The following is a 247,303-nucleotide window of genomic DNA, read 5'->3' as shown; positions in this document are numbered from 1 at the left end:
TTAGAGCTGTCCATGAGGGATAAAGGACAGCTTTATCCCTGCGACAACCACGAGAACGCCAGCACCCCAGCCCCTCGGACCCGTGTTGAAACCCTCCCAGCGTCGTCCGGCCTCACAGATCAGTAACTCGAGCAAGACTGACTCCAGGGACCCCGGGATCAATAGCCAAGTGGCAAGGATGCTGCAGAAGGAGAGTGGCTTTGCAGAGTTTTACTGTGATTACCAACTGGTAGTGTGAGTGTTAGTGATTAGCCCGATCGCGCGGCACCTGAACACTTGGAGGGTATAAAAACCCAGTGTAAAGCCACGTTTGGGTGCTGCAGTTTGGCTGGGGCACCTCATGCGCGTGAGTAAACGCTCACCCTTGTAATTCCACACTTTGCATCCCAGCCTCTCGCCTCGGTCAGCGTGGGCTAGGTGCGGATTTTCATAGGTGAGGAACCTCACTGTCACGTCACGGGCACCTTTCGGTGCTTCTCACCCCCTCGTTTCAGGTGCTCTCCTCCTCCCGTTATGCTCCGTGCCCTAAATGAACTGGCTTCTCCACTGGGTTTGCAGCCACTTAACTTGCATTTGCCGCAAAATTCGCTTAAAACCAGCATTTACCTTCCTCAGGAAATGTGCTAAGTAGCAGAGCCAGGCCAGGAGGGCAGCCAAGGCAGTGGATGCTGCAGCGGTGAGCAATTTGGCCGGCTGTGGCTCGGTGGCAGGTATGCCAGGCAGCCTGGGTGGCTGCAGCTTGGAGTGAGCCGATGTCCTGCGGCACCGGGTCCCGGCGATCTCCGATGACTCTTGCTGGAAAAGACTGTAAAACATCATAGGGCAGCGCTGGGAGACAGCTGAGAAGAGAGATATTGCTGGTTCTGAATTACAGGCACATCCTTCAGGTCTGGGGCTGGAGGCCCGCGCCCCGCTTCATGTTGTGATGGGCTCAGGTGCTGGGACAATTAAACAAACAAGTAGGGTCCAAAGGAAAACACGGTGGTGCCATCACGTCCTTTAGCTCGCTTTCCAGCCAAAGCATGTAAGTTAGCATAAGCCATCTATGCAATGAGTTCTCCTGGTTTCCCTGAACAAGAGCAAACAGCTGAGACTGTTTCTGGGCGAACAGATGCGTCAAATAAGGCAGTAAATAAAACCCATGTGCACTGCTTTACAGTTCAGTTGTAATTAACTCTGCACTGCCAAAAGAACTGAAGCCAGAACTGCACATTAATTACACATTAATGTGAACGTTCATCCGCTCTTGGCTGGCTAGCTCTCTGGAGACCGGGGCTTTTATTTCATTTTTGCAGATGCCAAAACCGCCACGGCCCAGTGAGACATGCCTGGAGCCAGCGTGCTGGGGCGGCTCCCGCTGCTCCTCCTAAAAGCCCAGCTAAACCCCAGCAAGGCTGAAAGCAAATCCTGGCAAGATAACATCCATTTGCAACCGCGGGAAGAACAAGGTAAGAGCATGAAGGGCTCTGGCCACCCTCCAGTGCCCGTGCCCGCACACAGACCCCACGCTGCAGGTCAGATTCGGCCGGATTGATGTTTGTGAACCAGAATGCTTTTTTGCTGCCAAACAGCAGCAGACCTCCCGCCAGCGCTGCAGAGCCTCTTCTGGGATCAGCCCTTGCTCTGGGTCTCTCCCAAAGGTGACCCCAGCTCCGTAGGAACCCTCCCCGAAGCCACCCCAGTGCTGCCCTGGCGTGGCCACTGCTGCTGCGGGTTCCACAGCCTGATCCGTGCCGGCGAGGAAGAACCTCGCTACAGAGTGGGAGGGATGCCTTCCTCCTCGGATGGGAAGGCCTTCAGATGACCTGGTGAGGGAGGACACATACAGCGGTCTGCTCAGGGGAAGGGTGACCCTCTCACGTCTTCCCCCCAGGCCCCAAAGGCATCGTTTGGGCCCACTTCTCCAAAAAGTTCCTGTGAAGGATGCCTCCTTCCGAGGCCTTTTCCCAAAGTGATGCTTCTTGCCTGGTAGAGACAGGCCACCACATCATCTGTGACGGGGGCACTGTGGCCACCAGCCGTTCCCTGGGCAGGGTCGGGGCCACTTCGCTGCAGGGGCAAGCAAACAGGCGTGGAAGAAATCGGGTATGGTCCCTCCCAGCATCCCCAGTGCTGGTCCTGGAAGCGGCGGCTTGGCTCCAAGCCTCATCCCCCTCCTCAGTCGGGTGGAGAATGGCCCCGTTCTCTGCTGAAGCTGGCCACAGTGCCTTCCCCCGCACGCGGCCAGGCCAGGTTTTGGGGACAGGGGAAGGGGTTTGCACTGGGTGGCACAGAGGGCAGGGACCGGCGGTGGGGGATCCTCAGCAGAGGGACCTGCCGCACCGCTGCCCCGACATCTGTTATCGATATTCAGCTGCATTTGTGTTCCTTGACTCCACCACCATCCATTATATATGGCCAGGATGGAGTAGCAGGGCTCAGTTACACGTGAGAAATTCCATCAAAGGGCTGGAATAGAATCAAGAAGCAGCGGATCGAAGCCTTTAAACACCGATCGCCTGCTGAGGATCCGTTACAGATTCAGCCTCTTCATCCCACCCTGGCCCCGGCGCAGACTGGCAGCCGGCACCGGGCGGCTCTCATGGGGGGATGAGTTGACACCACCCTGCAATCCCGCCGCAGCGCAGAGCGGGTTAGGCTGTGCTGTAAGGAGGGGATTTTACCGAAAGCCCTCTGAGGGTTGGCTCTTCCTCTAGCTACCAGAAAGCCGCTGGCACATCTCCTGCCTCCTGCTCCCCTGGAGTGCCGGGAACGGGCCACCTTGATGCCTGGCATGGCCTGGGGCCTCTGACGAGCCCTCTGCAGCACAGGGGTGTGCAGGAGAGGGAGAGGAGAGTCTCCCCTAAACCTCCATCTCAGCCTCTTTCCTCGCCCTGGCCTTCAGGAGGGCAGGCACTGGCCCCTTCAGGGATCTGCTTGGAAGAGTCACCGGGGACTGTCCCTTCCCTTTCCCCTTCCCCTTCCCCTTCTCCTTCCCCTTCCCCTCCCAGAGGTGCATCCCCACAGGGGTGAGCAAAGCATCACGGAAGAAACCAGTAACGGCCCCTCTCCTCCAGTCCCAACACTGACATTCCTCCCCATCTGCCCGTTCTTGAGCCACATCCCACCCTCTCCCCCAGCTCCCAGGGCCGGACCCCTCCCGCTCCCCCAGTTCCGCAGCAGTGAGCAAACCAGCAGGGAAGAAACCAGTAAGGGCCCCTCTCAGCACCCCCAGTGCTTTTAGTGCAGAGGGGGCCCGGCTGCCCCGCTCGGAAGCGGAGCCGGGGGAGGCGGCGCGCATGGTCCCCCGAGCCCAGCTCTTCCTCCCGCGCCCTCCCCAGCCACCATGGGTCTTCACTGGTCTCTGGGCAGCAGCACCTGAGGCGGGCAGGGGACAACAAGTGCCAGCGGGGTGTCCGAGGGGACCCGAGCAGGTGGGGCAGGTGTCCCCCGCCGGTTCCTGCGCTGCTGCTGGGACTTGGTGCCCTTTGATGGGTGCTGCTGGACGTCCCGGGGGGGGACAGCGACCCTGTGGTGCCACCACAGGGCTCCCGCAGGCACCCCCGGGGCGTGCTCGCGGGAGCTCCCCCAGCCTCAGAGAGAGCCTGCGGTGCAAAGCTCACCTGGCAGCGTGCTTCACACCGCTGCCTTTGCTTAAGCCCCTTTCATGAAATCCTCAGTCTGGCTGGTGTGGCACAACTCCTTTGCAACCTCCCTTCAGATATTTATACATATACAGGTAAGATCTCCTGAGCTTTCTCTTCTCCGGGCTGAACAGTCCCATCTCTCTCTCTCTCTCTTTCGAGGGTGCACGTGCCCCATCATCCCCATCACTAGTGAAGATCAGGCCCCCCTGGGGCACGCCGCTGATGATCAGCCTCCAGCTAGGCTTCGTGCCCCTGGTCAGCACTCCCTACTTCAACCTTCAAAACCACTTCACCGATCAGAGACTAGTTGCAAAGTCCTGCCTCCCGCCAGCCTTCTGGTATCTCCAGAACTCTGAAAAAGTTTCTGTGCTGTCATTTATTAGCCCCATTTAGCATTTTCGTCATCAAATACAGGAGCTCAGGAATATAACATAAGATCTGTCAAATTGTTTGCCTCCTCCACTTTTGAGGAAAGTGCTGAAAGCGCCTGTTTGAATCATTTTGGGCTCCCTGCAGATACACTGAGGACACCACCACAAAGCTGAGCAAGCTTCCAGAGCAGACATTTCCAAAAACCACAAAGGTTTTAAATCCCTCGGGGTGAGGCGGGTCCTAGATCTCAAAGGAAGCTACAGGTACAAACCAGACCCCTCAGAGCCTCAGGCGAGTTCTCGCGCAAAGATGGTCAAGCTTGTGAGAAAGAAATGTCAGCACCAAGGCCTTCCCTAGAGCCACACACCCACCCCAGAAAGCCCTTGGAGACAGTCAACGGAGAAATGGAGGCAGAACCATCTCTCCTACCTCTGCTGTAGAGCAGCGGTCCAGGACCTTCGCCTCCCTCACTGCTGAGGGACTCGACAACAGATTTCATGAAAGTCAAAGGCTGCATCACGACTCTCAAGTTAGAAAAAAAAAGAATTGCCAAGATCGATCCCCACTGTTGGGATTCTCTTGCTGCCCACTGGCTCACAGTTGTCACCCAAACTCTTGTGATAAGCTGCACTGAGGCTGGGCAGAGCCTGGTCCTGACCTCCGGGCCTGCCCTGCCCTTTGAAATCAGTTGGACACCACCGTCAGGATCAGGTCCTGCAACAGCTCGCTCTGCCCCACAGCAGGGTGTAGGCACTGCCTCCAAATATTTAAGCAGAGTTTCATTAGGCAGGACCTGAAGTTCTCAGGGCCGGTCCCTGCAGTGCAAATCCTTTCCTGATCCTGCCACTTCTGCGATGTTATCCACGTGGCAGAGAAGGGTCCAGGAGGTTGGATCTGCAACCCACCACTTGCTAATGAACATGCATCAAAAAGCCCCTCTGTAAGCACTGCCAGAGCAGAGGGACATGCTGACCACTCTGCAATCACGCCCAAAGACACAGCCATAAAAATAGAAGCTTTTTATTTTTTTTTTTTTTTTTTTTTTTTTTTAATATACCATTACAGAAACATCTGAGTAACATTCTCAACAGGACGGGCAGCTCCGCGGCCCTGGGGGCAAGTGCAGGTGGCCAGCTCCAGGGTTTGCCATGCCGTGCTCCTGAGCTGCTGCTGCTCTCGGGGCATGGTGCCCCACTCCGCGCCCTCGGCGGGGAAACCCAGCCCTCCCAGCATCAGGGCGTCACCTTTTTGTAGGTGATGTGGAGGTGTTGAGTCATGGGCTGTGTAGTGGTTGCCATCGAGACAGTTTGTTCGAGTTTCCCATCAGAATTGAGCCTGAATTTTCTGGTAATCTAAAAGGGGCGTAAGAAAAGAAACAATGAAATCAAGCAAATAGCATCCACGGGCTGAATTCCTTACCTGCACTTTCTACCTTCCCTTTGCCATCCTTGTGTTTGCTGTCAAGGCACCACAGACGGAAGAAGATGCTCACTACAGCTGTATGAGTAAACAAGTTTTCTCTCCTAAAGAAGGCAGCCCTTTCCAAAATCCCAGCTCCAAGCCCCAAGACCATTATCCACAGAGCAACACAGTGTCCTGACACCAGCCTCAGCACAGACAGGCCAACATCCCTCCACCAGAAGAGCTGCTCCTGGCTGGTGGCTCAGGGAGATGCTCCGCGCTGATGTCATCCCCAAGGCAGCCTTCAAAACCACTTGGGACTCTGTGCAGGCCACCACACCGTGCTAGGGTAAGGCGCTGCTCATGCTACATGGGGGACTGGAGCCCGCCGAGCCTCGGCTGGCACCTGCAGCCAAGGTGGGGGTTCAGCTTCAGGGCAGGAGGGAAGAGCGCCGCTGGCCATCGAGAGGGCTCGACAGGCGACACCGTCCCCCATCCCTCCACCCAGGCAGGCTGCCAGTCCGACTGCGCTGCACCAAACCTCAGGAGAGGCAATTTGGGGGTGTCCTGTGGAGCCGGACCACTTAGGACCCGTACAAGCAGACACCTGAACCCAGGCTTCAGCACCTTCCAAACCGGAGGAGGGAGCAGCTGAGCATCCACAGTGTTCAACACAGGCTGTAGGTCTGCTCCGAGGTGTCGCTGAAATAAAGGAGATCCTTTTTGAACCTCAGCTCCTGTTCCAGAATAACGCCCTGGAGAGCACCACTCCAGCTGCCCAGCCCAGCAGGAGACCGGCCACAGAACCACGTGGATGACACCTGGGCACGGCAGCTCCCCGAGTGAGCGCTGCTGTAAGAAGGCAGCTTGGCACGGACCCTGCGCACCCAACACTTCAGCCCTCCGTGGGATTTCAGCCCAGATTCGCTCCGCATCGCCCAGAAGAGCTGCTTATACTGCCTGGTGGCCACTTGCTGCTTCCCATGCTGAACTCAACCCAGGGGGTGAACCGAAACAAATTCCTGGGGACAACAGGACAACCTGCAAGCACGATTAATTTGCAGTAACTTAAACCAGCCCCATTTAGAAATTCCTAAAACAGAAGCTTTTGTAAATGCATTTGTTCCCAGCGAAGGTCACTCAAGGGCATGTCCATGAGCTTGTCACCAGCCTGCGTAGTCTGAGACAGCATCCTCTGTTAACACATCCACTCCTACACCCGCAGTGTGTCCTTATGCCAATGTCCAACACATCCTCCTTCCGGGAAGTTACTGCCAGCTGAGAGCAGAGCCATGCAGGGCTGCAGAGGACGTGCTGCTGTCCTGCCATTCATGGGGGCAGCAGCAGGAACAGGGTCAGACACAAATAATGTTTTGAGTAATATGTACTGACCAGATGGGGCAGGAACAGGTCTTCTTACCTGAATTATGGCTCGGCCAAGCCACAGCCATCCCAAATCCCTTTTCCACGGGAACATAGCATTATGATGAAGTTTTCTCAAATTAGGCAACTACAGCAGCAGCACATGTGCCCTGCTCACAACACTTGCGGTCTCTTCATTTCCACGGGCAAGTTGCACTGTTCTTGGTGAAGAAGAAAACGCACTGGGAGCTGGTTACTTGCCGTTCCCTCTCATTCCACAACTCTCCTTCACCAGCAAGGACCTCCTGGATACTGTGACCAGTACACAGGCCTGAAATGACCTTAGGTGCCAGACAGGCATGGACCTTCAGCTCAGGAGGTTCCCTTTTACAGCCTTCAGCCAAATCCAGCCTTGGAGATCTCAACCAGTAAGACGCTCACTCACTTTCTGTTGCTTTCCCCCTCCGCTCCTGCCAGTCTATCTGCTCACATTTCAGGCAGTGACTCTTGAGAGCACGGTCCATTTTATTTAAATGTTTGAAATTAAGAGCTCCGCTGCCTTGGTGATATCCATAGTATTTAACAGCTTTATTTCTCCTGCTATAGAAAGGAGGCAATACAGCTCTTCTCGGAAAGGAGAAACCCAACAACTTAAAACATGCATCTGAAGGCAAGGGAGTTAGGACTGCCTTTCCAGACTTAGGACACTGTTTGTGTAGGTACATACAATTTTTGGCACGTCAGTGAATTTAGACAGCACACTTACGACACTGGCTGCACCTGCACAAACTTGTGCTCTAAGGTATCTATGGGTTGGTTTTATAGGACATAAAAACTAAGTTGCAAAATTAAACCTTAAAGTCCAGAATAAGACAATACTGTATTTGCTGCAATCAAAAGCGTCTTCTCTCCCAAGAGCCACATCTCACTTGTCACCCTTCAAAAACTGCAGTCACTTGGTTCACATGCTATCAGAGGAAACAGAACAGGCGCAAGAACATGCCAGGCTCTACTCTTCGTGAGAGCTTGTTCAACCTTGCTGTCCTGAGCTGCTAGTCAGCTGAGACAACTTCGTATGTGACAGCTAGGGTTCCAGCAGTGACCTCAGTGTGCCACACTAACTCCAGCAGTGCCACCTAACTCGTAGCTGGCTGTACCCCATCCAGCTGTGTCAACAACAAACCATCGCTAGGCAAAAAAAAAAAAAAAAAAGTCAAAAAACCAAGAATCAGTCAACCAAGACTGGAGCTGACAGCAAGTGCCAGCCATGCCAAGCAGCCACAGGTGGGAAAAGAGGCCACAGCAGCTTGTGAATGCCCTGAAAAGCAAGCAAATGAGATGTGCAAAGACAAGGTGGGGCTCCACTGAAAGGCAAGTGTTTCTAAAACATCCTGGTGAGGCCCAATACTGGACATACCTTATCTGTGCAGCCTCAAACTGTAATTAATCCAGAAGACCAGCATTAAGAAGTAACACCACTGTCATATGAGGATATTTAGACAAGACTCTCCTATTTTCTTCCCTAAGGACCTGCTACTGGCCACTACTAGAGACAGGATTCTGTGTTGGCTGGTCTGGTTCAGCACATCAGTTCTTATCTTAATGATCCCTCGGGATATTGCAATGTACAAAATATCTTCTGAAGGCTGTTACAGAAAGAATAAGCCAGGATTCCATGCAATATTTCCAAGAACTCCTGATGGCAATCTGTAATTAAAGAATGCAAATCAACCTATCCTCTCAACTAGATGCCTTCTGCAGCCAGCAATACTCTGCGAATTGCTCACCGTGTGTGCACTCACCTGCTCTACGTGGGGCTTCTTGGCAAAGGAGATCCTGGCTATGGAGTGAGAAGCTATAGACAGCTCTTGTCCATTCACCTCCCCTTCCTCCACCTCCACCAGACCTAGTGAGAAGCAAGGTCATATCTATTATTAGGCTACAAAGGTTAGTTAATGTCACAATTATTAGGCTATGTAATAGACCACCATTCCCCCTAAACAACGGGTTTTCTTCACCCCGCACATACTGACAACTGCAAATCCATGCAACCTCAGACATGTAATGCTGCTTAGAAAAATCTAGCCAGACAGACTTACTCAAACCGTGTGGGATGAGTATTGCTTTGCAACTGGCAGTCTTCCCTTCAGCACCTGTTCTGGAGTTTTAGATGCAAATATAAGCATCAAGTGGGTTTTAACACTTTTTCATGTACAATAATTTTGATGTGGTTCTCTCTTGCATTCAGTCCCTGTAAGGAGTGTAATGAGTACCAAGGCACTATGTCCAGACAGTGGGAGATTCTCCTGGTTTAGAAGCTAAGAAAGAAGACTGCACTGAGATTACTCTCCAAGATTGTTAAGGCAACAGCAGGAGAGGAGCTCCCCTGCTGCAGTGCTGAGGAGGCTCTTGGTAAGCGCGGCAGCCCGGGCAGGGTCTCTAACAGGGAACCTGCCATAGGGGTCACACCAAACCCTCCCGGGCGGAGAGGCTGCAAGTGGGGGGTTAAAACCACCACAGCCCCACCTTGCCAGGGCCACGAGCTCTACCCTGCACTGCAGAATCAAACGCAGCGAGCGCTGACATCGGCAGCAGCCGTTTCCGTGGGACCTTCAACCCGACCCCGCTTAGCAGGAGCAGCTGGCCCACTGTGACACCAGCAACAGGAGGAGAACTCCCCACCCAAGGCGTGCGCCTCTCTTCTTACCACGGGGTCAGCTGTGGCCAACCCACGGGAGCAGGGGGAATGTTCTTACCTGCACACATTCCCCCTGCCTCTCCACAGAAGAAGACTGGGATGCTATGAAGGCATCAAGAATGTCACTGGCCACTTAACAGCTGTCAACATTAAGGCCCAGAACGCAATTCTTGTTACAGAGGCAGGGGTTCTTTCAGTTTACAAAGCCAAGTCCGCGAATACCAACCTATCATTTAAGAAAACAATACCCCTCAAGTCTCCCGTGTGAGCAGTACTTCAACCTGCAGTCCTTTCCTGCCACAGAAAGCTAGAAAGCCACACTGTTTGGGCAAAGCCCCATAGCCAGTCCTAGAAACTCAGTGCTTTTGGCACAAGCTCATTTATTAATTTGTTTTCACTGTGCATTCACTGAACCCATAGTGAAAATAAATTAAATGCAACTGAGAGGTGCAATCATTTTCTGGAAAAGCAATGAAATGACACAGCAGGGCAAGGACCTCCTCTTTCCCCCAGGGTGGATATATCAGGTGTGTACCTGTGTTCTGGGCACTGATGAAGGCCACCTTATTAGTGTCAGGTTTGAGGCGGATGAATCCACATTCTCGGTGCATGGGCTTCTTGGTGTCCGGATGGAAGGCATTGAACCTGAGGAGAATACAAAAGGTGCTGTTTGTTCCACTGAAAATACAGTGTTTGGCCTGGTTTCATCTCAGAGGAAATGTTTTTTTATTTAACCACGTGATTGCCTGCAGTATTATTTGAAGAGTAAAAGACTGACAATGCTTCACAGCTGGGAGATGTAAACACGTCAAAATACAGTTACTTCTGAGGCACAGGTATTTCTTAGAGCTGGAGTTAGTTATTTAAGTTCAGGCTTCAGATTTTCCACAGCTCCTGGGTCTTTCTAGGAGCTAGCTCAAACTCCCTTAGGAAGTCAGACATTTCACAGATGCTGAAGCTATACTCTGTCTCAAATAAATATCTGGAACTACAATATCATCTTTACTTAGCTTTTAAACCTGGCAAGTTGGTGGGTTTTGTATATTACTTGCTGCAAGCAGTAACAGAGCTGACTTATTTCTCCCACCACCCTCTTAAAAAAAGAAAAAAGTTTAGCTCAGATTCTTATTTATTCTTCATGAGGCTTATGTTGGTCACCCATGTACATGTATCACATTAGTGTTACAGCAATCCTGAGTCTACACAGGTAACTGAATTAAACAGCAGCTTAAACACAATAGCAAGCTAGGTATCTATAAACTGCAGCAGACTATCCTATTGGTGTTTATTTTAGACTAACTTCTCTTTTCATACTGTTTTTCATAGAATTTCCCACTCTGCATCCTTCTACAGGAAAGGAGACAGAAGCAACCTAAATTTAGCTTCTGCTAAATCTGCACCCAGAACTCCCTCACGCGACAGCAGTTTCCACACACGCCTCTGCTGTGCAACCGGGATGAGTCTGCTGGAAACAGCCAACACCAGTCACCTTGGCCACCGTGACCCATCCTGGGACTGGGGATAGGCTGCATCGTCAGCTGTCACCCCAAGGGTAACAGGGCAAGTGTGCAAGAAGAGCTTGACCAAGGGGCTTGTCTAGGCACTGGCACATGGCAAGCTGGAGAGGTTATTTATTAAAGAAGCACTGAGAGTTGAAAAGTCCAGAGCAAGCATCTCCTATGTGAAGGAAAATATAATGAATCATGCAGAGCCAACATTTCCTAGAAGACCAGCAGCACAAGATGCAGCACATGGCACCCTACACAATGTACAAGAAACCTGTGGGCTTCAAAGACCTAGAGACAAGGAAGGGGGAAGCACAGCTAAGGCATGCAGTTAGGGAGAAGTCTGGGTGCTTCTGGCTCCCCAATGTCCTCTGGGTACAAACACACAAATTACTCCTCCTGCTTGGCTTTGTCACTATATAAAGGACGTCTCCTTTTAACCACGTGGTTATAGGAAGAACCAGGAATGACTTTATCAGTGGTGCAGAGCTGCATCCCTGCAAAGGAATGCCCTAGCATCTCAGCCTCTGTGCTCTGCAGCTAGTGAAGCCACGTACCCTACAGAGTCACACCTCATGGTGGGATTATCTAGAATCAGAGGAGCAAACTTAAATCAGGCTTCTTTCAGCGCTCAGAGTATTCAAGAGACACACAGACTGTCTTGTAAGAGTCAACTGGCACTGCTGCCTATTTTCCTGATGCTTCCCAGAGCTCACCAGCTCTGAGGTATATACCTCCTTGGCGCAAAAAAGGAGAAAAAAAAAAAAAAAACTACTCAAATCAGCAACTGTTCAAAAGTTGGAAAGGGAGGTCTAGTCAGAGCATGACTGTCAGAGGTTTGTTTCTTTTGGAAACTGGACTAAAAATGTCACGTGCTGAGCTGGCAGCTCTGTCACAGTGAACAGCACACACCAGGAACACGGGGCATTCACACAGTGTTGGCATCTTGTAATTATTCTTTTTTAACAAACTTTCCAACTCACCCCTCCCAAATGAATATTGTAACAGCACTGAATAGTTAGCGAAGATATCACTTCTCTTCCTCCAGATTTCTTCTTGATTATTCTTAGAACAATTACTTGCAGCCAAAGCAGTTAAGCTAAGTGCCTCCTATCCCATATAATTCATTAAATACTAATTTTTCTCACATTTTCAGTGGTGAAGACTGAGGACCACGGTTTAAAATGGACAAACTTGACAGCTATGCCACAGCTCCTTCATTTATTTTATCTGTAAGTGGGAGTTTCACAAAGCAGAATGATAGCAGTTGTAACGCTATTACCTGAAGATTCATTTCTAACTAGACAGCTACCGCCAGCAAGAAGAAGAGTGGGGTTTTTTTCTGGTCACGAGGACAATTCATCTTTTGGCTAACATATGCACCCAGTGCACGTCATGCTGAAGTGAAAGGATCACTGGTCTTTCAAAGGCTGGCATGGAATTTGCACAAACAGTGATGTCCATGCTGGGGCCATTTTCAGTATCTTGTTACTCTCACTATTCTAAGCTACAGTCGCGTTTGCAGCACCCTGAGTTACTTCTCACTATGTAACCGGGGAGAGTGGTGGGCTACAAGAACTGTACACTGCCCCACGGCCACAGTCCTGATCCTGTACATGTGTGCTTCTACACGGGCTCACGGGCGTGAACTCACTTTTGAAAAGCTCTGTAGAAGTGCACTGTACTCTTGGGCTAGTGATTCTTCAATGACTGCAGTTGTGCAGCTCTGAGGATGTTGCAACAGCATGCCAATTAAGAACGAGGCTTAAAGGAAAATGAAAGTCACACCATGCAGTCACATAGCATTACGTGGTCTCATTTGGTAGGTGAAAATTTGTTTACTTTGCCAATGGAAAAGAAACATAACCAGCAAATCTCACTGAAGCCATGCCTGCTCCGATCCAAAAGCTGCTGCCAACATAGATAAACCCCCAGACTTACGAGAAGTTGAGCATGGGCTGCCCCACGTGAGAGATGTGCACTTCTTCCAGGTACTGGAAGGGCTTCATTGTAGGGAAGGTGCCATCTCCTGGCGGGTCTGAGAGCCAGGTGCCCAGCATCCAGGACAGGGGTTCCATCACAGGATTCAGCTGGGGAGTCTCTGTGGAAGAAGAACGAATGAAGAAAGAAAGAAAATTCAGGGATTTGTGCTCTGCAGCTTGCTGTGAGCCACTTACAGCTGGGTGGAGGTGAACACAAAACACCTCGGAAATGGTCCAACGCCACAGTAAGGCTTTTCTCTAGAGCAGCGTCAGCTCCAAGGTGCAAGGGGAGACAGGGAACAATGAACAGTCAGAGAAAGTAGGTCTGTTTTCAAACTTGCTCTTAGCCTTACACAGAGCACTCTTCCAGGTGGTACATTTCTGACTCCTCCCTGTAGCTTGATCTGAAGGGAAAGCTCCCTCTCATCCACATGCAAGGAAGGAGAAGACTGAAATCTCAGCATAAAGAATTATCCCTAAATGATCATTAAATCTCTAATGCTCTGGACTAGTTTTTCTCAAGCACTATGTACATACCATTCCTGTTTATCTTGAAGACCGAGGAAATGAGTCCTCACTTCAGAGAAAAAAGAAAATCAGGCTGCATAAATATTCAAGATCAAAGTTTGGCTGCAATTTTTTTTAAGACGTTAACAATGACCTGCACTCGTATAAAGAGACAGGGATCATTCAGAAGTTGTTCCACTTAGACTTTGGACTAAGGCTAAGCGAAACATTTTTAAAAGACTAGGGTGCCTGCAAGTTGAAGTGTAAATGGAAGAGAAAGCTACTTCCCCCTTTGTCATTGCATTTATTAAGAAGCAACCAAGGCCTTTTTCCTAGAGTTAAAACTTCTTTAACGAATCATTTTAGAAGAACTTTAATATACAACAGTTTTGCACTTTGCTGTGATTTCAGAGCATGTGACCTGAAAAAAAAAAAAAAAAATCTCCGAGAAATGGAGACAGACAACTTAAAGCTACACAAACAGCAAAGCAAAGCCATTGAGACGGTGTAAGCAGGGAAAGTGATACAGCACCCACACGATCTCAGGAAAGAGCAATACCAATAGAAATGAGATGCCCACTACTCTAAATTAGCCATGTTATGCAGACAAGTATGACTGAGGTATACTTTAAGCATGTCCTCCTCCCACTCATGTGATAAATGACTCAGACAGGCAAGGTGGGAGTTGAAGGGGGTTGTTTACCACACCTAGTGATATCACCTAACACAAGAACAATCTACCTGTTCACCTGGTCTAAAAGGCATGGACTCAGCCGCATGGAGAAATTATGACCTAAAAAGGTGATGCTGTGGGTAAAAATTTGCCTGATCAGTCCAAGTTTCACTGTGCTCAGTCCCAAATGTCAGGCTAAAAACAATGAGTGAGGAAGAAGAAAGGAGGGTCCATACTTGGAATGCCAAAGAAGGGGGAACAGAAACTTTTCCAGGTAAAAGAGAGTTACCACTTTTGTTACTTATTCTTCCACAGACAGCAGGCTTAGAAAGCCAGCCAGCATGCCAACAAGATGCTGCTAATCACTCTTCTTTATCCTAAAGTATTTTGCAAGCGAAGCAACATGAGAAAACATGAGCACTCACTATGAAATAGGTGATAAAAACCTATGGCCAGCCTTTGCAGAGACCATCCTGCCAGCCTGTGCATTCCCCACCAGCTTACCAAGGTGGTGACTGTGGGAAGGGGTTCCTACAGTCCATACAGTGGTGGTAGTGTACTGGACAGTATTTCACTGCACTTACCTTCCACCTGTACTGTGAGCAACCAAAGCAACAGAACATTATTTTCCAGTGCAAAGACCTTAACACAGCGATGACTGATAACAAAAGTCCAAAATTATTGCTACAAGAAACCCCATACTTCTACACTGCTTCTTAGTTTCCATTTCTACTTTCCTGTTGAGGGCAATCGGTTTTGCGAGTAAGGAGAGTATCGCTACCCCATCCAATTGATATTTGCCTTGCACTTGCTATTGCATACACACCGCATCACTTTACAAGCTTTTTGCAGACTCAAACTCCCACTGTGGAAGGGAAGAGCAAAGCTCTGGGAAGGCTAGAAGAGATGGCAACCTGGGCAGCTGCTGCCCTCTCCTGGGTCAGGACGCGGCAACAAAGCCTGAGAGCTTGATGCTTCCTCTCACAGAGTGCTGGTAATAGGGCACTTCATTTTCTTCCGCTTATCAACCTTGCAGCATTTCAGGAAAAAGCATCAAAATGACAGATGAAAGAAACGGCTTTAGACATTTCCATTCTTTAGACTCTGTCATAAACCAAGAGAAGCCAACCAATCATTTCCAGCACCCACAGCTTGACCCCATTGCTTTGCTGGGCAGTGTCCAGCCTGGCTGGAGGTGCTTGACCGGGCAAGCTAGTCTCACTTCTAAAGATCTGGACTTCTAGCCAGCTGAAAAGCAAAGATGTAACTGTATATCCTGAAGTCTACAGCATCTGGGCAAACAACACACCCAAGTGACCATTATTACTTTTCCAAACTACCCGGATGGCAGCAAAGCCATCGTGATTTTTTTAGTTTTTATGTTGCTTGAAAAAGCAAAGAGCAACAGAAGTGCTGGTGGGAACAAGGACCAGAGACTCAGTGAAAAGCAGATGAGTAAACACATCCTGATCGTATTCTATGCAGTGTTCTTCTTACCTTTGGTACTGGTCTCTGACTAGTGAGTGGACCAGGTTCTTTTTTCTCTCTGGCAGCCTTCTGTGCCAGAGGACTATGCTGAGAGAGTTGAAAAGCAAAAGTGGGGAGGCAGACAGGAAAGAGGCTGAGTCCATCAGAAAAATAAAAGTGGTAATTTGAAAAGAAATTTGCTTCTTATGTTGTGGTTGGGATGGGTAAATACAAGACTACTGTAGCAACAAAAAGTTTAGAAAGGAAAGTACCTTTGTCTGCTGAGATGCTTTGCTCCAAACAACAGGTTTACAGATGCTGTCGCTGCTGAGAGGAATTTCACTGATGAAGGAGCAAGTACTTCCCTTTTTAAAGATCTAAACTGTTGGTGCATCACTTTTACAAACAACCTGCTACTGCGGCTTAAAAAGTAAGTGTGTGACAATATCAAGAATACTAACCACGTCTGAGAATTTGTAGTGCAAGAGACACTGGCCACCCCTCTGCATGTTTAAAGCTTCAGAATCAGATGGGGTCCTCAATGCTGGTTCTCTTGCATCCACATGCAGAATTTCTCTTTTACCTAATAAACAGGGAAGCTCACTCTACAGCCTCTTTCTTGGCAAGGACATTCCTGGAGTCACTTTCCCCTACCAGATGATACACTTTCTCAATGCCGTTAGGGACCCAGCATCTTTGAGACCTCCAGCTCCTCCACAAAATCCAACTGAAATCAGCCATGACGCTCACACCTTGCAACAGCTTGGGAGATAAAAAAAGACAGGCACGTAAGCAACCTGATCACCTAGATCTCTTTTCTTCAGGAAACCACTTGGGCCAAAATTGCCGCGCCCAGGTCCTGGGCACACAAGTCAGCTCCGCTTCACCATCTGACCCCACCTCATTCCTCCAAACTCACAGATGGACTGTTTCCACATCTTTCCCATTCACAGAGGGTTTGGAAGTCAAATCCCTCCCTGTGCTGTTACAATGTCAGCCTGTAACTGACTGTCCACGCTGTGCAGCAGGAGACAGCGCACTCACTCTCCCTGCCCTGAGACAAACCAGACAAAGCGGCTGGACAACCCCCTCAGGCCATGTCTACACAGGCTTCAGCCAGCGTGGCTCTCAAGTGGGATCCCTGGCACAGAAAGCTATGCTGGAACAAATTCCAACACAGCTTTATCAGCAAAACTGTGGCCTGAGCAGCCAGCTGGTTGCTAACAAGGCAGCTAACCTACTTCCCCTAAGCTGGGGAATACTTGCTGCAGGAAACTTAACCAAAAAAAAAAAAAAAAAAAAGAACCAAACAAACCGAACAACCCAAAACCAAACAACACAAAACAACAAAAAACAACAAAGAAAAACAAAACCAAAACCCCAAACAAAAAATAAACCAACTCACGAGGCACCTTCAGTCTTCAAAGTGCAGGGTCTACAGCAAGAGCTGGGCTCATTCCTGCAGCCCTTTCTTCAGCCGAGTCAGTTACTGGATTTAAATCATCGAGGTTCTGGCTCATTTTCTTTCATCTGTCACACTTTTACCATATTTAAGTATAGAAGGTGGCTTTATACTCTGCTGCCCTTCCAAGTGTTGCACCTCTTTACGCACTTTGATGATGCTCCCCCCATAAACCCGTAAAGCATTCCTAGCACTGACATGCTCTAGCTCCATCTCTGCTCTAAAAGCTGGGAATGTGGTTATATTCACAAATTTTCATCCTATGGCCTTAGCAATTAATTTCATGACCAAGCCCCAGTGTGCTCTTGCCTCTGTGGTAAAATGCTCTGGTGCCTATAGTCACTGAGTTCTCCTGCACTACAAAATACAGAGAAAACACTTTTAAAATTATACACTATTATGAGAAACCTGAACATCCTACCTGAGCTTACCTCAATATGTTTTACTTTCTCTCAAGTTTTCCTTAGTTTGTATTTTCATTGCTTCCTAGCTGCAAGCTGGTTTTGTGTTGTGAGTCATTGCCGACTCAATGCAGAATTAAATGCTTAATGCACAAGCTGTTCAGGCCATTAGAGAAAAAAAAAAAAAAACAAAAAAAAAAAAAAAAACAACCAAACCCAGCAAAACACTAGAAAAGACAAGACCATCCCACTGGGGAAAAAAAAAAAGGCAACAGAAGAGCAAAACATCTTATTTCCCCCCTTCCAACTGCCTTTCTCCCCATGGGAGTGGTGAAAGAGCCATCTCCCTGATCAATCAAGTCCCAGAACTGGTCGGTGCCTGCACAGCAGTTGTTCCCATGTGGAGCATGAGGCAGCCCAGCTCCCACTCGCTGCAGGGCCGCATGTGCTCGGGCTGTAGGTGCTGTGAAGTCTCACCTAGCCTCTCACACGATGCCTTCTGCCACAGATTCAGCCTCACTCTTAACCTATGCACACATATTCCTGCTCCTTATCTCGCTCTTAGCTTTACACCCCCTTGTTCTTTGTAACACCTGCTTACTCTATTGACCAAGCCTTCTATCCTGGCCCTTCCCATCCCAGACAAGGCAGGGGAAAAAAAAAAAAAAAAAAAAAAAAAAAATCACAAGCAGCACCCACTATCTCAGAATAAAAGCATTTTTCTTCCAAAATCTAGCTCCAACTGAACATGCAGATGCCAGGTTAGCAGTTCCTGCCCTGATTGAGCCAATTTTTCTGACAGCATATCCCTACAATCCATTGAAAGGGTTTCATTTTCGAGCTAAACTCGACAGGGACCCACTGCTGTTCAAGTCCCGCTCAGATGAAAGTACAGCATCTCACATCCTTGTACAACCCCACTTCTCACTGCCACTGAGGAACACGGTTTTGCTATCTGTCTTCTGCAACATGAACAAAACCCTGTTGCCACCTTGATGAGAAACACCACCTCAGGCCCGACAGAGCAGGCATCAGGACTCCATCTCAGCACAAACCCAGATATTTAATATGCAAGCCCTTCTGCTTGTCCTCAAAGTTCATCAGCTACACTTCATTCACATGTAAAAAGTATTACAAACAACCTAATTTCTATGCTGGCTTTATACATATATTTAAGGACAAATGTTAGCTGGAAGGAAATGCAGTTTCCTAGAGATTCCTAGCAAAATTTTAACCATTTTTCATGTGGACTCATTTTGCAAACTCTTCTGCCTTTAATATGACCTTCATGAAAGCAGACATGCAGCGTGGAAGAGGCTCCACATATGCCCAAGTGGCTGAATTCTAAAAGCTTTACCTCTCTGATAAAGAGACACTTCAATCCCATGGAATCATACCTGCGTTTGCTCCATTGCCAGCCATAGTTTGCAGAATTATTTTTCTACTGCTTGGTCTAGCTCACTAACCACCTTTGCTCCCCAGAAAGTGTTTTGCGCAGGGTTGGTAAGATGGCTATATGGGAAGTGAGCTCATGAGTAAGTAAAACAGTTATCCCAGTGCCTGCTGGGAGATGTAGTTTTACAAAAGGACCAAACTAGAGCATGTTAAAAGGACACAATCTTGTGAAAGGAGCATCTCAGATCTCCTGTCTGTGCTAGCACTGGGGGAGTATGATACAACAGAGCTGCAAAACCTTCAACCTGAACAAGATGGTCAGCCAGGACTTGTGTACCAGAGGACAGGGCTGTTAGAGTAGTCTCCCCTTCCCCAGAACACTGAATCTGTATTTGCTGGTTGGCTCTCCCTAATTTCTCTGTTGTTCTTCAGGAGATGCATCGTTCTGCCTGGTGCACCATTCCTAACCGCGCTCTGCTGGAGTATTCCTCAACCTCTGGTCCATGGACATCAGAAGTGGCCCACGAAACAGAAGGAAACATTTTCCTACCAGACAAGCAAGCGAATTCAAAGCTTAGATGGAAAAGGTCACCGTGGCAGCTGTGCAGGAAACAGCCCACGGCTCCTCCTAAAACCAGTTAGTCAATCCCTCTGTCAAGACAGGTTGGGAAACACTGCTTGAGTGCACGGTGACAGATAGAGCACGCTGTGAGCCACACTCGCCCAGACTGAGTCACCAATCCTCAAATGTGGCTGGCAGGGACTGAGTGCGCAGCAGCTCTGCAGAAACCTGCTCTTTCCAGCCGGCTGTAGTTTGGATACAGCCAGCAGATATTCCCCTGTCTCACTGGAGGGAAGTATCGGTTGAGAATGAGTACCAAAATGAAGGCCTGCTTAATGGGTGTGGGCTTAAAGCTCATTTTTCTGCTCACAATTTTGTGGAAGCGGCTGAACGTCGGGCAGCAGCAAAGAGGTCCTGCAGCCTGTGGAGTTGGGATGCAGACGTGTAACAACCTGCAGGGTCAGTCCAGTCGGTAACTTTACTTACACTCCCCACCTCTAAGGCACTGCCTTTAGAAGAAAAAAAAACATGAAGGCTCAGGTTCACAGCTAATAACATCACCTCAACTACACATCAGATGATTAGGACAACTGAAACGTAGCTACTAACAAAGACTATAATTATTATTAACTTGTTACCTGACTGTATTTTTATAAATACCAAAAAGCCTTTCTTCAATTCAGCTCTGTATTACAGTAAAACTTAGTGTTGAGGCATAAACCGGACTCTGCCCAGCAGCTGCACTTAATCACGTATTTTGACTACCACAAACTATTACTGTGAGCACACAAAAAACAATGCAAGGCAGAAGAGCACCCAGATTAAGTTAAAAAAGAAAATAAAAAAAAAAGCCAGCCACCAACAAACCCTTTGAAGTCACCAGCCAAAGGGTTCCACAAGAACTTCCCATCGCACCAAGCTACAATCTCCAAAATGGTTCATTTTTGCATATTGATGTCCACTTTTGTTGATAAGATAGCAGAACAGGTAATGAGTTGGTCAATTCATTAAAAAAAAAATAAAAAAATAAAAAACTTCAAAAAATAAATATGTAATTCTTATGTTCTTAGAGAAGATATTCTTAATATATAATTCTCACTTTCTCAAAGACATATGTATAAGAACATCCGACTCAGGAAAGTAAAGAAATATCATAGTGCTTACTAGAATAAATAAAAACATCCTTCAGGACACTATTTTTGCAATTAGTATCTCATTGAAGGTATTCCAACAACACTAGACACCCTTTTTTCATACACAGATATATATATATAATATACACACACACACATATATATATATATATATATGAATGAATGACAATTATGGAACCCTAAATTGTATTTACTTTTTTTCTTTAGTTTGACACCCAAACAATACAAGAATATAGACCAGAAGGTACAAATACGACTATGTTGATTTCCCATGGGGAAACAAAATTCTTTTCCACCCTCTACCCAAATCAAAGTGTGATTTTTCCTATACTTTGGAAAATTAAAAACACGTGGGAAAAGTACCGTTGGGTATCAACCTTCAAGAATTTTGTTGGGGTTTATTTTCTTGCACCTGAGTGAGGAAGTAGGCCATGCTATAATAGTCTGGAGAACGTGTCTGCCTATGCCAGTATCACGTTTCTGACCACCTCTAATACTACGTGGCTTTGGAAGAAGCTCTGAGGTTTCTTCTCCTAAAGGAGAGATGTGAGAATTACCATCAGGGGATACCTAACTATCCACGGGTGACTTCTGCTTCAAGACAGTCCCAAGTCGTGCATCCTTCACAATACAACCCAACATCATCTTAGCAGCCCCACAAACATCAAACATCATTAGATGCTCCTAAACATTAGTATATTTGATACCTCACTTATATTTCATATATTCCAAGTACTGAATACAGCATATGAAATTCAAGATCAGGAGTACTTCTTACATCACTTGAGAAGACTACAACAGCTTTCCCAGATACCTTCTGTCCATGACAGCTCATTCACACACACAAAAAATTCACAGTCCAAAGGAAGGCAAATCCTAAGAGGTGCTACTGAGTCACAAGCAAGTTAAAATAATCCAGGGAGGAAAAAAAAAATTAAAAAAAAAAAAAAAATCAAGAGGGTCCTGCAACACCACGACCTAACTTCCCATTCCACACCAGGAATCGTCTAGGAAATTTTTGGGGTATAAGAAACAGCTCGTGTGCCCAAAAACCTAATTCTTTCACCGCTATCCGTTGGTCTACCACAAGCTGCTACTTCTCCTCCCAAAAAAGCACCTTTCTCTTACCTTTTACCTATCACACCTTTACGACCACTAACTTAAACAGCCTCTTATTGCTAAGAAAATGGTGAATTCTGCCTCAGCGCAAAGCCACTGGGAATACTGACCACAGTCCTGGGATAGCAGGCTGTTCAAGTAAGGGAAACTGATCCTCTTCAGCTCATCTAGCTTCTCCTTCAACTTCCTGACTTGACTGTCAGAGCGACTGATCCTCTGCCTCAAAAGTTTCAACTCTCCATTCTTCTTTTCCACCTGCTCACGCAAGCAGCACACCTGACTTTTGCTTTGCCTGGAGGAGAAACAGTACGAGTGGAGGGAGTCGATGAGCTTGCAAGCTCCCGAGGCCGACATGATGACCTCGTTGATTGACATGGGGTTGGCATCTGTGTCACCCTTCTGCCCCACCACAGCCTCAGCGGCAGGCTGAGGGGTAAGGTCTGCTGGGGATGCTGACAAACCCTGGGAAGGTTTCTGAGGGGTCGCAGTGAGGGATGAAGTAGGGGAACCTTCTGCTACGGCCTTACTGTGTCCCGTAAGATGGCTGCTGCAGCTTGCTTCCACATCTCTCTTTGGCCTTTTCCTTTCTAGCTGTTCTTTTGGGAAAGACGGCCTCTCTCTGGTGTGCTTAGAGGAAAAGCTGTAAGAATGAAGGGAGCCAATAAACTTGCAAGCACCAGGGGCAGGAGGCGTGAAGTCATCGACCGATACACCACTTCTGTCAGCTACCCAGCTCCCCGTCCAGGTGCCTTCAGGACAGTCCTCTACAGAAGATCTCTCAGGCTTTTTCTGAGGTCCAGGCTTTGCAACCAAATTATCACCTAACGTCCTTCTCCGAGGGCCATCCAGCTGGCTGTGGAGGTTCTCTTCCTCCTCGGACATTGATCCGGTTTCTGCCTGCAAAGTTGCCTCCTCCATCTCTCTCGTCCCTTGCATCACCATGAAGTCCTGGCCAGACGACAAGGTCCTCTGAACTACCTCACAGCCTCCTTCCCTTGGGTCTTCTCCATCCTGCAGTGGCACCTGGCTTGCTATTTTTCTTCTGCTTCTGACATAATCCAGGTTGTCGTGTTTTTTCTCTGCAAGTTGGAAAATAGTAGGGACAGCAGTGGGCTTCAGCAACCGGTGCTGGTCTTCCAGCCGCTTAGAAAAACTGTCTTTGGTGAAGTGCTCGCTGCAAAGAAATGAATACTTGGTGGGGGTCCAGTTGTCTCTCTGAACAGCTTTTAGCCACTGAATCAGGCGCTTTGAATCCTTCAGAGGGAATCTAAAAAAAAAAAAAAAAAAAAATCCCAGACAGAAACCATGAAAAAATAAGTTGCATTTTGGAGATGAGAAGAGTCGGTACACTTAGGTTTAGGAAATTCTCCTGAAAGCTGTATTCTAACAGGCTACACTCATTCGAGGATTATTTTACTTCGGGCCGAAACACTCGCTACCTGTTCCCTCCTTTAACTGCTCTGTTTCACAAGCAGCACAGAACTAAAAAGCGCCGTTTCCCCTTTCATCAGCAACTGACCCATTACTCAGCTGCCCATCTACCCTAGGACGAGGGCAGCAGCCTGTCCGCCAGCACCGAGGATGCCACAAACACCAAAACACGCCAGCTCGGCCACCACACTGCCCACCCCGCTGCCTCCGTAACCCCGCTGGTTTACGCCGGGTACATTCGGTAAGGTGTAAAGGTGCCGGGACTGGGAAAAACAGACCCCGAGTAGTTGAAGGAGGTGCCTTTTTCCCAATGGGCTCGCACCGGGCGCTTGAGACAACCACCTTCCCCCGGGGACTCACCGACGGCAGCATCCCCAGCGAGGCCTCGGCGGCCGGGGGACGGGCCGAGCCGGGAACCTGGGGCCGAGGCCCCGCGGGGGGGAGCTCCCCGCCGCCAAGCCGATCCCCCCCCCCCCCCCCGGCGTTAAGGACCCCCAAGCCGGTCCCTAGCACGGAGGAAAACAAAGGGGCGGCCGCTGCCACTCGGGGAGCGGGGGAGCATGCAGCCGCCCCCCCCCCCCCAGCCCGGCGGCCAGGCCGGTGCGGAGCCGAGGGAGGCCCGTCCGCAGCACCTGCGGAGGGCCGGGGGCGGCGGGGCTGAAGCGGGCCAGGCGCCCGCCCTTACCTGTGGAAGGAGACGGCGCCCCGGTGCGCCTTCCCCTGCCGGTTGGAGCAGTTGGCGGCGGCGCAGCAAATCACCATCTCCGGCCGCCGCCGCCGCCGGCCGGGCCCGCCCCGGCCCCCGCCCGCCGGCCCGGGCCGCCGCCAAGCCGTACAGCAAGATGGCGGAGCCAGGTCACCCCGGCCGCCCCTCCGCCGCTGGGGAAGGGGTTTCTGTACGGCACGCCGTCAGCCAAGATGGCGGCTGCCACACGGCCGCCGCCATTTTGGCCGGGGCGCCGCCGTACAAGCGCCGGTGCTGCGGGGAGGGTGGGGAAGGAGGGACGATAGCAAGCGGCGCCGCGGGACGGCCGCCTCACAGCGAACCGCTCGGGCCGCGGCGGCCCAGCTGTCAAAGGCGTCTCCGGGAGGGGGGTGGGCTACCCTCCTGGCGTAAGAGAGGCGGGGCTCAGCCAGCTCCGTACAACACGATGGCCGCGCCCGTATGGTGGGACTTCCCAGCGCGTACGTGTCACAGACCGCTCCCACCGGCGTCGTGCGGAACGAGCGGAGCTCTTACGCTCCACCACATCACCTTCCCCAGCCCCGACTCCACTACCGACCCGACAACTCTCCTACCTCCGCTCCGCCTATCCGTACGGAAAAAAATGGCAGCCCCCAGTGCGGGGAGGAAGCCCCTGCGGCGCACCGGATCGGTGATTAGCGCCGCCGACAGCCAATCGCCGCGCAGGCCGGTGGCGAGCGGCGCTCCCATTGGGCGGACGCCGCGCAGGGCGGTGCCGGGGTGTATGTGTCGGAGGGGACGGCCGCGGCCGCAGCCCTCGGTGGGGCCGCCGTCATGGACGCAGGTGGGTGCTGGCCCCTTCCCGCGGCGGAGGGGAGGGGAGGGGTGGCCGCTTCCCTTCTCGGGAGCCCGCGGCACGGCCCGCTGCCCGTTTGAGGTCTGTAGCTTCCCGGGGAGGCCCAGGCCGGGGCGGCCCGCAGCGGCGCGGCCTCCCCCGGCGCTCTGAGGGGCGGCTGCCGGCGGGAGAAGTCGCCCCTCCCCGGCCCCGTTGTCGCTCCGGGGCGCGGCCCTGGAACCGGCGTCCCGGTCTCTGAGGGGGGCGCCCGGCCCGGTTCCCCTCCCCTGCGCGGTGTGGGAGAAGGGGGGCTCCGTTATCGCCGGTGTCTGCCGCTGCAGGCCGGAGCCGGGAGGGAGCCCCGTGGAATGCCCCCTCCTGCCCTTCCCAGCTCGCCTTTTGCCGATTTTCCTGAAAAAAAAAAAAAAAAAAAAAAATTGAGTTTTGGCCGTGTGGCCCGGCCGGAGCTGCCTGGGAAGCGAAGCGGAGGACGCAGGCGGTGGCAGGGCAGCTGACCCTGCGCTGTGCTGAGGGGTAAGGCAACTCGCCTGCTCATCCTGACCCCTCATTGATTTCACTGGGTAAAGTCATTTGCGAAATTTTGTTTTCATACAAGGGGAGAGAAAAAAAAAAAAAAAAGTAGTGTGTTGGGACTTACATCCTTCTAGCCTTCGTGTAGTAGCAGCTTCCATCCACCCTCCGCATAGATAGGTGTTGTTCCATAATAACAAGCGTTTTCCCGTGCCGTGTGGGCTCCGCCTTCGCGTTGGGTGAGCGTGGGGATGCGGAGGGAATCTCTGGTGCTCATCCCTCCGGACTGCTGTCTCCACTTGGTTTTGTCCTTGATGCAGGCGCTGCCGTTGTCAGCGCAGTCGGGTTGACAGCGTCCCGGCTTTCTGCCTGGTGCGTCCTCGCACATCGTTGCGTCCTGTCTCTCCCGCCTGGGAACAAAACACATTCCAGCAAGCGAACTTGCACAACCCGAGCCAGGAGATCTGTTTGCTTTCCCTTTGGGCAAGCGTTGCAAGGCTTAGCAAGGGAAGGAAAACCTCGCTGTGGTAAGCAGGAGGGCTGGATCTCCTCTCTGCAAAGAAGAGGTGGGTCTCTGGGCTTTGGAACAATGAGAGCTCAAGCCCCTTCACGTCCAGCCCTGCTCCTGAGGCAGTCAGTCGGGTACCTGGTGGGCAGACTTTGAACTGTTTGCTCTGGGCCTCCAAGAAAGCGCCACTCTCCAGTTGACTGACTTTCCTCCCTAGCTGTCTCTTAACTCCTCATTGTTGCTTAGATAAGTGGGATTTGTCTTGTTTGAAAGAGTTCAGAGGAAAGAAAAGACTTAATATTTCTTCTGCAAAGGCCAGAAATAAGGATTCAGTCTGTTCTTCAGTTATCTGTTTTCTAGGCATTTTTCAGCAATGAGCTTTATTAGCACAATGAATTTGCCTTCTCTTCTTGACTCTTTTTTGAAATATTCCACATCCAATAGTGTTCTTCCTCTCTGCTCTGCCTTGGGTGATGGACTTTTATCAACCGAGGGAGATGACTGTTGCAGGTACCGCCTGAGAGCTGTTACAGTGTTGAAGATGGTAGCCTCTCTAGAGACTGGGAGAAGCCCAGGAAGCAATTTGTGAAGTGTTGCAAAGCCTGGTTTTCCTTCAATGTGACTTTCCAAATCTCTGCTTCGGTATTTTGTGTAAAAGGTTTTTTGACAAAACATCTATCTAAGCTGTGCAGGCAAACTGTAACCAAGATGATTGATGCTGGAGTGAACATCAGCTGTTTTGCTGTGCAAATCACAGGGAAAATGACTTGCTATATTTCTATTTGAGTCATCAAAGTTTTGACTTGTTATTTGCTTCCCAAAGTTGATAGAAAAACAAATAACGTTGGTTTTGGTAAAGCAGATAAAGTTCTGGGCTGTCAAGGATTTGATGCTTGCCGTGGACATGTATCTTGCCTTCAGCACATTTGCAAACCGACATCACCAGTCAGGGTCTGGTGCCTGGCTGTGCTTCAGTGTTTGTTTATGTGGGAGATTATTACAAGTTGGATTAATGTTTTTAGCTCAGCTTTTTCATTTTACAGCTTAAGAATATAAGAAGGGAGGCAAGATTTTACCCTCTACCCTAATTCTACGTATTGAGACAGTTTTTCTTGGTCTGTGTCAAGATGATGCCATACAGCTTTTCAATAACCTTGCACATACTCACGTTTAGTAAACTGATGTTGAAAGTCACTGATACTGCAGGAACGTGCTGGGTGTCAAGGGCTGGTTCCTTGTGCTCTTGTGATGTGGCCTGTTATCTTATAGATGAATAGATCTAACCACGTGCACAGAAGTGGAAGAGAACTCAAAAGTTCAGGCTTAATTGCGGGTATTTAATGCGGTTTTAGTTTGAATGCCTTTACCTAGGTTGTTTAATATAGGTGTTTTATGTAGTGGCGAGTACAAAGCTTTGCCTTTTCTGTTGGGGCTTTCTAGGGAGGGTGTGGGATGATGTGTTCTGGGACACTGCTGTAGACCCTGTGGAAGGTGTGCCCATGGGGCAGAGACCCAGCCAACCAACCTCACATCATTCACAGCATGCCTGAGTCTCCTGGAAAGCAAGGCTGCCTTTCTGGGGGTGTGCTTTGCAGGGCTGAAACTCAGCTTTTAAGCTATAAATCAGTTGTGTAATGAAAGAAGTTGAGCTATCGTATTTGATGTGCACTTGGATTTTCTGCAGAGGCTGCTGCTCTACTGTTCTGGATGTTCAGAGTTCAGTATTTAAAATAGAATGAGGGCTTCTTGAAGGTGAAGTTTTGGAACACTGCCTGAGAAATTTGCTGATCTCACCCAACTTCTGCGGCTCTAAAAGGAGCATCTTCCAATAGGATTTCTGCTTGGTGAATTTCCAGTTTTATTTATGTTCAGACCCTTCGCCTCTAACTGTAAGAGGGAGAGAAAGACTCCTGTGACACTGTTTTGTACCCTTGCCTGAATTGTTTGAGTCCCACTGGCTCATATTTAGCTCATCTGGGCAATAGCACAATGGGTGTAATTCTGAAAAAGTGCCAGAGCATACGAAGGTAGATGTTTGTAAAGGAAACACTTCACAGCTTCAAGCCTTGTGGGGAGTTTACTGCGCCTGTTAAAATATTATTGATACTAACTGGGAGTGATCACTTGAATTTTCTTCCCTGGGAAGGTAAAACCTTAACTCCCGCATTTAGTGGTTGTGCCTTTTCAGATGGTGGCAAGTATTTTCTTCCAAAAACAACAACATGCTCACTGATGTCTGACTGCATCTTTCAGCTGTGCAGCTGGACATACCAGACCTTTGCATGGAGCCCAGATGTTGGGCATCCAGCTGAAGGACCGCACATCTGGGATTCTCCTCCCACATGTGCCATGTCATGGCACTTGCAGTTTGCAATTTTGAATTTCCTGAATACCCAGCTGGTCTGGCGGGCAACCTGGGGATCCTTCCCACCTGCTGACCCCTTCCTCTCCTAGCTTTGATTGAAGGGAAGAGACTCTAGAAGCCCCTTTCCAGCAGATCCTTGCTGTGAAGCTATCAGTTGCAAATCCTGTGCTTGCTAAGGACCTGGTGCCCTGTAAAATGTGGAGCCAGAGGGTGTGACATTTGAGAACACAAAGAAATATTGCTAGGAAGGAGAAAGTGGGATGATGGGTAGCTTGATAGTTTATGTGTAGCATCCTTGTTTCGGTCATTTTATTTGAGCTATTTGAGACTCTTGACAGAGTTTCATTCGTGGCAAGCTTGAGAACTGACAAAATAAACCACTTGGAGCTTTAAAACTTATCTGAGGACTTCAGTTTTATGTTAAGATTGTAGCTGGTAACACACTGAGTTCTAAATAAACCTAATGACTAGCCTCCCTTTGAGCTGTTAGAATAAACTTGTAATGTCACATCCCAAAGGGAAACTTCTGAAAATTAAGAGAGAAAGTAGAAAGTGATACACACTTGAAAACATCTGCAGAAGTCATGTTGCTTCCTTCTGTGGAAATAAATCTCCAACGCTGAGCAAGAAAGGGGGCAAAGCAAGCCAAGCTATTAGTGAAGATAGACACAGAAAGCATGGGCTGTTGGGGATTTGTAAAGTTTGGCTAGTATACGGTAAAGACATTCTTAATTTCCCTGCTAAAGTTTGTTAGAGGAAAAGACTGCATTAATTTGCTGGAACTTTTCTGCACCAGTAGAATTGGTTTGCTTAGCTTGCTGTTGAGAAGTCACATCACAGGATGAGAATGGGAACATGTGGCCCGTGCTATCTTAAATGTGCCTCAAACAGGCTTTTGACTAATTCACACAAGGAAAATGCTTTAAATCTTTTGAGCTAAGGTTAGGGCTGGAGTCTTAATTCAAACTTTGATTAAGGAGCCTATTTTCATCTCTGTTGCCAGGGTTCCTGCTTAAACAGAGGTTGGTCTTAGTGATGGTGTCTTGCTGCTGCTACTCAAGTATATTCTTTGACATTTGGAATTGGAATTTCAGGTCAGAGAGCCCGGGGCAGAAGGCTGATGAGGTACCTACAGGAGGCCAAAATGTCTTGCATACCTTGTTTGCCCAAGCACAACGTGGAGTATCCTAGATGTCTGGAAGGAGGGGAAGCAGAACCTTGTGGTGACTTTTTGGAGCTGTCGTTGATGCAAATCAGCCAAGTTGTTATTTACTGGTGTACCAGATGAAGCTGAGCAGGGAATGATTGGGAAAAAAGCTCATCTACGAGGGTCTTCTACTTGTGAGAAGGGTGAAGACTGCTACGTAGGCAGCACTGAAGAGCAGCAGCAGGGAAGGAAAAAGTGAGACGTGTACCACAGAGGGTGGTGGCTTTTGCAGAAAGTGGGGCTGAGGTGGTTGTTTAGTCCATTGCCCTGCTTTAAACTCATGTCACGTTACCATAGAATTTATTGATTGCTGCGAGAGATATTGTCAATAGCCACTTTAACAGTTACAGAGCAGTCTGGCTTAGTTCTGCTTTAAATTTTATATAGATGGTTTGTTAAAGAATTGACACCTACAAAATGAGATGGTGCATTTCCAGGTTTCCCAGACCACTTTTAAAGTGCCTTATTTCCAAATATAGACCTAGTGGACCACAGTTCATCCAGCACTCCTCTTCTTCCTTATGCACTCCCTGTGCCTTTTGCAGGAAAGCTTAAGCTGCCCTGATCCGAGGGCAGCCTGTGCTGCTGAGTTGTTCTGTAGTGGCTGGGTGAGAGGATGGATATCAATGCACTGATGGATACCATGTTGTGAAGGGAGCCAGTAAACTAGGCGTAAGGCTTGTCTGTCACCTGTGAACAAGTACATCTCCACACAGCTCTGCGTTCCTCCAGTTTTAGTGTGACATCTGTAAAGGCAGTGCTGCTCCTCAAGCTGCAGGCTGTTTTCAGTGCAGGTGATGACTTCTGCTGGATTCATTGCTTCTTGAGAAGGGACTGACTTGCAGAGCAAGGTTTAGTTCCTGTCTTAAAGCAATCTGTGTTTTTTGTGTTCCACCACCAAAAATTATGTTCTCTGGAAGAAGGATTTTAATCACTTTGCTCACTTGGAAAGAGGACCTCAATATCATTGCTGATGTCATGCATGATGATACCTGTGGTGGGAAACTGAGTGTAGCTGCCAGCTGAAGTCCTAGACGTTTTCTTGGCCGTTTTCTGCACTGGGCATAACGTGGAGCTGACCTAACCTGGAAATCCCTCTGCTTTTCTGCTTGTGGAGCAGCCAGGAGTGAGCTGGGGCTGTGTCAGCTCTCTCTGCCTTCCAAAGTTTGTGGTTGCAGGGGGAGTTGTACCATTTCTTGCCAGCTAGAGCCAGGTGCTCCAAGTTACTCAGCCACAGCAGCTCTGATTCTATACTTTTGTGTGGGTTTTAAAACACAAGGAAAAGCTATGAAAGGTATGTAATTTCTTCTTTCTCTTTCTAGCTACTCTTACCTATGACACTCTCAGGTTCGAATATGAGGACTTCCCTGAGACCAAGGAGCCTGTTTGGATCCTCGGCCGGAAATACAGTGTTTTCACAGGTATTTTGCATGAGCGATGCAACGTGCTTTAACACTGCAGAGCGTTAACTTTGTTAGTGTTATACTTAGCTTTCTGAGCAGCAAGGTGACTGCAAACCTTAAAAGCACACTGCAGAGTCTGTCTGTTTGCTGGCAAAGCATGCAGACCCTAACTGCCATGCTTCTGTCTGGCGATTGCTGCGCACTCTGGAATGTTTTTGTGCAGAAAGTTACTTATAGTAGTTACTGGGACTTGTGTCATGAGGCCAGGATGGTTGAGGCAGGAGGATAGCTCAAGGGAAAGGCAAGAAGATGGTTTACTAATGCTTCCTAATTTCCCTATGGCCATAGTGTCTTTGGGTTGATTGAAGCTATTTTGGGGGAAAAAAAGAAAGGTTCTTCTGCACAGCAGCGCTGTCCCGTTCCTCAGCCAGATTTTGCCTTTCTGGGCCTGCAGACTGTGTGAGGAGCAGAACACTGTTGTTGTTAGGGAAGGTGAGTGGGAGGATGGGTTTAGTTGTGTTTGGTGCTACCCTCATGTGTGTGCCTGTCGATGCTGAAAATTTTTCAGAGAAAGAAGAGATCCTGTTGGATGTGACCTCTCGGCTTTGGTTCACCTACAGAAAGAACTTCCCTGCTATTGGTACGTACTGTGGACAAGTCTAAGTACCTCATGGAAGTGATGATAATCCAGTTATCTCTACCTAATAAAACAGTCTGCACAAGCACAACATTAATGTACTTCATTTATAAGAATCTGAAATGCACTTCATTTAATTGACAGACTTTTTGTTTGTCTGATAATAAGAATTCCTCATCCTTTTCAGTATGAGGGATAGCAGTGATTTTAAAAAGGACACAAAAATGAGTTTGGGAAGCCTACTTAGAAACATCCTTTCTTTGAGCAACATGGGAAGATTTTTGCACTTTGTGTTCATTAGGTCCTACATAAGTGTAACGTGAAATATTATTTAATGATGGTCTTGAGCTTGAAGTGGATTAATATTATGAAAGCTAGAGATACAATACAGAAATTACTGCCTTTGTCCATCTGCTCTAAACTGTTTTTAAGTGCCTGAAGTGGCTGTTAGACACAGGAACTGAGGTAATATGGGGAACATTTCCCAGTGAAGTCAAAGGAGGATGTTTTTGTTCCTTAAGACAACCTGCATGGTCTCTGCTGCGGTTTGGTTTTGTGTACTGGGTGGAAGGTGTATCAGAAGCAGGTAAATGGGATTCCAAGCCCCATCAATATCCCAACTGTCAACGTTGTCCCCAGCGGCCAGTGGGGAAAATGGCTCAGACTTGGAAAAGAGACTTCTTGGTAACTGGTCCTTCTGGCTTTTTCTGTTCTTTCACTACTGGGAAACCCTTACCCTAACAAGCCATGAGACATCTTTGATGCAGTTTAATCCCTTTAAATTCACGGCTGAGAGCCATAGTTAAACATGCGTTTGAAATTGAAGGGTTAGCATGTGTTTATGGCTCACAAATACAATTGGGTTTTCTATGCGAGTTATTAAAGGGCAGGGGCAAAAAGAAATCCCATTTTCTGAGTCATTTCCCATTTACAGCAAAGATACGATTTGCACGTCATACAGTAAATCTTCTCCTTTTTCAGTCTTTCTTCTCCCAGTTATCTCTTTTATTGTTGACCACTTCCCTCTGTGCTTGCCCACTTAAATATTGTAAGATCTTCAAAGAATAAGGGGAATGTCTTGTACTAATTTTGTAAAGCATTATCAGTTGTATATGTTATGAATTTCTGGAAAAATTATAGAAGATAGCTGCTGACTGTCCAGAAGTGAATTAAATAGTTCTTGGGTGATTTTTCTCCCTATGTTTTTTGTACAGAGTGGTTGCATAGGATGGAAAGAAGAAAGCAGTGTTACAAAGAAACTGCTTCTGGCAGCTGTGCTAAGGCGCAGCTGACTGCATGCTTGTGAGACAGCTCACTTGCTGTGGTCACACTAAACTTTTTATCTATGGAGCTTGTAATAATAGCCAGAGCTTCAGTAGAGGAGCAGCAGCTTCCTTTTGAAGTTCTGTCAGGGAAATCCTTCCAGCCTTGAGGCCTTTGTCTCAGACTTTCCAGTGTGAGCTAAATATTCAGCTTATTCTCCAATATTTTGTAGGATGTGGTTTCTTCATTGCTGGAGTGGGGTGGGTTTTTTTTTTTTAGCCTAGCTATCTTGTTCACTTTGGGATCTCATCTACTCATAACTGCTTATTGTCTGGGAATTCCTTGGGACTGATTTGTTTTGCATGATGAGTTGCCTCCTCAAAATGAGGATTACAAGAAGTCACCTGTAACAAGCAGCTCTGTGTATAAATAGGTCTCTGAATTGGGTGGGAGTTTGTAACTAGGCTCAAGGGCTGTTGTGCTCCTGAGAAATTTAGCTCTCTTTCTAGTTGAGTTGTTTGAATTTGCCTTTGAAGTTTTTTTCCCCTTTCAGTTAGTGTTAGAGGGTTTTGGTTGTTTGTTTTTAAAGGATTCCATTAAGTTACTCACTGGTAACTGCATTTTTGTTTCTCAGCCGTGTGTATCTAAGCTAAGGTAGTCCTTATTCCCTGCCTGATTTCTTGGGTGAACCTGCTACCTGTGTGGACTTGCAGTGCTTTCATGTCTTCTCCCTCTTGGCACTCTTTTACTGTTCATTACGTATTTATTTTCTGTCCTCGTTTACAGGAGGAACCGGTCCCACATCCGATACTGGTTGGGGCTGTATGTTGCGGTGTGGTCAGATGATCTTTGCTCAGGCCTTGGTCTGCAGGCATTTGGGAAGAGGTAAACCGGTGCAAAGCCCATACTGACTTCCAGGGCCATGTGTTCCCACAAGTGCAGTACTTGTAAGGACAGCAGATAACAAGGGCACAGCTGGGAATTTCTGAGGGCTCTATAACTTTTTCTTTAGTCTTCTCAAGTTCAGGGCAGTTGAGAGAACAGTCTACTGGAAACCCTCCAGCAGATTTTTCCTTGCTGTCTACAACTCTACACAGGTAGATATAGTTGTACGAGCCTTAAAACAAAGCAGAGCCCTGTAACATGTGAGTTAAATCCACAGAAGCCAAGCACCTAATAGATTTTTCTTGAAAGGTTTTTTATATAACTGAAATTTAAAACAACTTAGTAGATTGATTCTTGTTTATAGTTCAGTTTTATCACAAAGCCCTCACTTACTGAGTATAGTCTCCTCTCCCTGAATACTTCTGTTCTTATGATTGACCCATGCTTGGTCTGTAAGCAGCTATACCAAAGCAATTTTTTGTTGATGGCCTTGAGATGATTTTTATAGTGAGGTCACCTGTTTTTTCCTAGAATATGTAGCTCATGCCTGTTAATGAGAAATTATAATCCTGTTTCCCCTCTGTGGGATAGAGGTACAATTTGTGTTTTCTGATGTTTGTTTATTTGCTTTTCTGTGGGTGATATTGCTTTATTCCAGCTGTGAGAATGCTTTTCTTGTAAAGTTAATCTTTTAGTGTTGGGAATGCCTCGGATGCCTAGTAGTAAGATGGCAATATGAAAATCGGGTCAGTTGATTGATGCACAGGGAAGAGAATTGTAGGTTGCAGCCTCTAGTTGCTAATAAACGTCATGTTTTGTTTCATATATCCCCTTTTCTGTCTTAGACTGGAGGTGGATAAAAGGGAAGAGGCAAATGGATAATTACTTCAATGTTCTTAATGCCTTCATTGACAAAAAAGACAGCTACTACTCCATTCACCAGATAGGTAAGAGTCTGGGTGCTGAACAGTGTGGAGATACTCAGTCTGGGTTTCCCCTGAGTGTAGAACATCACTCTGTTTTACTAACTTAGCAAAAAAAAAAAAAAAAACAAACCCAAAACAAAAACAAACAAAAAAAAAACCACAAAAACAACCCCAAACTAAAACAAGTGGGTCAGGTAGTACATGATACTATACTGCTTGTTTTCAGGCGTGATGTGAAACTGCCACTCTTCATTGTGGATTATGATGGATTGTTCTTTTTGACTCCATTAAGGCCATCACGTTTGCCCAATGCTTTAGGTTGTATTCAGCATCACTTTCCATATCCTAGCTAAGGTGAGAGGAACGCATGTGGTCGCTGTTCTCACTAGGACCTTGTAATATGAGAAGATTGCTGAGCAAAGAAATTCTCAGAAGTAGCAAATGGACTAAGGAAGGATCTCACTTTGGTATAAACTCCCCCGGCAAATAAAAGAGAAGCAGCCTGTTCCAGTTTTTCCTACAGGGTGTGGAGGCACCTATAGCTTCAGCGAACAGAACTTCAGATTGCAGGGGTGGTCTGGTAATCAAACACTGCAAGTAAAATTTCTTCTGAGGCAAAATTGCCTTTTGAATTTTTGTGTTACTGCATTTTGGGGAAAGGATTTGCTGTACAGTCTTCCAGGATATGCTTCTCTCTCCCGTCTACACTAAGATACCCATGAAAGGGTAGATTCTGCTGACTCAAAAACATTTCCAAGTGAGATTTCTTCCATATTAAATACAAACTCTTACTAGGAAGGGACACGGTGTAGGTGAAATTATTTGCTAATTATTTTGGTTTTTTTTTCTTGTGATGCAGCCCAGATGGGAGTTGGAGAGGGAAAATCCATAGGTCAGTGGTATGGACCAAACACAGTCGCACAAGTGCTCAAGTAAGTGCTGTGTTTTTCCTTTATACCTTTTGAATGTCACACAGTGGGGTCATTTGGGTCATAGTACCTCCTTGCTTACAGGTTTCTGCCTGTTGACTGAATGTTTTAATGCTGTTAGCAGGCAACCTGCTTGACCTTATCAACCTCCTTGGGCAGGAACTTAAAAGGACCCCTTCTGTCATTCAGATGCTGGCAGGGTGTGAGAGAAAACAAATTTCAGGACAACCCCCCAAAATCTCTCTCCACGTCCCACAAGTAATGTGCGTGCCACTAGAACTGAGCACAATACTCTGCAGCAGACCAGAAGCAAGTGTCAGGGTAGATGATTGTTGCTGCTGTTTGGATCTCTGCTAGCCTCTGAGTTGCCTCTGCTGACCTGACAACAGTGTCATCATTATCAAAAAGCTGCCAGTGAGCCATCACTAATGCATTAGCTGAGGAAAGCATTAATATTTGCTGCCTGGCTTCCATGGTGACAGGCAGAGGATCACAGCAGTGCTGGAGCATGGACTGCCTTTAACTGAGACACACCGTATTTTGAGAAACATTCTCCCCCCTGTCACCATTCTTCCCTCACTCTGATTACATGAGCAGTTACCTCCTTGGAGTAAGCAAGGATTGCCTAAAAGCACCTTTCCCAGATCAGACCATACGCTGAATTAGTCCAGGATCTGGTATAGGTGATCAGGGGACATGTATGGACAGTAAAAGTTTGGGGGGTTTTGTTTTGTTTTGGTTTTTTTGGTTTTGTTTTTTTTTTTTTTTTTCATTTATTATTATTTTTTATGCTGTCTTGCTTTCTGATAACCAGCAGTTACGGGATTTGAGTTGGAGATTGTATCAGGTCTCTTGTACTTAGTAGCTGCTGAAGGATAAATTCCCAGGTGTGGTCCCATTTGTTTATTCTTCCAGCCATAATAATTAGTGGCAATTAAGTCTACAACTCTAATATGTGTGTAAAAGCATACTTTACAGCGTAACTGGTAAAAGCCAATCTCTTCTAATCCAGTTTATCCCCTCTGATACACCACCATCTTTGTCTTGTAGTTGTAACTAATCCTGGCTTTTTTTTTTTTTAATTTTCCAATAGAAAGCTTGCAACTTTTGATACATGGAGTTCACTGGCAGTACATATAGCCATGGACAACACAGTAGTGATGGAAGAAATCCGTAAGTATCACATGGAGGTGGAATGTGGTATATCCTCCAGCAGCAAGGAGCCAGAAAAAACCTGAAGAGCATACAGTAGTACAACACAACAAGCATGAAGTAAATGTGCTGTCTTAAAGCTGTGGCCAAACATGCTAAAACCAGATGAGAATTGCTGTTCTAGGGCAAGGAAGCCCCTTGTTTGACTTTTGCTTCATCTGATAAAGCCTCTGATTTGGCACTGTGGCCTCTGGATCTGGAGAGAAGGTCTGCTGACCTGCAGGTGGGAGCTGCTTGGAAGGTAGTGTCAAACTTGTTTCTGGCCACAGGAAGCAAGCAGTAAATGGCTGCTTCCTCACCCATATAATGGGGTAGGAATGTCTCTGCTATTTGGCAGAGTAAGAAAACTCAGATTACTGAAGAGGAAAATGAACAAAATTGGTGGGGAAAGAGAAGAAGGGAATCCATCTCTGGAGTGGATCTCCTCATCTTTTAAGGAGTGCTCACTGGTTGATTCTTGTTTGTGTGTTTTTAGGTGGTTTGTTTGTTTTTTTTTTTTTGTTTTCCCCTTGGGGCATCCTGACAGGCTGGCTCTGGAGGGTTTTCATCCCTAGCTTGCTTGCTCAGGCTGTGATGCCGCAGTAACCAAAGCTGAGTGCCTGCATTGCTGGCTGCTGCAGTCCTGTATGATCCTGGCCACACAAGCCTTCCCCTTGCTTGCTTTAGACAAACTCATGAGGCAGTGAGCTTACACAGCACAAAACCATGTTTTCTGCCAGGCTAGTGTTCTGAAACAGCACGTAGAACAGCCCAGGGAGCACTGAAGCTGGTGCAAGGTTACAGGTGAGATTGTGGCAGGCATCATTTAGGATGGCTTCGGCTGCCACGGAGCCAAAACTAATTAACAGGCAAGTTGTCCTGCAAGACAGTTGCTTTACAGGGTCCCATCTTGTCAGGTAGCCTCAACTGAGAAGCCAAGAAACACAGGATCTGATTGAGAAGTGCCAGTCTAACATTAGGTACACGTAGTCCTGCCAAGGTATGTGGTAATGCCCTTGGCTTAAACAAGGGCCAGTGTGAAAACAGAAATTGAATTTATCTTCCATCTTTAGCTTGAAAACATTACTTCTAGAACTGAAGCATGCTGGCTGCAAGCCTTGGGTATTCTGCAGGCTCTTCTCTGTGTGCCACTGTCTCTTCAGCACTGGCACTGCTTCAAGTAATGTGTCCATACAGCTTGTAATGTGCAGGGGGTGTTTGTTTATTTTGCTCAAATGTGAATCATAATGTACCCATTCAGGGCCTGAAAATCACTGTATTGAGTGGGTCTGATGTGTTGGATGTCTGTAGGTATGTGTTATATATCTTGTGCCCCAAACATCTGTCGATAGTGAAGCATTCAGAAGTTAATGCTGTTTCACACATCTGTTAAATTCGGTCACTAAGGTTCGTAGGAAATGTCTTTTGCTACAGCAGTGAAGAAACATCCGTCTGCATCCCTTTTGAGTCAGCCTGTTGTATCAGGAAGGGGATCTTAGTCGGGTGCATCAGAAAGGTGGTGATAAACCAAGACAGTAAAAGCAGCACCTGACAGCAGCAGCTGCAGCAGGAGATGTGTTGTGTCAAATCTGTTGGAATACGTTTGCCGTAAATTGTTTGGAGCCAGCTGGGAAGCTTTAGGCAAGTTCTGCTGTGCCGTGGCACCATGGCACTGCAAAGCCAGCCAAAAAAGCAGGGTGAATTTGGTCTGTGCCAAGCTCCCTATTGCTTAAACTTGGGTTAAATATGTTCATATCACAGCGCAGAATTGCCACTTGCTTTGCCTGATGAGGAAACCTGCAGTGGTACCCCATTCAGCAACAGCCCTCGCTTGGCAGCTGATTTCAGATCATCAGAACAGGCAGGCCACTGCAACAAAAAAAACCCCCATGATCTTTACTGTTTTAACAGGATAAATCACTGTGAATAATGACTTCCAATTTTCTCAGGACCCCTGATAAGTGTAATATGTCAGTGCATGAGAGATGCACGTGTACCCCTCCCTTGAGGGACAATACAGGAAGCAACTGCAAACTCTTCAGTGGAAGTTGTCTCTCACACTGAGGCTTTAGATCAAAGTCCTGTTTCTTCTAACCTTGGCTGTGACATTCTCGTTCAGCTGGGTTTGAAGCTTTTAGCAGTGAGCAGACACCCTGCTGAAATGGCTGGTTATGAAGGTGTTTGTTTACACTGCGTCCTACCTGTTAGAGTGTCATGGCATTCTGTTTAGGCCAGAAATAAATTAAATGGGCCTCTGGCATTTTGTCTAATCACCTTGGCTTCATGATTAAAGTGCTGTGGGTTTCTTTGGGGATTGTTTTTTTTTTCTTCACACACTTGGCAAGTAATGAAATTGGCCAGTGAGACAGGTAGGCTTGGAGATGTTTCTGTGCCAGAATTTACATAACCTGGTTGCATTACAGCCCGGCTGTGTGTTTGTCAAGCCTGTAGAATGAGAATGCGTAGCGCTTATGTCATGCATGTGCCCCGAGGAGTTTTACTGCCCCATATGTTACAGGCAAAGGTCATGCTGAAATTGCAGAGTATAATGATCATCCTGCTTTAGGTCTCTAAAGTAGCTTCTGAATGATCGCAAATAAAATTTGTGAAGGCTTTAGTGAGCTTCAGGAAACTTACTACTACTCTAGACAGACACCACGTTTGTAGCTTGTTACAGCACTAATTATGGGTGAATATTTCCTGTTTTAAGCCATAACGCTTTCCTCATTCAGTTCAACTGTCATCATATCCTCCATGAACTCCTCGGAAGTTGAACACTCCTGATTTTACTCTTTGTGCCTACACACTTCCTGAATTCAGGACCTCCTAATCAACTCATTCAACCTTTTTGGCACAGGCTGTTGCTTAGCTGCTTACCTGCTGGAAGAATTTGCATTTTAACGTCCCACCAGATGGTGGCTGTGAGTACAGCATGCTTTGGCATAATCTTGATGTAAGTGTAGATGAAATGCTGAGCCCAGCCAGAAGCCCTGCAGGGAGCATATGCATCACATGATCCCAGCACTGGACCTCTTTAAGTTTTTCTTTTTATTAAGTGCTGTCAGCTTTTAGTAAATAGCAATTGTTGATCGGATTGTTGAATAGAATTACTCAAAGTCTAGAAACGGAGGTTATTTCTGATGCTTTCTGCTCATGTTCCCTTTCTGTAGGGCGGTTGTGCCAGTCCAACTTCCCGTGTGCTGGAGCTGCAGCATGCCCTGCTGTGGAGTCAGACGTACTCTATAACGGGTACCCAGAGGAAGCAGGGGTTAGAGATAGGCTCTCACTGTGGAAACCATTGGTGCTGCTGATACCTCTCCGCCTTGGGCTCACAGAGATCAATGAAGCCTATATTGAAACACTAAAGGTAGGGGATCTGGACCTGAATTCCTGGTGTTCTGATGCTTAAGGACCCTGTTGTCAATTAAGTAATTTCTGGAATTTGGTTTTGGGGCAAAAGTACTTGAAGTAATTGTCCTGTCTGCAAAAAAAAAACCTGTGTTTAGAGACAATCCTTGTCAGCGGCCAGGATATGGGTTCTTGCAGGCTGTAGTCAGGAAAATGTGTGGGAGTTTTGGGGGGGTAGGAGCTTTTTTGGTTGTTGTTTATTTTTGGGGGTTTGGTGTGGGTTTTTTTTTTTTTTTTTTTTTTTTTTTTGAATCTTACTTCACAACTTTAATCTCAGTCTCTTGTTGTGTTTAAATGGTATCAACCTGCTGAAGCATTTGTTCAGCACAACTGCTGTGCTTGGTGGCAGCCTGAGCATCAATGAATGTAGTGTTGTAAACTCCCTGGGGCTCTGATGCCAGAACTTGTACTGCAAACTGAGGCTAGAAGCTGGCAGATGGTTGCAGGTCGGAGTATCAGGAGGCCGCAGAATTTAGGGTATGCAGAGTACATGTGCAAGACAGGGTGGACTTTATCTTGTCCTAATGCTAGGCTCTGAGCTGCATGGGTAAGAGAGCTCCAAATTCATGTGAGGTTACTTGCCCTTAACTCAATAGAAGGTGCCTGGATACTGCAGCTGGATAAGAAACTCGAACTGTTTCTTGAATGATCATTCCCTCCCAAGAGCACTATTGCAACCTCATGACAGCTCCAGGGGATCTTACCACTGACTGCAGCAGAGCGAGGACTTGCTCAGACTGGGTCCTGGAGTAGCGCTGCTTCTTCCATTTGGTCCCACCTGTGTGTTGCTGTCAGCAGTTAAAAGTGGTTTTGAGCTGCTTCTGTGTTCCTTGAAGGCCCTGTGTTGCAGCCTTCAGCCTTCCTGATGGAGCTTCTCTCCAGAAATGGCTGTTCCTGCTGCTAGAGTTGCTGATTTTCAGTGTCCCCGTCTCCCTCCCAGTGCATTTTTGGATGTTTGCCTTTGTTGCCACCTGCTGTCTCACTGTCTGTCAGCTGTGTGTTTTCTGTATTGCTTTTCTAGCACTGCTTCATGATGCCCCAGTCCCTGGGAGTGATCGGAGGGAAACCAAACAGTGCTCACTACTTCATTGGCTATGTAGGTGAGTGCCCAGAGTACTGCAAAGACTTTCCAAGCATCTCCCGCAAGCTAAAAAATGCTTGAGCAGTACAGCTCTCCTCCTTGGTCTGTTGTGCATGCTGCAGGGTTCTTCTTTCCTGCTGGAAGCGTGAAAGTCTGCTGTGGACTGAACCTTTTTGCAAGGACCTGAGTGATGTAGCTTTAAACAGTAGCCGCAGTATGGACTGTGTAATGCTAAGTCCTGCGTGTAAAGAGATGTGCACAGAGACCTCCTCCTACGTTCAGAGCTGACCCTCCCTTTAGGGGCTTGGCTGGATTTAGCTGTCCTTTAGTTGTCCCCTTCCTGAAACCCTACAAACTGTTGTCCTTTTACATTTCTCTTCCCTTTGATTTTTCTCTCTCTGCCTGAGACCTCAAGCTGGTTGTGCTGTGGATTTCAGGGGCCTACCTGAGTTTATACAGGACCCTGAAAGGCATGTGCAGGAACAGTATCCAAATAGTGCCTGTGCCCTGATGCCAGGGTGTCGCTGTGGAGTGGCCACTGTGGTTCTGCTGGCAGCTGGCTCTTTGCCTGGATGAGAAGCATTTGGGAAAGTGGCTGAAAGCAAGTTGGCCCTAGAACGTGGGTTCCGTTGTGGGGTTGTGAGAGCTGGCTCTGTCATGGCTCTTCCTCCTCTTTCTCTCACCGTTTGCTTCTTAGAAGACCAGCTTCTGGCATGGTTCTTCCTGTTGATGTCTCCTTGCCTGTCTGTCCAGGTGAGGAACTCATTTACCTGGATCCCCACACGACGCAGCCTGCAGTGGAGCCCAATGACAGCGGCTGTCTCCCCGATGAAAGCTTCCACTGCCAGCACCCTCCCTGCAGAATGAGCATCGCTGAGCTCGACCCCTCCATTGCAGTGGTGTGTTCCTGCTGCTTGTGGCCGACCACTCGGAGGAGCCGTGTTGTGGTCCCTCTGTTTCACAGCTGTCCCTTTCCCCAGGGAACCGGCACAGGCACTGGGGATGGGTTGGGCACTCTACAGGCATGCTGTGCTCTGGGCAAGTGCTGCTGTGGGTTTCAGAAATGTTGGTAAAGAAGATCTTTATGCAGAAAGTGGTTTGATACAGCAAAGTCACCCTTGCATGGCAATTAAATGCCATTCCTCACAGGGCAGTGTCCTTCTCTCAGGTTCAGTTTGGGCTTTGTTTCCTGCCTTTTGCTGGGCAGGTATGAATCCATTCCTGAATCCATATTATGATTCAATGTGGTTTGTTTTCTGTTGAACCTGAGACGCCTGCCCTTTGTTTCCATGTGGGTTGTTTCTGCCCTGTTTTCCTTCTGCAGTAAAGCAGACCATTCCACTGATGATTTCAGTACTTGGATAGTCTGGTCACGTCCAGTGTACCGGGAGGGTTCAGTTTAACAGGGCAGTGTAAGCCACAGTTTAAAAGCAAGGCAGTTAGGTGTTGTAACTGCTTGCAGTCCTGGTCACGTTGCTCATTGTTAATACAAGGCCTTAAGACTGAAGTGATCAATCTGCAATATATGAAGATAAATTCTTTTTTTTTTTTTTTTTTCCCAGGGCTTTTTCTGCAACACAGAGGAGGACTTTAATGATTGGTGCCAGCAAATCAAAAAGGTTTGTGTTTATATCACCAGGAAAGGAAGGTACAACATTGTCTTGTTTCCAAACGGCTGCACGGAGACCATGTTCTCTGCAGCATGATCACATTTTAAAGCATACGAAAACAGTTTATTAAGCTATGAAAAAGAGCATAGCTCTGAAATTCTGTTGACGATATGAGCCAAAGATTTGAGAAACTTTTTTTTCAGCTGCAATGAAGTCCCAACAGATCGTTATTACCCCTTAAAGACCTAGAGCACCTTGAGTACAGACTTGTTGGTTCTCATGGCTCTATTCTTGCTCCACAGCTGTCCCTGGTAAGAGGAGCGCTGCCAATGTTTGAGCTGGTTGAACGCCAGCCGTCACATTTCTCCAACCCCGATGTCCTGAATCTCACACCAGGTGAGGCCATGCAGGGAAGCAGAGCTAAGGGTGAGCTGGTCCCTTTGGTTTTCTGGAAATTGTATGGAATTGCCGTGACTTCTAGTATGTTCCTGTTCCACCTGGAGTTTGATCTGGAGCTCTTAGGTCAATTGGTCTAGTTCTTTGGCTTTCAACTAGTGGTTTGCAGATCACACGAGTGTCTCAGGATGATTTTTAGAAAGAGTTTGTGAATGGTGATGATGACTGAGGGGAAGAAAAAACAAGTTCACAGGCTGTCCACAGCAGCGTGAATCTATGATTTGTAAAGGTATGCTTGAAGGAATCAAAAGGGTCCACTGAAAAGGCTGAAAACTGAGTCTCTAGGTAATGAAAATTGTCAGACAGGGGTGGTCAGACTTAGTTCCAGTGTAAGGCACTCCCTCCTTGTGCATCTGTCTCTACCAATGCAAAAAGGAACAAGTGCTGGGCAGTATCTTAGCTGTCAGGCTCTGCTTATCACGTTAATAGCGTGCACAAACATTGCAGAAGATAAAGGGCCATTGATGGCTTCTGCCAAGAGGAGTGACTATGCGTGGACAAACTTAACCTGTCACCAGGCATTGGACTGTGTCCTGTCACTTGCAGCCACCACCCTGTGCTTCCTTGCTATCTCTCCCTTAGCATGAACTTTCAAAGCCTTTCTTGTCTCACTGTCCTTTTATGTAAGAATGCTCCATTCCCTTAAACTGTCAATTGATCCTTGCCTGTATTAAATTGTCCCTAATTGTTGCCTTTCTTACTTTTGAAAATATTTTTGTAATGGCCTACTTGTTCTCCCTCTTCCCTAGCTTGTAGAGCTTCTCCTATCTTCTGTGGTCATTCTGTTTCTCTTACTGCTTCTACTGAGGGGTAGGACTGTAATTGTACTTCCATGACTGTCCAGCGCCTTGTCCCTATTTTCCTCAGCTGGTTGGGTTCTCTGCTATGTTACTTAAGTGAAGGGGGCTACTCCTCTGAGGAGCACCTCTGGAAGTTGTGCTGCCAACACTCGTGGGCACTGCAGTTTGCTCAAAAACAGTGACACTAGTCATTTGCACGCTACTGTGGGATTAAAGCTTGTCACAAGATGTTCAAGGTGGGTCTCCAGCTTTTCACTTCTCTGGCCCCAACCATCAGTTACTGCAGTTTAGCTTTTGGCTGGCTGTTCTGCCAAGTCCAGTGAGTGCTTTCTTGAAACCTGAGTCTGTCCTTTCCTTCTCCAGTTTGCCTGCATGTTCTCACCTGAATTCCCCCCCATGGTAAAGTTGATTCCTCTTAAGGTATGTGCTCCCTCCTCACCATAGAGTTGGAAGGATGGGCAGGAGGGATCAAGTACATGTCCATTTTGTGAGGAAAGGTAATTACTAATTGCTTTTGGGAAAGCACGTGTTGGGTAATTACATTCCCCAGTAGTTGGATCAGAGGAAACTATAGCAGAAAACAAGTCTCTAATACGTGGGGGGGAAAAAAATGTTCTCGTATCACTTAATTGGGCCAGAAATCTTCATTAGTCCAGACCTGGGCAAGTTTTCCTATTTTGATCCTCTTGAGGCAGAACAGTCTCCTGCTAATACAGAGCTGCTGCACAGGAAGGTGGTACAAAACAGTCACAGCACAGAATTGCACCGTGCCAGGGCTGTGAAACATGGCCTACCTTCTGCACACCGTATAATTCTCTCCAGTGCATTTTCCATGCTACTGACATGTTCTCATCCCTCCTCCAGGCACCTGACTCTCCAATTCTGCTGCCCCCCAGCTGCTGGTCTCCCTGGTGCTGAGCACTCAGTGCGTCCCATGGAGGTAGTGCTTTCTTTTTCTCTTGCAGACTCCTCTGATGCCGACAGATTGGAAAGATTCTTTGACTCGGAAGATGAAGACTTCGAAATCCTGTCCCTTTGAAAACAAATAGGAAACTGACTCTGCAAATTTGTGTTATGTGTGGGGAGAAGGGGGGGGAGGGAAGCTCCTTCGAGAGCCTGGGGCTACCGGTTTTCATAGGCGCTTGCTGCCATCCCCGCCTCTTGCCCATCCTGGCATTCTGTGCAGCCTCGGAGTGGAGCGCGCATTGTCTGCGTTGGGATGAAGAACCAAGTGGGTGTTACAGCTTTACTGGCTGGAGTCGGAATTTCTCAGCAGAAAACAGTTGCTGGAAGTGGATGCAGTGGTGCTTAGGAGTTCAAAGCCTATCTGTTACATCAGCAGGTCAGTTGGCCTTCTGGGGGGAGGCACAGAAATCATTAGAGCTCTAAATCCTTCCACGGGGACCCCCCTCTGAAGCTTTAATAGAGCCACCGTCATTTAGCAGGTGAAATGTACAGTTAATTCCTTCAGCAGCTTCTCTTCTCACTGGCCAACTTGGACTGCAGCTCACAACGCAAATGAACAGCAGACATGTCCCAAGACGACAGCTGTGAAGCCCCTGGAGTGCAGGCGGCCAGGCTTCCTACAGTACAACTCCTGTTCATGCTTTGCCGCACACAGCACTTCCCCCCCAGGTGTAGTATGCCTCTCCTGCTCACATCCTATGAAAAGCAAGTTGGGAGAACTTAAAAGTCACTAATAATTCAATAAGCGAAAAGCTGGCTGGGCAAGTGTGGAGCAGACCCATGTTGCTGGGGAGGAACATCCCAATCTTGGTTTAAATAACAGCAGAAAGAATGGAAGAACAGAAAGTGTGCGTGTTGTTGCTCGGTGAGTCGATAAAGCATTGTGCTGCTTCGATGGATTAATCTCTACAGCAAGTATCTTCAGGAAATCTGCTTGGAGCAGAGAACTGGATTCCATAGCCTGGGGTGTGGGGAGGAAGTCCACAAAGCTAGAGGAGGTGAAACAGGACAACTAGATCTGCCAGTCGTGTGCCTGTGCCCCAGCGTGCTGGCATGGCATCTAGGGAGTTCATCCTGTCAGTACCAAAAATGTGAGCTCTAAAATTCTTCAAGGTGTCCTCGGTGCGTCGTTCAGCAGTTCCTCCAACTACTTCTGTTAGACATTCCCTTTCTAAATCAGAAGAGGTGCCTGAAGGTTGAGTAGGCTTCCTAGCTGCATTGGTACCTTTCCTTTTATCTTCTGCCAGCTCCCCCTCCCTTGCACAGTACGCACAAAGGTACTGTAGGAGCTAACCCGGAGAAAGACATGTCAAGTAATCATCCCAAAGAGGGCAGTAAGGACAGAATGCCTTGGGAAGGTCCACTTATACTGGAAATTTGAGCTACTTTAAAATGATAGCTCTGCCTGGGGCCCTTCTCTGCACAGAATTCAGGGAAAGGTAAACCGTGGAGAGCTGTCTTAATACAAACTGCAGCAGAAGTTGCTGAAGTAGTTTCCTTCAGGCATGCTGCAGATTGCAAACCCGTTTACAAGGCTTTCTTTGGTGCAATTTAGGATTGGAACCTGTCAGTTGATGCTTTTGTGCCCAAGGGTGGTGACAGCTGGCTAGAAATGACCCATTTCCCCCGTGACTGACCTACTGATGCTCTCACTGTCCCCGTGCTATCCAAAAGCAGAGGTTTGAACTGGGAACCACAATGCTTCTCTCACAAAATTATTATTTGCTGCTTTCTGCCTGCTTCTCCTCTTCTCTCTTGTAGTTAGGGGAAGAGGCAGCAGAGGAAGTGGGGCTGTGCTCCATTCATCTGCTTTCAATTTGTATCTGAATAAACAGATCTAAAATCTTTGCCTGTCCTGATGTTCTTGCACATAAATTGAAAGTGGTGGGGCGTGGTAGCCCTGCAGTGCAGTTGGGAATGCTGTTAAAATCATTGCAGTTTTTACCTGTTAGGGCAATGAAGGCAGATGGGAGCAAAAGGTGAACCATGTGCAACGGTGACTTTATCTTCCTTTTGGTGTATCTGACAGAATAGAGGCTGGCTGCTTGGGACTGTCAGGTCCATGTTCCTGCCCCGGGGGGGTGAGCACCTGCAGACAGGCTGGCAGAAAAGGAAAAAAACACTTCTGTTGGAATTCTGCTACTTTGATTTTAAGCAGCACAGCATCCTTCTGCTTCTAAAACAACGTAAGCCCTTCCAAGACAGGACGTGTTTTTTTTGGTGAGTCTCTGCTACGTGTGCTTTTTAGGGGAAAGAGCCAAACATTCACTCTAAAGTTTTTGCATTGGTAGGTGGGAAGTTAAACTTGTTTCCTTTAAGACCGTATGCCTGCTGTTTAGCTATTTAACTGACAGCTTTTTGTAGCATCAGTTTCCAGCTAGCCTTTTAAACACCAGCTCTGCTGTAGTAAATGTTACAGAAGTCAGTGTAGTCAGTGCAATAACCATTTATCCTGTTTTGCTGTGCAACAGCAGGACACAGTGCTTGAATCAGAAAGCTGTACCCTCTGTTGCCATTTTAAGATCCTTTTTGTTGAGAGCTAGTCACTTGGGACACATCTCCCTCTTGATTTGTACATGAGAGTTACTGTTTATTTCACATTCATGCTTTTATGGTCAAAGACAGCTCAGCCAAACAAGATTTTACCTGAGTGTTAAAGCAACCCCAATAACAGAACTAAGCGCAGCTTGCTTAGATTTTTTTTTTTTTTTTTAGTAGGTATTTCTGGCTTTTCACTCAAGAGCTTAAAGTTACTATGAATTAAATGACTTCTCTGTGTGTCATCTTCCAGTGTTGCTGGAAGGGCCTTTCAGTGTTACAGGTACTCACCTCCTTTGCCAGGAGTTTCTGCTACCAAGTGCTGTGCAGCTATAGAGGGAAGGCAGCAGCTGTTTCCATTTAGCTGATGCTTGCATTGGCAAATTTGCTTTAAATATTTACCTTCCTCTCCCTGCTAGTGGATCGATTCAATCTGCCTCACTCTCTAAGAGTTAGAGCAGGATTTAGTCTCTGTAGGGCCAGCCTGGAGATCAGTCCAGTCCACACTGCTAGAAGGCGAGTTAACTGTCCAGCAGATATATAGACATTAACTCTCCTGGTCATCCCCTTATCCTAGTGCACCTTGCAAATTACTCTATTTAACGTTCCAGTTTATTATATTCATAGCTGATCTGGTTTGGCAGCCTGTGCCGGGCTGTTTAAATTGCACTGGGGTCTGTGTAGGAGTCACAGCTGATTATTCCTCTGATCTTGGCCACAGGAATAACTTGACCAGTAATTTATGTGCCACTCACCCTTAAAATTGGCCTTGCTATGAGCTAATAAATCTATTTCAGCCTCTTACCTGCTCATAGCTGTTCAGCTTCTGTATTGTTCTCACGGAAGAGCTGCAGGAGCAGACTTCAATTCACCTCTCCCTTCCTTCCACAGCTCTATCAAACTGTTTTCCCCGATTTCAGTGCCTGAACTGCAGCACCTTCACTTCCCATATATCCTTCTAGAAGATAAATGATCATACTGAAGGAAAAAAAAAAAAAAAAAAAAAAGGCAAGCCCTGCACAAAATGTTTAAAATAATAATTTATTAGCAAGTTCCCTACAAACTGGTTTCAGCACAGAGGATGCATATACCAGAGAGGCAGAAGAATTGGAAACATGGCAGTTCCCTGAAACTGGGAAAGCTGTTGCTTGCCTGTTGCTGCTGGCAGTGCCCAGGGGCAGCCCTGGGCTCCGTACCCACATCTGCACTACAGGACTGGGGCTAGAACAAGAGCTCCTGCTTGAGGTAGGGAGGATTTTATGAAGAATTTGTTGCGTGCTCATTTATAAACTAGAGAAGGGACTACACAGGATAGAGGGGAGGAGCAGATAAAAATCACAAGGACCAATCAGCACCATGTTGGACCCAGAAGAATGCAGGAGATCTAAGCTGTAGTTACTGGAAAGTGACAGAGGGGAGTCATCCAAGATCCAAGAGGTGTTTTCTCCCTTAGGTCTAAAAGAATAACCTGTATAAAGTTTTATTTCCAGAGTTCTCCCAAAGGTTTATTCTGAACCTCCTCTATGGTTTCCTCTGCAACGGACTTGATTTCTCTGTGCAAGTCTTCTATGCTCTTTGAAGCATCCATTGTCTGTTTCCAAGACAAAAAATACAGAAATGTATTCCTCAGTTAACAACACCAAATGAGAAAAACCTTACTGTGATATCTGCTCCCCCATTACTCAACAGTTACTATTCATGAGCAGTGAAATGAGCTAATTACACCTCCAGTGCAGTTTCTGGAGTGGAATTGGAAAAAAATTTATTCTATTTAGGAACAGACGCTTAAGAAGTAGATGTGGGGTTGGATGAAGGGAAACAAGAAACTGCTGCTGCTGCGTGTTGTTTGTTGACAGCGTTTGGGGCATGTAACATAAAGGCAGGTAAATGTTTTCCATCCTCTGCTGTAGTCCCCCAGAAACATCAGTGTGTTGGTCCTTCAGTGGTTCTTCAAAATAAACCACCCCCACAATAGTAGGAAGCTCTAAAAATCCATCATGTGATATTCCAGTTTCAGATTTTTTTTAATTTTTTCTTTTTTTTTAAATACTGCAAGCAGAGGTCAGTGAAGGTGGTAGAGCTGTACGAGGCCATGTTCCTCAGGCTGATGTTTAAATAGCAGCATCAGTGCCGCGTGGTTGAGGGAACGACACCAAGGTGAAGAAAGGATGTGGTGAAAAATGGAGAGGTGCAGATTTATCAGTGATCTACACAACACTGGCACATGCAGCATTGCTGAGAAGGAGCAGGCTCTGGGGACGTGCAATACATAGAGTAGCCTTTTCATTACAGCAGAGCCAGCACCCCACTTTTGTGCTTACACAATATCCTCAAGTTTTTACATAAACACCTCAATTTATTGGTGTAAGTGGTGGTACCGAGCTGTGTTTCATGCCTTGGACTGAACAATGTTGGACTTTGACAATGTTTGGCGTCTGTTACTCTGTCTGATACTGAGGGGTAAGGAGACAGGAATGCTAGCTATACTTTGAAAGTGTACTGAAATTAGATTTCATTGATCATTTCAGGGACACTTCTTCATCTATTCTGATATTTGTCTGTTTGATAGTTGTGCACTTTGGGATATTTTAAATAGATGTGTTGCTTTAAGTGAAAACTTTCAAGCAAGGGATAGAAAAAGAAAAAGCAGCAGACATGAAATAAGAGTAATGTGGTCCACTGCTGGAAACTCTGGAAAAATGAGGAGTTTACAGACTATACACAAGTTCTATACTGTCTTACATGACAGCATGCTTATTTTTGTTAAATGAAATATTTTGGGGTTTGTGCTACGGTACGTGTTTTTTGTTAGCTTATCTTTCCAGCTGTTGTGAGGTAGGGAAGGTAATTTCCTAGCATAACATTTACTGGAATAAAAGTCCTAGTTTGGTGATTGTTGTACATTTAGGTCCTTCAGGGTTTAGTAGTACACAAAAAGTCTTTCATGGCAGAGAATTATGTTTACCTGAAACAGGCTGTGAAGAATTACTTTTACCTTACACAGTCTGTTCATTTGGTGCATCTGTGTAGCCGTTCAGCTTCTGCTGACTACTAACTTATCCATAACCTGTGTCCTCCTATGTCCGCATGAAAACTAAAGATTAAACAGAAGATGCTGCTCATATCTCATGGTCAAGCACTGACAGGGTGGTGGAGATGGTACAAAGGATGCCCCCACCAGAAAACCTCAGCCTAAATTATCTACGCACAGGATAGATGAGGAATGCTTCCTCTTCTGGGATAAGGCTGCTGCTGACTGTGCGCTCTTCTGCAAACAGATCCAAGGGATGAACAAGAAGAAGCAATGCAGCAGCATGGAACAAAAAAGATAATGCTACCCCAAGCCTCTCCAAACACATTAAGACAGCAAATGCTGATGGAAACTGGCCATGTGAGAAGGAAGGTGTCTATAAGCTGCAGGAGGGATTCCAGAACCCTTGGCAGATGCTGCAGGATGCCAAGGAAACAGGCAGGGAAGAGCATGGGTGTGTCCCGCTGCTTTCTACCTAGGTTTGTCAGTTTGTCTTTTAAGAAAGGGAATGATTTCCAGAAAGCTCTTTTGGAAAACAAATCAACCAAACAAAAGTGTCCCCCTTACCCCAGCAAGGCCCCATAGGGTGTCCTGAACAGGGAAGTGCCCTCTCTGCCACAGAGCGGCATGGCCCTGGCTGGTCCCCAAGTGTCCCCCTGACCAGGAGCTGGAAGGGGGAGCACAGGGATGCCATGGGCACAGTTCGGGAGTTCTCATGCGAGATCCCCACCCTGGTCTGTGACAAGCCCATTAGGGTTATTTCCTCACCTTCCAGTTTAATGTCTTGTCCTTCATCAGGTGATAGAAGGACTGCAGAACTTTCTCTTGGAAGGAGCTGTTCTCATAACGTTCATTACCAAAGTTCCCTCGTTCTGCTGCTTCTTCCAGGCTTAACTGAAGAAACAGGACCAGATCAGGCTTCGGGAGTCCAACATCAGGCTGTTTGCACCAGTCCAGGCAGAAGTTCTGTCCCAAACAAAGACAACCAAGTTTGAGGTGAAAGAAAGCAATGTGAAGAAGGGAAAGCAGGTTAGCTGGAGAGGCAGGTAGGTAAGGAACAACCAGAGAAAAGAAATGCAGCCTTAAACACTAAGCACAGGTTACAAAGTGAAAAGGCAATAATCCAGCTTATCATGTGGGAATTCAGTCCTGGTAATTTTGGGGGACCAGGTTTTACTAGGTGCTGTGCACCCCTCACACTCATTTAAGTTGGACAAAGCTAAAAATTTTAACGTCTCTTCTGCAGAGCCCATCAAAGCTAAATACCAAGTCATATTTTGAGTCCCCATACAGCTGTTACCAGTCCGAAACACCACGCAGCTTTCGTGTGGACATTTCTGAGCCCACAGAGACTCCTTTTTAAATACCCACTCTACCCAGGAATTTCAGCCCAGGCACAAGAGACGAAGCTTTCCAACTTTCTAATCTTGTTGACAGATTTGAAGGCCTCCATCAGGGCACGTGAATCCAGTGATGTTGTGAAGACCACTGAGGCTTGTCCACTTACCGCTCATCCACACGGGCGCCAGCGGTACTACCAGGGTGATCTTAAATGTAGCAAGACTGCAGAGCTCTGGAGGTGAGGGTGCAGGGCATGGGGGCCCAGGATCAACTCAGTCCTCCCAGGAAGCAGAGAAAGGATCGAGTAGGAACAAATGTAGGTCAACTCAGCTGCGTGGCTGGTGTTGGGAGGCAGGGCTTCAGCTTCTGTGGCCACAGGCCACTCTGAGGACTGAGCAGGAATGGGATGCATCTGCTAAAGTGGGACAAGAGTGTCTATGCAAACAGGCTTGCTAAGCCTGTGAAGAGAGCTTTAAACTAGATATGTCAGGGGAAGGTTTGCAATCTGTAGAGAGCTGAAGGTGGGAGGCCAGGAGGAAACGTCAGGGGGATGACATGGTAATGGAGGCTTACCTGAAAGCAGCAAAACTGGGGCAGAGTAACACAGGCAATGTTGGGGTACGGCCTGCTACAGACTGCCTGGTTAGAGAGGAAGTTGATGAACATTCTCTAGACAGCTGGAAGAAAGATCACAACTGCAGGTGCTGGTACTCGTGGAGGATCTCAACCACCTCCCTCTCTGCTGGGCACAAGCAAGCCATGTTTCTGGAGTGTGCTGAAGAAATTCTTGACATGGTGATTGATAAGCCAGTGAGGGGAGGTTCCCTGGTGGATTTGTTACTACCAAGCAAGAAGGAAATGGTCAAAGATGTGAAGGTCACAGGGAACACGAGACGGTGGTTTAAAATCTGGAGAGGAGTCAACAAGACAAACAGAATCGCCAGCATGGACTTCAGGAGAGCAGATCTGTTTATTGGGGACCTCTTAGCAGGATGCCCTGTGAAACTCATGTGGAAGGCAAAGAGGCTCAGGAGAGTTGTTTGATCTTCCAAGACAGCTTTCTCAGAGCACAAGAATGAGCACAAGACTCAGGAGGATCTTATAGCTGTGTAGAATGGCCAAAAGGCAGGCTGACAGAGCTGGCTTGCCTCCAAAGCAGACAGAAACAAGCCAAAAGGCGCAAGTAGGAATGCAAGAAATTCAGGCTAAATGAATCAAATGATTTTTCCTATAAAGGTGAGCCAGCACTGAAAGAACAGTCCAGAAAGGTTTTGAATCTACATCCCTGGAGATACTCAAACCTTGGCTGGATGTGGCCCCAAGCAGCCTGCTTGACACCAGACCTACTCTTGAGCAGGAGGTTGGTCTTCGTGACTTCCACAGGTCCCTTCCAACACACGTGGTTCTGTTATTCTTTGCAAATTTATGGGCGAGCAGCCAGAGCAAGTGTGGAGAATCTCAGATAAACTCACATAATCATTCCTGAGTCAAACAGGCTGGCTTCCCCACAGCCATGAGTCTGTCCAGATTTACAAAAAGTAACCAAATGAGTTTCTCTGCTCTTTCTGGGGAAGGGGTAGACCTGGGCAAACAGACTGTGGCAGTACCTGACTGGGAACTTCCATCCCTCAATTCCAATCCTCATCTCCCCAGAGCAGGAGTCTGGGCCATGCACACCAACGTCTACATCAGGCCTCTAACTGGAGCTGCTTTTCCAAATATAGCGAGGGGCAGGGGCTGCTGTAGTTCTCACTCACCTCTTTGGCACTTGTGAAGGCCACTCCAGAAAAGGCGTATCTGTCAACCACAAGTGTGATCCCTTGATGTAGTTTCTCTTTCATCAGTGGTCTGAAAACCATGTGGAAGAAAAAAAAAAAAAAAAGAAATTACACTCCTTTATAGCAATACGCATGAAAGGAGTTCATCTAACAGATGGCTCATGAGGCCAGTGCTTCTGTGTTAACATACATCATCATTAACAGTGATCATTAGCAGTGTCAGGGTTATCTGTGATGCTGATTGCTGATAAATAGCTATTTGTATTCTGTCCTCTAAGAGATGTTAAGCAAATATCCTTCCAAGACACCCAAGTTCAGGGCGCCCCAGGGCCGAGCATTGCTCTAGGCAGCTCTATGGCTTACAGGCAAGATCACAGATGAACTATATTCAGACATGAACAGCTTAGTCCTCTTCCCTTTTTAAGTGGTGCAGGAGATTTGTGATACATTCTACCTCAGTCAGAGAAAAGTGTCCTTTATTTACGACAGTGACATTTCTTATTACAGCTCACTCATCTGCCTCGTGCTTTCTGAGTTTGCTGGGCACCACCACTACAGGCAGAATCAGCAAAGCTTTTTTATTAAAATGGAAACAATTTGCAAAACCAACAGTCGACGCCAGTTTCCCTAGCTCCACACGCAAAGACTCAGGGGCCAAAAGCAAGGAGAGCCACTTACGGCTGATTGCAGCCTTTGGCTAGAAGGGAAGTTTGGACACAAATCTTCAACCACGCTGTCACTCACACAGACTTCCTTGCAAAGCAAGGTCTCTTCATTCAGGAAAGAAAGTAAATTCACAGTCTAGGCTGGCACAGTCTCAGCTCCCCGGTTTGTGAATCCAGTACAGCACAGGGATTGGAAATATCACACCTATGATTTAAAAAACCCAAACTGTGGGATTTGAGCTAAGATTAAATCCAAAGCTGTAAGAGTCCCTGAGATATTGCTTCCAGCCATGTTTTCCTTGCTAAACAGGCTCATACTCTCGTACCTACTCTCACCCACTGCAAGCTAAAACCCCAGGAGGACTCAACGCCACACCTTTTTCTTTTACAACTTAACAAACATTATCTTTACACGTGTTCCCAGCGGTTAGCGGAGAAGAGCAGGTGAATGGTGTGGTCCTCCAGGTTCTTCTCCTTCAGCAGGTAGGAGCTGATCAGCTGCCCAATCTCTGTTGTTCTCTCTGTAGGAAAGAAGGGGTGAAGAAGCAAACGCTGCCTCAAGCTGTTCATGCCAAAGGGGTATCTGTCTGTCCAGGGGGGCATGTCAGTCTGGGGGTCAGTCTGTCTGACATGGGTGAGAGGTTGGTCTGTCCGGGGCTGGGATGAGGTCAGTATGTCTGAGGGTGAGGGTCAGTCTGTCCAGGGCCAGGGTTTATCTGTCTGTCATGGGTGGGAGGAGGTAGGTCTGTCTCTCACGGGTGGGAGGCGGTCAATCCGTCCGGGATGATGGGCGTGTCTGTCTGTCTGTCACGGGTGGGAGGAGGCCAGGCCGTCCGGGATGGGGATGTCTGTCCGTCTGTCACGGGTGGGAAGAGGTCGGTCCCTCTGGGGACGGGGGTCCATCCGTCTGTCAGGGGTTGGGGTCAGGGGGCGGGTGTCCCAGGGGAGCCCTCGGATACCCCCACACACACCCCCCCTCCCGGGGGTTACACCGGGGCGCCGCGGCCCGGTCTAGCGGTACTCCCTCCTCCCCCCCCCCCCCCCCCCGCTCTCTCCGGGCCGCCGGCAGGCCCCGTTACCCGGAAAGCGGAGGAGGTCGGCGCGGTGCCCGTCATCCCGGAGCGCTTCCACCAGCCGGCGGCCCTGCGTGCTCTTCCCGGCCCGGTCCACCCCCTCCAGCACGATCAGCGCCCCTCGCCTGCCCGCCATGGCGCGCGCTCCCGCCCGACCAGCCCCAGCCAATCCCGGCCGGCGCCGCCGGGCCGCTCTAGGCGCCGGAAAGGTCACAGAGACGGCGTGGTCCTCCCGGCGGGCGGGAAACGCGGCACCGCCCCCCCCCCCGCCCGTCCCGCCCCTCATGAATATGCAGCAGAAGCGTCTCTGGCGACCAATGGGCGCCCAGAGGGTTATGAATATGGGATGAGGCCGGGGCCACGGCCCTCGTCATGCGGGCCCGGCAGGCGGCGGGAAGCGGCGGCGGCGGGGCGCAAGATGGCGACCGCCATGTACCTGGAGCACTACCTGGACAGTGAGCGCGGGGGGGCGCGGCTGCGGCGGGGCCGGGGGAACGGGGGGGGGGGGGGGCGGGGGGGCGGGGGAATGTGGGGAGGGGAGCGCGGGGCGGTGGCGGCAGCGCGGGAATTAGAACTGCGCCACGGGCTGGGCGGGGGGGGGGGGGGCGGGACCGCGGCGCGTCATCCGCGCGTCATCGCCGCGCGCCGGAGAGCGGGGTCGTGTCCCACCCCGCACCCAGCATCTCCCCACGCGTGTCCGTGGGCGAAGCGCCGGTTCGCTGCCCGCGGAGCGGACAGCAGCGCTGCGTGGCCTTTCCCGTTGCAGGTATCGAGAACCTGCCGTGCGAGCTGCAGCGGAACTTCCAGCTGATGCGGGAGCTGGACCAGAGGACAGAAGGTGCGTTCGGGTGTTCCGGGGAGCACAGCGTGACAGACGAGCCTCGGCCCCAAGGATTCCCACCCTGTGGAAAATGCTTTACAGGATTCGATTTTTTTTTTTTTTTTTTTTTTTTTTTTTCCCGCCAGTAGCATGTCAGTTTGTAGCTGTATGACAGCTGCACCTGGACGGCCTTACTTCCACCTATTTCCCCATCCACTGACTTGTAGATTGCTGCGTGTCTCGTGAGACCGTTTCTTTCTTGAGGTTTCTCTTGTAACCTGGTTGTCCAGCAATGATTTTCAATTTGAACCGTTAGAGCGGGGAATGGCTGAGCAGCAAATAAAACGTTCTGCATGTGGGAAGGGCGGTTGAGGTTTGCGAACCCCTGGGTTCAGTCTCTCGTCTTAACTGTGAACCCCTCCTCTGAATTAACTATCAAACACTCCAGAAATCAGAATCACACCACAAGTGTTGAAGAATGAATCTCTTTAACTTCACTTTTTTTTTTAAGAAAAGGTAAATACACTAAGGAATTGGGGGAAGACCAAAAGCTGTCAGGAGCTGTCTTTTAAATACCATGAAGAGGTAGATTTAAAAAACACTTGGTTTGGCAGATAGATTTCTCAAGTGTATATACTTTGCTTTTCAGATAAGAAAGCAGAAATTGACAGTCTTGCGGCAGAATACATTGAGTCAGTGAAGAACATGTTACCTGAGGAGCGAGTGGAACACCTGAAGAAAATCCAGAGTGCCTACAGCAAATGTAAAGAGTACAGTGATGATAAAGTCCAGCTGGCCATGCAGACGTACGAGATGGTGAGGATCACAACCAGTGAGACTTTTGTAAAAATGGTCATAGTCTGGAGTGGAGCTGCTGGTGGATGTGGAAGACACTTCCACAGTGTTTGTTTTCCCTGACATTTATGGTTTTGCTTAAATATCTCACTGAAACAAATGATTAGCTCTCAAGCTTCTTTTTCTTACTGTTGCCATCGCCAAAAAGTATCCTCTTGCGCTGCTAGGTCTTGTGTCAGGTAGGCTGCTCTTCTGGTGAAGAGTTAAATGGGTTTATCCCACTTGGAGACTGCTTGATTGGTAGTACCCATATGCTGTGTAATAATAGCAGCAAATTTGCCCCACTCCCTTCTCCCCAGCAGCTCCCCTGTCACCAGATAATTTATTTAGGGCTGGTCTTAGGTGTAAGAAACATTTTTGAAGTCAACTTCAGTACTATGTTGTGGAGGAATGGAAGGAAATCTGCTCAATTACCTTGGTTTCCAAGTGACAAAAGAAAGCAGACCCATCAGCTCCACCATTTTGGTTGTATATTGGACACCAAACTTTCCTTGATGGACCTGGTGGGAAAATCTCATTTCATAAGATAGAGCTTTCCACTTTTTTCTTCTTCTGCCCCTACTCCTGTGTCCGTTTAGCTGTCCCCTGAATACTTTTTATCTCTGTGTATTTTATCCCCTAGATGAAACTTGAACGAGGGGAATCCTTTTGACTGTACTTGGTGTGTTTTGTCCACCTTCTAGAGATGCTTTGGGTTCTGCTGCATCTGCAGCTGGAGTACGTTTTATTGCCATCAAACACTGCAGAAAAGGAAATCACTTCCCAGGAATTGAAAAGTGCCCTAGATAACTAATTTGAGGTATTGCAGCAGCACAGTTTGGCAGGGGACAGCTTAAAATGCCTTTGCTATGTCTCTGTTCTGTAAGCCACATTATTGCAACCTGGGTAGTACAAGGAACGTGCTTAAAATGTATTGACTTGATAGCGGAGATAGTCAACAGAAGCCTGCATTTATTACTAAATTTCTTCGAATAGAGTCCTGATGGAATACCAGAAAAAATAGACTGATCTACTCAACACATGTTATGGACAATAGTTGAATAGTGTATTTTGAAAATTGCAGGGAGAAAGCAATTATTTTTAATAGCTCTCATCGTCATCTTTTGTTCTGCAAGTGTTAGTCTGAATGGCTTTGGCTCTCCTTTATGCCACTTCCCTTTTCCTACCTTTCTTCTTTCTCTGTAGAGGGATTGGGTCCTCTTGCTTTCACCTATTTGCTTTTTCTCTCCACCATAATTCCCTTTGTGTGTACCATTTCCCTTTTTCCAGTTTGGTACCTCTTTCATGCCTTGCTCTGAAGTAGTGTACTGTTCATGCCAATAACGGCCAAGTTGTTAGACCTTCCTGTTTTCATGTGGGGATTTTTGTTTTTTGTTTTTTTTTTTTTTTTTTCTTCAGTTTGTGGTTTCCTCTTCTGTGCAGGTGGATAAGCACATCCGCCGGCTGGATGCAGACTTGGCACGATTCGAAGCAGATCTGAAGGACAAACTGGAAGGCAGTGACTTTGAAAGCCCTGGATCTCGAAGCCTGAGAAGTGTGTAAATTTTATACAGTTGACAGCCTTTTCCAGCACTGAGCGTGTCTAACCAGAAAGGCTAAGGTGTGAAGTAGGCTATTCTGGAGGAAGAATGTTTTTAATGCTCTTCAAATATTTACAGTGTTCTGGTGGGCAGTGACAGATGAAGAACAATCTAATAGTGGGATCTAACTTACTGTCTCTGCTTGCCAGCTCATCCTGAGGTGACCCATGGTTACTGGTTGTAAGGAGGCTACTGGCCAAGGGGGAACTAACTGTGACAAAGCTGAACTGGTATTCTTACAGCTCTGGAATGTAACAGTCTTAGTTTCAGGCTCGAGCTGTTATCGAGTAAGTTCTAAGCTCTTTTTTGAGGAGATTTGCCTGTTTTCCTCCATTTACCAGAATCTGAGTACTAATCAAGCTGAGAACAGCAGGAAAAATTAGGAGATGAAGGAAGGTACCAGTTTCTGTAGTGTGTACTGGAAATCTTGTATGATTACAGTGAAATTTGAGTATGGTTAACAGCAGTACGTCTCTATGCCTTTGAACTATGAAATAAGGGGTAATATCAGGGATGTGGAGATAAAAAGTTATATTATTGAGTAACCAATAGATGGGCTGAGTGGTTAAAAATATACTAATATTTTTTTAAAAAAATGATTACAGCATGTCTAATCAAATATGATGCTGTTTACATCTTGTGCAACGATACGGGCTAACATGGCATTGTGGTGATTTAATTGCCAATACTGTGAACTCTAGAGTTTGGTGGCCAGTTGTACTGCTTGCCAATTTGGCACATATTTCAGGATCAGCATTCGTGTTCAGTTACATATGAAGTAGGGATTTCAAAGCAGTAAATGCATGAAAAGAAAAACATCTGGAGATGTTTCTGGTATTCACATAGGTTGAAACTGTGGGGTTTTTCCTTTATAATAGAGGGACGGAGTCAGAAAGACAAAAGAGGCTCTCGCGGTCGAGGCAGGCGAACATCTGAAGAAGATACACCAAAGAAAAAGAAACTCAAAGGAGGGTAAGGCATACCCAGTCCAGCTCTGGTGACTTTGGCTTGACACCTCCTGAATTTTCTGCAAGCTCATGTTACCCTATTTATGACTCGTGTCTGGATAGTGAGCGGTGTTGGAGTGTTCTGGTCTTAGTCCATTTCATGAGTGTCCTGCTTAGGACAAGTCGGCTTTGTTAATTAACTGCTTGGATGGCACGTGGAAACTCAGCATGCTTGGAATGCCCTCCGACTGGAAGGACAAGATCAACGTCTCTGTTGCTGTTGACAAGCTGGGAGAAAACAGCTTTGATTTTTGTCATGCGGCTATTTTTAACAGTTGCTTGTGGTCTTGATTTTAAAAAGAAACACTTGCCCATCAGCACTAAAGCTGATGTGTATTGTTGTAGAAATCCTGGTCAATTTTAGGGGTTGTTTTCAAAGAATCATGTCCTAGGTAGTCTTGAATAATCCAATACAGTTTTGTGAAGCAAGGAAGAAAGCAGGTCTGCTCCCTGGGCTGTGACTCATGCTAAAGGAGCTCTGGTAATTCTGATATTTTCAGTTGGCTAAATGGAGGAGCAGAAAACTAAAAATAGTTTCCATTGACCATGACTGACATGTCAACTTAATACATTCCTGTCAGAGCAAGAGGGTTCACTCATACCTGACAACAAGAAAAGAATGTATATTAAAACAGACTGGGGGGGGGGAAAAATCAAATTCTTCTGTCCACAGGCAGAAGTGATCTGTGCATTAATTTTGTTCCTGTAGTCATGGCATCTACAAATTGTTCTCTTAATCCCTTGTAGTGAAGCTCGTGTTTTGTGTTTGATTTTAATTGCTGGATAATATGTGATAATGTAATCTAAACTCTATAGCAGGGTCAGTGTGTCTTAAGGGAGATGCTGCTAGAAACTAATCTTTAGGGGGATTTAGATCTTGGAAACATGTTGCCTGCAGCTGAAAAGTGTTTTGTCTTCAATTTGTCCTTGCCCACAGATCTGAGTTTGCTGATACCATCCTGTCAGTGCATCCCTCAGATGTCCTAGACATGCCAGTGGACCCCAACGAACCCACCTACTGCTTGTGTCACCAGGTGTCCTATGGAGAAATGATTGGCTGTGACAACCCAGATGTGAGCACTAGAGATTATTTTCATATGCTTGCTACATCACAACACTGAAATCTGAGGGAGGGGGACTTGCTCAATTAGATCATACAAAATGAAAGTAACATTTGAGACACAAAGCATCTCTTTGGGTTTTTCCTTTCTCTTTTGCAGTGCCCAATTGAATGGTTCCACTTTGCTTGTGTGGACCTCACCACCAAACCGAAAGGGAAATGGTAAGGATGACAACATACAGCATTTTGATTTTTATCAGGCTGCAATCTGCCTCAAAAACAATCACAATAAGTTAAAACTCCATTGTGACCCTTTCTGATAGGCGAGTTTTGCTCTTGTCAGCAGAGGGTTTGCGTCCTCTCTGGTTTAGGATTGCGTGAAGGTGGAAGGTACAAGAGGAACCTTCTTCCTAAAGTCTGCTTCCACAGAACTCTTAAATTCTGGTGGGAGCAAAACAAGGACCTGGGCATGTGCAAAACTGCATGATAATTGCATTTGATCCGAGGCTTGCGTGAAATGTATACATGTTGCAGCTCAGGTTTGCTGTACTGTTGAGTGGTTGTGGCTGGTTAAAATTGAGAAGAGACGTATTTATTTTTTTTTTCACTTCTGGGAGCAAAGTTTGAAGACTAGGTTTTGCTTATATATGTCTTCCTCTTGGAAAGAATCAGAGGCTTGTTCTGTTTAATGGGCTGCTCTCATCTAATTAACAAGATGCTTATCAGCAACAGGCTTAAGTGAAAGTGAACTGCAGTCCTTGGAGGGAGAGAAAGGAATGAATTGGAGGAACGTACCTTTTTTCTTTGGCCTGTAGAGGAAGTACCTTTTTTCTTTGGCCTGTAGAGGAAGTACCTTTTTTCTTTGGCCTGTAGAGGAAGCTCATGTGACAAACGTGGAGAAGTTACTCAGAGTAACTTCACCTTATTTTATTCACCAAGACATTACTCAGAGTAACTTCTAGGTGAATAGAATAAGGTGGATAACAGCTGTGAGGGGCTGACGATGAGCACTGGAAGCCTTTTGGTGCTATCTGTCACTTCTGCCCACCCAAGTTGTTACAGTTCCTTTCCTCTTTGCCCAGGATTCCTGCATGTGATGGAAATGCTTGCAGTTACTTAAACTGACTGCTTTTAAACCACCCTCCCACTCACTCATAATAAAAAGAGTTCTTGGGCTATGTGTTGTTAACTTCAGGAACTAATTACTGCCTCTCTTTCCCTGTAGGTTTTGTCCTCGTTGTGTTCAGGAAAGAAAGAAAAAGAAGTAAGGAATAGAGGGGAATACATCCTCTGAGGCAAGAAGAATTTAATATATTCCTTCCTTCATGTTGCAATATTATCTTTGATTTTTTTTCCAACAACCCTCTTTCTTTTTCTGGTATGATATTTAATTGCCCAGTGGCCAGTTGTAATTCCTGTTCTTTCATAAGAAAATTACTTTGGGAGGGAGGGAGTTTGCCACAGGGATTTTATTTATGTCACACTTGCACAGCACTGAAATCGGTGTTACTATGAAGTGCTAGGGCAGCCAGTAGCTGTAGTCTGTGCTAGTTTATTGGAGTCCGTGAAACTCTGTAAGGCATTGCAGGAGAATGAAATACCTGTGTCTTCAGCATGGTGCATCGCCATCATGGAAACAGTTTAGGCCTGGAGCTTGGTGTGGCAAAGATGGAATTTTTTCCTATTAGTCTGCATGAAAGAAGTAGGCTCCATTGCTTAGGTGTGAAGTCCATTTGTTGTACAGTTTTGTAGTACAGAAAAGAACAGGAAAGCTGGTTAACTGTTTCCAGGGTTGGCTTGCTCAACGCCAAGTACTGTGCTTAGTTTTGACAGGGCAGGGATGGGAGGGAGGTCAGATCAAACTTTCTCTTTTGGGGAGTTTCTTCTGTCTACTTTTGCACTGCCTTTATTTTACTTGATCTTGCCCCCATTCACATGAACCTTAACAGAAGCAAGCCATTTGGCTTTTCACCTTCTTCTAGAAGAGGTTTGTTTTTTGGGGATAAAAGCCTTTAAATAGCAAAGGCATTGTCCTGCAGTGTTTCTCAGTGATTGTAATATTGAGAGAGGGCCTTACTTTTCCTGGCTGGTTCCATTTCTCCGAAGATCCTTTAAGTACATTACTGTGAAGATGAAACCGACAGTATTCTTGCAGAGACAGAAGGTCGGATTTATTCATAAAATAAGACGAAGACCTGATTTTTGTAACCTGTGTTTGCCTGTGTTGGACTTGGGTAAATAAGGAAGACGAGCTTTAGGGATGATGTGTACTTTCCCATGGTGGTGTGGGAAAGCTGAAGGGCACCACTTGGTAGTTGGGTTTGCTGTGAAGCACTGCCAGGGAAGAGGGCCATTCAGCAGGAATGTGTTAAAATGACTTCACTTCTTTTTTTCAGTGGAGGGCACATTTGCATGTTCTTGACTTCTTTAAGCTGCCTTTCAGATCATGAATGTGAATCCTTGCTGTCATCACAGTGTCAGTTGCTGCAGCGGAAGGAAGAGAAGGAAATCAGGAGTAGGAAAACAAAAGTCTTTCGGGTTTTTTCCTTCCTCTGAGTTACAGTGGATGCAGAAGTTGAGGGAAGAGCAGAGATGACTCTTGTCTTCATATATATATATATATATATATATATTTCCCCTGTTTTATGGGGCTTGCTTGCCTAGCATAAAAGGTGGTGTGGGGAAAGGTGGTTCTGCTGGTGGAGGGAAAAAAAAAAAGCTGCCCCAAACGAAAACCCCCTGCAGCAATAGGCACCAGGGTTCATGAACTTTGCTGGCTGTGATCCTGATGGGTGTTGATGGCAGCTCTGTGCTGGGCTGTGTACTACTTTGCATACCATTGTGCAGGAGCTCTTGGTATAGACTGCTGGAAAGGCATTAAGAAACTTCCAGATAAGCTTTTGTTCTGCTGTAAAAACAATCAGAAAAAACAGTACAGAGGAAAAAGAAACACTTTTAGTCAGATTTTGGCACCTGTTTCCAAAAGAAAAAAGTTTTTTCTCTGCATTACTAACCCTCTTACTTGTGTTTTACAATGAAAAAAAGTAGAACACAGCTCTTGCCATTTTTCCTTCCGTCCTTTGCTCTGTTGGGCTTTGTAGATGCTGCAGGTATGTTAAGACTGACATGGAAGAAACCTCTTGATACCGAGACAGCTTTTCTGTGAACATTTTGATTTAGTGCATCTGCTATGGAAAAAAAAAAAAAAACAAAAAAACAAAACAAAAAAAAAAAAAAAACAAAAACAGAAAAACAACCAAAAACCCAAACATGTCTGCAGGGTCCTGCCATTTAAACTGTGATATTGCACGTGCCTCTGCTCCGTTGCATCACTCCGCATGTTGTGTATGAAATTTCCATAGTTTTGTTTACAAGATGACGCGCATTTGTCATTGCTGCCATTGTAATAGCCCCTCGCGAAGCAGGCAGACAAATTAAAAGCAGAGGGGAGGAGGAGGAAAAGCACGGTCACTCAAACCTGAACTTAGAAATACAGTCAGCCCTCTTTTTATTTCTGCCTCTTTTGGGGGAGCAAATTTATTTGTGATACCTCATGAGCCAGCCTGTAATTCAATAACCAGTGAGTGAGACCTGTACCTCATTGCCCTGCTACACTGGACTAATGTAGGGGTGTTACTGCGTCCTGAAGACTAGTGTTGATGCCATTTCAGGTTTTATTTTCCCCTTCCGTCCAATGGTATCATACACGACTCTGTTTTGTTTTGTTTTTTCCCCTAAGGCTTTATTAGTAATCACCAGAGATTAAGAATGTGCTTTGAAACAATCTCAGAATTCCACTGCACCTCTCTGGAGGTCTTGCTGGAAACTTGCCCATCTGGAAGTGCGCAGCTACGGATGAGTAAGGGCAAAGCTGACCACCCTCAGCTGAGAAAAGATGTTTAAGTAGGACAACAGAAGGCGTTTTGTTGGGGCTCAGAAGAGCAGACATTTTCTATTTTAACCAGCAAAGCAAAAATTAAAATAAGCTCTAGAATTTGGTATCAGCCCTCAGAAGGAAAGATAGTTTTCTAGGAATCATGAACAGTGTGAGGTACAACGTGCTCCTCTTCTTGACATCGTAATGTCTCTCATGTGTCAGAACATCTGACACCAGCAATAAACTGTCCCACTCAGAACACACCAGCGTGGGGGCTCTCACAGGCTCAGGAGCGTCTCTTGGCCACGCACACCTGGCTTTAGAGAGTTTTTAAAACTCCTTTATAGATAGAAATACCAGTAGCCTTCATTTTTGCTTAAGAAAGGATTTAAATCTTTCTCCTGAATTTTGAATGTACAGTGTTAAATATACTTTTCTGGAGAAGGGTGAACAAGACTGTGATACTTGTAAAGGAATGTTCCACTAAAGATTGTTGCAACACCTGAACACCCTGCGGGGTTCAGCTTTATTGCCGTGTGTCCAAACTGGAGGTGAAATGAGTTTAGCCCCGTTGTTTTATTTTTTAAAGGAATTAAATCTTTGTTCCCTTTGTAAATGGAAGAGAATCTAAGTCTTTTTATTACAAAAAAAAAGAAAAAAAAAGGAATGTAAAGTAAAAATGTAAATCTGTATTTTTGGATCATGCTATAGATAATGGATATATTGTTATAAATAAAGTATTTTTGGGAACAAAAAGGTACGCGAGTGTTGTGGAGGCACGGGGGGAGGTGAGTGCCCCGCGCTCCAGCTGTGCTGCAGCGGCGGAGCAGGTTGCGCTGGGCAGCAGGCCGTGCCCGTGGGTGCGCCCTGCGTGGGGCCGTGTTGGGCGGGAGGTGGCGTGGCTGAGGGGACACGGGGGGCGGCGTGGCGTGGGCGCCATCCCGGCGCGGAGGTGGGGGGGGGGGGGGGGGGGGGGGGCGCCCGCGCTCAGGGAGCGGCGGCGGCCTCCCGCCGCCAGGGGGGGCGCTGCCGCCCGCTCTGCGCTGAGCGCATGCGCCCTGCGCGCCCGCTGTGGGGGGGGGGGGCCATCGCCCGCCCAGCCCTGAAGCTGCCAGGCCGAGAAGCGGGGGCAGGCGGGCCGGGCTTGCCCTTTCCCCCCCCCGCTCCCTGAGCCCCGAGGGGTGCGTGAGGCAGCCGCGGCCCGGCTGCGGTTTGGCGGGCGGTTGGTCTGAGGCGCTACGCGATGGGTATCCATCCCCTCCCTCCCCGGGGTATCGCCTGGCCGGGTGGTTGTTTGTCCCCTTGACAGGCGCCTGTCCCCATCCCCTCGCAGGCTGGGAGGGGGCGCCTAAGCTGGGCGGAAACCCCCAGAACCTGAGGGGAGCTCGCGGATGAGCCAGGCCTCTGCTTTTTCAGGGTGACGATGAGGATTTCCTCCGCCGCGCCCCGCTGCTCCGTGTGGGGCCGCTGGGCCCGGCTAAGATGGCTGACGGGCTGCCGCAGCGGGGTCCGGCCGCAGCAGAGCGCGGTTCCTGCCCCGGGGACGCTTCGGCAGAGGAAGCTGCCCACGAGTGTGGTTTCTAGGGCGTGGGGGGTGAGGCCGTGGGGCGGGAGAGGGCTCCACGCAGCCTCCTCCAGCTTGCAGGAGGTGATGCTGACTAGCGAGCGGTACGGAGTGCAGCGGCTGCCCTTCTCCTGCCTGGCTGATAGTGATGTGGCTTTCTTTGAGAGCATAATGCCAGGTAGAGTCATCACAAATCCGGAGGAATTGAAACCGTTTAATGTGGACTGGCTTAAATCAGTCCGAGGTATGTGAACTTGTCTGCTTTCTGATTTTGGTAAAACCTGCTCGCTGCCTCTGCTAACATACCAGAATGAAAAGTCTGCCAAGGAAAATCTCACCTTTATTTATAGCAGACCGTGTCTTTACAGACCAACATTAGTTTTCCTCAGAGTATGTATTTCTTTGAGAATTACCTAATAATCTTTCAGACTTTCACTTAAAAAAAAATAAGCCTGGTTAATTAATAATTACCTTTTTCCTGAAACAAATTGATTCGGTTAGCAGTTTTGGCTGAACCTGATGAAACAAGTGGTGTGAATTTTCTGGTTTTGTCAAAGTTTTCATGAGAATATAAAACCTTTCCCATTTTCCCCACTAGCAACCAAGTCTATGTATTAGATGCAAAGTTTATACGGTGCTTTAAGGGAAAACCAACTATGGAAAAAATGCTTGTTTTAAAAGTGGTTAAAATGCCTCTGCCTCACAGTGGAGGAAGCGTTGTTATTTTGGACATCACGCTTTACCACCTTTTTCTTTCTGGCCTCTGTAGAGCCCACAACTTGCCTTGAGAGTCCCTTGCTTTCATTGCAGGCAGTAGCAAGCTGATGTTGAAGCCACAGACAACAGCAGAGGTGTCTCAGGTTCTCAGGTAACGTGCACCTTTTCTGCTGGGCTTTGTGGTCACGAAACTTGGGTTTAGTCAGGGAGGATCTGGCAGGTGAAGGGAACTTCTAGGTGTTCAGACACTACCTGCTCAAGCACTGGAATTGCTGAAGCTGTTTTGACTGTGTGTCTTGTGGTTGAGCTCTGATGACTTAAGCTCTCCCTCCTGCTCTTTATGTCCCCACTGCCCTTGGGCTGCCCACTGTTCCCTGACGTACCTTTTGTTCCACCTGCTCTCAGGATGGGAGACTCTGCATGCTGTTGCTAGTCTGGGGTTGTACCTGTACAGGTGGATAGGCAGTGTCACTCATCTAAAAAACCTACAGGTTCCTAATTAGGAATGTTTTCACTTGGGGAGCTGAAATTTTTCAAGGCAGAAAGGGACTTCCACCAGTGCCTTGTATTTCCCAGGCCCAGTGCTCTCCCTGGCCCATGGCTTTTCTGGGGTGATGGTGTTGTGTCAGTATCAGGCAGAAAGAAAGGCCAAACTTCCATTTGTTTTACAAAATAAAATTAATCTTTCCTGGCCAGATGTACTTGCAAAGGCTAAGTGGGCAGCAGCAGACTTCTCAAATCACTGTTGATGGCTTTCAGTGGAAGGATCTTAAAAGTACTTAATGTGGAGGAAAGAAATGGAGGCAGGGAGAGATAAGGAAGTGGATTCAGTATTGATGACTTTTCTGCTCTACTAAATTGTCAAAATTAGATGCTGTACCAGTGCTCAAGAGGAGCAGTTGTGTTGAAGGATTCAGGAAGGTCTGTCTGAAAAGAAGGCCAGGCCAGAATCGGGCAGTTTGAGGAGCTAATATTTTGTCCACTAAATAAGTAAGAACACTTCTGTGGCTCACTAGTGTGAGGGCAGCTCCAGTTGGGCATCAGTATGTAGGATCGACTGCACCTTCTTTGGCTGAGGAGCTGAAAGCTGCATGAACCTGCTCCTAGCTCTGTTAAAATAGATATCTAGAGCAGAGTAGAGTCAGGGCTTCTGAAGTAACTGCTGGTGCGGTGTGGCTTTGTGCCATCTGTTGTGCAAGAACTTCTGTGAGTTTGGAGAGGATGTGACGGGTGTGGCAGGCTGGAAGGTGAAGCAGCTGAGGCATAGATGCAAGTGTTTCGTTGCCTACGGGGCATTAATTTCTTGAGGGGAGGAGGAGGGCAGTTATGTCTTAAACTGGTGCTAGAGGTTGTCTGTCAGAGCCCACTGAGGAAGCCAAGTTGTTAAGAGAAAATGCTACATAAATAGCTTATGTGGAAACAGTGAGCAGTGATTTTTCAGGCAGATGTTGCATGGCAGATCTGTAGATATACACAGGGGTAACCCTGGGTGTTCCTTCCTTTTCTCAGTGCTGGGGTGAGCTTAGTCAGAAATTGTCCTCTCTCACTTCTGCAGTGAAACCATCCCTTTGTATCAATTTAATCTTTAGACTAAATGCAGCTTAATTTTAAGGAGCGTTGAGCACTGTTGCAACAGGGGACATTCATGTGGAGGTGAAACTCTTCTGATAGACTGGATTATGGCCTTAAAATGCATAAGACCAGAAACCTTTTTCCTTCCAGGTACTGCTATGAGAGGAACCTGGCAGTGAACCCACAGGGGGGAAACACAGGCCTTGTTGGGGGCAGCGTTCCTGTCTTTGATGAGATCATTCTCTCCACTGTGCTCATGAACCGGATCATCAGCTTTGACAAGGTGTCTGGTAAATATCGTAGAGATGTGAGGCACAGAGATGAGTCCCAGGCCCTAAACCGGCCTTTTTCCTGGGAACCGGTAACTGCAGGATCAGCAAGGTTCAGCCCAACAGCGTCATAAGGGGCACCAGAGGTTTGTTTCATCCAGGCTTCTGCTGTGGATATAATCCTTAGGTTCTAACTGTAGCTGGTACAAAAATACATCTGGTGGCATAATGAGGAAGAAGGAGAGAAGAGAAACATGGACATCCTATTATCTGCTCATAAATTAAATGAGAAACCCGGCAGGTGGAGCAGAATGACAGTGTTAAAGAAGGCACCTGGTAACTGTGTAGAAGAGGGAGGAGAGAGATGGGGAAAACTTTACACCTTGTTTGGATTTGGAAAGTTAGGAATCAGGCTGGTTTGAGTATTTCAGTTCTTCAAACAGAGAGAGAGAACAACAGGCAGAGATACACTTAATGTCATTGTATTTTACCAGTCCGGAGTTGTGGCTAATGAGATGTTAAGGCAGTGGCAAAGCTCCCTTAGGCTTGAGGAGGTGTAGGACAATGCCCTGTAGCATGCACAGACTTCTTGCGCTTTTAAACCAAGTCCCAGAAAGTTTTGGAGGAAGAAGTGGTTACATCTACCTGCCTCTTGAGGAGACACCTTCTTCTTGGGCATCAGCTTGTAGCAGGACGTTTATGTTCCAGGAATCCTTGTGTGCCAAGCTGGCTGCATCTTGGAGAAACTCAACGAGTACTTGGAGGACCAGGGGTTTATCATGCCGCTTGACTTGGGAGCGAAAGGTAGCTGTCACATCGGTGGTAATGTGGCCACAAATGCTGGAGGCTTACGGCTCTTGAGATACGGCTCTCTCCGAGGGACAGTGCTAGGACTGGAAGTGGTAAGGCGAGTATGCAGCAGTTCCATTCTGTGTTTAAACCTCTGCTTCTTACTGTTTCCTGCTGTTCTAGCCCTTAGCTATCCATTATACGGGCAAGCTCCTCTCCAGGCTTCCATACTTAACTTTTCCTTGTATGGCTCTTCTGAGAAAGGTCAACATGTGTCTTTATGTGTGTAGCATCTGTTATTGCTACCACAGTTTCCAGCTTCCACCTCTGTCCTTACTGACAGAAGTGATAATAGGTGGTTTTCTAATCCAGAGAAGGTGGGGGGAGATTTGGTGATCCCAGGTTTACCTGCATGAGGTTGGTTCCTCTGTGGAGCGGTGGGTCTCTGCAATGCTCTGCTAAATCAATCCTAAGCACTCTCTGCTAGTGGCTGCTCACTCGACTTTTAATAGAGCCATCCACTTTGAATTTGTTTTGCTGCTGGTTTTGTCATAGTCTTTGCTGTTCCTCAGCCTGCTTCTGCCCTACATGCTTGTGCCTCTGTGTATAAAGGCTGGGATTAGTGGTTCTAAAAGATTTGGGTGCCTGGGACCAGAGAGCTGGTAGGAAGTAAATTGGGTAGGTAACGAAAGCCTGGTTTGGTTTTATTGTGTAGGCCCAGAAAAGAGAGCTTTTGTCTGTTAGATTAGTCCCTCTAGTGTCAAAACAGCCTTTAATAACACGTCTTAGAGACATTCGGCCTTGATTTAAGGCTCAAGTGGTGGAGGGCTTTCTTCATTCTGGTTGGCTATGGTCACTGTTTCAAATAGTCTTCCTTGTGTCTGTTGAATAATGGGAGCTAGGGCTGCAAAGAATGGCTGATCTTCTCCATCACTGGTAAGAAAAGCAGTGCAAACTCGATCTTCTGTTATTACTTGTCTGCTGTGCACCGTAAAAAAGAAGCAGAAAAGTTTAGGGGAAGACTCAGGTAGGACATAGAGGGGAGGAAGAGCTGGGAATGGAGGAACAGGGACGAGACTGGGAGTGGGATGCAGCTGGTATCCACTGCTGAAGGCTAGTGGCACCTTTTCATCAGCTTGGCAGTAGGCAAGCTTGTGACAGCAGATTTCTACATAGGTGCTTTGACTGGATGTCTGTATTGCCACAGGTGCTGGCTGACGGCTCAGCTCTGGACTGCTTGACGTCTCTGCGCAAAGATAACACTGGCTATGACTTAAAGCAACTTTTCATTGGATCCGAGGGGACCTTGGGAGTTGTCACTGCTGTCTCCATACTCTGTCCTCAGAAACCTAAGGCTGTGAATCTGGCATTCCTAGGTAGGAGCTGCTGTTAATAATTTCACCCTTGAATTCAGGAGCTGAGAAGAGAACAGGAATGGAGAGAAGAAAGCAGTGGCCGGCCTGCTGAGCTAGACTACCAGCATCATCTCATTCTTGAGAAATAGTATGGTGCTGTATGTTAAAATACCTGTACAGATATTTTATATCCGTGGTGTAAATGTGTAAAATACCTGCAAGGGTAGGTTGCTCTGCAAGGGAAGGGGAGCCAGGAGCTTAGCAGAATGAAGAGGCAGGCAGGACAGTGCCCTCACTGACAAGGGCCTGACAGTACCCAAGCAAGGTGAGCAGGACAGGTCTGGTGACAGTAGGCAGAGGCAGCACAGTCCAGTGGTCACCAGGTGTGTCTGTAGTGGCAAGGCTGGGAAGTCAAGCCTGCAGGTCAGGGAACGTGATCAGCAGGGTATGTGGTTAGGCACAGCTGCTGAAAAGCTGCGTCTGAGGAAGCCTCAGCAGGGGTGCTGAGAGTTGTGCAGACAGAGTAGTTTGTGGGGAGTCTTCACTGAAGACTTTTTTTTCTTTTTTTTTCTCAAAAACCTCCAAGGCCAGCAGGGGCTTTTCAGACAGCTTGCTCATATCAGATGTGGCCTTGAGAGCAGAGAGCTAAACTCCCAGGAGGGGATGAGTAGACTCCAAGCACTGACAGACCTGTGGAATACGTACAGTGGACACCAGAATTTGCCTGGACTCTCACAGTAGCCTTTAAATTTCTCTTGGGTTGTCTTCTTTCTGGTGCTGAGAGCTGGGGGTGGAGCAGATGTTCTGGTATGAACTGTCTTAGATTGTTCAGGAGGTCCTTGCCACAGCAAAGACTAATTGTTATATCCTCCTGTCGTTCTGCTCTGAAACCTTTCCTATTACAGGAACTGCTGATGTAGACCCATGCAGGGTAGCAGTTTACATTTTATGGAGATAGGAAAGATGACTAGAAGGCTTTTAAAAACTTTTTACAAGGTTTGGGGGGGGCTGGATTTTTTTGTTCCTGATTCCTCTCTCTGTTCTGTCTGAAGGGTGTCAGAGTTTCACTAAGGTTCTAGAAACATTTACAACCTGCAGAGCCATACTGGGAGAGATCCTGTCTGCCTGTGAGTTCATGGATGAGAAGTGCATGGAATTGGTTGAGAAGCATCTCAAGCTGTGCAGCCCAGTGACAGGTACCAGTGTCACTCATCCTGTAGAAAGAGGCATTGGACTCTTTGGGGGATTTTTAGCCTAGTTTTATGTATAAATGTCAATTTGTACACAGCATTCAATTTCAAACACATTTGGTAGAAGTCTTTAAAGACAAGACTTTTTACTTCTACTTGTTCCCACAAAACTCCTAGTTTTCTGGAAAGCAGTAGCTGGGTGAAGGACAGAGCATGTAAGTGAAGTGCCCTACAGATAAAAGATTGCCACTGGAGCTGCCTTTCTGCCTGGCACCAGAGAATCTGTGCAGTACAGGGACATCATGGAATTACCAAGCTTGGGAAAAGCGCCACAACCTATGCTAGATTCCTGTGCTTTTACCCCAGAGCATCTGCTTATTCTGTTCTCTCTCACCTTCAGGCAGCCCTTTTTATGTTTTAATTGAAACCTCGGGCTCCAACTCAACCCACGATGAAGAAAAATTGAACAGCTTCCTAGAACAGGCCATGACTTCTGGTTTGGTCACTGATGGAACTGTAGCAACAGATGACAAGAAAATAAAGGCAAGTCATCGTTGCCTCTTGCACAAATCTCTTTGACACGATTCTCTTCTTGGATTTGTATTTTTAATAGAGAGATGTTCAGACTGATGTTTTGTATGAACATCCCTGAGTGATCTGGTAGCTTATTTGAGATATTGACTAAGAATGCTAAGAGAGAATGCTTACCACTGCTGACTCTTCCCAGAAGGCCTGAGTATTTGGGGTTTCAGTGGCTGTTTCCCCTTTTAAAAAGATCAGAATAAGGAATTACATCTTTTAGTTGCTGGGGTAGGACCCAGACTGCCTGCAAACTATTGAAACCAGAAGCCGAGTTGCGATCGAAGTCCTGTAGGCCAGTGTGCCAGTGTGTTAGAGCCAGAGAGTCTGGTCCGAGGGAACAAGATGGACACTGTCTCAGTGAGAAGGACAGTGATTTATGTCTGCACAGCGAGCGTGAGTTATACACTGACTCATCCTTGCAGTTCAATAGAGGAGGCACATCCCCACTTCTTGGGAAACCCAAAACAGCTTTGGAGAGATGCCTGTGTTCTATCTGGGGTCCTGTTAAGCTTGAAGAGTTGGTGTATCACTTTACTGTACAATGCTGCCAAGAAAGTGTTATTACTAGCTTCCAAGAGGCAGAGGATATCAGGGGAAATCAGAAGTCGATGTTATATGCAAAGAATCAAGGCTCTTTTTCCCTCAGTGCCACAAAGCATGGAACCCAAGAGGTACTTGGTTTATTTGGATTTCTTTCATCTTTGATTCATCAGACACTGTGGAGCCTGCGGGAGAGAATCACAGAGGCCCTCACTCACGATGGCTATGTCTACAAATATGACATCTCTCTCCCTGTGGGAAAGCTGTATGATCTCGTGACTGACACAAGGGCTCGTCTGGGCCAGAGTGCCAAAAACGTGGTGGGCTATGGCCACTTGGGTAAGTGGGTGCTGGGAAAGGAAGTGATCGCACTTTTGTGCTCCAGCTTTTGCTGTGCAACTTCCTAGTAGTTTTAAAGGCTGTTTTTAGATTAGTGAGAGACATAGACTAAATAGCTGAGAGCTGCCAGAAGAGGAGGATGCATAAGGATCTTCACGTTTGAATTTCATTGCTTTCAGACTGTATTGCATATATTAATAGCAGGTTGCTAGCCAGCCGCTGAGCTGGTCATTCGTATCTTCTTGCTCTGTGCTTTCTGGTTAAGTGTGGAGGTTATTTAATTGGACCATCAATTTGCTTGATGTACTTGGACACATTTGGTAGATAAATGCTTTCTTGTCCGAACTGATTAGTTGTATTGGAAATCAATTTTGTGTGAGCCATTAACCCTTCAGAAGAGAATGTTGAAGGTAATGCACAGAAGGGCTGGTACATTTGTCAGAATACTTTGAAACTAATTTGAGTTTACAAGCAGGTAAATTGGTAGCTTACTAGAGCTGTTCTGTTTAAAAAAAAAAAAACAACAACAAAAAAAAAACAAAACAAAAAAAAAAAAAAAAACAAACAAACAAACAAAAAAAACCCAAACAAAAAAAAAAAAAAAAAAAGAACAGGATGCTCTTCAGGACTGATAATTTGAAAGACATAGAAAGGCAAGTCTGCTTTGTCTTCTTAGAAAGACAAGACAGAGGCTGCATCTGGTAGCTCTTGGTATTGAGGATTAAACTGTGGACTGTGAGGGTTTGCTGGGTTGCAGGAAGAGGTTCCAGAGTGAGAGTTGTGTTTATCTTTGTTTTGTCTTCTGAGTATCCAGCAACTACTTGCTTAATCAAATACTATCACACGCCAAGTGGCAAAAGGAGAAAGTGTTCTGCTTGCTTTGTTTCTGTTGATGCAGTGCCAAAGTGCATTTAGAACTTTGCACAAACATAATAGGGAGAGGGGAAGTGATGAAGGACCATATTAAAAATCTAATGATCATTATGAAAGACCATTGGGGAAGTCTGTGGCACGCCATCTCGCTCGTGGGACAATAATTAATGCAGCACAGTTGTTTGAATTTTAAAATCACAAGAGTGGGAATTTGAAAGTAGCTTAACTCAGAACACTTCCTCAAATACTGTACTTGAAAGCATGAAAAAACAAAGATCCTACTTGAATTATTTGTGCATGGAGAGGCTGATGTTTGTAGAAGGACAGTGAACTTGTCCTTTTTCGCAGTTTGGAAACTAACAAAGGCACCCTTGTTTGAGTACGTGGAGGAGGCAGTAGTGAGTCGCCATTGCAGGGCCACTGAATTTTTCTTGCAGACCCACCTCTGCAATGTTTTCTTCCAGGAGATGGAAACTTGCACTTGAACGTCACGGCGGAGTCCTATAGCCATTCACTGCTGGATGCCATTGAGCCGTTCGTGTATGAGTGGACTGCAAGATACAGTGGCAGTATCAGTGCAGAGCACGGACTGGGCTTCAAGAAAAAGCAGTTCATTCAGTACAGCAAACCCGACGAGGCAGTCTTTCTAATGCAGCGTTTCAAAGCCATGTTAGACCCCAAGGGGATCCTCAATCCCTACAAGACGCTGCCCTCCGGTTCCTGAGAGCAGCGTGCACTGAGAAGCGAGCAGACACCGTCACGCGAGGATGGCACCTCCAGCTCGGTAACTGCACTTTAGCCATAAACAAATGGATGGATCAAGCAAGCACGTGGGATGCTCCTTCTTGTATTTCTTCAGTGTAATGGGACAAGTAAAGGAACGTGGTTCCTCTTTTCAGGGGTGCCTGCTCTTTTTGAAGACACATGTTATTGCTTTTGACCACATGGGTTTCCTATTTACTCTGAACGCTGAAATCCAGCATGCAGATATTGTGTGTGGATATTCCAGCCTCTTTCCCCTTCGTTTGCTCTGATTTATTAGCGAAGTGACACCAGCCAGAGGAGGCATTTTCGCACTTGGGGTGTGCAGGTGAAGCATCAGAGGCACAAAAGAACCTGTGGATGCTATACCACCATCTCCAAGTGAAAGTATCGCTCTTCCTAGCGTGATCCAATACGCCTGTCCAAAAGCCCACAACAGCATCAGGTTATGGCCTCTTCAGTGATGCCACCTGCAGGCTGTCCCCCATAGGCATCAGTGTTGTCCCATGTACAGCACACAGGTGTAGGTTTGCAGGCCTGTAAGGACGGGCCAGAGAAGAGAGGGAGCCCAGAGACCTAACTTCTGGGTAGTGTCGACTGGAGGGGAAATGCCCCAACACCCAGGCTGAGGGAAGGCATCCCAGGACGTCTGTCTGACAGGGTCAGGCATTAGTTCCTGCTTCCTTGTCTTCCAGTCTGTCCTTGACAGCAAGTCCTCATTTGCTCTCGCAGAGGGCAAGAGCCATTATCTTAATGATTTACAGAAATATGTAAAACCTGTATCCCTCCCAACGGGCAAACTAGATTAGGCTGTGTACAGATAATGACAGTGATGATAAAATTGTCCAGAGTTTTCTCTGCATCGTGCGCATGGCACATTAAGGTGAAAGAGATTTCTGTGCATACCAGTATAGTATATTTTCCCAAGGTGCCCCCTTACCCTGGCAGGGTGGTTCTGAGGCTCCCCAGCCAGTGGGCAAACTGGTGCCCACATCCAGCACCCTGTTCCAGTTGGTGATGGCACAGAACAGTTCAGGAAGATGTTACCCAAAAGCAGCTTGGAAGATCTGTCAATAGTCAGGAAAATAAGAGTAGGAAAATAAAATCAGCCAGTCTGACGTTCAGGAGGATCTCTGACTGCAAAAGATGCATTAAAAAAATGGGCTTACTCAAGCAGGAGGGTAAGAGAAAGAAGGTGGTGGTGTGGGAAGGTATCAGAAGTCAGCACAAGACCCAACTGAAGAGGAGGGTGATCTTATTTTTAAAGTAGGCTGGTTTTACTCATGTTCATTCTCATCACTTTTGCATGCCCTCCAATGGGCTTGTGTCACCTGTGCTGCATGTCCATATGGTCTGGCCAGGGACACTTGTGTGTGGATAAGGGATGTTTGGACGTGTCTTTTATACCTCTTAGGAGCCACTGATTATTATGGGAAGATCCTTTTGACTCAGGGCCTTGCTTAATCTTCCACACATCCCAGGCACTGTCTCTGTTTCCTCAGTTTGAGTATTTTTTAAGTAAAGATTTTGGTAAGATTTTCACAACATCCTCCCGGACAAGTTGTCCCAAGTGTGGGGTGAGCGGGTTCACGGTGTGCTGGGTGAGGAACTGGCTGAAGGGCAGAGCTCGGAGGGTTGTGGTGAATGGGCCACATCTGGCTGGCGACCGGTCACCAGCCGTGTTCCTCAGGGCTCAGTCCTTGAACTCTAATGCTGTTCATTATTATCATCAGTGATCTGGGTGTAGGAGGTGAATGCACCGTTCGCAATTTTGCTCCCAATAGTAAGCTGGGAGTGCTGTTGACTCTGGACAGACAAGAGGCCTTGCAGAGGGATCGAGAGAGACTGAAGCATTGGGCAATCATCAGTGGCATGAAATTGAACAAGTCCAAATGCTGCATTCTGCACCTGGGACAGAGTAACACCAGGCACAAGTGTAAATTGGGAGAGAAATGGCTGGAGAGCAGCCCTGCAGAAAGGGATCCGGGGGTGCAGCTCGGTAGGAGCCAGCAGTGTGCCCGGGCAGCTGAGAGGGCAAACCCTCAGACACAGCACGGCCACCCGGCCAAGAGAGGGGATTGTCCCGCTGTGCTCAGCGTTGGTGCAGCCTCACCTCAAGCACTGTGTGCACTGTGTACGGGCCCCACCGTTCCAGAAGGGTGTGAGGGTCCTTGAATGCAGCCAGAGGAGGGGAACCAAGCTGGTGAAGGGCTGGAAGGCATGTCCTGTGAGGAGCGGCTGAGCGCGCTGGGTTTGCCTCCTTTGGAGGAAAGGCAGCTGAGGGGCAACCTCACTGCTTTCTGCAGCTTCCTGAGGAGGGGACGTGGGGAGGGAGGTGCTGAGCTCTTCTCCCAGGGACAGAATGCGTGGGAGTGGTTCAGAGCTGTGTCAGAGGAGGATCAGACTGGACAGTAAGAAGCATTTATTTAGCAGGAAGGTGGTCACACCCTGGAACAGGCTTCCTAGAGAGGTGGCAAGGCCCCAAGTCTGTCAGTGTCCGAGAGGCATTTGGCCTATGCCCTTAGTAATATGGTTTAACTTCTGGTCCGTCCTGAAGCGGACAGGTCATCAGTTGGACTAGATGATTGCTGTAGGTCCCCTCCAAGCAGGTTGTTCTATTCTAGGATGGGGTGTTTTTGGGGGTGGGGGTTTTGTTTGGTGGTTTGTTTTGTTTTGTTTTTTTCTCCAGTCTGTCTGTTTTGAGACAACAGGAGAGATTTTAATTTACAGTTTGGTGTACAAAGCCACGTTGTCCCTCTTCTCTTATCAAAGGGCAGGCTAAGCCATCTGCTAATGAGTCATCTTTTGGTCTACTCAGTGTTTGCTAGTCACATCCGTATTTGCCAATACGTGCCACTCTCTTAACCTAGGCTCTATTGTATCCGAAGGAAGCAGGTGACTGGGAAAGGCCCAGGGCTTTGCCAAAAGTAAATCATGTCACTAACCTGACCACCTTCTGCAACACAATGACATTTTCTGTCCGCTCGGGAGAGCAGTGGATGCGCTTTGCCCGGATGTCGGCGGAGCTCGACGCTGTTCCGCACAGCCTCCTCCTGGACAAGCTGGCAGGCACAGACCAGGTGGGTGGTCTGCGAGGCGGGCAGGAAACTGGCTCACGGGCTGTGCTCAGAGGGTCGTGGTCGATGGTTTTTACTCAGGTCTGCTGGTTTGGGAGGCCTCACTGGACTCTGTGAGACTAGGAAAGGTGATCGTCTCACCCACTAGCTGTCTTCTCCGTTAGCTGCTTTTCAGTGATTTCTGCTCTTCCACAGTGCAGTGAAACAGATGTTCCATCTAGAGCCTTTTCTCAGAAGAAAATAATCTTACAGCATCTTTTCCGACTGTTTTTAACCAGAACACTGCCTCTACAAGGCTGCAGGCTGTTGAATTGCATTCAGGATGATGGCTTACACGCAGCACTCTGTTGCAACACCCCTCACGATACAATTCTAAGGTCACAAGTCTCTCAACTTGGCTGCACGGATGCTTTTAACAGAAATGCCTCCATTCGTCTTGCAACCTGCAGTGCTGGTATCTAGGCCTGCCCTCTGATCTCTTCCCTTCGACTCCCTCTTTCTCTCCACTGTCAGTGCATTCCCCACCTCTCCCTTCATTCCTCAGGACCACTCAGAGAGGAGCTGATTGTCTTCTGGGGTTGAGCAGTGAACAGCACCATCATTAGCAGAGAGAAGACAGGATGTGAAACGCAGTCAGCCTATGCTGCTTGTGTATCAGGTGATGTAGAAATACAGAAAGTCCACGATGTTGTTAGAGAAGAAATTTACAGGATTTGCTTTCTGCCAAGTTAAGCTGATGCAGCTCGTTCTTTCCGGATCAGGCTGTTTTATATTCTCTGCCTTTTTCCTACACCATTCTTTCTCTTTTTTTTCCCCCAAACCACTGACCATAATTGTTTAAAATACAGGCTTTACACGTGAATGGGTCTTTTTGGGAAGCGGAACTTTCCATACTGGCTTTTTTTCAGCTACATATGTAGAGAGTGATTGGGAGGGAGTCAGTGCTGACAGACAACCTAGTGCTGTGGCCAGGGAAATTCTGGCACAGCTACATTTAGCCATCTTCTTTACACATGAAGATCCTTAAGCTCGATGTAAGTTTACCGTTTCAGCTAAACAATAGAGCACTTGCCCTGAGGGAATAGAAGGGAGGAGTTATTGTAGTGTTATTTTACAGTATCTTTCCTAGACCTTAAACACCAGTATTATCATTCTCTTTCACGTTCTCAAGGATGCTTTCAAATGTAGGTTCACTGTTGTATATAGGAGGGAGAGACAGGGTGGGTACATAAATGGGGGGGGGTGTCTGTTTTTATAAAGCATCGTTGTGGTAGGAATTTCTTGTCTAAAATTCTATTTTTTCTAGGACAGACATAAATGTTAGAACGGTGTGGATGCTCAGTGCTTTGAAGCAGTGGTCTTCTGGCACAGCGAGGAAGCACTTGGGTCTCTGTGCTGGTTTTGTCTGGGATAGGGTTAATTTTCTTCACAGTAGCTGGTTTGACGCTGTGTTTTGGATCTGTGACTGGCGTTCATAGCACAGGGATGTTGTGGCCATTGCCAAGCAGTGCTTGCACAGCGTCGAGGTCTTTTCTGCTTCTCAGCCTGTCCCACCAGTTGTGCAAGGGGTTGTGCAAGAAGCTGGGAGGGGACGCAGCTGGGACAACTGCCCCCAACTGACCTGAGGGATATCCCATGGCATATGACACTGTGCTCAGCGATCAAAGCTGAGGAAAGGAGGAGGGAGGGGGGCGTTCAGAGTTAAGGCATCTGTCTTCCCCAGTGGCTGCTAGGCGTGATGGAGCCCAGCCCTCCCGGGGATGGCTGAACGCCTGCCTGCAACGGGAAGTGGTGAATGAATTTCTTTGGCTTCGCTTGCACGCGCCGCTTTTGCCTTACCTGTTAAACTGCTTTTATCGCAACCTGCGAGTTTTTTTGCACTTTTCCCCTTCTGATTCTCCTCCCCATCCTGCTGGGCGGGGGGGGGGTGAGGGAACGGCTGCGGGGGCCGAGCTGCCCGCGGGGGCTGACCCACAGCACTCTCCCCTAAGCAAGCAGGTGCACGAAGCAGGGGCAGTGTGGAGCTAACAGTCTGTGCATCAGCTGGCTTGCCTTCGCTGCTTCCAGTCTCAGAGCAGCCCAGCCCCACGTGAAGCCAAGTATTTCTTCACAGCACCATATTTTTCTGCGTAACCAAACCTGACAATTCGTGTACGACACCCCAGCAGAGATCAATGAATCAATTGTAAAAGTGTAAAAAATGGTCTCTTGTGATTCGTGGGCTCTACCAGCTTCTGAGCAAGAAATCGCGCAGCTGACGTCTGTAATGTAACAGGAGAAAGAAGTCTATTAAACGTGACCCCCCCTGCCAGCAGCAGCTGACACTGTGCCAAGAGTAACCTTAGAAATTCTACATAAAACAGCACATTGGCTCATGTTCTGCCAAGAAACGCAAGGAAAGCAACCTAATACCTTGCTAATCTCAGAATCTTGATAAGCACCGGAGTTGTGGCTGGCCTGAAGAAGCTGTGATTTAAAAAGAAATGCTGTCTGTTTGGGCACTCTGAAGACCTAGCAACGGAGGTGAAGGATACCAGAATGCTGAGGACTTGTCTCATGGTGTGGCAGGTTGGTCCACCAGCACGCAAGGTTTAGAAAGGTGGCACCATGGGGTGGGGAAGGAAAGGGGACTGTGTCAGGAGGTGCATGGGAAGCAGCATGGCCGTAAAAACCCAAAAGCAACAGCTTAATCCCCCGCTTCAGGCTGGGAGATGTGAGTAACCTTTTTGTTGCCCGAATGAGGAAAGCATCGACTTCATCCCCAGCATGGGGAGCGGGGAGATTACCCCACCTCCAGATTTGCAGGACAAATCCTGCTCTCCCAGGGCAATTTGCAGCCAATCAAACCCAGTTTGTGAAGTGCTGACATACAGCAGCCTTAGTGGAATCTCAAATTCCTGTGTCATGCAAGTTGTGATAGTTGTTACTAATACCAGAAATTCACTTCGTAGACAAAGCATAAAATAACAACCGTTTAGAGGCAGGAGCTCTCTCTCCAGAGCTTAAATACAGCAAAGTCTCTAAGCTCTTAACCTCCAGCTGCAATAATTGCATTTTTACTGGGGAAGGGTTTGAAGTCTAGATGTTTTAAGGAGAATTTCCAGTAGGTGAACAGCATTCCTGTTTTGCTGTTGTCCCTAATTTCCTGTTGCCAGATGTGTCCGACAGAATTATAGTCCTAAACTACCAAGCCAGAAGTGGAGGAAAGGCACGATGGGTGCTGACCCCCCCCGCCCCTCCCTCCTGCAGCCGGGGGAGACGGGGGTCCCCACTGAGGAGCCCCTGCTAAATCCTTACTTCCCTGCAAAACTGTTGCAAACCTCATCTCCTGAGGCAGCTCTTTGTACCTGCGTTAATGTCATGCCATACTAGTGCTTTTCATGGCTTATTAATTAACTTCCACCCACCCCTGGGAACACCTAGCCACTCCCTTTGTCCTCACCTATCCCAGCCATTTATAGCAGCGATGGGATGCTAGAAATAGAGACGCGTACACTAAGAGCTGGAGGAGCCTGTAGACGAAAGGAGTATTGGAGTCGATTTGCAAAGGAGATATTTTCTAGCTTGCAGCAGTGAGGCAGCATGAAAAGCCCTGGGTGCACTTCAAGGTAAGGGGAGAGGGAGGTGAAGGCTATGGGTGCAGAATGAAAACACGGTTTGTAGAAAGGTCTAGTTCAGCTAATCCCTGTAAGTTGTTAATAACCTATAGAGTTAGTTAGTTTGCTCCAGGGTTGAGATTAATTTCGCCGTGAATGTTTCTTTCCTGTATTCCAGGTCTTTTAATTTGAAAGAACCTTATTAGCTTGACACAGAGGTCTGTTATTTTCGGCTTAAGCCAAATGAACAAGAAGGTTGTCTCAAGCCTTAAAGCATCCGTAGTGGCATCTCCAAATGCGACCTGAGAGGTAGTTTTCCGTGTTTTCTTCCCGGCTGGGAGATGGCACGGCGCAGGTCAGAAAGGTGAGTCGAACCTCCAGTGCCAGCCCTGCTGCCAGCTCTTAAGTTTTTGGCTTCTTAGGAGAATTTTGTGTCCTATCACTCAGCTCCCAAGTGCTTCCTGAAAGGGCTCCCAGGCTGGTTGCATGTCTGTCGCGCTTAGGTAACTTTTGTGTGACATTCAAATTGCAGCTTTGTCTCTTGAACTCTGCTTTGCCAAAGACTGTTAATGGGGCAAAAAAATGAGATGGTGGCTCTGGTCGTACCCTGCAACTCTCAGCTATGTCGGGCTTCACGCACCCCAGGTGAAATGCTTCCTTGTCGTGCGGGGAAGGAAGGAATTGCTGCAGCCATGATCCTGTGCGTCATGCCCTCCACGCTCCCATTGATACGCCGGGTGGTTACGAAATCCCTCTGCTTACGGCTGTAACTGTTCATATAAAAGATCAGCTTTGTCTTCTCTAGTGCCACGCGCGTGTCCGGTTCACCTTCAGCCCATGCAGTAAAAGCTCTCGGGCGAGTGGGACTTGTCTTTCCTGAAGGGATGGAAGGATGGGGGGATATTTTAGCCCACGTTGAATATGGTATCTGTTGGCCCAACGCACAGAGGTTTAGAAGTGGCTTGGTCGGAGACTTGCAGTCCTGGGGCGAAAGAGGGGGGAATGTGTGGCAGCAAGGGAACAGGCTTTGAGAGCGGCGCTGGCGCTCGCAGAGGTGTGGTGGGTGCGGTGAAAGGCCGTTTGCAGGACGTGCTGAAGGCGGTGACAACCCCTGCGAGGGCAGCTGCAGGTGGCCAAGGCCCAGAGGCCGATGGGGACAGGACCCCCCCTGCAGTGATCGGGCGCAGGGCTCGTGCCCTGCATACCTGCAACGCCCCCCTCCTCTCCTCTTCCCCCCCCCCCCCCCCCCCCGGTCTCCGTTTTCCTGCTCTCCTCCCTCCCTGGGGATCACCTCAATCCCTGCCCTTGGCCCTTCCCCTGAGCACCTCCATCGCTCACCTTTGCCGGGCCGAGGAGCAGCGGGGTGAAAGTGGCTGCAGTCCCGTCCCCACTCCCGGAGCTGGAAGGCGGATATCTTTCCATTCATACATCCCCGTGCAGGGGAACAAGCACCGTGCCACAAGGTAGCTTTGTGTGACACCCCCGGGGACAAGAAGCCCATCAATTCTGCACGTGGACTCTGGCACCTCCGGGGCCTAGATGCCAAAGAAATCACTCACTCTTGCTCCTTAAACCTGACCATTCCAGGAAGCTGCCGTGGTTTTGGCAAGCCCAGTGTGGGTTGGGCAGCCGCCACTCGCAGCGACAGCGTGGACATCGCTCCCCTGCGCATTGCTGTTGTCTTCAGGACGGTGCCAGGAGGAGCAGGGTGAGCCCTTCACAGCCCCTCGGGGCTCGCTGGTGGCACTTTCGTGCCTGTGACTTGCCCGCAGGGCACGTTTGGCACTGCAACACCAGTCCCTTGTGCTGCACCAGCAACACTTCGGGGCCTCACGTGCCTAGATAATCCGGACCATTATCCCTCCCTGTGTCTCCAGGTGAAAAAGCCAGCTGTTGCTTGGGGCTTTCGAAGCACATCTGGACAAAATGGGTCTGCTGGGAGCATCCAGTTACACTGGAGATGGACTTGGTGTGCTGCACGTGTTGGAAGATTTGGAGACAGGACGGCACTATGTAATCTCTTATTAAAGTAAACAACTATTAAAATAGCACAGGATGCCTTGAGATGATAAGATGCAGAGGACTACAGAGCATGTCTTGCAGTAGGAGGGACTGGTAATCTTTCTGGAGCATACTGTATTCCTGATCTATCTCCAGGAGTGTCGGTGTATGCTGATTTGTTTGCCCCATGAAACATCAATCCGAGTTGCCGTTTTGGGGACACCACCCATACAAACGTGTGGAACATTATCACACGCATTAAACTCTGCAGAAGAGGTGCAGAAGAAGGACGTTGCTTAGGAAAGAACTTCCAGGCGGGCAGGGTGGTGTGTTTTGGAAAACCATCGCACCAACGTCGGCTCCAGTTTAAATGAAAGACCAAGAAAATAGGCAGGGGCTGCATTTCACAGATGTGAGCCTGCTCTCTGCCTGTGGGCCCTTCTGCATTTCTTCTCCCGTCTCATCTCTGCTTACGTAGAGTGATCGAAGGAAAGGGGGATTGTCTCACCCCTCTCCCCCCTAACAGGCCTGGGACCAAGAAATTAAGAAATACTGATGAAAGACTGCCTATAGCTGTGTCTTGAAACTCTTCGTGCAGGAGCTGTGCTGCAAATTGTGATCAGAGGTTGGTACCAGCTCTGGCTGAGGGTCTTCCCTGGCTTTGGGAAGGGCTCTTCTGCCTGCGGATTTCCCACTTCAGCTGGGGTGCCCTTGGACGAGGAAGGCACTCTCGTGCAAAGCAAAGTTTGAAGCAAAAGCGGCTTCGGGCAGGTTTGCACGGTGGGCAAAGTCAAACGCTTTTCTGCAGTGCCATCAGCCTGTCGTGACATTGCCACTTGTCTCTGCTCTTCCGCTGTGTTTACATTCAGTTCCTGGCTCCCCCATCAGAGCTAGCGCAGGTGACTGATGGCTGTGTTTTGACTTGCACCCATCCATCCTCTCTCCAGTTTCCCGTGGCTGGATCCGGGCTGTCGTGGCCCAGCTTATACTGTGGCCGGACAGCGGGAGGCTGTAGGCCATGCCAGATAAAGCTGGTGGTCGCTCTCTTGCAAGGCCAAACGGAAGGAGTGTCTTCCACATGGTACAAGCAGGAGGCTGGGAAAGCCACTGCCCTCTGCAGCAGGACCTGGTGTGAGGAGCCCTTGGCCAGAGGGGCAGTAGAAAGGACCACCAGGTCCAGCCCGCAGCAAGCCATGTGCCCCCACTGACCCTCAGACTGGGGAGGCTTGGAGCCTGCCTTGCTTGCTTGGGAGAGTGGGAACCACAAGTGTGGCCTTTCCGTGCTGTAAATGGGACTGTATCTTCTCAAAACGACTTGAAAGCCCAAGCCAGCTCTGCTGCGTTTTGGAAACGGCGGCTGGAAACGTGGAATTCACACTGAGTTAAAAAAGCTTTTAGGATCAGAGAAGTCAAATCAAGCTTGGTAATGAAAAGTTTCTTTTTGGTGGGCATCAGACCTTCAAAATATCATGTGCGTGTCCCACTGACACGGCAGCTGCCTAATTAGTGCTGGAAAAGACTCACCCCTTACCATTATCCAGGCAAAACAGGGGTAGATGAGGTGCTTGGTCCAAAAGGCTGCCTCTCAGCTCAGGCAGTTTAAAGTCTGGCCAAGGTGAGAAGAACTGATGAAAAGAAGACGTGGGTGAGGCTGAGCACAAGAGCTGGGCTGGGAGGAGGAACTGTGGCAGCGGGGATGCAGTCCTCTTGTTTGAAAGGAGGGTGTGATTAGTCCATTACAGGTGCTGTTGGGTTATTAATCGCCTTTTGTATTGAAAATTTTCAGTTATATTGAAAAAAAAAAAAAATCCGTTTAGTGTTTCTTTGAGATTCCCATCTTCTGGAGTGATACAATTACAGGAGCCACTCAAATTTCTTACAAAGGAAATCCTTACGCCCCTACAAAGGGCTCATTTTTTAGTGAGTACACTAGAAGTTTGAATAGTGAATAAGCTCTAAAGCCCAAGGAAAAAAAAAAAAAGACCAAACCCAAACAAAAACCAAAACCAAACAAAAAAAAAAAAACAAAACAAAACAAGCAAAATAAAAGGCAGCAGAGCAGAGTGGGAGGCTGTTGGAAGAGCTTGGGCTCTGCCCAAAATAGGCTGTGTCTTGCCAAAGGCCAGAGTTTAGGAGAGTGATAGTGCAAGTGCGATTTCTCACTGTTCTGCCTCTAGTGCCAGAGCTGCTGACAAAGCTGGGGGAGCCAAAGGTGGCTGGCACCAAGGAGACATAAAATTGGGCTCCTGGTGATAAAAAATCCCCAGGGCAATAGGCAAAGTTTGGCAGTTCATGTTTGGGGAAGGACTATCAGATAAAAATCCACTGAAACTCTTTCTTGCTTGCTCTCTTTTCAGGCAATGTCTCATTTTCAGCCTTTGCCTGGGACTCATGTTCCTGTCGGGATTCTTCCATATGAAGAATAAAATGTATGTGTAAGTGAAGTGAAGTGTAAGGTTGCATGACTTTGTCTGCCCAGGGCAGTAAGGATCTGACCTGTGACACTTGATTTAACTCTCATGAGGTTTAGGCTGATACTGGAAGGGCAGGGGCCCAAAGTTAGGTCCTAGATCCACATTTGGGCAGGCAAGGGATTAAGTTAACCAGAGTGCAGCTCTTTGGGGCAAAATCGTATGGAAGGAGGGGATGAAGCTGAAGTTTTGGGGTAAGTGAGGACCTGGAGAAGCAGACATCTACACCTGAAGGATGGGGCTTGCTTGGGTGGGTGCCTTGTACCAGAGGCGGGTGCGGTATCAGAAGGAGAACGTGCTCGGGTTTGGCTTTGCCAGGTCTCAGAGGCTGGGTGCAGCACTGGAGGGGCTGTTTCTCCCAGCTGTTGCCTTCCTGCAGAATCTCGAAGAACCGTAAGGAGCTGATACTTCCCAGGCCTTGCCACGCCAAGACTAACGTCATGTTCCTCAAGACTCACAAGACAGCCAGCAGCACCGTCCTGAACATCATGTTCAGGTTTGTGGAGAGGTACAACCTCACCGTTGCCCTCCCAGCTGACCAGCTCGTCCACCTGGGCTACCCAAAGACCTTCCTGGCCCACTTTGTGGAGGAATTTCAAGCCATAGGACAAAACTACAACATCATGTGCAACCACCTGCGGTTTAACCCCTTGGAGGTAAGAAAGAGCTGCGACACCTGCGGAGAAACTGGTTGAACAAGCGGTGCCTCTAGACTAACGGCCTCTCTTCTTCCTCCCCGCAAACAGGTACAAAAGGTGATGGCAGCAAACACCTTCTACTTCTCCATCCTGAGGAATCCCATTCCCCTGCTGGAGTCTTCCTACATCTACTACAAGGACACTGTCCCTGCCTTCAGGATCTCCAAGAACGTGAATGAGTACCTGGCATCACCCTTGAAGTATTACCATCCAGAGAATTACAAGCAAAACATCTACGCCAGAAATATCATGTGGTTTGACTTTGGCTATGATAACAATGCAGAGGACAACGAAGAGTACATCCAGGCGGTCTTGAAGGAGATTGAACAAAACTTCCATCTGATCTTGATAGCAGACTACTTTGATGAATCCATGATCCTCTTGAAGCACTCTTTGTGCTGGGATCTGGATGACGTGATTTACTTTAAGCTGAATTCCAGAAGCCAGGACACCGTCCAGACCTTGACTCCAGAAAGCAAGGAACGGATAAAAGCGTGGTGCTCGCTGGACTGGAAGCTCTACCTGCACTTCAACCAGAGCTTCTGGAGGAAAATTGATGAGACCGTAGGGCTCAAGTTGCTGGAGAAGGAGGTGAATCTCCTGCGAACGAGACAGAAGGAGCTCATGGAGACCTGTCTCTTGGACCAGGCGGCAGTGGGAAAGGATCACATCAAGAACAAAGCTCTCCTGCCTTTCCAGTCAGGGTCTGCAAATATCCTTGGGTACAACCTCAAACAAGACTTAGACAACAGGACTCTGAGAACCTGCCAGAAAATGGTTATGCCAGAGCTCCAGTACACGTCCTATCTGTACGCTCTTCAACACCCGCACAAGAAGAGGAAGCGGTTGGGCTTGCCCTTGCTGTGGACCAGTTCCCAGGAGAAGGTGCAGCTCCCAACTCCCAACTAGGACCCGTGCTAACCCGCCGCGCCGCATCACCCCAGGGCTGGCGTGTGACTGGCCTGCAGGACTCGCGTATGGGGGGGGGGGGGAGGAAGAGTGGGGGCTCTGTTCGGGGCCACCCGGCTGGTGGTGGGTCCCTTTGTGGGGACCTTGAGCCAAAGGTTCTGCGTTGGCCAGGTCCTGTGTGATCCCTCCTCCTGCTCTCAGGCAGGGGGACAGCGCTGGGCAGGCTTTCAGCTGGCTTCGACCTTCCTGCCTCTTAATCATTAATCACGAGCTTAATCATTTTGTTTGCATTTGACTTTATTTAATAGCTGTCATTACGTCCGGGCTGGTCACAGCTCACAGAGCAAGTCTCGGCGTTTAGGGGGGAAAAAAGGGGGAGGGAAACAAGGAGGAGAGCGTGACAAGGGGACGCAGCGCTTGAAGGAGTGGGAGAGGCTCTGGGTCTTCCGTCCAGCAGCGTCTGAGCTCAGCACCATCCAACCACCGCGCGGTGCCAGGGCTGCTTTTGGGCTGGGAGTCCCGAGCATCGTTGCCCAAAGCTGGGTGTGCTGGCTGGCAGCCTTTGCCAGCTGGCACCTGCGCTGTCCCTCTCGTGTGTCATGAGATGTCGGGGGGGGGGGGGGGCCTCTGCACCACCTGGGACAGGTCGGCGCTCTCCTGGGAGGGCCCGTTTTTGCGATTTCACCCCCTCTCTCTTGGGTGAGGGGCCCTGGACATGGGTGGTCCCTTGGGCTCAGCATCCCTGAAGCCTTTTATCAGCAGAGACTTTGTTGCCTGCCCCCCCCCCCCCATTGCTGTGTTGCCCAAGCTCTCCAATTAGGAGAGGGGTGGAGGGAGGCATGGCCGTTGCACGTTTAGGGCACGACCTTGTTATTGGAGGAGGTAATTAAACGTGCCAGGATCGTTTTTGCTCGTTAGCCACCTCCCTGCTGGGGCGCTGGCGCTGGGAAGGTTGGTGGGGAGGGCGGCAGTGCCCAGCCCCGACGCCTTCGGCCTCACTGCCGTTAATGATTGCCCAGCGCCAGGTTGCCGGCCCACCTGCCGTGGCCGGTGGTGCAAGGTGTCAAAGCTTAGCCAGCCTCGCCTCCCGCTCAGCCGGGCGGCCGGGTCCCGGCTTGCTGGGCTTGTGGAAGCAGGAGAGGTGCTGTCAGAGGCTGCGGGGGGGGAGAGAGGGGCGAGAAGTGGAGCTGGGATTTCCCTCGGCTGAGTTTAAGCCCAGCAGGTCGCCAAGCGAAGGTGGCTGGGGTGAGGGTGAACCTCCTGCACTCCCCTGCAGCCCATGGGGAGCAACAGCACCTTCCCAGTTTTCTGCTCCAGCAGCCCTAGCTAAAATTAACCAGGTTTAGGAGGCGTTTGTAACTAGCTGGGGCAGAGATAGCAGCCGCCCGTGTTCAGCCTGGGCAATCCCTGGCAGCCTTTCCCAGCCATTTCTGCAGCCTGAGCCTGAGCTTTCACCTTGGAGCTTCTGATCCGTGACTTGCTGTATGAATTTTGCCAAGCCCCTTTAGCTAAACTGATGCCAGGGCATAAAATCTAGGCATAAAAAAAAAAAAAAAAAAAAAAAAATTTCTTGACAGCTGAACAGCAGGTGGGGGGTCCCGGGAAGGCTGCGACCCCCTGGACCGCAGCGCACGGGCTGGGGAGCTCACGGGTGGGGTGGACCGTGGGGAAGGTGGGTTGCAGCACCTGGGCGGGGAGGTCTGGCCTCTCCCACCCTGGGGGAGGAAGGGAAACTGAGGCAGGCGATGCAGGCACCCCACCCGTGCTCCCTTCGCATCCCCCCCCTCCCCCCCCCCCCCCCCAGGGTTTCTGAACAAGGTGGCTCAGCAGGCACAGGGCCCCCCCGGCTCTGCCCGGCCTGATAATGGTGCCTTTGTGCCGCCCGGCTGCCACTGCTGACTCAGGGCTTTTTCCCGGTCACCGCCGCTGCGGGGGCCCCGTGACCCATCGGGGGGGGGGGGGACCCCGCGAGGGGCAGGCACTGCAGGCAGCCCCGGGGCTGCGGGAGCCGCCGTTCCCCCGCGATGAGGGCGAGGGACGGAGGGGACCCCCCCCCCCAGCCTGAGCAGGACCCGGTGAGTTGCCTTCGCTTTCTCCACGGGGGGGTTTGGAGCAGCAAAAGCTCCTCATTAAAACGCAGGTGAAAGTCGCCCTCGGCTGCTGGGGTGCCCACCTCTCCCTGCGGTGATAACCTGGGACGTGGAGGGACACGGCCTGGGGACAGCTGATGGTGGCAGCACGCCTGCTGTCCCCAAAGGAAAGGCACTTGGAGGGGACGGGGTGGGGGGGGGCCACTTGCACCCCACTGCCGCAGGCACAGCCCGGCCGGGGACCCCAGGTTTCCACCACAGGGGAGGAGGAAACAAGGAGCTGGCTGGGTCCCCCGTGCTGGAGGTGCCAGAAATACAGGACAAAACACCCCCCAGCCCCCTTGCAAGGAGCCTGGGCTGGTCCCAGGGTCTTGGCCAGGCCGGCTCTGGTCCCCCCCCACCGCCTGCTCGGCGACGGGAGTGGGGAACCACGGGTCTCACCCTGCCTTTCGCTGTCCGGCCTCCACTTGCCAGAAACGCCTTTTGAAGAGCAGCTGGAAGCTCAGTTTCATTCTATTCCCTTTCATTTTGGGGCAGCTCAGGTCAGCTTCTTCAGCCGTCCCGAAAACCCCTGTTCCCGCTGCCGAGCGGCAGCGACTTGCCGCTGCGGGCAGCCGGGGTTCAGCCCCTCTCGACCCCAACCCTGCCCGTAGCGACCCACCCTCCAGCAGCTCCCCGGGGGGGGGGGGGGGGGGGGGGATGGGGAGGAAGGCTCCCCAAAACCATACCCAAACCCACCAAGCGAAACCCCAAACCCCTCCAAGGGCAGCCTGCACCCCCAGCCGTCCCCGTTCCCCCCCCCCCACCACCACCACCTCCATCAACCCAACCGGGGTGGCGGTGGCTGGGGGGGGGGCTGCATCTTCCCGCCGCAGGCGCCATGGGCTCCCGGCACTTCCCGGCCCGCACCGTGCTCTTCGAGAAGGAGCCCGCCGGCGTCACGTACCGCGTGCCCGCCCTGCTCTACCTGCCCCGCGCGGCCAAGCTGCTGGCCTTCGCGGAGGAGCGGCTGAGCACCGCCGACGCCCACGCCAACCTGCTGGCGCTGCGCCGCGGCACCGTCTACGGGAGCTACGTGGAGGTGGGTGGGACGGGGGAACGCGCCGTGCTGGGGGGGGGCGCGCGTGGAGCTGCTGAGCTCCCAAGGGCACCTGCGTGGGGAAGGGAGGGTGGGTCGGGGGAAGTGAGGTGGGCCTCACCCCCCCCCCACCCCTCCTTCTCCTCCTCCCCGGGCAGTGGGAAGACATGCGGGTGCTGGAGACTGCCACGCTGCAGCACCACCGGTCCATGAACCCCTGCCCGCTCTATGACGAGTTCACCGGCACCCTCTTCCTTTTTTTCATCACGGTGCCGGGCAGGACGCCCGAAGCCTACCAGCTAGTCACTGGCCAAAACGTCACCCGCCTCTGCTGCGTCACCAGTGACGACCAGGGCCTGAGTTGGAGCACGGCCACAGACTTGACGCAGCAGGTCATCGGCGGGGCCATCAAAGGTAGCCCACTGGAGAAGGGGGGGAGGAGGAGGGAGGACAGCCAGCAAGAGGGCAACCGTGGGTTTTGGGCGCCTGGAGCCGCTCGTGGTGGGGCTGGGGTTGGCCTCAGGGTAGGAAGCCCACAAGAGTCAGAGAGAGATGGGGTGGAAGAGGACCTCGAGCAGAGTGGGCGAGGGGATGGGGGGAGGGAGTGTATTGCTTGCACGGGGGGAAAAGAAGATGAAGAGGCCCTGTAGCTATGGGTAGGGCTGTGCATGAGGACAACCAGCCAGCACTGGGCTCTGCCGCCCTCTTGTACCACCAGCTTGCTTGGCTAGGCTGGGGAGGGGGATGCTCCGGAGACCCTTCCACGCTGGGCATGTCAGGGGCCAGCACGGAGGCTGCTCTTCCACCCCCTTCCCATCTTGGCTCCCCAGACTGGGCGACGTTTGCGCTGGGCCCCGGGCACGGGATCCAGCTGCGGTCCGGGCGGCTGCTGGTACCCGCCTACAGCTACCACATCGACCGCAAGGAGTGCTTCGGGCAGCTCTGCAAGACCACCCCTCACTCCTTCGCCTTCTACAGCGACGACCACGGCCGGGGCTGGCGCTTCGGGGAGTTCATCCCCAACCTGCAGACGGGCGAGTGCCAGCTGGTCTCCGTGGACGAGGAGGACGGCTCCAACGTCCTCTACTGCAACGCCCGCAGCCCCTTGGGCTTCAGGGTCCAGGCGCTGAGCACGGACGACGGGGCCGTCTTCCACGGGGGGCAGTTGGTCCAACGGCTGGTCGAGCCCCCCCATGGCTGTCACGGCAGTGTCATCGGCTTCCCGGCGCCTTTCGTGTATGGCCCTGCCGTGCCTGGGGGCCCCGTGGTGCCCCTTTGGGGCTCGGCTCGCCGGCTGCTCCCTGGGATGCTCCCAGGGTTTCGGTACCCGCCCTCCGGGCAGGCAGCGGGTGATGAGCTGCCCGCCCCGGCCACCAGCAGCCACCGAGAGCCGGCTGAGCCCCCAACCCCGGAGCGTCACAGCCGCCCCCACGGCATCACCTCAGCTCGAGGGGACCCTGTGGCAACCCCCGGCCCTGCTGCCTTCTTCCAAGCGCCGACGTGGGTCCTCTACTCCCACCCCACCAGCTCCATGTCACGGGTCAACATGGGGGTTCACCTGAGCACTTTCCCCAGGGACGCGGAGAGCTGGACCGAGCCATGGGTCATCTACGAGGGCCCGAGCGCTTACTCGGACCTGGCTTACGTGGAGCTGCCCTGCCACGAGGCCTCCATCGCTGGTGGCCCGGCCGTCGCTTTTGCCTGCCTCTACGAGAACGGGACGCAGTCGCCCTACGAGCAGATCTCCTTCAGCATGTTCACGCTGCGCGACGTGCTCCAGAACATCCCCCTGACAGCTCCCCAGCGGGACGGCGGCTCCCGGTGCCGCAGGAAGAGGGGGCGAAGGAGCTGCTGCCTCTCCTAGCGCCCCCCCCTTGCTCCCCCCGGTCCCCCAGCTCCAAACCTCGGGGCACCAACCCGGAGCCCAGCGCACCGGGATGCTCACAGCCCGGGGTCCTGCCGCCGGCCAGATGACACCGAAGACATGCGCTACCGTCCCCAAACTGGGTTTTATCTCGTTTTTCTTGCTACTTTTTTAATTATATCGTTGGTTGGGCATGAAGGCTTGTGCCACCAGCCCATGTGCCTTTCCAAGCACATGAGCCGCCCCAGGAAATACATAATGGGGGGGGGGGGGGGGGGGGCAACACAGCAGTGTAGGGGAGAAGGCGATCGCGGGCACCTTGTGCCACCCGCGTGTGCCAGGTGCTAGATCAGGGGGACACGATGCTCTGGCTGTGCCAAACCTGGTCCTGCCACCCTGACCCGAGGGTTTTCCTCCCATGGTCATAATTATTTACGTTCCTTTTTTAGTTGCTTCTTTTTAATGAGCCTGTTTGCTTGAGCCAATTCCTCTTTGTCTCAGCGGTCTCTCCGGAATCGCTGTGCTGGTTTTGGCTTGGGGTAGAGTTAAATTTCTTCATAGTAGCTAGTACAGGGCTGTGTTTTGGATTTGTGCTGAAAACAGCGCTGATAACACAGGGACGTTTTAGTTGCTGCTGAGCAGCTCTTGCTTACACGGAGTCAAGGCCTTTTCTGCCTTCCCAGCGAGTGGCTGGGGGAGCACAAGAGGTCAGGAGGGGACACAGCCGGGACCCCAACTGACCAAAGGGATATTCCAGACCTTACGATGTCACGCTCAGCGATAACACTCAGAGGAAGGTTGGCTGAGGGCTGCTGCTCGGGGACTGGCTGGGCATGGGGTCAGTTGGTGGCGAGCAACTGTTTTCATTTGCATCACTTGTCTTTCTTGGGTTTTATTTCTCTCAGTTGTTTTCTGTTTCTTTGCAATTTCTTTTAGTGTATTTCATTGTTTCAATTATTAAATTGTCCTTATCTCAAACCACGCATTGTCTCACTGTTACCCCTCCAGTTCTCTTCCCTCCATCCTGCCGGGTGGGAGGGTGAGCAAACAGCTGCGTGGTGCTTAGTTGCCAGCTGGGGTTAAACCACAACAATCGCCCAGTTACTGTTTAATCTAGCTGATTGCTTCTTTTTAAAAGCTGCCATGGGCACTGCTGCTTTCCTCTGAACCTTATCAGTTCGGGGCAAACATCCTCCCGGCACAAGCAGGTTCGGGTCTGTACCCACGCCTGGTCCCTGTAAGGTTTCAGGGGACGAGGGCAGGGGGATGGGGGATGCGCTGAAGCCGGTGACACCCCCTGCGAGTGCAGCGGCGGGTGGCGCGATGGGGTCCAGGGCCGGTGGGGGTGGGCGCCTGCTCCTGACATTTCTGCGTGCACGGGGGGGGGGGTGTGTGTGTGTATGGGTGGCCTTGGCAGGTGGAGGAGGGGAGGGGGGGGCTACACCCCAATTCCAGCACTGCGTCCCCCGGCACGGCTCCATCCAAGTCCCCCAGCCCCAGCCGGAGCCCAGCTCGGCTCCTCCAGCCTCCTTCACCTCTCCTGCCCCACGCGGGGGACAAACACCGGCACGGGCTGCCCCAAACACGGATTGAGCAACGAAAACAAGTTCGTGTTCCAGCTCTTATCTCTGCGAATACCACCACGTCACCTTTTGCACCGGGGCAGGCGGAGGCCGGCGGGGAGCAGCCGGGGAAGCCGTTGGGCTCGTGCTGGGGTGCCGGGAGCCAGGGCCTCACCTCCAGTGCTCACCGGGCTGGTTTCCAACCCCCGGGAGGAGGAAGAGGTATCGCCTGGGCAGAGGGCACTGCACGGAGGCAGCCCTTGGCACGCTAACCCCGCGCACGTTGCTTTGGCACCTCCTGTGGGCCGGGGTGTCTGTCCCCCATGGGGGACCCTCTCTGTCCTGCACGGGGGTCTTGCATCGGGCCGGTATCACAGTCCCCACCACAGCATTTGCCACCAGCCAAGGGACACCCAGGGACGATACCTCCTCCGCGTGCCAGCCTCCTGGCACCGTCGCAGACCTCTACTTCCCCTCGCAGAAGCCGCAGAGGCACCCGAGGCAGCCGTTGAGGATCTGGAGGGAGGCCAGCACCATCTCGGCAGCGCTGACGAACAGCAGGAGGAAGAAGAAGACAATGTTCCAGACCACGATACCCTCCGGCTCCAGGCAGGTGCTCCAGGTGCGACGGTCGTACAGGTAGTTCTCTGCCCTGTGTGATGGGGAGAGAAGGAGATGCGAGATGCTGCCCTGCAGCAGGTCAGGGATCGCGCTGCTTTCCACCGCGGAGGTGTGCCCCAAGCTCCCTGTCCTTCATCCTGAGGATGAGCTGGGTCAGCGGGGTGGCGGAAGCACCACACAGAAAATCACGGAAGGTGAAGACCTCTTGAACTCTTGCATCACAACCAGCAAGCCCACCCACCATAAATAACCCCGACTTAATTAGCAACAAGCTGACGAGGTGACACCGGTGACTCAACCCCGCTGCCTCACCTGGTGTCAGGCTCTTGGCCACCAGCGTCCAGGAAGGGGTAGCCCCAGAGGGTGCCAGGCCCGTGGCCGTGCTGGGAGGCGTTGTAGAAGCAGAGGGGTCCGTTGGTCAAACCCACCCCAGAGAGGATGAAGCAGGCGGCAGCGCCCAGGAGCGCCAGCTTGGAGAGCACGGCAGAGATGAAAGCCTGTGGGCAGCGCGCAGGGAGGGGGACACCGAAAGTCAGGCGGGCTCCGTAGCGCAGCTGCACGTTATCGGTGGAGCTTGGTAAGGGGGAAAACCCCCCCCCCCTTCTCCCCAAGGGCCTCCAATCTCAGGGAGCTGAGGATGGAGCTGTCGCTGGGTTGTTTTGAGCTGGGCGGGAGTGGGACAGGCAGAGTCTGGTGGGGCAGAGCCCACGCCAGCACCCGTAGGAATCCCTGTCCTCTGGGGAGGATGCGTCCCGCCACGGGAGAGGGGCCACCCACCACATCCCACCCTGTGCTGCTTGGGACTGCTTTGGCACGGGGGGGGGCCCGGTGCTGCCTTACGTTGCGACGGGTGCCGCAGTCCGAGCAGCCGGAGCATCGCCAGCCCACTGCTGTGATGTGAGCCGCTGCCAGCAGCACCTGCGGGAAGGAAGGAGGTGACGGGGGGGCGGGGGGGGATGAAGGGGAGCCACCCGCTCCATCCCTTCGTCCCGCCTCCCCAGCCACGTGAAGAAGGACGCGAGGCAAACCGCGGTACTCACGCTGATGCCGCCTCCCCAGACGCCCGGCATGGCCTTGGCATCCTTGCTGATGTGCCCCTCTGCCAGGTACTTCCACGTCCCGCCGGGGAAGAGTAGGAGAACGTTGGCTGCCACGGAGAGCGTGCCCAGCACCAGCAGGCAGGGACCCACAATCCGGCTGCATTTCCCCACGCACATGGCCACCCTACACTGGGGGGGGGGGGGGAGGAAGAGGAGGAGGGGAAGGGGCTGCCTTCGGCCCCGTGATGCGCCACGGCTCCCCCACCCCAAGCCCATCACGCAGCCGCGGGTGGACAGGACTTTGCTGGTTTGTGCTTTTGCACCCCAGCCTATCCCACTGCCTTTACTCGGGAGTAATTTCCAACGGAAATCCTCGTTTTCCCACCCCCGTCTAATTAATGAAATACTAAAAATAAATTCCATGTCAATACGGATATACTGCTGCCAAATGGTTATCTCGAGGTTGAGCTATTTTATCGCAGAAGGAGAAGCCTAACTTCAGACCTGCTAATATTTCTTTGCCAAATGGGCAAGGGAGTTTAAGGCGACAGCAGGTCCCTCGCTGAGCCTTGAGACCCGTGCAACCCCCCGGATCGGCTCCTCCGAAGCGTTACTGCAGGAGGGAGACCAGCCTCCGCGGCTTGGTTTGACTTTGGGCGCAGGAGGGAGCCAGGGAAGGGGCGGAATCCTTGGACGAGGACTTGTGAAAGCACATCAGTCCCCAATGAAACCCAACAGCAGCTCCATCCCCTTCACACGCTAGCCCTACTGCAGGTCTGAGTTTGCTGAAACTAATTAAATTTAATTAAGGAAAGGTTATCACATATCCTTCAGACAAGCCATCCAGCTCTGCTGGCGTTTTATTAAGTTATCGTTTCACCCAGAAGGGGCCTGCCCATCTCCAGGTGATAGCTTGGAAAAAATTAGCTCTCCCTCTCCTGTACTTGCTCTGCGACCGCTGGAAACAACCTGTTTTGCTGTTGCTCTGCCTTCCCAGGTTTCTTCTACCCCGTGTTCGTTTTTGCTTCAGGTGGGTTTTACACGTTTTCCCCTTTCCTGGCGGCTTCCAACGCCTTTTTGCACAAGCTTCCTGAATCGGGTTGCCTCTCGCCCTGGCTGATTTATTTCAGGCTTGCTCTGGTTTTACGGAAGCAGAAGTGAACGGGCGCCGCATGGTTGTTTCTGTGGGAAGAGCTGCCTCGGCCCCCTCGTGCGCCGTGTCGGGAGGGAGCAGCTCAGGCCCGGGACGTGTGTGTGGGGGGGTGTCGGGGGGGGGGTGTCACCAGCCCAACAGGGTTTTGCATCGCTGTGACCTGCTCCAGACCAGCCGTGCTGGCCCCGGCGGGCTGCTGGGGGGCCAGGGAGGGCTGAACGTGGAGGGAGAGGGCTGCAAAACCCTGCTGCGTGGAGGGGACGCCAGCCAAGAAGCCCAGGGTAGACTACCAGCTCCACCCACCCTGGAGCTTCACCCCCCTCCCCTTCTGCTTCCTCTCCCCCCTGGTTTTGTTATAAGGAATTTAGGGCCCCTCACCCTCACTGCGGAACCACCTGCAGTCCAGGGACTGTGGGTGGCTGTCCCCTCAGAGCCACGAGCATCCAGTGACGAGTCCCACCTCCGCACTTTGAAGGACCCTCCAGAATAGCTCTTGCTCCTCTGGAGCTCACAGCTTGGGTCGCTCTCACCAGCCAGAGGCCTTTGGGGTCTTCTGCAAGTCTCCCATTAACCTCTCCAAGGACTCTCCTTCCCCTCCTCTCCCCGCGGAGGGCAGAAGGTCTCCTTCCCCCAGGAAGCTCTCCACAGCTTACCGTCCTCCCAGGGCTCCCCTTAAGCAAGAAGCAAGTTTGCATTAGCTGCTTTCTCCTACCTCAGCCGACCGGACAGACAAACCCCTCTGTAAGGGGAGGAAAAGCAAAAGTGCAGCTGAACCAGCCTCAGGACACTCGAAAGGAGGACTCCCTTCCTGCCAGCATGTCTCCACGGCCAAAAGCAAGGGGATTCAGGCAAAGCCCAGCGAACCTGTCCTCCCGCCTTCCTGTCTTACCTGGAAGCGATGCCACACGGAGCCAGCAGCATCCACTCCTCGGATGAGCCCTGTCCTGGAGGCATCACCCCTGGGTGACTATTTATGATGTCCCAGCATGTGCTCCACGTCTTCCTCCTCCACCCACCACAACAGTCATGATCCTTCCCTCTCCCACACAGCTGGCAGCTCAAAAGGAAGAATGACTGTCCTGGCTGAACGAGCCAGCCTCCGCCGGCATCGCGCCTGGGCAAGCTGTTTGAGTTACGCCCCTCGCTCACTGGCAGAAGCCACGGGCCCACCGAAACATTCACAACTTCAGATTTTAAGGCTTCTACCACATCCGCCCTGAACGCCCTGACCATCGCTCAGGTAGCAAACGCCGTTTCTCCCAAAACGGCCTGCAATGACTATGGAGGGAGAACGTTTTCCTGTCTCCTCTGTGGCCCACTCCAGATGCTATCGTTCCGTCGCCGCGAGGCCACATCCTCCACCCAGGGCTTCTTCCACCATGTTTCACCTTATTTCCCTTGTTGTGCAAGAGCTTTTGTGTGTTCGGGTTTGCCTCTTCTTGTTACGACCCACAGGAGGGAGCACGCTAATATTTTAATAAAAGCTTCTAAGTAAGTATACTCATGTCTCAGCTGGTTTCTATCTCCTGCCCTTCGCTGCCTTGCAGATGGCCCAGCTTCTCCTCCAGGTGTTAAGCATACCCCCATTATGTTTATATCTCACACCTCGGTGATAACTTTGAGAGAGAAAGGTTAGTTCTGGATATCTTAATTATTGCTCAGTCATCAGACGCCAGCATTTCAAAGTCCTATCCAGGGTACTCGTGGCTGGAAGCTAACGTGCAATGGGGAAGCTCCTCTTCTGTCCCCCCAGAGAAGGTCTGACGGTAGCAGTTCCGAAACAGGAACAGGACTGGGAGGACACGACCACTGTGTGTGAGAACAGGAGACAGGAAAGCTGTAGCACAAAAAAATGGCAAAAATGGGGCAGTTTTTCTGGCGGAGGAGGAGCAGGCAGCACAAGCAAAGGGGAATGTTGCTCACGGGCTGTGCAGGCTAAAGGAAGAATCCTCTCGAAGAATTTAGAGAAGGTTCATATTCCTCGTGTGTTCATCATGGGGACGAGGCACATCAGCTGCCCGGGACGTGCGCTACCTTGTCTGCAACAGCCACAGGAGACAAACAGTAAGTGCAGCTATCTTTCTTACAGCCCTGATACAGTCTTGCTGTAAAAAAATAAAAAAAAAAGGCAACTAGAGTGCTACCGTTTGCTTTATAACCCAACTTGCTCTGCCTAGAGTAACACACACGAGTACCATTTGCCAACGCATTTCAAAGTGGCTTCTGCTTTCAAAGCAATGAGTATAGGACCACTGAGAATATAAAACCTGCTCTAAGTACAGCGTGCCACTGTCTGTTAGAAGAAATAGAAAAAGGAGTCGGAGCCCTTGAGTGCCACATGGCAAAAGACAAACAGGTGAGGCTGGGTTACATCAGCCAATTCTGTTTTTCTAGGAAAAATAAACTGAAAGGAGCAGATTACCTGAATAATGATAGTGCCTCTGAAAGGAAAATCAGAGTTTGCAACAGCACGTAAATCCCCATTTTATTCTTAAATAAGATGAGCTGTCTCTGAAAAGCAGACAGCAGCAAAGGCGAGACATGTAGGACAGGAGACTGCTGAGAAAAATCCAGTTTTTCCTTCCTTTTTTTTTTTTTAACTTAGAAAGGAAACATTTTTCACTCTTGGGAAAAAAAAAAAAAAGTGTGTTGCAACTTCATCTTGTGCCCTTTTCTACGTCAGAGCAATCTGAGCTTCCTACGTTGCCACACACATGATCTGGTCCATCATCTCCCGCAAAAAACCCCAGGCCATTCAGCAGGAAGCGTCAGGGTGAATCTTCGCCCCAGGATCACCAGTCTTCCCCTTACACCCACTTCAGCCCAAGTCTGTAATAGTAGTAATAATAATAATAATAATAATAAAAGGCTGATTTTAGCCCTGCACAGCCTCCCGAGCACCGCGAGTGGCTGCCTGCCTCCCTTTCTTGCATGAGAGCTTAGCTGTGAAAGTGTCAGCACGGCCTTTAGGGGCAAGTGCCGAGTCACCCCGCCACGGTGCTGCCAAACGTGGCCCCACGCCGAGAGATCCTGGCTCGGTAAGGTCCTCGGGCCAACTCCTCCTCCAGCCCACGGTTTGCAGGTCACGTTCGGCAACGGCTCCTTCGGAACTCCGAGGTCGGTTTGCTTCTCCTAACCGCCGCGTCCACCCTCTCTGACCACGCTCCGTCGCTCTCGGCTCTCCCCAGCTCCTCTGGGGTTGTGGAAATCGCGGGGCGGGTCGGGCATTGAGAGTGGTTTGGCTTCAGGAAGAATCAAAGAGGCTGAGCTGAGTTCGAATCGGCGAGCTTGAACCTTTCCGGTGCCAAACCAACCTCCGCCCTGGTCCTGCTCAGCACAATTCAGTGGTGTCCCCCACTCCTCTCGGTAGCACCTGCAAATCTACTTCTGCCACGAGCCAAGACCTCTCCGGACTCAGGTGTGGGCACGTTTGCTGCCAACAGCAATCCCCTTAGACAAGGCCTGCACGGAATTTGTGGCTAGAACCCCAGCTGAAGAAATATCAACACGATCCTACTAGGCAATATGGCATTTCCTTTAATTTCCTTATGAATTTCACCTGATTTAATACATCAGATGAGATATACCCACCCGGTTAAAAGTGGGAAGGAGTCTGCAGAAAGGAAAAATAAGTTGAAAACAAGATGTATCTTGACTCTATCCTGGAGCTCCTTGACCCGCAGACTGCGATGAAAAAGTGTTTCCAACTCGGTTGGAACGGGAAATATTTTCCTAAGTGGCACGAAGAGATCAGGCCATTTTCCAGCACGAGCAAGGCTTCATCACAGAAAACTGAGCCTGTCCGGTTAACGTAGTGCCGGGGTGCACATGCTGAGAACTAGGGAGTCACTTCCACGATACCCCTGGGAAGGCGGCCGGAGCAGCAGCCTTCTCCCGGGCTCCTCTGCAGGTGGGGGCCCCCCCGAAGGGTGTTAACCTCAGAACTCGGACAACCTCCCCGGAGAAAGCTTTGGGTTTGGGTAAGCCAAGCCAAACACACTTCCCCTTCTGCCAGGCATGCCGGAGAGGAGCCCCAACGAACACCGGTGGAAGGTTTTAGCATGACTGTTGGCACCGTCAGCCTCCCTGTTCCGTAACTTTTTGGAGAGTTCGAACAGAGCGAGACTGGGGCAGTGGCTGAAGTCACCGTTCAAGGGGAGACCCACCTCAGTCAGGAACACAAGGACGACCCGAGGTCAGTTTAAGCTTTTGTTTCCCCACTGTACCTGCTCGGTACGTGTCCAGAAAGGACTCTGCTTGTTGGCATTTCATGTCAGGCCATTGCAGGAACGTCCCAAGGAGCCCAGAAGACAATCGCACAAGTCAAAGGCTCCGTCCTGCCAACACCTGTACCAGGAGGACACAGACGATTCAGAATAAAGTCACATTTTCCACACTCTGCCACTGAGAAGTATGGAAAATCCTAGCCCTGCCCCTTTATATTCATTTTCATCGGGGTATTTTTTTCTATTGAGGTATCAAAAGTTTGTCTCACTTCAAGATTTTGTAACCTCTAGAATGGGCTGAAATTTTCTTGGGCCAAGCCAGCAGCTCCCTGTAATCAACAATTCCTTATCAGCAGGAACTGGGCACTTTCTACTGAAGTCAGTTACTTGGTTGTGTTTATTATCAGACAGGCCTCAAGTTCAGGCCTCGAATTCATCCTGTCCTTGCTGGCTGGGCAGACCTGGAGCTAGTATCTAAAACGACACAGATTTGGACTTCTTCAGCTGAGCTGCAGCTTCTGCTACTTATTTTATGACAAGAATCAGTGTCAACAAAAGCTGCTACAGCCAGGATAGGAAAATCATAAGCTTCCCAGAGGTTCAGCAGAACCTGGACCTATTCTGGACTGTGAACCTCAACTTGGCAGGAGGCAAAGGAAAAAGGAAAGCACCCAATCTGACAATTTTACTAAAAAGTCAGATGACACACATAGGGAACTTGGCTTGGTTTTCTTTCCTTCCCTTCTATTCCGGTAACCTTAAGGAAAAACTCACCAACTCTCCATATAACGCAGGGACAAACTTTCATTAGAACTAAAACAACAAAAAAACCCCAAGCCCCAAAACCAAGAGATGAAGGAAGCTATTGAAAACAGTTTGTTTTATTTCCAGGATCAAATATTACAATAGGACATTTACATATATTTATAAAAAAATGCAGCAGTTATGTATATAGATCAGGTTTCCTTGAGTTTGGTCCCTCCCAGCACGGTGAGCTGAAATCTTCCAAATTAATCCTCTCCCTCCTCCCGCATGAAGTCGCCACCACCGAAGAAGTGACTACCGTTAAAACCAACAGGCAAAGTCATAATTTTGAAACTGTAAGTTCACCAATTAGAAGAAACAGCTTTATTCTTAAAAATCATCTATCTATCGTCTGGTGTCTCTGATGAGGCACCACGTCTCCTCTGAGCTGAGTTTTACCCAGATGTTCTTCACATAAATCTGTTCTATAAAATAGCACCTCATCCCCCCGGCCCCATGTACTTTTACTATCTACCCTTCTATACTTTAAAGTCTCAGCACCATTTAACAAGCAGTGACAAAATGACTTTTCTCTGTACTGCAGACACTCACGGTAATTAAAGACAGTGACCAAATCCTGAACTTCTGAAATCACTCATAATATACCCACGTGAAACAACCAAAGCTAAAACTGAGGCAAGTCGAGGCACTGATGTTAAATGCCACATTCTCCGATTAAAAACAGTGTGTGTGTGTGTATATATATATATATACACACACATATGGCTATATTTTTGGGGAGTGGACAGACACTAAGCATCTCGTGGACAAGAGGAGACTGGAATAGAAGTCACCCTGTGTATCATCACAGAAAGGGTATCCATTAACCTCACCAGTTCAGGAGCAGGTAGCAGAGTATAACCAGACTGCAGTAAGATCTTGGGCTCGGCCAGAGAAAACCTTGGCAAAACTGTCTTTGCAGAACATCAACCAACAGACCTCAACAGGCGGTTGTCGAAGGTGTTCAGGTCAACTCCAAACATGAGACTGCAAGTATTTCCAACCACCACAGAGGCCAATAGAGGGCTCAAAACACAAGTTCTGGTTTGCCTTTGAAACAGTAGTTGTTCTATTCATAGAAAATAATTTCCGTAAAAATAAATAGACAGAGAGGGTGGGGGAGAAGAGAAGCTGCATTCAAATCTATTCCGACAGCTAGACAAGGCACACCCAGCCTGGGGCTTTGCACTTCCCCCATCTACAGCACATCTCTGCTATCCCTTCTCCTGCTGGAATACAGGACTACCTACTTTTTACTAGCTTGACTAAAAAGGGACTAAACAAGAAGAAAGTAGTGACGTCTGCTAAAAACTAAGGAGGGATAAAAATTAAGTAATGAGTTCCTGAAATGGCATGCGTTTTCCCATTCGCACGGACGTTCCCACACAGGTCTCTGATCTGTTTCTTCATGTGGTTTAGAAAAAACCACGGCAAACACCACATTTCACGCATCTCTGCAGCATTTGGCACCTGACAAAACACAGCCCAAGTGATGCCTTGCCCCCAGAAGAAAAGTGCTCTTAGTTTAGCCCTTGTTCCTCTTCAATCCCTGCGAATGAGGTCGGTGCTCTGGCAAGAACAGACTCAAAAGATTCAGCATCCCAGCATCTCCCAGAGGCAAGGAGTCTGTTCTTAGATCTGGCTGCCATCAGCTGGCCCCAACAAGCTGCAAACCCTGTATCGTGCCCGCTGCTACAGGTCAGCTGTGTTCAAACATCCGGCACAGAGATGAGACTTTTCATTTTGGAGGATGCTGGCTTTTCTTTCGAGCTCTTGGAAGGAAGATTTCCACCTAGCCATCAAGAACTCAAGTATCCTTAAAAGTTTCCAAGAGTTCAAAGGTGTATCAAACAGCAAAGCACACAGTTACATGGAAGTTTTCTGAAAAGTGTATTTAAGAAATCAGACCCTTCAGCAGGGAGATTTGTCAAAACATGTATTAAAACCAGCTGCCAGTTTCTGCAAGGGTACAAACCACAGCACCAGTAAAGGGGGAAGCTGGTGCAGATGAGTATATAAATTCAGTAGTCTTTAACAAAATGCATCTATGAAAGTACCGGGCCACGTGAAACACGAGCTGTTTGCAGCAGCAAACAACAGACGTGCTTTACAGACGAGAGGTGTTATTCTCCTGGAACAGCAAGGCAACAGATCTAGGGAGCTCTGGAAAGCATGCTGATGCAAAATTGCTGTTTAAATCTACTCAGGAACAATGGTACCTTTAGGTGCCTTTCTACAGACAACTATATTTTACAAGGCTCATACATGCACGTGATGTTGCCAACTCATCTCATCTAAGAGAAAGGGCAACATACTGCAGTCCACGAACAGCAGAAACATTAAAATGGCAGACCTTAATTCAAAGTCTAATGAAAACAATGCAAATATGTGCAGAATACGTTTGGCACAGCCTTTACCTGCCCTTTTTATGGCAGTAGGAAATGCTGAGGTTGAAGTTGGTCAATCAGCTTGACTTAAAACATGTATCACCAGTAAGACCCGAAATCCTTCTCTGGGTCTCTGAAGGATCACAAGTGGGAAGCCAACAGTAAATGTGTCAACAGCACCTGGCAGGGAAAGCCAGTGCTCACTTTGCCTTCTGTTCCTGAATTACTGGTTGTGACTGTAACTGTTAGCTGTGATTAGATGTTAAATGTTAAAACAAAACACTGTCAGATGAAAAAAAAAAATCACACACAGAATAAACTTCTCCATAAGCAGCAAGAAGCTACAGCTTGAAACTGCCCACATGCACTTCTGTGCCTCCCAACTCATGGCAGTCCTTGCAACACAACACACAAATTATGGCCAAGCAACACCCACAGGAAACCACCATCCACCGCCTTCAAAGCATATTTTTTTTTTCCTTTCTCATTCATATTTCAACAACTTATTTTGCAATCTGATTTAAGGCATTTTTTTGCCAACCTTGTCAAAAGCAATCTGAACACAAGATTTAACATCTAGTTGCAACTGTGACAAAGGCTATTTAAAATTAGAGCCCAAACAGCATACACCTTCACTGCTACAAGCTGTTGCAGGCAGAACTTGATTAATGTTTTCAGCCACGTTCCTCAGGCCAGCAAAACATGTTCCTCCAAAGGGCTTCAACAAGAAGGAAGATGTGAAGAGGTTGTATCCTGGTTGGTGCTGTTGCTCAGCAGCTTTCAGCCAGCACAGCACAGGCGACAGATGCGTGTGCTGCAGCCCTGTTTTTACTGGGGCTGGGAAGAAGGAGGGAAAGAGGGGAGAGGAATGAAGGGAGAGCAGAGCTACATGCAGGGACACATATCTCTTGAAAAAATGTTTTCTCTGCCTCCTGCTCACAGACCAAAGCAAAGAAAACTGAAATTAAAAACACATAGCGCCAGGGAAACAAAACAAGACAGGCTCGTAATTTCTTGGAACAGAACAAACCACTAGGAACTGCGAGATGGAACAACAATCCCATTTTCAATGCCTATTTTCAATTTCACATCCTTCCTTCCCTGTTAGGTTATTAAAAGATTAAAAATTTTTAAAAGAAAACCTCAAGAAAGAAAAAATTAGGTGAGAGCATAAGTATTCCTGGTCCCACTACAGCAGCGGGAAAAACCCTTTATCATGTTTAAGAGGCATGTTTCTCGATGGTTTGAAAATAAAATTTCAGTGGCCAAGTGCAATGTTTGCTTCCTCAAAAGGTGACTGAGCTGCTCTTGGCATAAGAAAAGCAACAAAAGGCTAACCTAGGGCTCCTAGTTTTGTTTTGGATAGCAAGAGGAGTGTGAGGTTACTCCTTTCCTTGGAGCTGAGCAGGGAAGAAAGGGAATTGTCGGCTGCCTGCTGCCCTGCAGCTCACACGCAGGGCCGTGAGAGCGGGAAGGAAAGGAAGGCTCACAGTACGGGACGCAGTGCACAATCTCTCCAGCAGCAGAACTGATGGAAAAAGCTCATGCTCTTGCATGCAATGCAGTTTCCCCTCTTCCCCACGGCTGATACAGCTGTTAGTTAATTTATATCAGAGAGCTTCAACATCTCACAGCCCAACCCCACATATATTAGTACAACCGGGGAGGGGCGGGGGAAGAAGAGAAGCTATCGATAAAACACACCTAGAACTGAAAGGACAGTCAGTTTTTTTATGTTTAAGTTAGCTGCTACAAAAGCTGATGCGGAACTACGTTCCCAGAACAGACACAAACCCAAGGCTGTCCCGAATGAGTTGGCTCTCCACCAGCAAACACAGCCAGCCAGGAACAACTCGAAAGAGGAATCAGCAGAACCACACGGCTCCCTGCCTTTCACTGGCAGGAGCAGGAAAGGTCAACGCACTCCCATCCCAGCCTACCCGAGGGACACAAAAGGACTATTTATACACTTGTTGGGTGCTGCATCCCGTTGACCACCTGACTTAATTTGTGGCTTAATTCCGTGGCTAACCACAGAGGAGGTAATGAGTTTCAAGGCAACAAGCATCGGTTATTTCAACTAGACAGCTGAGGCTACTTAAGGGAAGCATTAGAGCTACAGAGAAAGGGTTTCCTTCTGTCCCACTCTCTTGAACCTCCAAGTCTGAGTTAAGAATTTGGATATCCTAGAAACACAAAGGATCCTCCAGTCCAGAGGCACCACTGCTGCTTCACAGGCCAAACCACCAACATCTTCCCCTCTCCTGCTGGCCTTGCAATTTGCTTTCCAATGCCGGGCAGCAGCCTCCACGACAGGGTCTCTTTATAAACCAAAAATGCCATCTGACATCACATCCACCACTGATCAGGAAACTGTGATCAGATTTTTCTGATACCACATCTTGTAACAGAATGAAAAACAGTTTTTGCATAAAGTGAAATTATTTTATACAATTATGTGATCACATGGAAAACCTCAATTACGAGCAGAAGACAGTTGTGAGTTAATATTGTCATGGGGAATGCAGGACATTTTCTGTGATTTTCTACATTTAAAAACTCCAAAGTATGCAGGGTAGTAAGGCAAAATACCTTGAGAAGTTTTAGTCTGTGGTAGATTTCTGACCACTGAAGTCTTTTTCTTGAACAAGTATAATCATCTGACAGTTGCAGAAAAAGAGAGCAGTTACGGTACATCTCGCATGCCTTTTTCCTCACTGATGAAGAGCATGCTAAAACTGAGCTCTCAGTTGTAAATACACAAATTCGACATCCACCTTGAGGATGGCTGTGTTAACTTTTATCCCACTTTAACACCTACTGTAGCACCAACTGATTAACAGCTCAAAGTCTGGAGGAGACACTGCCCAGTGTACACACAGGATATGCCTGCATGACTTCTGGTGCCAGCTTCCAGAGCTGAAAAGAAAGTAAATAAAGGAGTAGTTTTTCATACAGCCTTCCAGATTTAGAGGTAAGTGATGGCAGATGAACATGAAAATAGAATAAAAAGCAGTGTAGAGTGTTCAAGCCACCAGGCCGTGAAGTCTTTTGTAAAGCATTAATTCATTCCACAGTTTGACGAGGCTGTGCATGTTTTTAATCCGTGAAAGAAAACCTGCCTAGGACTTGTCCTGCTCAATTGCAGTCAGTGCTCTAAAACCCCTGCAAAGCTAGTCACTCCTGGGGAAAAAAAACAAAACACCATGCAAAGAAAAAAAAGCCAACTAACTGTCAGGTTTTTATGACAGGTGTTTTCCAGAGAGTCCAAGATCTTTACAGTACCTTGCCACCTTCTATCATCATTTGCAAAATCCTGAGAGCAAGTAAAAAGACGACACTTGGGGGGGATGTTGGGAAGAGAACAAATGGAAACCTCATCCACTTCTACCAAGGAGTCAGTTCTGCTCCACCAGCGGACACACAGCTTTCCCTCTGGGCCAAGCAGTGAACTCCATATAGAGTATAGCTGTTTGTTTTTTTTTTTTTTTTTTTATTTTGGTTGGTTAGTTTTTTTACTATGTCCACTGGCAGCTTTTAAAGCAGCAGGAACACACGCATGCAATCTAGAACCCTTTAAATTAGATGGCAGCCAAATATCTCACCACAGCTCAACCAAATTTCTTCCCAAACCCCAAGTTTTTGCAGAGCACTAGATAAGTGAACCCTTGAGAAAGCTGTAAGGTTAATGGAGACCTTTTGTGTAGAGAATCAAAACAAAGGAAAAGACTGAAGATTACACTCTCTCCTTACAGATAGATGACTCAGTGCGTTATCACACACTATTTTAAAAAATAAATTAAACAAAACAGATTTAAGAACAGCAGTGAGAAAGGGTAAGTGTATCACAGCCACTCCAAGCCCAGCATACTGGATACACAGATCATTGTTTTACTTTATTCCATAAAAACAAAGGAGAGATGTTCTTCCCAATGATCTCCGCAGGGCACGAGCTGAGGAAGAAAATAAAACTCTGAACACTCTTTTGGTCACTAGAGCAGGAGAATGGAAGAGAGAGAAGGGCCAGCCAGATGCCTGCTTGATTTCTGCACTGCAATTCTATGACCCTCAACTGCATATTTAATGAGTCGGTGTCCCAGACAAAGAGGAGAGGGGAGGGAGGCTGGGAGAACCCAGCCGTGGTGCTAATTCCTTTCCTGCACAAAGACAGTCTCTTGAGGACACAGGCCTGCCTCCTGTAACGTGATCTCATAGTCCAGGTGGGAGAGTTTCCGTCGAGGGAAGTTGGTGAGAAGTTCAAAGCGTTCATTGGGGTATCCTTTTGACTGGACATGTTTCACAAGAGCCTGGAGAGAAAGAAAGGCAAAAGAAGTGTCATATAATTCAAGACACCACAAAAGAATGATTAAAAATACCCTGTTTTCCTTTAAAAAAGGAAGTTTGTAATCACAGGCAAAGGAAATTTTGAAATTTTGCATATAGCATAGACCCTGTTTTACTTTAATATCTAATTTGGCCCACACGTGGTATGAATAATCATAAAAACTAAGTACCTAACTGACTCTTTAAATAGAAGGAAGATATATGTAACAGTACATTAATTCAAGCAAGCTGAATTCCACATCACACATTCAAGTCATGGTAAAATAAGACTTGCAAAAATACCCTTAAGTGCTCCAAAATAGAGGCACCCTCACTTGTTTATCAGACTTACACTAAACCTAAAAGCCACCAAAGAAGCATTTTTGTGAGGTAGCATTGACAAAAGTAAATGCAGTATTTTTCCTAGATTTTTTTCCCCTCTGTTTTCAAGAAGCTTGGGGTTTTGGGGTTGTTTAGTGTTGTTTTTTTTTTAAAGCTCTTTTCAATTAATTGACTCCTCTGTCTACATTAGCAACTGTGGCAGGACACAGAGGGCACTGGGATGAAGGGGTATCAGCCTCACAACCCAGCAAGCAGACACACCAGGAAGAGCTAACGTCCATGCTACGATGAGAGAGATTTCCCAAGTTAATCAAGAAACACAGCAGATGAGAGTGTCAAGTACAAATAAACAGGCATAGAGAAATGGAGATTGGCAGAATGGTAGGGGATACGGCAACAGAGCAAGGCTCGGGCAGAATGAGAAGCTGCAGCTTTTTTAAAGAGGAGAGAAAAGACAATTAGTATGTAATAAAACAGAAAGTATGAAAAAATAAAGGGGTCCCAACAATACTGTTCACATAGTTTTGGCGGGCAAGTTATGCCAGTAAATTAAGTACGAGAAGGTAAGTATTAAGCTTCTACTGGTGCTAATTATTCCACTAGCCTTCCCTCCCTGTTCAGCTGCCACTCTGTGACCGCAGCGACCCAGCACACAAAAAAAAGGTGGTTGCAAACACGCACTTAGCAGTTACTGCCACATCTCACAGGCTCCGGGGATCACTTGTGTGGCTGCTCATTTCGGTGTTCGTGTTCTGGTAGGAAAGCTGTTGGTCCTATGGTGCTGACATGACAGGGGATATGGTCTCCTGCAATCAGCCTGCAGCACTCTCCCGAACGTTTCAGGGGCAGCAATGCAAGCGGAGCGCAAGGCCAAGGAGTTGCAGGAAGAGGTCAGCTTGTTCTGCTGCATCAGGGGAAACGAGCAGGAAAGCAGCAGGATGCTGGCAGCAACGCTGCCAGGGCCAAGAACTGAGGCCTTGAGGTGCAGACACAGTGGCATGACCAGAAGCAAGACACAAACACAGGAAAGACAGCAAGTTGCAAGGTAAGGCACCTTGGAGACCTACGGCAGCAAAACAGTAGCTCTCCTGTCATTTGGGGGGGGAAAAAAAAATAAAAATTGGTGGAAAAAACAATATAGAGTCTTCGTGGAGGACAAACAAGTTCTACTGGAAGACACAACTGGACCCACTGGTCCTACTCAGCAGGTCAAAACCAGCAGGGAGAAGCAGTGCATGCTGGTGGAGGGAACTCGTTCTGCAGGGGACTGGGGCACCTAACTGCTGACCTAACACTGAGTCTTAGAGGCCTGTTGCTTGCCTAGAGCCAAGATCCAGGGTCTTATGGAGAGATTGTCAAAACCTCATCAAGAAAGCTCAACACATGTCTACACAGCGTGCCCTTGCAGCAGCAAAAGGAAACCCGAGCTGCATCAAGAGTATTACCAGTAGATCAAGGGTTGCAATTACACCACTCAGCTGGGCCACACTTGGAATACTGTGTTCAATTTTGGCATCTCCACATTCAAGAGGGACAAGGAAAAACTGGAGAGGATCCAGTGGAGAGCCATCAAAATGACCAGAGTATGGGACGTGCCTCAGTACATGAAGAAAGGTTGAAGGACCTGGATTTGATCAGCCTAGAAAGGCTTGGTGGGAGTATCATCAGAGTGTTCCAATATAAAGAAGATAAAGGCAGTTCTTTCAGAAAGATGCAGAGTGACAAGAAAAAACACACACAAATTGCCCCAGGGGAAATTTAATCTAGATATAAGGAAAGAATTCTGTATCACAAAAGAAACCAGACTTTGGAGTAAGTTTCCCAGAGAAGTGGTGGAATGTCCTTTGCTGGGAAATATTTTAGACTCAGTCTGAGAGGGTCCTGGATAATCCCATCTACAGCTCTGCTTTCAACAGAGGGTTAAGGTCAGATGATCTCCAGGGATCCTTTTCAAGCTGGACTCTTCCAAGATTTAATGACTGCAGAACAGCCAGGGAAATAACTGCACAGAGATTTCTTCCAAATTCATCAAAATCCAGACACAAACCTTTGTTACGAGGAGACTGTCGCCCCGAACTCCTCTTTTACCTGGACTGCTCTCCAGCAGTCTCCAGATTACAATCCCTGAGTTTGATGAGGAATGCAAGTAAGTGGATTTGACTCCTTTTCGGGCAACAAAGATGATCAAAATTCCTTTACAAACGACCGTACTGAAAAATTCAGTTAAATTTACTGCCCGCATCTCCCCCCCATCCCGTTTAAAGGCTAGCTTTTCCTGCACACCTTACAACACTTGGTAAACACAAGTTATTTGGGCCATCAGTCAGCGGTGCAGAGGAAGGGCTGAGCTGCTGAGCAGAGTGAAGTTAGCTTTCTAAATTGCACACAATGAGCTACTGCTCCTATCAAAAGGCAGTGCTGCCTTTTTTTTTTTTTTCAGCCTGGGGGAAAAAAAGGGATTACGATAATATTGGAAGCGTAAACACATCCTGGAGATAACAGTGTGTAAAGAAGCCACTCTTGATCGATAACAATGCAATTATTAAAAAAAAAAGAGAGTTTTAAAAACCAGCCAGAAGTAGTGGGAGAGCAACATCATATCATCAGTTAAAACTTCTGAAGTGCATCTGCCTCCCTAAACAATCTCTCTTTATAGTTCTGGCCAGCTTTAAAAGGGAAACAACTAAAGGCTGAAAAAAATCAGCATGGAAATGACATTCACAAAGAAACATCTGAGACTCAATCTTGATTTGACTGAAATGGCTTTAAAAGATCACCTGACATGAGCACAAAAGCTACCTGTCCAGCTCTGCAATAAAAAGATATCTTTACCCACAAATCTTGACTCACCTAAATTCCCCTGCTGACTGTAGAGCAGGCGGCAGCAAAGGAAACCACATGCTGATAACAACTTCCTTTAACTACTGCAGTCCGTAAGAGGAGTCAAACCATGAATCAGAATTATCAGGAATATATCAATATTACCTGTGTACCACCTAAATAAGTTAAGCAAAAGTTCAGAAGTGCTACATGTTTATAATACACACAACTTTATTTAACAGACTGCTTCCAAAAAGCAGCTAAGATGTAAAAGAGTACTTGGAAAAAGATTATACACCGATGACTGCTATGACAAAACCAGAATGAAGGTCTGAAAGTAAAGCTGGTTCCTACAGTAAGAACAACGCTCTGCCACCATTCCTCAGTCTTTGTTTTTCAGCCCCTGAACTCCACGTGTGGCACTGCAGGCAGCCTACATCCTACCCACATATGCTTGGTTTTAAGAGCTAATGGCATATAACAAAAGCAACTTTTTTTTTCAAGCAGAAAAGTTAAGGATGAGAATATGAGCTTGAGCCACCATACATTTCTCAAGTGCTGTGGACTAGCTCATAGTCTTATTTTCTATAAGAGATGTGACACTCCCTAAACCTGCACAAGATCCTTCTGCAGAGGTGGGCTTTTGCCTTCCCTAAGACTTCAGTGCAGAGCTTTTAGGTCGATTACATTCAACAGAGCTTAACCAGCCGCGGTATCATGAAAACTCACAGCTAACAGGAATACAGTGACCTCTTTAAACACCGTTTCCAGACAAGCACCTACAAGATTTTGATGGAAATTCCATCCACATTGACTTCTCCAAGGTAAACAAGCCCAAAGCACCAGCTGAGACGCACACCTAAAGCACAGCAAATAAATAGTATTGTAATAAATTTGTTTTGGGAGAACCTCCTCCGAAGTCTGCTCTGTCATCCACATTCAGAAGGGAGTGTAGTAGTACGGTGAGAGATGGGAGAACAAGAACAAAGAGTTTTGCCTTTGATTTTACTGCTGTCTGACCATGGGCAACAACTGGACTTTCCCATTTAGAGAAAAAAAAAAAAAAACAAACATATCACAAACGAGTGAGCTGAGAACGTGTTATGGTAATGTAATGATTAATGCAAAAGCCATTTAGAGTCATTTTAGAAAGTAAACTAGCAGTTTTGGGACTAAGGAAGACCCTGGAGTGTACATGCAACTCAAAGAGTAATGGGAACACACTGAGCCACCAGAATCTGTTGATCAGAAGAGAGGAATGACATGGAAGAAACACAACAGAGTGACAGTGCAAGCACTCCCTGGATATACCATTTTCACTAGATCCAATTTTAATAGTGCCACCACAGGAAAAAAAAATTCTTCAGTTTCAGCTCTCCTATACTCAAACAAGGATTCCGATTAACTCCACTCACCAGAAGTTTAGCTTGTTCGGGCAGTGAAATTTGTTCCCTCTTTCCATCTGGATACCTTAGCATCAGCTGTGCCTTTGGTCCTAGCATAAAGGAAGTTACTACAAGTTAACAAACAGCAAGGCAGCTGAATTGAGCTCTTCTGTAGATTTTAGGTGGCACACTTTACTGCACAGCATAGCAGGGTTGGAGACTGGAGAGAAATACAAGGTTCCAGTATACAAAGATACACCTTTACCACGTGTTTAAAATATACACAAACTCAGGACTCTTTCCAGAGTTAAGAGTAGTGACTGAAACCAGTCAGCATTCCCAGAGAAAAGCACACTGTGCTACCTCTGCCCTTGAGACCGCCTCACTCTGCTGCATCCCAGGTCAGGCACTGCAGGGAGGAACAGACTCCAGGGACCTGTTTGTATTAACCAAAGTTGCATTACTAAAACTCAGTCCAAGCAAGGTAGCCAAGCTAACTGAGCACAACGTGGGGCTGATGTTATTCTGCTTCTCTCTACCACCCTGGTAGAAGCTGTCATACACACCTGCATTCCACCAATGCATACTTTATTCACAGACAAGGTCTCAAACTGAGAAGCCTGATCTCGGTGATTAACATGATTCTACAGTTTGCGGTATCATTATGCCAAAGTGGTGCTGCTGGCAAGGTGAACTGCTCAGCTATCTGGTGTCAAGGAGGGAGGAAGACAGATGAAAAGATTCAGCTTTTCAAAACAAGGGATGAAACCGTGCTTGTCAGCATATAAAGATTTTCAGGAAAAAAAAAAAAGCAGCTAACAAAAACACGGGTCACTACAAAAAAAAAAAACACAACAAACAAACAAAAAAAAAAGAAGTGGCAACTTACCATTCACATCTAGGCCCTGAAACATACTTTCAGGCTTGTCAGTGGACTCCTCCAGTATCCCTGCATCAATGCAGGGCAGTACCCTGTGATTTGATGTTGTCCCAGGCTCAGTCCTTGCAGGGGGTTCAGGCTGAGGCCTCCGGCTCTCCTCTTTTTTATACCCCAAGTCCTTGTGTGGAGACTTCCTCAACTTGGCAGGATTCTCCGATTCCTCCTCCTCCTCCGATCCGCAAACCGAAATAAACTCTTCACTTCCAGAAAAAAGCTCTGACTCTGACTCCTCATCTGACCGACTCTCCGGCTTGGCCTGTGAGGAATCAAAATGCGTCTCCTGTAACGAGGCTCTGATAGCAGCTTCCAACTGGCTGTCCTCACTGGCATCAATGAGACTCTCCTGTTGAATACAGACATAACACAAATACATAAAAATTGCTTTGAAGTAGGTACTGAAAACCAAGAGGACATCAGTCCTCCTCACAGTTTCAGTAGCTTCTCTTTAGAACAAGCAGCATGGAAAGCTAGTCCTGCCACGACTACTTTAGTAACTTCTCCTTGGGAGTTTCGCATGGAGTGATATATTTTCCTTCCACACATGCACAATTCCATGACTTAAATCCAAAACAAATGCCAAAAACACAAACTGCACAAGGAAAAAGTTATCATGGGAGAAGGCATTCCCCAGCCAGCACACCATATTTTTGCATGCTCTGGCACTAACTTGTTAAGTCTGTTTATTATATGTTTTTCCTACTGAGTGGGAAATCAGTACAGCTGGATAAAGACAGGCGAGCATGTTCTTTTGGGTTTCTCCAGCCCTCCAAGAGGGCCTCATACTTACCGAACGAGAGCATTTTTGGGGAGGGCTGGTAGAATGGCCATCCAGCTGTCCATGCTCACTCAGGAACCCAGTCACTTGGTCTAAGAAAGAAGTCACGTCTAGCTGGTGCCACTCCACTAGTTTCTGGCCTAGGGAACAAAAGGTGTCACGAAACATGATTTCAGCAAAAAGCTGCAGCTTAGTCAAACACACCAATTCACGGCTGTGTGTACACTCGGCAAAAGCCCCTATTTGTGGAACTGCAGCTTCCTACAGGCTACCACTTGATAATTACGAAGCTTCCTCCTTCCACTTCCCTGAAAAGATTTCAATCACGGACAACATAAATACAGACCCTATTTATTTCCATTCTTTTCTTTTTATCTATGGGAATGTGTGCACAGGATGGTGAATTAGGCTTCAAAATTTAAAAAAGCCAAACCACTAAGTATACAAAGAAGCATTTCTACATTCTTGTCTGCTTTGACACTCCGCTTTGGCAAAGAGCATTTGTTTCCATAAGTAAAGTGCTAAGAGCAGTACCCTAACTTCAGTTTTGACATTAAAAAAAAAAAGTTTTGTGGTAGTTTAAGTCAAGTAGCAAGAAATCTCAGCTCTAATTACAGACACTATTACTTCAGTCCTGAGAAGCAGGAGACTAGACCGTTACTACAGTTGCATTATATGATGATAAAAGAAGGTGTTAGGATACAAAAGAAAAAGTAACAATTCCAAAAGAGCTGGAGGGGGAGGTAGAAGTTTGACTGTTCAGGTAAAAAAAACAACCAACCAACCAAACCCAAAGCCAAAATGGTATTTTGAAAGTAAGAGGCAATTTAATAAGTCATTGCTGAGCCTCACAAAGCTACTGTGCAAGGAGCAGGAAGCAAATTCATGCAATGCTTACTAATATTGTAGTTTATTCATTACATGATTTCAAGTAGCTTTCAACAAGACAGTTAAAATTAATTTCAGAGTTTTACCACCAGGTGGTACTATTTTCACTTTCTAAGCAAAGTACTTGCTAAGCTATACTAAGTAAGATAATTAAATACACAAAATTTCAGCAAGCCTAGAGAGTTTTATTCCCTAAGTTCTTCTAAAACATAGTTCTTCAGGGACAACAAGGTCTCTCAGAGAGCAAAACAATGTAATTGGGATTCTTCAGCTGAATGCAACACATACTGCAATAGATGGTATTTTAGCCTACAACTGCCAGTCCTTCTCATGGGATATATAAACTGCAGGTAACCAACTGTCACTTATCTTACCTGTCCTGGGATCCAGGATGGAGACATAAGGGAAGTCTGCTAATTTATAAAACTGTATGTACCTCTGTCCTTCCTCACTGTCATGATATACCTACAAAATACCGCGTTGGAAGCAAATTACTGGGTGCAGAGGGAATGCAAACGAACAGTACCTTGAAAATGTACATTTTTTCTCCTCTATTTTACAGTATATGCTACAAATGGTACGTACAGTGCTCAGTAACTCTGACAAGCTGAAAATATGCTTCTAGGCCTCCACATATTAGAAGCTAAGTGGTAACATCCCGAATGCACAAGTGAAAGTCAGTTTATGCACTCAAATGCATATCCATGAACTACATCTACGTCCATATCTACATCTCCATGAACTAGTGCACCTTTTCTGTAAGCTCACCAAAAGAACTGCAACAGTGTCATTTTATTCAAAGACCACTGTGCACTGTGGGTTTTGGTTTTTGTTTTTTTTTTTTCACTGCTCCACCTACCAGGACAACAAGTTACCCGCACAGCCCCATTAAATTTCTCACCTGCCAAAAAATGAAATGTTCCCGGATTATGTTCTTCACAGCCTCATTGCTCCAGACATCACGGTTGAGACACTGACAGGCAAAATCTTGCACATTCTGAATGTTTATCATGAGCCATTTGTTCTGCATCTGACCACACTCCTTGGCCTGTAAGCAGAGAGAAAAGCTTTGTTAGGTAAAACTGAAGAGCCAGACATAACCAATGCCAGCAATGATCAGTGATGGCTTCTAACACTGTCAGATTTTTCACCAAAACCCCTTCACAGCAAGAAAAGATGGACAGTGCTAGTGAAAAGGCATCCACAAAACAGAAGGCAGGGCTGAAAGACCTGCTTTAAATAAGACTGGTTGAATTACAGAATCACATCGATGAACAGAGCTGCTGGATTTCAACAAGCCAAGCACAGAGTGGGAAAAGCAACTTGGGGCAGGGGGGACATGGGCACGCTGAATAAAGTATTTGTTCAGGAAAGAGTGTAGTCAATCACACTGATCTGACAACAGAGGAAAGACCTGCTCGTTCTAAAGATAAACCTGTGGATCATCTTCTCTTTAAAAGTAGGTTGCATAATTGACAGCGAACTTGCATTAATTCAACAGGACCCCCTGTCTGTGTGGTTTGGTTTTTTTTGTGGTTTGTTTTTTGTTTTGTTTTTTTTTTTTTTATTTTTTCTCTCCAAGTTTTGAGTTACTCTATTACTGTGCAACTGCCAAATTAGGCATCCTTTTTTTGATGCTCGTTATCCAGACTGCAAGTGGGGAGGAAGACAGGAAGGCGCAGGAAGAAATCTTACTGGTTTGAGTCACAAAGCTGGCACTGTCTGATTGCTTGGTTGCAAGTTAATGGTAGGAGTTTGATCAAGAATGTAATTCTGATCGCTGAACTGTCATACCTGTTGAAAAAAAGAGGGCTATATCAACAGCAGGAATGCTCTTACCACCTGGAAAGACTGGAACTAGCATATGAACTCCCTTTCCTTTTAAAAAAGAAAAAAAATATTTATTTATAAGTGTGTTCACCATCCTGCTGGTAATGCACTTAACAGCAAATTCAAGGAATTAGGATGTTATGCAAGATTTTGCTGTTTTGGGCAATATTTTGTTCCCCAAACCAAAGCTTTTACTTTTAAAACTGATTTTAGCCAGTGCACTTCCAAGTAGTCAGCCTATCCAATGTGTGATAGACAAACACATGAACCCCACACATTCAGCTTCACAAAGTGAAGAATCTCAGCCTACAAAATGAATCTGCATGGCCAAGTGACCTGCAGAGCCATTTTTATTTTACTCAAAGGAGAAAAAAAAAAATGTAGAAGCATGGAACAGTCCTTCTGTTCTCACAAAGGACCTCATGCTAACTACTTACCACTAATATTACAGTGTCAGAATCCAGTATTTTGTCACCAAGAGAGGAAAGTAGGGCAGGTGACACCTAAGTGACTGGTAAGAGTCTTAAAATATAGTAATTAAGCTTTTATTCAGAAGACTTGTTTTGAGCTAATCGAATTTTGAGAACTAATTCTAGGAAATCAGTTTAAGACAAGGCCTTGAGTTACTGCCCAAGTTTAAAAGGAACAAAAATCCTTATGTTATTGGAGTCAATCGGATTGCTTTAGTCTTGTGTTCTTATGTAATCCATATTGGATTAAAAAACCAAACTCAAAAATATATAACTAGAAAGCTGGAAAGTGCATCTCACTCTTCTATACCTACTTCGTATATTTTCAATATTAGTGAAAACCTAGCTCTACCTCTCTTCCCATCCAGCTAAGGTCCTCGAAAGAATGCAAGCAGGAAATTCCACACAGAACATTTGCAAAGAGTTTTCATCTGTAGGGCAGGTATAGCTTTTGACACTACTTGTAACTTCCTTCTAAAAACAACAGGCTTCACATTTAACGTTTAAAAGGACACAGTTGAATTGCTACCATCTCACACATACAACTCTGCTCTTACACAACTACTGGGATTTTCCTGGGGGAGTGGAGGTGGGTGGAAGGAAAAGAGTGTGTGGGGGGGAAGAAATGCTGTGGGTTTGGAGATTATATTGGTGGGTCATTTTGGTAAGTGACAAAAGAACAAGGGAAGGCTCAAGAGCTGGCTTGCATATCCCAAAAGCTACGTCTGATGGCTTTAGATCCACTGTTTCCAACATCAACCGCCCTCCACTTCTCCTCCTCCTTTGAGGTATAAAGGCCAGCACCAGGCGCTTAAAGAGCACACAGATAGGGTAAGTACAGAACAACCATTCTTTGCAAGCATCTCTTTTCAAGCTTTTGGCAATCAGCAGAGTAGGAACTTTTAAAGACAGAGGTAAATCTCAGATACAACAGGCCAGACATAAAAACCAAACCAATCTGTCCTAAATTTACCTTCACCGCTTCTACTCATTCACATTTCTTATCACTATGACAACTTAGAGCAACAAAGCAGCAATCTGGTTAAGACAATGTGTGAAAAAAGTCTTCTTTACACTCAGTACTGGATCTCACTGGATAATCTCTAGCACTTGCACTACTAAAAATAACATGTTTTCCTCCCATTTGACTTTTCTGAACCATGTATGGTTTATGAACGTTGTGGTGGTTTTTCCTTGCTCAGCTTTGTTGAAATGCACTGCTCCTTTTAGTCAGCAGAGAGAAACAAGGAAGTGGAGCCAGCATCTTGTGACCTTCTAGACATCTGCTAATCAACCCTGATTCAGTTTGGAAGATAACAGGTGACAAAGTCAGAGCATGAGATCATCTGTAATAAGAAATATCCTATCTACTACACTTACACTTCTTGCCTGGGCCAGGGCATACATCCTCTCACCAACCAGCCATTCCTGTGTCAAAGGTGCATCTGCAGGCTATGCTTATGCAAACGGCCAGTCTAGAAGCACCTTATGGAAAGATAATTGCACCATTTGAGTATAGATTAGCTTCCAAGCTATTGCTGCTTGCTATGTACAAAGAAAAAAAAACTTAGTATCAGCTGTAAAGCAGGGAGCAGCTAAAAAACGTTGAACTTGTGAAAAGAGGAAACTTCATACAGACAGACTTTAAATTCTGCAACATTACATAAAATCACTTCACAGAAGTACTGAAATCCTAATGAGTGTTAAGCACAGAACTGTATGTGCCAGAACTACCTCCTCCCTAGGCAAGAAATGCAAACTAAGTCACTTTGGTGTGTACCCCCCACCTCCCAAATTAAATCATATCTCGCATCATATTCATGAAGAGAGGAACACCTGCAATGCTTGAAAGCAGTCTGAGATAAGAGCAAAACCATGTTGTTCTTTACAAAGCATGTTTGGTGTGCAATTTATTTTTCTGTTATACTCTAGTGATTTATTCCTAGCAGATTCTACATTAAGCAGATAACTCTGAAGCTTAACATGCATTAAAGCTCAGTATTATAGTGAGGAAATGACAGTTACAAATCCCTTGCACAATCTTAATTGACAACACCCTCATTGTCCAACTACACAACACTACTCAAAAACTGGCTTTTCAGTGACACGCTGTATGTAAGCTCTGAAAGTTTCCCTGACATTTTCTAGTAGGAAGAAAAAGGCAGTTCAGCTCAACATCTCACTGACCCACCAGTTGTTTGCCTCTGGCTTATACAGCCCCATTCCACCAGTCACAAATAATATCTCATGTTCAAAAAGCTTGCAAGATTAGAAAAAAAGTCTTTTACAGATTTTCTCTATCAAATCTTTTTCACTACATTCCTGTGGTGTAATTTAGTTAATCACACACGTAACTTTACAGGTACAGTAACCATGAGTTGTTCTGTATGCGAAGCACACTGCTTTTTCACAGATAGCAAGTTAAAAAGATTTAAAAAAAAAAAAAAAAAAAATCGATGAAAATTTCTCTTCGAGGGAAGTTAATTCTCACCTACCCTTACAAGCTAGTATTACTGAGTTAAAATGAGATGGCAACTTTTTGCACCTTACTGATAAAGTTTCTTTGTAACTGAAGAAAAATGAGGTTTCTTGGGGAAAACCAAAGATAACTAAATCTACTTACTATCAAAATCAACTTTAGAGTACCCAAAGAGGAGCAAGAAAAGATGAGTAACAAAGACACATGAAAACCTTAGTAAGACCATATGCCACCACTTTTGCTAAGTTCAAATAAAGTCACAAATCCTAAATGATTCTATGATAAATGTACATGGCACAACACTGGCAGAATGTTCTTGCCCACCCTGCCTCCAGAGGTTAGAAAACACCACACACCAATAATAACAAGAAAATGCCACTTAGATTAACACTAAACTACAAGAGCATCAACATGACAGTATTTTCTTTGGTACTTTGGAATGTGATAAACACCTCTGATTCATTATATAGTTTATATATGCCTATCTAAGCCTAGAGAAAAGGAAGAAGCTAACAGCAGCTTGCTAGAGATGAATTTTGAGAGACTCTGGTCACTGGATTCACAGGAGGCCTGGCACTGTCCCAGGCTGAAGCAGTACGGAAGTCATAAAAGGTAAAGTGGAAGTGGTAATAGTCAACAAATTAAGAAGCTGAAGATTTTTACTGAAATGAAGTTGAGGAGCAGCAGTTTGAAATTAAGGGTATCCCATGGGACAAGGAACTGTACAAGAACACAAAAAGGTGAATACCAATACCAGAAAGTGTACATGTCTTTAGATTCAAGTGACTGCAAAGAATAGGATAAGGTGTGTATGTACAAACCCTCCCCCTCTTCCTCACATTTTGTTTGTTTGGGGTTTGGGTTTTTGTTTTGCTGGGGTTTTTTTTTCTTTTGTTTTGTTTTTAATTTACAAGACTGAATAAGAATACAGAAACTTTAGGACAATCAAATCTAGCAATCAGTTATTTCATCCTCTGGAACTACCTCTGACTGTGGCAGATGCCACAATCAACATTGCTGAAGTCCTGGTATGTGTTCAGCAAGACACAGGGCAAGACTAGCACACATCTCAAATTCCACAGAAGAGGTCAGAGAGCACTTGCTGACTGTTTATCCATCCCGGTCTGGAGCAGCACTGGCTGTTTTCACGTGAATTCCCTTTACTATTTGCCTTTAACCACACATTCACTGGGTTCACAAACAGCTCTGCATCACTGGCCCAGCAGATAGCATCAGCTGGGGGGCCTGACACAACCTTGTTTGAAATAAACCCTGAACCACGTATCACAAAGCAGGGCTGCCTCAGCACCAGCTACTTCAGTCTGCCCATCTGCTTCCACTGCAATAAATTACATGCCCAGGCAGGCACAGCTATTCCCTGTCAGCATCCTTTCAAACCTGGAATTTCATTACAAGATTAAACATATGGAGGGTACTGTCAGAATACAGGAATTAGTGACAAGCCAACAGATCCCCGGTGATTTGGGAAGCATAAAAAGAGAGATGAGGCCAATCGGATGAGAGCTGGGGCCTCAATAAAGGCACACAGTACTTCTCCAAAAACTCTCCAGCAGCGCTCTAACATTTGTGCATGGCAGTAGAGGCAAATGTGGAAAGAATGTAAATAATATTTTCGTTCAGCTCATGCAGGCAGGTCTCCATCACTGCTTGCAGCAACTGTATTGCACCATTTGACCATTAGTTTGCATTCTCATGAAATCATCATATAATGATGATAACAATAATAATCTCAGCTACTTAAAGATGACCAAGTGGAAGTTCAGTAGTAACTGCAACTTTTGAGAATATCTAGAAATTATGGACTCAAAAAATAAAAATATATACCAATTTGCATATTCTCTAATCACCAGTTAAGTCACTGACCTGTATAATAACAATTTATGACTAGATCAACACATGCATACAGAGACAGGAAAGGTGACACCTGCAATTATTTAAAGCTAACAGTTCTATTCTCAGACAGACAATCTCTTGGATACTTTTTCCATCACTACCAGAGTCAAAAGACAACCACTGTGATTTTATACAAGAGCAAGACTGCTACAGAAAACAAAGCTGTGCCTTCATGACAAAGCCACACAAACACATTTGCTAGCTCAGGTATCAGACACCACTTAGCTGTGTTAACATAACCTTGCTTGAACTTCTTAGCAGGGCTATGCTGCAAACTACATTGCCCCTTGCAAAGTACTTGCTCACCTATCAAAAGCAATGTTACTTCAGCTTTCTCTGTATCGTGCTCTACAGAGATACTTCAAAGGATGCAATTTTTCCATTTTGACCAGCTTCCCTTGTGCACTCAAGCCTTTCACCAAGCGTGATTTGCCCCACTGACATTTAAACATAAACAATGAGGTCTACCATCATTACTTAAGTGCCTCAATAAGTCATCAACATTTACATATGCAGTCCATCAAATATTTACTGCTAGATGTTTTTTTAAACTTTCTGATCATCTGACAATAGATCCATACATGCCAGCAGCCTAACACAAGGCTTGCACGCTGTACGCAGCCATTACATAAGGAACTGCACCAAAATTTCAAAACTTACCGTTTCAAAGCTGCCTTTGTGCATCAGATCAATGGGAGGCCTGAAGAGGTCTGCTAGAGTAGTGAGTTTCTTATCTACTGCCCCTCCATTCCGTAGCTCCTGTTCCTGTCGAACTGCACAGCCCCAAGAGGAAAGGAAGCTGAATTAGACAAAATACTCACAAGAGGGATATATTGCTAGCTATACACAAAACTCTGGCACTCGAGTCATAAGGTTAGACCACATCAAACAAGATTAGCTGCTGTGTAAGGTAAAGCCCCACTTGCCCCAGCTTTCTCAAGCACTGGGCATTTATTTCACTTTTAAAAAACATCTTCATAAATGTGAGTATCAGCAGAGGGGTCATATGCCAGTATCTGAAAACAAACAAGCAAAAAAAAGCTGTTGACTTGTCCCCAGTGATGCTTTTAAAAGGGGAAACTGAGCTAGACTGTAGCATTGTAACTTCTACTTGGAATATTTCTATTCCAGTGTTTTTATTTCTTGACTGTAAGGCAATCCCACAGAAAATAAAAAACAAAACAAAACACAAACTTAGGTTACACAGAGAAGTATCTTTGGATGTTTATATGAAATATCTACTCCTCCCACAATCGGCTCTAGATACTACTGCCTCTTTCTAGTGAACGGGTTTTCGGCCTTGTTTATCACCAAGTACCACACTTCAAACATGCTTCTTTTAGTGGTACCAATTCCATTCAAAATAATACAGAACATATTTCCTACACAGACATGACCTTATACAAGAAAGGTAAATCACAGCAATTGCTCACCTAAAAATGAAGTAGTACAATGTATCTGACAGAACCAAGTCAGCTGAAATGGGCAATAACTATTCCACAACCAAAAACCTCGTAGTGCAAGGAGCTGTCAATGGGCCATAGCATACAAATCATTTTTGAGCAGCCACTGGATCCCTACAGGTGCAAAAACATCCCTGTGGAGCAGGCCCAGGAGCCAGGAAATAACCTGGGCTTTCATGGCCAGGGCTGCTTTTTCAGAGATAGCCAGGCAGCGATATTTATCTCTAAAGTTTTACCAAAAAGCATGATAAAGTTTCATCATAAGCCTTCACAATGATTTTACATATTGGGTATCTCTAAATGTCTTATAACAGAGTGGAGATGATGAGAAAAAAATTTAAGGATATGACGAACCGTATCCTTAAATGATGTATTTTCATTTACACAGCTGCCAGTGACTTTAGTATTTGATGAGTTCATTATTACTGGAAAACCCTGACCAAACCTGTCAGGGGAAAGAAAGTAATTATGAATACTTCTTTTCAGTTCAGCATCCAAGAGCACCTATCTATGTGGGACCCTGATCCACGGTTAGACCTCTTTAACACTCCAGCAATATCAGCAATAACAACTGCACAACAACTTTAACTAAGCTGTGAAATATCTGGTGTTCTGCTGTCAAAGAATCATATTCTATGAAACTTAACGGCTTAACAGCCAACGCTTTGTCATTTGGAGATCCTGCACGTGAACAGGTAAGACAGTGGTAAACAGCAATTAATTTCACAAGAACCTTGTGCGCGGCCAATGAAGAAGCCTCAGCGCTACTCAAATCTAATTCAAGTGCCAGAATGGCCACTGGCTAGCCAAGAAAAATTCAGTGGATAAACTTAATTTCTACATGGGTGTAAGATTCTTCCTCCTTTTCAATTCCCACTAGAGCAGAAAAAGTATTTTTTTGAGAGTTATCAAGAAAATACTTGCCATACCAAAAAGCAGACAGAATACACTGCCTGCAGATTTTATTTCTGTAACACAGGTTAGTGTTTGGACCAGCATCCTCACTACCTTCTTCATATGTCCATTACTCAGTACTCTCCCTTCAGCCACCCCAGAACAATAAACTAACAATCTTAACTGTACCACAAACGTGGAAGAGACATGTCAGCAAACAGTCCTGACACTACAACAATGAACAGCCTAGTAATGTTATTTAAAAAACCTTCTGCTATACAGTAGGCAATTTAAAACCACTCAACAACTGAAAGCTGTCCTACCCTACAACAGAAACTACTTTTCAACCCTAATTGCATTAACAAAAAAATAGAACCTCTAGCTTCTTGATCTGTAGACACTTACTGGTTTCTGTCTGAAAATCCCGAAAGCCATCAAATATTGAGCGCGCAGGTCTGCGTCTTTTAGGAGCTTAAAAAAAAAATTATTTCAAGAATTATTTCAAAAATATACTATCAAAATAATCACATATTACTATTTTCCATCATATGTGGGGGGAAAACAGGATAGGAACACAAAGCATGAATAATGTGGGAGTAAGGTCATTAGGAAGGGCTGGAGGAGGATGGAAATAGGTAGTGTGTAAGACCCATTTCCTAACATATCCTCCCTCCAGCAAATTTTACCCCAGAAACCAAACATGTATCAGCAGTACACAGAAGTTTAAAGTTAGCCCTTTCTGATGGGCTCACTGAGGCCCAGCAGTATGTAGTGACAGAGCTGTTCCAGCATCAACATGTCACAGTTCCAGTCAAGGTTTTCACCAAAGGCCTTCAAGTAGATGGAAAAACTTTCAAAGATTAAATCCTTCCAATGGAAGAGCGTGGCTTTTTACATTGCATCCAGTATCACTATCTGCAAGGAAACCTACAGAATAGATTATCTGCAGCTGAACAGTGAGAGCAACCCAGGCAGGTAACTGGAATAGTACTTAAAAGTACCACTGAAGTCCTACAGTACAGCTCAGCCGCTGTACTTGGAATGCAAACTAGAACTGCCTGCCAAGACTTATTCCAACTATTCATCTGCATTATCATTAACTGAAAGCAGAACAATTTTAAGATAGAACCTTCAAAGCCTAATTGTTACAAGACATAAGTAATAAACAAATTAAAGATAAATACAACATATACCCACCAGAAACCTGTAGTAAGAAAAATCCATTTACTTTGGGAAAGCATAACCTATACAGACGTCAAAGCAAATACCTCCAAAACTTGTTTTTAGACATCTTTACTGGTTTTGCACCCATAGTGCATGCGGCATCTTTACCTTTCACTTTGTGCCACACCAAGGGCATAAAGAATGGTACATAGTTCCAGTTCCTTGCATTCTTCTCATAGAGAGTATGAGAGAAAGAATCAGTGTATCCAATACAGACTATCACAGAAAAAGTAAGCCTGAATGAGGAGCATGCTTCTGAATAATGCCTCTCAAACAATATCTCTCTCATCTCTAAATGCTCAGGTAGAAGCACAACCCATTAAAGCCAACTTCAGAGCAACTTTAACTGCAGCTAAGAATAGCAACTGAAGGACCACTTCAGCAAAACCAGCATTTCCCTTGCCAGGCTTAGCTACTGCCTGGCAGTGCTGCCAAAGATGTTCACAGCAGCCCAGGTAGATCTTTTTCTGATACTCTTTGTACAGCAAGATGGGATCCATGAACCGGGCAGAGCATAAATAGACAGGGTCATCTCTTCAACTGGAGGAAAACCTAAGCTCATACGACCACCTCAATCTGACACTGTTAAAACCAGTAACTGGCACACCCCCTGCTTTGAGGTTAGAGCTGAAAAGCCCAACTGAAGTATCTCTCCAGTTTCAGATAGCTTGTCAGACTGCTTCATGTTATGAACAGAAGTGGCATTAGTGAGCATGTCAGCACTGGCTGGACCACACCGTGCCAGGAGGCGATCACTGACGCACAGATCACCTCAGCTGGGCAGTTAGTGACAGTGAGTCCGAGATCTGTGTGTGACAGGTGGGCAGAAGAGGACTAAGCATTAGTGTCAGCAAGTCTTAATCTTGCACTTCTTAGATTCCTGAACCCACAGGAGTTTACAGACCTCTGCCAAATACCCTGTTGGGCCACAGGAATGCACTGTCTTCAGAGAGCTCTCAGCAGGGCACCTTCCTCTGGAACCACGTCTCAGCTGATGCATCCTGGCTAAAGACCTCTCTGATGTCAAAAAAGATGGATCAAGAGAAAACCAGTTCCAGGGTAAAACTGAAGCTTGGCCTTCTCCTTCCTATCACAGGAATTAAACAATAGAAAAGAGCATTTTTCTATGGGTGTGAGATCACTTTAAAGATGAGCACTTTGTATGCCTTTCCTTGATAAAAACAGTAAGACTCCCAATCCACTTGACATGGCAAAAGCTGTAGGAACAGCCAGAAATGGGCTGGTCAACATGAGAAGGACAGAGCCTCACAAGGCTGGAGGAAGTAAGGATAAAAAGAGAACCTTAGGTCTCCATATACAGACATGGACACTGTGCAAAAGGAGAGGATAATGCACCAGGTAATCCAGTCCTGCTAGGGAAGTTCCACCCCTGTGCTGCTGTAAAAGAACCACTACAGCAGAGGTCTGAGATTGAGGTTTTGAGATGCAGAACATTAGTGCATTACAGGAGTACTAAACAGTGGGTTAGATACGTACCCAAAAGAAAACAGCATTTCTATCACTTGTTTCCTTAGAGCAAAAAAATGTTTCAAAAGCAAAAGTGGTAAACAGCTTCGGAAAACAAATAAGAAAACTAGCTGTGTGGTGCAATTTAAAGAGCAAATTACATTCCTAAATGAGAAATGGAGAAAATGATGTGTAATCATATACTTCAGCCCTTCTTCATGATCTATCATCTCCTTGAGAAGCATGCATTTGTCCTCTTCATTTTCACTTGTCAGTCAAGGCTCAATCTTTTATCCCATCACCTTGAACACTTTCACAGCAGTACTGCTTGGTTCTGAACCCCCAGAATGCAGATGTATACTTATCATAGCTAATTGGCTGTTGCCTCACAAAATCTCATGAAACAGGATTTAGCAAATTAGTACCACTGGGAATGTAGCATCTCTAATGTGCGAGGTTTTCAATAACACTGATGTTATTTCCAAGTATGCAGTCATGTTACACGGCTGCAGAGTCGCAGCAGGGGGGAAAAAAATATAAAGAAAAACAAAAATAAAAATACATACAATGCTTTCTTCATATTCAGCAAGTTCTGTTTTTCTTTTGTCATTTAGCTCATCTCAAGGTAAAGAAAACAAAAAAGCAAAATAACAACACAAGCCTACCTCCAAACAAGGGCTCAGGCTCTACTAAAATTTCCTGTTTTTGAGGAATTGGAGCTCGTACTTCATCCCTATCACAGGGGAAGAAAGAAAAAAAAAATAAATGAGAGAGATGACAATACTGCAAGTACTATATAAACCACATCCCATTGTGCTCCAAAGGCTCCTGCAACTTGAACCACCTAAGGATGCTTCCGTACCACTGCAGAGAATCAAGAGATTTAGGGTCAAAAGGGACCTTAGGAAACCATCTATTCCCACTCATGGCACTGATGCAGGACTTAATACACTCTGCATCAAGATCTGGCATGGATGTAAATCCTGGCAGAAGATTACACAAATCCCTGGTTAACTTGATCCCAGGTTTTGCCAATTTACTATTTAAACATTTTTTCTTCTTCAATAACTTCCTCAGAACTTGAAAAATTTCTTAAAACTTAGCAAAGGCTGCTAATTAATCCACTTGCCACCCTCCTCCCCTGATTATCTAGAAAGAGTCCTAGAAAGAAAAAAAATATTATCCTCATTACCAGCTTTCTTCTGTTGGAAGACTTTTTGCTTCCACCTGAAACTCACAGCCCTCTCTTTTCCAGAGGAAGGAAACAAGATGGTCAAGATGCCCATTTCCCCCAGCTTCTGAAGCAACTCTCTGCTTACATAGATGGGCTCCCTCACATATCACCGCCTTAGTTACGCTTGCAGACTGCTAGAAAATCTGAAATTATGACTAGGAGAAGAAAGGAAATCGCAAGAGCTCTGAAACAGTATCACTTACTCAGTGTGGTCGCCTGGCCCACGGACCTACCCGAAGGAGGGCATGGGCTCACCCAAGGAAACCCACTGCTGTATCCTGCCTATGAACTACTCCTGACGAGCCCTCTTCCCTCGCAGACTCCTCAAAGTTGTAAACCGTGCGGTTTGTGGCTCCTGGCCACGCAGGTTTCAAAAAAGTAACTCATAATGTCAGCAAGATGCACTAACCTTGCTATTAACCTCCACATCTTTGATTGCTGTTGTGAAGCTAGTTATTCTCCATTTTGCATTTGCATATTTATTGTTCTCTCTTCCTAGAAGTAACACTAAGCTGACCAGCACCTGGAGGGTGTCAAGTATAAAAAAGAAAGGATTCCAGTAAAAACTTGAATCTTAAGTCACTGATGTGCCAGAAGTTGTCTAGAAATAAGAACTCTAAACACCTATACAGTGATAGAGAGTTTTAACTTCATTACCTGTCAAAGGTTCAAGCAGGAAGGCACTTGACATCAACTATAAAGGTTAGTACTAGAAGAACTGTTAAATTTACACATGTGCTTCAGAAGTCTGAGTGGCAAGAAATTTCTTTAAACGTTAGTTGTCTTTTTCCTGAAGTAGAAGATTTTCATAAAGACAAAAGCATGGCTAGGTTTAATTTAGAACATTTAACGAAGGTGACTTACACCAATTAGCTTCCACTCAAAACATTCCATTTATCCCAACCAGACAAATTAACAGGCAGCACTGAAAGACTCTCTGCCTTGCCCAAGCAGAACAACTCTTCCCTTTATTGGCATCTGATGTGTATGACACTGATGCAGATTTTGTAGTTGCTTACTTCTCTGCATACTAGTACACACAATCTAGCCTTTCCAGTGCCAAATCTGATTACAGTTAAAACAACACAGTTACAAACCCTTACAAATGGGACTAAGGTCACTACATTGATAAGATCCATAACAGAACTCTCTAACTGTCAAATTAATGTAAAGCAAGACTGTTGGAGCAATTTAAAAATCAGAATCTCTTACTACTGCATCCCCACTTTAATGTCTTGGGTTGTTTGAAAAAAAAAAAAAACAAAAAACAAACAAAAAAAAAACAGTATCTAAAAGCTACAGAAAACTTCTGAAGTACATGCAAGAGTGCCTAACTTGTGTTGGTCTACATACCAACTTAGGTAGTAAGAGGTTATTTACCCAGAACAACATTAGAGCAATCAATTTAACAAGATAATGAAAGCAGCACATATTACAGTGAGCTGACGGCAGGTTAGAAGGGACAATTACCTTATTTGTTCTGCCCTGCACTATTACATTCTTAAGACAGACTACTCATTTATACAGACATCTTCATCAGGTACGTACTCAGCGTGCGGCTGAACAGCAGACACCCCTGCAGAACTGGTGCTCGGCTCCTCTGCTATGCCTCCACCATCCAGAAACATGGTGACAGCCATCTCCAGATTATTGTTGCATGCTTCAAGCATATGCTTTCCCACACTTTCACTGGCACCTGTAATGCCAAAGAAAAATTAAAGCATTCTTTGGAAAGCATTTTGATTGGAAATGCTAGGAACAGCTGACTGGCAAGCTTCTTCTCTCAAGGCATTAATAATTGGAAAGAGCAGTTCATCAGTTATCATTTATCTCTGAAGCACAACTATGAAACAAGACAAACATATATATCTCACAGGGAAAGGGAATGCCTGCATATAGGACAGCCAGACTTCTTCCTTCCATCAAGAGAAAACTTAGCTGAAGCCATATGAGGGGCTTTAGCACAGCTTTTTCTTTTATTCTAGAAGTCAGACCTTTTCCTAGTATGATTTTCCAAACACTAGTAGGCACACACAAAGAAAATTAAAACCTGACTTAATATTTTAACAGGGAGGATATTAAATCAGCTGCTAAAATTTTGTACCCACTTAGATATTTAGAGAGGGAAGAAAAGATATCCTGCTTTACTGACTGCGCTCAAAGGCAAAAACAAACCAGGAGAAGCTCACTTCACGTAAGACAGGAGAAAAAAAGCACATGTCTACACGGTTATTTGTATAATGACTAAAATATATTAAAATCTCTAAGTGCAACTAAATCCGGTGCCGTTTTTGCTGCTCAGAATGAAACAGCAGTTCTTAGCATCACTTGGAACTCTTTCCTCAGAGGGTCAGCCTCTGCCTCCCAACTTCTCAAAAAAGACACCATCAGCAGAAGCATCAATGGAAGCTCTCCTGCACTCAACCCTTTAAATGTCTACCTACTACAGCATCTATCTATCTAGGTGGTGGGCTGCCAAAGAGTTTATTTTCATATGGGAAGGGCTGGTAGAGAAGAAGAGTGGCAAAATGCAGCCGAACCAGTTTGGGAGTAGCTTTTAGATCTGTAGTAATTCTTACTAGGTTCACTGCAAGTCACCAAAACAAAGAAAACACTTTCCCCAGCATCAGATCACAGGTAACACGAGTTTGGGCAAAACACATTTGGACACTTCTCGGATTTTCTGGGAAAGATTCAAGAAGCTCTAGTCTGAACAGAAAATACACTTTGAAACTGTTGAGATAAATCAGTTCTAAATGACCCGCACCACTACATTAAAGCACGGACAAAGCTAAACTGACTGAGGGAAGTGGTTTCCAAAAAAAACAACCTGCCATGACAAGTGTACTTGGATGGCCGTCAGCTGTATTTTAAGACCTTAACCGAGATGAAAAAAAGCACAAAAAAAAAAAACTAGTGGCATCTCAAAAAAATGACGCGAGAGCATCAAGTTTGCATTCTTCAGACAAACTGCTCTTTGGCATTTTCAGCTCATTTCAACATCAACAGTAGCACTTAAACAATACCTGTGTAGTTTGGAATACACACACTACCCTACAACCTCACTGTACAGTCACGTGAGGTCACTCACTTAGAAGAACTAGAAGAAAAATGATATTCAATCCTCTGCTATTTAGCGATACCAACACAGAAAGTGCTTGTACCGATTCTTCGTGATTCTCCATTACTCCTAAGGAAACTGCCATCACATGCATGTTTTTAGTGCTTGTGCTGGCAAACAGAAAACACTAAATATTTTCTGTGTCTCACAGCAAATTTCACAGAGATCCCATAATTTCACTGGTAAAGATACAGAGGAGCTACATTCCCTTAGCAACGCTTTTCCGGATGAGAGCAAAGAAACACAATTCTGCTGTCTGGATAAGAGAAATGTATCAGGGACTATTTCTCCTCATTCCTCACTATCACCTGTGCTAGAATCAAACCACTTGTACAGTATTCATTCAGCCTTTTCCCCACAGACAGGAGTGATTTCCTACACTTACAACTCAAAGTTGAAAGCTGCTAACACAAACCACTGAGGGTGTGTGCTTCTGAGCACCTGTCAAATCATGCCAGAATTGGCAAGACAAGCTCTACCACAACAGACTTTTAGATCTAACCTTAAATGCTGTTAAAATGGACGAGAAAAAAAAAAAAAAAACAACTTCAAAACTCTACTTTAATAGTGGATGGGTGAAGCCAGCAGGGGTTTTTTTCCTCTGTGAAATCCTATGAGGGGTGCTCTTATGTTTAGCATAAGCCATCCGTATAAGCACAAAAAGCTGTCGGGAAGAGCAAACTCATCTCCACCTGCTCTGGTTCAGCTTTTAGCAAATACCTGAGGCACCAACTGAAAACACAAGGCACATACTATAATAAAAACATATTTGCTGTAGGTTGTTCTTATTCAGAGGGTTTATTCTAAACTGCTTCTTGAAGGACAACTAGCTGATCAATAATTTTCTGGTGTACCCTCCCGGCACGTTCAGTGTACTGAACACCCTCAACACCCCCAGGCAGGATTTGAGCACATCCGAGCCCAAATACAGCAACACAACGTTAAGCTGAGCTGGTCAGAATAACGGAATTCAAAGCAGTTTCACTTATGACAAGCAAAAAGCCAAAGCAGTTTTATTAAACACTCCCTCATGATTTGATACGTCATGCCAAAAGCAAGGGGGGAACTATCACGAAGCAGATTAAGCACGAAGTGGGTCAAGTGCTCAAAGTACAGAAGCCAAAGCCGGGATTGTCACCTGCTGCATACTTCAATTTAAAAGCAACTTGATATTTTCTTTAGCAAACTAAATTCTCACTTTAAGCTGTTTGGTTTTTGTTTTTGTTTTTTTTTGTTTTTTTTTTTTTAAACGCGGCTTCAGCTCCAGTCTCCCTCCCGGCCGCCAGCTTTCTCCAGAGGAGCGGGACGCGGTTCGCGGGGCGGCCCCGGAGCGCACCGCCGGGAGGGAGCACCCCCACCCGCGCCACCGGGGACAGCCGAGAGACCCCTCCAAGCCGCCGCAAAAAGCGAAGGGGACGCCGCGACGCCCGGGGCGGAGGCACCACGGGTGCCCAGCCCGGGCCTCGGGCACCTCCCGCTGCGGCGGGCCGGGCCCCGGAGCGCGGCCGCTGACAGGCCCGGCCGGTGCCTCTCGCCTCTCGGGAGGCCGCGGCGGCAGCGGGAGGGCCCTCACAGGGACACGGCGGGGGGAGCGTGCCCGGGGCCGCCCGCCGCCGCGGCCCGCTCCTCCCGCTCGGCCTCCCGGCCCGCCCCTCTGCCCGCGGCGGCGGCGGGGGAGGGGGGAGGCCGCCCGTTAAGCACGCGGCGACGGCGGCCCTGGGCCGAGCTCCGCGGGCCCCGGCTTCCGTGTGCCTCACCCGTGATGGCGGTGAACTGCTGGATTAACCCCTTCAGCGCCGAGGAGGCCGCGGAGCCCCCGTGCGCCGCCATCTTGCCGCCGCCGACACAACAACACGCACGCCGCCGGCCCGCCACGCTCTGCGCAGGCGCGGCGCCCGCCCGCGCCCTTCCTCTGCCCGCCGCCGGGGAGGCGCCGCCGCGGGCGGGGCGGGGCGGGAGTTGCCGTGGCAACGCGACCGGCCCCGCCCCCGTCACCTCAGCGGCGCGGAGAGGCGGGAGTTGCCGTGGCAACGCGGCCCGCCCCGCCGCGGCTTTTCAAATGCTGGCGCGACTGGCGCGCTTTTCTCCCCGACATTCCGGACCCTCCCCTTTCAATAGGGGCAGGACTCGAGGTGCCTTAACCTCCGTGCTGAAACACTCGTGACATGAGGGAAGAGCTTCCACGCAGGCTGGCCGTGGCACCGACGCCTGCGGCGAAGCAAGGGGTCTGGCGGGCCTCGGCCCTCAGGCCCGAGCGTGTACAGCGGCCACAGGTGCTTCAAGGGAGGAGGCAGGGCCCAAGGTGGCCAAGATATGGTGTGGCTGCGCCTGTCAAGGGAGCCCGTTGCAGGGCATCCCTTGCTATCAGGATACTTTCGCTGTCGGCTCTTCAAAGTCAGAAGAGGAAAACCCTCAACAACAAGCATGCTGGGTGGTTTTGATTCTTACGCTAACTGCAGAAATCGCACCTGTAGAAAAGGAACGTTTTACTACTTCCCGTTGTTTCACAACATAACACAGCATGTGGCTGGCTTGCTGCCAACACCGTGTGCAGGCTGGAGTGATGCAGAGTACCTTACCATTAACAAGTACCTACCAAAGTGAGTACCACACAAAGCAGAGGTTTCCTTAAAGTCTAAGAATTCTAAAACTTTCTGCCATGAAAACAGGTAGATCTGTTCCCTCTCTTGCTCCTCTCCCTACCTCTCATCCCCACACCAGCTCTGGCTCTCAGAGAAGCGACCAAGCCTGTTAAAGTATTTGGGCTTTTTGGTACTTGCTTTTTTTTCCCAGCAGTTGGATGAGCTGTATTTATTCACAAAGTGGACAAATAAGCCACTAGAACTAGCTGAAGGCAGGAGAGCTCACCCTTCTGAGCAGCAGTGAACCATTACACTGGCTCAGGCAGGCTAAGTACAGACTCTGGATTCACAAATACCATTAAACCTGTCAAAGCCGATTTCACCTGCTTCAGAGTTCCCGGATTGTACCAATGGAAACAGGGTGTTGGTACAACCAAAATCCACACAGCACTGGCCACATTCCACCCTCTAACAAGAAAAATCTAAAAGAACAGGCCAAAGAGGTGCCTGGTAAGGATTATTTGCCATGCACTCAGTGAGGAATGTGATCATCTTTGGGACCTGAGGGTTTGTAGTACCCCACCTTGGATAAGGCTGCTGGTATAAGTTGTAGATTTTGCAGATTTTGCAGTTAAGATTGGGTTTTAGCTAATGATCAACTTCTTAGTCTTGCTTTCTTTTCCCATTCTGTTTTACAAACAAGAAGAAGATTCTCATGTAAGAGGTCATTCTCACACTGAGGACAAAATCCAGTAAGTTGGAAAAACAAATAACCCCCAAATACTTTAACATACCCTCCAATATATACACACCAAAATACACTTCTGTGTTATTTAGACCTTTGAAATGGCTAAAATTTCTGTAATTTTTGTATTTATTTTCTATGGAATCACAGCAGCAGGGTTTGCTATTGATGGTGTGGGAATACAACAGAAGATTGGTAAGGAGGATTGTAAACACGCTCAAGTAATTTACAGCTGGGGTGTCAAAAAACAGGTACATCACACAAGTTGTGGTTTGGCTTTGTGCGCTTGAGGGGTAGAACGTCTGCATTTAGATAACAGCCCTGTGATAGACGCAGAGGCACCTTATCGAACATCCTTGAGATTCCTGCCCTGCTGTGGGAAAGATCAAAACAGGGTGGAAAACGACTGTGAAAATCCCCGATATACACATGAAAGCAGCAGGTTCAAGATCTTGTCTTTCTTCTCCTCTTTCTGGCTAGCAAGGACGGAGCTCCACGGTGCCCGCATCCCCGTCTGTGTGCCTCTGCGTGGGTGCTGCTGCAGAGATTCCCTGGGTTGTGAGGTAACGGGAATAAATTCACTCTTTGCATTTCATCCGTGGTTTTGTGGTTGTTCCCGTGTCCTGCCTGCGTCGGCTCACACAGATGGCAAGTCAGCGTTGGACTGAAGAGTAAGATGCGAAAACCTCCCCTCTCCATCGAACTTCTAACTGGGATTAGTTCAGTGCATTTCATAAACCTTGTATGGAAGAGACACATCATTGGCATATTAAAAGGGAAAAGAAAGAATCCACAGAGCAGCTTGTGGAGGAAAAGGGAATTAAAGTGGTGTTAAATGCAGCAATCCTGTACACTGGGACATGGCTTCGTGTACAGCTCAGCTACTTGCAGGTGCATTGCTGCCTGGAAGGGAAATTCTCCCTTCTCCCTTGCCCTCTCTCCCCTTGATGTTTCCCCTACCCCTTTAGCATCTGGAATTAGACTGTGGGGAGTCCCTGAGTGCCAAAGCTGGCACTAGTGTAGGAACCCTGTTGTTGGCAGTGAGCTATTTTGGCAGCTCACTCTGTGTAGTAGAGGTATACTCAGCAAGACTACGTGATCCTACTGAATTAGTGAGCTCATACTGGTTTTTAAACAAAATGCCTATCTTAACGACTAATGTTACTTCGTGTCAGGGACAGAGCTAGCCCCAAAACAATGAGAGCAGGAGGTTAAGTTTAACCCTAATGAAGATCAAAGCTGTTATGCGATAGACATTTAATTTCTAGCTTCATTCCGTTCAGCTCTTTAGCTCTTACCTGGCTATTTACCTGTATGACCACACATGCTTCCCTTTCTTTCTTTTTCACCAACTCTCTCTCAAACATTAGGGCCTGGCCATAGGAGCAACCCCAAAGCCAACACTGCTGTACTGGAGTATAATGATGGCTAATCTGAGAAAAATACAGCGACTAACCAGGCTCAGAATTCTTAATACATGCCAGACTATTTCTTACATATGAACGGCCAGCAGTTCAAACCACTTGAGATTCAGACTCTGTGTCAAACTGCAGAGAGTTGCATCGGGCATAAACTTCGGGGTTTTGGCAGCAGGTGGCTGCAGGGGTGACGTGTGCAGGAAGAGGCCAGAGCTGCCCCACACCACTCCAAACCACTTCCAACGTGCCCTGAAATCCTAAACAACCCATTACACCGAAACAGCAACAAATCAGAGGACCACGTGGTGCCTCTGCTCAGACGTACTTGAGAACAGGCAGCAGTTGTCAGGGGATGTGATCTAGGAAAGAGGAGCTCCATGCCAGAGCAGGGACCATCTTTTGAACAAGTTAAAAATAAACATCAGACATCAGAAATCGATTGTAAAACCAGGCTGAATAAACTTCAAAACTAAACTTTCTCCTCATCTGTTTTGAAACAGAGAGAGTTTGCTTCAAACATGCTTATCATGACTAGGAAGGCCGAGCGTCACTAGCATGAAAACAGTCAATATCTCTGCCTTAAAGAACACTTTAATTAATGAAGGATTATATTTGACTGCATATGACAAAGTATTAATAACCCAAACAAAGGTAAGGATTAAACAGAAACAAATCTACACTGAAGAAAGGCTTCCAGCACAGTGGTTGAGGCAGCAAAAGTGAATGATTTGCAACTGGTCACCTGTTGTAACTTTCTCAAAAAGCATCTTATAACAGATCATTTATTTATGAGAAACCCATCATTACCAGAGACATGCAGGCAGAGAAAAAAACCCAAATTCACGTTTTTGGTTTGGTGTGCTGTTCATGCTTTCAATAAAATTTCAAGCTTTGTTTTGTTTTTTTAAAACTTGAAACATCAGAAGATACTGCTTTGAAGTATTTTGTTACAAATTTCCCAGAACTGAGTTAAAGTGTGTAGATCATCAATGAGGTTCAAAAAAAGTACACCTTTAAATTTTTGCTAACTTTGGTGACTAGCACACACACTTCAGCAATGTAGATTGGTGCTTTGCTCTCTTTTGAACATGTACAGTACAAAAGTACCTCATTAAAAGCAGAGAAAGCCCAAAAGATGGTTTCATAATAGCAGCAGATAAACAATCCAGCAAGAATAATTCCTCTGCTGAGTTGCTGGGCAACTCCTCATCAGCCTCAACTTTCTACAAGCCTCTGCTTCCTCATGTGTCTAACTTGTAATTCTTTTGAATGGTGTTAGTTTTAAAACCAACTGGGAGACAGTATTTGGTAGTCCCTCTAAAAAAAGGGGGAACAGTTACAGCCAGGCATGGTATCTGTGTGAATTTGTAATTATAGTTACATCGTGACTGGCAACTCCAGCATTCAGTTGCTTTTCCCCCTTTTGGCTTAACTTTCTCCTTTTTAACTGTCTTCTGGACTAACTATTCTTTTAGTACTATGTGCTTTTATTCAGACTCAAACCAGTTTGAGTTCAAAAATTAAACAGCACTAAATATAGGTAATATCGTACAAGAATAAAGTTGCAAAAAACAAAAGTATCTTTTTCCTAATGACAGTGAGAGTCAGATCTGCAGAAGTGATCTCCATGAAGAGGTAAATACAAGCCCACAACCATTTATACTATTGGCATCTATGAAAGATCCTTGGCTTCGGCAGTGGGAGAACGACCTGTTTTCTCCCTCTTTGTCTAAGAAAGGGGTATGAGAGGGAGAGGGAAAGTGTGTCTGCAAGATTGTGCAGTCAGAGTAGTTACTGTCGTGTGAACAGCACAATTCAACAAAGAGCCTAACTTCCAGTAACATGCTTCAACTTAACAGAACAGTGGTTGTGCCTAGTGAAGCTTTAACCTTGCAATAGGCAGACAACTGGAAGCACATACTGATTTTTTTTTTTTGTTTCCACCAAGGAATGTGCATCCTTTCCGTAAGAGGCTTCAAATTCTCATTTTAAGATATGACCATCAGTTATTTTTGTTTTTAAACACTAACAGTATTCACATTCAAAATTATGTAAATGCAAGTGTCAGAAAATAAGCTGCAGTCAAGAAAAGACCAATTAAACTTTTTTAAAGTCTGGGGGCGTACACACTTCTCAGAATATACAACAAAGCGATCCCCCTCAAAACCAACAACTTTAGAACTGTTTACAGGAAGCTTTGCTTAACACAGGAGAAAGCATTACCATGGTTTTAACTTTCATTCCACCATATGTCTGTGGTTCTGTTGATCTACTCCGCAACAGAGCTTTTAAACATCTGAAGAATTGTCTTTTGCTTATTCTTAGGTAGTGAACAAATATCATTTGCATCACTGGTATTAACGACACAATTCAAAACTTTTCCTCCCTTGATGCTGGGCGATTTCATTCGGACTCTGGTAGGGGACTGCCAGTTTTCATTGCAAGAACCTTTTCGACTTTTGCGGTGATTTGTTTCAGCCTGATTTTTTGGTACCTTTGAGTCTTTTGCCATCTTGGAACTTCCCTTTCTAGCAGGACAGTCTTTCACAGACTGAGGTGGTTTGGTGCGAAGAAGGTACTCATCTGGAGAGCCCTTCTGTCGATTAAGGCTCCTTTCCTCCTTGTTGATCTGTTTTTGTAGCTGCAGAGCCAGAAGCCTGTCCTGCTCCTCTTGCATACGCCTTTCATAGAACACCTGCTCAAAGGCTTTCTGCATTTGCAAGTTAAAATCATTTATCTGCTTCCCTTGGTCCTTGAAACTTTCCGTGAGAGTTCTTCTCCTCTTATCAAGCACACACAAGTCAACCACTGCTTCAGCTGGTGGCTCCAGTGACTTTCTTTTTGGAGTCACCTTAGTGTTTTGCAGTCTCTCTGGCTTCTCTTCATCTGAGTGGCTAGCCACCTTCATGGGATCACATATTACACTTTTGCTGTCAGACATCACAGAATTCGTTGCTGACTGAATACAGGAACAAGTGTCAGCAGCGTTTTCAAGGTTTATGCTTTCTACATGTGTTAAACTGTCACTGTCTGAATCAATTCTGTCATCTTCACCTTTGGACCTATGAAGAACTGTTCTAGACACCTTCCCTTTCGTGATTCCATCTGGAACTTCATCTCCTAGGCAATTTGGTCCTGTTGTTTTCTCCTGTTCGACAGTGGTGGTTTCCCCTGAAGCTGAGGCACTGAAATAGTTCATACATGATTCCAGAAATAAATCCTTAGCACTGGAATCTTTAATCACACTGGTCAGCTGTGGAGACAGCGTTGGCATTTCCTCTTGCTCATCTTGCCACACAGAACTGCTGCCACCCTCAGTGCTACTGGTCTCCTGCAGAAAAGGGGAAGGCCACTAATAAAGTAAATTTATCAAAAGCCAATGGGTATGAGTAAAATATAAATCTCGCTTCTCATAGCTGCACTGCTCATAACTATTCTGGGATATTAATTTGGATTCTTCTCTTTTAACAAAATACATAATTGTTTAATAATAATGAAAATATTTAAAATAACCTACAGAAGCCTAGCTAAAGGACTAAAAACACAGCTGCAGCATTCTCCTCTTATCAGTGACTCAAATCAACTGTTCAAACCTGCTCATCTTCTTTTGAAGCCTAATAGGAAAGGTAGGACAGACATACAGAAAGATGAAAATCAGAGTGCAACCGCCTCCAGTGAGCTCCAGAACCATCAGTTTAGTTGTTGTACTGGGTCTGTGTGACAAGGTTTTGGTAGTGAGGGGCTACAGGGGTGGCTTCTGTCAGAAGCTTCCCACGCGTCTCATAGAGCCAGTGCCAGCTGGCTCCAAGCTGGACCCACTGCCAAGGCTGAGCCCATCAGCGACTGTTGTGGCGCTTCTGTGATAACATATTTAAGAACAGGGGGAAAAAAACAGTGGGAGAACAATTGCAGCCAGAGAGAAGAGTGAAACGGTGGGAGAGCAACAACTCTGCAGACACCAAGGTCAGCAAGGAAGGAGGGGGAGGAGGTGCTGCAGGCGCTGGAGCAGGGACTCCCCTGCAGCTCGTGGTGAAGACCATGGTGAGGTGGGCTGTGCCCTGCAGCCCACGGAGGTTAACGGTGGAGCAGATGCCCACCTGCACCCATGGAGGACCCCACATCAGAGCAGGGGGATGCCCAGAGGAGGCTGTGACCCCGTGGGAAGCCCACGCTGGAGCAGGCTCCTGGCAGGACCTGTGGCCCTGTGGAGAGAGGAGCCCACACTGGCGCAGGTTTGCTGGCAGGACTTGTGACCCCACGGGGGGCCCACGCTGGGGCAGCCTGTTCCTGAAGGGACTGCAACCCGTGGGAGGGACCCACGCTGGAGCAGTTCATGAAGAACTGCAGCCCTGCGGGAAGCAGTGATGTCAGAGAAGTTCACTGTAGGACTGTCTCCCATGGGAGGGACCCCACACTGGAGCAGGGGAAGAGTATGAGGAGTCCTACCCCTGAGGAGGAAGGAGCAGCTGGAAGAATGGGTGATGAACTGACCACAACCCCCATCCCCTGCCCCTCTGCGCTGCCTGGGGGGAGGAGGGAGAGAAATTGGGAGTACAGTTAAGCCTGGGAAAAAGGGAGGTGCGGGGGGAAGGTGTTTTAAGATTTGTTTTATTTCTCATTACCCTATTTAAATCAATTGGCAAGAAATTAAGTTACTTTTCCCAAGTCGAGTCTGTTTTGCCTGTGACGGTAACTGGTGAATGGTCTCCCCCTGTCCTTATCTCCACCCATGAGCCTTTTGTTATATTTTCTCTGCCCTGCCCAGCTGAGGAGAGGGAGTGATAAAGCAGCTTTGGGGGGCACTTGGGTGTCCAGACAGGGTCAACCCACCACAGTTTTATACGCCACGAGACGTAACCCAGAGCTCACTGAAGAAATTTGGGTAAGGTACGTCTAAGGCTGTACAAGGTAACTATCAAAGTCATAGGTGTGTGTCTGCAGACTGTCAAGCACGGTTTCCTCCCTTTCCACTTTGGGGAATCATGAATACTAAAGGTAGTTCAAAAAGGTGAACTGCCCAGTGCTGATGTGCAAGAGGGTGCAGGATTGTCAATCCTATAGGCAAGGGGAAAATAAGCCATAATTATTAACACTGAGATTTATAACAAAATTACTCTAGTTACCACAAAGCCAGAGTCGCTCCTGCCTCTTTCTGTTGTTCTGGAGAACGATGCTGATCCCAGTGTATGATGAAGCTTTGGAGACAGATACCTTGACAGGAAATAAAACAGTATATGTTTGTAAACTTTTTTTTTCTTGAATTGTCAGTTCTTTGCATTAATCAAGATCTTCAGGTTCATTCTGACAAACAAAAACAGCAAGACAAGGACAGGTGTTTCTCTTCTCCATGAGGAGATTTTTTAACATTCAAGAGTTTACACATGCCCCAGATTGTCCAGGAAAACTGGACTACAGGATTCCAAGGAAGCAAATGGAGCAGAGGGACGTAACACCAAGAAACAGATCAATACTTAAAGAAAAACTTGAATTACTTACTTCTGAATGTCTCCAGAGTTGCTTGGTTTGTTCTTCATCTTGCGCAAATTAGCTGGGGATGTTTCAGATGAGAGATTGCCTGCTGGTGAAGGACTGCTGAGCATACGTCCTCTGGAATCATCATTCTTTGACGAGTAAAAATAGCATTAAATAAAACAAAACACAACACGAACTGGAGAAAACCCAGAGGACTACTTTGTTTCTGCTGCAGAATTAGTTACTTTTGTCCAAAGAATTCTAGAACTGAAAGTAATGGATAGTTATGGAATAAGAAACATTACATCTTCTGTACGCTTTCCTGTAACTGGCATTAAGGGTCAAGAGGTTTTGCTCAAATAAGTACACAGGTTTCATCATCAGGACAATTACTGGGTGGCAAAAACCAACCAACCAACCACCCCAAACAAATCAACAAAACAAACAAAAACCCCTCAAAACATAAGGTAAATTTTTACGTTACTTTTTTTCAGTACGGGTTACAGACATCAATTCCTTCCAAAGAAGTATTTTTAAAATCATGGGGGAAAGGAAGGATTCAGAAGAAAAACAACGTTTTAAAATGTTTCACGATGAAAACATCCAGCACACACTTCAAGTGCATGTTACACAGGTAGAAATGTTTGGGGCATGTCACCCTCCTGCCAGTTCTTCAAAAATTAATGGTCAATCAAGGATCTAAAGTACTGGGGGCCAACAACAGCTTCCAACTACAATTAAAATAAATGTAAATTATTCAAAATTTTAACTTTTGCTTTGAAACATCTAAGTTGCTTGCACTATATCAACATTTTCTACCGTCCCCCTTGATCCTAACTCACCAGACTGTTACTCAGCTGCCAGGCTAACTCTTCATCCTGCTTCAGCTGTTCCTCCATCTCCCTCCGTCTCTCTTCTGCCAATCTGTTTTCCTCCTCCTCTTCTGCTAGAAGCCGTTGAATGTATTCCTCACTTGCCTTGTTCTCCTCTTGTTCATGTGCTCGCCTTTCTGCCTCCACCTAAAAAAGATTTTTTAAAATATATCTGGTTACTAGTGTAGAACTACACTTTATGCCAGAACTTCTCGGCTGATGCTACTTAAATGTGAACAATCTGCTATTCACAAAGACACTCTGCACGCTTCAAAGCCAGTATTTAATTACATGAGTCTCCAAAGATGTAAGAACCAAACTGATACTGTGTGTAGAGTCTTTGGTTTGATAACAGTGACCTACCTTTTGGTTTCTGTAAGACTACACCATTAACCTTCCTTGCCTGAAAGGTTAAATTCCATTACTCACCTTTTCAAAATGCTAGTAACAAAAACTAAGATCTTCAAGCATATGGATCTACAGAGAAACTCAGATTAAGATTCTTTATAAGGCTGGATGCCACCGAGACCACAGCATTTGCTCAACCTGCTTATATCATTGCAATTCCAGTATTAGCACAAGATGCCAGAAGACAGCACATCTCTCTTCTAGAAGAGTCCTTCTGCTCTCTTGAAACAAGCAAAACCCAAAGTGGCAGATCAAGAATTTTAAATCTGCCTTCCTTAGAGCAGACATCCACTCTTGATAAATCCATCATCAGCAAAATACTTCAAGAACGAATAAACCTTTCTTCACGGGGTAATGGAATTTGGAAATTTGCTTTAGAGAAGAACATCAGGCTGTAATACTACATAAGCTATGTTAGGTCTAAGTTTGTTTCAAATCATGTATTGATGTCTTATAATTGGCACCAGACACTGGTACTTACTTCACTGCTTTTGGGCACCATCTCCATTAACCATCGACACTACTGCTGCCAATTAATCTTATCCTCTAACTGCCATAAAAGAGAATCCCACAGACCCCTGCTTCATGTAGTTCCCCTGCTCCTGTTAACAGCCAGCAACAGGGCTGTCAGGGAAAGGAGCATTCTGATGCTACTTCCAACAGTAATTCTTACTACTACCATGTCTGAATTGCAAGAAGGAGGATCCTTAAATAGGGAAACATTAAGATTTCTTAAAAATCTTTTCTGATTTTCAAATGAACACAGATAACACAGAGAGTGAGCAAATAAAAAGGAAAATGTGTGTTCAGTAATGAACACACAGTAATTCTGTGTGTTCACTACTGAAGCTCATCTAATTGTGGTCTGTTACTGAAGGAGGGATATCAAGAAGTCAAGTGCAAGACCAAACAGTTCAAAATTTTTACATTTGCTAGTCCAAAATACTTTATATGCAGTGAAAGAGTGACACTCTAACCCTGAAAGGACTCTTCTGCAGAGTTTTGGGAAATACAAGGTACTGGCTAACAGAGACCTGCTTGGCCATTCTGCTGTGTTGGTACCTCTGTGTGCTTCCCAGAATTTATGGCTCGCTGGGCCTATGACTCCTCAGACCATCAAGGAAGGGATATGACATACATATGGGCTCGTGATCAAGGAGTGTACTCAATCATGGACACTACTGCACAGGTTATCCATGAATGTGAAACACATACTACGATCAAGCAAGCCAAATGGTTAAAACCTCTTTGGTAAGGAGGACAATGGTTAAAATATAGATATGGGGAGGCCTGGCAGATTGATAATATCATGCTCCCACAAACCTGGCATGGTAAGTGCCAGACGGCTGGAAACATTATGTCGTGCCCCATGCCACCCCCCAGAACACTATCCTGGGCCTTGAAAAGCAAGTCTTGTGGTGGCATGGCACCCCAGAAAGAATTGAGTCAGATAATGGGACTTATTTCCAAAATAATCTCATAGACACTTGGGCCAAAGAACGTGGCACTGAGTGGGTGTATCACATGCCGTGTCATGCACCAGCCTCTGGGAAAATTGAGTGGTACAATGGGTTGCTAAAAACTGCACTGAGAGCACTGGGTGGAGGAACTTTCAAACATTGGGATACACATTTAGCAAAAGCCACCTGGTTAGTCAACACTAGGTGATCTGCCGATTGAGCTGGCCCTGCCCAGTCAAACCTTCTACGTACTGTAGAGGGGGATAAAGTCCCTGCAGTGCACATTAAAAATATGCTGGGGAAGACAGTCTGAGTTATTCCTGCCTTAAGTAAAGATAAACCCATGCGTGGGATTACTTTTGCCCAAGGACCCGGGTGCATTTGGTAGGTAATGCAGAAGGACGAGGAAGTTCGATGTGTGCCTCAAGGGGGATTTGATTTTGGGTGAAAATAGCCAATGAGCTGAATTGTATGATGTTCATCGCTATATAACCCTGTTATTGCATAACATCATTGCTATGGTTGATATGTATGATACTACTGTCACCATATTAAGAATCACCCAGGTAATGAAAAATGAACTTTGATGAAGTCAGGACTAGTTTCAGCAAGTGGCACCCAGCAACTTTCTCTGGATTGACATCCTCAACCCACAGACAGCGAGCATGGACCATGCCACCAGCTACGAGCTCCAAACGCAGCAGACTACACACCATCCTCCGCCCAGTGCACTGACTGAGCCAACTCTACATCACCCCTCCTGCCCTGAAAGACTGTCATGACAGATGGAACCCAGAGCTATGGACTAAAGGATCTCACTACACATTTTGGAGAGATGGCCCACAGACTAAGAGAATGAGATCTCCGTGTATATATCAAACCCAAGAAGGATGATGGTGATGAATTAGAATGTATTGGAAAACATGGAAACTGAGCATAACGCAAATGGTACAGGGTAAGAGGTGGATTCTCCAAAAAGGACTGTTGTGATTTAAACCTGGCCAGCCACGTTTTGTGTCCTCAAACCCAGGACACAGCCCAACACCACACAGCCACTCGCTTACCCTCCTCCACCCCTGGGGAATGGGGTAGAGAACTGGAGGGATAAAGGTAAGGAGACTCATAGGTTGAGATGAAAACAATTTAATATTGAAAGAAAGTAAAATTAAAATAATAATAGTAATAATTGAAAATACAAACGAGTGATGCACAGTGCAATTGCTCACCACCTGCCACCCGATGCCCAGCCCATTCCCGGCCAGCGAACCCAGAGAGGTGAGAATCCCAAAAGCGCAATCCCGAGAGCGTGAGCGAGCTTCCTGGTCAACCCTCATCTACACACTGAGCATGACTCAACCCTTATCCATACACTGAACATATGGAATATTCCCTTGGCCAGTTTGGGTCCAGTGCTCTGGCCGTGCTCCCTCCCAGCTTCCTGTGCACCTGCACCCAGGCAGGACACGGGGAGTTGGAAAGTCCTTGATTCCTTAGCAACAACTGAAAACATCGGTGCATTATCAACATTCACCTCATACCAAACCCCATACTGAATCCAAAACACAGCACTATGTGAGCTACTAAGAAGAAAAAATTAATTCTACCCCAGCCAAAATCAGGACACCTGAGAAGCACACCTACTTGCAGTGGCAACAAGACACCATATGTTACTGGACTGACTCAGAGGGTGAGGTAGGAGGTATAGATCAACTAGCACAAGAAAACTTGAGAAATGTTGCCTCATGTCAAACACAAGGAAGTCTCTCCCCTTCCACATAGGATACAAACTTATTTCATGCTTCAGGAATGACCAGTGTGTTCTTGCAGCAGCAATACCCTTTTAACTATCTTTCTTTTTCATTAAATAACACTACAGTTGTTTATGGGAACAATTAAAATAACTAGATACAAAGCATTTATGCTTTTCAATATATTTTTAGACTTACCTTACTAATCTCTGCTTCATATTCCTGCCTCAGTTCCCCTGGCTTGCACAGCTGGTGTTGTGGGTGGGGGACACAGACTAATTGAGAGGAAGGGGAGGCAAAAAAAAAAAAAAAAAATTTGAGGAACAAGGTAAGATCAGGACAGTCAACAACAAAAGATTTTAACAAAACATGACTTCCATAGCCTGTCACAGGAATGATTTGACTTAAATCAAGTGCTGTGAAAAAAAAAGCAATCACTTTGTGTTACAAGAGAGCAAAGTAAAAAAGCACAGAGTGGCAAGAAGAGTCAGTGTTTTCCAAGCACTGCATATACAGCAAATATGTATGCTGACCACAATTTACGTCTTTCACTTTTTGTGATTAGAAAGACTTCATGATACCGCAAGTGGAACAATAGGTCATAGAGCTAACTTACCAGTTCACCTCCCCCCAGGGGAGCTTACAACATAATAAACCCCCAAATCCTTCTTCAAAGAGTTAATCAGATTTCACTTCCTTTCTCTGACACCACAATTTTAGGCTCAGAGATTTTTGCATAGACTGAGGCCCTGGAATTTCGAACCAAAATGATTAACAGCATCCAAGAGCTGAAAAACTTTTAACCACTTCACTTATTTGACAGTGATAAACACACACACACACACACAAATACTCCACTTAGAGATTTTACAGCTGAAGTCCCATCAGTAATGAATTACTGCCTTTGCAAGGCTAGGCAGCCATACACCAATGCTCCGTGCAAAATGCATGAACAAATATCCACTTAAATGACCAGGCAATATAACTCACCCCCTGTACTACAAAAGGCACGGATGGTCATTTCTCTGCCTTGCAAGACCCTTTCACGGGAGGGCTCTGACACTGCATTTTCCAGCAGCAGCACAGCCTGTCTACGCACAGTTTCTTATTTCACAACATCCAAAGTCCACCAACAGTAACTACTTTGGTAAAGCAGACAACCCAGGACGAGTGACATTTTACTTACTTTCCTCTTCCAAATCCTGTCCATTAATCCTACGTTCACATTCCTTTGGGTAATTCTTCTGAATCTTCTCCCAGAGTTCCCAGTTGATAAGAGTATTTCTGCGGGCATTGTATCGTGCCCAGGAAGATACTCGACGCCGGCAAAAAGGGCAACAAAGACTGGCCTTCTCAACTGTCAGCTGGAAACAAGAATTACAGAGGGTATGGTTGCATGGCAGCGTCACAGGCTCCACAAAGATCTCCATGCAAATTTGGCAGAGGCAGTCAGACAAGGAAAGCGGAGCCTTCAATTTCTTTGACATACTGACTCGAAGTAGAGGAACAAGACTAGTACAGCATCAGTACCTGGAAGTAAAAAGAAACACGTATTTTACTCTCCGTAATGACTATAGAAGAAAATGGAAAATGCTCAGTTTTACAGCTACTTTATGAAGATGTTAGTAGATTAGGAAATCTGCTTAAGTGGTTACTTTTGCTCACGACCCGAGAGATTCTCAACTTTCAGAGGAAGACACAAGTCTCTCCAGAAGTCCCAGGGAAACTGTAGCAGGTTTTCTTACTGCACTTTCCTGTGAGTTGTAACAGGTGCTTTGGGGATAGCAAGGAGGTAGAAAGGAGAGGGGGGAAAGAAGGTGAGAGTTCTTCCAGCACTATCTCTATTAGTGATAATCCATGCTCACATTTGGTGGATGCATTATCACAGTTACTTTAACCTTCCACTCAGTCTATTTTTCACTATATGCACATCCTTCAAAAGCTGCTTCTGGTACAGACTTGGGTCTAGCATGTTCTGACGGTGAAATACAACAACCCTATGCATCAGAGGAGGTTCTTCCTCATTCATTCATTTGCTTAAACTGGAATGTGGTGGGTCTGTGTGTGGCGGGGTTTTTGGTAGCAGGGGAGGGGGCTACTGCAGTGGCCCCTGTGAGAAGCTTCTTAAAGCTTCCTCGGCTTCAAGTCAGACCTGCTTCTGGCCAGGGCCCAGCCAAATAGTGATGGTGGCTGTGCTTCTGTGATCATGTATTTAAGAAAGAGGAACCTGGGAGGAAGGGTGGGAGTTGTGAAGGAGACATCTTGGCAAACACCAAGGTCAGTGGAAGGAAGGAGGGGGTGGGGAGGTACAACAGAGCAGAGTCCCCTGCTGCCCATGGTGAGCACAGGTCACCAGTGGGGCAGATGCCCACCTGCAGCCCGCGGTGGACCCCACGCTAGAGCAGGGGGCTGTGCCTGGAGAAGGCCAGGACTCTGAGGGTAGCCCATGCTGTTGTAGCTTAGCGCTGGGAGGACTGCAACATGTAGGGAGGGCCCAGCCTGGAGCAGCTCAGGAAGTGCTACAGCCTGTGGGAAGGACTCACATTGGAGAACTTTTGTGGAAGATCGTCTCCTGTGAGAGTAAGCCCATGCTGGAGCAGGGGAAGAGTGCAAGGAGTCCTCCCCCTAAGGAGAGTGGAGCAGCAGGACTGACTGTGCCCTCCCACCCCCTGCCAGGGAAGACACAGAGAAATCAGAAGCAGAGCTGAGCCTGGGAAGAAGGGAGAGGTTGGGGGAACGTGTTCTTAAGATGTGGTTATACTCCTCACTGTCCTACTCTGTTAAGTGTTGTTGTTAGTGTTTGATTTTTTTTTTTTAATTCCCCTAACAAGTCTGTCTTTTACCTGTGACCATCATGAGCCAGCCACCCCTCCCTGTCCTTATCTCAATTCCTAAGCCTTTTGCTGTATTTTTCTCCTTCCCATTCCTGAGGCGGAAAGAGTGAGGGAGCAGCTGGGTAATGCCCAGTTGCCCTCTGGGCTCAAACCACGACATGGGACTAAAAGGCCAAAATACTCTTCATTAATATAAGCAAAGCACTAACCAACGTGTTCAACACTTCAGCATCTTCTTGTATGACTTAAAATGGTGAGGATCATCCAGCCTTTCTATCACCAACACTCCTCACAGGATTTTTCCACTTGGCCCAGAAATACTGTAGAACAGAAAATAAAAACAAGAGACACATACAGCAAAAAGGGTAAAAATACTGGCTTTTAAGTTAAGAGTAACTTAAAAGAGTTCTTACGAGCTTCTTAAAAACAGTCGGCCTCAGAGAGACGAGAGGTCCTGCTGAGAGAAAGGCTGTAGTACCAGTCGCACAGGAACTCAACATGGAGACAAATATACTTTAAGTTGGGTTTTATTGTTTCTGCTCTCCCTTTGTTGATAAAACAAATCCTTTATTTTTTTTTTGGCTATTTTTTTTTTTTTTTAAAGGCCGCTAGATAACACAGAAACACCCGGTTTTACAGGCGGTTTCTTAAGAAGACCTAGTTAAGTCCACGCATACCTGTTCCGGGCCGATTTCCATTTGTACACGGACAGAAAAATTACGGCGTACGAAGCCCCCAAGGTGCGGCGGCCCCGAGGAGGCGGCCATGGCGGCGGGGCGGCCGTTCCCCCCCTCACCACCCCCCCCCCCACACCCCCCCGCACAACCCCTCTCCCCGGTCGCTCAGATCACGGAGTCGGCACCCACCGAGCTGCAGCTCCGCGGCGGGGCCGCGGCGGCGCTGGGGCCCGGCGGCAGGCAGGGCTGCGGCCTCGCGTAATGGCCGCCGCCGCCGCCGCGGCGCCGCCCGGCCCGGCCCTCGCTGACGGGCCTCTCCCGCCGCCCGGCCTCTCGCTCCTCCTCTTCCTCCGAGCCGAGCCTGCCGGGAGACAGAGCGCGGCCGGCCTCAGGCGGGCCCGCCCCGGGAGCGGCCGGCCTCCCTCCGTCTCCCCGCGGCGCCGCACCTTCCCTTGTCCGGACAAGTGTTCCCCAAGCCATAAATAGTTACCCACGGACCTCGCAGCGGGGCAGCCTGACTGCAGCGCCATTCCCTGGGTGTGCAGAAAGCCAAGAGCTGCTCCAGAAACTCTCCATCGGGAGGTGAAAAGATTAAATGTGTGCATTAGCAAAGCCTAGCCTGAGTGCTACAATCTTATTTAATGGGAGAAAGGAAGCATAGTGTTAACGAGTTGCGGTTTTTTGCCCTTTTACTTTCCGTGGGACAGAAGCCTTCATGTCTCCGTCACCTTGGAAGCAGCATGGCTGTTTTTAAACCACATAAATATTTCATAGACTGTGTGGTTGGTCTGTTTTTTTTTTTTTTAAATAAACAACTATCAAAGGAAACCATACTTTTTCCTCATAGCCTCCATTTCTGTGGTAAATAGTCCCCTCTGAGAAGGGTAAGTATGTCCGTGGGGGTTGTACAACCTTGCGTGGGAGTGCACCCACGGTCACGCTGGTGTCACCCGCCTGTGTGTCCAGGACGAGGGCCGACCCACCTCTCCCTCTGCTCACCTCTCCTCTGGCCCCCGCGGCCACGGGCCGTCGTGGCTCATCTCCTTCTCCAGCGCCTCGGCCTGCAGCTCAAACTTCTGCGCCAGTTTCTGCAAGCTCGAGTCCAGGTCTGCGAACTGAGCCTCCAAGGCGTGCAGCTTGGTTTCTACTCTGAGGGGTGGGAAACAAGGGCGTTCCGTAAGGATTTGGGCATCAACCCGCGGTGCTTTCCGCTGGGATGTGGGGTGACGCTGTGGACAGTTCCACACCATGTGCTGAGCCTCCTCCCAAGCTATAGGAGAACACACACCACTAGAAATTAAGGTTTTTTGACCTTTCCCTGGAGCAGAGGTCTCGTAAATACAGAAGCAAGATTTGTATTTAAATATGCCTGCAGGCTTCAACCATTTGCATTAACAGTAGTGGCACAGCTTTTTCTCAAATACCTTTTGAGGCGATTTGTGCTTTTACTTGTAGTGTCATCATCTTTTGAACCATTTGCATTTGACATTGAGCAGAACTTCACATTTCTCCTCAGATTAAAATGATGCAAATAATAAACAAGCCACCCGCAGTGTTTCTCTTCTCCCATCAGCTCATCCTGCTTTGGTTTTCCCTTTTATGGGACTGTCCTTCCACAGAACAACCATGTGATAAGAAGACCTTGAAACAGCAATAAGAAAACTGCTTCATCGCCGGTATTTATCAGCTGCTTTTTCACTACTTAGTATCTGTTGCTTCTCTCATTAAAAAAACCTGAACAAAATAAAAGGTCCATCTTTGTGCTCTCTTAAATTATAATGCTAAAGATGGGGTTTTGAGTTTGAGCTGTTCTACCTTTTCTCAAGCAAACTGCCCAGTTTAAGAGAACTTACTGGTTTTAGGGACAAAGTATGAGGGAATGCAAGTATTTATGCTTTGTATGCACTTACTATTCTTTACTGGAGGAGTAGGGTACGTTGGGCTTCTGTCCTTCCAGGGATGGTTTTTGTAAAGACAAGTTTTCTTTAAGTTTGCCTCAGTTAGCTGATTTACATCAAGGTGTGTTCTGGAGAATCCTGAGGATCTCAAAGCTATCAAAATATGAACCATTCAAAGTTCCTTCCTAAATACCAAATACCTCGGTACTTGACAAGTGATTTACTAGCAGAGCATCACCTGCTCCTTATAGACTTTTAGGATTTTTCTTTGCATTTTACTGGCAGAACTTCAGGCTGTATCAGTTAAAGGAAAACCATGCCATCGCTAAATTTTATTATGGGCAAGACCCTACATTTTTTGCTTTGGCCCCTCTCTGCATCCCTTTTGCTCCACTGCTTCTGTTACTATTATTATTGTATTGTTCTAATCTTTAGGTGATTGGATTCTGAATTGTGATCTACCCGTGTTAAACACTGTATTAAAGTCTTTACCTTGTTTGTTGTGACCCTATTTTGTTTATCTTTGGCTGAACTGTTTTGTAAGGACAAAATAGACAGTAGCTTTCAGGTTAGTGATGACGTAAAAAAAAAAAAAAAAAAACCCACCACCACAAAAGCCACCCACAAAACCCCGCTCCAAACAAGCAGAGGTTAAGTTTAGATTGTATAAAGAGCAGAATAAATAACTGACCAATAGCTTTCCCTTCTTTCAAGCATACTCCATGGTATTTTGAAGCCTGTTAAGAGAAGGACCAAGAATGCCACTACTTCACTAACAGGAGCTCCCCCCTCTACCTGCCTTCCTCTGCTCTTGCTTTGGGTTCCATCTGCAGCTGACTTGAATGAGAAGAGAATACAAAGGCATCGACAGTGGCATATTTTTCTAAGTCTCCCTGACCTTAATTCATTATGTCTGGCAGCTTGAGCAGATCCTTGTCTAATGATTTCCTGATGTTTCCTAGGGCTAGGAGACTTCATTTGTGATCTTGTGAAAGCTGCTTATGTCCTGATCTTTGGTAGGACTTCTCTTGCTTCAGCAAAGTTCTTATTTCTCAGGGCCTCCTGTCTCCTGCTGGGTCACAGGCAACTTTGAAACTGGGCACAGTTCTTACTGGGTATTGGATTTCAACAAATTATCATCCCTCAGGTTGTAACATCATTCCTGGACTAATTTTCAGCAGGGGTTCACCTATTTAAACGTGTGCATGCTTCGCCAATAGAATTTTAGGACTAAATTTGAACTTCCATTGGAAAATTGAGCTTGTGTGATGTAGAAATGCAGATAGTTCAGAAGAATTGGAAGACATATAATGGGATCAAGTCTGTCAGCACAGAGAGAGCAAGTGTATAAGCTGAGGTGAGGTGGGTCGACGTTTGCTGTGCATACCTTTCAGATCCACTTCGTATCTATAGCTGCGCAAGCGGAGAACAACAGTCAAATAGGATGATTCAATGTGATAGCACAGGATATCCAATAGTAAAATAACATGGTGCAAGCACTCTTTGAGAGAGAGGGGGGAACTGTTGGAAAATCAGTATATTCTTCAAGGTTTGCTGGATGGATAAGGAGTGCTGTCCTGGGGGAGATACTTGCCTGTGAATTTTCACTTTTTCTTTCAGGAGTGGTTCCCGTATTTGTTTCTCTGGTCAGGTCTCTGGTGTCTTTTTTTGCAGTTACTGTTGTGTGAATCGGAGTCATAAAAGCCACTGGTGAACAGTCTTAGTATCCTGACCTGAGGAGCAGTTTCTTACCAAGTCTATCAGTGGGTGTTAGTCTATAAACATTAATTTCATAAACAGAAGTACTTCATTCCATCAGCTGTGATACTCTCTAGACAGTGATCATTTTTACTACAGGTAGAGTTACATGTATGTATAACACCTAAGCTGACTTATACATTTCTTGCTTGATACTATTTGCACAGCACCTTTAAAGGCAGTATATGAAAATCCATGGGAAAATCCACTGAGGGTACACTGCCTCGCCTGTCTCCAACTGTGGAGAATTTCAGACACTTTTTCAACTCTTTTTCTTGAAGAGCTGTGCTCACGTCTTATATTTGATCCCGCAGTTGTCTGTCCAGCTGGTTAGAGACCCCATCTACCAGCGACCATGCTGTCACAGTGCAGCTGAATGCGGGGACGGGTGCCAGCATGGGCAGTTTAGGCCGGATTATTTTACATGAAGCCAGTGAACCTGTTGGCCAAGTGTTCCTCTTCTGAGTACAGGCTTTGAAAATGGAGCATGAATCAGCATCACCTATGTCCCAGTTCCTCGGTGACAGTGATTTTCTTTCTTTAAACTTATAAAAAAGGTCCGTACTCAGAGGGCTTTTTTTTTTTTTTTTTGTTAACTATAACCACCTACTGCCTATCTTTGAACCCTCCAGACTCTGAGGCATCTTCCCAAATTCAGAAGTTCATCCCAAATCTCCCACTTGCAACAGCAGTGGAGCGCAAACCCAAACTTCCCCGTTACTCATAATGGCCTGGCCATACTTCACGCAGCCACGGGCCTTCGCTGACGGAGCAATTGCACAAACCCCGCAGCAAACAGCCAGGACGAGCAGCCTGCAGGCTGGCCACAACAGCGTTCAAAGGGAGCAGCCTCTGACTCTATCCCCCTTCCCTCCCCAATGAGTGAAGGAGAAGCAGAAGATTGCTCACGGACTATTCCTTTCCTGAGTACACCCAGTGTATATTTACATCCTCTCTACTACCCATTACAATTGCCAGGGAAGCACAGAGAGTCTTGTCTGCTCTCCCCCGCCCCGGTGCTCTGCGCCCCTCGTCCTTCCCTGTCCCTTAGCGCGGTGGCAGCACGCCCCTTCAATGACCTGTTTAACGTCTCGTTCAGGAAGCGCAGAGAGATGCTGGCTTTGGCCATCTTCCTGGCGAACACGAAGAGAAGAAATAAAAGCGGGCGTGGGTTTGATCCTCTCTCCTGAAGCAGGCAGCAACAACAGGGACGGTGGATCTGAGTCCTGCCGGAGGTCGTTTGTACCCAGGCTTTTTATAGACGGTCTATCCAAATATAGGTCCTAGGTGCACAGACACATGCTCATGAACGTATCACATACTGCACTACACATCCGGACCGCTTCCTCTGACCCACTGATCCTGCCTGTCCCCATACTGAAATTAATTCAGAGGTGACATGAAGGGGGGGTACCTAAGTTATTCTGCTTTTCTGCTGTGTTTTGGCTTCATTTTGCTGTAGCACCCACCAGTTTTTGCCTTGGGCCAAAGTCTCCTGCTGTTAAAGGCTGTGCAAGCATATTGCCCTCTTTTTTTTTTCAAAAAAAAAAAAAAAAAGTATGATGGTAAAATCAGATTTGGATGAGAATGAGTCGTGTTTGCTTGCGGGGAGCTGCTCTGAGCAAAACCAAGATGGTTGGAACCTCGTCCATAAAGGCCAGCCAGCCAGCACAACTGTTTAATGATTTCCAGGAGCTGAGTATGCAAAAAAACCGCTGGACATGTTTCCATCAAAAAGAAAAAAAGAAGGTAGATAGATAATGTGTGTCCAGTAACAACCCAGCTGGTGAAACAAGACAGCACAAACCCCACATCAGTGAAGCAGGTCTTCAGCCAGTACCAGGCATTCAGTTTTGTGAAAGGTTAAGGACAGACTGAGAAAAAAAAGCCTTTTTTCTTTTAATTATTTGCCCATTCCATGGGAAATCCAGCATGAACTGAACGTGTCAAGAGCTGCAACATTCCCACTTAGTTACATTCTCCTCACCTTCTACTTGCAAATTAAGAGGTGTTTCTAGCAAGCCAGGTTCTGCTCATTGTGTTTCTAAAGCTTTGGGGAGACAGTGGAAGTATTTGGGTAAGGAGGAGCCGTGCATTTGGCCCTGCATGTTCCCCCTGTGATGGGGTATACAGTATACTTCCTGACACAATTTGTGTAAGTTTGGCAGTATTGGAGTGAGTATAAGCAGAAGGGAGCGGTGAGAAAGAAAGCATTTATTAAGACAAGTGTAATAGTTATTTTTCCCTGGGATAAATAACTAAATGCATAAGACAGCTGACCCATTAAACAGATGTTAACATTTTCCCCCGCTCCTTCATTTACTGCAGTGTGAGAGAATCCAATTGGCAATGACAGTTGAACTAATCTGATTACTCATTAGTTGATGCTTCTCCAGTCTTATATAAAGCTGCTGACAAACTAATGAAAAATATATTTCCACTATGGCCAATTTAAGCTAACTGTGACACAGTTTCATGGGGGGAACACTGTAAAGCACTGCAATAGTTCAAAATGCAAGCAGCTCAGCCAATGACATTGTTACTGCTCTGCATCCTCATTTAGCTTTGTGGGTGCTCCCATTAGCATGAATTCTTCCCCCAACCTTAATTACGTCAGCTTAGTCATGAGCTAATATTACCCCTAAATAAACTGAAACCCGTTTCACTTAAATTCCAGAAGCAAACTGCCAACCCTGCAAGAAACAGCTGCAGTGAATACCAACAGCTGCCGAAAAACATAACGTGAGGCCAGTTACATCATGAGCACTTGCATGAGTACACAGCAAACCCCTTCCCCTTCCAAAGGATGCAGCAGGTTTCACCGTTCAGTTCACTACCAGCAAATGTAACTGGACTCATTTCAAAACACTCTGAGAAGTGGTTTTCCCCCACAAATTTCTTTAAACATCTCAGTGTCTAAAGTTCTGGCAATGGATACACAGATACAGAACTACTCTGATCAGCAACTAATACTCTCTTGGAGCCTTTGATCTCTGCACAGGAGATCCAGTTCACCTTCTCTCCATGCTCAATGCTTAGCTTTGGTAAAACTGTAGCATGTTCATTTGAAGCCACTTTGCTGAGCCTTCCATCTTTTCTGGTGGAAGCAGGTGCTTGGCCCTTCCTTCTCTGCAGAGATTTTGCTGGACTTTTCTGCTGCTTTCCAACATCACTGCCGACATCCCAGAGCAAGACTTTCCCATCATTTCCTCCAGTCAACAACCAGTACGCTCCTGGCATAAAGAGGACCTGTGATACTCCCAAACTGTGACCTTGAAACTCCAGCTCACGTTCAAACTTGACACCGGTGACTCTGAATATTCTGACTTTACCGTCTTGAGCTCCGCAGCCAAAGATGTTGCCGCACGATGCGACAGACAGGGAATGTGCAAGTGGCGGGTTAAAGAACTGGCCAGCTGACTGCGGACTGTCTTCCTCCGTTTCACACTCCTGCAGGTTTGTGGTCCACAAGGGGCGAGCTTTCTGCAGGTTCCACAGCATAACCTTGGAAAAAAAGTATGAATCAATAATTCGTCCATTTTACATAAAATCAGATCTTTCACTAACCACACTTCTTGCTCTAGCAAAGGCTATCTATGAGTGCAAGGGATGCAACATGTGTTGTGAGGAGTGGTTGAACTTCACCTGATAAATACAGCGTATCTTTATCCAAACCCTGATACTGCTCTACTCAGCAGTCAATGACTCAGACCTTTAGACCACAAAATGGATGAAAAAGCTGTTCTAAATGCTTCTGCATTCATCTCAGCAGCAGTAATCATGATATATTGCACATCAATTATTTAAAAGGAGGGACACAGAAACACTGGCAGTAAATAGAGATCATTATCATTCTGAATTTTAGTTCTGTCTCTGCTATGTACTTGTCCTAAAATAACCGCTTCAGTGAACTTGTTTTAAAGATGGAAGAGCAAAAGGCAAACAGTAGTTCAGACCCTCATTTTTAAACAGACATATATGTACTTTTTTTTTTTATGTCCCATGAGTAGATCTGGTTTGTGCTATTACTGTATCAAGATAAGGTGAGCTTTCCTGATGGGATGGGCAGGTAGGTTGTGCATTTAGACTTCCTTTTGAAATGCCACCCCACCTCCAGACCCCTCATGAAGCAATAACCATGCCTTCAAATGAAGCCTGCATGTCTCGTACAGCAATTAAAATACTATAGATTTATACTGCGTCAGTTAAAAATAGTACCCTCAATACTTTTGTAGGACCTGAATTGACGATGAGCATTTTCAAGGCCAACAGATATGAAAGCACAAGTCAGTCTGATGCAGTACTGGTGTGCTGTCTACTTTTTTAATCAAAGCTTTCATTTGTTATTAATAAAAATATCCCTCCAGTAGAAAGTACAGGAGTCTTTAAATTTGGGTCACAGAAGAGTTGTCACACTGGCTCTGCATTTCTGGAATCCAAATCACACTAAGACATCCAAACTATGTTGTTTCCTGTCATTTTTCTGTTTTAGCAACTGCCATTGCTGCTACATTAAAACCACTTTGCTACCAATGAAAGGGAACACTTCCACAATGACTGTGCAGAGCAGAATAAATCCGAGAGGCTGGGTCCTAATGCTTAAGGCAAATACTCCTGTTCTCATCAGAGTCAGCACTGCAACAGCTTTATGAATTCATCAAGTGCTAACAAGTTTTCTGCAAACTAAGTATTTTCTGTCCCCGTGGCATTTTCCCTGCTTCCATGGAACTTCTGAAAAAACTCCAGCAACCTAAATTTCGGTTCTCATCAGCTACGGCTTCACTGAGGGTTTCATATGTGAGCCCACAACATGTTTTGATACTCATAGGGCTTGTAACTTGTCCAGAGACAGGCTGCAGCACAGCATTTCAGAGTATTGCAGCTCGGCTTCTGTTTGTGAAATGATGTATCTTAAAGCCAGCCTTCAGGTGGAAAAATGCTCTTTTTCATCGTACAAAACCACACTAACAAATTCCTACTATTTGGTGATACTGACTTTCACCTAACAACCAACTTGTCGAGATACAGTAAACCATATTAAAACTAAAAAATCACAAAAAAATAATCAGTTCACTCGCACAGAAGTAGTATACAAACGCTTACTATTTTGAGAAAAAGTTTCCAGCCATAGGCTTGTGGAGTCTCTGCATTTTAGGGACCGGAATTGAGCCAGCTGTCTAAAGTGCTGAGCATTTACTCTTCTCAGACTGACACTTTGGTACCTCTGAAAATATGTTTTTCACAGTACTTCATTTAAAATCCTACATTCATCTTTTAGTCAACCTAAGAAAAAAAAAATTGGGAAAATTTCTGAAAATTTGGCAAAGTCTAAACCTGTCATTCTTCCATCAATCAGCTCCTGTTTGGATATATATACTTACTGAATGTATATGATCCGTGGCTTTAATATGGAAAAATACCGTTTATACTAAATATCAGCACATACTGGTTCTAATGGGTGTTAGATGCACTTCAGTTTTAAGAACATAGGGTGAAACTGCTCAGCGCTGTCACAGCAAAATTCACCCTAATACCACTAGAACCACAGAAACTTTTGTAGAAGTGATAGTTTTAATCTTGGGCTAAACCAGGAATGTGGTCAGATCTCAACCACTGGAAAGAAATTACTGAAAAATATCAGTTCTGCGTGGCCACCTCTGGCAATGTAACTCAAGACTCCACTAACTCCTAACGTGGTATTTCTCAGAATGCTTCCACAAGTGGCGTGCAAAAGATGTTTCCTCTTGATGAGAACATAGAAGTGAAGAAAGCAAAGAACATTTAATGCTTCCAGGAGGCTATTCAGAACAAAGGATAAAATTATAAAAATGACTTGTCCTTACATACCTACATACCACTTGGGGAGATTTTTATCTACCTGCAGTAAAGTATTCTTGCTAGCATCCTGTCTGCTTCAAGCATTTTTCCGTTTCCTAACTTTCATCTGCATTTTGTTTGCAGCCACAAGTGATTGCTAGGGACAGCTTCTGGTTTTGCTAGGTCTGACAGGGAGCTCGCATGGCATGAGCGTGCTTTGCACCGTATTCTGATTTACCCCCACCCCGCTCACTTTTAGACTGTAAATATTAAGGAAGATAAACCAGGGAGAGGAACTGCTGAGTAGAAAATGGTACAAGCAGCCTCGACACCTAATTTCTCCACCAAAACTACTTTAGAATAGGTAAGGAGCCTTTCGGTGACTGCAGGCTGTATGCCCTCTTGGTGGAAGTCTGGTGGCGCCTCACTACACCGGTGGGTAGTGACTGTTTCACTTCTCTAATAACCGTCTACTTGTATGCAAATCACCTGCATGTCCAGTCCACAGGAAACAAGGCTTTGAGGCCTCTGAGGTCGAAAGACAACAGAGGAGCAGATGTTGGAGTGTCTCAAGGACCGGCTGACTTTCTTGTTTTCCAAGTCCATAACCTTTATGGTCCCCGAGTCATCTGCCGCAGCCAAGAAACTGTCGGTCTCGTTCACTGAGAGGCAGTTGATCTCCTCCTCATTCACATGGAAGCGTTCAACAGGCTCCTTGAGGGATCGGATATCCAGCAGACTGATAGTTTCTCCGTGGGAGGCGTACAGCCTGGTGGGACGGCGGGGAGAGAACACCACGGAGGTCACATCGTCTGCCTTCGGGAGCTGGAGCTGTCCAGCCGGAGCGCCTCCCCCATCCCACAGCGTGAGCTCGCCTCTCTCCGCACCCGAAGCCACCAGCCCTTCCATGTTTACATTCAAGCACAGTATAGAGGACAAGTGTCCACCGATCCATTTGACTGCCATGTTTCAGGGACACCCCTGAAACAAAACAAAACAAAAAATACCCTAAAATGAGCAGGTGTTGGACTCATTACAGCGTATCGAAGCAACAAGATCATCCCGTTGACTGTAATGCAAACGACCTGAAACTCTAGTGTCCAATTAAAACAGACGCCTCTGCAGATCAGAACCTAAATGAAGCTTTGGCTCAAACAGCATGAACATCATCCACAGTAGCGTGGAACGGCAGCAGTGCTGGCACGTGTACCTGCGCAGAACGTGGAGTAGATCTGCTGCTCTGACAGGGCTGCCTACGCGAGAGCCGCTTCCTCAGTGCATAAAGACACAGCACGTCTGACAGAACAGAGGCACAGTCCTAATGGGATGCACTGGAAAAGAGCAAGGGGAAGACTGCAAACTGGTGAAGTGTGCCTGCAGGGAAGCCACATTGTTCCAGTCTGGGTGACACATGCGGACATCTGTCTTTCATCCAGCTACCAAGGTGCGGGGTAGTCGGAACCTAACATCAGTTTATAAAGCAGTCTTGTGATACCTGGAGCAAGGAACTTGTGCTGGTGAGAGTGGGATAAACCGATTAAAGCTGAAAGTGAGAAGTGATTGCCTTAATTACGGTTTAAAAGCATACAGCTGTGTGAATAGATTTTAAACTATCGTGCATGTGTCCTTCGTGTTCCCAAAGCGCGGGTAGTTTTCCTGTGACTGGGTAAGACTAAAGCATAGACAGATAAACAATGGCATCTTTTTTAAAAGAAGCCTTACCAGTTTAAGGCAGATAGTTACGAGGTTTGCAACACATTTAATTAGGCCTCAAAGCACACCCATTGAGCTTACCATGCTCTGGGCCCTTTCCTTGGTGCCACGGCCCACTGCAGCCTGGGTGACAGGACTGTTTGGGGGGCCAAATCAGCAGAAAATTAAGTGGAGGGGCTGGAAACGAGCAACACCAAAGCACAAGTTTTGGAAAGACTAGTACACTGTGGGGGGAGAAGGACAGCTAATACCAGGGTGCAGACAGCAACACGGGGTTGTGGGATAGAGCTACGGCTGTCCCAGCAGCAGCTTCGACAACTGCAACACTGCCTTAACGTCTAAGGTTTTATTGCATTATTGAGCAACAAACGATTTCTTTCGTTGTGTGTTTTTTTTTTTTTTTTCACTATGCTATGTTTTGCACATGATTTTTGTTGAGCCTGGTCTAAAGAACAAGCTAAAATGCACTCAACCCACCCGAAAAATTTCAGTCTTATCGATTAAACAAAACAACAGAAAGCGCCGGACACCTTACCCCACCACTCGGGTCGCCAATTTCGCGGCCAGCCACTTGCCCGCGCTTCGGGAACTGAGGTAACTTTTTTTTTTTCCCCCGCCCCGGTAGGCCCGACTCCCGATTTTGAGGAAGTACAACCAGACCGGCGCCGGGATAAACCGGCTCCCCTCAGGGGAGGTGTAACGGCTGTCCAAGAGCGGGGTGAGCCCCTTTCCCACCCCGGCGTGTGTGTTTTGGGGAGGGGGAGGAAGCCGAGCCCTCACCTCGCCGCCGCCGGCCTCTCCCGCTCAGCACCGCCCCCCCCCCCGCCCTTCCCGCGCCTCCTCACCCCGCGCATGCGCGGCGGGCGGGGCGGGCTGCGCGCGGCTGTGATGGCGGCGCCGGGTGCGCGCGCCCCCTCCCCGTGAGGGGCCTTCCCCCCCCCCCCCCCCCCCCCCGGTCCCGCCGCCACCGGTGAGGGGGAAGGGGCGGCCCGCCCGGCGCTCGGGGAGGGGGGGGGGGGTGGGGGGGGATCGGAGGAGATGGCGGCGGGCCCCGGCGGCAACGGAGCGGGGGGGTCGGCAGCGGCGGCGGCGGGAGGGCCGGGCTGGCGGTTGCCGGGGCGGGTGCTGGAGCTGGTCTTCTCCTACCTGGAGCTGCGGGAGCTGCGGAGCTGCGCGCTGGTCTGTAAGCTGTGGCACCGCGTCCTGCACGGCGACGAGAACAGCGAGGTGTGGCGCAGCTTGGCGGCCCGCTGCCTGGCCGAGGAGGCCCTGCGCACTGACATCCTCTGCAACGTGCCCACCTACAAGGGCAAGGTGAGCCCGGGACCCCCCACGCAGCCCCTCGGGGACACCCCTCCCCAGCCCCTCAGCACCCCCACCCAGCGCTGGGGGACACCCCCCCTAGTAGCAAACCGTCGTTGCAAACCGAGGCTGGTGCGGTTGGGGCGTCTGGAAAAAAAACAAAAAAACATGACAGGATTTTATCTCCCCCTGCCCTCCCTCTTCTCCTCCCCTAGGTCCGTGCCTTCCACCACGCCTTCAGCACCAACGACTGCTCGCGGAACGTCTACATCAAGAAGAACGGCTTCACGCTGCACCGCAACCCCATCGCCCAGAGCACGGACGGGGCGCGGACCAAGATCGGCTTCAGCGAGGGCCGCCACGCCTGGGAGGTGTGGTGGGAGGGCCCGCTGGGCACCGTGGCTGTCATCGGCATCGCCACGAAGCGGGCGGCCATGCAGTGCCAGGGTTACGTGGCCCTGCTGGGGAGCGACGACCAGAGTTGGGGCTGGAACCTGGTGGACAATAACTTGCTGCATAACGGAGAGGTGAACGGCAGTTTCCCCCAGTGCAATAACGCGCCCAAATACCAGGTGAGCGGGGCTTGGCACGGGCTGGAAGCTCTGCCGTGTCTGATGCGGCTGGCTGTCAAGAACCTCCTCCCTCGTGTGTCCTGGCTGTCTGCTGAATTTCATCCTAAATGCCCACTTACGTGTCTCTTTCCCTTCCCCGCAGAAGGCAAATGACTCCACCTTGTGAGGCTTTTCCCCCCTTCATTTAGTGCTTCCTCGGGCTACACCTCTGTGTGCTCTTCAGTACGCCTGACCCTGAGTTGTTTTTGCACTTTTATCTCAAATACCGAGTGCGAAGCATGTACAGTGGGTGTCTGTTTAGGCACCATGTTGCTTTTTGAAATAAAAGCTGAAAAGACTGTTGTAGCTTTCTGAAGTAACGACTTGCCCCCACAGCAAGGTGAACGTCTGTGGTATTTTACCCCTTTGTTTTATGGTAGTGTGAGCAGAGGTTAGAGCTTAGGTAAGAGTCTTCCTGCAAAAACCTGCAGCAGCGCTGAGTGCTGCTTGTTTGCTCGCTGGCAGCGTTCCCATAGGTGACATCCCTTGGCTGGGATGATAGGTTCAGATAATTTCAGGTTATTAAAGAGCAAGTGCCGTTCCACCGTTTTGTCCATGTAGAAGTGTTTATCTTTGTTCTTCTGGCTGCTCGCACAACTACATTTTGACTGCTGGGTTTCCTCACGCTACGGCTGACGCTGTATGCGTTATCATTTCCGTCTCATAATGGTGGGGTTTTGTATGAGTATTGCCTTATGGTTTGGTTGGGAGTGAAGTTCTGTGAAGTAACTTGTATCTCATATTCCTAAATTTCCTTTCACTGCCAAGCAATGCCAACTCTCTCTGAAAGTTATACCTGCCCTTTTTGGGAATAATACCTCAAATTAGTGTAATTAAAGAGATTTTGGTCTCTTTGCATTTGCATGTTCCCTAGCATGCAAATTGGGTCGGGTTTCTGCTGTCCTTGCCTAAGACTTTCTGCAGCAACAAGGTGAGGAAAGGTTTTGAAGCCGAGAGTCTCCAGCTCATGTGGGGACTCAAAGGTGAACGCAGTTGCTGCTTTCTTTGTACAAATTGGTGAGAGCTCAAATTGGTGGTCCTTTGGAGTATTTTGTGTTTATTACGCCATGTATAGTGATCTGGTCATAGGAGACATACTTAAAGGGAACACATGTGTGTGTTGGTTAGAAGAAAAATGTGTTGGCTGGAAGAAATCCCTAGCATTGGGGCTGGCTGGTGAAGAATCGGAAGTTTGTGTGGCATCCTGCTGTGCTTGCTTGCTGGTGTCTGGGACTTCTATTTATGTCCAAACTGATGTGTACTGGATAAATGCAGGGAGCACCATGCATGCCTGGATCTGAGCCTCTTGCTGTGTTCAGTGTTGGTTTCACTCGTGTGTGTGTGTGTGTGTGTGTGTGCATATATATATATATATATATATTAAAAAAATAAGTGTGAATATATATATATAAGGTTTTTCACACTTACTTTGTCTAAGCTTTGCACTGAAATTTCCTTCTGCCTTGGTGAGGGAATACCTCTGTCAGCGACAGCACCTGCATAGTAGGTATATTTTGTATGTGGCCCTTGCCTGTCTAAAATTGTCTTTAAAATTGCTCTTTACAGAGACACTAGCTCGTTGACAGCAACAGCTAAATGCAGAGGTCAGGTAACTTGGAGGCTATTAGGAAGTTTCCAAAACTCTGCAGTATTCTGAAGCATGCGGCATGTAGTACGCTCACTCTGGGTGCTCTCGCAAGGTTCATATGAGCAGGGTTGTGTTTATTACCATGTAGGTGGGTGGTAGATACAGGCTGCCCACTGGAAATGGGCAACGGAAGTACTCAAGACCCTATTGCATTTGAGTGAACGCGAGAAATTCCCATCGTAAGAGTAATGCAATCATGAGAAACAGGAAGGCCTTGCTCTAAAATTATCTGTTGCGTTACATGTGGGCTATGCCTTATTTTTGTGTCGCCATTTGAATATGCTGACTCTTTTCTATGTTTTTTTTTTACTCCCCTCTCCTGTCTGTTTCCAGATAGGTGAAAGGATTCGAGTTATCCTGGACATGGAAGACAAAACACTAGCGTTTGAGAGGGGCTATGAGTTCTTGGGAGTTGCCTTCAGAGGACTGCCAAAAGTTTGCCTGTATCCAGCAGTGTCTGCTGTCTATGGTAACACAGAAGTGACTTTGGTCTACCTGGGAAAACCTCTGGATGGATGATGTGGATTGTTTCGTTGGGACATCGAGATGTGGATGATTATGAGGACAAATCTGCATGTTGGTTAGAGGGAAACGTGTATTAGAGGAAAAACAAAAAAGTGTGGGTGTGTGTCCAAGACCATCGAGGGAATCACACGGAGTTTTGAAACGGAGGACCAGCCATACTTCAGGAATTGTGTTACATTTCCTCTTTCTACCAGGCCAGACAAATCCTCAGGGTTGCAGTTGGTTGAGTGGGAAGCTGACACATGCATGATGCAACAGATTTCATTGCTAAGATTGCAGTGTGTGACCTCAAAATATTTAAGAAAGGATTTGATACAAAACTGCTTGAGGAAATGAACCTGAGATTTGTAAGTAGCGTGTTTTGTGAAAGACTCCCATTTTAAAACTGCTTGTTCCTTCCCTTCCCTCCTTTGGGCCAACGTGGGTGCCAGAGGAGAGTGAGTCTGGTTGGGTTTTATTTACAGTTTTTAACATACTGAGAAGCATGGTCTGTCTGGACTGCCCTTCTCTAGTATAAAGATACAAAACCTGTGCAGCTATTTTTAAGTGTATTTTAAGGGTTGTATATAGAGAACATGTTGAAAAGAGCAGATAAAAGAAAGGGTTTGCTTTATTCTAACTGGGACATAATTTCTTAAAGGGAAAAAAACCCCACTACACGACATCAGAAAATACACCTCAGACAGGTATATAACATTCATGTTAGTGTACTTCAGTTGCATTGTAAAGCATTTTGGGATGCCCTTGTGGAGTACGGTGCTACGTTGGGTCATTTTCTGTGAAAGTTTCCAAAGCTTTATCAACAGTTTTGTTCTCTGTAGGAAACACAACACGTTTTCCCCACAAGTTCCCTTTTGCCAAAATTTGCAGTCCCCTTTAGGAAAGGAAGCCGCAACACAGTGGCGAGCTTGTCTTCCTTTCAGCATCAAAAATGCCAGCTTTTAAAAGAAGTCTTATGCTTTCTAATCACTGTTGTGAAATGTTTCAAAATAATGAGGAAGGAGCATTCAGTTTCTGAATCCAGACCTTGTTTTTCAGCTTAAATGGCTTTATGGGGCTTCAAGACTTGGCTGAACCTTTCCTTAATTAAATAAAATCCCCCAGTACCCAAGGATTCACCTGCCCGTTTTCAGTCAGGACGAGTAAAACTCTCACCAACCCTTTGATGGGGATTCTGGATCAGTTTCAATGTTTGGGCTTTTCACTTGCACCGGTTTTCTAAAAACCATGTACAGAGCCCTCTGGCGTGTCGGTGTGCTGGCATGCGCCGGCCGGGGCAGCTGTGAAGCCGAGGGGTGCAGTAATGAGGGACTTTCTGGTGAAACCGCTTTCCTCTGAGGTTGAAAGGTCTGTAGGGAGCCCCAGAAGGGCTTCTTGTAATAGGGCATTAAAATCTGTAAGCCCCGTGGCTAGCTCTCGACTCTTGTTGGTTGATGTTTCCTAGAGCTGCCTGAACTATTTCAGAGTTGGGCATCCTTTTCAGAGAGGGAGGAGGAAATGGTTATACAACCTCTTTGTGTTTTTTTTTTTTTTGTGCTAGAGAATGTGAATTGCTTAATATTGGACACTGGCAATGCTCAGAGCATAGGAGAGAGAGGAATTCTTCTTAGGCTGTTGCTCATTTTCCATCCGCCCCCCCCCCAAATAACTCGAGTGATGTGAGGGGAGCGGTGCAAGCAGGTGAGCGAGGCTCCTAGTCTGCTGCTGCTGAGCTGTCCTCGGAGTGCTTTTTACCCAAGTTCTGCACTGGAACAGAGTGTATGCATCATTACCATTTAAAAGGATTTTAAAGTATTTATTTGCTTTGCGTGTTGTTTATTGCTTAAAGGTAATGTCGAGGGTCGTTCCTCTTGGCTGCGTTAAAGAAACAAAATAAGCAGTGAGAAATTAAGATATTTTAAGTGATGTTCAAAACAACCGGATAAACGATGTGGGACAGGCGTACGAGTACCTTTTGGAAAAATCTTACAAGCATTGATTGTACCAGACTGAAAAGTATGTATCTGCATAGCAGAACCGTGGGGCATGAAGTAGGGAAAGAAAGGAAACAAAACTCTGTCCAATTTCAGGAAATAAAATTGTCCCCGAGATGAACGTATTCTCAGTGTGGTCCTGAAGGACAGGACCTCTGTGCTTGTTCATGAATCCAATTAGACGCAAGTAAACCCTGAGAACTTCTGAGGAGTTTTACTCACAAATTGAGATTGATTTCCATTCTTCAGACTGTGTCTTACCCTATGAATAATTTCCCTCTAAATTAGAAATGCTGAAAGTTGAACATTCCTTAAGGGTGGGTTTGCGGGGACTCACTTATGTAAGGTTATAACTTATTCCTGGAGACCAATGCTGGCTGTACAAAATATTAAAATAAACTCTGCCATAATTCAGAAGGATATATTGGTGTGGATTGTTGTAATGACATCTGTGGTGTGGCGACAGGAAAAACGGAGTAGCAGTTTGGTGCACCAAGAGGATGGAGGTGTTGGGACTGTGTGATTTGCTGCGTGACTGCTTCAAAAGAGAGAATCTGATGAGTGGTTAACAAGGACTTGAAAACTCAGTGGTCTAATAGCCATGCTTGGGAGATTGCACCCTCTGAAACTGGGATGCTCATGCGTGACTGTGGGAAAAGGGTTTTTCACTCACTGCTGCGGCACTGAGGTGCTGCCTGCCCAGGTCAGCTTTTCAGCTTCTCTAATTCTTTAGCTTTCTGCATGGAAGCTCAATGTTTCACGGTGATTTTTAGGAAGAAGTAGGAGACTCTGGTGTGGTTGTGAGCTCCAAGGCACTTGCCAAACTCTGCATCAAGAATTTGCTTTTAAGTGGTAAACTTTAGCTAGCATCTCTGTGAGCTGCTTGAGGAGTGAAGAGGTTTGATGCTGGCTCTCCAAACATGTAGAATCACTTTTTCTAGCCTGAGGTATTTCAGAGCCAGCTAAGCAGCTGTTTGAAGCATTTTCCCTACCCTGATTAGGGATTTAACTGCTTTGGTCAGGAGGAACACCAACTCTTCATAGCTCCCATAACAGAAATCAATCAGATTCACAGGTCTTGGCTTCAGAATGCTGCAGGACATCCAGAATGTTTTCATAACGGAGCATTTTGTCTGTCATTTGAATAAAACTCAGAATTCCTTGTGGTTTAAGTGTGCTGTGAAATCTGTTGGGAGCTTAACGGTTGGTCACCTGATCTGGTCCTGTTTTTATGTCTGAGGAATCAAAGAGCTCGACATGACGGTTTGTTTCAGGGCAGTCTGTTCTCGGTGGCTTGTGTTGGCCTGAGGTCAGTTACGTGACTGCTTTTTCTGTAAGAGGACAGAGATGTTGCTGGAACAAACTAATAAATCAAGGCAGCATGGGAAACTCACCCTGGTGGAGATATTTTCTTAAATGGTTTTTTTTTTTTTTCCCCCCACTTAAAATGCAGTGGTGAGTGTGCATTTTTGGGAGTCCTGTGTGTGCCTTCTACTAGCAACTGCCATTTGGTTTTGTTACTTTTGGCCATGTTTCAGGTGACAAAACTAGCCAGGAGCAGATGGTCTTGATCCTGTGGGCTGAACTTGCTACCTCGGGTGTAGCTGGAATCTTCCCTGCCTGCCTCTGAATCCGATAACAACCTGGAACATATTAGCTTTTCTCACCGCTTACCGATGATCTACATTTTAAAATTTCCTTAACACATGGGTGTGTTTTCCAGATGGCTGCCTCTATTTTTTTTTTTTTTCCTCTTCCATTTTCACTGTGACGATGACAGCAGCGATGAATTAAAATAACGCTCAGCCTGATATAAGTTTTGTACGACCAAACTATTTTTCTTTAAGTGTTTGAGAGGTAACCGGCCTTCAGTCGTTCCTGAACCTGTGTATTTCAATACAGATATTTCAGTCCTAGCTAAATCTTTACACATTATAAATAGCTCTGGACACCGGCAGGAACACAGCTATAAGTGCTGTATGTGCTGCCATTCTCTGGAACAGCGCCAGTTCTTGCACAATACAGATAATTTGGTGAAATCTGTAGCCAAAAAACAGCATTATCGAAATCTGCTCTAGGATCTTTTCTGCATTTACAAAACAGGTTTTTAAATGGATAGGTTTTGATTTCTGTAAGTGATAGGAGTCCACCTCACACTAAGGTGTAATTCAATTGAAAGGAAAATTAAGTGAGTGGTAAGTGAATACAGAAAGCTTTTTCTGCAGTGATACTGAACCTGTGAATTTATACTTTAAGCAGCTTTTTTCATACTGCTGCATGATGCTGTACACGTGTGACTTCCAGATGAATTCTCACTCCTCCCCACAAGAGGGCAAAGTTAACAAGTGCTGTGAGAGCCTAGACTTTGACTATCCTAAGTGTTGTGCAAAATAAATGTTTAATGTGGAACCTTTGCCATTAGCATTTGCTTCCTGTCCTCTTAAAAAACCAAACCAAACCAAAAAAACAACTCAAAAAACTCCCCTCAGCAAACAGATGATCGTTGAGAAGTGGACATAGATCTTTTTAAATATTCATCTGAACCCTTGAGCCTGAAATTAGGCTGAACAAATCTTTGCAGTTCGGAAAATCATTTTCACTGACAGCAAACTGAGCTGGGACTCCAAGATCACGTTAAAAGATAGGAAGAGATTTAAGAGGCTTAAACAAAATATCACTGTTGCTGTTCAAGGTCTACTTTTTCCCTGACTTGCTTTTTTTCCTCTTTTTGGCATTTGTGACATTTTGGCATTTATGACCAGGAAATAGTAATATCATCAAAAGATTATCTTTAAAAAAAAAAAAAAAAATCCGTTGCGGGGGGGGGGGGGGGGGGGGGAATCACTGAAAAGGGATTTAAAAATCAAACTTGTTGTATATTACAAGTGTTGTTTGTTCTGCAATTCTACCAGCTCAAGGACCAAGGGTGTCTTTTTACTTCCATGCCTGCACTTGCATATTTGTTGTGAGCTAGCTGGAGTTGTTTCATGTTTGCTTGATTAATTTTTTTTTTTTGAATCCATATTGTTCTACCTATGTTAAAAGCTGTATTTTTACCTGCAGGCCATGTTTCAGTGGAGAAAAGTATGAAGGCATAACTTTGCCTGTTCTTGTCTTTTGCATAGTATCTGATCTTCTTGAGAGCTCCCTGTTTCTGCAGCTAAACCTTTGGTAATTTTATCCAGAAACAGCAGGAGCGTTGCTGTGCGTGCACATGAGTGATGGGACACGCAACCTTTATACGTCTGCAGTGTTTTAATGCTCAGGATGGCCACTATGTCCCCAAATATTTTACTGTATGTTTTGCAAAGTGATTTTTTTTTTTTTTTTTTAAATTTTATTGTCCTTTCTTGAACTTCTGATTTCAGGCTGTGAACGTGCTCTTGTTTGTATGGTTCAGTCCGCGCATCTTTAGAGGCACGCTCCAAAGCCAGGGCCAGATGGGAGAAGGGCTGTTTTACAGCAGCGTGTAGGCTACAGCTCCAAAATGCCATTCTCCTCCAAACGTTCGAGCTCAGTTACTCACCTGCAGCAAGACACGCTGGCATCCTTCGTCCCTGATGTCTTTGTTTAAAGCAGTCCGTCCGCTTCAGCTTGCAGCAGGTGAGTTGGAAGTTGAGGCAAGACAAAACCTGATCAATAACAGCAAGCACAGACCTATTTTCAGCACGAGCAGGTGAGCACGTGCTGTGTGTATGGGCCTGCTCTCCGTCGCTCAATCATGTGTTAAATCTGAGAGCGGGTGGGATATGGGCTGTTCTGCATCCACAGAACCTCCACGGTTCCCCATTACAGGTAACAAACTGCTGGTTGCAGCTTCAGCTGCAAGGAAGACTTCAGTGATTGGAGACTGAAAGCCTGCAAGTGAGTTATTAAACCAAACTTAGGAGGTTTTTTTTTTTGTTTCCTTAACATGCTCTGCTTAGAAGTAAGATGTATCCAGTTGCTTCTAAATAGTTTGAGAGTGAGCTCCACCAACTTCAGCATGTGACTTAATAATTATAAAGTGCTGGACAGGCCTGCCAGTAAGGAAATGGATGTTGACCAGAGTGCTTATTGTATGATATTCCAAATACTGCAGTGTTTAAAGCTTTTCAGTCTCTGTCTGCCACTTCCAAATCACCTTTTGGGGTTTTTTTTTGTTGGCTTTTTTTTTTTTTTTGGTGTTTTTTTACGGTGCTCAGGTGACAGAGAATGCTCTCCTCACACTGGATGCCATCTGACATTGGGCACCTGAGCCCTTCTGCAAGGTCTTGTGCAAGAGCAGAGTTGGAGGGTAGGATCTCATGCTTTGTAAACTGCCAACAGGGTTTTTTTTTTTTTTTTTTATCTCAGCTTTAGCGTAGGATTTTGTCTTATTCCTGGAAAAATAACTGACACATGCAGAACTAGAGCAGAGTTGGAACAAACGTTAGCGGGGCTCGGGAGAGTGTGCAGTGTGGAGGTAAGGTGGTTTTGGGTGTCAACCTGTGGCCCAGAGATCTCCCCCCCCCCCCCCCCATGCCGTGTGCCTCTGGCGCACAGCTTGGTTTTACTGGCAGACCGTTAGCTGCTCTTCTCGGAAGAAAAATGGAGTACAAGAGGGGAAGATCTACTTTATTAATCGATGCATCTGTTTGAACTTCTACTCCCTCTTGCATTCCTGTGTTAATTCAGGTCTCAGGCTGGGAGGTGAAAGCCTGCTTTGAGTCGCCCCCAGATACAGCTGTGGGGATGAGGTTTCAGATACAACAGCCATGTCACCTTCGTGTTAGAGTTTTTGTTTTAAAAAGACACAGAAACTTATATCCTGACAGGTTTTTTTTTTGGTTTGTTTCCTTAAGTGAGAGCAAGGAATATGCCCTAAGTGCAGGAGGGTGTTCCAATCCTGAAGCCCTGCAGACTGGCTCTTCACTTGTCCCTAAAGTATCATGTTAGGAAGGAGGGATGCTGAGCCCCGTGGCTGGAAACCTGGGAAAGGAAGACTTTGGAGTGTGAACACTTTGGCTCGTTTCCAGCCCTGATTGCAGTCCACCTTGCTTGTGAGAGAATGGCATGCAGCAGGGACGTTGGCTCTCCTGGCTGGAGGGGAAAGCTGGGTGCCATACACTCGAACTCTGTAAGGAGCTGAGAGAGTTTCACTTCCCTTCGCATTAATGACAGAATTACTCACTTCTCTTAAGCAGAACGGCAGCAGGAAGAAAGGATGTGTGACTGCAGATGGGAGTAGTTTTTCCTGCCACAATTTGCATTGCTGAATGATGTCATGGCAGTGACTTGTCCGTACGTTCTCCTTCTAGTGACTTGGAGCATCCGGTCCTGACAGTTTTACGCTGAAAACGTGGGTGAATGTGCTGGAGTAGGTGGGTCAGGGGGTTTTACTGCTTTTAATGGTTTGTTTTATTGTACAGTACAAAAATAAAGTCAGTTTATCCACATCTGGCAAGCCTGTGGGAGAACGTTGGGGCCACACTTTCAGGTCTAGGTGCAACCAGAGACCAAACTGTAGATGCAAGCAACCTGGTTGTGGGGTTTTCCAGCTCTTGGGGAGATCTAGGAGGAAAGTTCCGCTGTCTTCTCTGGCTTCAGGCACTCGCTTCTCCTGCAGATGCATTGCAAGCAGTTCTCTAGAGCATCTGGACTTCCAGTAGCATCTGTCTAAGATGGTGACCCGTGAGGGAGTGGATGGACTTGGCTTCCAGTTGCCACAGAAATACAAAGCTCTGCTACTTCGACATCTGATGCGACTTGCTGCGAAGAGCTGGGTGACCTGGATGCTCCGCCGCTCCCCGAGGAGGCAGTTCGCGTCGGCGTGGCGGTGGATCCCCCGTGCAGACCTCAGACCCCCAGCCTGGGAAGGGTGGGTGGGCGAAGGCTACGAGCGGCGCGCGGGGGCGGGCTCGGCCGCGCGTCTGGGTGAGCAGGGGGGGCAACGAGATCCCTTCTTGCGGCTCTCCCTTGGGCAGCCGGCTTCCTCCCTCCGCGTTTGCATCTCGCACGCTGTCGGACGTGGGAGAAGGAAGAGTGGTGGCTGCAGGGATGGAGCTGCCTGGGCCGGACCTGCCCGCGGGAGGGGAGCTGGGGCGCAGCCTCTCCCCCCGCCGCCGCGGGGATGCGGGAAGAGGCCGTGGCCGAGCCGCTGACCAGCTCCCCTCTTCCCTTCCCGCACAGCACTGCGCTCTCAGAAACACTGTTTTGCTTCCTACTAAGACCTATTCCTGCCGTTCTGAGCCCGGGGGAGGATACTTGCACCTTTTGGAGACCAAAGGGTCACATTTTCCACTATGAACATTTTCCACTGCTGTGTGGCACCTGGTTGGCGTCCGGGTCCTCGGTGGAATGTCCTCCAAGCCCAAAGGGGTCACTTTCCCAATTGCTGGCAGCTCACCTGGGTCCCTGCAGGCTCGCTGCATGTTGTCAGCCTGCTGGGGTTATTTCCTTCCCCCTCTTCCCTGAGCTCACACAGCCCTGTTGCCTGCAGGTGTCAGCAACTAGCGTGTCCCTGCAAAGGCCAGCGAGCAGGCCCTGTGCCTGGCTCAGAGCAACCCAGAATTAATCCTGGCTTCAAAGAAGTCGTCTGCTGTGAGCCCCCTCTTTCCCTCAGGAAACCTGGCAAGAGCTAGGAGACTCCTGATGGCTGAAAATGGTGGAGCAAAGGGGAGCTTGGGTGTGGATAGCTGGGTAACCTCCCAGAGCGAGAGCCTGCGGGGAGCACGGGCTGCTGCTGGAAGGGGAGTGGGAGCGGGGTGGTGGAGTCAGCCCGGGGGGGGATGCTGTTGCTACAGGAGGGGTTCCCATGCACACCAGCCGCTGCAAAACCATTAGTTCAGTGACTAATGTCAGTGCTAGCACGCGTGTTTCCTTGGAAGAAGACCGAGGGTGCCTAGGTAAACAAGCGAGCAGGTGGTTTAGCTACAGCTGGGGGGTGCGGGGCGGGGGGGGGGGGGGGGGGGGGGGGGGGGGATGAGATTTTTGAAGCTGATTATAAATTGCTGATTGCTGTCTCTCGGTTTCCCCTGCAAGAAATCCACTGAGGGGGAGCTGTGCTTCTTGCAGAGCTCCGGTTCTGCGGCAGCACCGGGGCTGTAGAGGTGCCCGTGCCTGCCTACATCAGTGCGTCCGCGCCACCCTGGGATGGGACGCGGCCTTTGCTATTCCCTGGGGATTAACTGGGTGCACTCCCATCAAGAAATTCGGCCAGGTGACCTTCGAGAGCTGTAGTTTAAAGTTCAGCCCTCCAGCTGACCGTTTTAGCTTTTCCCTTTTGGCCAGGTAATGAATTATCTTTTCTTTTTTTATGTTTAGAGCTCATCGTAAACTAGAGGCAATCAACTTCTGAGATACTTCAGCTTTACTTGTTTTATCCAGGGCAGGCGATTAAATGAAATAACTTCTTCACTTGTGTCTTCTTGATACATTTGCGCTGTCTGTACGCACTCCGGCCAAGGAGCAAATGAAAATTTGATGTGGGTTTTAAAGATAAAATTTGAATTTTCCTTCGTTTTCACAGTCCTCGCTGACCACAGTGCCCGGGAAGGAATGGCTGGAGGGAGATGCTGGTCTTCGCTGTGTGGCCACTCCTCGCTTTCTGATGAGGTCCAGCAGGTGAGATGCTGCTGTGACAGAGCCGATCCCTCGGGCTTACCTAATATTTTCTGTAATGCTGATCTCAGTTTCCCATGAGCCTGGAGATCATGATGCTTCTGTAGGTATTTATCTAACCCTTCACAGGCTAATTTATCAGAGCAGCTGGTTCTTCTCCCTGCCTCTTTTTCCCTTTGCAGGGGTGCTTTCTGCATCCTCTCCTTGTCAAGCAAAATGCTGGAGACCGAGCCAAGCCAGAGGCTCTCCAGGGATGCTTTGTGCCGTCATCCCTTGCGGAATGACTTCTTTGATTCTCTCCAGTTCTCCATCGCAGTGGGAGTAGAGGAAGCCCACGGAGAAACATTTCTGTTTCACTTTGCCCCAACTCGCCCGGGGCTGTGGTCCTGCTGGTCTGTGAACCATGAGTGACCTTTCTCTTGGTGCTTACACTCCGGAAGAAATCACGTTTCCTGCAGCCAAACAAGGGGCACACTGAGGTGCCACGATGGGGTTGCTACTTTCTGCTGCAGTTTCTCCTGTCCCCATGGGGTCCCTGGGGTGGGTGCAGCACTCCAGGGGCAACCCGAGGCTGCCCTCTCGTTGCAACTTTTCCCTTGGTTTGTGCTTCACAATTTGAGGGTTGTTGAGGGGGGAAAAAGGTGGTTTGGAGAGAAGAGAGGGGTAGGAGGAATGGAGGAAGCTCCCTGGGTGTAAAACCGTGGGGGGGTTCCTGGTTGTCTCCTACAGCTGCAGGAATTGCAGCTGCATGTGTGGACACGGCTGCAAATGGCCGATTCTCCTTCAGTTTAATCCACTTGTGCTGTTGGGCTGGCTTGGAGCTTCGTGAAGAGCTGATCAGACCAGTAGCTCCTGGCAGCTCAACCCCTATCCCTTCACCATGCTGATGCTAAAAAAATAAATAAAAAACCCTGAGAAGCACACATTCGGTCCTTACTGGGAGGGGGCCTGCGGCTGCTTGAGGGGAAGAAGAGGGGAGCAAGAGCAGCAGCTTTGGGATGTTTTCAAAACTATCGGGCTGCAGGATGTGGGGAAAGTGTGAAATGCAAGGCTGCTGGCAGCTGCCCCGGCGCGGAGCCGGCGGCCGCTCTGCGGGAAGTTGCTGTCACAGGCGGCTGCTTTTTTGGGGAGGGGGGCGGGGGGAGTGAAATGCGGTCGGGGCGATGAGAGGGCCCTCCCATCCCACGGTGCCCCGGCAGCGAGCACCTTCGCTGCTGGGGAAAGGGGGTTACGCTGCCTTGGCTTCGGCTGGGGATGAAGCAGAGGATGAAGCGCGTTGTTTTCTCTCCGAGCCCCTCCTGGGCTGGGGAGGGGGGGGGGGAAGCTGGTTTGACCCTTGGGGTGTCACCTTGTTTGGTGGCACCACGCGAAGGAATCTCAGAAGGTCTCCCCGGGGGCCTCCAGCTTACCCAAGAGTGGAGTATTGCCATGGGTAAGGATGCTCGAGTTTCAGAGCTTCAGGACTTGCCAGCCCTGGGGGTGAAATCCTGCGTCTCCAAGCATCAGAGGAGTGGTTTTGGTGCGGGTTGGGCTTGGGGCAGGGTTTTGGGGCTGAGGAGTGGGTTTGTTAATCATCGGCCGGGCTCGGCCCTTCATGTGACCTCGAGCAACGCCACGAGAATTCTGCCCTGCCGCGGAGCTTCTGCCATCTGCTCTGGCTCACTGGGATGAGGAGTGCTTCTCTCTTCTCCTTCTTGATTCTTATACTTCAAACTTCCTTGAAAATGGAGGAAATGAAACCACAGGCCTTTTTCATGAGTGACATGGGAGAGCTCAGTGTCCTTCCAGAGAAGAAATGAAATTTAAGGTGAAGGCAGAAAAAAAAAACAAACCTCCCCACTCACTTCTGCTGGCCGGTGCCTGTGATGTGGAGCTTGGATGTTGCAGGGATCTGTGGATCCCACCGGGCAGGGTCCTGTTGCACAGCTGAATCATTTCTCCATAGTTTTGAACCCTTTGCCAGCTAGGTAAATCCAGGCAAACCACTTTCTCCCTCAGCAGCTGGATTTGTTGGGGATTTGGGAGTGCATGAGGACACTGGCAGAAGGGGAGAGGGCATGAGGACATGGAGAAGGGAGACGGAGAGCGGGGGAAGATGGAGGGGCCTCCCAGTTCATATTGCCTTGGAAATGTGGATTTTTGTGTCTCTCTCTGCCTTGGCAGTTGTGGGAGAAGACATTTACGCTGACTTTCACGTAGGGATGGGCACCTGAGAGGTCCCTGCGTCCAGATGGGTCTGATACGCACCCTGACCGCTGGGTTTGCTAAAATCCTGAGCAGCCCCACAAGAGACCCCAAGGTCTGTGGGCGGTGGGATTTGAGCGTGGTGAATCTCACCTAGACCACACGAGGGGCTGGGCGCTGGTGTCCCGAAGTGGGGACGCAGAGTTTTAGGGGTACGTTCAAGCAAGGGGCTTGGGAAATAACAGCACCTTCTTCTTGCCCTGTGGGAACCGCATCCCTTGGCTCCTGTCGAAGCCCCTGGGGTGGGTGCTGAAGGCAAGCAGGAGACGGGAGGGACACGACGGACATAGGTGCCGTGCAGGGGAGTGCTGCCCAGCTGGTGGCTTCTCCCCAGCCCTGGCAGGGTTGGTGGCATGGCCCTGCGGGCAAAAAAAAAAACCAACACCCGTGGGGCACTCACTCTGCTGCCCAAAACCCTCGCTGGGGTTTTGCTGCTGGAGCTGTGCAGAGGAGTCATGGCACAAGGGTTGTCCCCAGTGCTGGTTTGCTCCCGGGAGCAGCGGGAGAGCCAGGAGCTGTGTGACCCTCGACGGGGGCCGGTTCCCCCCCTGGGGCATCCGCCTCCCTGCCTGCCCAGCCCCGTGGTTCCTTCTTGCTGGTGGAGCCGTTCGGGAGTGCATGACCCGGGTTGTAAGTGCTGAGATCAGTAAGCGAAGTGCCTGGGCCGCGCTCTCTGCCTCCATGTGACTGCCGTTTCCGTTAGCTCCTTCCGCAAAGGCTATATTAGTGCTAAGCAAGAAAACGGGTGGGAGAGAAACCCGGCGGGTCACACCTACCCTTGGCACCCAGAGCCTCCCCCCCCCCCTCCCCGAGGGGCCGCCAGCTCCACGATGAGTCGTGGCAAACCCTGCGTGCCACCTCACGCGGTGAGTAACTGCCCCCTGGTACCTTAGCCGGGGAGGGGAGGGGGGGAGCACAGAACCCTGCTGAGGGTTTTTGGGGACACCCCCCGCCTCCCCAGCCTTGCCAGCTTGAAGATCTGCGGTGGCCGTGCGGCACTAATGCCCACGCTTGTAAGAGCTGCGGCTGCGTGGGCCGGCGTGCCCCGTGGGGAGCGTGGTGGGTGCTCCCGGACTTCTCTTGCATGTGGGCAGGGGGTTTCGTGCCCGTGCTGCTGCCCACCCTCCTGGCCAGGCAGGCGCCGTCCCCGCAGCCCCAGCGAGGATGGAGGAGCTTCTGATGTTGGGGGGAGGCCAACGGCGGGTGGCAAGGGAAGGCTGAGCTGGGGGAAGAAAAGCGTGAGCTTCTACGGAGGGTTTCAAGGGCTGAAGGTGAGCTGGAAAGCCCCCGTGTTGTGGGTGCAGCGAGGACACGGCAGGGTCCCTCTCGAGCCACCGTGCCTGGGTGCAAGGCGCTGCTGAAGGGTGCCGGGAGGGTGCAAGCTGCTGTGCACCAGCTCCAGCCCGGGGAACGGGGGCTTCCTCTCCATCCCCACCAGATTGATAAACGCCGCTTCCATAAGACACCAGTTTGACACTTTCAGCTCGCACGAGGAAGGAGACAACCCAGGATGTGCCCCCCGCTCCCCTTGCGCTGCGAGGCTCTGGCTACCTGGGCTGCCAAAAATAAACACGCTCCCACCCCCCCCACCCCCCGCCCTCCCCATTTCTTCTTCAAGCACTGGCAGTTATGAAAGCGCTGCTTGCCGAGCCCTCGCCGAGACCCTGCTGCTCATTTGCCTGAGGTTCAGCTTTTCCCCAGATGCAAATGCCGTCAGCTCCGGTTCCACCAAGTTAGTAACGGGGCACCTCGTGCTGGAGAGCGTCACCTTCCCCGGGGAGGATTTCTGGCAGGGGCGGGTGCCAGCAGGGACTCGGTGGTGGTTGGGTCAGTGTCCCCCCCCGGGGGGGGGGGGAGCGTTTTGGCACTGGAGAAGGGGGGGACACGGGTCCTGGCTGGGGCGGGGAGCCGGGGGGGGGGGAAGCCTCTGCTCGAGGGTTACGGTTCGGTGGCGTTTGCGAGCAGCTGTGCAGCGCCGACGGTGCCTTTCCCGTGCGCGGGGACTGGGCTGCCACCTCCCCGCCCCTTCTCTTCTCCCGCCCTCCACGCTCTCCTTGGTGGACCCCCGCGAGGGTTCTTGCTTGGGCGGGTGGGCTCGGTGCCGGGGCTCTTCACCGCGGTAGCCCAGGTCTCGTGGGGAATGGTGGCTACCACTATGGCACGTCGGGAGCCCGTCGCCTCTGGGTGGTCCCTGGGGCACCTCCGCTGCCACGACGGGGCTCCCCGGGAAAATCTGGGCCTTTCGGGATGAGCGGTCTGCAGCTTTTGACCTTCTCACCTCTGTCTCCACCGCTGCAGGAGTGCCGCCGCTGAGATGGAGGCCCCACTCCCCGGTCTCTCCCTGCTTCTGCTCCTCCTGGCAGCGGGATGGGGAAGCGGGGCGGCCGCAGCCTGGGCAACATCTCCTGGTGGCTGCGAGCTCGTAAGTCCTCTCTTGCAAACCCTCACCTTTCCGACTGCTTGGTCCTGCCCTGCCTCTGCATCTCCAGACTTTTCCCCTTTCAACTACTGTCTTAGTTTAAGGGGTAGACTGGGTGCCGAGGCTCTAGCCATAGAGCCACCTCCACCATCCTCACGCTGCTCCCCAAACTTCTCCTGCCTCATCTCACCCCATCTCCTGCCTCTCAGAGCAGCGTTACAGATCCATATTTTTCCTTTAGGTGCAGAGCACCGCCGACTGCACTGGGAGATGGCTGAGATCCGTCCCAGGAAACCTTCGGGGTGATACCGAGGAGTTGTTGCTTGATGAGAACACTATCCAGGTTCTGGGCAACACCTCCCTGCTCTCGTACCACCAGCTGCGGTGTCTCAGCCTGACCAAGAACCGCCTGGAACTGATCGAGCCCGGCGCCTTCCTCAGCAGCCAAGGCCTCCGCACGCTCTCCTTGGCAGACAACCTCCTCTTCACCAACTGCTCGCTGACAGCAGCTTCTCTTTCCGCTCTGCCAGCCTTGAGGACGCTGGATCTATCCGGAAACCGCCTCACTGAGGACATGGTATCGGTTTTGGTCTGGAACCTGTCTTCCTTGGAGTCCTTGTCCGTGGCCAGGAACATCATCATGAGGCTGGACTCGTCTGTCTTCACAAACCTGACACACCTGTTGGAGCTGAACCTGGAGAAGAACTACATCTTTGAGATTGACCAAGCTTTCGAAGGGCTGCAGAGGCTGCAGAGGCTCAATTTAGCTTACAACTACCTCCCATGCGTGGTGGAGTTCGGCCTGACCCAGCTCAGGGTGCTCAATGTCAGCAACAATGTCATCGAGTGGTTTCTGGCCCTGGAAAGCGATGACCTCTTTGAGCTGGAGGTGCTGGACCTGTCCCACAACCGCCTCCTCTTCTTCCCCGTGTTGCCCCGGCAGAGCAAGCTGCACTCGTTGCTGCTGAAGGACAACGAGATGAGCTTCTACCAGCGCCTCCCCAACGGCACATCCCTGGCAGACGTCACGGTGCAGTTTCTGCTCATTGATGGCAACTCCACCAACGTCACGACGGTCAGCCTCTGGGATGAGATCTGTCACAGCAACCTCTCCTCCCTGCGCCTCCTGGACATGAGCCAGAACCAGGTCTGGTACCTGCCGGAGGGTTTTCTGGCCCAGATGCCCTCCCTGACCCACCTGAAGCTCAACCAGAACTGCCTGGAGACGTTTCACCTGGCGGAGGGGGACCCCTTAGCCATGCTGATGGAGCTGGACCTCAGCCAGAACCAGCTGGAGGAGCTGGGGGCGGAGGTGGGCGCCGGGGACGTCCTCCCCAACCTGCAGCTCTTCAACCTCAGCACCAACAGGCTGCGGGCGCTTCCTCCCGGCGTTTTCACCTCCAGCAGGAAGATCGCTACGGTGGACCTCAGCCGCAACCGGGTCGACCTCTGTCCCCAGCCAGCCCTCGCGGGCGAGGCGGAGAGTCCCCCCTGCGTGGACATCAGGGGTGTCAAGACCTTGACTCATCTCTCCTTGGCTGGCTGTGGTCTGCGGGGACTGGGCGGCCACCCCTTCCAGGGGACGTCGCTGATGTACTTGGACCTCTCCGATAACCACCAGGCACTGTCCAGGGACCTGGGGTGGCTGCAGGACCTCGCTCTGACGCTGCGGGTGTTGTCGCTGAGGAACACCAACCTCTCCTCCGTCGCGGTGGACTTCTCGGCCTTTAACAGCCTCGTCCGCTTGGACCTTTCGGGGAATTCCTTGCCCGTCTTCCCCACCTCGCTGGGCGTCCTGAAACTGCGCAGCCTGGACCTGCGGGCCAACTGCCTCCCGGCTCTGCCGGCGGACGTCGCGCGGACGCCGCTGGGCAGGAGCCTGCGGGAGGTCTACCTCAGCCGAAACCCCTACAACTGCTGCACGCTGGGCTGGTGGGACTCCCTGCAGCAGGTCGAGGGCTTGCACGTCCCCGACGGGCAGGAGGTGACGTGCAGCTACGCCTCCCGTACGCTGAGCCCCAGGGCGCTGCCCGAGCCCGTCCTGCGGAGCTGCCGGTGGCAGACGGCCGACCTGGCGCTTCTCTACCTGGTGCTGGCTCTGCCCACCTGCCTGACGCTCCTGGTCGCCATCGCTGTCGTCTTCCTCACGCTGAAGGAGAAGCTGCTGAAAATGGTGAAAAGCCGGTGCGGGGTGTCCAGCCCTTACTGATGGCGGAGGAGGAGGAGGAGGAGGAGGAGGAGGAGGAGGAAGGGCTCGGGAACAGCGAACGAGAGCGGGCGGTTGGGATTAGAGGCGATAACCCCTCCGGGGTGGGTGGGATGGAGAGCTGGGCGGCTGGAGGACCAGGGGGTGCTGCTGGTCCTGCCACGGATCCCCTAAGGGTGCGCGAAGGGTGCGGGGCTGCGTCTGGTGATGGAGCCTGGGGCTGTGCTGGGCATCCTCAGGGGACACGTCTTCGGCAGAAACCTCCAGCTGATGCTGGCGAGAGATGAGCGGACGCAACGCCAAACGCCTCTTGGCAGGCAGGACACAGACCGTTTCCCCCAGCACTGTTTTTCCCCACCTTCAAGCAGTTCCTTTTATTTATTCACCTCCCCCCCCCCCCTCCCCCCCCCCCCCGTACCCAACTCGCTGCTGCAAAACCTCCTCCAGGTGTGCAACCGGTCTCCACGAAGCGCCCCGGGCTGGAGCAAACATCACGTGGGAGCTGCGAAGGGTCTCCGTGCCCGCAGCTTCCCACGCCGCTCTTGCTGGCACCGGCAGACTCACAGGCAGCCCTGGGATAAAAGACACATTTTGGGGCGTTGTTGATCGGTTAAACCACGTTCCTGGTTAGAAAAAGCCCATTAAAAATAGCCCAAGCTGCAACGATATAAAATATTGATTGAAAGACGGGAGAATAAATTATGTCACCGGTAGTATTTTATTCTCGATTTCTTTTTCTCCAGCAACTGCTGGATTAAACAGATGCAAAGGTGATAAAATAAGAGCAAGCCTTCCTGCTTGTTGCACAAGCCCTGCTCTCGGGGGCTGCTGGCTCCAGCGGTATGAGGGGGTTTCCTCCACCCAGCCCTGCCCGCAGCATGAACCGTCTCTCCCGTACCGGCACGCCGCTACCTGGGGAAGTGCCGCTTTGTTCCTCGGGGCCGGGGGGGGTTACTGTGAGTGGAAATGAGAAGCGATGGTGGTTTGTGCTAACTCAAAAAAGCCCTGCTGAGAACCAGAGCGGCTTTATTCCCCTGCCGCAGTTGGGATTTTTTTTTTTTTTTTTTTTTTTTTTCAGGGAAACGTGTGTCTGAGTTGAATGTGAGGGCGGGGTGCGGGGAAGCGAGCGGCGGTGCTGGCGTGGGCACGCTGGGGGCTCGGCCTTGCTGGGGCTGGGGTGAGCTCAGCGGGGCGTGCTAGGGGCTCGAGGTGCTGGCCCCAGCATCATTCTGCCTTACACTGGAGTTGTCCTGGGAGGGAGATGCGTGAGGCCAGGAGCCATGCCGGGGCAGGCAGCATCCTCCCCGGCGCGGGTCTGGGGACGAGGGTTGGGGCCGCTGGTGGCTGCTGGCCGCGCCGGCCTGGAAAAAACAGCGTAGGTTCACCATGCCAGAACAGCTCGCGGGGGCCGAGCACTGGCAAGGCTCTGGAAACCCAGCTGTCGAATCTGCCTCAGAAAAGGCTTGCTTTCTGCCCCTATTTTAGACCGAAGGAGCCCAAACCAAATCAGGCCCCAGCTGGGGAATCCCTCAACCTATTTCAGCCATCCTTTTGCCCGTAAGCTGCACGCCCAAGGGACGACAGCGACCTATAAATACATTCCTGCGCTGTCTTCCGTCGGGCCTGTGCCAGCACCGGGTACCACAGTCACATTTCAGTGTCTCCCCGCTGGCAGGGTGCCCCTCTGAGCACCCCTCTCCCCTGGGGCCCTTTCCCCCTGCCGTGGGTCTGGCCTCGGAGGGTGGATGTGTGCGCTTCCTCCACCGCCGTGGCCGCTGCTGCTTCTCCTTTTGGTAGGGGGATGTGGGGTTCCACCGCACGCAGGTAGGAACCCGGGTGCCTGGCACTGCCTGGGGTGTGGCTAAAAAGTGGGTGCTGTTGCTCCTATTGAACCAGTGTGAGGGACACTCAGTGCTTCTCCATCCCAGGGGGTGTGATGGGCTTTGCACAAGAACGGGGGCACGGTGCCCGGAAAGCCAAGGCTCTCCCGGAGCTGGGTCGTGCAAGGGATGTCAGGGCAACAAGACTAGCTTCCATTTTTAAGAGTGGTTGATGTCCTTTCAAGGCTGCCGTTCATCATCTTTGCAAGGTCGTGGCGATTACGGGAGGTCCTCAGCGACTGGAGAAAGGAAAATGTCGCACCCATCTTCCGTAACGGCTAAAAAGACGTCCTGGGGAGCAACAGGACGGTCACCCTCATGTTGGGGAAGCCGTGAAATGTGCTTTCTTGGAGCGTATTTCTAGAAGAGGGTGGGTAGGAGCAGTGAGTGTGGATTAACCAAGGGTAAGTCACGCCTGACCAAACTGCTCGCCTCTCACGCTGAAATGGGTGGATTTGTAGGCAGGGGGAGAGCAGCGGGTACCATTTACCTCAACTTCAGCAAGAGTTTCGATATCGTGTTCCGCGACGTTCTTGCACCCAAGTGAGGATATCATGGTCTGGAGGGGTGGGCAGCCGGGTAGGTAGAAATCGGCTGGATGATCAAGCAGAGAGGGTAGCAGTTAGTAGGACTCATGCTACGGGGAGGCTGGTGAGAAGACACCGAGGGTCGGATCTGGGCTCTGTCCTGTTTGACGTCTTTGCGATCTGGAGGAGGTCCTGGAGTGCCTTTGGGTCGGGTTCACAGGTAAGCCCAAACTGGGAGGACCGGTTGAAACTGGGTAGGGCTGCCGTCCTGGAGGAACGGGCCAGCAGGAACCTCACGATCCAGGGAGGTGATGAGCAGCCCCCCTCAACTTGGCACCCATTAGTCCCCACGCGGCCCTCGTGCGCGGAGGCCGGCCGTGCCCGGGGAGTGGGGTGCAGGCGACACCCGCCGAGCCCTGGCAGGAAGAGCTGGGTGCAGGCTGGCCTGACCCCGAGGCGGGCAGGGTGTGGAGCAGAGGTCCCCATGGCACCCCTCCCACCCAAGTGGGGGATCTTTATATGCAATTCTATATCTTTATGTTGCAATTTTTGACTGGAAACAGAGCGAGGCCTGTGCCAGGGATCCACACACCCCTTCTGTTCCCGGGAGAGTTGAGTCAGGCTTTATTTTTTAATTTTCAGCAAGTGAGTCACTGGCTTCCACTTCTCTTCTGAAGACTCCCTTGGACAAATGTAAACTCGCTCATCTTCTCCAGCAATGACAAAGTACAGTGGTTTAACTGACACTCGTTTCAGATTTTTCACAGAACTGACTATCATTTCAGTGCGTAGGAGGAGAGCACTTCCAAACCCCAGATTCTGTGCTATGATATGATGTTTTATTGATAAAAGTGACACATTTTAATTCATTTGTGGTTGCAAAAAGGAAGACGGGAACTAAACTAGTCTTGAAAGCAATTTACAACTCCTTAGTTACCTCAGGGAGCAGTCTGTTGAGCACACTCAACTCGGGATGAACACTTGTCCCACTCACGACCCTCACAGCCACCAGGTGCAGAAAGCCAGAACCTGGGAAGCTTCTGGAGTTGTATAATTCTCTAAAGAATCCTAAACATAGTCCTCAAAGTCTCACAAGAGAGAAGGATTTAGCTAGTGCAAGCCAGCTGCGGTAGACAGCGGGATTAAAAACTTCCGTGGGATAAGTAAAATATTCGTTTGCAGCGATGAATTTCTCGGTGACCACCAAACCAGTACGTGGAGGACCTTTTGCTGTAGCTTCACTTGTCATGTCAGGTCCTCCCCTAGCATGATTTCCAGCGAGCTGGGATCTGCAGTCTGTGAGGCAGCCAGGGGGAAAGGTTTTGTTTTACTCTAAACCCAGCCCCAGCCTTTGTGATCTTCTACCACACTTTTTTTTTTTTTTTTTTTCAGATAGTTTCAGCACATTTTCCCAGAACTGAGCACTTACCCAGAAAGCATTATCTTGCAATAGAAAGAAGCAAAACACCTCAGCTTCAGCTTGAAATCACTGTATTTTCAGAAGTACTTTCAAGACTAATTTATTTTCCAGCTATTCTATTTCTTAAATAGAAGGATTTATATTTGTGTAAACTGAAGCTGGAGATTTAAGCATTGCTCAGGAAACATGAGAGTAATATTTTCAACACAGTGTTGATTCACCCAGAAAGACTAATCCATATTTAACATTCCAGCAAAAACTAGTAAATACCGTGTTTGTACAATAAAGCTTTAACATTGCTTTCAAGACATAAATATTTAACACTACCTTTTCAGACAAAGATGAATAGAAATCACAGCAGGGCAAGCTGGTGAGGTTTTCAGCCAAAGCTGACTAAAATGTAAACAAATGAAAGATTAAATAATTGAAAATTATTTTAGGCACTCGCACATAGGAAAAGACTGAAAACACCGAGTTCAGCTGCCCGTTTCCATTTCATCAAGTCTGGCTTCTTAAACAAAGTTCACTTAAACCTGGAACTGCTGTAGCACCTTGGGCCCTGGGTTCTCCGTAGCCAATGTAAGGTGCATCAGTTGCATGAGCAGAAAACGATGCAGTAGAATATGTATGCTGACATCATTCTCTCTGTCAGGGCCATGAGATTTGTCTCCAAACTGCCCATCCAACACATCTTTGTCCGGAATCAGATTTCTTCACCTGACTCCACATCCCAGCCACAGGACTCCAGCTGCTCATCCTGTGGAAACTCAATCTCAACGTCATAGATGAAATCTGGGTCATCCTTCTTCTTCCTGTTCTTTTCGAAGAGCTCGTCCATGATCCTCTTCCTTTTGGCTAGTTCCTTGTCATCTAGTTTGTTCATATCCTCTTCTGGGTCAATGGTCTCTTCCTGCCGAAACTTTTCCAAGCTCTCAGCCAGGCTCTCTCCTTCCAAATGACCTTTCAGCAAACTGTACAGCTTCTGCAGCTGATGTAGTGAGACTCCTTCTAGGTAAGCCTTGTGCCGAGGGTTATTCTTCAGCTGCTCAGCAGCCATGCTGCAGTCTAAAGAGAAAGCCACCGTGAAGACTCTACAGCTGCCAGCAAATCTCTTCCCATAAACAGAGCCTCTTCTCTCAAATCCTCAAAAGTGAGGCCTCCAGACTTAGCAGAGCCACTGCTCAGGTTACAGTGTAGCCTTGGGCAACTCAGGGAGGACAGTGTTATCCTAAAACAACCCCTCCGCACTCCCGGCACGCTGAGTAAGAAGCTACTCAGTGGTTACCAGAAATGCTGTTACCAGCTAGCTGTTCCTCCCACCGTGTCTGGAGGGGACCTGGGGAATGCGACAAGTAAACGCACTACACCTGAGAACTTGGAGAAATTTCTGACCGGCATGATGCGCTGGCGAGTCTTCTCCTCGCTGTCATCTTTGTAGATCAGGATAATGGACGGAGGCTGAAAGCAGATGCCGCACTTCTTCGCGACGTAAGCCATTACAGTTCTTGCTGCTGGCTGGAGCGCAGGCAGCTTTATCAGAGAGGGCCTCAGCAACGCCAGTGCTCACTGAAAAACAGGAAAAGAAAAAATGGAAAGAAGATGTGAATGTCTCTTGGCAATCAATTGATTTATATGGTTCAAATATCCTTTACTTGTCTCTGTTTCTGCCTCAAATCTGGGGATATTATACTCTTTATTTCATATGGCAAGGGAGTATCTTGCATCCAAAATGTTGATGTATGCAACACTGGAATTCCCCCCCCTTTTTTTAAGAAAAAAAAAAAAAAAATTTAAGAGGAAGAGTAACTACTCAGTATTTGCAAGTGTTTCTTACAGTTTCAGAGTGACCTCAATATAGCACCGTATCTGTAACCGATGACAGATGGGACAAGGAGAGAGAAGAGATTCAGATACGAAAACCAAAAATAATTAAACTCCTTACTAGGTGACAATGAAAATAGTAACTCATTTTAAAGAGAGGAAATGGTGTTCGACTATTTACTTCTTCTCCAACTAAAATACACCATCAGTGAAACAGAAAAGCTGAGAATTTACAAGTGACAAATGGAAATGCTTTTTACACAGCACATTACCACAGGTAGAGCTTAAGCTATAAAATGTTCATGAAGGTCAAGAATGGCTTAAGATTTGAACATGCCGAGCTGATGTGTGTGTGTGTGCAGAGGAACCGTGAATTTTTGTCTTATTTAAAAGGTGGAGAAAGGGGGTGAGTGGGGAAGAAGCGCTGACTGACCCACTGAACACACGGCTGTGTTTATGTAGATAGCAAGAACATACTGTACAAACTAGAATTTCATTTTAAGGTAACGACTACTAAGCTCTCAGGAATCAATGTGTCAGTCAGCTACTACGTGAATGAGGTTAGGAAGTTAACCTGTAGTTATCCTTTTTACTTTTCTCTAAAGCATTTTGTCTTGCAACAGGAGTGGGGGAACGTCAGTCCAACTGGCATCAACAACTTCTCTTTTTCTGCCTTCCTGAATTTGTCCATACCCAAAATGCTCTTGAGAACCTCTCAGCATCAGCCCTGCCTCTGGCTCCGTCCCCTTTTCGAACCAGATGAAATATTAGAGAGGCTTACAGATCCAAACCTGCTGCAGATCCTTCTTCCCAGCTTAGTGTACAACACGGAATGCGTACGTTATTTTTTCTTTTGGTTTTAAATAAGTGAAAATATGCCAAACGTGAAGGTTATCTGCTTCTCTGACTAGCCTACAGACTGCAGAAAGCTAAAGTAAGAAATTATACCCCAAAAATTAATGTTTGTCTCCAAATCAAGAAAAATTGCATTAAACTTCAAAAGCTATGTTGAAGTCGAGTTGAAAAGTCTTCCTTCTTCGTTAAAAACCACGTAGCAAAGAGTTCAAATCTGCAGTAATGTTCTCAATACTGAAAATTAACTACAGCTGCTCCACCTTTTGCTTTAAAATAGTTCCGAGTTGGGCAGAAAAGCAGAAGTCTCTCCAGAGCCACTTTCACTATTTTAAAATGAGAAACGATGCTTCAAACTGAACTGAAATGGCTCCTTGAAGGGTCACGGAAGATCGCAAGAGTCAGCCTCTATCTTTGAAACGGCAAATAAATCCACAGGCGAGGCAGACAGACATATGATGTCATCCGGCTCCGTGTGAAAGAAGGGAAAGAGGTTTCGCATCGCGGGGCCACGGAAGCAGAGACCCTCGCTCTCAGTAGTTCTGAAGCACACCTGGGTGAGGGGGTTTTTGCCCTGCCAGCTCCTGCGCCGCAGCAGAACTCCTCTGGCCGTTAAAAAGCCGCTTTCCTTCCGCTTGTTTCCGAAAGAACCTTTCGCGGCCGCGGGCGGCCGAGGCTGAAATGTGGAGAGAGGAGGGAAGCGGCGCAGGGCCGGGGCCGCCCTTCCCGCCTCTCGCCCCTTCCCCTCAGGCGCCGGCGGCACCGGGCCCGGTTACGGCCGGTTGCCATGGCTACGGCCGGGCCCTGGCTGCGAAGGCCCCCGTCGGGGCTGCCCACACCAGCGCCTGCGGGGCTGAGCGGCCCCGCGCACCGGGCCGGGGGCTGAGGCTGCGCGGGGGGGAGGGTCCGGTGGGCGCCGCGGAGCGAGGGGCCGGTGCGCGGGGCCGGTGCGCGGTGCGGAGCGAAGGGTCCGGTGGTCGCCGCGGAGTCAGGCGGGCGCCGCGGGCGGGAGCGAGCCCGTCATGGCGGGCGGGCGGCGGGGCGAGGCGGTGCTGCTCGGCGCCGGGCTGGCCGCGCTCCTCGGCGCTCTCTGTAAGCGCGTTTACTTTATTTACGCGGGCGCGGAGCTGCGTGTGCAGGGCAGCGCTCTGGGTTTGGGAAGCGCGGCGCGACCTAAAAAAAAAAAAATAAAAAATACAAAAACCAACAAGAAAACCCCCTCCTCTGCTGCTGGTGGCAGTCAAATTCCGTTTCCCTTTTGCTGCGAGAGGTTCTGCAGGTGGTGACTCGTTTGCTCTGTGTTGTTTTTAGATGCGCAGGCCGCTTGCCAGGAGGCCGCTGTCACGCAGGAGTTTCTGCAAGAGGGGTTTCACAGGTGAGCCGTCACCCCGGCGCTGCGGAGGAGTAACCAGCCGGGTAGTTTCACAGGTGAAAAAGCTTCGCTTCTAACTCGTGCACCGGTGTATCAGCTCGCTGAGCTGTGGTCCGCAGGCATGGCTGGGCCCTAAGAATGCGTTAGCACGATCAAATAATTAACAGCTACCAGCTATTGCGGAGGAAGAGCAAGAGGCCCCTTTCTAAGATCTGCGTGGAACCTGTTGGTTAACCGAGAAGTTAACAAAGAAGCGAGACTTCATTTTGGGCATGGATGCGGAGTTTGGGTGAGCTGTGTCATCCTAACCAGCACGGCTCGACAGGGAGCTGCTTTCTGAGCTCGGCACATGGAGCACGGGCGAGCTGCATCTCGTCTCCGCGTGTTTGGGAGCACGTCTCGCGGAGGGGGGAAGGTTTGCACCGTCTTTGGAGGCGTGGGTATAAACGTTTTGCTTCTCTTGCACGTTTTGAAGGGACCTGCTGGTGAAGGTAGAACTCGGTGCAGTGGGGGAGGGCGCTGGAGGATGCACAGTGGCAGCCAGAACTCATCTCCCATCGGGAATCTACGTGGACCCTTATGAGCTGGCATCGCTGCGGCAGCACAACTTGACAAAGGTAACAACCCCAAAGCCAGGACATCTGGCAGTTACCCAGATAAGAACGAGTATGCTCAGGAAGTTGTAATCTCTGGTCATTATCTGGCGCGTTGAACCAAGCCGATTTAATTCTTTTTTTTTCCTGGAAAGAGATGCCACACAGCAGCATCTTCGTGACGTCTCGCTGCATCTCTCCACTTGATCAGCACCACCCGGTGCAGGGCGTTTTTTATCACGTGCTGCTGATATTTCCACACGTATGTGTGTGTACTGGGGGGCTGCTGCTGCTCTGCTCCGCCCCGGGTGAGCAGTTGTGGCAAAAGCTATTTGGGTTGAGAAGGCGGAAGGTTAACGCCCCCCAAAAAGAGGTGGCAGTGAGCTCTAAGCAGCGTCCTGCATGTTCAGACCGAGTAGCTTTAGAGCTTTGTTTCCCCCACAGCTTTCTGTGTTGCTTTCCAGTCGTTGCTTTGCATTTTGGGTAGAGAGATGTGTGAAAGTGGTGATTTTAAGGTAATTTCCTTAGGCACTTAATCCAGTTAAAACATAGGGATGCGAAGACTCTGAGCAACTTGTGCTGTTGGGATGCTTGCAGGTGTTGGTATGGCCTCGTTAAGCTAATGCCTCTTAGGTTTGGCTGTAGGCATGGTTGCACTGTAAACTTTTCACACGTAACAATCGCTCATTGGTGAGGGGCTTGAAAAGTTACTTTGGAACAGCTTAAGGACAGAATTTCCAACTTGATCTTCCTGACCACAAAATCAGGCCCAATGTTAGACAACAGAGGGAGGAAAATAGTTTTTCCTTCCGATGCTGCAGTAGGTTACTGTGGCAGACAGTGGCCTCTTAAATCCCAGATCCATGCACAAAATGTTCATACTTTTTTTCCCCCTGCCTTGTGTTGATTCCGACTGCAACCACATCTGTGTCTTTCACCACTTGCAGGCGGTGTTAATTCCTGATGTCATTGATGTGGAGGCTCCTGAGTACTTAGCCACAGATTTTCTTGTTCTCTTGTACATGGAACCCGACCCTCAGTGCTCTCACTGTTTTAGAGCCGCCTTGCCAGTGCACGGGCGGTATCACCGCCCAGCAGAAGAGACCAAGGAAGCGTTGGTTGTTGTGAAGAGCCCAGAAGTACTGGTCTGCTGCTGCGACAGTGAGTGTCTCGTTACTTGCTCTTTTGGGGAGAGAGGAATAACCATGGGAAATCCAGAGCTTGGAATCTGGTTCTGTGTTTGTCTTCCAGAGGTGGAGCTCTGAGTTGCCATGTGAACACGAAGGGAAGATAGTGGCCCTGAGAAAGACCACGTTGTCTTCCTCTTTGAATGCTGCTGCTGCCTGACCAAAGGCAGATTATTTGTCACCAGACTTCTTAGTGTTGCCCTGCTGCTGTTGTACCCTTGTACTGTAGCGGGCTGTTCGGGCTCTTTTGCTTGAAAATGCTGGCAGTTGGGCTGTTTGTCACAATCGGGGCCGGCCCTGGCTTGTTAAAGGTTGGCTGCTTAGACCGTGTTTTCACAGCATTTCTCTTGGCAGCTGAAGCCATGCAGGGCGTATTTAATATTCACTATCATGTATTTAGAGTATAATCAAAGTATTCTGATGGTTTCTAACACTGTCTTCCTGCGTTCCCCATATAGAATGGGGGAAATGTAGAAAACTCTGTGCCTGAATGTTAGAATGGTTGGAGTCTCAGACCCCTGTGAAACAAGAACCTGATATCCACTGACAATGAATATTTCCAATTACATGAACAATGAAATCCTACGTTTTTGCTACAAATCGTAATTCCTTTCACAAAATCATTCTTGCTAGCTGCCAAGTCAAATGTGCTAATGGTTCTCAACTCCTTTATCTTCACTTGCACATTATCTGAGCAATGATTTTCTGGGATAGACTTAGGGGCAGAGAAGACTGCCTGGTCAGTTAAAAAAGGCACTGTGAAATCTTCCCATTTTTCTGCCACATTTACTACTTAATTTACTGCTTCCTATGAGCAGGAAAACATTTATTATTAATATGAAAGCATTTAAAGTATTGGAGGGGAGTTCTTGCATGTGCCAACAGGAGGCCAACATGAAGGAATGGAAGAATGACTTCTTTGTGTTGAGGGAAGAGAAATTGTAGCTGTATAGCTGAAGTTGAGGGGTGTACAGGTCAATGATGAATTCTTTGCCCTGTTAAGAACAGAAGGGCCAAGATACCACGCAAGTGAGAGTCTTTCTTGGGTACCTACTGTATCAGGAAGGGAAGAGTTGCAAAGAGATGCAAAGTGATGCCCAGCACCACTTTGACCATGCGGGTTAGCTGGCACATTTCTATCAGTGCTGTTTCACCTATTGGTTTTCAGGGAGTAGATTCTGTTCAGCTGTTGTGGAGGAAAGATACCTCATTTGAAAAAGTCTTGCAGGCCATATTGTTTCATCCTGTGTGGATCCTGCTGATGCATTAATGTCTTCCGTAGGTCGCCTGTCAGCAGAGTGCTGGAAGCCTGCTGAAGTGGAAGCCCCCTGTTCAGGCAAAACCGATGGCCCCTGTCAGTGGTACAGCATAACACACAAACCTGTGAGTTCTCAATTCTGCTGGGAATTTGTGGTTCTTGTTTAACGGTTGCTGCCTTTTTCCCGTGATTAGCAACTTGCAAAGCACAGGAACTAATCGGTAAAAGACTGGTTGTGCGATTTCTCTTTAGGGAAGCTCCCTTCTTCCTTTCTGACCAGCTTTTAACGGGTGTTCTCCTGCCCTTCTGACATGACTGTAGTCACTCTGTGCTTTTCTAGTCCTTTATGGTGGCTGCTCTCCTCACCTTTCTTTAATAGTTCTCTTGGAATTCTAGGATATAATTCGCGGTGGTCAAATTAAGAAAGGTCTTTGCAAAATAGGTGCTTCAGAGGAGCAGCAAAGTGGAAAACTACTTTATGATCTAACTAAAGGAGGTGTAACACCCCAAAGATTGAAGGGATAACATCTTAAAAAAAGGCCACTTCTGTCTCTTTGGTTGTTATCTGATTGGCTAAGTGTCTAGGAAGAGGTAAAGTTCCTTTATTTTGTGTTCAAAACCAAGGAAAGTTGGATTTTTAGTGCGGTCAACAACTGCCTTTAATACTTGAAAGTGTTGCAGTAGTGTAGAGACTTGGAAATAAAACTAATTTGCCTCCTAACAAATCTGTTGTTTTTGTAACACGTGCCCTCCTATATTTAAGATGCCTGCAGACATCTGGGATATCTGCAGCTCTTGTCCAGAAATGTTTTGGAGCTGTCTGCATCACAGAGAAACCAAATAGCTTATTGGAGAAAACTGGCTTCTCTGTGAGCTGTGGAAGGCTCACTCTGAGAGCTTCTCTCTTCCATGCTGTATTACACACATATCCTCAATGGCAAGCTTATTGTAAGAAGAAGATGTAAGAGGATATAAATGGCTACCATTTAAAATGGCAGCAGTTAAATTTATTGAGCTTTGTACTGCAGGTGCTCCGTTTGCTGTAAATTGAAAGGTGATGTCCCATCTTGGTTTTGATTTTGAATCCCAGAAGAAGCCTTAGCAAAGGGCTAATTAAATAGTGGTCTGGTTACTAATCCTCCAAGTTGCAGTCAGAAAGAGCGAGCTTGTTAAATGCGTGTAATCCATTCATTTTTCTTTGTAGGCAAATGAGGAATTGATTCTGCAGGTTCCAGTGGGGCTCAGGCAACATAGTTGGTTGGTGTGTGTCATGACACTTCTTGCCACGGTGCTCTGTTCCAGTCTGATTCTTGCAGCTGTGTGCAAATACGGAGACTTCTCCCTGGAGACCTGCTCAGAATAAAGAAATACGGAATGACTGACCTCCATCCAGCAAAACTAACTGAATATTACATCAGCTTCCTGAATGAATCCTATTCTACTGCTATTTATATCCGGGGAACGTGCGAGGGTCCTACCATTATGTAACAGTTCCCTTGGCCTCATTCTTACAAACACCTCTCACACACCATAGGACTGTTTCGGCGCATTGTTGACAGATAAAGCGGATGGAGGGTAGGAACAGCGCTGCAAAAAACTGGAAGGACTGCCACAGTCTCAGCTCTGATTCCCTCCCCCTGGCCGAGAGCCTGCTTCGACTACAGTGCTGCCTCTCCCCAGAGGTGTTTGTATTTAATTTAAACCAACGGACTTAGGGATTGCTTATTAAGGGTATGAAAAACATTATCTAGTCATTAAAGTTTCTGAATTCTAAGCTTGTTGTCCAGATGGGTTGTGTATGAATTTGGGAAGAGATGTTATGTGCTTTCCACAGGACATAGGAAAAGGCTTAAATAATCTTTCCCATTCTAACAACTGGGATGGATTAGGTGCTCTTTGTCAAATTAGAACTGAAAGAGTTTAGAAAATTTGAAAGAAATTTCACCGTATTTCAGAATAGGAAAGAATAACCCTTGGAAGGTGAAAAGTGGTGAAAAGATATTAACGAGAAGCAAATATTTAGAAGACTTGCATTCAGCCATGAGAACACCTGATAAATACAAGGAAATGGAGAGGAAATTACTGGAAAACTCGAGTTGCTCTGGATTGACAGAGGAGCTTGGTTGCTGTTTCTAATTGTCAGTAGGTGGCATTGTGAGTTTACGGTAACTCCTGGGGACTGTTGGTGGAGAAAACAGATTTTATTCCTTATCAGCTGAGAGCTAGTAAAAGCAGGTGATGCGGGGAGTGCGTGTGTGAGGGGGGATCAATGAAAATTCTGGTTCTCAAATTCTGTCCTTTTGAGGGCTCTGTGTGCAGCCAAGACTTCTCATCAGCAGAATCATCCTTTTATCACTGTCCAGCTGTAGCTTCAGGATCCACTGGGCATCTTCCTGCTTCTGTTGGAATTCAATAGAGAGCTCGTCTTGTGACTTCGCCCACGACAGGTTGGTGAGTGCTCTGACACTGGGCTCTTGTTTTCCCTTGACTGTGCTGAATGACAGTGGCTGCGCCAGTACTTCATCCGCTCGCTACCTCAGAGGAGTCATGCACTGCATCTGCTTGGGGGAAGGGAGAAATTAAAGAGAACAATTGCAGAGAGATTGGGCAGCCTGTTTAACCACAGCAGTGCAGCAGGGTTGCGGACTAGTTTTGTAACGCTTGTCTCTGAGGGGGATTCTTAATTCCCAGAGTTTACTTTCTTCTCGTGCTCTCTCTCTCTCTCTTAGGCAGGTCAGTAATTCTGTGATGCAGTCTCACCCTTGGGATGGCAACATCCCAGATTGCCACTCAGCTCTGTCAGGTCTTTATCACCTGAAAGCTCACAGGTTTTTTTTAACATCAGATCATACCAGTTGAAAATCACAGGTTGAATTCCTTAGCTAAGGTCAGGTGCCTGCTGTCGTAGCCTAGCAAAAGGAAACGGCGGTGTCATTCGGACAAGTGAGAAAAAGAACTGTAAGTGGCAAAAATATACAAATGGCTGGTTTGGAAATCTGTACAACTGAGAATGCAAACCCACGTTAGTGGTAAGATGCTGTAGGAGAATCTGAGGCAGGAGGGCTTTGAATTACAGGGGGTGTCACACTACTGTCAGTACTAAGCAAATAGTTGCCTTCAGGACAGTTTAGATGTGCATTACTCAGTTTGGCTGGCCCATGGCTTACATTTAAGTGTATCTAAAATTCATCAGGATCCCACCAATAAGCTCTTCCGCTGAACTTGAATAATACTGAATCTGATTAATGTAAAATGTTAGAGAAATCGCAGAACTTCTCAATGGATGTTTTTTGCTATGGTAAATAGCAAATATTTGCTGTTTTAAAATCCATAGCATTTGTATTATAGTAGACAAGTTTTTCTTTAAAAGTTGTAAATAGGTCTAATAACTAATTGTAGTGTTGAGTATGAATGAATTTGTCAGTTAAACTTTTTCTCCCATACCAGAAAGTACTTTAATTAAGCAAGCACTGCATTTAGCAGGCATGTGCCAGACACAGGAGGGTGCAGGTGTGGGGCTCCATGGGGATCACTGGCAGATACGGAGGATGAGCTGTAAGGCAGTCGTTTCACTGTGGAAAAATTCTGGCAGCTTTGGAGACAGAAATTAGGTAGCTATGAGCTCTTGGCAAGAGAACATAGGTATGAGGGATGGACACAAACATATCCATCGTTAATGTGTGTAAGGACTGAATTGGAGCAATGAAGGAAAAGGGGGAGGAGCAGTGGACTTGTTAGGAATTAAAACTTTGAATCACGAATGGGTGTAACAGAATCAAACCAAAACAACCCTCCCAGGTTGTTTAAAAAGATGTGCCTGGGCTGGGAGACAGAAGAATGGGAGGGGGTTCAGGATTCTGAAAATGGTTTGGAGCAGGAGCCGAGTGGGTCTAGGGGTAGAAGGCTGAAGCAGCAAGGAGAAGTTACCTTATAGGGAAGGAAAATAGAGCTGAGGGAGATGTGAAATTGAGAAATCTGCCGTGGCTTCTTGAGAAGTACCTGCAGGCATGAATTAGAAAAACCTAGATCCTGGGAGGCTCAAATACAGAGTCGAGTCAGAATGGGAAAGTAACAAAGCAATACGCAAAGAGAAGTGAAGATGATGGCCTTGCCCACAGTAGGAAGCAGACCAGAGCTGTCTGCAGCAGCTGCAGCAGGGTCACTTTGGAGTACTGTTCTGAAACAAGGCTGGTCTGTAGGGACAAGTTTTCTGTGACCACTGGCTCTGTAGCAATTCCCTGGAGAGCAAGAGTGAAGATAGCCAGCGAGTGTTTGCTGAAAGCAATAGAAGCTGGAAGGTCTGATTTGCACTCTTTGTGCCTGGACCTGCATGGAGGTTTGAGGCCTTAGTGGAAGCCTGCAAGACCTTTATGAAGTGGATCTGCCTGATACATGTCCTTCTCCTTCTGAAAGAAAAATTAGACGTTGCTTCAAGCCTGGACCGGCAGAGGAGGTGAGGTCCAGTGTCCAGGGTAGGTGGGTGCTTGGGGAAGTCATCTGGAAGATGAAGTGTATTGCAGGAATTTTGGGGGAGGTCTTGAGGGCACGTACACTGCTTCTTTCTCTGCTGTGTAACTACAACACTCATGGAAACTGGGCGTGTGAGTGGTGGCTTTGGTCGCTGATGGTAGGAAATGGCAATGTGAAAAGCTGCTCTTGTATCCTGCTGCTGTAGCTCACGTGCGTGGCTTTCACTGGTACTGCTGAACCCCGAGCTGTGTGGACTTCTGGACCTGAGAAGTTGGTGGGAGAAGGGTTAATTTGTTGTCAGCTGCGTTGATATAAAAATAAACCCCTTCCAGTACCTTCAAGGCAAGAGGAAGAGCAGCACCCCACAGAAGAGGAACACGAGGCATGACCACCGTGGTGCGCTCGGATGCCCTTCCCAACCTCCTGGTCGCAGTTACCTCAGTGAGCTGGGGCAGACCTCGAGGGGTCGCTGAAACACAGTGTGAAACCCTTGTACTGAACAGGTTTTCCTCACAAAATGAGGCACTGAGGCAATAATATCTAATTTAATCCCCTGTAGATAGAAACGAGGGGTGAAGAAGAGATAGTTTAGAAGTGGTCTGCCTTTTTTTTTTATTTTTCCTAGGGCGGTGGGGTTTTTACCCCTGCAGCTGGCTATAGCCCACCGCCCTAGAGGAAATAAATGTTATTTATATGACGCTCCGATGACAGGACCTGAAAAGTCAGTGCCTGAAGGAGGGGGCGGGGGGGGGGGCGCGAAGGAGGCCCTGAGCAGCGGCACCCCGGGGCTTCTCCAGCTCCCGTCCCAGTCGGTGCCCGCAGGGGTTGGGACGGCGCTTCCGCAGCGTGGGCGCCCACCCGCGCCCTCGCTCCCCCTCACGACGGGCCCCCTCCCCGCCCTGAGGCGAGCGAAAGGCCGCGCGCCCCCCCTCCTTCCCCATCAGCCCCCGCGCCTCGCCGCCGCCCGCTTCCTGCGCAGGCGCGCTGCCCGCCGGGAGTTGTAGTCGTGAGGGCGGCGCCCCGCCCTCGCGGGCTGTGGCCACGGGCGGCGGTTCCGCTTCCCCCTCCGGCTCCTGCCGCCGCCGCCGCCGCCTCGGTGGGTCCTGCCGCCATTGCAGAGGCGCCGTGTGGCGGCCGCGCCCCGCTCAGCCCGGCCGTGTGTGTGTGTGTGTGTGTCCCCGGTGAGTCCGCTCGCTCCCACCTTCCGTCTTTTGTGGAGCCCGCCGGGCCCGCGGCGGGGGGTGGCGGCTGCCCCCCCCCCCCCCCCCCGGCGCTTCCGGCCCCGCGGCCTCGGGCACCGGCGGCCGCCTCGCCTGGTCCCGGCTCCGGGAGGCCGGTGGGGCTGGAGCGGAGCTCGGCCCCGGCTTCCTGCGGGCCTCGGTGGGCCCCCCCGAGGGGACATCACCGCCCTGGAGTGGCTCCTGATGCTTGGGAAATCGGTTAAAGCCTCGTTAATCTCTGGGGGGTGGGTGGAACGTCGGTGTGGCTAGTGCCGTTATAAACCCTTACGGAAAAAAAATCTGTTTAAATCCCGAAGCAGCGGAGCGCTGCGGGTGTTGCGGCAGGTTGTTCGATCCATCCCCTTGTCTTTACAGCCCGGGTGATACCTGGATCGCCATTCCCCCACGTCCTTCCGTGCCTGTTAAAAAACTCTTTCTCTCTGTGCACCTCACCTGCTTGGTTTTTTTCTCCTCCCTGTGTTTCTTGCTTTATTTTTGTTGCTGCTTTTTGCATTTCTTCTGTCAAAGCCACGCAGGACAGTTTAGTTGTTTGATGGTAAGCTGTTTAGGGAGAATAAAGTTGTTTTTTGCCTGGGACATGTGAGTAACTGCCCAAAGGTTTGTTTGGGAGCAGAGAGTTCATTGCTTTCAAGGGGCAATGTCACGCTTTGCCTGTAGCTAAAGTAAACTGGTTCCTGTACTGCCATATAGTGAGTGAAGACAATCCAGATATTTTAGCATTTATAGTCATTACTTTGGAGATCTTGCAATAGTAGCAATGTTAAGTGTAATTCAAACTCAGTGTATTGTGGGGTTTTCTATGTTCTGTCTTTCTCTGGTTTTGTCTTTTTTTTTTTTTTGGATGTTTTTTATACTTGAAAAAGTGGGTCCGCTCTTGTGAAAGTCTGGGGTCTACTTTCCAGGATGAAGTGTCTGCACAATGTGAACCCTGGTGTGGTACCTCCCTAAAAAAAACAGGGACTAGCTACTCTGTGATTTAGTTTCTTCATTTAGGAGATAGATGTAATTTAACTTACAGAGATATTGTGGAGGCAGGTTAAAAAATATCCATGTGTAACCAAATGAGTTGTTCCAGTTTTACCTTACCAGAGAACTGACAAAGCAGCCACTTCATTATTTCAGACTAATAGACAGAAGCAACATATAAATGTAGACATGCAAAGCCTTCGTGTTAGGAGTTTTTGAGTAGAATCTTTAAGATGATAGGGGCACTTTAAAACATTACTCAGTGAATTTTCTTTAGAGGAAGGAAAAGCCTTGCTTGAAAGTTTACTGGTTGGACATTGCAGTTCTTGAAGCCAAAACAAAAATGCTCGGTAGAGACAACACAGATCTGAGGTACTTTCTTGTATGTGGAATTTGATTCTGCTTTGTGCAGACATAGTTGTTAAAACAAAAATGTTGGGCTATTAAATGGGGAATAATGCCTCTGTCTATACATCTTGCACTTTTTAGCATGGTGCATCCAAGGCGTGTGCTCTCTGAGCTGCTGTGCAGCAGCTTGCCAGAGGCTGATTTACTGGGATGAAATTTGTACCAAGTTACAACTTAGATGTTTGGCCAACTGGTGTTTCTTTCTGGAGGCACCTGCTCCCTCTCCGGGATGGATGCTGGAGTGGATGGGTGAATGCTTTGACCATGTATGGCAGGTCTAACCTTGTGTTTATTTTAAAATGTAGCCTTTTAAAAACTCATGAGTGTTTGTGTTTGCCTTTTGGTGATGTTTAAAAGAGAAAATTATTCAAGCATCTTTGGTTTCTAAATAACTTCAGAATAAGTGTTAAGGGTATTGATGCTGCAGACTTTTTTCTTGTGGTGGTATAAAAAGTTGTAGGGATCCAACTCTAGATCTACGTGGTTTATTAATAAGAGATACTTCTGCTTCAGAGTTCTTGCATCAGTCTTGAGTTTGGTGGGGTTTGTTTGTTTGTTGTGTTTTGTTTTGTTTGTTCTTTTATCCGCTTTCTGCATTAAGAGGTTTCTGAGGCACTGAGAGCTTCCCTGCAAGTTTTGTGCCAGTAGATTCTCGTTTCTTACAACACGCACATTTATCGACACGTCTGTGAGGCAGCCACAATAAAGAAAAAGCTATTTGTTCTGAAAACAACTCCATGTTAAGGAGATGCTGTTCTAGATGGCTGGGCCCAGTGATAACAGCAGCAGAAATTCAAGTCCTGGGGCCAGAAACTGGGACACAGGCAGCTTTGAGAGTTGCCTCACCAAAGTATCCAGGAGGAGAAGGTAGCAGAGGCTGGTGATGGGGAAGAGCAAGGGGAAGGAGAAGTCTGCAGCAGCTAGGCACCCTGTATTAGCATGGATCCTAGTGAACTCTATCTCTGCTCTTAGTTGGGAAAGGCAACTGAGTTGCCAAAAGGAGGCAGTTGTGGAGCTTTCCCTTCTTTTTCTAGAAATGTAGTCGTTGCTATTGCTTCTGCTCTGTTCTTGTTAAAGCAGAGACATTCTCTTGGACTAGGAGAGAGATTCAGAAAGGCTGCCGCAAGCTCAAGTTTTAGTTTTCCAAGGAGGCACTTCCTTTCTACATTGAAATCAAATTTGACTGTCTGGCCCAAAACTTTGAGAGAGCTTTGTAATTGCACGTCATCTGGGAGAGGTTTCTGTACCTGCTGTGGTAATACCAATAACCGAACGTACCTTTTCAGTTAAGTTTAACATTGCAAACGCTGAGGTTACCACTTGCCCTGTGAAGGGCAGCACTGCTAAAGATAACTAATCACTCCAAGTGCTTGGGTGCCAGGCTGAGCTACCAGGTTGGCTCTTGGAAATGATACAGTCCTCTTAACGCAGCGCTTGGCAGGTGCTGTATTGATTCTGCACCTCAGCAAAGTCAGTCTGACCAGGGAAGCACCGTGGAGGAGACTGCATCTCCTACAAGCTTTCAGTATTTGCAGGACTTTGTTAGACAACAGTGTTTTCTGCATCCTTCTGGCATAGCGAGGCCACAGAGCAAGGGGTGCCCACCTGTGTGTGTGAGCAAGAGAGGAAGCTCTGGACTCCTGACATGGTGTGAGGGCAGCCAGGCTTGTGCAGGGGGATGGTTTTGAAGGCACTTGCCTTTTAGCAAAGAAACACTGCAGCGTTCCCTGAAGGCCTAAGGATTCTCATTGTGCTTTGCTGTTTGGAATCAGGGTGTCTTGAGGTTGATATCTTGTAAGATTTAGGAAGCTCCTATTCGCTTTTAAATGCAGGTGGCAGGAGGTAGTAGATGTTTTCAGGTGAGAATAAGAGATTTCCTAGTGACTTACCTAACTGGGGCCCAGATTGCAAGGTGAAGACTGAGCTCACAGTTTATATTCAAGCCTTACTTCACTGCTCAAGGCTTATGAGATCTCAGAGCGTGATTTCACATGAAGTTGTGCCTTACTTTAATTGGAAAATACACTCTTTAGTGCTTGTATTTTGACTGATGTAGTGGGCAGTGTCTGTCACTGAGAGCTGGAAACACCTGGGTTTGGTGCCGATTCTGTACCTGACTTGCCAGTTTTTCAAGTCAATCATTCTTTCTGTTTTCTCAGCTGGGAATGGGGATTAATCAGGCTTTGAAAATGTCTCACCTGGCAGACAGGCAGAGATGCAAATGTTAGGAATGTGCCTTTAAATCGACAGGAGTTTAATTTTAGCTGTTTAGATAAATTTTAGGTGATTAGACACACTACCTGTGAATTCCCAAAAGGAATTCCTTATGCTTTTGAGAGGCTGAGGTTACGGTATATTGAAACGCTTCAGAAATTGGTGAAGCTTCTTTTTTTTCTTCAGGCAAGACAAGCAGATTTTGAAATTCTCAAATTGATGTATTTAACTTCACAAATTTCAAAATGCTTTTTTAAAAGCTACGCTTGAGCTGCTCATGATGTACTGATGCTTTGAATTGCTTCAATGAACATACCTTATTAGGGAAATACAGTACTTGTAGGAAGTATTGGGTGCTTTGTATAATAGATAGGTCATCGTTTCCCGAAAGATCTAAGACCAGCAGTGGTGTTGGTGTAGCTCTGGCAATGCCAAGTTTGCCCAAATGCTTAACGCTTAAACAGTGCAAGTTTGCTACTGAAATACTGGATGTTGTCCTGGAAGATATGTGGTTACCTGTCACCAACAACTGTACTACATTTGAAACTTCGGTCAGGGCTGTTCTCTCTGCCAATTAGCAAAAATAATTTCCTATCTTTAAAGGAGTTATTTTGATAAGACAGGTTTAAATCTTTCTAATTCTGTAGTTTCATTTCAAAGAAAAGCAGCTGTAGGAAGGTTCCAACTTGTTAGGGTAATGGTGAGTGTGGTTTAAAAGTGGTGTACCATGTTAAGAAAGGGATTTAAGATAATGTGAACCAGAATGAGGGCAGCTGGCAGGTGTATTAAGGAATGGAAATACACTAAAAAGTCTTTCCAAGTCAAATTCCACTTTTTTTTTTTTTTCCCCTGAAGTTTTCTGCTTCCTGTTTAGTTGCTGGTGCTGCTGGGTGTTTGACTCTGTGTACCCACAGGAGTTTGTAACTGTCGGCATACATGGGCTTTACCATAGCTTCTTTAATGAGGGAAGTTAGAGTTTTATCCAGTAGCATCAGGTGTTATTTTAGCAACAAATTTAATACTTTCTGCTAAGTTCTATTTGTTCTTAATTTACGATCATTCTAGAACTGCTTTAACGAATAGATGAATCTCTTGGACAAGAGCAAGAAAAGGCTGTTTCTGGAAGATGCTTTTTAAAATCACCTTTGAATCTTTAAGCCTTTTCCTCTTGTAAAGGTCTCCAATAAAGTGAGAACCTGGCGAAATGAAAATTAAAATACCTTTCTCTTAAGCCTGTCTACTGCAAAAGGTCACCTTCTCTTAAAGGGCTCTTCTGGGTATTTGGGCTGCAGACAGAAGCTGGTTGGGCAGTTTTTGTGGAAATACTTCATTGGAAGGGGCTGAATTGAAAGTATGCTTCAGCTTTTGTATTATCTGCTTTAAGGTGTAAAAAATAATGCTTAATAAGTTAAGTTAATGTTTTAAAGTGAGTAACTTTTAAAATTCCAGAATATTACTGAAAAGGTAAAAGGAGAAGAAATGTAAGTCTTTCAACTTTTTCTTCTGTTTTAAACTGTTTGACCAATCAGGAATTCATAAGACAAGGAATTAAACATTTTTGTACCTTTTTGCCAGGATTCAGCATATCAGAATCAAGGAAAACCAATTTCTGGCCCAATTCCAGGTGCTTTTGAAAAGGGGCTCTTTGCCGTTTAGGAGGTCATGGAAAGGATCTCTCTCTCTTGTTACGGGCAGGTCACATCAGTCTGACAGCCCGGAGGCTGCCTAGAAGGCCAGCAGCAAACACTCCCTGAAGGTGCTGGAGGAGAAAGGACCAAAGGGTGAGAACGTCCGTCCGTGCAGAGTCCCAGCTACATGTCTGTAAGCTCTTTTTGGCTTTAAATGCACACGCTGAGGCAGTTTTCCCACTGCTCTCATGGTGTGCTGCGGGTGTGCAGAGAGATGCTTCCTAATTCTTCAGCAGCTACTTGGTGGCGTGTGATTTTTAGTTTTGCAGCTCGTGGAGTTTGGGAATACCGAACATAGCAATGGGGTTAGTGGTCAGTTCTGGCAGCTTCAAAACATTTGGATCTTAGTCGAGTCATCTTCTGAACCTGGCTGACTTCCTATGTGATCTCGGATGGCTGTTACCGTGTTTGCTCGCTTTGGGTCAACAGGTTGATTGCAGTTCATGAAATACTTGCTGTGTTATACTAGTGTTAAATAAGCTGAGTGCTTGTGAATTTTACCAGGATATCAAGTCCACCTGCTGTGACTAATTTAGACCAGAAATATGTCACTGTAAGGGTGCTGACTGATTTTACACCTAGGTAAATATGAGCATGAGCTGCTTGGGTTGGAGGGGGAAAGGAGAGGGTCTTGTTCAGCCCTGACCCCAAAACAGTTGTTCCTACCCATGCTGAGCTAGTGCTGTTGCATCCCCAAATCTGCTGTGAACTGCGTCAGGGAACTAAACTGATGGAAAAGGAATCATTGATGTTAAACTTAGCTTGGAAATTTCACTCAGTGATCTGACACTAATGGCCCTGTTTGTAATAGCTGGAGAGTTGTGTGTCTGGCTTTCTGCTCTTTCCACCTTTTTCATGTGTTTCTGAGCTTTTGGGAATGTTACTTCACATCAAACACAAAAGGGACAAATGGGTGTTTATCTGTAGATTTCATCACAAAATACCAGCATAATTTTCTGTGGCATAGAAAACAGGTTTCTAATGTTGTTAAATGATTTATTACTTTGAAAGAGGCCCTTTTCATTTTTTTTCCCCCCCAATGTGTAAAATGCTAGCTGTCACTATCACAAAAAATAATTATTTGAAATATTTGATTTTCAGAGTTGAGACATTATCACCAAGTGTGAAATACTTAGTAAAATCTTTTCTACTTGTCTCCTTCCTTTTTCCACTCAAGGGTGCCAATGAAGTCCAGGATTTTCAGAGCTATTCAGCAGCAAGAACAGTTAATGTTAATCTGGTGCTAACATGCTAAGGTTCTTTGATAATAATGTCCAAATTTACGAATTAATTCTTTGTGGTAAAAAGAGCCTTGACTGCTGGAGTGAAGAAATTCATGCAAGTACCTCCTCCTGATTTTTGTTTCTGGCATGTTGGGAAGTATATGGCAGAGGGGTGGGATGAGGACTGTTGTGCAGTAACCAATGTACATGTTGGCACTGCTGGTGACTACTTTTACTTTCCAGCCCTTCTAGACCTATTTGCAGGGATATTATATATGTGGTATAGTACTTATTTGGTTTAGGTGGGTTTTTTTTTGTTTTTTTTTTTTTTTTTTTTTGGTGTGTGTGTGTGGTGTTTGTTTTGGTTTTGGGGTGTTTTTTTGTTATTTTTTTTTTTAGGGGCTAGGTGTTGAGATTTTTAGGTGTAGTTTATTTTTTCAGATAGCTGTTGAGAATGGAAAATAAAAATGCAGAATAGTTCAGTACATCTGGTTTGGATGCTTTCTTCACAAGCAGGGCTGTGTGTTTTAGTGTGTGGTTGGGATGTCTTCTAATTTCTTATTTATTAATAATTATTCCATTATAAAATATTTTACTTCTGAGAGGCATAATTCTGATTCTCCGTGGCTTGTTGTGTGTATGCTAGAAAGTCTTACAGTCTTTTTGCAACACAAGCAAATGTATTCATGCTTGGTAAAACTCGATAGTGTTACTCATGGAAGCAGTTAAGACACCTGGTGAACCTATATGATAGCACATCCACAGCAATATTACTAGAGCTTAGAGCATAATAAAGTTTTAGTGTTTCAAAAAAAGTAAATTAAGAAGAAAGGTTGGGGAATAAACTGAAAGAATGAAGGATAAGTGAAAATACAAAGATGAAATTACTTTAAATGTGGTTTAATTTATGGTAATGGTGTTTTTATTACTCCAGCAAAACAAAAGTTGTATTAATGCTAACAGGACTGAAATTATTTTTTTTTTCCATTTCCTCATTGCTGTCAAGAGATACTTGTCAGACACATGGTTGGCACTGACTTTTATCTTTTAACACTTCAGGCATGACTCGTTGGGGACCCTCTTTGCCTGGTATTAAAAATCTTTGGAAGCTAGTCTTGGGCTGTAGTTTTCTACCAGGTCTTGCTTGGCTAAGTGACTGGTGATGGATGTACTTTACTTCCTTAGCCCTTCCACACCCCATGGGCCAAAGTGAGATACCAGCTTTCTGAATTTAAAACTGCATCTTAACTGGAGATCTTGGTCAAGATTGAAAATAGATGTAACTTTTGTTCCACGTCTCTCTGATTAACAGGAGTGATTGTGTTTCCTGCGCTGCTGAAACAGCTTTCTCCTCCTAACCCTTAACAGTTTTGTCATTTTGTCAAAAAGCTTGTCAGTAATCCTCAATATTTGGCGTCTTAATTGTGCCCTTCTCATGTTTTAATTTTCCTAAATGAGGTACAGGTATCATCAATGCTTTCTTTTTGGCTTCACACATACTGTGCATGTGCTCATACATACCTGGTCAACAGTGGATAATGGGCCATTTTCCAGTGAGCAGTGTGGTCATACACTGGTGGCAAGTGACTGCTCAAACTGATATTTTTGTGTGCGCTCTCTTTGTTGCCAAGTTTAATGGAGATCTTTATCTCTGTTTTACTCTATTAAATGGTTTACTGAAATTCATTTCCTGTTTTCTTAACAGAATTGAAAGGACTTGAGAAAATTTTCCCTTAGATGACAAGCTCTTGGCAAGGTGACCACTTATAAAGGTAGTATAATATGGGTTAGTGTTTTTAATAGTTACAGTAAATTTTATGAGAGGAGAACTCTTTTTTATTAAAAAAAGTGTTTGAATTCTCATAATCACAGAATTTGTAAGTCTTCCATGCTCATTTGTTGCCACAAAAATGTTTTATGCCCTTATTCATATGTTCAGACTTAGTGGTAGCAGCTAATAGTATTGTAAATTAAAAAGAGGAGGGACTTGGCAGGCATAAAATTGTTGTGCTGGGTCAGGCCGTTGATGTGTCTTGCTGAAGATACTGACCGCTGTCTCTTCTTTATGGATGTCAGCTTCAGCGTAAGGAGTCTCTTGAAGGGCTTCTTGGAGCTGGGATGTGGCCCAGGACTTGCTTCAGCTGCTGTCTGCAGTACCCTGGTTCTGCAGTACCTCCAGATGGAGTAGATTATCACAGAGTGATGCCTCCCTGATACATCCTTCATTTTTCTGTGATTTAGGGCTCAGCTAGTGCTGAAGACTAAGGTAATGCTGTAATGCAAGCCTTCAGGTCTTGTGTTGATGACACAGCATGAGCAATGTCTTCCTTCTGTTTTTTCATAGACTAGCATCATGCATCCCTTGCAATAGCATTAGAGCCCCTCAGATAGTTGGTGTATCTCTATTAGAGTAAGTAGCTTTAATTTTTTTTATTGGACTGGTATGCATGTATGTTAGGACCTCGTAAACAGAAGCCTCCGTTACACAGATGAGTTTTTGTGTTTTGTAGATGGTAGACAGGGTCTGTTTTATGTGAGTTCAGTCTCATCCTCACAGACATCTTCAGATGCTTTATAATTGCACAAATGTTATTGGAGGCCAGATAATAATGTAGGACTAGGTTTGAGAACTGCATCCTTTTTGTATTTTAATGCCCGAGTGTCACAAAGATGGATTTTCTGAAGCTTTACTCTTGCTCTGTAATATCTCACTGAAATCTTATCATTCTGCCCATAAGAATTTCACTCATTCTTTACTGAACAGGCACATAGTTATAATATGTGGAGCTGGAAGGATTACTTAAGTTTAAACTTCTCCAAGTGCTGTAGTACTACAGCATCCTTGCCTAGACAACCCAGGCTGTTGCAGCTTAGCTGTGATAGCTGAAATACCTATAGTATAAAACACTCTAAGGAAACACTTTGAATAATAATTTCAATAGGATGATATTTATGGTTGCTTAATATCTTTTATAAATTATTAGGAAACCTGATAGATAGATAGATAGATAGATAGATAGATAGATAGATAGATAGATAGATAGATACATAGATAGATACATAGATAGATACATAGATAGATACATAGATAGATACATAGATACCCAAAGGCAACCTGTCACCAGTGATAGAGACCTTTCACATGGTGTTTGCTTCTGGGTTAAACTGTCTTAATTTGTACAATGATGTAAGTACACTTTTAAAATCTTCTGCAGCTAAGTTCAATATTATGTTTTGTCAACTGTTTAAATATTATTTTAACTTGACAGCTTCCTTTGGAAGCTCTCCTGCTTCACAGGGTGCTGGTTATCCTGTGGTGGTGTAATTTTCAGGCCTTTTGTCCATTCAGTTGGCGACTGTTCTTCGTCTTGTATTTTTATTTTTTAAAAAGTATTTTATTCTTGAGCTGTAAAATCAGTTTTTGTGGTCCAGGTGTTGCAGCATCCTATATAAACAGTCATAGATGGCTAGAGATAGTTTGTGTCTAGTTCTCCATCAGTAAAGTAGGGATAAAATAGTAATTTCTGTGAAGTGTGCTAATGTAAAATGGTAGGCTGTATTACATCACTTTGAAAATTTGATTCGTTTGACCACTCACAATTGGTGTTTAAGTCACTGTGCATTTATTTACATGTATGAACTGTAAGAAGCCTATCTAGTAGTAATACGCAGAAGGAATTGAGTTTTTTAATCTTCCCTCCCCGCCCCCCGCTTACTGGCTCCTATAGTTGTCTTGTAGGCTTGGCAAAAATTAGTTTCCACATCAGCATATGAGGAATAAAGATGTGTCGTTTTTGAACTGTGATATAATTTTAAGCTTTTTTGGCTGATTTATTAATAGATTTTGCTTTGTAGCTTGTGCACCAGTTCTAGCTGGTTTGGATTCATCTCTTCAGCATTTAGATAAAAACCTGTTTATGAGTGAGAAGAGTGAGAGAAGTAGTTTTACTAGGAATGACTTAAAGAAGAAAATGTAGAAGATTAGTTTAAAAACTCGTTTTGGCAGCCAGTTTTTTGAATGCAAATTGTTCTTTCCAGCTTCCAAATGAGTGCTTTGGCTTCCTGAAAGGCACACAAGAACATTTGCCCAAATTTCAGGGAACTGCTGTATTAAACCCTACACCAGTACGTTGCTTGTATATGTGGAAGTAATTTTAAAGTAGAAAGCTCGTAGCAGCATGCAAAGCAAATCAGGGCAGTGTTGCAAAGAGCACTCGAGTGGGAACACAGGTGAATGATTCACAGGGCTCACTTTTCCCCCTGTTGTTCTAGGTATTACAGCTCACTGTTTTTCTGCTGCTGCACTCAGGTTTTCATGTCCAAAATTTTCTGTGCATAGAGATCCTAGAAATTTGTGTTGATTTGAGTTGTGACAGCTGGAGTTTGTGCTTTTTGTACTGTCTATTGCTGTTTGAAATAATGGGGAAGGGATTGCCCGTGACGATGTGCAATGACTGCAGAATTTGGTTGTGTGCTCCATCTCGATATCTTTAGCTCTCCTAACAGAGTTAAATATGCCAGGAAAAAATAGGCTGATCACATATCTCTTTGTATAAAGTTTATAAAACTTTAAACTTCAGCAGTGTAATGAAGTTCTCTCAATTTGGCAATCTTGAAACATTCATACAAACTAGCTGTGGGCTGAGTGTTAGTTGCTGAGCTCTGGGCAGTACTTTACGAAGATCTGATGCCATCCTACAGGCCTGAGCTGCTGTTGGTAGAGAAATATTGGAGTGACCCTTCCTGAGTGTGTTGCTTTTCATTGATTTTTTTTGTTTTGTTTTGTATTAATAAATTGACAGCCTTACTTCCAAACTCATAGGATGCCCTGCTTCCCCATCAAGATCTACGGCTGGCTATGGCTATTTGCAGGGAAACTAGTTTAATGTTGTCCCCTGTTCCCACTTTTCTTGCAAGTAATTGCAGCACTAAACAATGCTCTGTCCTTTTTCCTGTTACCGAAAGCATTCTGGCTGTGGTGGTGGGATTATCAGTTCTGCTGATGTGGGCAGGACCCTCGTTAGGGGCAGGAGAGCCAAACCTTGGCAAAACCATTAATGGCAGCAGTGCTACCTGCCTTGGACATGGCTGCATTGTTTTATGTTTATAGGTTATTCTGCTGATAGTGAAGTCTGGAGGCTATGTGTGTTTCTAGGAGGGCTTAAGGCTTGTACACTTTTTGCATACTAGCCAAGAATAACTTTCCTAGCTAGTGGCAAGTGAACTTGCCTGCTACAGAAGTGGGATGCTGCAGGGAATTCTTCTCATGTAGGCGTTTGTGTGTTTAAAGAAGTCATTGTACTTGTCTGTCATGGCACAAATGGAATATAACTCTTCCAGGAGAAATGATCTTTTAGTTCTCTGTATGGTGCTGCTAGAATATGCTTAAGAAATGAGTTATGTCCACTCAGGCCATCTCTGTGTTGTGGTGTTTTGTTTTCTTTTTTTTTTTTTTTTTTTTTTTTTTTTAGAATACCTGTTGCCATGTTCAAGTGTTTTTTTGTATTTACAGATCCTGCATTTGATCTCCTGTAGACTTTGTTCTTTCTGTCTGAATTTATGTTCAGTGTGGGTATGAAGAAGTAAGCCTCCTGAGCTTGGGTCTCCTCATGGAGGGGTTTTGGCAAGCTGGTGAACCGTTTCTAGTGGTTGTGATCATCCAGGCAGCAGCACGCTGTACTGGTGTCCACTGGCGCACATCATGGCTGGGAAAATCAACTCTCAAAAGACAGAACTTCCCATTGTGGCATTTTGTGCCAGGCTGGCAGTGTTTGACAGCACTGCAAGAAGAGAGGAGCGTTTGGCCCTCAGGGCTGTTGAGCTGAAGTTACCGCTGTCCGCTTGTGGTCACTGCAGTTGAAGCAGGCCTTGGCCAGCCACTAGAGAGAAACAAAGAGCTCTATTCTGAGTGCCTATGAAAAAGATAGCTTTTTCTGGAGGGAGTTATTTCTCTCTACTTTCCCCTTTGTTTTTTCCCTTATTATTCCTTTTTTTTTTTTTTTCTTGTAGCTGATATTTGGCGGCTCTAGCAGTGTGATGAGGGAGTGACCGATTCTTTTTTTGCCATCCTGGTACACCCTAAGTGTTTCCTCTTCCCTTTCCAGTTAGCCCCGGACCTCTAATTTGGATGGGCAAGCCACAGCCCTGTCTTACCATTGCCCAACAACACTTCCAGAGGTTAAAAAAAGCCTTTGTTTTCTATTAGTTACTGGTGATCTCTGTGCACAACACCAGTAGCCTAACATTTTTAGAGCTCTATCATTGCTCTATTGAGTGGTGATTGTCTAGGTTAAACAGCTCTGAACACTGTTAGAAATATAGAAGTGCACCAAGCTGTATAGGTACCTCGTGCAGGGTAGCCTTTATTCAAATAACTTTTGCTCTGGAATGTGTGGTCCCTCCCTGCCTGTAAACTCCAGGTTTAATTAAAAGAGAATCTCAACAGTGAGATACAGACTTTGTTGTGTTTTTGGGTTGTTGGTTTTTTTTTTTTTTCTTGTAAACTTTCCCTGCTTGCCCTTTTCCCCATTCTCCTTTGATCTTTAGAAAACCTCACCTCATGAAAATAAAGGCTGAAAAGTGTCTTCCAGTTAGTGAAATATGAGTAAGCACAAACACCTGGAATTTGCATGGGATTTGCATGGGATGTGCATGCTGCAGGCTGCCTTGTCTGTCTTCAGTTGGCTCAGGTTTTTAAGTAGGTAGATCAGGGGTAAGTAATTTCCTCGTTGAGGGTTGAATAGGCTTTTTCAAACACCTTTGAGTACATGTTATCATTATGCAGCGTTGCACAATGGTTCGTTGAAGGAAAACTGTGGCTGTGGGCTGTATAAAATGAAGTGTGGCCTGAATTCAGCTGGTAGGCGGTAACTACCCGGCCCTGTGGTGGCAGCGGGTGGAAATGGGTCCCTCTTGATTTCATTTTTCCTCCGTCGCGCTCTGTGGGTCGTCAGCACAGCCGTCTGGCTGGTTTCTGTGTGCTGCTGTCATCAGCTGGCAATAATGACGTCATAGCCTTGTCCAGTGAGTTTTCCTGCCAAACTAAGGGGAAACGGGAAATAAAGGTAGTTGGGAAGTCACTTCTGAGACCTGGCTGGTACTGTCACCTGTGGTGTTTGAGCTGTTTCAGAGGCGATAAAGCAGAGTTTTTTAGTTCACTGGTGGTAAAACATGACACCACAGTTCAATAGTGCCAGATTTATCTTATGCAGCAGAAATGATGATGCAGGCGGGAGTTGGTTACGGTGCATGGTTTAAAGTGAGAAAGTGGAGATGTATCACAAGACTTGCAGGTGGCTGCAGTGTGCAGTGAAGTCAGGAATCCTTAATCTGCTTAAATTTTCTATGCACTAATGGGCTTTTACCAGGACTCTTACCATCTTGTCTCTAGCCTGTGCCTCTTCTGATTCTTCCCTGTTGATATCTTTTCCAGTCACAAAACATAGCTGGTAATTAAGAAATTATCCCCCTCTCTCCCAATTCAAAAAAGCCAAAATTGAAAATTCTGGGGGAAAAATTGGTCCCTATCAAGGTTTCTGCTATCACTGTTTCATTTATTTTTTGATATATATACAGACTTTGTGAATCTGATCTGCCAGTTTGGGAGGCTGCCAGAATCTTAGAAGTGTAATTTGCTTCACTTATCTTTATCAGTGATTATATGAAAGTTGTACTTTATGGTGCCTGCACCGAGGATCAAGGATGACTTGGCCATAAGCATTGCGTGGTGAAGTAGTACTAGCTGAAAAATGCTTGTTTGTGTTGGCTGTAGGGGATGAGAAGGCGATGTCTGCCACTGGTCGCTTCTTAGAAGACTGGGATCTGGTTTTATTTTGAAAATGACATTTTCACAGAGTGGTTGCTCGTTTTCAGTGTACGACTTTGCACATCTGCTAAGTGTCTTAAGGAGTAAATAGCTCAATTGCTCTAGGTTGTAATGTACTTTGGCAATGAGTTTGAAGAATACTTTTCTTTAGGAAGCCTTAGTAACCCTTTTAAATACGCCATGAATATCTTCTGTAACTTGGTTCATGGTAAGCACATCTCATTACGGTTTTGAAGAGACTATTCCTTCTTCTGAACAAAAGATAGTTTCCTTTCTGCTTTTTTTTTTTCTTCCTTTTTTTCCCCCAACTCACTTCTTCACTTAGCCATTAAATGGCAGTTATTTTTCTTGGTGATGTTTTCCCTTCTATTTGTGTGACTCAGCAGAAATCATAAGGAAATTGAGGGGACAGAAAAAGACAGATTGGAAAGAATTTAGCTGTGTGTTTTATGTGTCATCCAGTCTGATTTTGCAAAAGACTGAGGTTCTCCTATGCTGTTGTTAGAGTGGGAGTATTATGTGTTGTTGCCTGTGTCACATGTAGCAGTGAAGGGAAGAGCAAGGAAGGACCTGTTTATAAACATCTTGGTTGTAGCCTTGCTGGTTGAAGGAGGCAAATTGGTGCTTGTGGCTGTTCATCTTGAAAAAAAGACACTGGTGACTTACTGGCTCTATTAGTGGGTCGACCTTGCTGAGCAGTGAAGTTGGTTAATGTGTGTCCCTTTGTAAATATTAATGAAAAATTTATGTTTGACAGGCTCAGAGATTTTTTTATTTGTGTTAGCTGTTTCTTCCACTGCATCATTTGAAGGGGTATCTTACTTGTTTGTGTTTGTAAATTAGGGAGATCTGTGCTTGTTTGGAGTATTTTAGGTTAGTCTAGTTTCCTTTTTCCTCCCCATAAAGGAAAGTTAATATCAAAATAACTGTTAGGTTTCGCAGGTATGTGGTTTGACATTGACCAAACACTTTTATCTGAGACCACCTAAAGCTGGAAGGAGATGTTTTAGCAAGTCCAGTGGAGATTGGTGCCTGCCTTTTAGAGGTGGGAAGGCTCCGAGAGCTGCGTGTTGCATTACAGCATCTGCATGTGTTTTTAATAACCATAGGTGGAACAGATTATCCTGCTGGCTCTTACTGGACATTATCAAGGTTACTCTTGTTCTTGCTTTCGCACAAGTCCTCTTTTGGCAGGCAGAAGATCTACCACTCCGTTTGCCAAGTCTGCAAGAAAGTAATTCTTTGTCTGCCACTACTGTTTTTTTTTTTTTTTTTTGCGCAACTTCTCTTGAAATGAAGAGATAAGTATTTTCAGTCTCTGAAGGTAGTCTCATACTGTTCCAGAAAACTCCTTTTTGAATCTGATTAAATACATCTCATGGATCCAAATGCTTCACGTTGGAAAGCAAAACATGCAGAAAGACTTTATTTTGCTTCTTGTGGAGAAGACAATCAGATTTGCTGGTTCTGTGATTTTTTCTGCAGCCGTGAACTAATTTCAAGTTGATGAGCTGCTGAACTAACATGCTGTTAGAGATGGGGCAGGAAGTGAGCTGTGGCTAGGTAGCACCATCTGAATAAAAACTTGTCAGAAAGCTAGCTGCTTTCAACTAATCCCTGGGAGGAAGTGAGCTATAATCAGTACTAAGTGAGCTAATCACAGGAAATCTATTGCTCAACAGGAGCCTTAAAAAAAAAAAAAAAAAAAACCCTAAAAAAAAAAAAAAAAAAAACCAAAACCCACACAAAAGGTTGGGGGGGGGGTGCAGGGAGAAAGGAGGGAAGAAAAATATCCATGCAGTCATTTCATTCTGCTTTTGGACTTCAAAATCTGTTTGGTCCAAGAAAACGGAATAGCTGGTGAAATGAGCAGCCCTCTGGTCTCCAGTTAAAAATTGCATGATGTGTGTATCTGTTTACCCTCTTTTCCAGAATATTGAAGCATCAAGTGTCGTCATCTCCAGTAAGATGATGGTATTAAAAGTATTATTTTAATAACTTTTCAGATATTAAAGGGTGGTAATGTGGTGGAGGCTGAGGATAAGCTAGCTACTAAAGCCACTGGAGGCTTGGGGTCAGTGTACTGGGAATGAGTCTCCAGATTTTTTCAACAAGGGTTTTTATAATATAAACCATGACTGCTTTAAATCTGTCTTGTTACACAGGTCTCTCCTCGGAGCATCACACGCTAGTTCTTTTATTGTATTGTTTTTAATTACTCTGCACTTCTTCTCACTTGACATCTTCTGCCTTGGAGATTTGTTTGTGAGACATCTCTTTTGCTATTTTCCTCCGCTCTGGTCCTGGCTGTCCCGGATGCCGCTCTCGGCGTGGGACAGATGTTGCCTGTAGTACCCTATAAGGCTCTACAGGAAGACAGCAAATGACAGCCTCCGCCGTGCAGATTGCTGTAAGGGTAGCTTGCTTTTGTCAGCCCTCCTGCCCTCTGCTAGAGCTGGGACAGGGAAATGCGTTTACCATCAGGGTTTTTTTTTCACTTTTGTTCTGTTCTCTTCCTTCACTCCTTCTGTCGGACAACAAACAGAAGGATTTGCTGTGTTGCTTTCAAGCACCGTGCCTGCTGTCTGTGACCGTGGCCCCAGATGTTCTGCAGTTCTTGCAGGAGTTCAGGTGGTGTCCCAGTAAGGTCCTGCAGCTGTAGTGGCACGTCAAGGATTATGATTTCAAAAGCAAAGTGGTTATATTTCTTAATGCATTGTTAGCCTGAAATCCATTACTTCTGCTTTTCGGTCAGCCCTGCAAAACTGACTTAAATTTGATGTCTGGGTGGCTCCTTCTGTGTCACATTGTGAATAGTAAGATAATTTAGTAATTTTTACCTGAGATAGAACTGAGTTCAGTTTGCAGCTCTCTGAGCCTCCTGTCAGGGTATGTACATACAGAGGACGTGATTTATTTCACTGATTTTGTTCTGGCTCCTCAGAAATCTGTTGCTTAGGTGGCAGCGTAAAGCCGGGATACTGTGTTCCAGGAGTAGGAATTTCTGTACGTGTTATCAAAGAGCTCTGAGCTTCATGTGTTTTCTTTGTTTTGTTTTTTTTTTCCAAGCAATAGTCCAATTTACTTTTGCATCGAATCCCAGGCAGTGAAATACAGATGCAGTTTAGACTCCTCGAATACGTTAATTTGAACATTTTAAGATGACAAATTCAACTCTTGATGATATGAGAACTTCCTACAGCTGTTTTATTTGATGCGTGGTACCATCTTTCTACCCCTGCTTGGGGCCTTACAGTACTACACTGTAAGACTGATGTGAATGCATGCATAATGCATATTTAAAACTTAATCTGCTCAAGTACAAGTGCTCCAGGAAAATATGACTGTGCAATATGGCAGATAGGATAATAATTGTCTTCAGTTTAATTTTGTTTTCGTTTAGCCATTCTGCAAACAAATTTGAGGGAGAAATGTTTGTCCTTTTTTAGAAGTCAGAGGAGCTAAACAGCAGCTCCGTGGTGGAGAGGGGCCTCCATGGCAGAGCCTGCCACCGAACAAGCGTACCGCTTCAGCTGGGACGGGACTGCGCGTCAGCCTTGATACCGATCACGAGGGAGGCCGAGGCAGCCAGGACCGGCCCAAGAGTTGTACTTAGGAAGTTCTTCAGGAAGCAGCCCAGCTCACACGAGGGGGAATTGAAGGGGGGTGTGTGCGTGGGGGGGAAACCAACAACAAAAAAAAACCAAGTCAAAGCCAGACCATTCAGACTAATGTGGTGCAGCAGTGTGAGTTCGACAGCTTTCTGAAAATGCTTCCCAGTTCTCACTTTACTTTCCAGTTTTTACTCACTGTCAGGGTTCTGTTTCTGGGTGTTTTCCCACCAGTGGCAGTGACCGGAACTGCTGTCTCTCTTCTGTGACCTGGGTATGCTGTAGGTTCTTGGGCCCTTTTCTTCCCCAAAAGGAAAAAAGCTGGTGAGCAGCAGGACTGACTCCTGGAACACTGTTGTAAACATGAAACTCTGAACACACATGCAAATTTGTCACAGCGGGTCTCTTCAGGGGCTGGGAGGAAGAGGGTAAGTTAAGCTACACAAGGAGCTTCCCCATGCTTGTCTTGCCTCAGCTTCACCAGGCAAAGGTGGAAAGAGGAGAGCTGTGCTTCTGAGGAACCTGGCTTCAGCTCTCCCACTGTTGGTGGTGAATGATTTAGGACAGCATGGACAAACCCTGGCTGGCCGCTTGCTGCTGCCTCGGCAGCAGAGGAGAGAGTGCATTTGCTCTTCAGCAGCTGCAGTTTGTGTTATGATGGCATCTAAGGCTGCTGAGGATGAAGAGGGCACTTCCATTTTTTGCCACCCCAGTGCAGGGCAAGAAACCTTTGTCAAAAGGAGGGGACAGCTACTGGGAGTAGTGTCATGTGTCATATACTGGAGATGAGGACTGAGAATTGGAGCCTTGTGGCCACCCATGAGTATGTTTAGTGGAGTAAGCAGCAGAACTGTTGGGAGAAAACCTTCTGTATCTTTTTTTTTTTCCGTGTGAGTGTAATGGGTTGCAGCACTGTCCTGTGGTGGGAATGAATCTGTCTGGAGTCTGTAGTTAAGTATTGTTTGCAGCTTCACAGCTTGTCTCTGTGGTTCATTCCATTGCTTTCTAGTTCTTATAATTAAATGTTGTGTGACTAGTGATTGTGGGGGAGTTGCCGATGTGCTTGAATACATTATTATTACTAGTATTATCTTCACTGGCAAAGATGAATCTCTTTCACCTGATTACGACCTCTTCCATATCATTACCATGGCTTCTGCTGTCATCTTTCTTCCAGATTCAACATACTTTTCTGAGGTTGCTCAAACTTAAGTTAACCATTTTAGTAAATGTCTTTCAACCAAGCTAAAAAAAAACCCCACCATTAATTGTGTTGTCTGATTCTGTCAGAGAAATATGAACCTGACATCCCCTTTGCCAGTGTACAGACTCTTGGCAGGCACTGGAAAAATGAAAATTCCCCGTGTCCTTGCAATTCCCTGTGTAAGCCATGAGTCAGCAAGGCAGCCCGTGGGTGATGGTGCAAGCGTGATTACGCCTTGCTGCTGTGAAATGAACAGGCTGCTCTTCCTCTCTGGGGGAGTGAGAGTGCAGAAAAGGAGCTTCAGGGTATATTTGTGCTTTTTTTTTTTTTTTTTTTTTTTTTTTTCCCCTCTCTCTTCCTCTTCTTTTTAAAATCCCTCCTCCAGTTATTGCCCATAAAAAACCTCTGCAGCAATTTCAAAAGTACTTCCTGATGCTGTGGAAACTTTCCCTGCGTGATGAAGAAAGGGTAAGGATAAAGGAGGCGGGAGCTGCTCTTTTTTTCTGTACTCTGCTGCCAGGAGACTAGTTGTTTGGATTTGAACCTGAACAAAGTGTTTGATTTTTAACTTCTGATGATGACTGAAGGATCAGACTTCTCTTTCCTGAAGAGATCTGTTGTGAGTGGAGCTGTGCGAATTTATTTAAACTCTGAATTCAAAGCTGCTGTGCATCGTAATGGTCCTTTGTGCAAAACACTTTTGGATCTAACACTTTATTTTAACAACAGTCTTTGAAACAGCCACTCAGAAATTATACTACTTTGTGTTATTAAATAAATCACATCTCTTAGGTTTTTCCTAAAAGCTGAGGTTTTGCTAAACCACAGATGTAATGAGCTTGAAGGATTTTGTTTAACTGCAAACTCTGGAGCTAGTCCCTCAGGTGGGATGACGATGCCCAAGCTCTCTCTGCCCCTCCAGCCAGCTCTACGAGCCCCGCATCCTATTTTCCCCCCGTAGAGCTCCTGGGCTCTGCTTGGAGCGAGATCAAGGATCTTTCTGAACACCAACTGGCTGATAGAGCTGCAGCTCTCGAGGTTCTGCACAGGTGGTGTTATGCCAGCTTCTTGAAGGGCCTCATTTTCCTCTGGAATGGATGAGTTTTGGATTTCCATGCACTTGCTTCCTACTTGTGGCTTAACAGTTTCTTCTCTGGAGCACGCAAGGTGCGAAGGAGTAATTCCTTTCAGATCAAGCAGCTGTAATACCAAGTATGCGATGAGCTGACTTGTGCTGCTCGTGTCACTGAAAATTAAGAACTTTCACTACAGTGAGAGTTTTATTTTAGAAATATGTAAGCGAAAGTGCAGTAAATGTTTTAAATTTGCAGCCAGAGTACCATGTTGCAGCATTGTTAATTTGGTGCCTGGGCTCTCCAAGGGAGCATGCAGGGATTTAGTATGGGCTTGGAGGGCCAAGTCTGTTCTTGTCCAGTTTCAGACGCAGGTTGGTTGTTTATCCTTACTTCCCGCTCTCGCTAATATCAGGCAGCTCAACTGCACAGATGGAGGAAGGAGTAGGGTTTACTTTAGAAGAAGCTACTCATGATGTTGCTTTTCTTCACTTAATATATAATTTTGGTGTTGAAAGTTGTGATGTGCTTATTTACCTACTATGATGTATTTAGCTATCTGATTGTATTTCTTTGTTCAAAAGAGTCCTTTTTTTTAAATATCTATTCCGATTTGGACAGTGAAGGACCCTATATCCTACTCTTTTTCTGAGATTTGATTAGCATAAGGGAAATGGATTATTGTCCCCTGTACTGCCATCACTCCAAGCCTAGCTTTAGTAGGACTCTTGAATACCATATAGGTAATTTGGTGGTTCAGACCAGAAATTTGTACGTCTCAAATTGGTGGCACATCCTTTGTGCAAACAATATGTGTTTTACAGAAGCGTTTGGAATTAAAATCCCTGTGGGTAGGCTGCTCAAACCTGCTGTTAGATTGCAGGGTTCTTAGTTTTGACTCATGTTGCAGTGTAGGTACTAGAAAATACAGCAGATCTTGTAGATAACTTGCAGCATCTGAAAGAGCGGGCAGTAAGTGAATTAATTTGGAAGACTGTTGGAGGATGGGAATCATAGTCTGATTCACAGCTGCATCCCTGCAGACGTGTCCACATGTTCCAGGTCTATTTATCGCTCTGTCATCAGGCAGAGGGCTTGAAGGCAGGTTTGTCTAGGTGGGTGTTGCACAGCTCTGACCACAGTTCCCCATCACTCTTTTAAGTAGATGGGGCAGCCAGCACATACCCAGTTTTCACTTGCAACTGCCAGAACGTTGCTTCATGCTGCTTGTGCCTCTGAAGGTATTTGTACGGAAATTATATGCTTTCATGGGCATTTGTGGTGATAATTAATTTTAATCTCTCTTGAGCTTCACGACATAAAACAGTGTGGTCTTGTGCTGCTTGAATTTGGGCTGCTAGCCTGATTTGTTTTCCTGTTTTGGGGATTTGACAGTATTCACTCACCCAATGAAATTATAGGGAATGACAATCCACGTTTTTAGTTCTGCTGCTAAGATGCACATCGTGTGAACATGTGTGCAAGATGCACATGTTGTGCCGAGACATTGCATAACACAATATTTGTACTTTGGAAATAAGGGGTGATAATTGAGAGTGGCTTGCACGGTCTTATCCTGGCTCTTTTGAATGACACTGATAACGATTGCTCCAGTGGCGTGGCTGGGACTAAGTCATGCTTTGGGAATACGATGGGCAGCTGGTAGACAGCAGTAGGCTGTTCATTTCCTAACCTATTGTGAGGTTAGGAGATGTGTTGGCTCCTGTACCAAAGAAGTAGCTTATCATTTGAGCATAAAGAGGAATGAGGGGCATGTTTGTTACTCATCTGTCAGAGAGGTAATTTCTGTAAACCTTTTTGTGCTATTTGCTCTCTATCAGAGAGGCTGCCTTTTTCTTGGTGATCAGAGAAAAATCTCCAGGATATTATGGGGAGGGAGGAAAGGCCAGCGCAGATTTTCTTGAGTGTGGGATGTGTCCTGCAGATGCTTTATTTTGCTGTGGTTTTAGCTTTAGCAGCTATTTGTTCTCGTTCATGTTTTTGTTAAGGAGTCAGAGGATTGTGGTGATAGATACTATATTCTTTTTGCAACGGAGAAAGTGTGGCACAAAGTGAAGCAGCAATGCAAGTCTTCATTCCGAAGTGGAACGGATCCAGTAGATCTTAGTCCCTTGTTGTTTAGTGCACGCTGCATAATTTGGGTAGAGATATTACCAATACGACTTAATGTGGACGGTGTGCTGAATTATGACTTATAAACATAAGCTATTCTTTCCTCCCCAAGATGTTGTCTGATAAGTGACAAGAAGGAAAGCCTCTGAGGCTTTTAAAGGTGTTTGATGCTAGAGCTACCCCTAAAAGATGCTGTACTTACGCCCTTACATGTACTGCCCTTTTCACGTACGCAACCTTTGTGCAAACAGATAATGAACCAGATATGGGAACTGGTCCACAATACAGCTGACTGTTCTTTTCGACTGGGTTAGTTTTATCACTGGAAAAGTATGTCACTCTGTCCCACAAATGCTGCTGCTGGCACAAATGAATGCGTGTCCCAGAGGTGGGAGTGAGGAAGGGAACTGCTTCCTTGGGCAGAGCCATTGGTGCCTGCCAGTGTGGTGCTCGCCGAGTTCCTCGGAGTAGAGCTTGCACCTCCTTTCCCTGTTGATCAACAGAAGAAATGCTATATTTGTGTACTTTGTGCTCTCTTCCTATGTTAAGACACCTATTTCTATTTCAGTGCTTTCACTAGCTATTGAGAACCATGTCTGACAACGGAGAACTGGAAGACAAGCCACCAGCTCCTCCTGTCCGGATGAGCAGTACTATCTTCAGTTCAGGGGGCAAAGACCAGTTGTCTGCCAACCACAGCTTGAAGCCCCTGCCCTCTGTACCAGAAGAGAGAAAACCTAGGAATAAAATCATCTCCATATTCTCTAGCACTGAAAAAGGTAAGATGCCTCTCTTTTCAAAGGTTGCTACTTGTATTCCTTTGCTCTTCTTGTAAGCTTTGGTAGTGCTTTAGACATTTGAGTCCAGGCTGTCCAAGTGTAGGGGATTGAAGGAAGTGGTGAAAACTGGGAGATGTGTGTTTAATGCACTGAGATGTTCTTTCTGTTTGCACTGGGATGTTTGAAGTGGAAATGCTAAGTAAGAAAAATTCAATAGCCTACTGAGGAAAACCACCACCTATTGCTTCTCATGTTTGCTGCCCAGTTTAAAGTAAGGCACTTCCAAACAGCCCTAATAAATATTTGTGATTCCTGGGTATCGTATTACTTACCATTTGGCTATGCAAAATGCAGATTTCTAGTTTAAACTGAGCATCCAGCTGTTTTGGAAGTTACTTCATGTTGATGACCGTTTATGTGGTACCTGGAGGGAAAAAAAGGTAGTAAAGAAGTAGTGGGGAGGGGGCAGTGTGCCTGAAGGAGAATTGAGAAAAATGAAGTCCTTCTGTCTGTGTAACTGCACTGTTAGGATTAATTACTAGTGGGGGAAAAATCTGGATTGCTGTAAACAGGGATTATTTCTGATAAAAAATTGCTCTAATGAAACGAGACTCTACTTGTGATTTCTTTCTGTCCTCTTTTTTGTATTATGAATATATGTACTTTGCTGGAGCCCTGATCCTCATTCTCCAGGATGTCTGTATCCATGTACAACAAAATAGTGCAGATAAAAATACCTTTTAACAACTGGTACAGTAAAACTGTGCAGGGACTTACAAACCTGACCTGAAACTGCTATGCATCTTATTAATCTCTACCAGTTAGCGTTTTTGTGATTACTATTAAGATACATGAAGGGAAGACTTTGCTGGTCTTAATGTCTTCTAGTTCTGCTCTTGGCTTCCTGCACCTCGTTGCTGATGTGCTGGGCAGGACTGGTTCAGTCCTGCCGACACAGGTTTGACTGTTTCAAGAGACTTTGCTCCTCGGGTTATTTATTCACTTGGCTAAGTATTTTCCCCAGGGCTGGTTTTTACTCTTGCTCAGCTGTGTGAGCAGTCCCTCTGCAGTCATGCCTCCCTCCGGAGACAAACGCTAGAGGCAGGCTTCCCTGTGTTTGGAAGAACTGGCTTTCCATGGTTTGGCAGAGTTTTTGCTCTCAGCAGTGGGTGTGCTTTCCTTTTCGGAGGATGGAAGGATTTGGCCAGTGTAGCTTTTGGAAGCAGAATAGTTATTTCACAAGGTCAGTTATTGTGAAATAACTGTGGCTGCATTACAGCAATAGAAGTGGTGGTCTTTTTTACTGACATGGGTAAGCCTCAAAGAGGTAGGTCTCTAAGGAGAATGTGAGAAGCTACCACAGGCTGGTTGCAGCACCTCCAGCGAGAGGCTCCAGGCCTCTGAGGTTGGTGAAGGTGGTGAACCTGGGTGCTGTCAGCGAGATGCAGTTCCACATGTCTGCAGCAGGTTCTAGCTTAAGCCCTTCAATACTGCAGAAACTGGTGATTTACCATTATATCATCAGTCACGGGAGGAAGCGCCTAGAAATTGTCATGGTGAGTGCTGCAAGAAAATCTTGTGGAAGGGTCAAATCTGTCCACGTTCATATTGGGAGAAAGGTTTAGGAGCTGGGATGGTACTTGTCATTATGCTGTTGCATTGATTGTTCATCACAGCATTTGTAGCCCTTTTTTACAGACAGGGATATAATGAAGTAAAACATAAACGCCACTTAAAGGGTTTTCCTTGCTCTGAATTAGTAATACTGTGTAAGACTAGCTTGTGCTGTGAAATGAGTGATGAATGCAAGTGGGTGGAGCACAGCGGGAGAGCTTTGTGACATTTTATAGTACCTTTACTTCTCCTTGGACGTTTCCTGTTTCCATCTTGACAGTGGGTTTGTTCATTGCTGAAATGGCCAGGGAGGTGGTTGAAGACTTCTGTAAAATTGTACTGGCTCATCTGAAATTGCTCTGGAGTTCCATTACTTAAACTTACTCAGACCCCCCTGTAAATACTGTTGCGTACCAAATCTATGGAAATTAATCTGCATACTACTTTAGCATGTATGTCTGTAGACTACTGATATTTAGTAATGCAAACTAAAAATGGAATAAATAATTTCTGCCTGCAAAAAGGACATTTTAGAGAAAATGGTGTCAGTTTGTTTTCTGGATGTTAAAAGTATTTAAACTAATGTCCTCCTAAAAAAAAAAGCAGGAGGTTTTACTGCATGGTTAGGAAAAATGGTAATTGAATTACTTAGCTTAAAGAAGCTATCTGAAAGTTGTATTTTTTTACTTTGGAAAACTTGTTGGTTGGATGAACTGCAACAAGGATAATCTAAACATCCAAAGAAGCGTTTTTGGCCCTCAAGACTGCAAAACTGTCAAATGTAAGCAGAATATAAATGGACACAGTGACTTTCTGGCACTAAAACAATAGTCAGATGTTAATTCTTTTGTTCATTAACATGGCTGAGACGCACCCTCACCAGAAATGTCCATTTAAGTAACTTTTTTTTTTTTTTTTTTTTAATTCTGCTGCTGGGAAGCTTTTCAGAAATACTAACTTGATGCTTGGATTTAAAAAAATATATTGGGACTATAGGCAAAATAACTTGTCAACCTGGGATAGAAATATTTTCATGGGAAAAACTTTTCCAGCCAGTGCAAGCTTACTACAAAAATGGTAAATTCTCCTTTTTGGAAAATGAATGCTTGGATGCCTGGCCAGGAGATGTACAAGTGCAAACAGAGCTGTTATTGGCTAACGTTGTTTGGTTTTGCTCTGCAGATGTCTGTCTGTATGATTTTGCAAGGTCCCTCCTGGCCAGCTTCATCCTACCTACAGCCACAGCTCTGCCCCCCGCCCCGGCCCTCTCTGGGCCGGTTTCTCTAGTTTAGAAGATGGTGCTGGGGAGGTGGTGTGCTTTGGGGGACTCACTGCGGAACGGTGAGGTTTAGCAAATGCAGAGTTTCTGCCCCAAGTCTGAGCTAGTTCTGCGCTGAAATAACCCTAAAAATTTGAAGGGATTATTTAATGACCTACCTAGTCATGGAGGGTTTTTTCCCCTCTAGTTCCATTGTTGAGGATAAATGAAGTGATAGTCATCTTTTTACTAGAGTACTTAATTACCATGAATTTCCTTGGCTAGACTTCTGAAGTCAAATGAACCTCTGTGTGTTTTGGGAAAGCTTTAAAATAGTCCCCTAAAACAAGAAGTGTTTGTGTTTGAGCTGAATTTATTAAAGGCGGTGCTGTGGGGCATCACCCAGGACCTGGGATCGTGCAGGTAGCGTGCTCAGGGCACGTGTCGGTGTGGTTTCAGTTGCGGCTCAGTAACTCAGCGTACCCTCTGGAGTCCTCTACCTCCTACGACCAGGCTGTGTTTCTTGCCTTTCGCCCCGAGCTTGGCTGGTGGGAAGCGAGGGATACTTGAGGGTGGGTTTGCGATGTAGGAAGGTTGTGGAAGTACCTCAGGGGGGACACCTTGCTGGGTGCTTGTTGCTTCATCTGGGGAAGAAGCCAGCCGTATTTGAGGCACTTTCTCAATGGGACAGAGCAGCTCTCCAATTCACCGAACCCTTACAAAGGACCTGTGTCTTCCCCTTCCTGGGAACAGGGGCACTATGTGCTGCTCTCTCTGCGGAGCAGAGGGACCACATCTTAGATGCACTTGCTGTTTGAAATGACCCTTGCCTTAAATGAAGGGATTCCCATTTAAAAACACATCAGAGGTTGAAACACAGCATGGCCTCAGAGTGGCCTTGCTTGCAGAGCCTCGAGTGTGTCCTGCCAACACATGACTCACGGGACTTGCCTCTTGACTGAAGCTCACTGCTTGCATTTGTTTGAAGTGCAGCTCTGATCTGCTGTTCTGTGGGCAGAGGAGTGATTTTTTTTTTTTAGTCTCCTTGCCTAGCCTACTAATGAGATCTGTGTATTTTTGGAAGGAGTGGGTTTATTTGTGCAGCTCATGCTGGAGGGTTTAAGCACCAGCTCCTGTTCCCTACATGTCAAGTGTGCCTGAACAGAAACCTTCGTAAGGAATATAACTATTTCCTCCCCCTGCTTTCACATAAACAACTGCAAGAGTTTGGGAAGAAACTACTTTCCTTAAAGGTTTCTACATAAGCAAGTTTCTCCTGTCCTGTGACTGAACGGTGTTAGTGAGAACATTTAACAGTCTGTTTGGTTTTTGGCTCTGACCTGTGCAGCCATATTAAAGATATCCTGTTTATAATAGCCGTGTCTTTCCACTGCATTGTTCAGCTGGAGGCAGCCCACATGGCTTTTCGTTTGCAAGTATTGTCCTCAGCTCCCTGTCCTTCCTTTCCCACCAGCGTGAGGGGATTTCAGACAGATTTCTCTGACTCTGAGCCGCACAATCCATGCTCACCCCATGTTCAGGAAGTTTTTACCATGTAGTAACAAAGAGGGTGCTGTTCTAGCTGCTCTTTTTCTGTACTGAAACTACATGACTTTTAAGGTGAATTTAAAAACAAAGCAAAAAAAAATTTTTTTTTTGACATACATAAAATGGTAATCAAGTTAGATTGCAAAATGGTGTGCTGCTTTTCTTTGTGATTATGAGCACTACAGGGTTCTTGCTGTCTTCATGAACGCTATAATAAATGCAGCTGATTCAGCTGTATGCTGTGCGAGCCCCCAGGCATTCCCAGGATTACACAGGCAGTTTTCTTGGTATCAGGTTAGACACACTCTACAGCTCATTGCCAGGCAGTGTCTTTCAGCAGAGGACCATGAGGTGAAGCCTTGAGCATCATCTTTCTGCCTGGAAAGCAAACAGCAAGTACACCCCTCTGCTCTGGCAGGGAAAGCACTAGGGCTCAGGCTTTTTTGCAAGAACAAGAAAACATGTTCCTGAAAACTTTCAACTTAACTCCAAACAGAACAGAATGGTGTATTTTCTATTTAGAGCTAACTACAAATTGTCTTTCATTTTTATTTATTTTCTCTTTGTCAGAAAAAATAAAAAACCCAAGCCCCAGGCATTATAAAACATCATCTAAATTTAATTGAATCGAGGCTGGATTTTGCTCATGATCCTTCTCATTATCTGATCCTGCTTCTGGTACTTTTATAATGCTTGCTTTTTTTTTTTTTTCCCCCCCTTTTAATTTAAATTAGGTAATTGCTCTGAGGCTATAAACTCTTATCTTCATCACAGGAAGTCCTAGTTTGCATTAATTACCTTGAATTTGAAGCAGTGAGGCAACAGAGTTTTAACTGTCTTTAGGGTGAACTTGAGGTCGAAGTGAAGTTGTCTTCGGTGTTGTTCTTAATCTATATTAAAATGTCCTTTTTTGCATTGTAAACATTTCATATGTTCAGATTTCATATGCTCAACAGAGCACCTTGTGCTCTGCTCTTAATCGCTTTTTTGCTTGCTACTATGAAGAAAATTTACCCCAGCCAAAACCAGCACACCATAGTATAAATGATTTGAATGGAACAAGTTGTTGATTCTTACGTGAAGCCTATACCAACTTGAAAACATCAAATCACTGTGCTGCATATGTAAACATCCCATCCAGTAAACAGAATAATGGTTACATTCATCCTAATTGTTGTAATGCTTGGCCTGATTATGGACACAATAAGACTTTAAATCTTTGCTCAGTAGATCTTTGAATGTCTTTTTCAGGAAGCAAGAAGAAGGAAAAGGAAAGGCCAGAAATCTCCCCACCATCAGATTTTGAGCATACGATCCATGTTGGCTTTGATGCTGTTACTGGAGAGTTCACTGTAAGTACATACCTGCCTCGGAGTAGCTCAGAAGGCAGCCAGCCATGTGTCAGTGCTCTAGTGAAGCCATTGCGACGTTTTAGAATAAAGTGCAAGTTAGTCTTTGTATTTTCAAATAAATAATTTTACTGTGTATTTGTACAGCATGCAGAGCGATGAGTCACTGACCTCTTAGTACTTCTGCAGTGTAAATGTCAGAGCTGATGCTTTCTGTCACCTGGGAGAGCCTTCCCCGAGAAATCCTCTTCAGTTTAGTTTTGTTAGTGGGTAACACTGTGTTGAGCACTTTTGTGTTCCCATTCCTCACATCTGGTTTAATACACCTCAAAAGAGGGGGTGTCATGTTGGCACAGTGACTTCTGTTGTCGCCTATGGACATACAGCTCCCCATTAAAACCCCTTCCTACTTGTTCATGTGTTTAAGGCTGTGTGTGTTGCGCTTTTTATAGAGGAAAGAAATTTGTTCTGCTTTTTAAAAATCTTCAAAATACTAGCACAATGCTTAAAATAGCCTATTTTCTCAGGGAATGCCAGAACAATGGGCTCGGTTGCTTCAGACCTCAAATATCACAAAGTTAGAACAGAAGAAAAACCCCCAGGCGGTACTAGATGTGCTGAAATTTTACGACTCCAAAGACACAGCAAAACAGAAGTATCTGAGTTTTTCTGCTCCAGGTAAGATCCAAGTGTGTGCAAGACATCGAAGAGGAGTTGGGTATTTGGAACACAGTCATCCTCTCTTTCAGAATAATAAATCAGATTCAAGTGCTGAAAGAGTGAGCTACTTTTCAATGAGGAACAAGTGTTTGAAGATCGGTGTATTTAAAACTTACTGGGAACTGGCGTTGTCCAGTTAATTTCCTGTTGAAGTGGAGAGAGAAAGAAATGGATGATTCAAAATAGCATCCAAAATTAACTCAAACGGGCTGTGTTTATCAGTCTGGGCCTCTGAGACTGATTAATCGGTTTTGTGCTGGAGACCTTGCTCCTCCTGTCTGTGGCCGAAACAGCTGTCTGTGAACTTGTCACCATGGGGTGACACCAAAGAGGCAAAGCAAATTGTGGTTCCTAGATCAGGAGCTACATGGGGGAGCTGAGAGGATGACTGTCCTGCAAACAGATGCAGTTTTTACATAGTTTTCTTCCAAATGATTTCTGAAAATAGCTTAGTAATAAGGCTTTCTAATATTCTTATCCCTGATTCAAGATACTGCTAAGGGAACAGAAATAGCCATTTGAACCTATTTCACATCTCAGTAAGACAGAACATAAAAAGGGTGGTGAGCCATGCTCAGTTTGGAAAACTGGGGGGGCATATTCAGCTGAGGTGAAGAGCAAGCTGGGGAGTGGGTTTGCCTACCCATAGGATTTTAGAAATTTACACTTCTTTCTGCATGGTCTTACAGTGCAATACTGGTTTGTCTCGTTTTTGACCATGAAATTTTGCTTTCTGAAAGATGAAAAAAATCTCCAAAGTGATCTGTGTTCTTTACTCTGTAAAGTTCACTTTTTATTGTTTTTCTGATGGTTTTATGTATTCTGCTATTTGTCCTATTTAGAAAAAGATGGTTTCCCTTCAGGAACACCAACGGTGAGTGTGTTTACTATTCTTTGCATATTCTTAGGTGCAGACAGGTCTTCTGTATTTGTTATATACTGAATCTTGCAGTATAAAACAAAATGAGGTGGTTTTTTTTGTGGAATAAAAACATACATTAGCAGGTCAACAGAACATATGTCACTGGAGCAATGGTATTTGAGTCTTATCATAAAATGCTATAGGGCACTGAAACTACTCAACCTATCCTTTTCTTTTGACATCAGTAAGAATTGTTTTATCTTCATGTGGAAAAAAGAAAAAAAAAAAGCCAAGTCTTTAACACTTTGGGGGAGACAATTTTGTGTTTTTTGTTTTTGTTTTTTTTTTTTTTAACTTTGGTAAAAATGTAGACCAATGCCAAAGGTTCAGAACCATCAACAGCTGTGGCAGATGATGATGAGGATGATGAAGAAGCTCCTCCCCCTGTTATTGCTCCACGGCCAGATCACACAAAATCGGTGAGCGGCTATAAAATTTACTGTGCAGTCTTGCATTTCTCAGTATTGCAGAAATTTTCCTCCTTCTGCTTTCTCACAAAGTGTTATATTAGTGAAATAAACTGTTTTTAGGGAAAAGTTCTGGTTTCTGTTTGAATCCTGAAGTTAATGCTGATTCGTTTGTCTGCTTGTGTTGAAAGTATCCCCTTATGCTTATTCTCCAACTCAACGTGTGAGGAGGAGGCTTTTTAGTCTTAAAAAACTATAGCTCGTTTCTGTAACTTTGCACAGTACAGTGGTACAAGTGCAGTGTGTTTGATTTTTTTGTATTTTATTTGATTGCACTTTGATAGCCTCACCAAATATACTACCTAAACCCAAACCAATTCAGATTTAAGATTTGAAAGCTTATTTCACTCAGTCAGCAGCATTACATGGAAAGTTAAATACTTAAGAAGTTGTTCATTAAGTTTTAATGTAGTTGTCCTGAACTACACACCTTGTTAATAACGTTCCAGGGATCCACTTACGCCAGCTCATTCTTTTGACTGTGGTAGGCGTGCACTTTGCAGCTCTGTTGCCCCCTTATTCTTGTTCCAGGAATTCAACTGTGAACTGTGTTTCTTTGTCAAGTGATACTGCTTTATAATTGCCCACTCTGGGTATGCAGACATATGAAATGTGACAGGTTTACAGTTTGATATTTCTAGAGTAGCTGCATATGTTGTCTGTGAACAGCTCAGGAGGAAATTAAATAAAGCTCCAAAAAAAATCCCCTAAATTGGGGGCAACTGGGAGATTCTGAGTGTCTCATGCTTCTTTTCATGGCAAAGCATGAATCTTTTTCCTTTAGATCTTAGTAGTAGTTGATCTTGCTATTAAATAGTGATTTCTATTCTGTTAACTAGCATGGGTTATAAAGAATAAGCAGGTAGAAAACCCACAACCCCCCCAAAAAATCTGTGGAAGTTAATCTCCTAGCATCCACGCTGTTCAGGAGGTGCCTGAGTCTTTCTTTCAGAGGTCGGTAGGGTTTCCAGCATTTTGACTTACTGGTCTTTAAAGTTTCTTGAGTCTAATTTCTGCCTCCAGCCTATTATGTGAAATGGTGCTTAGGGATCTTTGGAGAGCTGTGATTGTTTTCAACTGAAGGTCAGTGATTGCAAAGAAAATGCTCAGGTAAACGGTCTCTCTTAACAGATTTATACACGGTCTGTAATTGACCCCATCCCTGCACCAGCCAGTGACACTTCTGTTGACAGTGTGACGAAATCAGGTGATAAGCAGAAAAAGAAGACCAAAATGTCAGATGAAGAGATCATGGAAAAACTAAGTAGGTGTTTTTTATTTCAGATAAACAAAGGCTTTAGAACTGGGAGGGGAATATTAAGCTTTTGCCCTCATCCTGATTGTTGTGTAAGGGACATGTGAATACTGTGCTTGATTGGTTTTGTGTCAGTAGCTGAGAAAGCTGCATTCAGAAGTGTTGTCTGTTTTATATGCTTTATATGGGTAAAAAAAAAAATTTAGAACAGTTTTTTTGAATTGAATTTCAGTTGGGATAATGTGATCTGTGTGTGTAATACAACCATAATAACACAAAATAGTTTCTGCTCTTGCTTGTTCCATAATCATCTTGAAGATAATTTCTCACCATATTAATGTTACTATGCTTAAGTTGAGAACTGACTAGTTGCTGGACTAGATTAAAATATGACTAGTTTCTGGACGACGCTAAGCTAATGGATTTGTCATAACCTCATACTGGGTTTTGCTACACAGATTATCATTAAATTGAGATACTAGGGGAAGTAGCATGATCTGTCTTGTTAAGAGTATAACCTCGCATAAGGATTGTCTGAAGTTGGGCTGTTTGCAGCTGGAACAGGAAGATTTGGCTGTTCATGCATCAGCTTTTAGTACTTGAGCTAACCTGCTCTTGGCCAGGCCAGCCCTAATAAAGGGGGACAGCAGGACTGACTTGTTTTTTTGATGTTTGTGTGTGTGTTTTTTATTTTGTTTTGGTTTTGTTTGTGTGTGTGTGTTTGTTTGTTTTTGTTTTGTGTTTTGTTTTGTTTTTTTGTTGTTTTTTTTTGTGTGTGTGTGTGTTTTTTTTTTTTTCAGGAACTATTGTGAGCATAGGAGATCCCAAGAAAAAGTACACCAGATACGAAAAAATCGGACAGGGGTAAGTGTTCACCCCAACTTTTATTCCCAGTGAGCCAGTGTTAAAAGTGGTGTACTGTCCTCTATCTGATACTGTCATGTAGCCACCGCTTACTGAAGCAGGAAGAAATGCTGGCTGTATTAAGCAGTGATAAACAGGCAGTGAAGGCTTTGCACCGTGGTGGAAATTTTGAATTGTGTCTTTTAATGCAGAAATGTAGCTCTGACTTCTTTGTGGGTATATTTAGTCCTCTCCTCTCCCAATAAGATGCGTTCATCCATTTTGTAATATGACTGCTGAATAGCATGAGGGCATGTCAGAGGGCATGTGTGCTAAACTAACGATACTGCCTTGACTAAGTTATTATTCTAGTGGTCCTCTGAATCCTTCTGAGAAAAAAATATAGATGAGTTACAGCTTTTCCAGCTTAGATTATATATATATAAATATGTATGCCTAAATCCTACTGTATACTCTCCAAACAGGTCTGTGTGTGTTTGTGGGCAGGCTTCCCCTGGGGGAAAATGGAAAGTAATACCCACTACAGAAAGGGCTTCCCAGCTTATCTGATCATAGGGAGCAGCACAAGTTCTGGGTGCTTAGATGTCCTGAATGCAGGAGGCGTGGCTGGTGTCAGAAGAGAGCATATTTGCCATTAGTTTGATTTGTGTGAACTGACTGGCATTTCTAGGACACCACTTACTTCTAACAGCTGCCTTTTTGATACAGCTCTTGCAACATCGAAAGCTGGCACAGTTTTGTTTTTGTGATTTGTGTGCTTGTGCATGTTTGTTACAGAGAGATGCAACTGACTGTGATGTTTTTCTTCACAGGGCTTCAGGTACAGTTTTCACAGCTATTGATGTGGCAACGGGCCAGGAGGTAAGATTTCTGTGTTCATTGCAATCAAAATACTTTTTCTGTATAAATGTTCTTCTGTAGGTGGCTGAAATTATTTTATTAGTTTTCTTTCTGTGGCTCCCATCTCAGCTGTCACCTCTAAGAAGAATGTTTGTCATAGTCATTTGTAACAGTGTGTGCCTTGTTCTGTAGTAATCAGATGATGAAAGCTAAAAATAGAGTTTTGTCTTTCCAGTGAAAAGCAGAGGGAGTGAGGTGTTCCAGAAATGGGTTTTGAAAACAGTTTATTCTTCAAGAATTGCAGGCAATGGTGTTCTGCATTTTCAGAAATAAAACTTTGTTTAGTCTTTGCACACTTGTTCTCCAGTCCCATCTCAGTAGAGGTGATGGATGCGCTTGTCTATGTGGAAACATCTTGCCTCATGTTGTTCTTTGTTGAAGTTAGAATGCCTTTTTCACATCCTGCTCTTTGCTTTTACTGCTTGGTGTCTCCAAACCCCCTTGGTGAAATTGGTGACATCAGCAGTACTCTGCATGCTTGTCATCCAGTGGTCATCTCTGGTTCCTGGGACTAAAGTTTTAGGAATTATTTGCTTCTTTTTGAATTCAGGTTTCCTTTGTTTTCCTTTAAATATCCACAAGTAGTCATTCCTTAGGTCACTGATAAGTAATTGCCCTTTCAACAGTAACCACATTTATCAGTACTGTAGTGGAGCACCACATCTTGATAAAATGCAAGCCTTTCAATCATCTCGATATGTTGTCTCTTAATTTGCTTTCTACATACTGCAGTACTTCATGTCCTCTTACTGACTGCAAGGTAAATTTTGCAGTCTGGTTCCTTAGACCTACTCTGTGTCTTGTCAGGCAGATGGGCTAACAACTGATGGCTTTCAGTCTTCATCCATTAAATGGATGCAGTACTCTGGCTTCCTCAGTGGTTAATATCTGAGGATAGAATTGGGTGTGTTCAGCGATAAGAAGAGAAGGCCAAAGGAGGATTTCATTGCTGTTTTCAATGCCCTAATGGTAAGGTGTAGAGAATATGGAGCTAGACTCCTCTTAGAGCTACACAATGACAGGACAAGAAGTAACAGACAAAAGTTGCCAAAAGGGAAATTCTGGTTAGATACTAGAAATTTTTTTCCCCTCAGTCAGGATGATCAAACGTGGGACAGGAGCCCAGAGAGGTTGTGGAATATCTGCTCATCGAGATCCCCATTCGAAACTCAGTTGCAGAAGACCCTCAGCAACATGTTCCATGTTGGCTGTCCTTTGAGAGAGGGATTGGACTGGATGACCTCCAGAGGTCCCCTCCAATCTTAGTTATTTTGTGATTCTGTGCCACAAGTTCTCTTCTTTTAATGCCCTTGGCAGTATGGCAATGATAATTTCTACAAGATTATATTGGTTCTTGTGTTTGGTTTTGGACTCATGAGTAGGTTATCTTGTAAAACTCTGAACTGCCTCCTCAGCGTGTTGTAGCTAACATAACTGGGACAGTTCTCCTCCACTTTGAAGTCTGGAATGCTTGCCCTGGTTAACTTATTTCTTGAACAAGATAGGTCTTTATCTTCTCTCTTCTCTCTGGTATAGTTCATTGGCTTAATTGCTTTGAGTGGAATTCATTCTGCCTTATAGCATTCCTCACACCCAAACACTAATTTGGTCAGAAAAATTAGAAAAATTAATTGCCTTGCCTTGCATTGGAAGGCTTATATTTTCTCTCTTAGCTGCTACACAATTCTCTTCTGCTTTAGGCCTGTTGATATGAAATGGGGCGAGTGTCTTTTTATCTCCTGAATGTTTCTTTTACTGTCTGCCTGGCCTTTGTTATTGTTTGTGAATCTTTTCAGCTGCAAGAGGATGATGTTGGCTATGGGTTGTACGCTCATCAAGTTGTATTCTTTTAAATTGTATGCTGATAAATAATTTGCCAGATGCAGGCTGTGCTAAACTCTGTAATCCTGTTACCGAATTTCTTCTAACTTTTCACTGTATTAAGAATGACCAAAAAGTTTTGATACTCTGGTTTGAGTGATTGCTGTTTTATTTTGTCCTATCAGGTTGCTATTAAACAGATAAACCTGCAGAAGCAGCCTAAAAAGGAATTGATTATTAATGAGATCTTGGTAATGAAGGAACTAAAGAACCCCAACATAGTCAACTTCCTGGACAGGTAAATGGAGACGCTGGCTGATTCCTTCATTCCCAAGGGTTTCAGGAGGCTGTAAGTTGATATACTTACACAGACCTGGATGTCCTGTACCTAAGGGTCTTATAAGCAAATGAGACTGTATTTAGACTGACATCTTTAAAAAAAACAAAACAAAACAAGAAGATTCAGTAAGAAGGGTTCTGTCATGAATGCAGTGCTACGTGTAGTTGGGGATCAGTGGTGAACAAGAGCAAAGCTGGAGCAACACTTGTGTTGTGCATGAGATATGTAGGGTGTTATCCTGCCCATTTAGGTAGTAAGAAGCATGTGGCTTTCATTGTCAGCACTTACATTTCAGGCTACCTTCCAGAGATTAACTCTTTACTGTTTCTTGAAGTGCTTGTGAATCATTTCACTGACCAGCTCTTAGTCATTTTTCAGTTCTCGATCTCTTGATGGCAAATGGGCATGCTTTTTGTTTTCTGTCTGTAGTTACCTCGTAGGAGATGAATTGTTCGTGGTGATGGAGTATCTAGCTGGAGGCTCACTAACAGATGTGGTCACAGAAACATGTATGGATGAAGCACAGATTGCTGCTGTTTGCAGAGAGGTGAGTGTTGTAATTGATGGATAGAGGAATGAAGGTGCACTCTATTCCCCTTGATTTCGTCGTATACTTAGGACTAATTACGACAATTGCTGTTAGGAATTGCTGAATTAGGAAGAATGAATATGGAGAACAAAGAATGGATACTGAGAGGAGAAATCAATATTAAAATTACAGAAAATAACAAAATGAGTTTAACTCGGAAAATTGGGGGTTTGCAAGTTGTAACACAGAAGAGCTATGGCAGTTTTTGAGGTGGGTGATTGGGAATGTTAGGTGGTGTGGAGCAAATTAAGATTTTGGGTTTTGGTACCTGGGTTGCCTAATCCTGCTGACAATATTAACAGAAAGATGATAACAAGGTGGACTGAAGTTCAAGGAAGAGCAGAGAAGTTTAGCAGCTGGAAAGGTTGTCTTTTTAAACTATGAGGAATAGGCAAAGGAACCAAAAAGAAAACTGAGTATTCATGTAGCGGTAATGCAGAAAGAGAAGATGTGAACTTATTTAAAAAAAAAAAAAAAAAAAAACCAAACCAAAACAACAACAAAAAAAACCCCAACCAAACAAAAAATCCCCCAGAAAAAAAACCTGAAAGCTTCAGAGTGTTTTCCATAAGGAAGAAAGGGAACTGTGTTTGCTTAGAGTGTGCAAGTAGATCTCGTGAAACAGGAATACTTTAAGAAGCAGGTACTAAAATAGAGTTGAACTTGATGCAGACTATCCCTTTCTCATTTTAGTAGTTTTCATAGTGTATGAAATCTATAGTTCTCTGAAAGTTAAGCTTTCTTTATGGATATCTCAGAAAAATAATTCTCCAGAAGATTGTAGTTGGAATAATTTTAAGATTGCAGTAAGATTTCAAATGGAAAAGTTAAAAGTAGCTGATGTCACCACTTATCAGTGGTTTCTGCCCTGAGTCAGAGTGCTGGCATCCAGCTCAGGCTTGATTTATTGTGGCAGAAGGAGAAGTAATTGTATTATCTGCTGTGCAAGAGAAACTTAGGCTTTTAAAAACCCCATTTGACTACATCAACATGACATCTGCTTTTGATGACTCACGCAAAGGGAGGGGATGTAAAGCAAACTCTTACGTTAACGTGTATGGACAGGTAATGGTTTCTAGAGAAACCGGAGCTGGAAGCAGAGAACTGAAAGTAACTATTTACTGTAACAGTAATTAACTTCTCTGAGGAAAAAGTCTAACATTGAACTATTGTACTTCATCAAAACTCGGCTGTTCAGGATGTTAGATACGCTTCATTTTGCAAATCAGTGCCACTTTGGCATCCAGCAAATGGCGACACAACAAACTCGCTGGGGACTACATCCATGCCAAGTTGCAAATGATAAATGTTTTGCTTATATTAAAGGAGAAAAATACTACTTTTTTTTTTTTTTTGGCATTTTATTCTCAAATAGCCAAAGTAAATTTTGGTTTTAGGCAGAAACTTAGTGTGAAAAGTTTTAATCGAAAAACAGTGCAAAACCAGTATTAGTGACTTTGATAGTGAAAATGTTTTACAGCCTTTGCTGTGGGAGGTACTGCATGCATGTTGAGAATGGAGTCTTACCAGTTCCTCTTGATGAGACTTCAGGCTAAAAAGCTCTCACTTTATCCTTTATGTTTTTTCTGTAGAATTTGTGGGATGTATCAAAAGAGCATCTTGGGTGATGATGAGTTTAATTTATGGATTTGTTAAGATAACAGAGAAACTTCATGGTTAAATGATTTTTGACCTCCTGAGATCTGGAGAGTATTTTTTAGCACAAGAGCTTCCTCTGCTGGTTATTTTAAATAATACCTGTTATATTTTTGCACTCGGCCCTGGCTGAGGCTGTAAGCATTGATTTTGAGTTTGTGTTCACATACGCAAATTGGGTTTCCATATGCTGAATTTTTTTTTTTTTCCTTCCCATCCAGTGCTTGCAAGCACTTGAGTTCCTACATGCCAACCAGGTCATCCACAGAGACATTAAGAGCGACAACGTGCTGTTAGGAATGGATGGATCAGTTAAACTAAGTGAGTACCAGACAATTGTTTCAATGTTCTGCTTTCTCTTTCCCAGTGAACTTTGACTCGGAGAGTGTAAATCAGTAGAAGAGGCACTGGCAGGGAAATTTGAGGTGAACTTTAACAGAAATTCATTCTGTGTTATAAAATGTGTAACTTGTGGGTAGCAGGTATTGGAATTCTGAGGGCCCTAAGACTAAGGCTATGAACATGTTAGACAAGAGGAAGGATGTTGAAGCAAACCTGTTGCCACATGAATCCGTTGGTAAATATGAAGTAACTGGCACCAGACGGTGAAGCAAAGATGTGAATGATTGCAAGAGAAAAGTTGCAGCTAACTGCATTTGCTTTGTTAGTCTCCTCAGGTTGTCATGACTTGCTTTTAATGTTTTGCCCTTTTCATTAGAAGGTCACTAACAAGAAAAACGTACGTTATTAGCCATTTATATTGCAGTCTAGTCCTACGCTGCGCCTGTACTGGGTCTCCTTTTCTTGGACTGAAAGTGTAACACACTTTCATTAATATAATCATGAAATGACAAAAGAAACTACTTGCTTTTCAAGCAGTTGTTATGCATGCATGGACTTGCGTACAGTAAGTCAGTTTCTGGTGTGTGTAAACATGTGTGGCAATAAAAAAAATGTGAAACCACTTGAAGAAGCTGTCAGGACTGTTGAGAGGTGCATAACCTGACTTCTTGGTATGTAAGAATGTGCAAAGCATAAAGCAACAGAAGAGTTAAGGGATGGTGTTTTTACAGTTGGATAGGAATTTGAAATACCATGAAAATGTATCTCAGCAATATTCCTTAGTCTAGATGGTTTGCAGTCTCATATTGTTTATGAGATGGAGTGTGAAGAAAGGTTACAAGCGACATGATTTGCTTGCCAGGATTGTTGGATGCACTGCTTGCTTGCATAGGAGGTTTTATTTTTTGAAAAGGTGTGATGTGTTTGCACAAACTGTGTGGATTCACAGGCTGAAGTTAAGCGAATAGTTACAGCAGAGGATGCGACTGAGAAGAGTTAGCTGGAGAAGGTTCAAAAATGTAAGAGCTGTCAAAGCAGAGTGGCAAAAGGAGAGGGCTAGCAGCCTATGTAAAGAAGCATCAGCCCCGGGAGATTGGGGGGAAGGTGAGGAGGAGGGAGAGACAGGGGGAAACAGGAGTCAGCTGTAAAAATGTCCTGCATGAAGGAGGGAAGTATTGTAATCAGGGTTGAGACTACTGGCTCATCTCTGGCTGTGTGATTATAGAGCGTCTAGCCGTTGTTTAGGGTGGAGGGTGGAAGAAGTAGCTCCTTCTTTTCAAGGTAGTTTTCTCTGGAGGGGTTTGGCTTCTGGGAGACTGGTGACAGGAGAAGTAAGAGACCAGTCTACCTCTCACCACTGCATACCTACACACACTACTGGTTGGTGAAACTGGCTTCTGCACTTGCCTGTCTTGTCTCTCCTTGCTGATGACGTGGTGCTGAAGGCCTCGTTGGTAGGCCAGGAGACATAAACTGCTGCTGCTTCTCTGGTGTGTTGTGTTCACTGAAATAAGCTGTGCTTTGAATTGAGTACGACACCTTGATAAAGGCCAAGAAGTGCTAGCAGGGAACTTGGTGACTCCTACTGCTTTGATTTTGTTTGCTTGTTTGGTTTTGGGTGTTTTTTTTTTTTGTAAGGCAGCATTTTGAGAATCATGGTGGGGGTAGTCCTTTGTTAAATTGTCCTCTTGGTGTAACTTAGCACTTTCTTGACTGTGGCTCTTCTGTTAGCACTGCTTGGCATAACACTTTCAAAACCAACTCAGAATTTTAAATTCTGTCTCCTTCTCTCTCTCTCTCTCTCTCTTTCTCTCCCTTTCTCTCTCTCAAACTCAGTGTCAATGATAAGGTAATATCTGTCTCCTGCCTTAACTGTGTTCTTATTGATGCTTTACATGCCTGGGATGTGGGAGTGCTGCAGCTGGATAAAGTAACATGATGGAACATGCATTGCTGCTGCACCTGAAGGCTATAGGAATAGGTGACTTTTCTTGTTTTCTTGAGTGTGGTTGTTCTCTTTGGTAGTTACCTTGTGGAAAGGTTTGTTTGTCCAGGTTCCTTCTGCTGAGTGGGGTAGCACTTCATTTATCTGAAGCCTTGTTTCCATGTGTCTGTCAGCTGTAGTACCTGTATTTGATGGCCAAATTGCTGTGAAATGTTGAACTCAATAGCTGCGCAAATCAGATCTGTTTAGCAGGGCAGAAGCCATGGTTTGTGGATTTTTTTTTTTCTGGTTCAGGCTGTATAACATATTATGCACAGAACACTTGCCTTCTGTATTCTGCTTGATTACTTTTTTTGGCTGTTACCAGTCTAGGATTTTTGAAGGGAAGGACTAGGCAAAATACCATTCTTCTGCGGGGTAATACTTGTGGCCCTTTTCTGGAAGACAAAAAAAAAAAATCTTCATTCCACAGAATTCTGCCCTGCTTAAACACCTTCAGGTTTTGTATCTATCTTGCACGTTGGATTTTGTAATATGGAAAATGTAGTGGGGGGGTTAAAAAAAAAAAAAAGAGACGCCCTCCCAAGCCCATCTCAAGTGTAGAGGAGTAAAATATATGTGTAGAAGTAGAGAAGCTTTCTAGGAAGCCCACTTACTTGGGATGCACCAATTTAACTTTTTAAAATTCTGTTATCCTACAGCCGACTTTGGTTTCTGTGCTCAGATCACCCCAGAGCAGAGCAAGCGCAGCACTATGGTTGGAACTCCTTACTGGATGGCTCCTGAAGTGGTCACACGGAAAGCATACGGCCCTAAAGTGGATATCTGGTCTCTGGGTATCATGGCAATTGAAATGGTGGAAGGAGAACCCCCATACCTCAACGAAAACCCCCTGAGGGTAAGAAGCCCAGCTGTGGCGAGAACCGCGGGTGTTTACTCTATGAACATTTTCAGTGGTTGTTCATTAATAGTTATCTACATCAAAAAGAGAATGAAAAGAAAAAAATCAACAAGCTTTCAGCAGCGCAAGAAAATTCCTCCAAAAGGAAGACAGCTGTCTTGAATTTGCAGTCAGCCCTACCCAGAATTTTTCTGTTTAGGAGATGAGTACCTGCTTGTAACTAAAACGTTGGACTTTGAACTCAGTTTTCTGTGATAGTTTAGGGAAAGCAAATCCATCCACTGCCTTACGAAAAATGCTGTTTGTGTCAGAATCAGATATTTTCTTTGCCAAGGTGGGTATCTGTTGCCAAAAGATTTTGACTTTTTTTTGCTACTAGCAAGAATAGGTCATGACTGCCTATAATTGTGGCTTTTTTACAGTTTTTCATCTCATCAGGGAGAGAATTCGGCTGAGCCCTTTGAGCCCTTTCTGATTTAGACTGAGGGATAGCTGCTAGGCAGGTCAGTTTGGCATCTTTTAAAGATTTGGCTTGGTTATACAATATTCCTCATTTTACAGGCTTTATATTTGATAGCAACTAATGGCACACCAGAGCTGCAGAACCCTGAGAAACTGTCCCCAATATTCCGGGATTTCTTGAATCGATGTTTGGAGATGGATGTAGAGAAAAGAGGATCAGCCAAAGAATTGCTACAGGTGAGATTCAGCTGCTTCTCACAGTCTGAGACACAGAAGCCACAAGTAAGGTCAACCTGTGATAAACTGCACCCTCTTTTTTCTGTTTTATTCTGAGGACTAGTGGAGAGCAGTTGGTGGGAACTACAGTCATCAAAGACTGTAATATCTACTCTGAAGTTTTTCTCTCAGTAACCTGGGACTTGGTTCTGCTACTGCTAAAGCCTCCAGCAATTAGTGAACTTACTGTAATTGAGCCGTTGAAGTGAGCAGAATGGGACTGAGAGAGGATGTTTGAGCAGGAAACCTCTTTGTAGTGAATTATTGGAAAAGGAAAGGGCCTAGGATCTTTTGGGATGAGGAGGAATGATTATCAGGCTTGAGGTGCTCTGGGTCTGTCCCTTCAGGAGCTGAGCGTTGACAGCGTTTGCATTGCTTGTCATATCTGGGAATGAAAAGGGCTGTGTAGATATATGGCTTTTTAAACCGTGTCTTTCACTAATTTACTGTTTCTCTCTTTCTGGCAGCATCCCTTCTTGAAACTGGCCAAACCTCTGTCTAGCTTGACGCCACTGATCTTGGCAGCCAAAGAAGCAATGAAGAGTAACCGCTAACATTACTGCCACAGCCTTCATCCTTTTTTTTTGTTTGTTTGTATTTTACAAATCTTTATAATATATGAAATTGTTACACTTCTGGGAGGAGGGAAGGGATTTTTTGGGGGGGAAAACGTCTGCAAAAGGGAAGAAACTCTCATCCAGAAGACACCCAAAATCAGTTGTGGTGACTCTAGCGATCCCTGTCTGGGGTCCAGAAGAAATTGAGGACTGAAATACTGGCCTTTTTTTTTTTTTCTTTTTTTAAATTTCAGACAGCCCAGAAATGCCACTTACTGTGCCCAGGGTTTTAAGGGTTTTTAACAGCTTCGCTGTAACAGCTCCCGTTCATTGTACCCTTCTGGGTACTTTCAATACTTGAATGACAGATTCAAGCTTTCGGAGAGCAGTACTAATTTTACCTGCTGATCTCTTTCACTATCCTCTTCCTCCCCTCTACCTGTTTACTTTTAAATTGCTCTAGTAAGCTCTCATATGACTAGATGTACAGCAAGTGTGACAAATGTGAAGGTACATTTTGCCCCTCACTTTTACAGTTTAGCTGTCACTGTACTGTAGAATTGACAACTTGGCCACTTAAAAAAAAAAAAATCGTAATGTATTGAGATGTTTTTCACTTTTTAAGACAAATATGGGGAGAGGGAAGAGGAGTATTCAGCTGTTTCTCATATGCCTGTGCTCTGTGGACTTTTAATGAAAGATGTGGCCTCTTTGTAGAAACTTGATTGGTCAAGTCTTTGGATGTCGGTTTATGGATATGTAGGTAGGGGTCAGATACTTTATTTATGATCAAATGATCAGCTATAGTCAGGGCAAGAAAAAAATTCCAGCTGTCTTCCTGTCTGCTCTTTTTTTCCCATTAGACTTGCTGGCCAGAAGCTTAAGGGATAATGTGCTTGATGCGGTGGGTGGTTCAAAAACATGTATTGTATCTGTGCTCTGACTTGGGCTTTGGAAGTTATGCTGGTGCCTTTGACTTTTTTATTTTACGTTTCCCTTCTTTGTATCAAATACATTTTTGTATATGTTGTAATTTTTTCCCCCAAGCAAATAATGCATCAACCTACGGAGTTGTCAGAGTTTAAGTATTAGAGCTATTTTTTCCAATTTTTGTATGTGCTCCATTTGTACTAATGAAATCAGAAGAACAAATAATCGGATCTGAGGACACTGAAGATGCAGGATTTTTTTAAATAGGATTCAAACAGAAGAGTATGAACACCTGGAAACGCCAATGCCCTGTTGTGAGAAGATGAAAGCTGAGGGGAGAACAGTGCTGTCAGATGTTCATGGGGCTTAGTTGACCGGCTAGTTCAAGGCTGAGGAGACGTGACGTGCCACACCGATCCTTTCTCACTACGGACATTGTACCAGCTAGAATGGCTGAAGTCAAACGTTCAATGCAAGAAAAAAGTGCCTCCCTCTGAAGGACAGTGAGCAGCTTGAGCGGTTGAGTTCTTGGGGTGTTAGCAGGGGCAAGCGTGGAAGAGCTGGTGCCCCTGGCCGCTTCTAGCGCTACAGTCTATGCATTTCAGCTTCCCCAACAGTTTAACGAAGAGCCAACTGTAGTCACAATGTGCCAAATGATTCTGTGAAAGAGAACCACCATTACTTTAGTGGGATTTTATTGCATCCCCAGTGGGGCAGGACCTGGGACAGATAGGCTTGAGGCTGGGTATGGAGAGAGAACCCTGAATAAATGTTTTTTTTTGCACACTTTTACAAACATTGCTGGCAGGAAGGTAGAAGTAATTCTCAGATAATTTCAGTGTTTGTATAGCGATAGAGGTAACTATGGTTTGGGGACTGGTAGCCAAGGTATGACAAAACCCACTTGCAGCTGGGAGCGGCCGGCCAGAGCAGTGGTGTTGGTGTTGGTGTTGGTGATGGAGGGGAAGCGGGGCCGTGGTCTCCCTGCGGCTCGCTGGCTTCTAGGAATCACTGTGGTACCAACAAGGCACCTTGTTGCGCAGGGCACTGCGGTATCGTGGTCCAGCTTGTGCTCTGGTCTCGCGTGGTAGTGAGAATTTACATCAGGTCATCGATGTTAAAATGGCTCCGTCACAGGAGTAAATCCCGCTGGCTCTAAGCGTAAGAACAGTTACGGTTTTAAATTCGAGGAAGCGTCTCCTTCCAGGCAAGGAAACCTAGATGCATTGCCAGGCAAAATGTATTGTGAGCCATGGATGCTGTGAACACTGTCATGGTGATACTCCCGGTCTGAGTGCATATGGCTCCCTTGTCAGATGAAGTACCGAGGAGGCTTGGCTGAGAAAAAAACCCAACCCTGTTGTACCAATGATTCCCTCTTTGTCCATTGCTGGCAATGGACTTTGTGAAACTTCTTGTGCCAGAGTTAAACTGGGAGCTTTTCTTTCTTTCTTTCTTTTTTTTTTTTTTTTTTTTTTAAATGGCACACTCTAGACAGTAAGAACTTGTGTTAAATTTAGATTTTTTTTTTTAAAAGAGAAAACCACAAAATCATAAGTAATTTTAACTTATTAGTTCACATTTATTGATGAATGCGAATGGTTTAAAACGTGTTACAAAATTTGTCCAATTTAGTCTACTTACAAGGTGATTTCCAAACTTTCAGCCCTCTTAGCACGCAAAACTTGGCCCAATCCAGAAGTTACCAAAACATATCTCGGCGCTCGCCGTGCGACCTGGGAAGACGTTTAGCTCTGAGGCTGAGGAGTGGCCCCAGCTCCCCATCCCCGCGCAGCAGCTTTGTTGTCGTGTAGCGAGGTTTCTCAGCCCCCGCTGCCAGAAATCGGGGTCAGAGATGGAGCTGGCAGGAAAGGAGAGCCACGAGAAGATTGCCGCGCTGTGCTTTTGTGTCTTAGTGGCTCAGGCATTGCTTTTCTAACGATGTCAGCTGGTTGCATCTGCAAGGTTAAAAAATGCAAGCTGTGGGGTGTTTTTTTTTTGTTTTGTTTTGTTTCCCCCTCCATGGGAGCAGATGAGCGTCCTTAAGACTTGCTGCAGGGCTTCTCAACTCTGCTGTACCACCGAGGCCAGACGGCCACCAGCCAGAGTTCCACGCAGGTGCTGACAGGGGAAGGATTGCACCTAGAGGTGCTGGGGCTCCCATCTGTCTTGCTCACTCTGAGGTGCCAGCAAAAGATCCCGCGTCGGGATCGAACAGGCACGGGATGCGCACCGAAGCGGGGCGGTTAGTTGGGTGTACGGGGCTGGGCAGCTTGTGGCTGAGATGCAGGGGAATGTGTGGCTCCTGGGATTTTCTTGCTATCCTAGGACAGACCAGACCTCAGTAAAAGCAACCACGGTGCTGGGGACGTGCACTTCGAGGCGCTTTAGGTGTTAATGAGACTAATTGTGGGCTCATCCCACCCCCCACCCCCCCCCCCCCCCCAGCTCTCTGGTGCAGGGATGTGCAAAGGTGCGGGTAGAGCGGCTGGGTCCCTCTGCCAGAGGGGGTGGCGAGGGGGCTGGGTGGGAGCAAGGAGGTTGTTAAGGGTCTCTCCAGCTGGAGGTGAACAAATAAATGTCTCTGGTCCATTTTCCGCTCTGTTCTCACGCTGTCAATGGAAATGGAAGTAGGTGCAAGCTTTCTTTTTATTTTTTTAACTGTCTTCGGATTTTAATGTTGCCTTTTGTGTAATTTAATCCCATTATGTTATTTAATTGTTACTGCAATATTAACTACTGTATTTGTTGACTTTGTTTAATAACTGTTCTTTCAGGGCTAGAAATAAACTTTTAAAAAACATTTGGGTTTTCTTCCCCCCCTTCCCCGTCATGAATTTATACCTTCTAAGACAAGAGTAGGTGAAGAGAGTCCATGTTTAGATGTCTTAATGAGATTAACAGGATGTATTTGTTTGTAATTAGGCTTCTTACGATTGCTTTAATTATGATGGATATAATTTGATGCTACACCAGCCTGTCCTGTTTCTTTTAAAACTTTGTTCCTCATCAGTGTCTGTGCCGACCTCGCGATAACCGCAAGCTTTCCTCGCTGCCACGGGCCGCTGGCAGACGCTTATCCCTCCTGCAAAACACTCCAGATTGCTGGTGGGAGGAGGGCAGCTCTGAAAGGCCCTTTTTTCACCCACTGCAGAAGAGCAATCCCTCGCTCTTCTTGCGAAGAGGGCGAAGCAAAGACCAGCCTGGTCCGTCACAGGCGCATCATCCGCCCTCCGTTCGCCGTAGGGCAGCGGCTGGGGTGGGACCGATGGGCCGGTTAACTGCGACGGCGTTGCAGTAACTATTCCGAGCAAGGCTGCTTTATTGCATCGTGACTGTCGTCCAGTGTCCTGCGGGGAATGAGCTGTCCCGCTACCTGCTTGGAAGACGTGGCTCTGGGCTCTGCACCACCTCCCCGCTGAGCAGCGTTCGACCGGCGGGGCCGAGGACTTGGGGCGAGGTGGATGGGACCTGGTGGTAGGCCGTGGAGGCTCGCTCGAGTTTTGCATCAAAACTACAAAAAAGTTCCGTGGCGTGCTGGCGTGGGCGGTCTAGCTAAAGAAAAAAAGACATCTAAACGAATTTACTTCGGGGTTGAGACCGGTTCAGTGGAAATCCAGATAAAGTCTCTGTCTTGGTTGTGAATGTCAAGGACTCCTTGCGTCGTGTGTTTCCCGTGGGCTACCGGGAAATGGTCTCTTCCCCTTTCTTGCATGTTGTACAAGCTTTGCTCATACCACTGACAAAGGGAAATGAAGAAACCGCTCGTCTTCAGAAGCCTTTTGAACCAGACACAAGAATGTTGTTTTGCACAAAGCACTGTCTCTTCAGGTTAATTTGTTGTAGTAGCTTTGTCTTTATATATAATTGACCCTTTATGCATTTAAATTGTTGTTCTCCAACTCGGCGTTTAAGTGATTTTGCATTTAATTTATGGGGGAAAAAGGTGACGAGGAGGGAGAAGGTGCTTGGTGGAACTCACTGATTGTCTGGGTGTTGATACTTGTGCTGCTTGGAGGAAGGCAGGGTTTTGGACGAACGTGGCTTGCACAAGTTGCAAGTTGCTAGTCCTTGATAAATCCTCTTAAGTCTTACGTGAAGTTGTTCAGCCCTTGCATATACCTGGCCTAGACTAAAGCCAAGAGCAGCCCCGTCTTTCTGGATCTGTTTATTCAAGATTAGGTATTTAAAACACTGTTCTTCAGGATAGTAAAGTTGGGGGCAACAATTTCTCCCATTCAGGGCTACTGTTTGGTTGAAATGAGTCTTCAGCAAAGCTGAGCGTAATTATTTGGACTCTGCCAGCAACATATTGGTTAAAACCAGGGTGGCTGAGAACTGAAGAGGATCTTAATTCCTAATTAGCATTTTCACAGTGATGCCTGAAGAAAAGTGTTGAGTTTCAGTGCGATTCCGGTGCCTCGTGTGTGAGTACAGCAGTTGCCTGCAAGTGCCTGCTCCCAGGGCTTTGTACAGCGGCATTTTTTTTCCTGTTTTTGTAACTTGCATTTTGCTCTGGAGATTGTTTTTAATAAAAATAGTCATCCTCAGTCATGTGAGGAAAAGTACGTGAAACTCTGCTGAGCTCAGCTAATTTCTTGATGTTGCTCTCCAGATGTGTGGAGGAAGCAGGTTTTTCCAAGAGCTTTTTTCCCTGCTTTGAACTCCAGCCTAAGGAAGGATTTTTTTTGTTGTTGTTGTTCTTGAGGGGGAGGGAAATACCAACAAGTGGGAACAATGAATTTCTGACTGTAATTTCTCTACCTACAGTCTGTTTCAAGGGAGGAGGGCAGTGCCGATGCAGC

The 247,303-nt window shown here is 46.7% G+C and overlaps 15 protein-coding genes across 51 annotated transcripts; 8 read left to right on the top strand and 7 right to left on the bottom strand.

Moving 5' to 3' along the window:
- Positions 1-5,002: 5,002 nt before the first annotated feature.
- On the bottom strand, positions 5,003-24,204 carry THAP4 (THAP domain containing 4). 2 transcript variants are annotated; one of them, XM_042796085.1, is made up of 6 exons: positions 23,803-24,204; positions 21,797-22,953; positions 12,906-13,065; positions 9,995-10,104; positions 8,564-8,667; positions 5,003-5,350 (listed from the first exon to the last, which is right to left on the bottom strand). In XM_042796085.1, exons 1-6 carry the CDS (start codon positions 23,877-23,879, stop codon positions 5,231-5,233), a joined length of 1,728 nt encoding a protein of 575 aa, XP_042652019.1. In that variant the 5' UTR covers positions 23,880-24,204; the 3' UTR covers positions 5,003-5,230. The 2 variants fall into 2 exon arrangements, with proteins under 2 accessions (XP_042652019.1, XP_009971434.2); XM_009973132.3 differs by lacking the exons at positions 21,797-22,953; positions 23,803-24,204 and adding an exon at positions 18,854-19,050.
- A 337-nt stretch (positions 24,205-24,541) lies between these two features.
- On the top strand, positions 24,542-46,650 carry ATG4B (autophagy related 4B cysteine peptidase). Of its 2 annotated transcripts, none has more exons than XM_042796090.1 (13): positions 24,542-24,646; positions 30,571-30,669; positions 31,220-31,291; positions 33,338-33,436; positions 34,282-34,383; positions 35,222-35,294; positions 36,385-36,464; positions 39,653-39,849; positions 40,912-40,990; positions 41,725-41,870; positions 42,534-42,590; positions 42,884-42,977; positions 44,803-46,650. In XM_042796090.1, the coding sequence occupies exons 1-13, from the start codon at positions 24,637-24,639 to the stop codon at positions 44,874-44,876; spliced, it is 1,182 nt and encodes a 393-aa protein (XP_042652024.1). In that variant the 5' UTR covers positions 24,542-24,636; the 3' UTR covers positions 44,877-46,650. The 2 variants fall into 2 exon arrangements, with proteins under 2 accessions (XP_042652024.1, XP_042652029.1); XM_042796095.1 differs by having other exon boundaries at positions 44,702-44,879.
- A 1,718-nt stretch (positions 46,651-48,368) lies between these two features.
- On the bottom strand, positions 48,369-55,443 carry DTYMK (deoxythymidylate kinase). The gene is made up of 5 exons (XM_042796103.1): positions 55,236-55,443; positions 54,569-54,677; positions 53,471-53,561; positions 51,141-51,338; positions 48,369-48,932 (listed from the first exon to the last, which is right to left on the bottom strand). Exons 1-5 carry the CDS (start codon positions 55,363-55,365, stop codon positions 48,822-48,824), a joined length of 639 nt encoding a protein of 212 aa, XP_042652037.1. The 5' UTR covers positions 55,366-55,443; the 3' UTR covers positions 48,369-48,821.
- Positions 55,444-55,554: 111 nt separating this feature from the next.
- ING5 (inhibitor of growth family member 5) lies at positions 55,555-63,890 on the top strand. Of its 2 annotated transcripts, none has more exons than XM_032992549.2 (8): positions 55,555-55,684; positions 55,996-56,067; positions 56,699-56,865; positions 58,327-58,438; positions 59,363-59,456; positions 60,429-60,564; positions 60,712-60,773; positions 61,777-63,890. In XM_032992549.2, the coding sequence occupies exons 1-8, from the start codon at positions 55,576-55,578 to the stop codon at positions 61,817-61,819; spliced, it is 795 nt and encodes a 264-aa protein (XP_032848440.2). In that variant the 5' UTR covers positions 55,555-55,575; the 3' UTR covers positions 61,820-63,890. The 2 variants fall into 2 exon arrangements, with proteins under 2 accessions (XP_032848440.2, XP_042652011.1); XM_042796077.1 differs by lacking the exon at positions 61,777-63,890 and adding an exon at positions 61,278-61,449.
- Positions 63,891-65,503: 1,613 nt separating this feature from the next.
- Positions 65,504-88,014, top strand: LOC104363551 (D-2-hydroxyglutarate dehydrogenase, mitochondrial). Of its 12 annotated transcripts, none has more exons than XM_032992503.2 (10): positions 65,504-65,609; positions 65,845-66,236; positions 66,803-66,860; positions 68,432-68,571; positions 69,259-69,452; positions 70,547-70,715; positions 71,747-71,890; positions 72,285-72,427; positions 73,180-73,345; positions 74,683-75,116. In XM_032992503.2, exons 2-10 carry the CDS (start codon positions 65,852-65,854, stop codon positions 74,940-74,942), a joined length of 1,659 nt encoding a protein of 552 aa, XP_032848394.1. In that variant the 5' UTR covers positions 65,504-65,609; positions 65,845-65,851; the 3' UTR covers positions 74,943-75,116. The 12 variants fall into 12 exon arrangements, with proteins under 12 accessions (XP_032848394.1, XP_032848393.1, XP_032848398.1 ...); XM_032992502.2 differs by having other exon boundaries at positions 65,504-65,675; XM_032992507.2 differs by lacking the exon at positions 65,845-66,236 and having other exon boundaries at positions 65,504-65,819.
- A 1,662-nt stretch (positions 88,015-89,676) lies between these two features.
- On the top strand, positions 89,677-93,822 carry NEU4 (neuraminidase 4). Of its 2 annotated transcripts, XM_032992634.2 has the most exons (4): positions 89,677-89,807; positions 90,698-90,903; positions 91,059-91,314; positions 91,731-93,821. In XM_032992634.2, the coding sequence occupies exons 2-4, from the start codon at positions 90,703-90,705 to the stop codon at positions 92,762-92,764; spliced, it is 1,491 nt and encodes a 496-aa protein (XP_032848525.2). In that variant the 5' UTR covers positions 89,677-89,807; positions 90,698-90,702; the 3' UTR covers positions 92,765-93,821. The 2 variants fall into 2 exon arrangements, with proteins under 2 accessions (XP_032848525.2, XP_042657060.1); XM_042801126.1 differs by lacking the exon at positions 89,677-89,807 and having other exon boundaries at positions 89,814-90,903; positions 91,731-93,822.
- Positions 93,823-94,608: 786 nt separating this feature from the next.
- TM4SF19 (transmembrane 4 L six family member 19) lies at positions 94,609-96,164 on the bottom strand. The gene is made up of 4 exons (XM_042798685.1): positions 95,988-96,164; positions 95,788-95,865; positions 95,287-95,444; positions 94,609-94,993 (listed from the first exon to the last, which is right to left on the bottom strand). The coding sequence occupies exons 1-4, from the start codon at positions 96,162-96,164 to the stop codon at positions 94,792-94,794; spliced, it is 615 nt and encodes a 204-aa protein (XP_042654619.1). The 3' UTR covers positions 94,609-94,791.
- Positions 96,165-104,041: 7,877 nt separating this feature from the next.
- Positions 104,042-134,001, bottom strand: UBXN7 (UBX domain protein 7). 5 transcript variants are annotated; one of them, XM_042796669.1, is made up of 11 exons: positions 133,884-134,001; positions 130,554-130,701; positions 128,437-128,504; positions 125,486-125,551; positions 123,384-123,496; positions 116,932-117,078; positions 116,405-116,495; positions 115,155-115,282; positions 114,317-114,710; positions 113,458-113,537; positions 104,042-108,864 (listed from the first exon to the last, which is right to left on the bottom strand). In XM_042796669.1, exons 1-11 carry the CDS (start codon positions 133,954-133,956, stop codon positions 108,703-108,705), a joined length of 1,470 nt encoding a protein of 489 aa, XP_042652603.1. In that variant the 5' UTR covers positions 133,957-134,001; the 3' UTR covers positions 104,042-108,702. The 5 variants fall into 5 exon arrangements, with proteins under 5 accessions (XP_042652603.1, XP_042652607.1, XP_042652615.1 ...); XM_042796673.1 differs by having other exon boundaries at positions 114,317-114,623; XM_042796681.1 differs by lacking the exon at positions 133,884-134,001 and adding an exon at positions 129,415-129,528 and having other exon boundaries at positions 130,554-130,619.
- Positions 134,002-135,564: 1,563 nt separating this feature from the next.
- Positions 135,565-150,669, bottom strand: RNF168 (ring finger protein 168). 2 transcript variants are annotated; one of them, XM_042798252.1, is made up of 9 exons: positions 150,532-150,669; positions 149,875-149,985; positions 148,018-148,361; positions 147,030-147,106; positions 143,186-143,362; positions 142,368-142,492; positions 141,995-142,082; positions 139,095-140,202; positions 135,565-136,192 (listed from the first exon to the last, which is right to left on the bottom strand). In XM_042798252.1, exons 3-8 carry the CDS (start codon positions 148,316-148,318, stop codon positions 139,141-139,143), a joined length of 1,830 nt encoding a protein of 609 aa, XP_042654186.1. In that variant the 5' UTR covers positions 148,319-148,361; positions 149,875-149,985; positions 150,532-150,669; the 3' UTR covers positions 135,565-136,192; positions 139,095-139,140. The 2 variants fall into 2 exon arrangements, with proteins under 2 accessions (XP_042654186.1, XP_042654181.1); XM_042798247.1 differs by lacking the exon at positions 135,565-136,192 and having other exon boundaries at positions 137,445-140,202.
- Positions 150,670-156,193: 5,524 nt separating this feature from the next.
- On the bottom strand, positions 156,194-162,363 carry WDR53 (WD repeat domain 53). 3 transcript variants are annotated; one of them, XM_042797461.1, is made up of 3 exons: positions 162,309-162,363; positions 160,305-160,796; positions 156,194-157,502 (listed from the first exon to the last, which is right to left on the bottom strand). In XM_042797461.1, exons 2-3 carry the CDS (start codon positions 160,779-160,781, stop codon positions 156,915-156,917), a joined length of 1,065 nt encoding a protein of 354 aa, XP_042653395.1. In that variant the 5' UTR covers positions 160,782-160,796; positions 162,309-162,363; the 3' UTR covers positions 156,194-156,914. The 3 variants fall into 3 exon arrangements, with proteins under 3 accessions (XP_042653395.1, XP_032848460.1, XP_032848461.1); XM_032992569.2 differs by lacking the exon at positions 162,309-162,363 and adding an exon at positions 162,064-162,246; XM_032992570.2 differs by lacking the exon at positions 162,309-162,363 and adding an exon at positions 161,026-162,114.
- Positions 162,364-162,515: 152 nt separating this feature from the next.
- Positions 162,516-168,007, top strand: FBXO45 (F-box protein 45). Its single transcript, XM_032992528.2, has 3 exons — positions 162,516-162,842; positions 163,046-163,402; positions 165,423-168,007. Exons 1-3 carry the CDS (start codon positions 162,567-162,569, stop codon positions 165,606-165,608), a joined length of 819 nt encoding a protein of 272 aa, XP_032848419.2. The 5' UTR covers positions 162,516-162,566; the 3' UTR covers positions 165,609-168,007.
- A 10,133-nt stretch (positions 168,008-178,140) lies between these two features.
- Positions 178,141-182,750, top strand: NRROS (negative regulator of reactive oxygen species). Of its 3 annotated transcripts, XM_032992494.2 has the most exons (4): positions 178,141-178,278; positions 179,031-179,144; positions 179,711-179,834; positions 180,073-182,750. In XM_032992494.2, the coding sequence occupies exons 3-4, from the start codon at positions 179,727-179,729 to the stop codon at positions 182,038-182,040; spliced, it is 2,076 nt and encodes a 691-aa protein (XP_032848385.1). In that variant the 5' UTR covers positions 178,141-178,278; positions 179,031-179,144; positions 179,711-179,726; the 3' UTR covers positions 182,041-182,750. The 3 variants fall into 3 exon arrangements, with proteins under 3 accessions (XP_032848385.1, XP_032848387.1, XP_032848383.2); XM_032992496.2 differs by lacking the exon at positions 179,031-179,144; XM_032992492.2 differs by lacking the exon at positions 178,141-178,278 and having other exon boundaries at positions 178,786-179,144.
- A 2,514-nt stretch (positions 182,751-185,264) lies between these two features.
- CEP19 (centrosomal protein 19) lies at positions 185,265-189,329 on the bottom strand. Of its 7 annotated transcripts, none has more exons than XM_032992616.2 (3): positions 188,260-189,329; positions 187,232-187,430; positions 185,265-186,929 (listed from the first exon to the last, which is right to left on the bottom strand). In XM_032992616.2, exons 2-3 carry the CDS (start codon positions 187,359-187,361, stop codon positions 186,568-186,570), a joined length of 492 nt encoding a protein of 163 aa, XP_032848507.2. In that variant the 5' UTR covers positions 187,362-187,430; positions 188,260-189,329; the 3' UTR covers positions 185,265-186,567. The 7 variants fall into 7 exon arrangements, with proteins under 7 accessions (XP_032848507.2, XP_032848508.2, XP_032848509.2 ...); XM_032992617.2 differs by having other exon boundaries at positions 188,379-189,329; XM_032992618.2 differs by having other exon boundaries at positions 188,477-189,329.
- Positions 189,330-189,442: 113 nt separating this feature from the next.
- On the top strand, positions 189,443-194,721 carry PIGX (phosphatidylinositol glycan anchor biosynthesis class X). Its single transcript, XM_032992529.2, has 6 exons — positions 189,443-189,629; positions 189,849-189,912; positions 190,385-190,526; positions 191,450-191,663; positions 192,972-193,072; positions 194,152-194,721. The coding sequence occupies exons 1-6, from the start codon at positions 189,560-189,562 to the stop codon at positions 194,308-194,310; spliced, it is 750 nt and encodes a 249-aa protein (XP_032848420.2). The 5' UTR covers positions 189,443-189,559; the 3' UTR covers positions 194,311-194,721.
- A 336-nt stretch (positions 194,722-195,057) lies between these two features.
- PAK2 (p21 (RAC1) activated kinase 2) lies at positions 195,058-244,044 on the top strand. Of its 7 annotated transcripts, XM_032992587.2 has the most exons (17): positions 198,468-198,598; positions 203,942-204,027; positions 206,863-206,929; positions 221,572-221,782; positions 227,454-227,554; positions 228,079-228,229; positions 229,114-229,145; positions 229,505-229,612; positions 230,792-230,924; positions 231,716-231,779; positions 232,592-232,640; positions 234,686-234,798; positions 235,270-235,387; positions 237,307-237,406; positions 240,074-240,270; positions 240,835-240,972; positions 241,479-244,044. In XM_032992587.2, exons 4-17 carry the CDS (start codon positions 221,596-221,598, stop codon positions 241,563-241,565), a joined length of 1,578 nt encoding a protein of 525 aa, XP_032848478.1. In that variant the 5' UTR covers positions 198,468-198,598; positions 203,942-204,027; positions 206,863-206,929; positions 221,572-221,595; the 3' UTR covers positions 241,566-244,044. The 7 variants fall into 7 exon arrangements, with proteins under 7 accessions (XP_032848484.1, XP_032848483.1, XP_032848478.1 ...); XM_032992589.2 differs by lacking the exon at positions 203,942-204,027; XM_032992588.2 differs by lacking the exon at positions 206,863-206,929.
- Positions 244,045-247,303: the final 3,259 nt, after the last annotated feature.

Source organism: Tyto alba, unplaced genomic scaffold, assembly GCF_018691265.1.
Source record: "Tyto alba isolate M040663 unplaced genomic scaffold, T.alba_DEE_v4.0 Super-Scaffold_10, whole genome shotgun sequence".
NCBI lineage: Eukaryota > Metazoa > Chordata > Aves > Strigiformes > Tytonidae > Tyto > Tyto alba.
The sequence above is the reverse complement of the archived record's forward strand: the minus strand, read 5'-3'. Positions and strand labels throughout refer to the sequence as shown.

Coding starts and splice junctions, on each gene's coding strand:
- THAP4 (XM_042796085.1), bottom strand. CDS start 23,879: ATGGTGATTTGCTGCGCCGCCGCCAACTGCTCCAACCGGCAGGGGAAG. Junction 8,668..9,994: donor CATCAGTGCCCAGAACACAG/GTACACACCTGA, acceptor GCTTCTCACTAG/GTCTGGTGGAGGTGGAGGAA. Junction 5,351..8,563: donor AGAAGCCCCACGTAGAGCAG/GTGAGTGCACAC, acceptor CGCCCCTTTTAG/ATTACCAGAAAATTCAGGCT.
- ATG4B (XM_042796090.1), top strand. Junction 35,295..36,384: donor ACAGTCGCACAAGTGCTCAA/GTAAGTGCTGTG, acceptor ATTTTCCAATAG/AAAGCTTGCAACTTTTGATA. Junction 41,871..42,533: donor TCGACCCCTCCATTGCAGTG/GTGTGTTCCTGC, acceptor TTTTTTTCCCAG/GGCTTTTTCTGCAACACAGA.
- DTYMK (XM_042796103.1), bottom strand. CDS start 55,365: ATGGCGGGCAGGCGAGGGGCGCTGATCGTGCTGGAGGGGGTGGACCGG. Junction 53,562..54,568: donor GCTAACCGCTGGGAACACGT/GTAAAGATAATG, acceptor CATGGTTTTCAG/ACCACTGATGAAAGAGAAAC. Junction 51,339..53,470: donor CCTTCACAAGTGCCAAAGAG/GTGAGTGAGAAC, acceptor TGTTTGGGACAG/AACTTCTGCCTGGACTGGTG.
- ING5 (XM_032992549.2), top strand. CDS start 55,576: ATGAGGCCGGGGCCACGGCCCTCGTCATGCGGGCCCGGCAGGCGGCGG. Junction 58,439..59,362: donor TGGATCTCGAAGCCTGAGAA/GTGTGTAAATTT, acceptor CCTTTATAATAG/AGGGACGGAGTCAGAAAGAC. Junction 60,774..61,776: donor ACCAAACCGAAAGGGAAATG/GTAAGGATGACA, acceptor CTTTCCCTGTAG/GTTTTGTCCTCGTTGTGTTC.
- LOC104363551 (XM_032992503.2), top strand. CDS start 65,852: ATGAGGATTTCCTCCGCCGCGCCCCGCTGCTCCGTGTGGGGCCGCTGG. Junction 66,861..68,431: donor GAGGTGTCTCAGGTTCTCAG/GTAACGTGCACC, acceptor TTTTCCTTCCAG/GTACTGCTATGAGAGGAACC. Junction 71,891..72,284: donor GCTGTGCAGCCCAGTGACAG/GTACCAGTGTCA, acceptor TCTCACCTTCAG/GCAGCCCTTTTTATGTTTTA.
- NEU4 (XM_042801126.1), top strand. CDS start 90,703: ATGGGCTCCCGGCACTTCCCGGCCCGCACCGTGCTCTTCGAGAAGGAG. Junction 90,904..91,058: donor TCTACGGGAGCTACGTGGAG/GTGGGTGGGACG, acceptor CTCCCCGGGCAG/TGGGAAGACATGCGGGTGCT. Junction 91,315..91,730: donor CATCGGCGGGGCCATCAAAG/GTAGCCCACTGG, acceptor TTGGCTCCCCAG/ACTGGGCGACGTTTGCGCTG.
- TM4SF19 (XM_042798685.1), bottom strand. CDS start 96,164: ATGTGCGTGGGGAAATGCAGCCGGATTGTGGGTCCCTGCCTGCTGGTG. Junction 95,866..95,987: donor TCTGGGGAGGCGGCATCAGC/GTGAGTACCGCG, acceptor TCCTTCCCGCAG/GTGCTGCTGGCAGCGGCTCA. Junction 95,445..95,787: donor ACTGCGGCACCCGTCGCAAC/GTAAGGCAGCAC, acceptor CGCTGCCCACAG/GCTTTCATCTCTGCCGTGCT.
- UBXN7 (XM_042796669.1), bottom strand. CDS start 133,956: ATGGCGGCGCACGGGGGCTCCGCGGCCTCCTCGGCGCTGAAGGGGTTA. Junction 130,702..133,883: donor GCAGTTCACCGCCATCACGG/GTGAGGCACACG, acceptor TTGGCATTACAG/GTGCCAGTGAAAGTGTGGGA. Junction 128,505..130,553: donor GCTGTTCAGCCGCACGCTGA/GTACGTACCTGA, acceptor CCCCTGTGATAG/GGATGAAGTACGAGCTCCAA.
- RNF168 (XM_042798252.1), bottom strand. CDS start 148,318: ATGTCAAAGAAATTGAAGGCTCCGCTTTCCTTGTCTGACTGCCTCTGC. Junction 142,493..143,185: donor GGCAGCTGAGTAACAGTCTG/GTGAGTTAGGAT, acceptor TACTCGTCAAAG/AATGATGATTCCAGAGGACG. Junction 140,203..141,994: donor GGAGCGACTCTGGCTTTGTG/GTAACTAGAGTA, acceptor CCTTTTCTGCAG/GAGACCAGTAGCACTGAGGG.
- WDR53 (XM_042797461.1), bottom strand. CDS start 160,781: ATGGCAGTCAAATGGATCGGTGGACACTTGTCCTCTATACTGTGCTTG. Junction 157,503..160,304: donor CCTGTGGACTGGACATGCAG/GTGATTTGCATA, acceptor TTTTTTTCCAAG/GTTATGCTGTGGAACCTGCA.
- FBXO45 (XM_032992528.2), top strand. CDS start 162,567: ATGGCGGCGGGCCCCGGCGGCAACGGAGCGGGGGGGTCGGCAGCGGCG. Junction 162,843..163,045: donor TGCCCACCTACAAGGGCAAG/GTGAGCCCGGGA, acceptor CTCCTCCCCTAG/GTCCGTGCCTTCCACCACGC. Junction 163,403..165,422: donor ATAACGCGCCCAAATACCAG/GTGAGCGGGGCT, acceptor GTCTGTTTCCAG/ATAGGTGAAAGGATTCGAGT.
- NRROS (XM_032992496.2), top strand. CDS start 179,727: ATGGAGGCCCCACTCCCCGGTCTCTCCCTGCTTCTGCTCCTCCTGGCA. Junction 179,835..180,072: donor CTCCTGGTGGCTGCGAGCTC/GTAAGTCCTCTC, acceptor TTTTTCCTTTAG/GTGCAGAGCACCGCCGACTG.
- CEP19 (XM_032992616.2), bottom strand. CDS start 187,361: ATGGCTTACGTCGCGAAGAAGTGCGGCATCTGCTTTCAGCCTCCGTCC. Junction 186,930..187,231: donor AAATTTCTCCAAGTTCTCAG/GTGTAGTGCGTT, acceptor CTTTCTCTTTAG/ACTGCAGCATGGCTGCTGAG.
- PIGX (XM_032992529.2), top strand. CDS start 189,560: ATGGCGGGCGGGCGGCGGGGCGAGGCGGTGCTGCTCGGCGCCGGGCTG. Junction 189,913..190,384: donor CTGCAAGAGGGGTTTCACAG/GTGAGCCGTCAC, acceptor CACGTTTTGAAG/GGACCTGCTGGTGAAGGTAG. Junction 193,073..194,151: donor ACAGCATAACACACAAACCT/GTGAGTTCTCAA, acceptor TTTTCTTTGTAG/GCAAATGAGGAATTGATTCT.
- PAK2 (XM_032992593.2), top strand. CDS start 221,596: ATGTCTGACAACGGAGAACTGGAAGACAAGCCACCAGCTCCTCCTGTC. Junction 229,146..229,504: donor TCCCTTCAGGAACACCAACG/GTGAGTGTGTTT, acceptor GTAAAAATGTAG/ACCAATGCCAAAGGTTCAGA. Junction 237,407..240,073: donor GGATGGATCAGTTAAACTAA/GTGAGTACCAGA, acceptor GTTATCCTACAG/CCGACTTTGGTTTCTGTGCT.